Source organism: Lepus europaeus, chromosome 5 (genome assembly GCF_033115175.1).
Source record: "Lepus europaeus isolate LE1 chromosome 5, mLepTim1.pri, whole genome shotgun sequence".
Lineage (NCBI taxonomy): Eukaryota > Metazoa > Chordata > Mammalia > Lagomorpha > Leporidae > Lepus > Lepus europaeus.
The window spans coordinates 14,359,088-14,602,880 of record NC_084831.1 but is presented as its reverse complement, the minus strand read 5'-3'; the positions used below and the strand labels follow the sequence as shown (position 1 = coordinate 14,602,880).

Below are 243,793 nucleotides of genomic sequence, written 5' to 3'. Positions count from 1 at the left end.
CACTTCTTTCTCACGGCAAAGTCTGGAGCTGAATCAAGTCCCCCTGGACAAACCGGAGCACAGAACTTTCTGGAAGTCTCCTTATCTTCTCACCTAGTGGAATTCACTAGAGACTGACTTTTTTTGATGTTTTTAAAAACAATTCTCACTCAGCAAAAGGGATAGCAGGGCTTCTATTTGCAGTGCACAAGTGTCGCCACGCCGTGTGCTGGAGCGACCGCAGGCCCCTGGGACTGGGTTCCTGCAAACAGCAGCAACACTCCAAGGGACGGGGCCTTGGCCAGCACCCGGGAGCTCACTGGACACGCAAACCACAGACCCCAACCCACTGAAACAGAACCTGAAGGAGCCCAACACACTGCTTTTGCTTTTTTTTTTTTTTTAAAGTGTATTTGCGAGACATGGAACGAGACAGCCAGCCGGAGATGGAGAGAGCGCTCAGCGGCTGTGTTCCTCCCCAAGTGCTGCACATCCAGGGCGGGGCCGAGCAGGCAGAATCGGGAGCCAAGAGCCAGGAACTCCGTCTGGGCCCCCCATGGGGGTGGCAGGGACCCAGTCCCTCCAGGCAGCACCAGCTCCTGCCTCCCGGGGCACTCATTAGCACGAAGCTAGAGCTGGGAGCAGAGCCAGGGCACAGCACAGGGCGGTGCGGGTCCCAGGTTGAGTTTTAGCCACGAGGCCACAGGCCTGTGCCCAAGAACCTGCTTAACCAGCACCTCAGAGGCTTCTTAGGCCACTAAGGTGTAAGAACCACTGTCTGGGTAGATGAAGCTCTGGCAGGAAGCTAGCTGAACACAAGGAGTGCTTTAGGCTTTAGATTTCTGCTACGTAACAGAAACAGCCCTTCCCATGGCACAGTGTCCACGACACACTAGTCACGTGTTCAGACACTTTGTAAACGAATTTGCTAAGCGGTGCAAGGCAGCTTCTAACTTGGTCTCCACGCCAGCTTGTGACATAGAAGGTGGCACCAAGCAGGGCCCGAGTGCCACGGAAGTCACCTGCCTAGTAACGGTCAGAGCTGAGACTTGAGCTTGGAGGCCATGCTTTCCGAAAACGACTGTTTCCCCAAACGACAGTCGCCATTCCACACTTTGAGGGGGGGAAGCAGACAGGCCCTGGAGCTGCACAGATCATAGCCGTGCGCGTAGCCTTGCCTGGGTTATGTAAAGCAGTTTCCGCGCTGTAATCACGACACCATCCACCCCATGGGGCTGCCAGGAGACTGACCAAAGGAGGCCAAGTAGAGCACCCGGCATCTCCGCTGTGGCCCCTTGTTGTTTCTCCGCCCTGCTTTATGCACAATCCTTCCCTCCCTGCGGGGAGGGGACTGTCTCTCTGTCAAAGGCCATGTGAGAACGGTACCATCACTCAGCGGCCTTGCAAAATTATCAACTGAAAAATTAGCCTGCTCCAAATGTATTGACTTTCAAGTTCTGCCGGCAGTCGCCTTGGCAGGGCCAGACCGGATGATCTCACAGGCTGGAGGGCTGGACGCTGCGCACCCAAGAGGCCATGGTTTGACCACATTTCTTTAATGTTCTCTGTATTGTTCAAGTGTGTTTGCGTTTTTATTTTCCTGGTATACTCTGAAGGCTCGGTCTTCTGTTTTGTTTTTTGGTTTGTGTTTCTGTTTTTCTAATTTGACAGCTCCCATCTTCTGGTTCACTCCCCAGATGCTCACAGCCACGGGGAGCTCAGTCCAGGTGCCCCACGCGGGTGGCAGGGACTCCACCGCTGAGCCAGCGTCCACGTTAGTAGGAAGCTGGAGTCAGCAGCAGGACGTGGGACCAAGCCCAGCGCTCCTCGTGCAGGACGCCGGTGTTTAATCTGCGTCCGAACCGCTAACCTAGTGCCTGCTCCCACAGCCTCTGCTGACAGAGCTGGGGCCAGGGCTGTTCCCAGGGCTCAGTGAGGCATCCCAAAATCCCCTGCACCCTTCTTCCCCGGGGACTACTGCTGCTTCTCAAGCTGTGCAGTGCCCTGTCTAGGAAGAACATGACAAGTTTTCGCTACAAAACTCTCATTTACTCCTGAAAGTACCAGATATTTAGAGATGCCCACTGTGTCATGTGCAGCCCTGGCCTTGTTCCCGCTATTGACAATGCCACCACTTTGGGCAGTGACACAGCTATGTCAAGGGAGATTGCTTGCTGGTTTATAGACAAGCAGGATGTAAAACAGTCATGGAAAATGTGTTAAATTTGACAAAGCATCTTTGTTGGGAAGAGGAGGGGCATCTCTGATAAAGATGTCAATTTAAGGGGCTGACACTGTGGCGTAGCGGGTGAAGCCACTGCCTGTGGTGCCAGCATCCCATATGGGCACTAGTTCTAGTCCCAGCTGATCCTCTTCCAATCCAGCTCTCAGCTATGGCCTGGGAAAGCAGTAGAAGATGGCCCAAGTCCTTGGGCCCCTGCACCCGCATAGGAGACCTGGAAGAAGCTCCTGGCTCCTGGCTTCGGATGAGCTCAGCTCCAGCCGTTGCAGCCATCTGTGGAGTAAACCAGAGGATAGAAGACCTCTCTCGCTCTCGCTCTCTCTCTGTAACTCTTCCAAATAAATTTAAAAAGATCTTTAAATAATAAAAAAAGATGTCAAATTAAAAGCTGATCTTGGCCCCCGATACGTGTGACTCTCAGGAATTCTGCTCCTGGGTGGTTGAAGCTCTTGTAGCCTTGCTGCAAGTGTTGTTAGAATGTGCAGTGATGGCCGGCACCACAGCTCACTAGGCTAATCCTCCACCTGCGGCGCCGGCACACTGGGTTCTAGCCCCGGTTGGGGCGCCGGATTCTATCCTGGTTGCCCCTCTTCCAGGCCAGCTCTCTGCTATGGCCCGGGAGGGCAGTGGAGGATGGCCCAAGTGCTTGGGCCCTGCACCCACATGGGAGACCAGGAGGAAGCACCTGGCTCCTGGCTTCGGATCAGCACAGTGTGCCGGCCGCAGCGGCCATTGGGGGGTGAACCAACGGAAAAGGAAGACCTTTCTGTCTCTCTCTCTCACTGTCCACTCTGCCTGTAAAAAAAAAAAAAAAAGAGTGCGCAGTGATCCTTACCTGCCAGGGGAGACACCCTCACCGCGGGGGTGCTTTCCCCAGGGCAAGGCTCATCCATTGCACTCTGGATGTGCTGACCCTGGGATCTCCCCAAACGTGGGAAACTTGGCCGCATAATTTGTGGTAGTGGGGGGCTGCGTTCACACTTTCCCCTAAAAAAGAATACACAGTGAGGGCTGGCGTCATGACAGAGAACAAGCTGCTGCCTGCAGTCCACCATCCCACATGGGCGCCAGTTCCTGTCCTGGCTGCTACACTTCCCATCCAGCTCCCTGCTAATGATCTGGGAAAACCAGCAAAAGATGGCCCAAGTGGTTGGGCCCCTCCCACCCATGAGGGAGACCAGAAGCTCCTGGGTCCTGGCTTTGGCCTGGCCCAGCCCTGACTGTTACTGCCATTTGGGGAGTAAACCAGCAGATGTAAGATCTTTTTCTCTGTTTCTCCCTCTCTCTCTGTAACTCGGCATTTCAAATAAATAAATAAATTTTTTTTTAAAAAGAGGGGCCGGTGCTGAGGCACAGCAAGTTAAAGCCCCAGCCTGCAGTGCCTGCATCCCATATGGGTGTCAGTTCAAGTCCCAGCTGCTCCTCTTCTGATCCAGCTCTCTGCTATGGCCTGGGAAAGCAGTAGAGAATGGCCCCAATCCTTGGGCCCCTGCACCCAAGTGGGAGACCCTGAAGAAGCTCCTGGCTCCTGGCTTCAGATCAGCTCAGCTCTGGCCATTGTGGTCATTTGGGGAGTGAACCAGCAGATAGAAGACCTCTTTCTGTAACTCTGTCTTTCAAATAAAAAAAATAAATCTTTAAAAAAAAAAAAAAAAAGAGAGCCCACAGTGGTTAAGACTTGGGCTGCTGGCGCCCCATATTGGAGCGCCTGGGTCTGAGTCCTGGCTCTATTCCAAACCTAGCTTCCTGCTACTGTACACCCTGGGGAAGCAGCAAGAGATATAGCTCAAGCACCTGGGTCCCCGTCAGCCATGTCGGAGTCCTGGACTGAATTCCGGGCTCCTGGCTATGGCCTAGGCAATCCAGCCCCGGCTGTTGCATTTGGGGAGTGAACTAGCAGATGGAAGATCTCTGTCCGTCTCCAGTTTTCAAATAAAATGAAAATGAATAAATAAGACTCCAAACCAACTTCTTCACTGCTATGCAATTTTACTTTGTTTTATAAAAGAATAAGAACTTTTTGGATCTCTAAATAAATAAATAAAATTTTATAATCCTTTCTTGCTTTGTTTCCGATCACTGCTTCAGACTCAAGTTTTCCTTTAACTGCTAGATTTTGTTGGGAAAAATCCTTCCCTTTACACTTCTCAAACTTCCCCATATCTACAAAGAAAAGATGTTGGGGACCAACTCAGTTTGCTGGGACTTTTCCAGGTTTAACAGCTGACATTTTTTTTTTTTTTTTTGACAGGCAGAGTGGACAGTGAGAGAGAGAGACAGAGAGAAAGGTCTTCCTTTTTGCCGTTGGTTCACCCTCCAATGGCCGCCGCGATTGGTGCGCTGCGGCCGGCGCACTGCGCTGATCTGATGGCAGGAGCCAGGGGTTTCTAGGGCCCAAGGACTTGGGCCATCCTCCACTGCACTCCCTGGCCACAGCAGAGAGCTGGCCTGGAAGAGGGCCAACCGGGACAGGATTGGTGCCCTGACCGGGACTAGAACCTGGTGTGCCGGCGCCGCAAGGCGGAGGATTAGCCTAGTGAGCCGCGGCGCCGGCCAACAGCTGACATTTCTGCCTCCCACTCACCCCCAAGCTCCCCACAGTGGCTAAGTCAGGACCTTAGTCCCTCTGGGGCTCACTGCGCTGACCCTTCCGGTCACCTCTGGCCATCACCCCAGGCCTGATCACAGAGACTGCCCGTGAAGCCCCAGGTGGGAGCCGGACGAGAGCAAAGCAGCTGTTGGCACACTGACTTCAGATTACACGGTCAGAACACAAGGAGGCAAGTTCCGCGTTTTACTACATCTGGCCAAAAAGGATCTTTTTGATCTGGCTAAATGCTCTGGCACTGACAAGAGAGGAAAGACATCAGTCCCAGAACCAGACTTGAAAAACGGGCTTGAAAGAGAGTCTTGTGGCTTTCCCTGGAGGGGCAGGGCTAAGCACCTTAGTTATCTTGTTTCTCGATTCTGTTCCCCACTGAAAGACACTGTGGTAACATTTCCAAATGTGTTTGTCCCCTGCAGAGCAGAATTGTCTCTCTGCCCGATAGATCAAATGCCACAAACTAAAGTTCCATTGCGATGCTGAGTTAAGCCACCACTTGGGAACCTGCGTCCCATATCCAAGTGCCAGTCCAAATCCCAGCTCCTCGGCTTCAGGTTCAGCTCCCTGCTAATGCGCCCGGGAGGCAGCAGATGATGGCCCACATGCTTGGTTTCATGCTACCCACGTGGGTGGACTTCCTGGCTCCTGGCTTCAGCTGGCTGAGCCCCGGCTGTTGTGGTCATTCAGGGAGTGAAGCAGTGTATGGTAGATCGATCTCTCTCTCTCCCTCTCTCTCCCTCTCTCTCTCTCTCCCCTCCGTTTCAAGCAGATGAAAACAAACATTTTACAACCCTTTTCCTGAAAATGATAGTAAATGCTTGGCCCATCTTTCAGACCCCCTCAGGTTAAGAGTTGAAGGGAGAGATGTTGACCCACCGCAGGGCAGCGGACACCCACGACAGAGGTTCTCAGACTGTAAATGGCAAAGCTAACTTTGTGGATTGGACCAGCTTGAGGAGAAAACAGCTACGAGTACATCCCAGGGTGAAGGTGACTTGGTAAAGCTTGCCTGCTGCTTAGGTACTAACTCCTGATCCTTTATCCACAATGGCGCTTCGGGATTCCGACTTTTTCTGAGTTTAAGAAACAGTTTATTTTATTATTTTATTTTATTTTATTTTTTATTTTTGACAGGCAGAGTAGACAGTGAGAGAGAGAGACAGAGAGAAAGGTCTTCCTTTACCGTTGGTTCACCCTCCAATGGCCGCTGTGGCTGGCGTGTTGCGCCGATCCGAAGCCAGGAGCCAGGTGCTTCCTCCTGGTCTCCCATGCGGGTGCAGGGCCCAAGCACTTGGGCCATCCTCCACTACCTTCCTGGGCTACAGCAGAGAGCTGGACAGGAAGAGGGGCAACCGGGATAGAATTCGGCGCCCAGACCTGGACTAGAACCCTGGGGTGCCGGCGCCGCAGGCGGAGGATTAGCTAAGTGAGCCGGGGCACCGGCCAAGAAACAGTTTCAAAGTTAGCTGGCTGCTGCTGCCAGTGGAGAGAGGGAGACGCACCACTGGCAGGGAGGATCTGGGGACACTGCCACCCTGCAAACAACAGGAGAAAACCCCGGCGGGTGGGGGAGTCACAGTAAACCTTGTTCTGGGCTCCATTTGTGGCTCAGGTATGAACTGTCAGGGAGGCACGTGCCTCACGCAGGAACTCTCTTGCCAACCCTTCTCAAGCTCCCATAGATTAAGAGCGGTCTGCAGGGGCTGGTGCTGTGGCATAGGGGGTAAAGCCACCACCTGTGGTGCCGGCATCCCATATGGTGCCAGTTCGAGTCCCAGCTGCTCCACTTCTGATCCAGCTCTCTGCTGTGGCCTGGGAAAGCAGTAGAAGATGGCCCAAGTCCTTGGGCCCCTGCACCCATGTGGGAGACCCAGAAGAAGCTCCTGGCTCCTTACTTTGGATCGGCGTAGCTCCAGCTGTTGCGGCCACCTGGGGAGTGAAACGTGGGATGGAAGACCTCTCTCTCTCTCTCTCTCTCTCTCTCTCTCTGCCTCTTCTCTCTCTGTGTAACTGTGACTTTCAAGTAAAATAAATAAATCTTTTTAAAAAAAACAATAAGGAGCGGTCTGCAGCCCCTAACCCTGCCGAGACCGTACATTCTGAAGGCAACACAAACCCAGCTCTGGTCTTGGTTACTTCTGCATGAAATCCCAATCCCACAGCTGTGATCCCTGGGAACGGGAACAAAAACTGTTTCTCCCATCAGCTCCTCAGTTACCCTTCAGGGGACAGCGCCGTGAGCCGCCACTGGGGACGCCCACATCCAGTATCGGGGAACCAATTCGAGTCCCACAGCTTTCTACTGGTACGTCCTGGGAGGCAGCAGAAGTTGCCTCCAGTGCCTGGGCCCCTGCCACCCACGGAGGAGACCCAGATGGAGTTCTGAGCTCCTGGCTCCGGGCTGGCCCAGCCCTGGCTGTTGCTGAACAAAGGGATAGAAGATCTCTCCCCCCTCCACCCCAACTCGTTCTAGTAGGTGAAAACAAACATCCTTAAAAAAAAATTGTTCTTCGGCCGGCGCCGCGGCTCAATAGGCTAATCCTCTGCCTTGCGGCGCCGGCACACCGGGTTCTAGTCCCGGTCGGGGCACCGATCCTGTCCCGGTTGCCCCTCTTCCAGGCCAGCTCTCTGCTGTGGCCAGGGAGTGCAGTGGAGGATGGCCCAAGTGCTTGGGTCCTGCACCCCATGGGAGACCAGGAGAAGCACCTGGCTCCTGCCATCGGATCAGCGCGGTGCGCGCCTACCGCGGCGGCCATTGGAGGGTGAACCAACGGCAAAAGGAAGACCTTTCTCTCTGTCTCTCTCTCTCACTGTCCACTCTGCCTGTCAAAAAAAAAAAAAAATTGTTCTTCAAACCTCTCTTGTTGACACAAGGTGGACTATGAGTAAAAGAGGTACGAGGGGACTTCAAAGCGTTTGTGCAGGATAAACTAAAAGCTACATTTATGTAGGCGCCAACAGTGTGAAATCCATGCACAGTGTTTTCACCATATGCATTTTCCAGGAACTGTTTGAAGATTCCCCCATGTGTTTCAGTGCTCAGCCGTTGCCTCCAAGCCAAGAGCTCCGGTCTGGAACATTCCTAAGAATCTGCAACTTTCTCCATCCTTATGCTCAACACACTGAAGTCACCTAGGTTGCGTCTCTAGGCAAAACAAGACCTTTTAGCCCAACAGAATGACACACCTGTACAATAGAAGGATAGCAAAATGAGAAAAACACCAAAACCAAGACAAAAACCAAAAAGCCACACGACCTGATTCACTGATTCCCATGATCACCGGCCAGGGAATCTTCAAAGCTTGCTGAGTGCAGAAGTTTAAGCAGGGAGTTGGCTTCTAAGAAAGCGGGTGTTGGCCAGCACCGTGGCTCACTAGGCTAATCCTCCGCCTGTGGCGCCGGCACACTGGGTTCTAGTCCCGGTTGCCCCTCTTCCAGTCCAGCTCTCTGCTGTGGCCTGGGAGTGCAGTTGGGCCCTGCACCCACATGGGAGACCAAGAGCAAGCACCTGGCCAGCTTCAGATCGGCGCAGCGCTGGCCGTGGCGGCCATTTGGGGGGTGAACCAACGGAAGGAAGACCTTTCTCTCTGTCTCTCTCTCACTGTCTATAACTTCCTCTCACTGTCTAACTCTGCCTGGCAAAAAATTAAAAAAAAAAAAAAAAAAGCGGGTGTTTTTGTTGAAAATTCAGCAGTTACATTGTGAGGACTTACTAACATTTGTTTTTCTAGTTTAAAAACCTGTGTGCTTCCTCATGTTTCTGGAGCTCCCTAGATAGGTTCTGAATGGGTGGCCCTGGGAGGGATTGTGACGTCATCACAGACAGCCCCACTTTTACGTCTCTCTCCCTGAAGCGCCTCTCCTGGTCAGACACCAAGGACTCCTGCTGCTCCAATCCCTGTTAAATGCCAAGAGGTTAAAACCATGACTTCTTGATGATCATTCTAAAAGTGCTATGGGAGGGGCCAGTGCTGTGGTGTAGTGGGTAAAGCCACTGCCTGCAGTGCTGGCATCCCATATGGGCGCCTGTTCGAGTCCCAGCTGCCATACTTCCAATCCAGCTCTCTGCCATAGCTTGGGAAGGCAGTGGAAGATGGCCCAAGTCCTTGGGCCCCTGTACCCATGTGAGAGACCTGGAGGAAGCTCCTGGCTCCTGGCTTCGGATCAGTGCAGTTCTGGCCATTGCAGCCAATTGGCGAATGAACCAGCAGATGGAAGACCCCTCCCCACCGCCTCTCTTTTTCTCTGTGTAAATCTTTCAAATAAATAAGTAAATCTTAAAAAAAAAAAAAAAGTGCTATGGAATAGAATAAAGTCACACAATGGGAATGGTGGAATTTCAATAGGAGTGAGGGGTGTCTGTGAGCCCGAGGGTCTTCTCATGCCTAGACAGCACCTTTGGGGGCAGACTCGGCCCCAGAGCCGACAGGAGTGTCCCGTCAGTGCAGAGGATGAAGCGGGCTGTCTCCCTTTCCGTGAAGGCACAACATCATCAGGTATCTGTTACAAAACACAGGTGAGTGGCACTTTCACTAAGGATAGCTCAAAGAACGCCGGGTAAGATAAACTGATCAGCCAAACCACCACGGTATACAGCTAGGTATAAACATCAGAACTGCACATACTACTGCAGCAGAGCTCAACTGCTTCGATCAACAGACACACACAATAAGTTTCAAATCACTTTAAAAGTAGGAAGGTTACAGCTTTTTTTTTTTTTTAGAGATTTATTTTATTTGAAAGGCAAGTTACACACAGAGAGACAGAGAGAGAGATATCTTCTCTCTTCTGGTTCACTCCCCAAATGGCTGCAACATCCAAGGTTGGGCCAGCTTGAAGCCAGGAGCCAGGAGTTTCTTCCAGGTCTCCCACATGGATGCAGGGGCCCAAGCACTTGGGCCATCTTCTACCTCTTTCCCAGGCCACAGCAGAGAGCTGGATAGGAAGTGGAGCAGCCGGGACTGCAGCAGCTGCTCGTCTGGATGCAGGTGTCCCAGGTGGCAGATGAGCACCCTGGGCCACGACGCTGGGTTCCACAGCTTCTGTCTTCCAGTGCCGTGGTAGCCTTGGTGCAGGGTTTTATGGGGTGTGCATGCATCAGTATTTTGCTTCAGGGTTTTTCCTTCTTGAGTATACATGTTGTGAACAACAGAATACAACTTTTTAAAGCTTTTAAAAAATTTTTTAATGTAAGAACAGATTCATGTCTAAAAGCTTGCTGTTTTAAAAATTATTTTATTTTAAAAGCAGAAACATAGGTAGAGAGAGATCTTCCATCTGCTCGGTTTACTCCCCCAATGCCAACATCTAGAGCTCAAGGCCAAAGCCAGGAGCCCAGAATTCAATCTGGGTCTCCATGTGGGTGGCAGAAGCGCTTGGGCCATCTTCTGCTGCCTTCCCGAGTACATTAGCAATGAGCTGGATCAGAAGTGGACACCTGGGATTGTAACTGGCGCCCAAGTGGGGTGTGCCCACATTCCAGGCAGCCACTTAACCTGCTAGACCACAATGCAAAAACCTGTGAAGGCAGCAGAAATCTCCCAGTTTGCTCTTATGCGGGCCAGCATCTTGTATGCAGCGGGTTAACACCCCGGCTTGAAGCACCAGCATCCCATATGGGTGCTAGTTCTATTCCCGGCTGCTCCTCTTCCAATCCAGCTCTCTGCTGTGGCCTGGGAAAGCAGTAGAAGATGGCCCAAGTCCTTGGGCCCCTGCACCCATGTGGGAGACCTGGAAGAAGGTGTTGTGGCCATCTGGGGAGTGAACCATCAATGGAAGACCTCTCTCTCTCTCTCTGTGTAACTCTTTCAAATAAATAAATAAATCTTTAAAAAAAAAAAAGATGGCAGCATTAAAAAAAAAAAAGAAAGAAAGAAAGGATGTTTTAAACTTGTGGATACATAAACCCGGGATAGCCTTTAAGGCTGGGAACGTTAAGAACAAAGGAAGCAACGGGAGTGGCGTGGGGCGGAGGTTAAGCCACTGCTTAGGGCAGCTGCATCCATCCTGAGCGCTGGCCGAGTCCCGGCTCCCCGGCTGCTCCATGACAATGACCCTGGGCGGCGGCAGGTGTCGGCTCCGGCAATTAGGTCCTGGCCACCGGTGTAGCTCTGGGCTCCTGGCCTGGCTGTTGCCGGGATGAGCGGGCACACGGGAGATCTCGGTCTCTCTGCCTTTCAAATAAATAACTGGAAAAAAGAAAAACCCTAGATGTCTGAAATCTAGTACCTTAAAGAACGGAACACGGTGCTCACGCCCTGTCAACCCGACGGCAGCGCGCCAGCCGTCACGTTCCTAGGGACACCCGGGGAGGCGCCTTCGGCGGGGGTGCCGAACCCGAGCCCGGAGACCGCCGAGGGGCCCGGCGCCTGCACGTCGGCGAGCCTCGCTGCTCCCCTGGGGCTCGACCCCCGCCCCCCGGCCCTCCCGCGACCACGCAGCCCCGGGTTCCCGCCGCGCGCAGGGCACAGCCGCGGGGCCACCCCAGGCCTGCGGGGCGCCGCTGCGGGCCGTGCAGCCCCTCCACGCGCGGCGTGCGGCCACCGTGCGCTCGCGCGGGGCCCGGGCCGCGAGCAGGGGACGGCGCCGGGAGCGAGCGCCCCCGCGCGCCCCCGCGCGCCCGGCCGGGGAGCCAGGTCCCGCGCGCTCCAGCCGCGCGCGCGGGGGGCGGGGCCGGGCGGGCGCGCGCGCGGGGCCGCGGGCAGGGGGGCGGGGCGGCAGAGCTCGGCGGCCGGGCCTGGAGGACGGCGGCGCGGAGGCGGCGAGCGGCGGCAGGAGCGGCGCCGGGAGGCCGTGCGGGACGCGGGCGCCAGCCGGGGGGCAGCGCAGAGGTAACGCAGGACGGGGCGGGCGGGCGGGGAGCGGGCGCGGGCTCGCGGGGCCCCGAAGGCGAGTGGCGGAGGCCGCTCGCCCGGGGCGCCGCCGCCGCCACTCCCCGGGAGGAGGGGGCGGGGCGCCCGCGCCCCGGGAGGTGGCGCCTTTTGTCCGCCTGCCCGGGCCGCTCCGCCCCGCTCCCCCGCTGCGACCGAGCCCCCTGCCCCTCGCGTGGACGCCTCCTCCGGGGCCCTCCGGCGCGCGCTCCCGCCCTTGTTTTGTTTGGAGTTGGGGGAGGCGGGGGAGGTCTTCCCTGGCCGTGCGCCCCCCCTGCGTCCCAGCGCGCCTGCGTCGGCGTCCTGCGCCGCGCCCGGATTGGCTGCGCGCGCGCGCATGCGCCGGGGCCGCCGCGGCCCGTCGTCGCCCCGCGCCCTCCCCTCACCCCACGCCCTCCGCGGTCCTCGGAGCCGGTTCGAAAGATGCCGGCGGCGGTGAGTGGCTGCCGCGGGCCCGCCCCCCCGGGTTCTCCGCCCCCGCCGCCGCCATTACGGAGCTCCCAGTGGTGAGTGTGCGGAGCGCCGGGGCGGGCCCCGCGCTGTCGCCTCGCCCGGGCCTGGTCGCGCCCGCCGCCGCCGCCCGCCTCGCGGCCTGCTCGCCGCTGCCGGCCCCGCGCCTCTTTGTTCTGCCGCGTCGGGCCGGCCGCTCGGGGCTTGGCCGCCCCGTGGTCGCCGCGGGGCCGGGGCCGGGGCCTGCGCGCGGGGCGGGTGTGCGGCCCCGGCGGCGACAAGGCCGGGCGCTGGCGGCGGCCCCTGCCCGGCTTGCTGGCGCCAGTGCGGTGCGCGGTGTGTCGCTCGTGGGGTGGGCGCCTGGAGGCCGCGCGGGCGGCGGCTGGCTGGCCGCTGGGTGCCTCGAGGAAGGTCCGGACTCGAGCCGGTCCCGCTGGTCCTGGCGGGGAGGGGCCGCCTAGGGCGCCCGGCTTCACCCCCGGGCCCCGCGGAGGGTCCGTGCACGAGGGGTCAGTGGGACGCGTTCCGCGTGTGCCGTGCTGAGCTAGCAAGCAGGGCTTCCCCCGAGTGCTGGGTAGGGCGCCCGTAACCTGGAGTGCATTGTTACGCTGCTGCTTTTTATAGCGCGTTTCTTACCGTGCAGGAATAAAACTGACGGTTTGGACGTTCGGCTTCCACGGTCCTTTCTTTATTTAAACTGTTTAAGCATTTCCCTTGCCAAAAGCAGATCTTTGCATTGTTAATTTAACATGAAGTTAAAAAAAAAAAAAAACACGAAACCCACCGACGATGACTACGGGGGGACCGCACAGACCACGAGGAAGCGCGGAGTATTTGCTCTTGGCACATTGCGGGACCTGGCTGTTGCCTGCTCCTCTGTGTGGGGAGATGTGTGCCCGGTGCCTGTTCCGGGCCTGAGTCTTCCTCGCTCAGCAGGGAAGGAGCCAGTGCCGCAGGTCTGGGCTGGTGAGTGCTGTTAGCTCTGTCCTGGGTGCTCAGTAGCCCACTAACCTGTGAGGGAAGCTTCTGGCTGAGGCCAGCATGTCTCCTGCCAAAACCAGGTTTTAGTGTTTACCCATTGATGAGGATGCTTAAAATGTTTTTTTTTTTTTTTTAAGATTTATTTTACTTATTTGAAAGGCAGAGTTCGAGCTTCCATCTGTTGGTTCACTCCCCAAATGGCCACAACACCTGGAGCTGGGCCAGACTGAAGTCAGGGGCCTCATCAGAGGCGTCAACTTGGGTGCAGGGGCCCAAGCAGGAGAGCCACCTTCCACTGCTTTTCCAGGTACATTAGCAAGGAGCTGGATCAGAAGTGGAGCAGTGCCTGTATGGAATGCAGGCATCGCAGGTGGCGGCTTTACCCATTATGCCACAGTGCCGGCCTTGAGGATGCTTAAAATTTGTGGAAAAATAGAACTAAAAGTGGTTTATTTTGGTGCAAAAACAATTTAATTCTATGTGTAGCTTTTTCATAATACATATTTTCCATGAATTACAAGAACTTTTTGCACCAAAGTAAAGTTATGCTTTTAATCCCATTTTCTATGAACTTTTTGAAGGATCCTCAGGCTGCATCAGTAGGACATACTACGAGATGTTAGTGTTCATTCAGCTTTGTTTTCCATAAATACTTGTCTTGCACCCACTGTGTGTTCCACACTGTTCTGAGTGGAACTGTGGATTAAAGTCCCGTTCCTTAGAGTGTTTACGTTTCACTGGGAGAGACACAGTAAACAAACACGTGTATATTGAAGTTCAGGTGGTGGTAAGTGCTAAGCACAGGTGGGCAACTTTTTTTTTGGCCAAGGGCCTTGTTGGATATTTATCAGAGCATTTGCAGCCATGCAGACTTATCAGCTTGACAGCCAGCCTGCTGTGGATGGTTGCCTTGGTGGAGGCAGACCACATGGTTTTGCGACCTCTCAGGGCCTGCAGGGTGGCATTCCCCACCTAAGAAACCTACAGATGGATAGTCTTCCCCAGGGGGAAGCCAGTGAGGGCTCCAGGGAAAAAAGGGTTCTGGCTTAAGAGAACAGTGAGTGCAGGCCCCTGGAGACAAGGATGAGAGCACTTTGGAAGGGTCAAGGAGTGTGTGTGTGGAGCCAAGAGAAGCGATGGATGGAGAAGTGGACAGTGAGGTTAGTGGGGTAAGGACTGATTCAGAGGGAGCAGAAACAGGTGTTGTGAGTGGTTTTTGTTTTTGGTGGATGCAGCCAGGAAAATTGGCAAACCAAGTTACTCCACCCTGAGCACACTTTTTATGAGGTCTAATTTAAACTATATTGTTCTTAAGTAAGTCTGGTATCTTTATGGACCATGAACCTATTGATCTGCTGTGTTTTGTTTGTTTTTTAAGATTCTTTTTACTTACTTGAAAGAGTTACAGAGAGGCCTAGGCAGAGAGAGAGGTCATCCATCCGCTGGTTCACTCCCAGTTGGCTGCAACTGCCCGAGCTGCACTGATCCGAAGCCAGGAGCCAGGAGCTTGGAGCTTGGAGCTTCTTCCAGGTCTCCCACGTGGGTGCAAGGGGCCCAAGGACTTGGGCCAACTTCTGCTGCTTTCCCAGGCCACAGCAGAGAGCTGGATTGGAAGTAGAGCAGCCAGGACTTGAACTGGCGCCCACTTTACCCGGTACCCCACAGTATCGGCTACTTTTTTTTAATATTTAAGATTTATATATTTGAAAGAGTGACTGAGAAGGAGGAACAGATCCTCCATCTGCGAGTTCACTCCCCAGATAGCTTCAGCAGCTGGGCTGGGCCAGGTCTAAGCCTGGAGCCAGTAGCTGCATCCCAGCTCCCACATGGGTGTCAGGGACTCAAGTCCTTGAGCCTCATTTTGCTGCTTTCCAGAAGCATTAGCAAGGACCTAGGCTGAAAACGAAGTAGCAGGACTTGAACCGTCCTGAGTTACAGTTCAGCCTGTTGTGCCACAACATCCATTTCTGTGAAAGTGTTTTTTTTTTTTTTTTTTTTTTAAGATATTTTGATTGAGATTTTGTGGGTGGTACTGGTAGCATTTTCAACCTAGATAGTGTTACCATGAATTAGTAAACATGAATTTATCTAATGAATTCATTAGTGGTGTCACTTAACTTTATTGTGGTATTTTACTTCTGTATAGTGTTTGCATGTAAAAAAATCAGATTTGCTAGGATTTTTTTAACTATCAAGAAGAACGTTACTCTATAAGTCCTTGTTGAATGAATAAGCAGGTTTATGTATTCAGATTATCCCAAGATGGACTTTTAGTTTTCACAAACCTAAATAATACTGTTAGATCAACTTGGCTTCCCAGATCATAAACCAGCTGTTTTCGTTTCTTTCTTTTTTTTTTTTTTTTTTTTTAAGATTTATTTATTTTTATTTGAGTTACAGAGTGAGAGGGAAAGACAAAGAGAGATCTTCCATTTGCTGAGAGAGAGAAAACATCTTCCATCTGCTGGTTCATTTCTCAGGTGACTGCAATGGCCAGGGCTGGACCAGCCTGAAGCCAGGAGCCTGGAGTTTCTTCTGGGTCTCTCTGGAGGGGTAGCAGGGTTCCCAAGCACTTAGGCCATCTTCTGCTGCTTTTCCCAGGCCATTAGCAGGAAACTGGATCACAAGTGCAGGAGCCAGAACACAAACTGGCGCCCATATGGGATGCCGACATCACAGGCAGCGGATTTACCCACTGCACTACAATGCCAGCCCCTCATTTCTATATTATGCAATTGTTTTAAAGATTTATATTTTTTTAAAGGCAGAATTAGAGAGGGAGAGACGAGATATCTTCCATCTGCTATTTCACTCCCCAAATGGCTGCAACAGCTGGGGCTGGGCCAGGACGAAATCAGAAGCCTGGGACTCCGTGAAGGTCTTCCACATGCGTGGCAGGGGCCCAAGTACCTGGCACATCTGCTGCTCTCAGGTGCATTAGCAGGGAGCTGGTTCAGAAGTGGAGCAGCAGGGATGTAGGCCCTTGTGTGGTGTCAGTGTCACGGGCTGAGCCTTACCTGCTGGTCCACAACGCTGGCCTCTGTGTCTTACAGTTTCTTGAAGTCATGTGCTACATGACCCTTTCACATTTTTTAAATAGTTCATTTTAAATGTTCATGACTTCCTAATTCCCTGTTGATAATAAATTTCGGTGGGCTATACAATCTTAACTCTTAAGTCTGGAATTGTACTTGGTGTCCATAAAAAGATTTTTGGTGGAAATATGATAGCATTCTCTATGAATTTTTTTGATACTGTCCTAGTTGTTGTCATTTGGAACTATTAACCTGAGAAGTTGAGAGCTCTTAAACTCTTAGGGTTTGAGCTTAAAGGAATTGAATGACTAGTATGTCATTTTCCAACTTTGTTATTTAGCATAGATATCTAAACACATAAATGATCATTTTATTATATTGAGGCATTTTTACTATAAAGTAGTATTGCTTTCCAGATAAATTTTTTGTGTGTGAGGAGGAAGTATTTAATGATCAGAGTAATTTGAGTGACTTACAAGGATTTTATCTTCAAATATTTATGTTCTTATGTACTATTTTTGCTTATATTAAGAATCTGACATAAGTTCTTTGAAGCTTAATTCTATTTTAGTAGGTGGTAGTCTAAGTTTACTTCTCTAGGTCTGCAGGCTCTTAGAATTTCATGTTCTTCAGCAGTATATTTTTGTCTATGTTTTTCCTTAATAGAGAAGAAAAAATTCTCAGAGTTAAGATAACAATTTTCCTGACCCCTTTGAGAACAGTAATAACAGAAGCCTTCTCTCTTTAGTAAATTGATCTCTGACTAATCATTGGACTAACTCATTCTTTAACATTATTCTGTCTTTCTACGTTCCTGGTGGTAGGAGGAGGTGGTGGGGTCAGGTTCGTTCCGAGCGCTCGTGTCCTTGTTGCCTTTGTTCATGTGGAAGCTGCAACCGCTGCTGTGGCTTACGCGTTTGTCTTAGTTGCTGCTTTACATAGTCCCTATTTTGATAGTGGTTTTATCTTTTGGAATAATAACTAAGTCATCTGTCACTTAACTATAAGTTTTATAGTTATCCCCCCCTTTGGATGTATATTGAATGTAGACGTTTTAGTGTAGTTTTGTTCCTGTTAATCTTCACACCAGGTCTTTTCTGTGCTTTAGGTTGACTCTTCACCACACTGAAACCATTAGGAAAAATCCTTGTGGTTAACAGCAGAGGCTTCAGAGTGTAACCTGTACTCGGGCCTAGAAATTATTTTAAATGGCGACTGATACGTCTCAAGGTGAACTCGTCCATCCTAAGGCACTCCCACTTATAGTAGGAGCTCAGCTGATCCACGCGGACAAGTTAGGTGAGGTAGGGGCTGGCGCATTCTTGAAGCTCACTCTCGGATCAATCCCTGCCTTCAGACCTGCTGGGTCTTTCTTGGTACATGTTCCTTTCCCTGCTTTGGGGCATCTAGGTTGTGAATCTGAAATACTGAAATGGACACAAAGTTCTTTTCATCTTCCCTTTCCCCTCAATTCCTGAGAAAACCTCCAACCTTCTAAATTTATTCCAAATCAAGTATAATTATTTGTTTCCACTTGGAATTTTTTCTAAAAATATTTTAAAGAGTTACTTCCTAAAATCCTATTTCACTTAAAAAACTTGTTAAAAGTAATGAGCATCAGATCTTGGAGTCGACTTGAAGAATTCTTCTTCATCTTTGACACCCAGTTAGGCCCCTTGAGAAAGAGAAAAATTTTTTAATTACATGTTTGATTATTGTCATATCTTTTCTTATTTAGAAGGTGGAAGATAGCACCATGCCAATTCGTCGAGCTGTGAATTCTACACGGGAAACTCCTCCCAAAAGCAAGCTTGCTGAAGGGGAGGAAGAAAAGCCAGGTAAAGTAAAGCTGTGTCGGGCCAGCGCTGTGGAGTAACGGGTAAAGCCGCCGCCTGCAGTGCCAGCATCCCATACGTGCACCGGTTCGAGACCAAACTGCTCTACTTCTGATCTAGCTGTCTGCTGTGGCTTAGGAAAGCAGTAGAGTATGGCTCAAGTGCTTGGGCCCCTGCACCCACGTGGGAGACCTGGAAGAAGCTCCTGGCTCCTGGCTTCAGATGGGGCCCAGCTCTGGCCATTGCTGCCATTTGGGGAGTGAACCAGTGGATGAAAGATCTCCCTTTCTCTCTCTCTCTGCCTCTCTAATTCTGCCTTTGAAATAAATGAATAAATTTTTAAAAGTAAAGCCAGGTCACAACTTAAAAAGGCAGAAGTTTTTATTCCAATTTGAAGTGTCCTATAAACTCCTTTGAACATTTTGTTTTTTTAGTAGACACCAATTATGTGTATTTATTTATTGGAAAGGGGGGGAAAAAAAAAAACGGAAAGGCTCCAGTCTACTGGTTCACTCCCCAAATGCCCCCAACAGCTATGGCTGAGCCAGACCAAATGTGGGAGCTGGGAACTCAGTCCAGGTCTCATGGACCTGACTGTTTGAGCCATCATTGCTGCTTCCCAAGCTGAGTGTTGAGAGTGGAGCTGCGTCCCAAATGCGGTCACTCTGATAGGGGATGTGGGCGTTACAAGTGGTGTCTTAGCTCCTAGGCCAAACTGGCACACCACCCCCACCTTAATCGTTCTCTTTTCATGGCTACATGCTTTAGGGGGAATATTTAAAGAGAGAAGTAGTACATTACCGGTATGTCATTGTCAAACCATGTGGGCAAAGTAAGATTTCATCTTCTGTCTGAAGATTTTTGGTTCTTTGAATTAAAAACAGAAAGACGAGGAGGATAGGAATGGTCAAAGCATGTGTTGTCATGGGATGAAGGCTCTGGGGGAACAAAGAATAGGGCCTTTAAGATGGACCATGGGGTCCGGCGCCATGGTGCACTAGGTTAATCCTTCGCCTGTGACGCCAGCATCCCATATGGGTGCTGGTTCTAGTCCCTGTTGTTCCTCTTCCAGTCCAGCTCTCTGCTGTGGCCTGGAAAAGCAGTGGAAGATGGCCCAGGTGCTTGGGCCCCTGCACCCGTGTGGGAGATCAGGAAGAAGCACCTAACTCCTGGCTTCGGATCAGTGCAGCTCTGGCCGTCGCGGCCACTTGGGGAGTGAACCAACAGAGGGAAGACCTTTCTCTCTGTCTCCTCTCTGTTACTGTCTAACTCTGCCTGTCAAATAAATAAATAAAATCTTTAAAAAAAAAAAGATGGACCATGGAAGATTTGCCCAGAAATCATCAGGAGGCATTTAGGGGAACAAATGATCAGCATGCTGATCTGTAACTGAATCTGGTGGGGAAAAGCTTGGCTAGTCAGAGGTGGGAGTGTGAGGAATGCACAGAAACAGAGACCCATCGATCTGAGTGCTAATGCTCCTTTGTGGCCTCTCTGACCGTCTCCTCTTCTTTTCCTTATCTTCAAGACTGTTTCGTTTCTCCCTTGCGTTTTCTCTCAGGTTTGCACCAGGGATTCACATACTGTACTCTCCCTATCTTGGCTGTTAGAACCAAATGTTTGCTGGCAGCAGATTAGGAACAGAAGATGCATGTGCCTTGTTGCCTTTATCTCTTGATACTATAGGACAGACACCATTAAATCAGTCAATATACTTTCTCTAGCTAAGCCTAGATTTTGTTTGAAAATTCTTAGATGAATGTTATTACTGTGTTAAGTATCCTGGCTAAGGCAGTTAGAGAACAAGGAGATCCAAATATTAAAAAAGTAATGGATGCTGGTGAATTGAAGATTGCTTATTGATCTAGCGTTAGGCTAACTGGTGGTTCGTCTGCATCCGTGTTTGTTAAGCTGAAGCCACTAAGTCCTGGAGCATCAGTTTGCAGAATACATGCTGGAGGATTCAGATGTGTAAGATACTAGAAAAGTCAGCCAGAAATTATAAAGGAACAGTGTCACTTAAGAAGTTGTATATTTGCCGGCGCTGCGGCTCAACAGGCTAATCCTCCGCCTTGCGGCGCCAGCACACCGGGTTCTAGTCCCGGTCAGGGCACCGATCCTGTCCCGGTTGCCCCTCTTCCAGGCCAGCTCTCTGCTGTGGCCAGGGAGTGCAGTGGAGGATGGCCCAAGTGCTTGGGCCCTGCACCCCATGGGAGACCAGGAAAAAGCACCTGGCTCCTGCCATCGGATCAGCGCGGTGCGCCGGCAGCAGCGTGCCTACCGCGGCGGCCATTGGAGGGTGAACCAACGGCAAAAGGAAGACCTTTCTCTCTGTCTCTCTTTCACTGTCCACTCTGCCTGTAAAAAAAAAAAAAAAAAAAAAGTTGTATATTTGCTAAGACTTCTATCTTATTTTAGTATTTCATATATGGAAGTAATTAGACTTCACTCATGTGTTTTAAATTTTGTAAATCCTATATTTCACACAGAGGGCAGATGCAATAACCGAATGAGTTGGAAACAGTGTCTTACACATACTTCATACCTGTTGAATGACCTTTTATTGGGTCATAACTCTTGAGCAATTACTCTTTAAAAAAAAAAAAAAACACAGAAAAAAACATTGAAACATTGCTTTTCTGGGGCATGTTGGTGTAATTGGTTAAGCTACCAGCTGCAATGCTGGCATCCCATATGGGTGATGGTTTGAGTCCTGGCTGCTCCACTTCCAAACGAACTCCCTGCTAATGTGCCTGGGAAAGCGGCAGAATATGGTGAACCAGTGGATGGAAGATCTCTCTCTGTATCTCTCCTCATCTCCATGACTCTGCCTTTCAGATAAATACACTCCTAAAAAAAAATTCATTTGAGAGGTAGAGAGAGAGAGAGCACGCTCATCCACTGGTTCACTCCCTAAATGCTCACGACACCTGTGGCTGAGGCTGGAGCCAGGGACTCAGTCCAGGTCTCCTACATGGATGTCAGGGACTCAACCTGTGGTCTCCCAGCGTATGTATCAGGAAGGTAGGTTTGGGACCAGAGACAAGACTAACCGAGGCACTCCAATATGAGGTGCATGCGAGTAGTGTCTTAACCAGTGGGCCAAGTGCCCCCCTCCCTTTTAAAAAAGATGTATTGATTTATTTGAAAGGCAGTATTACAGAGAAAAAGGAAAGATAGAGACATCTTTTTGCTGGTTCACTCTCCAAATGGCCAGGGCTGGGCTGGGCTGAATCAAGGAGCCCAGAACGCTGTCTGGGTCTCATACGTGGGTGACAAAGGTCCAAGTACTGGAGCCACCTTTTGCTTCCTTCCCATGCACATTAACAGGGAGCTAGTTTGGAACCGGAGCATCTGGGTCTCGAACTGGTACCCATATGAGATGCTAGCATTATAGGCGGTGGCTTAAAGCTACTGTGCCACAATACTGTCCCTAGCAATTATTTCTGAGAGGAGAAAATGTGAAGTTAAAGTTTACAGCTGTGTTATAGTAAAACCTAGAAAATAGTTTTGGCTTTTCATTCCTTGATTATTAAAAAATTACTTTATTTGAAGGTAGAAATACAGAGAGAGCTCCCATCCTCTAGTTCACTTTCAAATGCCCCCAACAGCAAAGGGAGGCCAAAACCAGAAATGCTCCAGGTCTCATGGCAAGAACCCACTCACATGAGACATCACTACTGCCTGCTCGGGTCCATATAACCAGAGAGCTGGAGCCAGGAGTCAGACCCAGGCACTCCAGTGTGAGACGTGGGCATCCTATCCAGTGTCTTAACCACTAGGCAAAATGTCCAATGCACATCCTTTTTAGTATAAAGCAATGTATTAAAAAAAATGATGAATAGTAAACTCTTACCCTTGCAGCAGTTGGATCAAGTTGTTAAGGTGAGGAACAGTAAAGGATACATCATGATGAAAATACATCTTACATGTGGAAAACCTAAGTGCATTTATTATCCATATCCCCTGACATTGTTAGGAAGTTCTAGCCCTAATACTTTATGATCTGAACTGTGTGGGAAACAGTTCTAGAAGCAGCAGAATAAACCAGAGGAGGACAGTATAACGTTTGTAACTCAGTGAAGTAAGGATACTGAGACTTGGAGATGGAAGAAAACTAAGATCATCAGTCTAAAAAATTAAATTGGGGCGGGAGTTGTGTTACAGCAGGGTAAGCCTCCACTTGGGACATGTACAGCCCACATTGGAGCGCCTGTTCAAGTCCCAGCTGCTCCATACTTCCAGTACAGTTAGCTGCTGATGCTCCTTTGAGGCAGTAGATGATGGCTCAAGAAGTTGGATCCTACTACCTGTGAGAGGGACCCAGATGGAGCTTCTGACTTCGACTGTGCTGATCATTTGTTGTTTTAAAATATAAAAATAAAAAGTTAAGTTGACTCTAAAACCTTGATTTTGCCTGAATTAGTTATGAGAGGAGTTTGGACCAGGTTAGTCTGTTCAGGTCTCATTGAAGAACATAATCCAGGACAGAATTTGAAAATTATAGTTGACAAATTATAGTTTAGAATTTTAATTTGCTGAGAAACTATAAATTCCGTTAGCATCATATTTATGTCGTTTGGTTATAAGAAAGAAGTGGCTTTATTTTTACTCTTTTTACTTATGTGAAGGCCACAAAGAAGTCCTCATTATTCCAGTAATTCGTTCACACAATGTCAGTGGTCAGACTTTTCAAGCATATGCTTCTGTTTTTTGACCTGTTTTTGCAGCTGTAGTCCTTTCCTTTGATATCACTGCATGTTGCATAGTAGCTGTTCACAGACATGTGAAGAAAAGGGACAGAGAACTTCAGACCTCATCATTCTTCATATTTTTACTCTTGGCCCAATCTTTCTGCCTGAAAAATGCATGCTGATTATTAATCTTTAAAAATTTGTTTGCTGAATTATAAAATGGCTAGTTTCTAAATTATGAGTATCCTGACTGTTGCAGAATGGAGTAATCAGAAGGTTTAGGGTAAGCGTTTCCTGGTTGATCTGCTTTTCTCCCATAATGGTATGGATAAATAATCACTTGATTAGGCAAGATCTCATAGCCATTTGTTCTTCACTACTGACTCGGGCTCTAACATAGCTGCCGACGCACTTCTGCTCACCTGATCTTTTAGAACCAGATATAAGTTCAGAAGAATCCGTCTCTACTGTAGAAGAACAAGAGAATGAAACTCCACCTGCCACATCCAGTGAGGCAGAGCAGCCAAAGGGAGAGCCCGAGAAGGAGGAGAAGGAGGAGAACAAGTCTGCTGAGGAAACCAAAAAGGAGTAAGGAGTTACACCTCTTCCTCTTGGTAACAGACTGTGCAACAGGACTGCAGAGCGGGTTGTTGAACTGTTGTCATGGTCATTTGTGCTAGGTATTTGCTGTTTGGGTTTAGTGCTTTAAACTGTCATTTGAAGAAGGTTTATTAGATAGTTGTATAGTATATTAGAATTTGTAAAAGAACAATAGTTTGAATACTTCATTGTTCTCTTGGCTTTGGAATATGTTCTTATATTTAGAATTCATTGTGGGAATGTCTGATGTTTTAAGCATTGACAAAATTTCAATAAGGAATGAAACTTTTTTTTTTCCTGCTTCTGTGCTAAGGTTTTTATGTGCCGTTATTAGAAAGCATTAGTCTGTATCTAGCCATTGATAGAGTGCTCAAGCTCTGAACGTATTTGAGAAGTACTAATTTGAGGTGATTTTGAGAATCTGAAAGCAGAATTTGCTGTTGATCTGTGTCTGTACAAGGTGCTAACAGTTCTTTTTATTCTCAAAAATTTTTTTAGAATAGCTGATGGTATTCATTCCACTGCTCCATTATTTTTGTTGGTACAGTTAGATATTAACTTTTTAAATAAAAGACTAAGTAATAACTATTTCTTTTAGATAAAATCTGCAGGGAATCCTTTATTGCAATTTCATAGATATAAGTAAGATTTGTGGGATTTTTAATGGCTATAACCATTCTCTCTCTCTTCTCTCTTTTCTCTTTTTGAGAGGCAGAGAGAGAAAGTCAAATATAGTGAGAGATAGAGTACTGGCCTACTCCCCAAATGCTCACAGCAGCTGGGGCTGGGCTGATGTGAAAGCTGAGAGCCAGGGAATTCAATCCAGGTCTTCCAAATGGCTGGCAAGAACCCAAACACTGAAGCTATCGCTGCGCCTGGAAGAGTCTGTATGACCAGGATGATGATGGAGTCAGGAGCCTAAGCGGGGAATCAAACCCAGGCACTCCAGTGGAAGACATGGACATCCTAACTTGGGTCTTAACTGCGAGGCTAAGCACTCACCCTTGTCTTGTCTTCTTAGATGTTTTAATGCATCTGTTCGACGCTTGGAGTGTCGTTACTACTATTTACAATGAAATATATATAATGCTCTGTGACTCACAAAATGATTTTGTTGAGCAAAATCCCAGTCTTTGCCACATCTTTGGAAGTAATTGGTATACGTTATGACTGTTTTACACTTGAAGACTAAAGCGGACATCAGTTGTTAAGTGATATCTTACGTAGCTGTATAGCTAGCTACTAAGTGTTGAAACTCAAACCTAGTTTTCTGGCTCCAGAGTTTGTTTTTTCCATCACACCAGATCACATCTATGGTAGTTGTTCCTGGGTGTGCATTGTAAGTTCTCAGTTTGTGCATCCTGGGAGGCAGCAGATGATGACTCAAGTGCTCGGGAACCTGCCGCCACGTGGGAGACCCAGATAGAGTTCCTGGGTCCTGGCTTCAGCCTGGCCCAGCCCTGGATTTTGCAGGCATCAGGAGAGTGGAGCAGCAGACGGAAAATCTCTTCTCTCTCTTGCTCTCAGTGTGCCTTACATTTAGATGAAAACAAACATTAAAAAAAATAGAGAGCCATAGGTTGATGTGGCACAGTGGGTTAAGCTGCAGCCTGGACTGCCTGCATCCCCTATCGGAGTGGCAGTTTGAGTCCCAGCTACTTCACTTCCTGTGCAGCTCCCTGCTGATGAGCCTGGGAGGCAGTAGATGATGGCTCAAGCACTGGGATCTCTGCCATCCTTCTGGGAGACCTGGATGGAGTTCCTGGTTCCTGGCCTGAGCCCAGCCCAGTCCCAGCTGTTGTAGCCATTTGGGGAGTTAACCAGTGGATGGAAGATCTTTTCGTCTGTTTCTCACTCCATCTTTCAAATAAATAAATCTTAAAAAAAAAACACCTCATTTCTTTTGTATACTAGACCCTCATGCCAGTGCTAATTTATGACTTCTCTCCTTGTACCTGAGAGAAAACATCCTTTTAGTTTATTTATAGTACACAGTTTTTAAAATATATTTTGTAAATTTTTGGTTATCGTACATGTTACCTTGGTGTTTAAGTAAGACAGTTTTTATCCTTCTCTGGTCTTTTCGTCTTTCTGACTATATATAGTTATCCCTCAGTATCCTCGGGTGATTGGTCCCAAGATAACCCCCCCAGCATATATCAAAATCCAAGGATGCTAAAATCCCTTATATAAAATGACATGACATTTACATGTAACCTGTGTCCATCCTCCCATATACTTTAACGTGTCTCTAGGTTACTTTTGGTACCTAACATAGTGTAGACTTTATGTAAGTAACTGTTTTTGCTGTATTGTTTAGAGAATAATGGCAAGGAAGGAAGTATACATGTTCAGTTCAGGTACAGTTTTTTTTTTCTGGAATATTTTTGCTCCTCACTGTGGAACCCCTGGATACAGAGGGCCAACTGTACCTCTTTCTGGAGAATTTATCTTGCATAATAACAATTTTTTGTTTTAAAGTGAGAAAGATCAGTCTAAAGAAAAGGAGAAGAAAGTGAAAAAAACAATACCTTCCTGGGCTACCCTTTCTGCCAGCCAGCTAGCCAGGGCCCAGAAACAAACACCGATGGCTTCCTCCCCACGTCCCAAGATGGATGCAATCCTTACTGAGGCCATTAAGGCAAGTTTTTTATTTCAAGCAGTTCATCTTAGATTTATTCTGTTTATCTGTTGTTATTTGAGAGTGGAGTACTTCTGTCTAGACATCAGAAATTTTGCTCTGCTTCCTGAAGGAGATTCAGATGGAAACCTATTGCGGGGTTCATGTTTTTCTGATGATGTGAGTGCTGTTGATTTTATTTTTAAATTCATCTTTACTGTAACAGGCATTTATAATTTATTTTTGTCATTTATTACTCAGTTTATTGATTACAGATTTTAAGACCGATAAGGTTAACTCATCCAACATTATGTTTAAGGACTGCCTCCTCTCAAGTAACTGTTAATTAACTGAGTAACACTTAGAATTTATGTTTTAAAAAATATCTTTAGATCAGTTTGTAAAGCTGACTAGTAACTGCTAGTGGTTCTCTTTCACACCTGAACTAGAAACACTTTTACAAACCTGCTACTTGGCTCATCATCTCACCATTTCAGACTTGTAGAAAGTGTCTACGTCTGTGGCCACACCACTCTGAATGCTCCCTGTCTCGTCTAATCTCAGAAGCTAAGCAGTGTTGGGCCTGGTTAGCGTTTGGATAGGAAAAAGTGTCATACTACATCATCATTTTAATTTTTAAGGGTATCTCCTAATCTAACATTGCCGTTTTGTATAGATCTTTCTATTTAATTTTGCAATATTTATTTCACTTAGTAAGAAGAGTTAAAACAACTTATTTTAGGGACTGAGTCTTGATTAGGGGCAGAGATCATTTTAACCGAGGCAGTGCCGTGGAAGGGGATATATGTAAGTATGGCTGTCACTCTGAATTCAAGAAAATAGCACTGACATATAAACTGAAAAACAGGTTTTGCCGTCAAACTTGTCCCTTTACTCCTTAGACTTCTCTCACCTCTTTAAGAAAAATGTCTTGGTCCAGTACCTGGTCTATAGTTAGATCTCTATTCCTTGTGTAGCCTGTCTGGAAAAATGTGTCAAGTTCTGTATCTAGTAAAAAACAGCAAGTTTAAGGTAATGTATACGATTTGACAAATCTTTTTTCTAGGCATGCTTCCAGAAGAGTGGTGCATCAGTGGTTGCTATTCGAAAATATATAATCCACAAGTATCCTTCTTTGGAGCTGGAAAGGAGGGGCTATCTTCTTAAACAGGCGTTGAAAAGAGAATTAAATAGAGGAGTCATCAAACAGGTATTACAATTACTGGTAATATAATTTCATCATATATTAGAGTTAAGTGTGTTTAGTAACATTTTGACTTTCTTAATTATTAAAAATAATTTACAGAATAATGAAATACTTTTTAATACAGTTTTATTACCTGAAGCAAGGTTTGAAAAAAACACTGGTGCCACTTGCTTTCTAGAAAGGAGCAATAAGATAATGTTTTTTTCTAGCTTATCGTACTCTTAAATGGATTTCCTTTGGGGGTCATTGGTGTTTGAAATCATTCAGCACTGAAGATGGTAAGGAACCCTGCTATTGCAATAGCAGAAAGGATAATTGCTCTTGTGTTAGGTTTGTTAGCTTTAAAGCAGTTCCTATGACTAGACTTGTTACCCTTATAAATCAGTTTTATAAATAGGTTCACCTTATATGGTTAGTATCTATAAACACTTATTGCCTGTTAGGAGCTTTAGAGACGCCCGAGTGAACTGAGACTAGTCCTAGAACCAGTGTTGATATCAGGCTCAAATCCGTGTCCTCTTGCATGGTTTAGTAAAGCATTGCTTTCAAATCCTAGAATTCTAAGGATAGAATGGATTTTCTTGTCTTATATTCAGCAGTCCAGAATGATGAAATAACTACCAAGATTCCATGGTACAGACAAAAGTTGGTTCTAAGAATCTTGCTGACCACATTCCCAGAGTTGTCTTGTTATTTTTTTAGACCTTTTTTGCACAATTTGATAAGCATAGAATCTGTGTCACTCAGGCATTTAAAATTTAAACACTGCTTAGAACTTTGAACAAGTAATTCCACAATTTAATACTAATTCCCTGTGTCTGCCAGGTGCTTAGGGGTCCATCAGTGAATAAAACAGATTATCGTCATATGGAACTTAAAGTTTAGCTTTCTCAAAATATTATAAAACTGATATATAAACAGACCTTGAAAATGATATTTTATTAAAAGGTCTTACCTAGCCAAAGCTAAAGACCTGTCCTGTAACATTGTGTGTCAGCACAACTTAGGAGGTAGCGTCATATTTTCCTTTATGAAAATGTAGTTTGCAACCTTTTGTTGCCTCTACAGAGTGATCCTCAGGATTTGGTGTGTAAACAGTACACTGGGGGCCTGCTCTGTGGTGCAGCAGGTTAAACTGTCCCCACCTGCAGTGCTGAATCTTGTGAGTGCTGCTGCCAGTCTCGGTTACCCCACTTCCAGTTCAGCTCCCTGCTAACGCACCTGGGAAACAGCAAAAGATGGCCCAAGTGCTTGGGCCCCTGCCACCCATGTGAGAGGTCCTGATGGATTTCCAGGCTCCTGGGTTTGGCCTGGCACAGCCCTGGCTGTTGCGGCCATTTGGAGAATGAACCAGCAGATAGAAGATCGCTCTTGGGCTTGCCCCCCACCCCTGTCTGTCTGTCTCTTCTTTCTCTCACTCTTAACTCTTTCAAGTAAATCTTTTAAAAAAATGAAAGCAAAACAGTAGGCTAAAAGCATTTCAGCTTGGTATAGATAAAACTAAGATGGGGAGGACTTTGATTATTTGTGAATCAATTTAAGTTATGGTGGGGCTGACGCTGTGGCGCAGTAGGTTAAATCCCTGGCCTGAAGTGCTGACATCCCATATGGGCGCCGATTCCAGCTGCTCTTCTTCAGATCCAGCTCTCTGCTATGTCCTGGGATAGCAGTAGAAGATGGCCCAAGTCCTTGGGCCGCTGCACCCACATAGGAGACCTGGAAGACTCTCCTTGCTCCTGGCTTTGGATTGGCGCAGCTCCGGCCTTCACGGCCATCTGAGGAGTGAAGCAGAGGATGGAAGACCTCTCTCTGTCTCTACCTCTCTCTGTAACTCTGTCTTTCAAATAAATAAAATAAATCTTAAAAAAATTAAAGTTATGGTAAGACTTGTATATACCATTGTGTGCAATGTCTACAAAATTAATCAGATAACCGTTCACATAAAGCTTAATAATTTGTCATTGATACAGTGTGGGAAAAGTTGGGGTCTGAGACCTTGTGGCTCTAAACTTTCTCTAAGGTACTATCTGCCTTCCAACATGGGGTTTTCCTGTTTTATTTTATTTTTACTTTTTATTTGTTTTCACTGTTTTATTTGAAAGGTAGAGAGGGATCCAACATCTGCTGGTTCACAACCCAGATACCCACAGGCCAAAAACCAAGAGCCCAAAACTCAGTGCAGGTCTCATGGGTGATAGGGACCAAGTGCTTGAGCCATCATCTGCTACCTCCAGGGTGTGCATTAGCAGAAGCTGGCTAGGAAACAGGAGCCAGGATCAAATCAGGCTCTCTGCTATGGAATTAGGACACCCGAGTGCTATCAGAACTGCACCACGTGCTTGGTCCTTCTTCATTGTCCATTCCTTTCATAGGACATTTTCGCTGTTTTGCATTGTAGTTTTTTTTTTTATAATTTTTGAAAGCTTGTAGTAGACTGTTTAACTTGGTATCATAGTAATGTTCTCCAGTTTAGTAGAATAGAGTTCACTGAGTTATCCAGTATTGAATAGTTAGATGGTTTCCATCTCAAGTCTTCTGACTCCTCATCCATTATTCTTTAAATATTCTTTAAATAGCATTTTACATTAAGTCTTATATCAACATGCCCTATAATTCCTTTAGTCTTGTATAAAGTTACAAATACTGGGGGTTGGCCGGCGCCGTGGCTCACTTGGCTAATCCTCCGCCTGCGGCACCAGCATCCCATATGAGCACCAGGTTCTAGTCCCGGTTGCTCCTCTTCCAGTCCAGCTCTCTGCTGTGGCCCGGGAGGGCAGTGGAGGATGGCCCAAGTGTTTGGGCCCTACACCTGCAAGGGAGACCGAGAGGAAGCACCTGGCTTCTGGCTTCGGATCAGCGCAGCGCTGGCCGTAGCAGCCATTTAGGGAGTGAACCAACGGAAGGAAGACCTTTCTCTCTGTCTCTCACTGTCTATAACTCCACCTATCAAATTTAAAAAAATAAATAAAAATTAAAAATAATTAAATACTGGGGCCTGATAGTGTGGTGTAGCAGATAAAGTTGCTGCCTATGATACCAGCATCCCATATGGATGCCAGTTTGTGTCCTAGTTGCTCCATTTCCAATTCAGCTCCCAGCTAATGGCCTGGGAAAGGCAGCAGTGGGTGGTTCAAGAGTTTGGGCCCCCCCTGCCTACCTGGGAGACCTAGAGGAAGCTCTTGGCTCCTGGCTTCAGCCTGGCCCAGCTCTGGCCTGTGTGGCCATCTGGGGTGTGGTCAGCAGATGGAAGCGTGTGCTCACATGCTCTCTCTCCTTCTCTCTCTAACTCTTTCAAATAAATAAGTCTTTTTAAAAAATTAAAGTTATAAATACAGTAATAATGTAAATAAAAATTAATTTACTGTAGGTAAAAGGAAAAGGTGCATCTGGAAGTTTTGTTGTGGTCCAAAAATCAAGAAAAACACCTCAGAAATCCAGAAACAGAAAGGTAAGAAGTCTGTGCCATGTTTCGAGGACTGTAACACTATTAGGATCACTAAATAGCAATGTTTACTGAGTGTTTACTGTGTGTCTGGCGCTAAGCAAAGTGCAGCTTTTGTACTAACCTGCAGGTGTTATATGTAATCTGTCCAGTGAGTGTAGTAGCCAGGATGCAAATCCTGATATTTCAACCCGGTTAAGCCCATCGACTGAAGTGCTGTATATGTGGATGGATATGTGAATTGTACTGCTTTTTGTGAAATATTTTAAGTTGGAGGTATACAGGACATTTTTACTCAATACTTAACCTAAAATCTATACCCAGAGCCAATTTTTCTTCTCATTTTCTATAAATACTAACACCTTTCATCCTAAGACATACTAACGTCATTTATAATAAAGTGAAATATCTAGTATTTCATTTGTGTTGGCAATTGAAATCATAAATATTCCTTTACACCTTTGTTTTTACAATTCTGAAGATTTTTAAAGTCTACTCCTCTTTTTTCCTTTTCTATATATTCTTTTAACTCTCAACTCGAAATTTTTTTCTCAAAGAAATTGCCGTGCAAGTGACATTACACTGTTGTGGTGTGATGCATTATATGTGGAAAAAAGTGATAGTCTCCTGTCGCCAGTTGGCTGAGTACTCAAACAAGGACGAGAACGCTCTGTATTCTATAATGATCGTAATTTCAATGCTGTTTTTCAGAAGAGGAGCTCTGCAGTAGATCCAGAACCACAAGTAAAGTTGGAAGATGTCCTCCCGCTGGCCTTTACTCGCCTTTGTGAACCGAAAGAAGCTTCTTACAGTCTTATCAGGAAATATGTATCCCAGTATTACCCCAAACTCAGGGTGGACATCAGGTAGGAGCCATGGGCAACTTCTTTTTAACGCATAATGTGTTAATCTTTCAGTCTCTTCTGCACAAGAAAAGAGATTAACTATTCAAGAAGGCTTACTTCTAGCCGAGCTAGGAATAAAACCTTTTGTATGTGATTTGTTTGGGTTTTTGTTTTTGCCACATTATGTTTGCCTTTTCTTATCTTCATATGTAATTTTTTAAACCTAAAGCACATGTTCTTTTTTTTTATTTTTAAAAATGTTTTGTTTACTTATTTAGAGAGAGAGAGCTGTTACCTACACATTCAGTCCCCAGATGTCCACAACAGTCTCAGGCCAAGGGCAGGAGCTGGGAACTCAGTCTGAGTCTTCCACATTTGTGGCAGGAGATCGGTCACTTGAGCCAGTACTTTTTGTCTCCCAGGATCTGCATTAGGGAAGCCAGAGTCAGAAGCTGGAACCATGGCTCCTGGCTTCGGATCAGCGAGATGCGCCGGCCGCGGCAGCCATTAGAGGGTGAACCAATGGCAAAAAGGAAGACATTTCTCTCTGTCTCTCTCTCTCTCACTATCCACTCTGCCTGTCAAAAAAAAAAAAAGAAGCTGGAACCAGTTTAGGATGTGTCTTAACTACTGGACCAAACACCTGGCCCTTCCAAATATTTTTAATATGTGTTTAGTTAAATCCACTGATGTGGAACCCATGGTTGTGGAAGACCTGCTTTTTCCTGCTAGCTGTATGTCTTCTTAGATACTCATCTGTTGTTTACAATTATAACCAAGAACAAAAATACCTCTGGCTTCAATAACTTCTAAATAGAAATAACAATATCTTCAGCATTTAAACATGTAAGACAGAATTCTGACAAAATTTTGGTAGTAATTCATTTGGGTTTTTTTTATTTATTTATTTATTTATTTTTTATTTTTTTAAATTTTTGACAGGCAGAGTGGACAGTGAGAGAGAGAGACAGAGAGAAAGGTCTTCCTTTGCCGTTGGTTCACCCTCTAATGGCCGCCGCGGTAGCGCGCTGCGGCCGGCGCACCGCGCTGTTCCGATGGCAGGAGCCAGGTGCTTCTCCTGGTCTCCCATGGGGTGCAGGGCCCAAAGACTTGGGCCATCCTCCACTGCACTCCCTGGCCACAGCAGAGAGCTGGCCTGGAAGAGGGGCAACCCGGACAGGATCGGTGCCCCGACCGGGACTAGAACCCGGTGTGCCGGCACCGCAAGGCGGAGGATTAGCCTTCATTTGGGTTTTTTGTTTTTTGTTTTTTTTGACAGGCAGTTAGAGAGAAAGGTCTTCCTTCTGTTGATTCACCCCACAAATGGCCGCTACAGCGATCCGAAGCCAGGAGCCAGGTGCTTCCTCCTGGTCTCTCATGCGGGTGCAGGGCCCAAGCACTTGGGCCATCCTCCGCTGCCTTCCCAGGCCACAGCAGAGAGCTGGACTGGAAGAGGAGCAACTGGAACAGAATCCAGCGCCCCAACCGGGACTAGAACCCAGGATGCTGGCGCCGCAGGCGGAGGATTAGCCAATTGAACCGCGGCACCAGCCAATTCATTTGTTTAAAAAAAAGTTACAGGGACAGCGCTGTGGCGTAGCAGGTAAAGCTGTTGCCTGTGGTGCTGGCATCCCATATGGGCGCCGATTTGAGTCCCAGCTGTTCCACTTTTGATTCAGCTCTCTGCTAATGGTCTGGGAAAGCAGTAGAAGATGGCCCAAGTCCTTGGTCCCCTGCATCTGCATGGAGATCCAGAGGAAGCTCCTGGCTCTGGGCTTCGGATCGCTGTAGCCCTGGCCGTTGGGGCCAATTGGGGAGTGAAGCAGAGGATGGAAGACCACCCCCTCTCTCTGCCTCTCCTCTCTCTGTGTAACTCTGACTTTCAAATAAATAAATAAATCTTAAAAAAAAGTTAACCACTCAGCATTTGGACTTAATATTGTCTTATTCTCTCTGGGATTTATGTAGACATATTTGTTTAAATTTGTAGATCAGAGTATAAGGGTTTTTCTTTTTTTTTTTCTTCATTTTATTTGAAAGGCATAGAGACAGAAATCTTCCATCTGCTTATTTCATTCCCAAATACCTATAGTATTTGGCTATGCCAATCTGAAGCCAGGAGCCAGGAGCTTCCTCCGGGTCTCCCATGCAGATGCAGGGGACCAAGGACTTGGGCCATCTTCTACTGCTTTCCCAGACCATTAGCAGAGAGCTGAATGGAAAGTGGAGCAGCCGGGACTCAAAGATTGAGGCAGGCCAAGGCCAGGAGTTCAGAGCTGAGTCTAGGTCTCTTATGTGGGTAGCAGGCACTGAAGTCCTGAGCCATCACTGCTGCCTCCCAGGGTGAGCATTAGCAGGAAGCTGGAATCAGAAGTGGAGCCAGCACTCTTGATAGGGGATTCAGATATCCCGAGCAGTGCCTTAATCCCTGTGCCAAATGCCTACCTGAGTTTGAGGTTATTTTTTCAGTTTTACTTCATTTTGTAACTTATTTGAAATATGGGGAGAGATAGACGTAGGTATTCTGTCTGCTGCTGATTGACTTCCCAAATGCCTGAAACAGCCAGGGTGAGGCCAGGCCAATACTAGGAGCCGAGAACTCAATCTGGGTCTCCTGCATAGGCTGCAAGAGCCAGCTGCTTCGGCCATCACCTGCAGCCACTCGGTGTACACTTGAGCAGAAAGGTCGAATCGGAAGCAGAGCTCTGCTGAAACTTGGGCACTCTGCTATGGGAGGAGGCTGTTTCAGGAGATGTCTTCTGAGCTTTAAATGTGTACATGTGACATATTTGTTGTGGAGACTTTTGGAAAATTGTGTTTAATCCAGCGTTCTTTCTGCAGAAGAGTATTATATTAAATATCAAATATACATTGCCCTGATAGAGTTTAGTTTTTTTAAATGTGTACATGTGACATCTTTGCTGAGGCCTACAACCCAAATCCATGCTTTCAGAAAATCACGTCTGCAGAATGCCCAGTTGAAGAGTGAGCCAAATAGCACAAAAGAGAAGGGAGTCACATAAGCAGAGAATTTGAAATTAATATCCTGGTATATGTATGCTTCTTCTACCCTGAATGTCATGGTGGTAGGCAGACACAACCATGCATTAGAAATGCACTGTATGGGGGCTGGTGCTATGGCATAATAGACTTAAGCATCTACCTCTGGCACCGGTATCCCATATGGGTATCGGTTCATGTCCCAGCTGTGCCTCATTTGCTTTTTTTTTTTTTTTTTTTAAGATTTATTTTATTTATTTGAAAGAGTTATAGACAGAGAGAGAGGTCTTCCATCTGCTGGTTCACTCCCCAGATGACCGCAATAGCTGGAGCTGCACCGATCTGAAGCCAGGAGCTTCTTCCAGGTCTCCCATATGGGTACAGGGGCCCAAAGCCCATTCTCTACTGCTATCCCATGCCATAGCAGAGAGCTGGATCGGAAGAGGAGCAGCCGGGACTAGAACCAGCATCCATATGGGATGCTGATGCTTCAGGACAGGGCTTTAACTCACTGTGCCACAGCACTGGCCCCATTTTCCAATCCAGCTCCCTGATAGCAGCTTGGGAAAGCAGTAGAAAATAGCCCAACTGCTTGGGCCCCTGCCCTCATGTGGAAGATGCTCCTGGCTCCTGGCTTCGGATCTCTCCAGCTCTGGCTGTTGCGGCTATTTGGGTGGAGAGTGAACCAGTGGATGGAAGACCTTTCTCTCTGTCTGCAATTCTACCTCTCACATAAGTAAATAAAATCAAAGACTCTTGTGTCCCATATCAGAGTAGACTTCCTGCATTCAAATCACATCTCTGGATCCTGATTACAGTTTTCTGCTGCTGTAGACCCTGGGATGCAGTGGTGTTGCCCAAGTAATTAGGTTTCTGCTGCCCATGTGTGCGACCTGGATTGAACTGCAGTTCCTGGCTTTGGGCCTAGCTTAGCTCTGTTTGTCGCAGGCATTTCAGGAATGATACGAATTTTCTCTCTACCTGTCTCAAAAATACAAGTAAAAGTTTTAAAAAAAACCAAACCAAAAATCAAAGATTATAAGCAAACTGAACTTATGTAAGGAGAGTGAATCAGAAGGAAAGAACAGAACTGGAGGGAGGGCATGGACTCTGGTCATCAAAAAGTAGAGAATTAAGGGAGCTAAAAATAAAATATGTTTCCATCTTTAAATGCATTATACAGTGCATCTCTTTTTAAAAAAAAAATATTTTATTTATCTATTTGAGAGGCAGAGTTAACCTGCATATTAACTGCTAGGCTAGGCTAAACATCTGCCCCCATATCTAATCTTCTGAAACACTTTGAGTCGTCATCATATGCTGAAACAGAGTTTACCTGGTAATAGATATATGCTAGTGAACCTAAAGACACCTTTCTCGTAACCTTTCAAATAGTTATTTTTTTCCTTTGAAACGCTTTCCCTTTATTTTGTTAAACTGTATGGATTTCCTTAGTTCTGATTAAAGTGGAGTCCTGTCATACACACATTTAGTATGAAAGTTCAGGCCGGCGCTGCAGCTCAATAGGCTAATCCTCCGCCTTGGGGTGCCGGCACACCGGGTTCTAGTCCCAGTCAGGGCGCCGGATTCTGTCCCGGTTGCCCCCTCTTCCATTCCAGCTCTCTGCTGTAGCCAAGGAGTGCAGTGGAAGATGGCCCAAGTGCTTGGGCCCTGCACCCCATGGGAGACCAGGAGAAGCACCTGGCTCCTGCCTTCGGATCAGCGCGGTGCGCCGGCCACAGCATGCTGGCTGCGGTGGCCATTGGAGGGTGAACCAACGGAAAGGAAGACCTTTCTCTCTGTCTCTCTCTCTCACTGTCCACTCTGCCTGTCAAAAAAAAGAAAGAAAGTTCAACCATACTTGCTTCACCAACAGAAGAGTGGGAAAAATGCAGGATTTTTTTTTTTTTTTTTGATACATTTTTAAAGTCTGAGTAGTGTAGCCTTGCTGTCTATAATTTCCTTGGGAGACGGTGATGATGGCTCAAGTGATTAGGTTCTGCATAGTGGAAAGAGCCCTTACTGCCCCCCCCCCCTTTTTCTGGAACACAGTGTAACAAATGGGGATAGATACAGAAGTCCATCTTCCATCTGCTAGTTCACTCCAAATGCCCACAACAGCCAGCGCTAGGCCAGGCCAAAGCCACAAGCTAGGAATTCCATCCATTTCCCATGTTGATGGTGGGGACCCACGTACTTGGCCATTGTTTGCTGCCTTACCAGATGCATCATCAGAAAGCTAGATTAGAAATGGAGTAGCTGAGACTCAGACCACCTCTCCAATATGTGAGATACTGGTGTCCCAAGCCATGGTTTAACCCCCTGTACCACAACACCTGCCCCTTTCCTAATTTTTTAAAATTTTATTTTGAAAAATTTCAAACATAAAAAAGTAGAAATTGCCATTGCAGCCATTTGGGGAGTGAACCAGTAGATTGAAGACCTCTTTCTCTCCATCTCTTCCTCTCTCTGTGTAATTGTGACTTTCAAATAAATAAATCTTTAAAAATAAAAAAAAAACTATAAATAGTTTTAAAAAATTCACAAAGGAAGAGACAGGTTTTAGTTGGTTTACACCAACTAAATGCAATGTGTTAGCCCCGTTAGGATACTGGCTAAAGGAAAAAACTCTTAACTATAAAGTTATTTTGGGTACAGCTGTATGAGCCACAGTGCCGGCCCCTGTTTTAATTTTTTTAAAGATTTTACTTATTTATTTGAGAGAGAGATTTCAGAGAGAAGGAGGGAGAGAAAGATCTTTGATCTACTGGTTCACTCCCCAAATGGCCACAGTGGTTGGAGCTGCACTGATCCCAAGTCAGGAGCCAGGAGCTTCTTCTGGGTCTGCCACAGGTGTGCAGGGGCCCAAGCACTTGGGCTGTCTTCCACTGCTTTCCCAGGCTGTAAGCAGAGAGCTGGATTGGAAGAGGAGCAGCCAGGACTTGAACTCGTGCCTATATGGGATGCTGGCACTGCAGGCAGAGGCTTAGCCTACTATACCACAGCTCTGGCCCTTTATTTTTTTGTTTTATAAAGCATTTGTTTATTTGAAAGAGGGAGAGGGGAGAGAGATCTTCCATCCACTGGTTCACTCCCCATATGGCTCCGATGGCTAGAGCTGGGTCAGACCAAGCCAAGAGCCTCTTCCAGGTCTCCCACGTGAGTTCAGTGGCCCAAGGACCTGGTCCATCCTCTTCTACCTTTCCAGGTGCACCAGCAGGGAGCTGAATCGAAGCGGAGCAGCCAAGACTCAAACCAGGGCCCATATGGGATGGGCTGGCTAAACTGCAGATGGCAGTTTAACCTGCTGCACCACAGCACTAGCCCCCATACTACATGTTTTACTGAATTTTTTTAGTTGTTTTTCTATCCCATTAGAAGATCAAATTCCTGGGGCCGCCGCCTGCAGTGTCGGCATCCCATATGGGTGCCAGTTCTATTCCCGGCTGCTCCGCTTCCAATCCAGCTCTCTGCTATGGCCTGGGAAAGCAAAGGAGGATGGCCCAAGTCCTTGGGGCCCCTGCACCCACATGAGAGACCCAGAGGATGCTCCTGGCTCCTGACTTCGGATTGACACAGCTCCGGCTGTTGCAGCCATCTGGGGAGTGGACCAGCAGATGGAAGACCTCTCTCTCTCTCTGCCTCTGCCTCTCTGTGACTCTGCCTTTCAAATAAATGAATAAATTTTTTTGAAAAAATCAGATTCCTGAAGGCCAGTATTTATTTTATTTATATCATTCACTGCTCTTTCCTCAGAGCCTCACACGTAGTAGATACTTGATAAATACAAGTTGGGGCGTGTGTTGTGGTATAGCTGATAAAAGCTACTACCACTACTAGCATCCTACATAGGTGCCAGTTCGAGACCCGGCTGCTTCACTTATGATCCAGCTGCCTGCTAATGTGTGCCTGGGAAAGCAACGAAAGATGGCCCAAGTGTTTGGGGCCCTACACACCATCTTGGAGACCCAGAAGAAGCTCCTGACTCCTGGCTTCAGCCTGGCCCAGCCGTGGCCATTATAGCCATTTGCAGAGTGAGCCAGTGGATCGAAGACCTCTCTGTCTCCTCCTTTCTCTAACTCTGCCTTTCAAGTAAATAATAAATATATGAGTTGAATGAATGAAAGACATGTAAGTAGATGTCTGGATCACTCCACTTGAGGAACACGTGTCCCATGTGAGATAAGAATTGAGTTTGTGAAGCTGACATTGTGGCATAGTGGTTACCCACTGCCTGCCAAGCCAGTGTCCCATATGGGGGTCGATTTGTGTTCTGGCTGCTCCACTTCCCATCTAGTTCCCTGATAATGGCCTGTTGCCTCCCATTTGGGAGACATAGAAGAGGCTCCTGGCTTTGGCGTGGCCCAGTGCTGGCTGTTGCAACCATCTGGGGAGGGAAAGAGCGGATGGAAGATTTCTTTCTGTCTTTCCCTCTCTCTCTAACTCTGACTTTCAAATAAATAAATAAATCTTTACCAAAAAAAAAAAAAAAAAAGAATTGAGTTTGTGCTCTCATTTGCTGGTAGCAGGTGAGCATTGCCATTAAGAGTATAGGCTGTGGAGCTGAACCCCTTAAGTTTAGATCCTGGTTCTGTCATTCTGTACCTCTTTGTGTCTCAATTGCCTTTTTGTGTGTAACTCATAGAACTGGAACCTCTTAGCATGTGTTAAGCACTTTAGAACAATGTCAGAACCTACTCAGTGCTCAGCTAATGTCAGTGTTTATTACTGAGTTCCAGCACGCTTGTCATGGTATGAGCGTCACACTCAGGTGAGATCGCCTCCTTAATTTGATAACTGATATTCTACAACGCTAAAGGGAAAACTGAGTGTGTGGGTTTGCCTTTGTGTTGTCCTCTAAGGTGTTTCAAAAATTTTGGGGGTAATTTTGTCTACTGTTAGCAAAAAGTAAACACCCAAGATTCAGTTTTAAACCTTGTGATTTTCTCTAAACATAATTTCTTTGGAAACCTCTTAAATTCTTAATATTTTCAACTCTGATCTCGAGATTTTATTATTAATTCCATCAGTGGATTTCTAACAGATTGATGTTTAGATTTACCTTAAAGAATTGCAGAGTTGGATGAGATTTGCGAGATATTCATCCTTTGCTTGATTACTCAACTTGTTCACTATTGTGGTAGTAGTAGTAAATAGTTTGGGGAGCACCCGGACAGTTGGGAAATGGGTTCTGTATGGTACATGGTTCTGTATGCACAGGAAATGACAGCTTCTCAGCTTGGGAAAACAAAAACCAAAAACGTCGCCCTTGCTCAAGGATGTCCACAGTTCGTCATTACTGTATTGTTCATTTTAACAAAACATTCCGTGTGGTAAGAATTAGAACTGTAGATCTGGGATTAGCCCTGGATGTATTTATGTTTTACTTTCATTGATGTGTTTATCACTGTTTGTTTTTCTCTGCAGGCCTCAGCTGTTGAAGAATGCTCTGCAGAGAGCAGTAGAGCGAGGCCAGTTAGAACAAATAACTGGCAAAGGTGCTTCGGGGACATTCCAGGTCAGAGACGAGGGCTTGGTTACAGGGAAGGGTTCTTAAAGTTTTGGGTTTAGGTCCTCCTTATACTCTATAAGGAATTTGTTGGGGAACTTAAAGATCTTTGTTTATATGAAACCATTTTAACATAACAGTTGTAAGCACATTATATACTAACATAAGTAGGACATTTTTTATTAAAAAAAAAAAAAACAAAACTATATTCCCCATATACTTTTTTGATGAGAAAAGGGGCACTATTTACATTTTTATAAATGTCTTTAATGTCTAGCTATAATAGAAGACAGCTAGTATCTTTTCCAAATGTACTGAGTTATATCCATGAAGAAAGCCCAGCCTCACACAGAAACACAATTAGAAAAGGATGGAATATTTTAATGTAGCTTTGAAATAATTGTGACTATTATTCTTTGACACTACATCAAAACTCAACAAATGGTAGATTTGTTTTTAACAGCTTTGAGGTATGATTGTTACATACCATAAAATAACACACATTTTAAATCAAAATGCATAATTTAATGATTTTTACTAAAATAACAGTTGCGCAGCTATTTCCATAATTCACTTTCAGGATATTTCCATCCCTTAGGTAAGATCTCTTGTGCCCATTTGCAGTCACTCCCTGTTCTCACTCCTGGCCTCAGATCCCTGCTGGTCTACTTTCTGTCTAGATTTGCCTTTGCTGTACATTTCATAGAGAAGGAATAATACACTGTGTGGTGCTTTGTGTCTGGCTTTCACTTAAAGTAGTCTTTTACTGTTACCTATGTTGCAGCCTATATCAGTACTTTCTACTTTATTACTAAGTAGTAGTAGTATGACACATTTTATTTTTTCATTTTGAGTTGATAAACATTTAGATTATTTCCACATTTTGGTTGTTATGAATACTGCTTATGAACATTTATCCAGGTGGCTGTATGGTTAAATTTAAATTTTTAATTTATTTTTATTCTACTTGAAAGGGGGAGAGAGCATGATACCTTCAGTTTGTCAGTTCATTCAGCCAGGTGTCCACAACAGCCAGGGCTGGGCTAGGCCAAAGCTAGGACCCCAGAACTCAATTTGGGTCTCCCACATGGGTGGCAGGGACCCAAATTGACTTGAGCAGTCACCTGTTGCCTTCCAGAGTGTGCATGAGCAAGAAGCTGAATTGGAAACAGAGTAGCCAGGGCTTGAACCAGGAACTTCAACATGGGATACAAGCATACCAAGAGGTGACCCAGCCACTGTGCCAAACCTCTGCCACCAGTTGTATCTTTTAATTTCACATGACTATGAGCCGGCGCCGCGGCTCAATAGGCTAATCCTCTACCTGTGGTGCCAGCACACCAGGTTCTAGTCCCGGTCAGGGTGCCGGATTCTGTCCCGGTTGCCTGTCTGCTGTGGCCAGGGAGTGCAGTGGAGGATGGCCCAAGTGCTTGGGCCCTGCACCCCATGGGAGACCAGGATGAGCACCTGGCTCCTGCCTTTGGATCAGCGTGGTGCGCCGGCCGCGGCACGGCGGCCATTGGAGGGTGAACCAACAGCAAACGAAGACCTTTCTCTCTGTCTCTCTCTCTCTCACTCTCTTACTCTCTCACTCTCTCACTCTCCACTCTACCTGTCAAAAAAAAAAAAAATTTCACGTGACTGTATAACTAGGAGTGGACTTGCTGCCTGTATGGTAAACATGTGTTTTAAGAAACTGGCAGTATGGCTGTTGGATTTTACATCCCCTCTAGCAGTGTAGCAGTGTATATAAGGACTTGAGTTTGTCCATATCCTCGCCAACAATTGTTGGCGCTAGTGGAAATGAGGTGGTATCTTACGGTTTTGATTGGCATTTCCCTACTGACTACTGATGAACATCTTTCATGTTCTTAACCACCATTTGTTTATTTTCTTCAATAAGATTATTCAAATCTACCCATTTTTAAAATTAGTTAATTGGGGCTGGCACTGTTGCCTAGCAGGTAAAGCCTCCACCTGCAGTGCTGGCATCCCACATGGGTGGCAGTTCAAGTCCTGATTGCTCTACTGTCAATCCAGCTCCCTTTCTCTTACTCTGCCTTGTAAATAAATAAATCTTTTTTAAAAAATTGGTTAGGGGCCAGTGCTGTGGCGTCATGGGCTAGGCCTCCTCCTGCGATGCTGGAATCCCATATGGGCTTCAGTTCATGTCCTGGCTGCTCCTCTTCGATCCAGCTCTCTACTGTTGCCTGGGAAAGCACTGGAAGATGGCCCAATCATTTGGGCCCCTGCACCCATGTGGGAGACCTGGAAGAGGCTCTTGGCTCCTGACTTCGGATTGGCACAACTCCGGCTGTTGGGGCCATCCAGGGACTGAACCAGCAGATGGAAGACTTTCTCTCTGCCTCTCTCTCTGCCTCTACTTCTCAAATAAATAAATAAAATCTTTTAAAAACATTATTAGTTAATGAATGAATTAGATAATAAGAGAGAGACAAAGAGCTGCCATTCACTGGTTTCATTCCTGAAATGCCCACAGTGACCAGGGTTCCAAAACAAGGACCTGGAGCTCAATCCAGGTCTTCTGTGGAAGTGGCAGGAACCCAATTACTTGAACCATCACCGGTGCCTCCCAGGGTTGCATTGATAGGAAGATGGAGCCAGCCAGTAGCCTGAGCTAGGATTTGAACCTAGGTAATCTGTGTGGGGCACCAGCATGTTAATCATTAAGCTACATGCCCACACCTCATTGTGGTTTTTTAAATTAGTTTATTTAAAAGGCAGAAAGACATATTCTGTCCTGTAGTTGATTCCCAAAATGTCTACAACAGCTGAGACTGGGTCAGGCTGAACCTAGCAGCCCAGAACTCCATCCTAGTCTCACATGTTGGTGGTAGGATCCAAGTACTTGAGCCGTCACCTGCTGCTTCCCAGAGAGCACATTAGCAGGAAGCTGGAATTGGGAGGGCAACCGGGACTCAAGTCCAGGCCCCCCAGTATGGAATGTTGGCATCCCAGCCAACACCCATTGTTAAAATTGGATTTGTTGTGAGTAATTTTTTCTAGGTAAAAGTCCGTCATTGGATATAACTTACAGATACCTTCTACTATTCTGTGACTTAACGTTTTTGGGTTTTTCAAAATTTATTTTATTTGAGAGGCAGAGTTAAGAGAGAGATCTTCCGGTTTGCTGGTTCACTCTCCAGATGGCCAAACCCTGGTGCTTTTTCTGGATCTCCCATGTGGGTGCAGCAGCCCAAGCACTTGGGCCATCTTCCACTGCTTCCCCAGGTGCCTTGGCAGGCAGTTGGATCAGAAGTTGCGCAGCTGGGGTGCCGGCGCCGGCACCGTGGCTCACTTGGCTAATCCTCTGCCTTCGGCACCGGAATCCCATATGGGCGCCGTGTTCTAGTCCTGGTTGCTTCTCTTCCAGTCCAGCTCTCTGCTGTAGCCCAGGAAGGCAGTGGAGAATGGCCCAGGTGCTTGGGCACCTGCACCCGTGTGGAAGACCAGGAGGAAGCGCCTGGCTCCTGGCTTCGGATCAGCATAGCTCCAGCCATAGCGGCCATTTGCGGGGTGAACCAATGGAAGGAAGACCTTTCTCTCTGTCTCTCCCTCTCACTGTCTGTAACTCTACCTGTCAAATAAATAAATTAAAATGTTTTTAAAAAAAAGTTGCGCAGCTGGGACTTGAACCGGTACCCATAAGGGATGCTAGCATTACAGGTGGTGGCCCCTATTCTGTGCCCCCCTCCCCTTTTAAGATTTATTACTTATTTGAGAGGTAGAGTTACAGAGAGGCAGAGAGAGAGAGAGAGGTCTTCCATCCCATGGTTCACTCCCCAAATGGCTACAGTGGCTGGAGCCTGGCTTATCAGGAGCCAGGAGCTGCTTCTGGGTCTTCCAGGTGGGTGCAAGGGCCCAAGAAATTGGGCTTTTACTGCTTTCTCAGGCCATAGCAGAGAGCTGGATTGGAAGAGAAGTAGCCGGGACTCGAACTGGAACCCATACGGGATGCCGGCACTTCAGGCAGCAGCTTTACCCACTATGCCACAAGTGCCAGCACCTCTGTGACTTTCTTAATAGTGTCTTTTTTTTATTATTATTTTAATTTTTGACAGGCAGAGTGGACAGTGAGAGAGACAGAGAGAAAGGTTTTCCGCCGGCGCCGTGGCTCAACAGGCTAATCCTCCGCCTTGCGGCGCCGGCACACCGGGTTCTAGTCCCGGTCGGGGCACCGATCCTGTCCCGGTTGCCCCTCTTCCAGGCCAGCTCTCTGCTGTGGCCAGGGAGTGCAGGGGAGGATGGCCCAAGTGCTTGGGCCCTGCACCCCATGGGAGACCTGGCTCCTGCCATCGGAACAGCGCGGTGCGCCGGCCGCAGCGCACTACCGCGGCGGCCACTGGAGGGTGAACCAGTGGCAAAAGGAAGACCTTCCTCTCTGTCTCTCTCTCACTGTCCACTCTGCCTGTCAAAAAAAAAAAAAAAAAAAAAAAGGTTTTCCTTTTCCGTTGGTTCGCCCTCCAATGGCCGCTGTGGCCAGTGCACCACGCTGATCCGAAGCCAGGAGCCAGGTGCTTATCCTGGTCTTCCACACGGGTGCAGGGCCCAAGCACTTGGGCCATCCTCCACTGCACTCCGGGCCACAGCAGAGAGCTGTCCTGGAAGAGAAGCAACCGGGACTAGAACCCGGCACCCATATGGGATGCAGGCGCCACAGGCGGAGGATTAACCAAGTGAGCCACAGTGCCGGCCCCTCATGCTATTTATTTTCAAGATAATGTATACTCCATCTCCACTTCTGAATAGCCATAGTTTTTCTATCAGTTGTTCTTCCACTAGAAAGGGTGTTACACATAAACACAGCTGGTTCAATGGAATTCAGCCAGGCAGGGGCTTTCCTTAAGACTACCATCAGACCTCCGCATGTAGCAGGTGCGCTTTGTTCGTTCTTGCTGTTTCATCCCATAAAGTATTGAAAAGGCATACGCATAACAGTTGATTAAAAAAAACAATTTTTACCACTTCATCAGAGATATTTCTAAGTGAAGTTGTTACTTTTATTTATTAATTTTTTTAAACCTTCAGTGTGTAGCAGGGTAGCAGACAGTGTATCTGCTGGTACATTTGTTTGTACCTTTACTTTGGTTTGTAGGAGCAATTTTAGCCACCATTGCTTTTGAACCATCAAAAAAATGTCAGCACAGCGAAAAAGGTATAGCACGTCGTAGTTTATTATGAAAATAGTTTTGATTTTTCAGATCCATTGAAAGGGTCTGAAGAACTTCCACAGGCTTGTGACCTACCCTTTCAGAACCACCACTGTAGAATGTTCCTGATTTCTCCTTTTCCCTTTTTAGTTATTGGTACTAATCTGTTCCCAGCGTTTTGTCCTTGCAGTATGCTGTGCGATTTTTATTGTATGATGCCTTATAAGCATTGATCAGACTTTCCCTTTGCTGTTTTGTGATAGGATTTATAAAAGGCTATGACTTTATGACTGCATCATTCTTTGGATTCAAAGAAAAAAATATTCTCAAAGAGTCGTAATTTATTGGGGTATAACAGGTTGAGCTACTTGTTGGAAGGAGACTGTCTGTCTTTAGGTTAGGGTAGCTGTTGCTGTTTTAGGGTGGATGATGGGGGTAGATTGAAGGAGAAGTTACCCATACGAGGGTTGGGACTCCCCATTAGATTGAATACCTGGTGAATGAGAAGAGAAAGTCCCTAACCTGACAACTTATTGTAAAACGTATCTGTGCTAATGCAGGAACTCCGACCCACCTGGTGCAGAGGAGTCTTGTCTTGACCTGCTTTGGGAGAGTGTTGTCTTGATGCTTTTCTCTTCCTCCTTGGAAAACAGCTGAAGAAATCAGGGGAGAAACCCCTGCTTGGTGGAAGCCTGATGGAATATGCAATCTTGTCTGCCATTGCTGCCATGAATGAGCCGAAGACCTGCTCCACCACTGCTTTGAAGAAGTATGTCCTGGAGAACCACCCAGGGACCAATTCTAACTACCAAAGTAAGAATCAGAGCTGTGTGCATTTTACTAGGATTGAGGTAGTTCTCTTTTGAAAAAACTGTAGAGATCATGTTACTAATGCTAAAGCCTTAGCTACTGACTGAAAATCCACAAGGGCTAGCTTTAAAACTTTGGAATTTATAGAAATTATCAAGACATACCCATAATTTGATGGTATCTGCTTATTGGGATTTGGTTTTACTTTGCTGTAAAAATTTTTCTTCTCTTTTTTTAATTTTGAAGCAGCCTCCTCAGGGCCGCAGGCAGTGCCTCAGTCTCATAAGTTGAAGACGTAGCTAATACAAAGGAGTAATAAGGAGAGCGCACCTGAACAGAGCAGCTGGGTGGGATCTAGTCAAGAACGGAGTCTGCATTCAGGCTGGAGTTGTTAGGGGTTTGGGTGTGGACCCTCTGCCCCTCCCTGTCTGGGAAATCTTGCTGGGTAGGGGCTTTCAGGGAGTGACATTGCCAAGTTCCCTCCCAGAGCTTCATAACAGCCCCCAGGGAGAGGGCTGGGAGCCACCCAGCTGGGCTGTTGACTTGTGATATATGAATGTAAAGCTTCTTCTGATACGTTTTCTGTTGTAGTTTAGCCTATTGCTAGGTTCAGAACACTTCTCAATTAGTGTATTTTTGCTTACTTCAGAATGTTTACCAAAGCTTCTAAATTCACCTTGAAGTCAAGTCAGGGTTTTAGAATATCTGCTACTTTGACTGAAGCCCTGCAGCAGAAATGGTTCCTTTCAGTCAAGGGTTTTCACACAGGAAGTGGTAATTTGAGATTGAACACTTAGCAGCATCACCTGCCAATTGATGAGGCTGGAGAACTACTCCATGAGCCCTCAGTGTAGGCACAATAAGGCAGGGGGGGAGTTTGCAAACCAGAATGTGTTACTTTAGGTAACTGTCAAAAAAGGTAATTCTGAAGTCTTAATATTAACTTTCACATTTGCAGTATATATTTGTTAATGTTGTGAAGGATTTCTGATTGTTTTCTTATCTGCCTTACAAACTGTTTTCCCTTTTGTACATAGATACATACAGATATATGGTGTTTAATTGTACATGTTGATTCCTATAGACTAGTTGATGATTTCTCTGTTGACCGGATATTTTAAGAAAAGATGAATGTGGTTATTATCCTTTTTAGTTTCATAAAATATGCTTTTGATGGTGTTCATTTTAAAAGATAAGAACTGGTGAGACCTTCTGGAGCCACAGTATTTTTTGGTTGATGTAGAAGGAGTTAGTTCTCTTCATCGTTGTAAATATTCTATGATTATCAGTCCCTTTAGGCATGCAGTAGATGGTTAAATGAATGGAAATAACATAGGAATTCAGCTTTGGGTCTCCTGTTAAACGTGGATGTGCTACCTTAGAGAAGTCAAGGAAGCACTCTGGGCTCCTGTTCGCTTATCTGTGAAATGAGAATTCTGACTCTGCAACTTTCATTATAATGTAACTTGCCCAATTTATGGTCACTAAATAAGATGTCTGGTGAATTAACTTTGACCACAAAGATTCATTTGGCACGTGTCAGTTACTGTGACAAGACATTGAATTGGTGGAGAGAATTATCAAATCTGACTGGCCAGACAGCTTGCTTCATTCCTGAATTCTTTTGTTCAGTGCATTTGCTGAAGAAAACCCTACAGAAATGCGAAAAGAATGGGTGGATGGAGCAGATCTCTGGTAAAGGATTCAGTGGCACCTTCCAGCTCTGTTTTCCCTATTATCCGAGGTAAGCACTTAGTTGTGGTTTTGTTTTGTTTGTTTGTTTGTTTGTTTGTTTGTTTTTTTAAGATTATTTATTTGAGGCCGGCGCTGTGGCTCAACAGGCTAATCCTCCACCTTGCGGCGCCGGCACACCGGGTTCTAATCCCGGTCGGGGCGCCGGATTCTATCCCAGTTGTCCCTCTTCCAGGCCAGCTCTCTGCTATGGCCCGGGAAGGCAGTGGAGGATGGCCCAAGTTCTTGGGCCCTGCACCCGCATGGGAGACCAGGAGAAGCACCTGGCTCCTGGCTTCGGATCAGCGCGATGCGCCGGCCGTGGCGGCCATTGGAGGGTGAACCAACGGCAAAAAGGAAGACCTTTCTCTCTGTCTTTCTCTCTCTCTCACTATCCACTCTGCCTATCAAAAAAAAGAAAGAAAAAAAAAAAGATTATTTATTTGAGAGCTAGGGTTATAGACAGAGAAAGACAGAAAAATCTTCCATCTGCTGGTTCATTCCCCAAATGACCACAACAGCTGGAGCTGAGCCAGTCTGGAGCCAGGAGCTTTTCCAGGTTTCCCACGTGGGTGCAGTGGCCCAAGCACTTGGGCCATCTTCCGCTGCTTTCCCAGGCCATCAGCAGGGAGCTAGATTGGAAGAGGAGCAGCCAGGACTCGAACAGGCACCCATATGGGATGCCAGTGCTGCAGGCGGAGGCTTAGCCTACTACAGCACAATGCCAGCCCCGGTTTTAAGTCTTAATGCCCACTCCTGATGTTTGTGCCCTTGTGGAGCCCCCTTGACTGCCCCAGCACTTAGCTCTTCATAGGAAATATTGGTCAAGGTGAATTTAAAATTTGATTTTAGGTTACAGGCGTGGTTTAACTTATTTTACCCTTATTACTGTTATACTCAACTAGAAATATTTGAAAATAAGACTACTTATGGCAGTATTGTTTGGAAGCAAACAGATTTTCCTAGAACAGGGGAGGGGCAGGTACCGTGTGGTGCAGCAGGTTTGGTGCTGCTTAGGACGCCTCCATGGCGTGCCTGAGTGTCTGCTTCCAGTGGCTGCTCTGCCTCTGCTTCCACTTTCTGCCGATGCAGTCTTGGGAGGCAGCAGGTGATGGTGGCTCAGAAAAGAGAGCCCCTCAGTCATTTGGATACTCATGCCGCCTTTACCAGTGATAATGACAAGATCGTTAGAAAATTATGTATATGTTTCTGTTGTCCAGTACCAACTGAGGAGAACATAAACTGCTCCCAGGAATTCTAACTCTGCCATCCTCAATACCGTAGAGACCAGGGATGTTTGAAAATCTCTCTCTTGTACATACCTTATTTATTCAGGAAAAAAGCGCGTATTGATCACCTCCTATAAACCAAACGTCACTTTGTGTGTTGATGCTGTGTCCTTCTTGGACTTTGATTTCTGGTGTTGTCCAGTAAAGTGCCATGGCAATAATCAGTACGACCCATAGACAGAAGTGTTTTTTGGTTAAAAGCATATTACTTGAAATTTTCAAGCATTACATTTAATTCTTAAAATCTAAGGGCACATTAATCATGAAAGGGCAAGGTTGCTGTCACTGTAGCCAGAATGGTGGCGCAGCAGGCTGAGCTGCTCTCTGCCTGTTCAAGTCTTCGTTGCTGTGCTTCCAGTACAGCCCCTGTTGATGCACCTGGGAGAGCAGCAAAAGACCAAGTACTTGGTCCCCTGCCCCCCAGCTGGATGGGGTTTCCACCTCCTGCCCTTGGCCTGGCTCAGCCCCAACCCTTTCAGCCATTTGGGGAAGTGAACCAGTGGATGGAAGATCTCTCTGTCTCTGTCTTTCCCTCTCTGTGTCACTCTGCCTTTCATATAAGTAAAACAAATCTTTAAAAAAAAAAAAAAAAAGTTCATGCCAAATTACTTAAGTATTCTTGGTTTTTGAGGGGTTCTTCAAAAAGTTCACACCAAACTAATTTCAGTAGAAAGAAAAATGAAAAAACAGTTTGTGAATTTCAAAATCTTAAAAAAAAGGACAATGAGGTCTTTCCTCAGTATTGTGAGGGCAGAAACTGTACTGCTGTGTAGATTGTTCACTGGCTTCTAGATCATCCACAGTTACATAGTCAGTGGCTGACATTGCTAGACACTTATCAGGAGTTTGATAATTGGTTAAAATAAAGAAATGATTATCTATTCTATGAAATGGTAGAAGGAAGAGAATGAGGTATGGACTGGGACTTTTCAAGATTTGTGGTAAGTTTGTGTGTTCAAACAGGTTAAATTGGGGGTCCAGCGTGTGGTGCACAGGTGAAGCCACTGCTTAGGCTGCCAGCATCTCATGTTGGCTAGAGTGCTGGAAGAGTTTTTTACTTGTTTGAGAGGTAGAGTTACAGACAGTGAGAGGGAGAGACAGAGAGAAAGGTCTTCCTTCCGTTGATTCACTCCCCAAATGGCCGCAGCGGCCGGAGCTGCGCCGATCCGAAACCAGGAGCCAGGTACTTCCTCCTGGTCTCCCCATGTGGGTGCAGGGCCCCAAGCACTTGGGCCATCCTCCACTGCCTTCCTGGGCCACAGCAGAGAGCTGGACTGGAAGAGGAGCAGCCAAGACTAGAACTGGTGTCCATATGGGATGCTGGCGCTGCAGGTGGAGGATTAACCTAGTGAGCCACGGCGCCGGCCCCCTGCCCTGCTTTGAATCCAGCTGCTGATGCTCCTGAGAAGGCAGCAGTTGATCGCCCAGGCATTTGGGACCATCCCTCCCATGTCGGAGACCAGGATGGAGCTCTGGCTCTGCTTGGCTGGCCTGGCCCAGTCCTGGCTGTTGCTGCTTTCTAGAGAGTGATCTGGTGGGTGGAAGAGATCGCTGTCTCTCCCTCCCTGTCGCTCTGCCTGTCAAATAAATAAATAGATACATCTGAAAAAAAGAAAAAAAAACAGTTGTAACATGGCACTTGGGATCTAACTGGACATTTTTTGGGGGAGGCTGGGAAGAAGTAAGGAATGACCAGGGGAGTAGTTAAAGTTCACAGACTTCCTGTGTGCTGTGTGGGATTTCTGTTTTAAATAGTCTTTTTTTTCTTAGCCCAGGAATTCTGTTCCCAAAGAAAGAGCCAGATGATTCTAAAGATGAGGATGAAGATGAAGATGAAGATGAAGATGAGTCATCGGAAGAAGACTCTGAGGATGAAGAGCCACCGCCTAAGAGGAGGTGTGCAAATGTGGAAAACCGATCCTGTGCGAGGAGGGCGGGGGACTCTGAGCTGCAGATGCAGTAGTACCAAGGTGCTTCAAAAAGTTCAAGGGAAATGGAGTTAAAAGATAAGTTTATTTTGGTGCAAAAAATATGAAATCCATGCATGGGTTTTTCATGGTACAAAGGAACTTTTTGAAGTACCTTGTAGGAGAGACCAACGATGGAAAAATGTTTTAACAATTCAGGATCATTCTCGAGAGAGAGGTCTTCCATCCGCTGGTTCACTCCCCAGATGGCTGCAACGGCTGGAGCTGGGCCCTGATCTGGAGCTGGGAGCCAGGAGCTGCTTCTGGGTCTCCCACGTGGGTGCAGGGGCTCAAGGACTTGGGCCATCTTCTGCTGCTTTCCCAGGTGCATTAGCAGGGAGCTGGATTGGAAGTGGAGCAGCCAGGTCTCGAACTGGTGTCCATATGGGATGCTGGCACTGCAGGCCGGGGCTTTAACCTGCTGCGCCACAGTGCTGGTGCTATAATGCACTCTTTGGTTAAGCTTCTCTCTGCATAGGTCTCCATAATTTAGTTACTGAAAGAAAAAAATTATTTTCCTAGGAAAAAGGGAATTTTGCATAAACTTCCATGAAGTAGTTGAGTTTTTATACAATTTCACTAAAGGCTGTGGTAAGAAATTAAGTCACATTCTTATTATAGATGATGGCCGCTTACGCTGTTTTTCTTCAGATAGAACATCTGGCTGTCCTGGCAAAGTGAACCTCTCCTTTATTAAGTAATTACCTTTGCTCTTTTGTTCTCTCAGGTTGCAGAAGAAAACCCCAGCCAAGTCCCCAGGGAAGGCTGCAGCCATGAAACAGAGAGGGTCCAAGCCTGTACCTAAAGTTCCAGCTTCCCAGCGAGGGAAAGTGAGGCCTCTGCCCAAGAAAGCCCCTCCTAAGGCCAAAACCCCTGCCAAGAAGGCCAGACCCTCACCCTCAGTCATTAAGAAGCCTGCTGGCGGCTCTTCAAAGAAGCCGGTAGTCAATGCAAGAAAGGAAGTGAAGTTGCCTGCCAAAGGCAAATCCACCATGAAGAAGTCTTTCAAAGCAAAAAAGTAAATTTTATAGGAAATAAGGGTATCATGATGAAATTCAAAATCTTATTTTCTAAGATCGGTGTGCATTTGTTTTAGTTTTGATGCTTTTAAAACATTTTCCCCCTCTATGACCATTATGGGGAGGGGATATACATGAACCAGTGTAGGCATTTGTTAGCGTTGGGTGCTGTTCTCAGTGCCTGCCCTCCTCAGTCATTTTACTTTCTGCAATAATCCTGGACTTTCTTAGACCATATAACCTGTATTTGTCCTTTTTGCTCCCTTCCCCCAACTCCTTTCCTTTTTTATGGTCAGCTTTGGCTCCCTCTGCCCCCCCCCCCCTTCTAGTTTTATGTACACAGTTGCAAAAGTTTTTATATTTGTAGGAAGCATCAAGAAGAGGATGCTAGCCAGGTGCTAGAAGTGAAAAGCAGTATAGCACTGAACTGTTAAGCCTCCTGCCTGGAGGCTTCGGTTATAGCTGTAATAATCTTATTTATATAAACCACTCCACTAATCCTTTCTCTCCAACTGTAAACACAGAGACTTCTTTGCTTTGGAGATAAGCCAAAACCAGTATGATCTCATTTAATTGTGAAGATGGATGGCTCCTGGGGGCCACTTCACGTTGATGAATTTCTAGGTGTTTTCACAGGCCCAGAGCATTGCATTCCCTGAGCAGCAAGCACAAGTCCTGACTGAAGGGGAAGTCTGAGAATATATTGAATCTGTAATTTCTGGTGTCACTTGGTTACCAAAAGTCAAAACATAGAAAATCTTGATCAAATGTTTAAATATATATATTTTAATATTTGGAGCATGAGTTGTCATTTCCTGTTTGCCTTTTTTATAAGGAAATGTTGGAGAGCTACATCATTGCTAATGTAGAAATGTTAAGTGAAAAAATATACGATTTGCTAAAATAAACTAGATTCCAGATTCATCTCTGGGTTTTTTTCCCCCTCTTTTCTTTTCACAGCACTTTTGATATCAAGCAAGCGGCTTCTTTTTTGAGATATTAAAAATAAAAATAAATGAAGCCCTACTACCTAGCCCTTTCTTATTTGTATTTGTTTTAGTATTGTGAAGTTGTGTTAAGTAGTACTAGCTTTCTACTTGAGAAATACCAGTTCCTGGTTATCATTTATCTTCCCTGTGGCACTTGACATTTTAATTGTCTTAAACTTTTTGGTGTACATCTGGCCCCTTGAGTGCTACCAGAGACAGAAGGTGTTTGTTTCATATTCATTCCACTTTGATTGTCTCCTGGGATCCCTCCTGCAGCCCGGAGTGTGGCTGGGAAATGGACTTGCGAAGGTTGGCTTGGTTCCATCCTGGTCACGTGTGATCCCCTCATGAGTTACTGAACTGTGTTGCATGTAAGGCAATCTTTCCTGTTGTAAATCTTCCTTTTTTAAAATGTACATATATTTTGAAAAATATGAATAAACATGACATTTTAAAAGCTGCTGAACGGTAGCTGATATTTTAAAAAAGTTTCTAGTTTGTCCTCAGAAGTAGCTAAATGTTACCCTCACTTTTGAGTTTCACACTCCTCGCAGTGGGCACTATAGTTTTGCTTTTTAATATGGAAGCTCTGGTGTATTTGATTTTATTTGTTTTAAAAGATTTTATTTATTTATTTATTTATTTGAGAGCTAGAGTTAGAGGGAGAGACAGAGAAAGTCTTCGTCTGCTGGTTCACTCCCCAAATGGCCGCAGTGGTTGGAGCTGGGCTGATCCGAAGCCAGGAGCATCTGGGCCATCTTCCACTGCCTTCCCAGGCCATAAGCAGAGATGTGGAGCAGCCAGGACACAAACTGGCACCCATATGGGAGGCTGGCACCACAGGCAGAGGCTTAGCCTACCGTGCCACAGTGTTGGCTCCTGATTTTTTAAATATTCTTTTTTTTTCAGAGTTCCTTCTATTTCCTTTCTTCAACAAGATCATTTACTTATTTATTGGAAAGGCTGAGCGAGAGAGGGCAGGAGGTCTGTTATCTGCTGGTCCACTCCCTAAATGACCACAAAGGCCAGGCTGAAGCCAGGAGTCCAGAACTCCATCAGGGTCTCCCACATAGGTGCAGGGGCCCAAGCACTTGGGCCATTTGCTGCGACCCTCCCAGGGAGCAGGGAGCTGGATCAGCAACAGAGTAGCTGGAACTTGAACTGGCATACTCCTGCAGGATGGGGTCATTGAAGGTGGCACCACAGCACTGCCCCTGCTTTGGAATTCTGATTTATTTATTTTTTACTTATTTGAAAGGCAGGAGTTAGAGAGGGAGAGATAGAAATCTTCCATCTGCTGCCACTCCACAAATGGCCACAAGGCCGTGCCAGGCTGAAGCCAGGAGACAAGCTTCTTTCAGGTCTCCCATGTGGGTAATAGAGGCCCAAGCACGTGGGGGATCTGCTGCTTTTTCAGGCCAGATTAGCAGGGAGCTGGATCAGCAGTGGAGCAGCCAGGTCTCTGGGATGCTGGCATTGCAGGTGGAGGCTTAACCCCCGCACCACATGCCAACCCCAAATTCTTAGAAAAGATTTTGTTTCAGATGTAGAGTTACAGAGAGGGAGAGACAGAACGGTCTTCTGCCTGCTGATTGACTCCCCCAAATGGTAGCAACAGCTGGAGCTGAGCTAATCCAGAGCCAGGAGCTTCTTCTGGGTCTCCCACACAGGTACAGGGGCCCAAGCACTTGGGCCATCTTCCACCGCTTTCCCAGGCCACAGCAGAGAGCTGGACTGGAAGTGGAGCAGCCGGGACATGGACTGGCGCCCACGTGGGATGCTGGTGTCTCAGGGACAGTCAGCCTACTACACCACAGCCTGGCCCCCCATATTCTTATCTTAATGGCAAGTTATGTTTACGTTGAATGTTGTTTAAAGAACTGAAGGTTTTCAGCTGGCGCCGTGGCTCAATAGGCTAGTCCTCCGCCTAGCGGCGCCGGCACACCGGGTTCTAGTCCCGGTCGGGGTGCCGGTTCTGTCCCGGTTGCCCCTCTTCCAGGCCAGCTCTCTGCTGTGGCCAGGGAGTGCAGTGGAAGATGGCCCAAGTGCTTGGGCCCTGCACCCCATGGGAGACCAGGAGAAGCACCTGGCTCCTGCCATCGGATCAGCGCGGTGCCTGTCAAAAAGAACTGAAGGTTTTCAAAAATAGTTTAGTGGGTTTTTTGAAACTTTTTTTGAAGATTGATTTATTTTATTTGAAAGGCAAAGTTGCAGGGAGAGACTGAGGTCTTCCATTTGCTGGTTCACTCCTCAGATGGCTGCAACGGCTGGAGCTAGGAGCCAGGAGCTGCCTCCAGGTCTCCCACATGGTTGCAGGGGCCCAAGCACTTTGGCCAGCTTCCGCTGCTTCCCCAGCCCATTAGCAGGGAGCCAGATAGAAGTGGAGCAATAGGGACTGGAACCAGCACCCATATGGGTTGCTGGCACCACAGGTAGAGGCTTAACCTGCTGTCCACAGTGCCGGCCCCTCTGGTTTGTTTCTTGTAAAGATTTGCTTATTTGGAAAGCCAAGTGATGGGGAGACAGAGACAGATCTCCCCTACACTGAGTTCACTCCAAATGGCTGCAACAGTCAGGCTGGGCCAGCCAAAACCAGAAACCCAGAACTCCTTCCTGGTCTCTCACATGGGTGGCAGGCACCCAAATACCTGGGCCAAGCATTCGAGCCATCAGCAGCAGGAAGCTGGATCGGAAGTGGAGGTGGAACTTGATCCCAGCACTCCAGTCTGAGATGCGGGTGTCCCAGGCGGCAACCACAACACCTGGCCCAGCTCTGTGCTCACTGCAGATCCGGGAAGAGGCAGGTGGTGGCTCCAGCGTCACCCAGACCTAGCCCCAGAGCTGCAGGCACTGGAAGAGCGAATTCGCATAGGAAAGCTCGCTCTCCTGCGCTGCCTCTGAATAAATACATGTTTTTTAAATTGGAGGATTTTCTGTGGTGTCTTTGTTCTATGATGCCATGTTTTGTTTGTTTTTTATTTAAAAGAGGAAGAGACACAGAGATCTTCCATTTGCTGGTTCATTCCCCAAGTAGCTACAACAACCAGGGCTGAGCCAGGCCAAAACCAGGAACCAGCGGCTTCTTCCAGGTCTCCCCCATGGGTGGCAGGGGCCCAGGCACCTGAGCCATGGTCTGCTACTTTTCCCAAGCCATTAGTAGGGAAGTGGGTCAGAAGTGGAGCAGCTGGGACCTGAATTGGTGCCCATATGGGATACCAGTATTGGAGGCGGCAGCTTTACCCCCCATGCCACAACACGGGCCCCTATGGTACTATTTTTAAAAAGATTGAAGGAAAGCGTTTGTTTAGATCATTTAAGGTCCCTTCCAACTCTGACATTCCGTTATCTTCACAAACTAAAGATGAGGGGCCGGCGGTTCTAGCCCCGGCTGTTCCTCTTCCTATCCAGCTCTCTGCTATGGCCTGGGAGGGCACAGAGGATGGTCCAAGTCCTTGGGCCCCTGCACTCATGTGGGAGACAGGGAGAAAGCTGGTGGCTCCTGGCTTCAGATTGGTGCAGCTCCAGCCAGTGTGGCCATCTAGGGAGTGAACCAGCAGAAGGAAGACCTCTCTCTGTGTGTGTCTCTACCTCTCTCTCTGTAACTTTGTCTTTCAAATAAATAAAATTTGAAAAATACAAAGTAAAGATGAAAGACTTTGCTTTCACATGCAGATGAAAAGGCTAAGCGAGCAACTGCATTCTTCAGTGAGCATCCCCGTAGATGCCTGTACCTTACTTAGGCTGACACAAGAGAACGACGTTTTCCCTCCCAGGCAGAGCAGAACACATAATGTGTATGTTACAGAAAACCCAGTAGTAATCCCAGCAGTTTCTAGCATGAATGGCTAGAGCTGGTGCCTTTGTGAATTTATTTGCAGCTTTTCAAATACTCTGAAGCTGCCTTCAAGCTACCTTTGATGAATGAATCTCCGTGCCGAAGACAAGACTTGGGTTTTTGTTTTGGTTTGGTTTTTTTAGGTTTATTTTATTTATTTGAAAGGCAGAGTTACAGAGGGAGAGACATAGAGTTCTTCCATGTGCTGGTTCATTCCCCAGATGGCCATAAAGGCTGGGGCTGGGCCAGACTGAAGCTGGGAGCCAGGAGCTTCCTCCAGGTCTCCCACGCCGGTGCAGGGGCCCAAGCACTTGGGCCATCTTCCACTGCTTTCCCAGGCCATTAGGGAGCGGGATCAGCAGTGGAGCAGCCGGGACTCAAACCGGCACCCATATGGGATGTGGGTGTGCAGGCGGAAGCTTAACTCGCTGTGCCACAGCGCCAGCCCTGACTTGGTTTTTTAACCTACAAAATGGGAAAGATACTATTCCTGAGAATCATGGAAACCTTTCCTTCATAATGTGACCAAAAAGCAGGGTGGATGGAGCCGCCACATAGACTAATTAAAGGAAGCCTAGCCCTGTATAAATCTTGGGTTTGTTTTAATCATGCCGGTGATGTAATTAACAGGAAAATTACGTGAGAACCAGGGCCTTTGATGTTGCTGCCTTTGAAGTTCTTCCTGCCCGGGCGGGACTGCTGCTCCCTGGCCGTTCTGATAAGTCAGGAGAAGAAGCTGCACTTAGCCTGGAAAGAGAAACTAAAAATCAGGGTTACAGTCAAGATTTTGTCTGATTCCTGATAACATCACACTAATTATTTTCTATTTGGTTTAAGCAAAACTTCTCATTTTATCCACAAAAGAAAATTTCTGCTCTTAATTGGCAAGAGACCGTCATTAAACCCCAAAGGTTCTGACGCACTCTGTGCCATGGAGAGCTGCCTTTGCGTCCTGGCGGAGCAGTCAGTGGCTCGCGCAGAGTTGATGCTGGGGGTTACGGCTGCCAAAGCTCATGGTTGGGAGCTCTCGCCAAAGGAACCCCGAGAGGCCAGTCCCGATGGCTGCACAGTATCCCTCCCCCAGCGGCCGCACTGTCTGTACCATTGCTATCACCACTCTCCGCTCTCTTGTATCATTTTCCACGAGATTCTTAATGTCGATGGTTTTCTTTTTTTCTACTGGAAAAAAAATCTGCTTTTGATGTAAACTTACGAGCTTAGTAGTTGCTGTTCTGAATTTTGCTGTCAACTACTGATGTCAGAGGAGGCCCCAGAAGCCACCTTCCTAAACCATTTTGCTTAAACACTCGCTCGCTTTCTCCTGCTGTGTTCAAATGTGTGGTTGACACAATTTTCTATGAAATCTTTGCTTAGCAAAGAGCCCCTTCTGGGTGTCCCTTGAGTGTGTTCGATAAAGTATAGTTTATTAACATTTGGCTCATTAAGTAATAATAGTGACAATAGCTAGCAACAATGGAGTTTCTTCCATGCGTGAAATTTTTGCCATCTATTATCACCTTGAATCCTAGCGACTGTATGACACAGAGTTTAGTATTTCCCCCTTACGGAAGGGGAAACCGAGGCAGAGTGAGATTTCGTAGCTTGCCCGGGTCGTGCTAGGTCTCATGGCCAGGCGTGCTGAGTTCAGAGCCGGCTTGACTGCCTCCCTTGGCTGTTTCCAAGTTGCTGGCTCACGCCCTTGCCCGGCAGCCCCGTGACCGTGTATCCCACACGGGAAGAGGAAGGGCTTTGAGTGCGGAGCGGGCAGGCGTTCTGCACCGTGAATAAGGCGCCACGGAGGGTGCCTCACCCGTGGTGCCGTCCCTGGGCTCTAGTTCCAGCTCCGCGCGATTCCAGCTTGCTGATGCACTCCCTGGGAGGCTCCAAGTGATGCCCGAGTACCAGGCTCCTGGCTTTGGCCCATCCCGGGCCGCTCTGGTCATCTGGGGAGTGAACCAGAGCCTTTTGGTGAGTCTGTCTGTCTTTCAAATGAAAAGCGAAGGTAAATACTTTAGAAGAGAACAAAGGACTTGGAAATGAAATGACTTAGCCACGTTTACTAGTAAGCATGGCTTTTGAATTTTATTTATTTGAAGACAGGTGGGACTTTTAAATTTACTGACTGTTGAAATAGGCCTTAAAGTTCTGGGGAACATCCGGGCGCCGTGAGGGTTCTGAAGGCCCCGTGCAAGTCCCTGGCGTCCTCAAGTCCTGGCCACGGCCTCTGGTTTCCTCGCAGTGGGCTTCCTGCGGAGCTCAGCCTGTGGTTCTGCCGGGTCACAGGATCTGATGTGTGTGAGCCCCGCCCCGCCCAGGAGCCACAGCGTCCATCAGAACTTCCCTGTCGCTAAGGGAACAAGGAGCTTTCTTACTCTTTGTCCACTGTGCACGTGCGTCCCAGGAAGCCCAGAAGGAGGGTTTTCTTTGACAGCGGGGCTTTTCTGGACATGCTGCCACCGGGTGATGCTGCGCTGGAAAGCCGGAAGCCCCTGCTCGCAGACTTCCTCCGCAGGGAGCCCAGGCAGCCGGGCAGCAGCAGCGGCCCTTCTCACCGGAAGCCCAGGCGGCTTTGCCTCATCCTCACGCGTCCGTGTCACTGTTGGAGAACTTTGGCTCCGATGGGGTCATTCTCTTGTCAGCCCAAATCCCTTAGGATACCTGTTTGTGTGACCCAAACTTGCTGATAACAGGATGTAGAGTGAAAGCTGCATTTGAAATTGTATTTATTTAGCTAGGAGGCAGAGTGCCCTCCCGTCCCACTGTCTTACTCCCCCAAATGCCTGCAAGAGCTGGGGGTGGGCTGGGCTGAAGCTGAGAGCAGGGGGCACAGTGCAGCTCACCCTCGTGGTGGCAGGAACCTCATCGTCTGAGTCCCTGGGTCTAATGGGCAGGAAGCTGGAGCCAGGAGCCAGAGCTGAGAATTGAAGGGGCACGTGGACGCCTCACCTGCTAGACCCGGCGCCCACCCCTGGAATAAAGTGTCCATCAGTTCCACGTTGAGACTGGAGGACACCGCTCAGCCCAGCATCCTAGCATCTCTAGCCGTGGTCCTGCACAGACCACGTCACTGATCATCTGGGTGACCTTGGCTCCCCGCCTGCTCACCCTGAGCCTCGATCGCCTCATCTGAAAACGACTGGCTCTGAATCCACAATGCTGCTTTTTCAGAATAGTCACTAGAGGCAGTGTGGCCATCGCGAGGAAGACTGGACTATCTTAGTGACTGTGGTTACTAACGCGTTTTAGGATCGGAGGAGAGACTTGAGTTATTTGCTTCTCAAAGCTTCTGTGTTGATCTGAAAGAGTGCCATCCGCTGGTCACTCCCCAAGTATCCACAATAGCGGGGCCTGTGTCCTGTTGAAGCCAGGAGCTCAGAACTCTGTCCTGGTCTCCCAAATGAGCGACAGAAGCCCAAGTATTTGAGCCACCCCTGCCGCCTCTCGGAGTGCACATTAGCGGGCAGCCGGATCACCGCGGAGTGGGGACTCGAACCCGGGCGGGCAGCTCCGGGATGTGGGTGTGCCGAGCAGGGCAGTGCCCACACCACTGTAGTCTCACTGCTACGTGCTTTAGAGCGCTTTGCGGGACGTTCTTGAAGCTACGTGAAATTACCTCCAATTTTCAGGAACAACTGAATTTAGCTAATGGTTCCAAAGTTAAAGATAGTGATAGAGAAACCCGGCTTGGCTAACTGAATTACCACTCGTGACCCTCACGCCTCGTAGTGGTTTTGTACACTCAATCCAGCAGCGAAACCTGGCACCGACAAGGCGAAAGGGAGCTCACATTTCTCCTCAGCAGATTGTAAAATTGATGGTTAGCAGCCGGCGCTGTGGCACAGCAGGTAAAGCCACCGCCTGCAGTGCCAGCATCCCATATGGGCACCGGTTCGAGTCCTGGCTCTCTGCTCTCTTTTAATCCAGCTCTCTGCTATGGCCTGGGAGAGCAGTAGAAGATGGCCCAGGTGCTTGGGATCCTACACCCACGTGGGAGACCCGGAAGAAGCTCCTGGCTCCTGGCTTCGGATCTGCACAGCTCCAGCTGCTGCAGCTGACTGGGGAGTGAACCAGTGGATGGACGACCTCTCTCTCTGCCTCTGCCTCTCTGTAACTCTGCCTTTCAAAAAAAAAAAAATCTTTAAAAAAAAAAAAAAAAGGCGCTGGTTAGGATCATCGCATCCCACAGCAGAGTGCCTGGGTTCAGTTCCCAGCTCTGGCTCCTGACCCCAACTTCCTGCCAGGGGGCATCCTGGAAGGCAGCAGCCATGGCTCGAGCACTTGGGTCCGGCCCGTTGGGCTGAGACTCCAGCTCCCAGCTGCGGTCCCAGCACAGCCCCAGCCATCGTGAGCGCTGGGGGCGCGGGGCAGTGGGCGGGCCCTTTGTCTCTTCCTGTGTTGAGCACAGTGGGTCACATCACAAGGTTAGGATTTTCATATTTGAGTCTGGTGGGGTGGTGGCACTTTTAGCCTCGAGCACTTAGGATTTCTAACAATCTCTGCTCTAGGTCACTTGTTCTGGGGGGACAATGTTGGGGGTGGGCTGCTGGGACAGCCAGCAGGACACATCTAAGAGACCGGGAGGGAGGGCGCTGGGGCGGGGGAGGGGAAAGCAGCGGGGGTTAGCGAGCGCCGGCGAGAGCGGGTGTGGGTGAGAGGCTGTGCGGAGCCTCCGGTTTTCAGGCCCTTTGTGGGCGAGGAGCTTCTCCCTGCCCACCCGCAGCGGCGCCGGCTTCCGGGCCTGGGGAGACGAGGGAGGCTGGTGACGGCAGGCGCACACCTGTGCAGCACAGTCGTCGGCACTGACTCACGGCACAGGCGTGACGCGTGTGCACCGCGTGGTCGGCCGTCCTCACTTCCCCGCCCCGGCTCGCCTCTGCCTCCATCCCTTCCCCCGCCTTTGGGCTTCCTACTCCCGTGAGCCATTGGTCCAGCGCCCGGTCCTGCCCTGCCGGGTCCCGAGGCGGTGCTGTCAGGCAGCTGAGATGAGCCACGTGTGGCAGATGGTGCGGCCGGGACCGACAGATGCCCCGGTGCGCAGTGCCGCCGGGCTGACCTGCCCAGGGGCTGGCGGACCCCAGGCAGGTCTGGTACCTTTGAACTCGTTCCTCCAATGAACCCTTAAGGCTACCTTCCTGGTGGAAGCTCGGAGTTGCTGGCTTTGAGTGGAATTAGCGCCACTGAATTTGGGGGAATAGCCCAGGTGAGTAGTGAAGCCTTATTTCATTAAAAAAAAAAAAAAAATCATGTATTTGAAAGTGAGAGAGAGAAATCCACCTTCCATCTGCTGGTTCACTCCCCAAAAGGCCACGACAGCTGGAGATGAGCCAATCTGTAGCCAGAGCTTCTTCCAGGTCTCCCACGCAGGTGCAGGGGCCCAAGCACTTGGGCCATCTTCCACCGCTTTCCCAGGCCACAGCAGAGAGCTGGATCGGAAGCTGAGCAGCCAGGTCTCCAACAGGCGCTCTGATGCGAGATGCTGGCATTGCACATAGTGGCTTAACCCACTGTGCCGTGACACGGGCCCCAGTATGGAACTTTTAACCCAAAAGCTTGGGCATTCATCCACTGCCCCCCCGCCGGCGCAGTAGGGGAGCTGGTGGGGCGCGGGCAGGTGTTCGAGGAAAGCTAGGCATCGCCCTCTGCTCTGTGAGCCCTGAGGATCATCCCTTGGGAGTCTGAGAGCAGGACCTGCTCGTAAATCACCTCCTTCCCTCTGTCCCCGAGGCTCCAGGCGGCCCCATGAAGGTTTTCCCGGAGCACCTGACGCGGGCAACTCGGTCCACACTCGCGCATCAGAGCCAGGGCAGCGCCTGGGGCTCCCGGATAGAGAGGCGCTCGGGCACTGAAGTCGCGGGGCTCGCGCGCCGTCCCTTGGTGGGAAGGCTCAGGGCCCAGGGAATGTCTGGGCGGCTGCCCGGAACCCCTCGGCCCCCTCGCACCCGGCTCGGCCTTTGCGCCACCTGCCACCTCCCGCGGCGGGCCCTGCGGTGCGGTGCACCGGCCATGTCCCGTGTCGGCGGGGTGCGGGCGTCATACGCACCACAGGCACCTCCAGGGCGCCCGTCCCCCCGCGTCCCTGCGGATTTCCGGGCAACCCGGGGGCAGGGTCACTCCGCGTGCACCGGAGACCGGCCCGGGGGGGGGGGTAGAGAATGAGGCAGAGGATGCGCGCCCCGCGCCCCCCGCCAGAGGGGCCACAGCGGCCACCACTGGACGCCTCCTAGGAGCCGGACTGTGCCCCGCGCCCCGGGGACGGAGGCTCTGCTGTGCGGCGCCGCTCGCGCTCTATCGAGAGAAGGGTCAGGAAGCAAGGGAGCGAGTCGCGAGGGCTGCGTAGGGAGTGGGAGAGGGCTGACTGGTGGTCCGGTAAGGCTTCTCGGAGGAGGCGCCACGGAAGCCGGCGCTCGGAGGGCGAGAAGAAACCAGCCAGGGGGGGAGGCGCAGCGGGACAGGCTCAGGGGACCCCAGGCCCGCGGCCCCGCAAGAGGAGCCCGGGGGGGGGGCTCTGGCACCCCCTTAGGCCCTTTAAGGGGGAGCACGGGTCGGTGTGGGCGGTGTCAAGGCCCCCTCGCGACCGCTGATTGGGCGGCGCGGCCGAGCGGCGCGGCTCCACGGGCTCTGATAGGCGAGCGCGGCCGGGCGCCGCCGCCAGGTGATGCCGAGGGTCTGCGCTCGCGGCCACGTGGGGGGCGCGCGGGGCGGGCGCCGGGGCGCGGCAGCGCGGGGGACGCGCAGGGGTCGGGAGCCGCAGCTGCGGGACGGGACGCGCCACGACACGGCTGCCGCGGTGAGTGGGTTCGGTCTGCGGCGCGGAGATCGGGGAGGGTCTCGGGGAGCGAGAGGTCCCCGGGCCCCCGGCGTCTCCCGTCGCCTCCTCGGGCGTCTTGCTCCTCGGCGGGGACTCAGGGTGGCCGGGGTCGCGCTCGCCAGCTTCGAGGCGGCGGCGCGGACAGCCCACGCCGGGGGTGCGCGGGTGGCGCAGCAGCACGGGCCGCCGCTCCCCCGCATGGCCTCGGCGCTCGCAGCTCAGCCCGGGTCCGGGGCGAGCGTCGCACCCCCGCAGCTCCGGCGCACGCACCTCTCGCGGCTCTCCCGTCGCTGACTCCCGCCCCCGCCCCCAGCTTGCGTGTCCTCGGAGGCGGGGACTTGGGCCACCCCCAGTGAGGAACGGGAGGCGGCGAGTGTGGCTTGTCCGGGGTCCCATCAGCCGATCGTGATGGACCCCGCAGCCCACGTCCCTGACCCCTGGCTGCGTGGACCTCAGCCTCCGGGGCGCATGGGGGTGGCACGAGTGGGTGATGGGGCGGCCGCAGGCCGTCCGGCCAGAGGGGGGAAGCTGGCGTTGGCCGGGGAGGTCCGTGCCCGGGGCCACCGGGCTCCCCGGGCTCCCCGACACCTGTCCCTGCCCCCTCGCCTCACCCCCTCCTGGACAGGCTGGGCCGCATTGGACTCCCGCCGCGGACCCCTGCCCCCTGGGAGGGCCGGAGGGCTGACCTTGCCGCCAGCTCCGGGATTACCCCGTGGGACTATGACCAGGTAGCAGCCTTCCCCGCCCTGCGTCAGCGCAGATACAGCTCCGTGCAGCAGAGGGGCCTCGGAGCCTGCCCCGCGGGGGAGTCGTCTGTCCCTGAGCAGGGCCACCGGGCAGACCTCAGCTGCAAGGGAGCCCGGGACTGCCGGCACATGTGGCCCCTGCGCCACCGGGCGCCTCTGTAAAACCTCAAACCTAAGCCAGCGTTCGGGGCTGCAGGGGCTAAGCAGGGTTAGGCTGAGCCCGGTGCCCCCTGGTTCCCCTGGGCACCCCCAGCTCTGGGTCTCGGACTGAAAGGCTTGGTGTCCTACAGCCTTGGGGGAGAGGTGGAGGAGGGGGCAGCAGCCAGTGTCCAAGGGGGCTGAGGCCAGGGGCTGGGGGTGGGGGGAAGGTTGAGCGAGGAGCCTGTGGCCTGGCGTCCCCTCCCTACCCCCAGGCTGGGACACTGGAGCTGCAGCTGCTGTGTCTGCCTGTGTCCCCCTCCCCCCGTTTGCGCCTTGCTTCTTCGGTGGTCTCGGCCTCCTGGCTGCCATCCCAGCCCCTGGATGCGCCCGTGCAGTCAGAGCGCGCCTTGGCTGGAAGTCCCTGTCTGCCCACCTGGGCCGGGCATCACGTGGCCTGTGTGCTGGTGGCATGGCTGACGTGGCTTTGTTTGAACATCAGCTGTGCAGTAGGTGGAAGACATGATGTGAAAAATGGTCAGGGTCAGGGGAGACGGCCGGAGGGGGACCCCGGAGGGCTGCATGGGACCGCGCACCTGACTGCTGCTGCGTGCCTGGCTGGCTGCTCGGTGGAAGCCACGCATCACGGTGGTGCCTCCTCCCAGGCCGAGCCTGGCAGGGAAGGTCATGGGCAGGCAGAGGCGGGGCACACTCAGGACTCAGGTCCGCTCCTGGCTGAATTATGGCCCCCACTGCCGTGCCCTCCGGGACCAGGCGGTCACCTGTGGGCGTGGCCTTGGCAAGGGGGGACTGACGCGGTTGGAACTGCTCCCCCCCCCGAGCCCCTCCTGGACAGCAGGCTCTGGGCCTGTGGGGGTGTCTGGGGCGGCCCCAGGGGAGGCTGAGGGAGCAAGTGGCCAAGGGCAAGGCTGGGACTGGGGGCCACGTTCCTCAGCCCCCCAGGCGCCGTCCACCTTCTTACCCCGATGCCGCGTCACTGCACTCTCGGTTGGTTCTGGTTTTATGGTCTGCAGTGGATTTCTGGAGAGAGCTGGGGCCAGGCTGGGCAGATAAGCCGGGGCCTGTGAAACAGGCTCTCAGCCAAAGCTGTGGTCACCTAGCTCGTGGTCACCCCCAGGGGCTGCTCCTGCTCTGGAACCTGTTATGGCTCCCCACTACCCATCAGGCAGAGCTGGAATTCCCCAGTCCGGCCCCTAAGACTGATCCCAAATCGAATCTGGTCGGCTCGGCCCCAGCTGCCCGCCTGCCTTGGCGCCTCTGCAGCCTGTGTCCGTGGCTGGCACCCCTCCCCCTTGGCGCCTCCCCAGGCTGCCGTCCCTTCCCTCTGGCACGTTGCACCCGTTGGTTCCAGTCTGCACCCTGACTTCTACCACCCGGCAGCAGGACCCCTGTCCGATTCAGCTCTGACCTTACTGGGGTTGGCGTTTGATGAGCGAATGAGCGAGCAGCCCCATCTTCAGGTCTTCGCCCAAAGCCCGCCCCCTCCCAGGGTACCGGCACGTTCCACCTGTCACAGTGCCCAGCGTTTAGTTCCGTGTCTTTGTCCCCATGACAAAGGCAGGCAGAGCAGTCGCTGTGTCTTCAAGGCTACGTCCCCAGAGCCTGGTGCTCTGTAGGGATCATCAGATGGAGTGAAAGGAGCGAAGGAGCTCGCCAGCCTCAGACAGGAAGCGCTGCGGCTCGCCTGTCCGGAAACCACCCTTGCCCCTTGCTTCCTGCAGCCTTGCTTCCTGTGGACCTTGAAGCTGGGCACCCTCGGGGCCATGCAGAGGGCAGGGGCAGGTGGCCGGAGGGCCTCTGACTGCGGGCCTGCCCCGTACCGGCCCAGGTGCATCACCAAGTTTGCCCAGGTGGGTGGGGCGGCCCCAGCCCGGGTGCTCTCGTGGGTGGCCCCTGGATGGGAGGAGCTACTTCCCGTCTCCCTTCTTTGCCCCTGGCTCCGAAGTGGGTGTGGGTGTGGGTGTGTATGTGAGGGAGGGGACCCGCAGGGAGATGGGCAGAGCGCTGGGCTCCTGGTGCAGGCTCTGCCACCGTCCGCAGCTTGCCTGGCTGAGCACAGCACGTGTCTGGGGTGGGGGGAGGCTTTGGATTTGGAGAAGGGTGGTCAGGGGCTGTGGGCCTGACTCCCCCGCCTCCCACCCCACCGCCGAGCAGTACGTGGGCTCCTTCCCCGTGGACGACCTGGACACCCAGGAGAGCGTGTGGCTGGTGCAGCAGCGGCTGTGGACCCTGAAGGTGAAGGCGCTGGCGCTGGGGAGGGTGCGTCCCTGTGGGGGGCCGTGGTCTTGGATTGCCAGGCGGGGAATGAGCCCTGGGGTCAGCTGCTCCTAGGGAGCCCCATGAGGACCCCTCCCCAGCTCCTGGAGCCCTGTCCCTTCTGCCCACAACCCCCTTCCTCGGGGCTGCGTTCAACAACCGGCAGCAGAGATGGGGAGATGGTCACAACGTGGCCAGCTGTGGTCCTGATGGGTGTTGTCTGCCAGGAGCCACCCACCTTTCCATGGCTCCCAGGGGGACCCCTGGCCAGGGGTGGTGGGCCTTGGTCCACCAGGCCCTGGTGAGCGGCACCGAGGCTGGCCTGGGAGGTAATGCCTGCCCCGCCGGCTCTCTCTGCCCAGGACTGCCCCCGCCGCCGGGCCGTCATCCTGAAATTCAGCCTCCAGGGACTGAAGATCTACAGCGGGGAGGGTGAGGTAGGAGCACTTGGGGGCCAGGTGAGGGCTACACAGGCCCAGATGCCTCATCCCCCCGGGGCTCCCCTCCCCCTGGCCTGGCCCCCCGCCCAGCCCCAGCACTTCCCTGCAGCCCAGCCTCTGGGGCCCACGCCAGGGCGGACTCAGGGAAGTTCTGCCCCAGCCCTCAAAGGCAGCAGGACCAGCCCGCCCAGGAGCTTGGGGGTGGGGGGCGGGGGGTGGGGGAAAGGGCCTGGTTTGGGCTGGAGGTGCCCATGCTGCTCACCCTCCTCCGGGTATAGGATGGACCCTAACTGTGCCCCTCTTGGCCGCAGGCATCCGCTCTCCTAAGGCCCGGGCGTGTGGTGTCCCAGAGCCAGGCATCAGCTCCTGTGCCACTTGCACAGGTGTCACCCTCCTCCTGGTACAGGATGGACCCTAACTGTGCCCCCCATGGCCGCAGGCATCCGCTCTCCTAAGGCCTGGGTGTGTGGTGTCCCAGAGCCAGGCATCAGCTCCTGTGCCGCTTGCACAGGTGTCACTGTCTGTGAGATGGACTAGCATTGTCCCCGCCCTGCGCCGTGTCACTCGTACTCCTGCAAGGCATGTGGAGGGAGCATGGCAGAGCTGGGACCTGAACTAGAGGCCAGGCGTGCAGTCCCAGGGCCTGCCGCCGCCGCCTGTGTCTGTGACCCACAGGCCGGCATCTGGGAGCAAGGGGATCCCAAGTCCATGGCCATGTGAGGGCTGGGGGTCCAGGACCAGGTGGGCCTGGCAGGAGAGAGGATTGCAGCCCAGGCTGGGCCCGAGGTGGCTGGGACCAGCCTGATGGAGGCTCGTGGCCCCGCCTCCAGGTGCTCCTGATGGCCCACGCCCTGAGGCGCATCCTCTACTCCACCTGGTGCCCGGCTGACTGCCAGTTCGCCTTTGTCGCACGGAACCCACGGAGCCCGGCCAGCAAGCTCTTCTGTCACCTCTTCGTGGGCAGCCAGCCCGGAGAGGTGCCTGGGCCCCAAGGCAGGGGTCCCGCTGAGGATGGAGTGGGGGATGTGCCGGACATCCAGGGACAGAGGCCTCTGGGGCTTGGCCGGGCTGGCCTGCACCCCCTCCGGGCACGCGCTCCTCACCCCACTGGCTCTGCCCACAGAGGACCCCAGAGAGAAGCCAGTGGCCTCGGCGGTCCCCGGGGCCTGCAGGTGGAGACCTGGCCTCTCGCCTCGAGATTGCTCCTGCTCTTTGCTCGGCGTGGTCTCCCCCTGCCTTCTCATCTGGGCAAATCGCCATCTGCCCGGCCTGCGGCTGCCCCTCCCTCAGCAGCCCCGGACCTGAACCACGCTCTGTCACTCTGTCTGTCTCATGACAGACGCTTGAGTTCTTGGAGAGCAGAGGCCAGTCCGGGTCTCGAACTGTTCCAGGCTTGGTGTTGCACAGGGGCAGGTGCAGGCAGGGAGACTGAAGAAGTCGGAGCCCCAGCAGCAGGGCCCTGGGAGACGGGAGGTCAGCAGGCTGCCCCAGCACTGACGCCGCGTGTCCAGCCCCGTGCTGGCTCCCGTGCTGTGCTGGCGTGGCTGGGACGTGGTGCCTGGTCGTGCGGTGTGCTGGCACCGTGTGGAGTGTCTTGCACGGTGCCGTACAATATGCAAGCCCCGGGCCTGTGCTGGGAGCTTTCTGTGGCCCTGAGATGGGGCTGAGGAAACCGGGGCACGGAGAAGGCCACAGGCTGCCGGGGTCACCCAGCCGCTCCTGAGTGACAGAGCCAGGACTGGCAGCAGGGCCAGGCTCTGAGCGCCCTCTGAAGGGCTCTGCACCGGGTGAGGGTGGGACACGCGGTGTGTGGGGGCGGCGCAGTGCCTTAGCCCAGGGTTACCGCCTCTGCGGCCGTCCTGATGCCTGGCCCAAGGTTGGTGCTCAGTGCTTGCCGAGCGAATACAGGAAGCTGGCAGGGGAGACTAGCAGTGGGGTTTTGAAGGCTGACTAGGAGATTTCCCAGGAAGAATGAGGCCGGGCATTCCTGGCCCGAGGGGCGGCGTGCACCACGGCGAGCGGGCCGGTGCTTGAGCTCCCCAGGACACCCGTGCCACTAATCCACCTGTCCCCTCCCAGGTCCACATCCTGTACCTGCTGCTCTGCCGCTCCTTCCAGCTCGCTTACCTCCTGCAGCACCCCGAGGAGAGGGCCCAGCCTGAGCCCTGCCCAGCACCCACTGCGGATGTGCCCCCGAAGCCCCTGGGGGGCCCACCTGCCCTGGCACGGGAGCCCTTCGGCCGGGATCAGCTGTCACAGAACGTCCACGCCTTGGTCTCCTTCCGGCGGCTGCCAGCAGAGGGGCCAGTGGGCAGTGGGGTAGGCAGCGCCCCGGCTAGGGAGCCGGGGGAGGGCTGGGGGCTCACAGAGGGGCCTGGCTGTCAGTGGGAGAGGCCTTGCCTCGCCTCACGTGGCTGGGCCTGAGTCTGCCCGCCTGCGGGCCCCCCTTGGTGCCCTAGAAGGAGCTGCTGGAGTCGGAGGGCCGAGGGGGCGCCCGCCATGCCCGCCTGGGGAACCCCTACTGCTCACCCACGCTGGTCCGCAAGAAAGCCATTCGCAGCAAGGTGATCCGCTCGGGGGCCTACCGGGGCTGCACCTACGAGGCTCAGCTGCAGCTCTCGGCGCGGGAGGCCTGTGAGTCGCCCGGGTGCACCTGCTGTCCATCACCGTGGGTGGGCGCCAGGCTGATGCACAGGGTCGTGGCTGCCCCCCAAGCGGATGCCTGTGTGTGGAAGCCCCTGTGTCCAGGTGTGTGTGTGCATTCCACTCTGTGTCTGGGGCTTGCACAGGTGCCACGTGGCTGTGTATGGGCTCTAAGCATGGCCGGGTATGCCTGTGGGGTGGGGAGGGGCCGCTCGGCCAGGGTACCCCCTGACACGAGGGGGCCCGCGTGGAGGACGGGGTGGCCTGGGAGGGCTTGGCCACTTTCCCTCTGACCCTGGGTGGTCTCCGCAGTTCCCGCCGCATGGGAGGCGTGGCCCCGGGGTCCTGGGGGCCCCGCGTGCCTGGTGGAGAGCGAGGGCAGCCTGACGGAGAACATCTGGGCCTTTGCTGGCATCTCCAGGTGGGAGGGGCTCGGGTCCTTGGTGGGGGCAGAGTAAGGGGCTGTGCTCTGACCCCGCCCTGACGGTGCCGGTCCCTGTGCATGGGCAGAGCTCCCCCACCCTCGGGGGCCTCTGGCCACCCGGGTCTCAGTATTCTGAAGTGAGAAACGGGGGTAAAGAGAGGACCTTGGTGGCGGGGCTGCGGGGGGACCGAGTGAGGTGACTCCGGGAAGGCGCTCAGCCCCTGGCCTGCCACAGGGCTCCGGTCCCTTCAGCTCTGTCCCCTCTCTCCTGCTGGGGTCCTGAGGCTCTCAGCCAGGAGGGGCGTTCACCGCAGGGCGCCAGGCTGAGGGCCGTCACTGCCCGGGGGCGCTCCCCTGAGGCCGCTCCAGAGGTGGATGCTGCCCTCAGCCTGCGCCCTGTGTCCCCCAGGACCTGTGCCCTGGCCCTGCTGCGGAGAGACGTGCTCGGGGCCTTCCTGCTGTGGCCGGAGCCGGGCGCCAGCGGCCAGTGGTGCCTGTCCGTGCGCACGCAGTGCGGCGTGGTGCCCCACCAGGTCTTCCGCAACCCCCTGGGCCGCTACTGCCTGGAGGTGAGAGCCGGGCCTTCCCTCACCTTCACCGGGTACCCATTGGCTGGCCCCGCCCCTCCCCCTTCCTCCTCAGCCCTGGTCACTGAGGGTCCCTGCCCCAGAGGGAGCTCCCGGAGGGTCCCTCTGATAGGGCTGGGCCTGAGTGACACCTCACGTTGCTATGGGAATCCTGGCTTTTCAAAGTCTTGGCTTCCCACACCCTAGCCAGTGGGTAGCAGAAGAAGATTTGGATTCAGAGGGGGCAGGGGCTCCCCTAAGCTCGCCTAGGCCTGCCCGGCCCCTGAGGCTCCCGGCGGGGTGGGAGGCTTTGGACGCCTGTGCCCTTACTTCCGGGCAGGCAGGGGAGAGCGGGGAAGTGGCGTGCGGCTCTGTGGCAGGCAGGTGCCCCCAGAAGGAGGTGGCTGGTGCCTGGCGCACCATGGGGAGGGGCGCAGGAACTGAAGCCCCCTCCTCCCTCAGCGGCTGCCAGCAGACTTCCCCAGCCTGGAGGCCCTGGTGGAGAACCGCGCCGGCGCCAAGCGCAGCCTCTTCTGCCCCCTGGGCATGGGCCGCCTGAACCCCACCTACGAGGAGCAGGACTCCGGGCCGCCTCGGACTCTCCGGCCCCTGGGCCACGCCAAGTCCGAGGCGGAACTGCAGGGCCTGGGCTAGGAGAACGCGCGCGGGCACGGCGCCGCCTCTCGCCTTGGCTCCTGCCTGCCCCACCCCGCGCCGTGCCCTTGGGCCAGTCTTCTGTCCTGCGAGATCCCCGGAGATGTGGCAGAGCTCCGGGCTTCAGGCTTTCCCTGGTGACTTTGCCAACTTGTCACATCCGGGCTCCCACTTGCCTCCTGGCAGAGGAGCCCACCAAGGGGGCCGGGGGCCCCGACGGGGGGGTTTCCAGAGAGCTCTGGCCAGGTGAGGGAGAGTGAGGTCTCCCACCCCAGCTCCCCCCACTGTCTGGGAGGTGCCGGCCAGGATCTGCAGGCCACAGTTTCTCTGTGGCTGGTGTGTCCTCCGACACGGCACCGCCCGTGGCCCGCGGGGTCAGAGCAGAGGCGTCCATGCAGAGGTGGCCTGCCAGAGGCGCCGAGGCCTCAGCGGGCATGGGGAGACCCAGGTGGGGCTGCAGGCAATGGCCCTGATGGCAGATCTAGGGCGCCCCCACCTCTTCTGAGTAAGCTCGACGGGCAGTCGTGAGTGTGCAGGCGCAGTTACTGCTCCGGATATCTGTCCCCGAGGTGGGGCCCCGCCGCGCTGGGACATAACAGGTGTGCGAGTCCTGGAAGGCAGAGGTGCCCGCGCGCAGCCGCACCAGGACAGGACCTCGGCTGTGGCTTTCTTGCAAGACAGGTGCCCTGGCCTGTCTCGAAGGAGAGGAGGCGGTCCCCCGGGGCTCTTTAAGTCGGAGACACTGTCCTGATTTGTGCCGAATGGGAGTGGGACATTGGGACTGGTGTTCCAGGCATCGCCACTGAACCGGTCCCCTCCCTGGGTGGGAGCCCCCAGCCCCATGTGCCCCGAAGCCCTGGTAACGGGGGGCTGGGTTCACTGTCAGTGTTCCACGCCAGCAAGGGCTCGGGGAGCGCTGAACACACGGAAGGGAGCTGCCTTCCCCAAAGCTCGGACAGACTTCGGCCAGCTCCTGCTGGTCACAGGTTACACTTGGGCAAGGCTTTTGGCCCATGGATGCCAGCTTGTTAGTGTCTTAACAATGGAGCACGGCTGTGTGTGTGTGTGTTTGTGTCCCAACCACCACCACTTGGGTCGCCCCAGTGTGGACGCAATAAAACCCATTCCTTCCAACTGTGTAGTGCAGCCTTTCTCTTCAAGAAGGGGGGGCCTTTGTCCTGTTTGGCTTCGGTTGGGCTCAGATCTCCTGAAGGGACTGGGTAGGGAGGTGGGATCCAGCCATGTGCAGCCACTTGAGACCTTGAGTGGCTAGTTACTGTAGGAACAAGACTCAGGGCCTTATGCCCTGGCACCATGGGCTTGCTTTCTGCTCCTACCACATGCCACAGGGCCTTTGCACAGCCTGGACAGGTCCCCTTGTCCACCTCGTCCCCTCTGCCTGATTCATCCTTAACCACGGTATTTGGGGCCCACTCTTAGGCTGCCTGCCCCTTGCCCTAGAATGTGAGCTTCCCTTTGCAGGGAGTCCCAAAGCGTCTCCACCTCGTAATGATGCTTGCGTTTCTGGGGGGTCTTTGTCCCCCCAGGGCGAGTCTCTCCGCTCAGCTGGGGGCTGCAGGAGGGCTGGCTCTGCATGGCGCGGATTTCAGTGTTTCCCTGCCGGGGGAGCCCAGAGGAGGTGGCGTGGAGCGGCCCTCTGGCTGGGGGTGCTTGGGCGGAGCTTGAGGGACAGGCCAGGCCGCCTCTCCGGCCCAAAGGTTCCGGCAGCAGAGGAAGCCGGGCTCCGTCCAGGGGCTGGGGCTGGGGGCAGAGGTCGCCCGGCTCGGGAGGTCTCCAGCCCCTCGAACTCGGGGTGGAGCCTGGGGTCCCTGTCTTGGCGGGGGCAGCCTCGGGAGAGCTGCTGGTCCTCTGCGGAGACCCGAGCCCACAGACGGCCGTGGAGACCCCGGCCCGGGGCGGGGGGAACCGCTGGCGCCGAGAACGCTGCGCCCCCTGTGACGCCACGGGGGTTGCCCGGCAACCGCGAACGCCGCGGTGGCGTGCACGCGCGAGCGGGCGGGCGGCTCCGGGGCTCGGGTCCTGCGGCGGCGCCTGCAGCGCGGATCCCCCACTTCCCCGCCGGGGCCCAGCCTCAGGCACGGGCGAGCCCGGGCGCTGGAGGCAGCGGCGGCGCGGGCTCGGGTCCCGCGACTGTCCCGGGGGCGCCCCCAGAGGGGCCCGCCGAGGCCCCGCCCCTCCCGCCGAGGCCCCGCCCGCGCCGCGCGGCCCCGCCCCCCGCCGGCTCTGGCCCCGCCCCCGGGCACGGGCCGCGGCGCCATGGCCTCGGAGGCGGTGAAGGTGGTGGTGCGCTGCCGCCCGATGAATCAGCGCGAGCGGGAGCTCAGCTGCCAGCCCGTGGTGACGATGGACTGCGCGCGCGGCCAGTGCTTCATCCAGAACCCGGGCGCCGCCGCCGAGCCCCCCAAGCAGTTCACCTTCGACGGCGCCTACCACACGGACCACGTCACCGAGCAGATCTACAACGAGATCGCCTACCCGCTGGTGGAGGTGAGGGTCCCTGGCGGCGCCCCGGTGCAGGCGGACAGCGGCAGGCCGGCCCGGAGACTCTGTCCAGCGCGCCGGGCCCGTCGCGTCTAGGGCCACGCTGGCCCTCACTCACGTCCCTCCCGGGACACTGTGGCCGGTGCCGGGGTCTCAGGGGGCCCTGCCGCTGCGCAGACGGCACCGCCCCGCCTCGTTCCGGGAGGGACGGAGACCCTCAGCCGTGGTCCAGCCCCCTTCCCCCTCGGTGTGTGCGCAGCGACAGCTCCTCACTTCGGGTCTTCACAGGGAAGGCACTAGCATCTCAGCCCGGGAGACCGGGAAGCGGGGCGGGGAACCCGGCCGAGGTCCCTCCGGGTTTCTGGCAGAGGTGGGGCCCGAACTACACCTCCTGCCTCCTGGCCAAGGGCTCTGTCGTCTTCCAAAAGATCATCAGAGAGGGGTTAGGGGGAGATGGTTCACTCCCCAAATGGCCGCGACATTTGGGCCAGGGCCCAGGCGACTGAAACTCCATCCAGGTCTCCCACGCAGGTGGCAGGGGCTCAAGCACGTGGGCCATCTTCTGCTGCTTTCCCAGGCGCATCGGCAGGATGCTGATGGAAAGCGGAGCAGCCAGGACTCGAACCAGCGCTCTGATATGGGATGCTGGCTCCTCCATACTGGGCCCCTGACTCCGTCCCTTGACACCTCCCTCGGGCTGGCGAGTCGCTGCTGGGGTGAGATGTCATGGGTGGTTCGGCAAAGAGAAGGAGCCCTTCAGAGGTGCCGCACTCTTGCCCCCCTCATTTGAAGCCGCTCGGGGCAGGCTAGGGTGTGCAAGGTTCTGTGAAGTCCTGTAGAGAAGAAACCAGTGTGACTTCGCCCAGCGTTTCCAAAGCACGTCTGACCGTGGGACAGGCCAGTGACCGCCCAAGAGCAGCTGCCTTGCTGACCCAAGCCTTCAGCCGAGAGTCAGTCCGGCCCCTAAGTGGGTTGACAGAGCTCCCCAGTGGCCAGGAGCTAGCCTGGGGTCACTGCCCAGGGGATGAGGGGCAGCTGCCCCCAGAGGCTGAGAATGGCCAGGTTGTCTTCTGCCAGACTCCACTCCCAGACTGGACCTGACCCTGCCCTTGTCTCCCACCGGGTCCTTGAAGTCCGCCAGAGTGGAGGCCGAGCTGTCCCTGGTGCGGCTACACCGGCAGTCCAGTCTGCCCAAAGCAGCCCCTTCCACCGCGGTTCCTTGGCTTGGCCATCCTGCTGAGTCCAAGCCGGCCTCCCTGAAGCGGTCAGCCACCCGGCCTGGCTCCTCCCCGGCTCCCTCCTTCCGGGGCTGACCCCGGGCAGAACTGAAGATACTGGTTTTCCTCGGCTTTGCCTCCTCCGGGGCTTCAGCCTTGCTGACGGGCTGGGGGCCTGGACCCCTCCTCATCCAGGAAGAGTGCCCTGGGCCAGCTCGTTGGTCAGGGCCCGCGGGAGCCCCAGCTCAGAAAGGGAGATGGGGACACGGTGACAGCCCCGCCAGGTCCCCTCCAGCTCTTCCTTCTCTTCTGAGTCCGGCAGGTACTTGGGAGCCTGTTGGACACCTGCCATGGGTGACCAGAGCCTCACGTGCCACCTGACGCTCATCATTCATTCAACTAGTGACACGACTAAATAGCATCTCCACTCCAGGGCCCATCCTAGGGGTGCATGCTGGGTGCCTTGGTAAAGGGCTCAGGGTCTCTGTCCTTAGCAAGCTCGTGGTCCAGGGAGGAGCAGCTAAGCTAATAGCTGAGATCCTGGGTGATGAGTCGGTGGGGGAAACCTGGCGGCCTTCAGCATCATAGGGTGCTCCCAAACCTGGGCTTCAGTGTCCGGGAATAGGGGCAGGGGAGAAGAGCAGGGAGGACTTCCTGGAAGAGGGGAGATACAAGCTGGGACCTGAAGGATGAGAGGCGGAAGAAAGGGTAGAGACCAGGTAGAGCGAGCAGCCTCTGAGCTTCCGAGGGGCTGGAGCCGTCTCTCCTGAGGAGGAAACCGAGGGCTGGAGAGCCGTGGACGGTCACGACTCCCAGAGCTCCATCTGGCCGCATGCAGACCACAGCTCAGGCTGGCTCTGAGCCAGGAACAGCAGCATCAAAGGGGCGGGGCCATGCGGGGCTCCTGCCAGGGGCTGGGGACCCTAGAACCCTCCCTTCAGGTCGCGCTGTCTGAAGCCCCAAGTGCTCCGTCCCCTTCTCCTCGCTCACTTTCTTCTTCCCTCCTTTAAATCCTTCCTGACCTCCTCGTCCTGGGGCCGCCCTGCCCTGAGCTCCTCCCCTCCACGCCCCACCCCTGCCTGTCCTGCTAGTCCAATCTCACTTAGAACAAACTACTGCACTTCCAGCCTTCACACAGCCTGGAGACGTGCTGAGGCTGCTCACGGAATCTGTTCCGTCCCTAGCGGCGCAGGGAGCTACGGCAGGGGTGGGTGGGGGGACACGGGGCCAGTGGCAGACCTGCTCCGTGTGTGTGCTTGTCCCCCGGGGGTCTGGAGGGGTCAGCTGATGGCAGAGACTTTCTGAAATCCCCCTTCACCTGAGAAGTGCGAGTAAAGTTGTTTGCACTGAGCTCGGGAGCTGCGCTGTGCTACAGGACCTTCTGTGACCATGGACACATTCAGTGGCTGCACTGTCCCATGGGGCAGCCGCGAGCCACGTGGGACAAGTGAGATGAGGCTGGTGCCACTGAGGACCTGGATTTTAATGTTTTGAAAGATTTATTTATTTATTTAAAAAGCACAGCAACAGAGAAAGAGAGAGGTCTTCTGTTCTCTGGTTCACTCCACAAATGGCCACAACTGCCAGTCCAGGACTGGGCCAGGCCGATGCCAGGAGTCTGAAGCTCCACCTGGGTCTCCCCCATAGGTGGCAGGGGCCCAAGGACTTGGCCATCTTCTGCTGCCTTCCCAGGCCGCGTTAGCAGGGAGTTGGATTGGAAGTGGAGCAGCTGGGACTTGAACCGGTGCTGGAATATGGGATACCAATGCTGCAGGCAGAGGCTTGACCTGCTGCGCAACAATGCCTGACCTCTGAATTTTCATTTCACTTGAATTTTTAACTTTCACTGGGCCAAACTTAGCTAACAGCACGTGACTAGTGGCTACCACAATGCATGGCACAGCTCTCGAGCCGAGCCTTCTGGTACGGGTGCCACGCGAGCCTCATCCGTAGCTTATCTGTTTTACAAGTAGCTGCATTTTGCAAAGTAAAAGGAAATAGATATGTTTTATTTGAGCTAATATTATCAGCATGTTATTTCCGTAAGATATAACAGGTATTATAATTATGTAATAACTATTAATGAAGTCTTTTACATTCTATCTTGATACGGTGTCTCCAATATCCAGTGTGCATTTTATGCTTATTTGCATCAGTTTGGATGCTAAAATTTCAACAATTGAAACAGAGGGGGTGTCTGGCATAGTAGTTCAGAAGCCGTTTGACAGGCGCGTCCCATGTCAGAGGGCCTGGGTTCGAGTGCTGGCTCCACTCCAGTTCCAGCTCCCTGCTAATGTGCGTCCTGGGGGGCAGCAGCTGATGGCTCAAGTGGTTGGGTCCCTGCCACCTGCGTTAAGCTCCTGGAGCCTGGCTGTTGTGGATGTTTGCGGATTGAGCCAGTGGATGGGAACTCATCGGTCTGTCTGTCTGTCTCCCTTTCCCTTTGTGCCTTCCAGCTAAGTCAAATAAATAAGCATTAAAAAAATTAGACAGAAAAATATAAAGTTGTGATTAATACAAGACCATGTTATACTGTCTAGGTTTTAATTGAAAGAAAATAAATTCAGTTCGTCAGTCGCACAGGGCACCCCTGAGAGCCGGTGGCCACCTGGGTGGACAGTGCACCTGGCTTTCTTTGTCCATGGGGTCCCTTCCCCGTGTTTGGGTGACCCATGGTCCCCGAGCTGAGTGTCTGCCACACGTTGCTCCCGGGCTTCCAGTGCCCCTGTTCTCGCTGCGCGGGTCAGAGACTCACAGCCCGCTCCCCCGGGTGGGTGGTCTCCCTGCCGCTGCCAGGGGACACAGTGCCACTGCCCTCTGGTGACCCGCAGACAGGGCTGCGTGCTCATCCTTTTCTGTGTGGTGGCCCCCACCTTCCCGCACGGGCACTTCCGGGGCGGCCACGCCCTGCCATGTCCACAGCGGGGGCCTGTGCAGCAGGACCAGCCGAGGTGTCCTGCGGGTCCTGGCAGCACGTCTCCAGGTCCATGTTCTGACGCAAGGTGCTCCCCTCTCGTAGGAAGTTCTAGAATTTGTGACCTCATGAGCCCTGAGGGCAGGGACCGTGTCTGCCTTGGTCACAGGGATGTCCCCAGCCAGAGCACGGTGCCTGCCAGAGGAGAATGCTCCGAGCCCGTGGGGGAATGAGTGCACGGATGAGTGACGGGTGGCTGCAGAAGTGGTCCCCGGTTTGCCCCCATCTTCCCGGCCAGCCTTGCCTCCTGCCCCTCCCCCCAGCTCCACCTGCTCTTCCCTTCTCACCCCTCTGTCTTTGCTCAACTGTCCCCTCGGCCTGGGACGCCGCCTGCTTCCTGCCGCCCTTCCAGCTCCCCCTGTTCTCCCTGATCATTGTCCCCCAGGGGCTCTGCCAAGTTCTCGCCCCGCCATCCTGGTCCCCCCATCACAGCCCCTCCCATGCCCTGTCGCCAAGTTGCTGGGGGACACTGAAGGAGCGCCTATGTACGCCCTCACTCGGGTGCTGATGCAGAGTAACTCCCACGTGGTCTCCAGCAGCCTTAGCAGGAGGAGCTGTTTCTGCCCTTGACTAAAGATGTGCAGACTGAGGCTCGGTGAGCCCAAGGAAGACACAGCGAAGGGCGGAGAGGGGATGCAAACCCCAGGGGCTGCGCCTCCCCATGCAGGCTCTTAGCTCTCCTTCCCCAGTGAACCCCTGGAGGGCAGAACCCAAATGCTTGCCTGCTTTTTTGTTTTTCACATTTGTTTTGTTTATTTGAAAGGCAGAGTGACAGACACAGAGATCTAACATCTGCTGATTCACTCCTCAGATGGTCAAAACGGCTGGGGCTGGGCCAGGCACATTAGCAGGGAGCGGGATCAGAAGTGGAGCAGCTGGGACTTGAACCCACTGAGCTACGCGGCAGCCCCTCAGATGCTCTTTTTTTTTAAAAATATTTATTTATGAGGCCGGTGCTGTGGCATGGTGGGTAAAGCTGCTGCCTGCAGTGCCAGCATCCCATATGGGCACCGGTTCCAGTCACGGCTGCTCCACTTCCCATCTAGCTCTCTGCTATGGCCTGGGAAAGCAGTGGAGGATGGCCCAAGTCCTTGGGCCCCTGCACCCACGTGGGAGACCCAGAAGAAGCTCCTGGCTCCTTCTTCAGATCGGCGCAGCTCTGGCTGTTGTGGCCAACTGGGGAGTGAACCAGCAGATGGAAGGGAAGACCTCTCTCCCTCTCTCTCTCTCTCCCTCTCTCTCTCTCTGCTTCTCCTTCTATGTCTGTATATCTCTGTCTTTCAAATAAATCTTAAATAAATTTTAAATAATCTTTTATTTAAAGAGTTATTTACTCGGAAGGCAGAGAGACAGAGGGCGAGAGAGACAGAGAGGTCTTCCATCTGCTGGTTCACTCTCCAGATGGCCTCAACAGCCAGAGCTGGGCTGGGCTGAAGCCAGGAGCCGGAGCTTCCTCCAAGTCTCCCACAGGGGTGCAGGGACCCAGGGACTTGGCCATGTTCCACTGCTTTCCCAGGCTCGTTAGCAAGGAGCTGGACTGGAAGTCGAGCAGCCGGGACTCGAACGGGCACCGCAGGCAGCGGCTTTTCTGGCTGCTCCACAGCGCTGGCCCCTCAGATGTCTCCTGAATCTCCACTCGTTGCCCGTGCCCGGTGCTGTCATGTGGGAGAGCAGGGATGGCCCCGAGTCTGGGTTAGGAAGCAGTGCCGCTCGCCTCGGCCTCCCCTGAGCCCCGGGTTTGATTCCCCCCACGCAGGGCGTCACGGAGGGCTACAACGGCACCATCTTCGCCTACGGCCAGACGGGCAGCGGGAAGTCGTTCACCATGCAGGGCCTGCCGGAGCCGCCCTCCCAGAGAGGCATCATCCCCAGGGCGTTTGAACACGTGTTTGAGAGTGTGCAGGTACAGCCGGGGGTGGGGGAGGGGGCGGGGGGCAGTGCCGGGGGCCCTCCCGGCGCTTCTGCCCTGTGGCAGGGGTCGTGGGACGCAGAGCTCAGCCTGGACTTGGTGCGGGCCTTTGGGGGCCGGCGCTGGTTTCTGAAACGGTGGGCGAAGAGGAACTCCGCCCTGAGAGCATTCTGAGGCCCATTCCATGATTTTCCCGGCCGCTTTGGCTCTTTTTTTTTTTTTTTTTTTAATTTATTTATTTTGACAGGCAGAGTGGACGGCGAGAGAGAGAGAGAGACAGAGAGAAAGGTCTTCCTTTGCCGTTGGTTCACCCTCCAATGGCTGCTGTGGCCGGCGCACCGCGCTGATCCGAAGGCAGGAGCCAGGTGCTTCTCCTGGTCTCCCATGGGGTGCAGGGCCCAAGGACTTGGGCCATCCTCCACTGCACTCCCAGGCCACAGCAGAGAGCTGGCCTGGAAGAGGGGCAACCGGGACAGAATCCAGCGCCCCAACCGGGACTAGAACCCGGTGTGCTGGCGCCGCTAGGCGGAGGATTAGCCTGTTGAGCCACGGTGCCGGCCTTTTTTTTTTTTTTTTTTAAAGATTTATTTATTTGAAAGGCAGAGTTACAGAGAGAAAGAGGTTTTCCATCTACTGATTTCCTCCCAAAATGGTCACAACACTGGGACAAGCTGAAGCCAGGAGCCAGGAGCTTCTTCCAGGTCTCACACACGTGCAGGGGCCCAAACCCTTGGGCCATCTTCCACTGCTTTCCCAGGCGCATGAGCAGGGAGCTGGATGGGAAGTGGAGGAGCCAGGATTTGAACCTGGGAAGCTGGCGCTGCAGGTGGAGGGTTAACCTGCTAAGCCACAGTGCCGGCCCTGCTTTGGTTCTTAACAAGCAGGTGGTGTTTCACGTGATACGGCCACCTGAGCACTGGGTTGTGACTCTCCGAGCTTCTCCTGTGATTGTGCAATTGCTATGACCAAGCCTGTGGGAAACTCTAATTACGTCGCTGAACCCTGAGACAGACGCAGGGGTAACCGACGGCCCCATGTCCACCACAGGGAGGGCCGGGCTCAGACTCTGAATTCGTCCCAGGTGAGCGTTGCCCGTGGCAGCATGCAGAGAGGCCCACAGAGCAGGGCCTGCGAGCGAGCGGCCCAGAGCCAGGGCTTGTTCCAGGCCTCACCTGTGGCCTGGGGTTCTCGCTCCAAGCCACAGGGAGGACCTTTCTCGTTCCCATGAGCACGTGGACATACCATCAGCCGCACAAATAGCAGGATGGAGATTATGCAGTTTGGAGAGGGCTGGGGTCCCACTGAGCCGTGGGCAGGGCGATCAGGGTGATGCAGAGGTGGGGACTCCTCTCCCCGTGGTGTCTCCCACGCCCCCCGGCTGCAGAGGGCCCAGGCCAGGTCAGGCCTGGCAGCAGGTGGGCTTGGGGCTCAGAGGCCTCTCCTCCCCACCCTGACAGTGTGCGGAGAACACCAAGTTCCTGGTCCGGGCCTCCTACCTGGAAATCTACAATGAGGACGTCCGTGATCTGCTGGGGGCCAACACCAAGCAGAAGCTGGAGGTGGGCGCAGGGCCCGGGCAGGCAGGGAGGGGCTGTGGGAAGGTTGCTGTTCAGATGAGGTGGGGACTTTGAACTTGAACTTTGGAGTATGCTCAGGGTGGGCCTCCCCCACCGTACCTCTATATCTGCTGAAATTGATGGAGTTGGTGGTAGACTTCATTTGAAGAAAAGCTTCCACTGATAAAAAAAAAAAAAAAAATTACTTGGACGAGTTCTAAAGGCCCTTCCCGCTAAGAAGGCAATAGTGGCGATCGTTTATTAAGTGCTTCCTGTTTACTGGCTGGCTGAGGCCCATCGTGCGTCTGGCACTCAGCATCTCCTCATTGGGTAGCTACGATCTCCAGGCTGTCAGTGTGCAAAGGGAACTTCAGTGTCCACGTCACATGGCGCTAAGTGGCTGAGCCTGGACTTGAACCCAGCTGTGTCTTGACTTGAAGGTCCCAGATGTGACACACCCCAGTTTACTGCCTCTGAAGGGCTCCCATCCCCTTTGAAAGGCCCACCCTCCCCACCCCCCACCCCCGGGAGTGACCCTCAGGCTGCTCCACAGGGAACCGGCTCACACCCCTGGTGTTCCGGAGGACAGAGAATGCCTGGGGAGACAGTCAGTTGCTCACAGCAGAAAAGCTCCTGGCTGGCTCCCCTGGGGGCTGCTGCACAGGGCTTGCTCCCTGCTGGTCCTTTGTGCCCGGTCTCCTCCTTAAAGGGCGAGCCACAGAGTAGCTTTCCCAGCAGGGGGCAGCAGTGAGGTGTTTAGGGTTCCACCAAGATAGGCCGAACCAGGCTGGCCCTCTGGGGAGCCCGGTGAGGTCAGGAGACCCGGCAGGACTGGGCAGCCAGTGAGTGGCCAGGCTGGGCTCTGCTTGAGACCCTTTGGCCTTCACCTCGGTAAGACGTCTTGTCATGTCTCGTCTCTTATGTGAGGTTCTCTAAATGCTGGATGGGGCGGCGGGGTGGAGGAGAGAGGTACCGACCCACGTCCAAGGCCAGAATGCTGGTTGGCTGCCCCCTGCACCCAACTCTGGTGCTGCTTATCTGACCAGGCAACCAGAGGCCCCAGGAGGCCCCACGAGTGGCATGGGGTCAGCCCAGCTCCACGGGGACGTCTCAGTCCTTACGGAGCATCAACCAGGGAGGTTGCTATGGAGACCCTTGCTTTACCCAAGAAGACAGGCTTGCAAAGAGGAGCTGGCTTGCTGAGGCCGTGGGGCTGGGAGCCAGAGTCGGGGCTGGACCCCGGGGCACGCCCTTCAGCTGCCACGGGAATGGGGAGCCTGAGTAGCGGCCCTGATGACGCCTGTCTTCCCGCTCTGCAGTGCCCTCCAGGGCTGTTCAAGACCCCGCCGTGGCCACGTGACACAGCCCTGCTCCCCAGTTGCTCCCAGATGCCCTGCCCTGGGTCACTGGAGATGTCCCTCTGATTGGCGGCTGCTCTGTGGCCATCTGAGCAGGCCAGGCCTCAGGGAGGAGCTGGAAAAATCCTGAACAGCCACATGGGCCCTTAGAGACACCCCCCCCCCGCCCCGGAGCCAGCCCCTTCCTGGCTTGGATGAGGACACGCTGCGTGACGCCCATCTCCGTCCAGAAGAAGACCCCCAGCCCCGGCCCCTCCAGCTTGGCGCAGGCGCACAGTGCTCTGCCCGTCCACGCAGGAGCCCCGGCCGCCCACCTGGAGCTGTTCCCATTTTCTCGCTCCTGGTGCAGCTAAGTCAGCCCCCAGGCAGGGCGGCAGGGAGAGGAGGCAGGCGTAGGGTTGCTGCCACAGATCAGCCCTAGATGGCCAACCGGCGGAGTCAGGACCCCTGCCCACTTGGGAAACTTCTGCCAGCCTCCAGCGGGGCGGCGGGAGACCCTCCTCTTCCTCACGACCCTGGACTTAAAAGGACGACACTGGACTTAAAAGGGCCGCAGCTACCCAGACCACCCATGCGCTTGCTGCCCTGGGCCATGGACCCGAGGCTGGGTGGGCCAGTCTGTCTGGGGGCTGCCGATGACCACGGTGATCAGGTGATCCACCCCGCCCTGCCCGCCCCCTGCGCCGGCGGCACTGGAGCTCCGGCCTGCTCCTTGTGGAGGATGTGCAGGGGAGGATACGGGGGGTGCAGGTGCTTTCTTACCCTGTAACAGATGAGGAAGTGGAGGCCCCACTGCCTGTGTAAGACCCGCCCACCGCACAGTCAGGAGAGCAGGGCTGGGCTCTGCATTCGGGGCCACGCCCCTCAGCACAGGCTCTTAACCTGCTCGGCACAGGGCCTGCTAATTTGTACAGCTGGAGCCGACTAGAGCAGCCAAGGCCCGCAGGAGATTTGGGGAAGCAGAGGTACACACCCGGCCCCAGCCACTACAGACCTCCGTCCTGGACCCCAGCCAGGTCCTGTGTGGGCCTGGGGGCCTCTCTGCCTGGTTCCCCTGCTCACACACACACACACACACACACACCCCACCGACCCACAGACACGGACACATCCTTGTCCATCCATGCTGCAGCCCAGCTGGTTGCCATGGCAACCCAGCTGTGGCCTCTGTGCAGCCAAGATGAGCAGTTACCCAGGGAGTGCGCATAGCGGGCGGCTGTCACTCAGTGCAGCCCTGCCTTGTTGGGGGTGGGGTCAGGAGTTACAGGGGAGGGGATCCCTTGGGGAATGACAAGGTGTGGGGGTGGGAAACAAACCCTCCTGGGCCTAAAGGTGGAGCATTGGGAGCCCCATTCCGCAAGGCGCATCTCCTGAGGTCGCCGAGGCCCCCAGACGCATCCCTGGCCTCTGTGCCCTGCTCCAGAGCTGTGGTTGGATCCATTGTTGGACAGAAATGGGATTTATCATCCCCACTTCACAGGTGAGGAGACTGAGGCCTAGAGGGAGGCAAACTGACCTCCCCACCTAGCAAGTGACAGAACCAGGGTCTGGTTCTGAGTCTAGAGCAGGAAAGTTCATGAGGCTGGGAGCCCCTCGCTCACCCGGCCTGTGTGCCAGGCGGGGTCCTAGCACCTGGGGGTGGCAGGCACCCCACCAGGCACCTCTCAGGTGCGTGAGTAGTGTGGCTGAGCTGGAGGGGTGCCGCAGCCCCCCAGGGCTGGCTCCACCTGCGCTTGGGGACTCCTGCTTCTGCCACTGTGACCCTCCTCCCAGCTGCCTCCGGGGTGCAGGTCGGCTCTTTGTCATTTCAGGCTTCAGTTCCCCATGATGCTTCAGCCTCTCCCCTCTGCCCCTGGAGCCTTCATGACCTGTGACCCCTTGATGGCTGTGACCTTCAAGTCACTTAGCCTTTAGGGTGCCTCCCTGGCTGCCCTGGTGCGCCACCTCAACTCCCTGGGCTGGGCCTGGCTGGGTCTCCGCCTCCTGCTGGAGCAGATGGGTCCCGACCCCACCAGGAGGCCCTGAAGCCGTGGGGCCTTCTGCACTCCGGCCTGCAGGTCCACTGGCAAGCAAACCCCTCTCGTTCCAGTCCACTCTGCTCTTGCCAGAGTGGTTTTATTTCTTCTCGCAAGTGAGAAATACTGCGTGTCGCAGCTGCGTGTCTGCAGCTAAGCAACCAGGTGGCCTGGGCAGTGAGCAGGGCGCCATCGCTCGAGCTCTCTGACCTGCAGCCCTCGCACAGGGCTGCGGCCACCTGAGCTGTGCACCTGCTGGGGCTCTGTGCAGCCAATGGCCAGGGGCTGAAAACATTCGTGCTGCCCCGGAGGGAGGGGAGAGAGGGGATCAGCTCAAGCTCCCAGACTAAAAACCACCTTCACAGCGGTGGCCCTGGTGGATGCCCCGTGGAGGCACCTGGCATTTATGGGACACTTAGTCACCTGCCAGAGGCACCATGCTGAGCCTTGGGTGCCCCTTTATCTTTAAGATTTATTTCTTATTTATTTGAAAGGCAGAGTTATAGAGAGGAGAGAGAGAGAGAGAGAGAGAGAGAGAGAGAGAGAGAGAGAGAGAATCGTCCATTCACTGGTTCACTCCCCAAGTGGTCGCAGTGGCCAGGGCTGGGCCAGGCTGAAGCCAGGAACCTGGAGCTTCTTCCGGGTTTCCCACATGGGTGCAGTGGTCCAACCACTTGGGCCATCTTCTGCTTTCTTAGGCACACTAGCAGGGAGCTGGATCGCAAGTGGAGCAGCCAGGTCTTGAACCGTTGTCCATATGGGATGCTGGTATCTCAGGGGGAGGCTTAACCTGCTATATCACAATGCTGGTCCCTCCCCGTTATTTCACTGGATTCTTACCATAGCCCGATGAGATTGATGATATCTCATACCCATTGTATAGATGTGGAAACTGAGGCCCAGACTGAGTCACTGACACAAGGTCCCACAACAAGTAGGAGGCAGGAGGAGGTTTGCCGCTGGCCCTGCCTAGAACGGGTGCCTTCCTTGTTATGGGGCGTTAGCTGAGCCAACCCGCGCTGCAGGAGGGCAGGCGCGGTCTGGGTGGAGCTCAGGCCTCGGGTGCCCTGGGGACCCCTGGCCCCATCTCCACCCCCGCTCCTGAGCTGTGCCTCCTGCCCGCAGCTGAAGGAGCACCCGGAGAAGGGCGTGTACGTGAAGGGGCTGTCCATGCACACGGTGCACAGCGTGGCCCAGTGCGAGCGCGTCATGGAGACAGGCTGGAAGAACCGCTCGGTGGGCTACACCCTCATGAACAAGGACTCCTCACGCTCGCACTCCATCTTCACCATCAGCATTGAGATCTACGCCGTGGGTATGCGGCCTGGGACCAGGGGCGGATACCTGAGTGGGTCCAGCGCCTGTGGGCCCTGGAGCCCCAGGGGAAGTGGGAGGGGGGACCGCCAGAGGGCGCTCCCCTGGGGCAGGGCAGGCGCTGCGGTGACCTGCCTGCCCCGCAGGCTCAGGCGGGAGCCTTGGAGCTGCACCCATTTTACAGTTGAGGAGCTGAGGCTGCACGGCGGGGGTGTCGGAGCTGGGCTCCTGTCCCGAGGTCATCCTCTCTCTTTGCAGTCTCCTCTGCCCTTCGGCTGGCTCACCGAGCCTCTTTCTGGCAGAGTTTGGGAGAGCCGGAGCAGGCAGGGACAGAGCGTGGTTGCTCGGGGCCAGCTGCGGGCCTGGCGTGGTGCTAAGCACCCGGCTGCTTCGTTCTGTGGCAGCTGCAACCGTCCCGGGCTGGGCCGGCTGCATTGTTCTCATTTCCCCGTGGAGAAAACAGCTCGGAGCTGCTGTGGGTGTGCTTGCCCAAGCTCCCGCCCGCCCAGCTCGACCCCAGGTCCTCCTGATACCCGGTTTTCTTCTGCTGGCCCTGCCTCTTGCAAGTCTGTGGCCCAGCAGGAGTAGGGCTCCGGAGAGCCGTGGAGCAGCAGGAGCGGCAGCCCGGCGGGAACACAGGTCTGCAGACGGTTGACCAGGGTCAGCGCCCAGGCTGGTGGGACCTTCCCCACCCCGCTCAGTCCAGGCCCCAGGCCACGCCCCTGCCGCTTGCCGAGTGTCTGAGGGGTGTGTGTCTGGGGAGGGTGGGACCCGCGTGCTCCCAGGGGCAGGGACAGGAGGGGCAGGTGATTTGGTCCCTCTTGGACTCTGCAGGAGTGTGTGAAGGAGGCGACAGGCTGCCTGCAAACAGGCTGTTAACAGATTTAAAAGATGATTCTTGCTTTCATTATAAAATAATGCAAGCTCAATAAAGATACTTAGAATTTAGAGAGAGATGGGGGAGAGTGCCCGTGGTTCCGGGAACCAGCACAACCAGTCGTTCCCATCAGAGCATACTCTGCTTCGCGTTTTCCTTTTCAGAAGGATTTATTTATTTATTTGAAAGGCAGAGTTAGAGAGAGGGAGACACACAGAGAGAAATCTTCCATCCGCTGGTTCATTCCCTAAATGGCCAGACAGGGCTGGGCCAGACCAAAGCCAGGGGCCTGAAACTCCAACCAGGAGTTCCCACGTGGGTGCAGGGACCCCAGCACTTGGGCTGTCTCCTACTACTTTCCCAGGTGCATTAGCAGGGAGCTGGATCAGAAGTGGAGCAGCCGGGACTCGAACCGGTGCCCACATGGGATGCTGGCATCACAGGTGCAGCTTAACCTGCTGTGCCACAGTGCAGTGCCTTGACTTTTTTTATTTTTTAAAATTTTTTGCCAGGCAGAGTTAGACAGAGAGAGAGAGAGAGAGTTATAGACAGTGAGAGAGAGAGACAGAGACAGAGACAGAGAGAGAGAGAGAAAGGTCTTCCTTTCCTTTGGTTCACTCCCCTAATGGCCGCTATGGCCGGCGCTGTGCCGATCTAAAGCCAGGAGCCAGGTGCTTCCTCCTGGTCTCCCATGCAGGTGCTGCGACCCAAGCACTTGGGCCATCCTCCTCTGCCCTTCCGGGCCACAGCAGAGAGCTGGACTGGAAGAGGAGCAACCGGGACTAGTACCTGGCACCCCAACTGGGACTAGAACCCGGGATGCCGGCGCCGCAGGTGGAGGATTAGCCAAGTGAGCCGCGGCGCCGGCCAGTGCCTTGTCTTTTGACGCTGCTTTTCCGTGAACATTTTAAACACGATTGGAGTCTCACGCTCCAGGTGGTTTCCCCTTGGCTCTGTTTGCCAAGCATCTCCCTCATCACCACCGGGTGCCCGGGGCCGGAGGGCAGTGCAGGCATTTCTCACGCCCACTTATGGCCAGCCTTTGCAGGGTGTTCCAGTTGTCTCCAGATCTGTGGTGTGGGTGGAAGTGGCTGACACAGGTTCCCTGCAGCGGAGCCCTGGGCTCCTGCGACCTGAGCACAGAGCTTCCCCAAGGCTGGTCCCCTGTTCCGTCCTGCTCTTTTATTAAAAAGTAATTAAAAATCAGTTGCATAGCAGAGAGAGAGAGAGAGAGAGAGAGAGAGAGAGCGCGAGCAGGAGCTCCACTGGTTCACTCTCCAAATGCCTACAGTAGCCAGGGCTGGGCCAGGCTGAAGCCTGGAGCCAGGGACTTGGTGTGGGTGTCCCGTGTGGGTGGCAGGGACCCAACCACTTGAGCCATCACCTGCTGCCTCCTAGGGTAACATCAGCAGGAAGTCAGAATCAGGACAGAGTCAGGACTTGAACCCAGGACTCAGATATGGGATTTGGTCCTAACCACTGCACCAAATGCCCACCCTTCTCTTTAAAGACCCTGAGGACCCACGCCCCTCATACGTCCACCTGCTGCATCCCAGCCAGGCTTTCGCCCTTTCAGACTGGGGGCCCGCGTGTAACATGGGCAGTTGTGGTTTCAGCCCTCCCCTGCCTCCCTGCCCCGATCTGGGGCTTTGGGCCACGTCAGAATCGAAGGATGTCGCCCTCCAGCTCCTGGGGTGGTTTCCGGGGTGGCCAGTGCCGGTGAGCGCTCGCCTTGGGCAGGCCCAGGCTGAGCTCGGCGAGTTTGTGCTGTCACTGCCGTCCTCACGGTGACCTTCAAGCTGGCCTTTTGTCCGCACTGAGAGAGGGGCTGCTGAGGCTTTGAGTCCAGAGAAGTGACCTCCCCGCATGTCACAGCTGCTGAGGGAGAGGATCGGGGTGGGCCCTTCTGAAGCCCAGTGGTGCCAGCCGCAGGCGGCTGTCCCATCACCCTCCATGCCCAGGGCCCATCCAGCCGGCACAGTAGCAGTGACCTTGGCACCATGTGCCGGGCTGCTGTGGCCCCCATAAGAAAACGCTGCAGGTTTCCTCTGCTCCTCCCAACAACTGACCCTAGTGGGAGCTGGTGCTGCTGTCACTTTGTTGATGTGTGAAACTGAGACCCAGAGAGGCGCATGGCTCCCCTGGTGTCACACAGCAAGGCAGACGCAGGACTGGGCTGGGAGCCAGGTCCAAGAGTCTCCAAAGCTGATGCATGGACAAATCAACTCCTTGGGGATCTAGCCATGCCCCCCAGCCCCTGCCTTTGGCCTAGAGGAGGAGTGGAGGAGCTGCTGGGTAGCCATAACACCTGGCCCCTGCTCCCCGGACTCCCCAGATGGCCCAGCGTTCTGATTTGGGCTCCGCCCCTTAGCAGGTGTCACCTTGGAGATGTCGCATGCCCTGTCTGGGCCTCACTTTGCTCCTCTGTCAGATGGCCCTAATAGCAGCAGCTCCCTGGCCCTCAGCTGAGGCCCTCAGCGGGTGGGGAGCCCTCGCCCCGCGGCTCAGTGGGCTCCTGACCCCGGGGCGCCCTCTAGTGCCCTGCCTGCTCTGTCTGTCTGTGCAGACGAGCGGGGCAAGGACCACCTCCGGGCGGGCAAGCTGAACCTGGTGGACCTGGCAGGCAGCGAGCGGCAGTCCAAGACAGGCGCCACGGGGGAGCGGCTCAAGGAGGCCACCAAGATCAACCTGTCGCTGTCGGCGCTGGGCAACGTCATCTCGGCGCTGGTGGACGGCCGCTGCAGGCACATTCCCTACCGCGATTCGAAGCTCACCCGGCTGCTGCAGGACTCTCTGGGCGGCAACACCAAGACACTGATGGTGGCCTGCCTGTCGCCCGCCGACAACAATTACGATGAGTCCCTGAGCACACTGCGCTACGCCAACCGGGCCAAGAACATCAAGAACAAGCCGCGCATCAATGAGGACCCCAAGGACGCGCTCCTCCGCGAGTACCAGGAGGAGATCAAGAGACTGAAGGCCATCCTGGCCCAGCAGATGGGCCCCGCGGGCCAGCCAGGTAGGGCGGCCCCGGAGGGTGCGGCAGGAAGGGGCAGACCCGAAGAGAAGCGAGCCTGCACCTGGTGTCTTGCCCCCACCTCCTCTGACACCACAGGGCATGGCTGTCTTGGTTGATTGGTTTGTTTTCATTTTATTTGAAAGGTAGACACGGAACTTGCATCCACTGGTTCACTCCCCAAATGCCAGCGACAGCCAGGGCTGGGCCAGGCTGCAGCCAGGACCCAGGAGCGCAGTCTGGGCCCCCCACCTGGGTGGCAAGGACACTAGTACTTGAGCCGTCACTGCTGCCCCCAAGGGTGGACATTAGCAGGGAGCTGGGATTGGAAGTAGCAGGATTTGAACTCAGGCACTGCAGTAAGGGATGCAGGCTCCCCAGGCAGCGTCTTAACCACCGCTCCAGGGGCCCGCTGCTGGGCTCAGCTTCTGAAGAGTCAGGCGCAGCCCTGGCTGGTGACGGCCCAGATGCTATTTGCCTGGCAGTGCCTGAGGAAGAGGCCTGGTCTTGGCTCGTCCCACCAGCCACGGGCCCTCGTCGCCCACTGCCTGCCTCCGCCACGCCCCCAGCAGCCCCTGCTGTTCTCGTGGCAGCATCATGGCTGCCGGCTGACTTGCTCCCCCACGTCCCGCCCAGCTCCTCAGTGGGAAGCCGTTGGTGCCATGAGCATGTCCGGGCATGAGGCTCTCCTGTCTGGCAGGTGGAGAGCGCCACCCAGAGCTGGGCCTGCAGGGTCCTGGGAACTGAGGGTCTCTTAAATTCTTTTTCTCCCATGGCCGGCGCCGTAGCTCAATAGGCTAATCTTCCGCCTAGCGGCGCCGGCACACCGGGTTCTAGTCCCGGTCGGGGCGCCAGATTCTGTCCCGGTTGCCACTCTTCCAGGCCAGCTCTCTGCTGTGGCCAGGGAGTGCAGTGGAGGATGGCCCAAGTGCTTGGGCCCTGCACCCCATGGGAGATCAGGATAAGCACCTGGCTCCTGCCTTCAGAACAGCGCGGTGCGCCCGCTGCAGCGCACCAGCTGCGGCAGCCACTGGAGGGTGAACCAATGGCAAAAGGAAGACCTTTCTCTGTGTCTCTCTCACTGTCCACTCTGCCTGTCAAAAAGTAAAAAAAAAAAAAACTTCTTTTTCTCCCTTCTTGTGGAAGGGAGCACAGGGCAGGCTGGGTCCACGGGTGCGTTTGTCTGCCCCCACCCGCCGTCTCATCCGCTCTGCGCACACGTTCATCTGCCCTCCATCCGCCTGCCCGCCTTCTCCACGCCGTCATTTACCCATCTGCTCACTCACCCATCCACACCCCCCGCTGTCCTTCCTTCCACACACCCACCCGTCCAGTTACCCAGTCGGACTACTCTCCCCACCCATCCATCCAGCCGGCGCATCTCCAGCCACACGTTCACGCCAGCCTGTCCTGTCTTTCCTGTGTCCCACCCCCCACCCCCATTCCTCTGTCCACAGCTCCCTGACTTAGCCTCCCAGGAAAAGGTGTGGGGCCAGGTCTGTGTAGGGTAGGACATGGTCAGGCCTGGATGGCTTCAGGGAGGAGACAGTGAGTGAGCTGCCTCCTCCCCGTTAGGCTGAGAAAGGCCAGCGTGCGTGCATTTAGGACGCTAGGGTGCATTTGGGGAACCACAAATGATGCTACCGGCTGCAGGGTGAGGGGTGGGGCGCAGTCAGGTGGAGAGTGGCCAGGGGTGGCGTGGAGAGGGCCTGGAGGGATTCCACTTGGGCCACCTGCCTCTCTCCTCTTTCCCCTCTCCCCACACCTGCCTGGCTCACTCCCAGGTTGGTAAGCGGGAGACAGAGCTGGGAATGGCAGGAGGTCTCAGGATGACTGGGGAGGCTGTGACACTGGGCCCCCAGTCCCAGCAGCTAACATAAGTGCAGCCTCCGTGCGACCTTACGGGGCAGTGTGGGTCCTGGGTTGGAGCGTGCGGTGCTCTGCTGGCTGCAGCGACTTGGGCGGCACTGGGCAGAGCAGCGGGTGGAGCAGTCGGTAGCCAGCTCACCTTTTGGCTCTTCAGGCCAGCGGCTTGGCCCCTGGGCCCTTGGTCCCCTTGTCTGTAAAACAGAGAGGTCAATGCCTCGTTTTTGTGGTAAGGGGAGAATGATCCGAGCCAGCAGGCGTGGCGTAGGGGCCCGGCTTGCAGCCTGCGAATCTTGCTGCTGTCCCCAGCCTGCTGGTAACAACTCAGACCTTCCTGGTGTTGAAGCTTAAGCCTTGGGGTCGTGCCTGGCTTCTTTCTTTCTCTCAAATCACATGCAGTCTGCCACAGACCGCACTGTCTGTGCCTTCAGCACACGTCTGGATCGTCCACTGCCTTTGCACCTGAGCCGTTGCCGGCTGTCCCACCGCAGAGGCCCTGGGGTCTCCTGGCACCTGCTCGTGCCACACCCCCCCAGTGCCTCCTCCACTGTTCAAATGCAAGTCCCAGTCCCTACTGCACCCACTCCAGCGGCGCTGCCGAGCCCAGAGCAAAGCTGGGGTCCCCCGTCCAGCCCATTCCCTCTGCAGCGTCTTGTTGGCCTCCTCTGCCCATCACTCTTGCTGGCCACTGGCTGGTGCTGGAGCGGTGCAGGCCCAGGATGCCCCAGGGCCTTGGCACGCACTGCTCCCGTCCGTCTGGAAAGCGATTCCCCCATATCCCTGCCCGCCTCCCTCCCTCGATCCCTGCTTCTTGTCTTCAAGGCCTTTCCTGACCATGCCTGCCTCCTCCTCTGAGCCCCACCCCACCCGGCTTCCTTTTCTTCTTGGTGCATAGCCCCTGGGAGCGTGTTGTACGTTTTGCTGATTGATTTGTTTGCTTCCTCCTGCGATGGAGAGCCTAGCATGGGAGTGGAGTTATTTTTTTTTAAAGATTTATTTATTTGAGGGGAAGAGCTACAGAGAAGGGGTAGACAGAAAGGTCTCCCATCCACTGGTTTACTCTCCAAGTGGCCACAACAGCCAGAGCTGAGCTGATCCAAAGCCAGGATCCAGGAGCTTCTTCTAGGTCTCCCATGTGGGTACAGGGCCCAAGCACCTGGGCCATCTTCTACTGCTTTCCCAAGCCATAGCAGAGAGCTGGATCGGAAGTGGAGCAGCCGGGACTCAAACTGGTGCCCATATGGGATGCCGGCACTGCAGGCGGAGGCTTAGCCCACAACGCCACAGCACCGGTTCCAGGGTGTGGAGTTCTGTCTGGTTTACTCGGTGCTGTGGCCCGGCGTCGTGGCGCTGCACACATGCTGGCGTCTCAGCACGTCAAGGAGCCCTGTGTGGGAAGCCAGCACTCGTGGGCCATCTCTGATTGACCACGTGGTGCTATTCACACGGATTTCTCCTTCGTTTCTGCAAATGTCATGTGCTTTGCTCTCAACTGCTCTCTCCTGTTCTCCTCCCAGCCCTGCTGTCCAGCCAGGAGCCCCTAAACCCTGTGCAGGGCGGGGAGAAGCTGCTGCCCCCACCTGTGACCCAGCGTGACGTGGAGGCCGAGAAGCAGCTGATCCGGGAGGTGAGGCCCGAGTGGGCTGGAGAACAGGTGGCCGGATCAGGGCTGGGGGCTGCCACCTTGGCCACGGGGGCGCGTTCCACCTTCAGCGTCACCGTGGCATTGGATTTGCAGTCCCTCTTTGTAGCTGAGAAACCATAGGGACACCACGACTCACCCAAGGTCACACAGCTAAGGAGAGCATGAGCCAGGATTCGAACTTGGCTTCCTGGGTCCAGACTGAGGGTCACTGCCCTGGGGAGAAGAGAGAAGGGGACGGGGCTTCTCCAGGAGTGCGGGGTCTCCTCGGGACTGAAGGGGGGGTGGCTGTGGACTGGTGGAGGCGGAGAAGCCTCGCTGGCCCTGGGAGAGGCCTGTGCAAAGGCCAGGTGGTCAGAGTGGAGAGGAGTGAGCCCCCTCAGCAGCTGTGCCCGGGCCCAGGGGCTGACAGCAGGGCTGCCTCTGACTGGTGGGTGAGCGCGGCGTTGGCCTCGCTGATGCCCGGGGGCCCAGCTCCCTCCCAGCCTCCCTGAGAAGCAGCAGGGCGGGCGTCGCCCCGACTTTGCAGACCCAAGCGCCCCTCAGGCAGGGACTCCCACAGCCCACCGTGCCCTGCTTCCTGGACGCCACTGTGTCTTCATGGCTGCGCTTGGAGCCCAGCGTGTTGGGAGCTGTGCGCTGACCGTCTCGGGCACGCTGGCTTTGCTCATGGGACCCTAAGGCCAGGCTGTGCCCCTGCCACTCAACCATGACCTCAGTTGGGGTCAGCCCTCAGGCCCCGGAAGTCCTTCAGGCTGGGGGGGCCTGGGGTCCAGCCTCTTGAGGGGGCAGGCAGACCGGGTAAAGCCTGGGGTGGCAGTCCTGGAGGCTGGAGGTTCTGGGAGCCCAGCTGCTCACTGGGCCTCCTCACCTGCTGGTCTGGGCTGGCTCCTGGGCAGGGGTCCCAAGGAGCGGAAGTCCCCAGACAGGAGAGATGGAGCGGGCATGGAGTCACCCAGCCACCGCTGGACCTCGGTCTTGAATCCAGGAGGGCAAGGGAGCTGCTCTGCAGCTGGGGCAGAGGCTTCCTCCTCCAGGCAGACGGCCCATCAGCAGGGCACCGCCGCCCCCTGGTGGCCACTTAGGGAGCCGAGCTGCTGTTCCCAGCAGGCTGCCTGGAGGGGCCGGAGCTGGGAGGGCCTCCTGCCCTGGGCCTCCTGCCATCCTGGAGCCACAGACCAGTGGACACAGGGTCCCTGTGATTGCTGCTGCCTCTGCCCCGGAGCCTCTCCTGAGGGCCCCACTTGGAGGAAGGGGGAGGGGGCTTATTCTTTCTCCTCCGAGCACCTGGGACTGTGCTTCCTGTCCATTCTGGCCCAGGCAGAAGGCGCAGGCCCCGGGAGGAGGCTCCCCTGTGGTGAGAGGGTGTGGCCGGGAGTGGGCCAGCTGTGGGCACGAGTCTACAGGGGCAGGATGGGGACATAATTTGCTCCCAGGGCCCGTCCTGCTGTCACATTCTACAGATCCAGCTCAGGCAAGCTCTGGTACCCCAGTTCACGTGCACGGAGCCTCGGGGTCCTCACCTGCAGGACAGGTGTCCAGCAGCTCTCTCGCAGCTTCATGGGGGCTGGGCAGGGCGACACGCACGATGTCTCTCTGCCTTGGGCTGCGCACCGAGTACAAGCAGGGACCAGGGATATAGATTTGTGCTGCAGCCCACATTTGTCCTCAACAAGTGTGTTCCAGGCCCCTGCTCGGGGCTGGGCCCCAGGGCTGGAGGGGCGTGTGGAGCTGGGGTTCTGCATTGTCAGTGCTGGAAGTGAGAAGCGGACTTTGCAGATGGGCGGGAGTGGTCTCGCACAGAGTGACGGTGTGGGAGGGGCATTGGGGGCTTGCGAGCATCATGTCCCCGAGGTGGGCTTGGCGTCAGATGGCTCAGCCATGCCACGAGATGAGAGGAGCCTGCAGGCAGGGGGAGTGGAGGGCGGGGAGACAAAGGACGAGTAAGGGCTGGGGTGTGCTCTGGCACTGGGAGACCCGCCTATGGTTCGGGGCCTCTGGTTAGAAGTGAGGATGGAGGGTGGGGCTGCCGTGTGTGCATGAGCCCATGTGTGTTCACATGGGTGTGCAAGCAGTGCTCATGTTGCATGCACTGTGTGTATGTTCATGTCGTGCATGAATGTGCTAGCATTGCATGAGTATGTGTGCTAGTTATCTGCATGTGTGCACATACACCAGTGCATGTGTCTGTGCCGACATGTGTATTTGCTAGTACACGTGTGTATTATGTATGCCAACTTGCACATGCATGTACCATGTGAACGTGTGTGTGTGCTCTTGCATGTATATGTGTTTCCAGCCAGGTCTTGCTAGCGTGCAGATCGGGCTGGGCTGAGGCCTGGTTTTCACAGGGCCTGGGCTGTGCTGGCAGGAGACAGTGGTGGCTGTGCCTGGCTGAGGGTTGACGCTGCTGGGATCTGGCTAGGGGAGGAAGGAAGGGATGGAGGGCCGGGGCTGGGGCACTCGTGGGTCTCTGAGAGCTGCCTGGGCCTCAGGGACATAGCAGGTGTGGCCAGGAGGCTCTTATGTGTCCACAAACGTGTGAAGAGCGCCCAGCCCCATTGAATGTCTCTCTCCCCTCTCTCCCTCCCGAGCGCCTGGGCCGCTGCCACAAGGGCTGGGGTTGTACTTGCTGAAGCCGGAGCCTGCGGGGCGCCTCCCGGGGAGACGCTGGTGGGAAGCCGGAGTCTGTGGCCCACCTTGTGCCTCCTATACTGTTTCCCCGGCCCCCACCCTGTGCTGGGCGTGGAGGCTTCGAGACAGGACTGTGGCAGAGAGCCCGGCAGTCAACCTCTGATCCGGCTTCGGACGTGGGCCAAGAGTAGTGACAAAGTGGCAGTGTGGGGGGAGGGGTCATCAAGCGGAGGCCTGGGCAGGAGTTTGCCAGGCAGCAGGGGGCAAAGTGGGCGCGTCTGGGAGTGGCAAGAAGCTGGTGACCCCAAATGCGGCACAATGAGGACCGGCTCTGAGGTCAGGCTGTCCATTCTGTCCCTGAACATGGGGCGAGGGATGGTCCGGCGGCCCAGGGTGGCCGTGCAGGGACAGGTGTGGGGCAGGAGCCGGGGTGGAGGTGGGGGCCACGTGGGGGGACTTTGGGCCGATGAGGAATGGCGCTCGTGGGGCGCTGCTGGGTGGGAAACAGCGAGCACTGCGTGTGGTGTTTGGCCAGCGTCCAGGAGGGTCTCCGTGCGGGTCGGGAGCTTCCGTGCCCTGCTTGGGGCTGACTTGGGTGTTCTGTGTGGCCTGAACCACCCCCGGGAGTCCTGAGAGTCGTGTCCCGGGCTGGTCCCATGCCGCCGGCCCCCAGGAGTATGAGCAGCGCCTGGCCCAGCTGAAGGCCGACTATGAGGCGGAGCAGGAGTCCCGGGCCCGGCTGGAGGAGGACATCACGGCCATGCGCAACTCGTACGACATGAAGCTGTCCACGCTGGAGGAGAACCTGTGGAAGGAGACAGGTGGGCACCCATGCAGCCGGGGCCGGGGCCCTGGCTCCCTTGGGGAGCCACCTTTGTCCCACCCCAGCCCTAGTCCTGTCTCTCCTCCCAGCGGCATAGCGAGGTAGGCACCTTATAGATGAGGCACAGAGCGGGCGAGTCGCTCACGCATGGTCGCACAGCTGGGGACGTGGCGTCCTAGCGGTCCATCCCCAGCACTGGCCCCTGGTGGCGGGGCCCTGCTCAAGGCAGACCTGGAGTTACAAAGCATCGTCTCCTTCCAGAGCCCAGCCCCTGCCTCCAGCGTTCTGCATCTTCTTTAGAGAGGGAGAGAGACAGTTGCAGACAATGTCTGCAATGGCTGGGAACAGGCCCGGGCTGGTGCCAGGTGCTAAGCACTCAATCCAGGTCTCCTGTGTGGGAGGCAGGGACCCTGTTGCTTGAGCCATCACCTGCTGCCCCCCAGTGTCTGCACTGGCAGGAAGTTGGATTCCGGAGCCAGCCCTGGGACTCAAATCCAGGCACTCCAGTGTGGGACACGAGCGTCTTAGCCCCAAGTCAAACGCCCACCCCTCCTCTCACTTTTGAGTCTGTTACGGAAGCAACCACATCCCATCACAAGGGTCTCAGCACTGGAGAGAACTTGCACCTGTCCCGATCTTTGGGTCTTTCTGTGTACCTGGTTCACACACCCACACTGCTGGGGAGCTGACTCCTGCCTGTCGCCCAGGCGCTGTGACCCGTCGGTGGTGGTGACCGGGCTGCTCACGCTGTGGTGCCCTCTGGGCACTGCTGAGTGCCTGGAGCTGTGTGGGCGCTTCCCCTGCACCCCCTGCCTGAGTTGCCCCGATCCAGTGAGGTCAGACTCACCTGGGGGTCTTGGGTGTGCAGTCTGCTGACCAGACTCCCAGCCTGAGAAGGCGCTAAGACCCACGGGAGCCTGCTAAGGTGGAAGAGCCGTCCCAAGGCAGGGCGGGAAGGGACCAGCGCTTGGTGGCCGGGGAAGTCCAGGACAGGGGAGAAGGGCGGGCTTCCTGGCAGAGGTAGAAGGCGGCAGGTTTGAACTCTGACAAGGGAATGGGCAGTGGGGCAGAGACGGGCAGGTGCACTTGCTGTGCCGGTCTCTGGGGGCTGGGGGCCCTGGTCTTGGGCTGGCCTCTGGGCGGCAGTGGGCTTGGGCCACCTTTCAGGAAACAGCCCCTCGCCCTGGGCCCCGCACGACCTGAAGGCGGCTCTCCATTGTGCAGAGGCCGTGTTCAAAGCAGACGTCCTCTACAAGGCGGAAGTCATGTGCAGGGCGGAGTTCGCCAGCCAGGCCGAGTTGGCGCCCCCTTTCCAGTACGAGCTGGCGGGGAGGCCCGAGGTGTTCTCGGTGCCCTACTCGCTGCCCGCCGCCACCGGCCCCGAGGCGGACAGCACCACCCAGTTCGAGGAGCTGCCCAAGGTGGAGGCTTCCAAGTCTGAGACGTCCTTCTGGTCCAGCGAGTCATCTGCCTTCGACAAGGCCTCCCTGTACGAGGTCTTCCCCGGGCCCCCCGAGCCCCCTGAGCCCCCCGAGCCCCCCGAGCCCGCCCACTTGGCGCTGTCTGCGCCTGGGATGGAGTCCGCGGGCAAGTTCTTCCCTCCCGAGTACCTGGGGCCGGACACTGGGCCCTGGCCCGAGGACGGCGACCTCCGGGAAGAGGAGGTCCTGCACATGCTGCCCGGCCTGCACGACCCGTTCGCTGAGGTGGAAGCCAAGCTGGCCCGGCTCTCCTCGTCCAGGGCCAGGACAGACTGGCCCCAGCCCGCCCCGCCGGAGGTCCCGTCGCAGGTAGCGCGGGCTGAGCGGGCAGTGGGCCAGGGCTGCCCCTGCCGCGGCCTTGGCCTTGGTGGCTGGCTCGGGGGCGCTGTTTCTTCTGATGCTGTGTCAGCCCGTGGGAGAGTTGGGGCGGAGACAGGGGCTGTGCCCAGTGGGCGCCAGCTCTGCTGGTGGTGCTGGGGGTTTGCTGAGTTGCCGAGCCCGTCCTGAACCTCCAGCCCGGGAGAGCAGGAGGGAAGCTGGGGGAGGGGTCCTGCAGGGACCCCCGGGGCCCCCGGAACTGCTGCTTCTCCAGCCTGCCCCCTGTCGGAGGCCTCTCCCTCTTCAACCCTCATTTCCTTGTTTTCTTATGTTCTCTGCTGCCCTTTCCTGGGTCCTGGCATGCGCATGTGTGTTCATGTGTGTGTGCGTGTGTGTGTGTGTGTGAGTAGGAGCAGAGGGCTATGAATCACCGTGGTGAGGGTTCGGTCCCAGCTCTAGCGCTCACAGCGCTGTGTGACCTTGGACATGGCCTTCTGGGTTTCCTTGTCTACATGGTGGGGGAACACTGGTGTGCCTGTCGCATGAGGGAGCACAGCCGGTGCTCCCAGCATGCCCGCCTCCCCTCGTGCCCTCTGGGCAGTGCCAGGCGGGAGGAGGCTGAGCAGCCCTGTGGAGCTGAGGAGGGGGCGGGCTGGGGAATAGAGAGGATTCTAACCCAGACCACCCCCTCCCCCAAGCTCCCGTCTCCCACAGACCTGTCAGAGCCCAGTGACACCAGCTCAGGCATCGAGGTGGCTGATGACCTTGCTCCCAGGGCCGTGAGTACCGCCCTGGGCCGGGCCCTCTGAGTGGTGGGCCAGGGAGGCTCCGGCTTGTCTGTGCCCTCCCTGTTTCCTTGCCCGTGAGACTGGAGCATCCACCCCGGCCCCGGCCCCCATGACCAAGCAGTGCACCAGGGTGGGGTGGGGGCGCTGTCTAGCCTCTGAGGCTTGACCAACAGGCCCACTGTCCTAGGGGGACAGCGACTTCCAAGCCCCTTAGCCTGGGAGCTCCTGTCCCTAGACACAGAGGCTGCGGGTTGGGACTGATGGTGTTGAGACGGTTTATGGGACGCCCTGTGGGATGTGGGACCCAGTCTGAACGACACTGCTGTCAGGCCCCTCCCTCCCACCCCTGCCTGGGGAGGGTGAGGAGAGCTTCAAGTCTTCCCACTACTCTGGAGAAAGAAGTCTGGAGCTCTGGACCAGAGCACGGGGTGGCACACGGCAGCATGGCCCTGTCCAGGAAGTAACCTGGACAAGGAGGGAGGGGCAGCAGGCAAGGGGACAGCAAGTGCCAAGGTCCTGTGGCCAGCAAGATCTTGACTTTCTCAGTGACACACTGAGGCTAGAGTGGCAACGTACATAGGGCTGGGTGACAGGGGGAGGCCAGAGGAGGCGGGGAACTGGTATGGAGGGTGAGGCAGCCAGGGAGGAAACGGGATTTTCCTACAGGTGCAATGGGAAGCCATGGGGCTTCTGTTCAGGAAGGGAGTGTGATTGGTTTGTCTTTTAAGAAAAGAGCCCCGGCTGCGAGATGAAGCTGGGAGACTTTTGGGAGGCTCGGAGGTGCTGGCAGGCAGCAAGAGCCCCACTGGGTGTCCCAGGCTGCGGCGGGCGGGGGACCGCCTCCTGGGCTTGGCGCCCGCCCCCATCTCAGGTTCTCTTGGTGCTCAGGGGGCTGACCTGGCCCTGGACATGGCCGCCAAGGTGATGTCAGCAGCAGAGCCTGGAGCGTGGGTGGAGGCTGAGCCCCAGGTGGCTGTGGCGGCCCCAGCGAGCGTGAGGAGGGCGAGTGCGGGTGTGGAGGTGGCCGTGCTGACCGACGACCTGCCACCCATCGTGGACCAGCAACAGGTGCTCGCCCGGTAAGCACCAGCTCCAGGGCTGGCGGGACCCACGGCTGGATGGGAGGAGCCGGGCCCAGGCTCGTGTTTGGGTGCCGTGCACCCAGCTCTCGTGTCTCACCTGGCTGGGGCGGCCTGGATCCTCTCTTTGGGGCAGTTGGGGCGGGGAGGGTGTGGGATCAGCCCAGGAAGCTCTGCAGACTGCCACCAGGCTCCAGTCAGGCACCTGCAGGGGGGGAGTGAAGGGGCCCGGTGCCTACCTGGCTGCCACCCACCTGGCCTCCAGGTTCTATGGCCGCTGTCCACTTCCACATCAATCTCACCCTGAAGTTATTTCAAATTTGTCTCTTGAAAGGCAAAACTCTGAGCATTTTTTTTTTTTTTTAGTTAGACAGTGAGAGGGAGAGACAGAGAGAAAGGTCTTCCTTCCGTTGGTTCACCCCCCAAGTGGCTGCTACGGCTGGCGCGCTGCACCAATCAGAAGCCAGGAGCCAGGTGCTTCTCCTGGTCTCCCATGCGGGTGCAGGGCCCAAGCACTTGGGCCATCCTCCATTGCACTCCCGGGCCACAACAGAGAGCTGGACTGGAAGAGGAGCAACTGAGACAGAACCGGTGCCCTGACCGGGACTAGAACCCAGGGTGCTGGCGCCGCAGGCGGAGGACTAACCTATGAGCCACGACACCGGCCAAAACTGAGCATTTCAGAGCAGTTGGGATGTAAATCTTTTTAGGATGTATCGTCCGTGTCCCCGTCTGATTCCACGTGGTGCGTTTTGCGCACTGGGGCCTCTAAGTGTGATCATGGCGGCGGCACACGGCACACAGCCACGAGCCCCGATGAGGGCCTGTTGGGGATGAGTTATCCCCAAGGCCCAGGGACAGAGACTGTGACCCTCACGGTGGGACACACTGTGATCAGGTGCACAGGCACGGAGTCAGGTGGATCTGGTGGGAATCCTGGGTGGGGCCCCGAGCGAGCACATCTCTGGGCTCAGTTTGCTTCTCTGTGAAATGGGGCTGTGGGGGGATGTGGTGAGGTCGCCTGCTGGGTAGCAGGTGCTCACTGGGCACCGCCCTACTCTCTCCCCTGGGTGGCCAGGCTGCAGCTGCTGGAGCAGCAGGTGGTGGGCGGGGAGCAGGCCAAGAACAAGGCCCTGAAGGAGAAGCACAGGGGGCGGAAGCGCTACGCGGACGAGCGCCGGCAGCAGCTGGTGGCGGCGCTGCAGAGCTCGGAGGAGGACGGCGGGGAGTGGGTGCTGCTGCACGTCTACGACTCCATCCAGGAGGAAGTGAGGGCCAAGAGCAAGCTGCTGGAGAAGATGCAGAGAAAGGTGAGGCCCGCCCTCGGCAGGTGGTCAGGTTCCTGCTGAGTGCACCCCTTCCCCCCGCCCCCCGCACAGGCACGGTCAGCCTGGCTGCAGCAGTCACAGTGACACGAGCCTGCATTCTACTGCGTGTGTGTGCTTGTGTGTGTGTGCATGTGTGCATGGGTGTGTGTGAGGGCAGAAGGGAGGCAGTGAGGAGCGCTGTGCAGGGGGCTCCAGGGCTGCCCCACCCAGCTGGTCATCTCGGTTGTCAAGGGCACACGTGCCAGTAGCACCTGCTCCATCCATCTTCACAAAGCGAATGCACCCGTGACACCGGTGCCCAGACTGGAAGCTGAGGGCTGAGGGACCCCGGGGTGTCTGCACGGAGGGGAGGCTCCAGGGCGGGGGGAGGCCCTGGAAAAGAGGGAGGCGCTGGGCCAAGCCTGAGACGGGAGCGAGGTGGGAGGGAGGTGGGCAGGGAGGAGGTGGAGGCTGCAGCCTGGCGGTGAGGATGGATGGGGGTGGGGGGGGAGTGAGGATGGATGGGGGAGCGGGGGGCGGTGAGGATGGATGGGGAGTGGGGGGGCATTGAGGACGGATGGGGATGGGGGGCAGTGAGGATGGATGGGGGTGGGGGGCAGTGAGGACGGATGGGGGAGCAGGGGGATGGTGAGGACAGGCGGGGGGCGGTGAGGATGGATGGGGAGTGGGGGGGCGGTGAGGAAGGATGGGGGTGGGGGGCAGTGAGGACGGATGTGGGTGGGGGGCAGTGAGGACGGATGGGGGGAGCAGGGGGGTGGTGAGGACAGGTGGGGGGCAGTGAGGATGGATGGGGACAAGGGAGCAGTGAGGATGGATGGGGGTGGGGGGCGGTGAGGATGGATGAGGGGTGGGGGGAAGTGGGGTGGGGGGGCAGTGAGGATGGATGTGGGAGCAGGAGGGTGGTGAGGACAGGCGGGGGGCGGTGAGGACGGATGGGGGTGGGGGGCAGTGAGGACGGATGTGGGTGGGGGGCAGTGAGGACGGATGGGGGAGCAGGGGGGTGGTGAGGACAGGTGGGGGGCGGTGAGGATGGATGGGGAGTGGGGGGGCAGTGAGGAAGGATGGGGGTGGGGGGCAGTGAGGACGGATGGGGGTGGGGGGCAGTGAGGACGGATTGGGGGAGCAGGGGGGTGGTGAGGACAGGTGGGGGCAGTGAGGATGGATGGGGACAAGGGAGCAGTGAGGATGGACGGGGGTGGGGGGCGGTGAGGATGGATGAGGGGTGGGGGGAAGTGGGGTGGGGGGGCAGTGAGGACGGATGTGGGAGCAGGAGGGTGGTGAGGACAGGTGGGGGGCGGTGAGGATGGATGGGGGTGGGGGGCAGTGAGGACGGATGTGGGTGGGGGGCAGTGAGGATGAATGGGGGTGGGGGGCAGTGAGGACGGATGGGGGAGCAGGGGGGTGGTGAGGACAGGCGGGGGGCAGTGAGGATGGATGGGGACAGGGGAGCAGTGAGGATGGACGGGGGTGGGGGGCGGTGAGGACGGATGAGGGGTGGAGCAGAGCGGGGGCGGTGAGGACCAATGTGGGGTGGCCATCCGCAGTGTCACTTCTGCTTCCTCTGTACCTCCTCTGTGAGGTCGGGCCTCCGCGGGGCCCCGTGGCCAGATGTGCCCCCCCCCCCGCCTCCTGTTTCCAACACTGGCAACTGGAGAACCTTGCCAAAGATAAAAGTGGTTGCTATTTGAAAGGCAGAGTGATGGAGGGGGAAAGACAGAGAGGAAGAGAGAGAGATCTTCTATCCACTGGTTTGCCCCCCAGATAGACACAATAGCTGGGGCTGGCCCAGGCCGAAGCTTGGAACTCCATCCAGCTCTCCCACGTGGGTGCAGGGGCCCAAAACTTGGACCATCTTCCACTGCTTCCCCAGGCGCATTAGCAGGGAGCTGGATAGGAGACGGAACAGCAGGGACTCAAACCAGGTCTCTGATATGGGATACTGGTGTTCCAAGTGGCAGTTTAACCTGTTGCGCCCAACGCTGGCCCCTGTTACATTTTTTTCTTTTCTTTCCTTTTTTTTTTTTTTTTTTTGACAGGCAGAGTGGACAGTGAGTGAGAGAGACAGAGAGAAAGGTCTTCCTTTTTCCATTGGTTCACCCCCCTAATGGTCGCTGCGGCTGGCGCACCGCGCTGATCCAAAGGCAGGAGCCAGGTGCTTCTCCTGGTCTCCCATGGGGTGCAGGGCCCAAGCACTTGAGCCATCCTCCACTGCACTCCCGGGCCACAGCAGAGAGCTGGACTGGAAGAGGAGCAACCAGGACAGAATCCGGCGCCCCGACCGGGACTAGAACCTGGGGTGCCAGTGCCGCAGGCGGAGGATTAGCCAAGTGAGCCGCGGTGCCGGCCTTCAAATAGATTTTTAAAAAATACAAGAGAGAATCTCCCTGTGCCTTGACATCACCATGTTCTTCCTGGCCGTCCTGGGGAAGCGCAGGTCCTGTCTGTGCCCACTCAGGCGCTGACGGAGCATAGTCAGTGGCTGTCGTTGGATAAAGGACTGAGGTCTCCATGTCCATGCTGCCGCTCGTGGGTGGGTTTGATGCTCGGTGACCGCCCCGAGCAGGGGCCCCAGGGCCAGCGCCCCCAGGCCTGCACACTGCGCCCTCTGTGTCAGATTCCAGATCTGTCTGCAGGATTTTCCCACTCCTGTGGGACCTACTCTTTGGGGGACGTACCTGCTGCCCCCAGTCCCCTGTCCCTCCAGACTGCCCCGGGTCCCTGGCACTTGGCTTCCCTGTCGTGTGACAGGAGGGGTCTGCGGGCTCTACTGAGGCCAAAGTCCAGAGCTTGAGCCTTCTCTGCCTCCGGGTTGTGCTGAGGCCGGCCAAGAGTGGTTTAATGTCTCTCTGTGTGTGTGTGTGCGTGCGCGTGCGTTTCTGGAGGGTTTCACCTGAGAGATCCAGATTCGGGTGCTGTCTCCATCCTCGGGGACCTGGAACTCTCTGTGTGGCTTCTGGTCCAGCCATGTGGCTCAGTGGTGGGGACAGGCACCGAGAAATGTGCCATCAGGCAAGGAGTGCGGCCAGCGCTTTCGTCATTGTGCAGACATCGTGGGGTAGAGGAACAAACTTGGAAGGTTCATGGCAATGGACTTGAGAGCCGGGGGGCGGGGGCAGGCATTCGGCACCGGTTACTAGGCCTCTTGGGGCACCCGGTTGCTGTACCAGAGTGCCTGGGTTCAAGTTCCAGCTCCACTGCCAACACAGCTTCCTGCTAGTGGGCACCTGGGAGGCAGCAGGTGGTGGCCCGAGCGGTTGCGTCTCTGCCACCCACGTAGAGGACAGGTTGAGCTCCCCTCCCGGCTTCAGCCCAGCCTAGGCCTGCTGTTGCGGGCATTTAGGGAGTGACCAGTGGATGGAAGATCTCTGTCTGTCTCTGACCCTCTGTCTTTCAAATAAAAACACAAATAAATTGGAATTTCCTATTTGAAAAAAACCAGATAATATGGGGGCCGGCGTTTGGTGTAGCAGTTAGCGTGCTGTTTGGGATGCCCACTGCCCATGGAGGGCCTGGGTTCGCGTCCCGGCTCCACCGCCAATCCCGCGTTCTGCTAACGCCAGGAACTCGGTCCACGTCCCCGGTGTGATGGTGAGGACCCAGCTAGTTAAGCTGTCCCACCCAGGAACACGCCCCACCTGTTAGTTCAAACCAGTGTTCGCGGCCGGGGTGTTCTTCACTTAGAATCTGAAAACATCTTGTTCTTTCCACACCCCGGGATTTTGTCTGTTTTGCTTCTCCCATTATATCTTCTAACAGGACAGGATTTTTATTTCGTGAAATGAAGGTTTTTAGCTTCAAAAGGTATTTTGAGAATCATTGTGGATGTGGCAAAGAACACTTCTTAAGTCACCCAGTGGGACCAGTATCCCTTGATACCAAAATCAGAATAAGACACGAGAAAGCTACAGACTGACAGTTTTTATGACTATACATTCAAAATGCCGTACAAAACACCAGCAAGCCAAAGCCGACAACATGTAACGGGGATTATGCAAAACCCTGCTGCCAACAGTTTTATTCAACCCTGGACTGGAACTTCTAGCCAGGGCAGCTAGGAAAGAAAACAAAATAAAAAACCTCTAACTTGGGGGCCAGCATTGAGGTCCAGCAGGTTAACCTTGGCCTGAGGTGTCGGCAGCCCTCATGAGCACTGGTTCGAGTCCCGGCTGCCCTGCTTCTGATCCGGCTCCCTGCCGACGCACCTGGAAAGAACACAGGAGGTGGTCCAAGTACTTGGCCCCCGGCCACCCACATGGGAGACCTGGATGGAGTTCTTGACTCCTGGCTTCAGCTTAGCCTGCCCTGGCCATTGTGACTGTTTAGGGAGTGTACCAGTGGATGGAAGATCTCTTTCTCTCTCTGTTTCTCAATATATAACTGCCTTTTAAATAAATAAATAAATCTTAAAAATCCAAGTTGGAAAATAATCTCTATTTGTAGATGACATAATGTTATTTATAGAAAGACCTAAGGAATCCACTTAATATTAGAATTAATAAGAAAATTTAGAGGCTCGGGGTTGGTGCTGTGGCTTAGCAGGTAAAGCTGCCTCCTGCAGTGCTGGCATCCCATATGGGTACCAATTTGAGTCCCAGCTGCTCCACTTCTGATCCAGCTCTCTGCTATGGCCTGGGAAAGCAGTGGAAAATGGCCCAAGTCCTTAGGCTCCTACACCCACGTGGGAGACCCGGAAGAAGCTCCTGGCTCCTGGCTTCGGATCAGCGTAGCTCTGGCCATTGCAGCCATCTGGGGAGTGAACTAGCGGATGGAAGACCTCTCTCTCTCGCTGCCTCTCCTTTTCTGTGTAACTCTGACTTTCAAATAAATAAATAAATCTTTTTTTTTTTTTGACAGGCAGAGTGGACAGTGAGAGAGAGAGACAGATAAATAAATCTTTAAAAAAAAGTTTAGAGGCTGGTATTGTGGCACAGCAGGTTAAGCTGCTACCTGTACTGTCGACATCACATATGGGCACTGGTTGGGGTCCTGGCTGCTCCACTTCCTGCCTGGGAAAGCAGTGGAAGGTGGTTTAAGTACTTGGGTCCCTGCCAACTGTGTGGGAGACTCCAGGCTCCTGACTTCAGCCTGGCGCAGTCCTGGCCACTCCCTGGGAGTGAACCAGCAGATATAAGATCTTTCTCTCTTTTTGTCTCTCCTCTCTCTCTCTCTAACTCTACAATTCATATATATATATATGTAAATATATATATTTAAATTGCCTTTTAAAAAAAGATTTATTTATTTGAAAGGCAGAGAGAGAGAGAGATCTTCCATCTGCTGGTTCACTCTCTCAATGGCCTTAATGGCCAGAGCTAGGCCAATCCAAAACCAGGATACTGGAGCTGCTTCTGGGTCTACCACATGGGTGCAGAGGGGCCCATGTATTTGGGCCATCTTCTACTGCGTTCCCAGGCATATTAGTAAGCAGCTGGATCAGAAATGGAGTTGCCAGGACTCAAACCGGTGTCCATATGGAATGCTGACATTGCAGGCGGCAGCTTTACCCACTACACCACAGCACCAGCCCCCATAAATAAACTTTTTTTTTTTTAAATTAAGTTTAGCAAAAAAGCAGAACACAAAATCAAAAATCCAAAATCAATTATATTTCTATACACTTACAGTGAAAAATCTGCAAATAAAGTTATGATCTCTCTGTCTCTCTCTCACTATCCACTCTGCCTGTCGAAAAAAATATATAAAATTATGAGAGCAATTCCATTTATAGTACATCAGGATAAATACTGAGGAATGCATTTAACAAAAAAAGGCAAAACTTATGCCCTGAGAATTTTGAAACATTATTAAAAGAAATGAAGAAACCCACATCAACAGAAAGGCATCCCATGTTCCTGGATTAGAAGATTAATATTGGTAAGATGACAATACTCAAACTGATGTACAGATTCCAGTCTCCACCAGACTTCTTTGTAGAAATTGACAGCTAGTTCTGAAGTCCATATGGAAACTCAAGGGATCCAGAATGGGCAAAACAATCTTGAAATGAAGAACAGAGTTGGAGAATTTACACTTCAAAACTTAGTACAGGAGTGGGCACTGTGGTGTAGCAGGTAAAGCCGCCACCTGCAGTGCTGGCATCCCATATGGACGCTGGTTCGAGTCCCTGCTGTTTCACTTCCAATCCAGCTCTCTGCTACAGCCTGGGAAAAGCAGTGGAAGATGCCCCAAGTCCTTGGGCCCCTGCACCCATGTGGGGGCCCCAGAAGAAGCTCCTGGCTCCTGGCTTCGGATCAGTGCAGCTCCAGCCATTGAGGCCATTTGGGGAGTGAACCAGCAGATAAAGACTTCTCTCTCTCTCTCTCTCTCTCTCTGCCTTTCAAATAAAATGTTTTAAAAAAAACTTACTACAAAGCTATAGTAACGAAGATTGCGTGGTGTTGGCACGAAAATAGACATCTAGATGAGTGTAACAGAATTGTGCAGCCAGAAGTAAACCCTCACACTTACAGCCAATTGATTTTTGACAACACTAACAAGATGAGTCCGTGGATAAAGGATATTTTTTCAATAATTGGTGCTGGGACAACTGGAAAGCTCATGCTAAAGAGTGGTGCTGGACCCCTACCTCACACCGAGTATAGAAACCAACTCAGAATGGACCAACGCCTCGGGGTAAGAGCTGAAAGTATAAAACCCTTGGAAGAGAACGTGTGGATCTGTGTCGCCTTGGATTGAGCACTGGTTTCTCTCTTTCTTTCTTTCTTTTCTTTTTTTTTTTTTTTGACAGGCAGAGTGGATAGTGAGAGAGACAGAGAGAAAGGTCTTCCTTTTTGCTGTTGGTTCACCCTCCAATGGCCGCTGCGGCCGGCGCATCTCGCTGATCCGAAGCCAGGAGCCAGGTGCTTCTCCTGGTCTCCCTTGCGGATGCAGGGCCCAAGGACTTGGGCCATCCTCCACTGCCTTCCCGGGCCATAGCAGAGAGCTGGCCTGGAAGAGGGGCAACCGGGATAGAATCCGGCGCCCCAACCGGGACTAGAACCCGGTGTGCCGGCGCCGCAAGGTGGAGGATTAGCCTGTTAAGCCACGGCGCCGGCCTGAGCACTGGTTTCTTAGGTATGACACCAAAAGCACAGGTAACAGACACAAGGTAGACTGGACTTAATCAAAATTCCGACTTCTGTGCTTCAAATAACATTGTCAAGAAAGAGAAAGGACCGCCCACAGAATGAGGGAAAATCTGTGTAAATCGTGTGTCTGACAGGGCACTTGTACGCAGAGATATAAAGAAGACTTACAACACAGTTGTCAAAGGACAGCCTTATTTAAAGATGGATAAAAGATCTGAATAGATGTTTCTCCAAGGGAGATAAACAAATGGCCGATAGGCACATGAAAAGATGCTCACCGTATGTGCTGTGAGGGAGATGCGAACCAGAACCACGTGAGATACCACTTGGCCCCCACTGGAATGACTGACATCAAAGTGATGGCTAAGAAATGTAGATGAGGGGCTGGTGCTGCGGCGTAGCTCCTAAAGCCACTGTCTGCCACGCCAGCATCCCATATGAGCTCTGCTTTGTGTCCAGCTGCTCCGCTTCCAAGCCAGCTCCTTGCTTCTGGCCTGGGAAAGCAGCAAAAGATGGCCCAAGTGGTTGGGCCCCTGCACCCACATGGGAGACCCAGATGAAGCTCCTGGCTCCTGGCTTCAGCCTGGCTCAGCCCTGACCGTGTGGCCATGTATACCAGCCTCTCCCTGCAGGCTGCTTGTACACCCGCCTCCTGCTAAGGTGGCCTCTGTCCTCAGCTGGGGATGGGCAGTGCCATGGATTTCAGTCATCCATCCTTTTTTTAAAAAAATTATTTATTTGAAAGAGTTAGAGAGAGAGGTAGAGAGAGAGAGGTCTTCCATCCGCTGGTTCACTCCCCAGATGGCCGCAATGGCTGGAGCTGCACTGATCTGAAGCCAGGAGTCAGGAGCTTCTTCCAGGTCTCCAACATGGGTGCAGGGCCCCAAGGACTTGGGCCATCTTCTACTGCTTTCCCAGGCCAAAGCAGAGAGCTGGATTGGAAGTGGAGCAGCCCAGACTTGAACTGGTGCCCATATGGGATGCTGGCACTGCAGGCAGCAGCTTTACCTGCTACACCACAGCGCGGGCCCCAGTCATCTGTCTTAGCCAACCAAGCTGCACCTGCTCTTTGAGGAGCAGCCTGTGCGCTCAGGTCTTGGGGCTAAGGGCGAGCAGGGGTGCAGTTGGCATTGGCAGTCGTTGTGCTTAGGAGGGAAGGGAGGGGGAGCCTGCCTGGCAGACTTGGCAGCGGACCAAGAATCTGGAGTCCATGGTCAAATTAAGGGGGGCAGGGTCAGGTGCAGGGTCTGTCACTCCAGAACAGAGGACGGGGGCAGGGCGGGGGGAGGCCTGCTGAATCTGCACATTGCTGCCCGTGGAAGTCATTTGTGCAGCTCTCTGAGCTCTTCCCGGGCTGTGGGGACTGCGGGTGGGCACCTCTGGAAGGCCCCTGTGGAAGTCGTGGGGGAGTGTGGGCTGGGGGCTAAGGGGTTGGTGAGTGATTTTTTTCCTCCTTACGTTTTGCAGGGCTGTGGACAGATTAGGTGCTTATTTAAATGCTGGGTGGAGCCGAGGAGTGTGAGGGAGGGATGGACAGAAGGATGGGGGGCTGGCCGGCTGGGGGAGGTGCATGTGGATGGAGGAGAGCAGGCAGCTGGCGATGGGGGGTGCTGGCAGGACAGTGGCGGGGTGGACAGGGTGACCGGGGGCGGGGTGTCTCTGTTCCCTGCTCACTGCCTGTCTCGCTTTGCTGTCAGCTTCGGGCGGCGGAGGTGGAGATCAAAGACCTGCAGTCGGAGTTCGAGCTGGAGAAGATCGACTACTTGGCCACCATCCGGCGGCAGGAGCGCGACTCCATGTTCTTCCGGCAGCTGCTGGAGCAGGTGCAGCCCCTCATCCGCCGGGATTGCAACTACAGCAACCTGGAGCGGATCCGGCGCGAGTCCTCCTGGGACGAGGACAACGGCTTCTGGAAGATCCCGGAGCCCGTCATCCTGAGAACCAGCCTCCCAGTAGGTCAGAGCACGGCGGATGGGGAGCCTGGGCCACCCCCTGCAGGCTGGGGAGGTCCCTGAGGAAGTGGGGTGTCCTGCAGGCAGACAGATGTAGTTGGAGTTCCCACGGCACCATTCCGTGTGACCGAAGGGACTCAGTGTCCTCATCTGTGAAATGGGTATGAACGTGGTCTTTATCACTGTTCCATCCTTACATAGACCCTGTGAGGCGTGTGGATGATCATGCCTGTTCCACACAGGAGGAAACCAAGTCTCAGAGGGCGTGGGTGGCTTCTCCAAGGTCACGGCCACAGCAGGGGATTGCATGACCTTGGCTAGGCCGGCAGGTGTCTTGCCCTGTTTGCAAGCCTGAGTGCAGGCCCCGCCTCCCCCGGCCTTGCACTGGGCCTCAGTGACTTTAGCTTTGTTTTCCCAGCAGTCCCCACTGGGCCCCAGAACAAAGCAGCCCGCAAAACATCCGCAGCAGACAGCGGCGAAGCAGACACGGTAAGACCCCAGAGAGGGTGCGGGAGCGAGCCCTGGGGGCTTCACCCTCGGGAGCTGCTCTTCACCTTTCACCCCACGAAGGGTCCCTCCTTCTTCCCCCCTCCCTCCCTTCTTTGTCTTTTTAGTATTTATTTATTTGAAAGGCAGAGTGACAGAGAGATGCAGAGATGGAGAGGAATCTTCTATTCGCAGGTTCACTCCCTAAATGGCCACAATGGCCAGGACGGGGCCAGGCTGAAGCCAGGAGCCGGGAGCTCCATCTGGGTCTCCCCTGTGGGTGGCAGGGGCCCAAACACTTGGGCCATCTTCAGCCGCCTTTCCCAGGCATTTACAGGAAGCTGGTCGGAAGTGGAGCAGCTGGGACAGGAACTGGCATTCACATGGGATGCCGGCCTTGTAATCTGGGGCCTAACCCACTGCACCACAGTGCTGGCCCTGGGAGTTCTTGATTTTATGTATCTGAGAGACAGCTCTCCCATCCACTGCTTTGCTTCCTAAATGCCCACAAGACCCAGGGCTGTGCCAGGCTGAAGCTGGGACCCAGGAACTGAAGCCAGCTCTGCCATGTGGGTGACAGGGACCCAGATACTTGCGCTATCATAGCTGCCTCCCAGGTGGCAGAGTAGCAGGAAACTGGAGTCGGGAGCTGGAACTGGGACTCAAATCCAGGCCCTCCTATATGGGATATGGGCGTCCCAAGGGATAGCTTAACCCCTAGGCCGAATGGCCCCCGGTACCTATGGATTAAGGCCTTGGGCCGAGGCTGGATCCTTCTCTGTGTCACTCCATGGGCACCTGGACCCTTGACCCCATCTGGCACCGACAGTCCAGAAGACAGGGAGGGGGACAGCCCACCCTGCAGGTGCAGAACAGGGGCTCCCACCTCAAACCCAGAGGCCTGGGGCACGCTCTGGTCCCCTGGGCCTCCGCTGGTTCCTCACTTTCTTATGTCTCCCACATTGACTGGTACAACAGGAACACACGTCTTTAAGTCAGCAGCTAGTGAACTTCTGTAAAGGACTTGACAGTAAATATATTTTTAAATTTTTTTGGAAAAGATTTATTTCTTTGCAAGGTAGAGTGCCAGAGTGGGTGAGCTCTTCCATCAGCTGGTTCACGCCCCAAAAGGCTACAACAGCCAGGCCTGGGTAGGCCAAAGCCAGGAGCCAGGAACTCCATCCTGGTCTCCCGTGTGGGTGGTAGGGGTCCAAGTACATGGGCCAACTTCTGCTGCCTTCCCAGGCACATTAGCAGGGAGCTGGATCGGAAGTGGACTCAAACTGGTGCCCATATGTGGCATTGCACGTGGTGGCTTAGCTCACTGCCCCACAACGCCAACCCTGTAGTGGATATCGTGGGCTTTGTGGGCCAGATGGTCCCTGGTATAACCTCTCAGCTCTGCCATTGTAGCACAAAAACAGAGACAACACATACACGAGCGGCACATTTCGATAAAACTTTATTAAGAATAAACAGTGTGCTGGCAGTAAGATGCCCATGTCCCGTATCAGAGGCCTGGGCTCAAGTCCCAGCTCTGCTCCTGACTCCAGCTTCCTGCTTATGCACACCTTGGGACACCACAGGTGAGGGCTGAAGTAGCTGGGTCCCTGTCACCTGCATGGGAGACCTGGATTGAGCTCCTGGCTTTGGCCTGGCCCAGCTCTGATGGTTGCAGGCATTTGGAGAGTGAACCAGTGGATGGGAGCTCTGTGTCTCAAATACATTAATGGAAATAAAGATAAAAAATAAAGCACCAACAGTCTGCAGGCCAGATTTGGCTGTCATTTGCTGATCCCTGCCTTAAACCACTGCAGGTGTCTCAGAGACCCACGCAGGCGGTACCTGCGCATTCCTGCCCAGGCCGCTGTGGGCTAGTGAGCTCCAGCCAAGCCCCTCTGCCCAGGGCCCAGCCTCTGCAGGAGTCTCGCGGCTTTGTGGACGCTTGATCGGCTGCTGTGCCAGCGTAGCTTCATAAAAAGGGACGGTTGCTGCTGATTAGACGTTCTGAGCCGGGGCCGCAGAGGGGTTCTGTCAGAGCACTTGTGGTGCCAGTTCAAAAGCACTGGTCAGCACAATGGAGAACTCGCTGGCTCATGTGAGTGGCCCGCTCAGGCGTGGCTGGACCCAGGGCCTCGAGCGGTCAGCGCTCTGTGTCTGTCTCTCTCGTTTCTGCTTTTTCCAGCTGGCGGGAGACACACCTGCTGGCAGCTGTGATCCAAGGGGAGGGAGACTCCTCTCTTGAAGCATCCTTACCCAAAAGGTGGCAGGAAAAAAATTTTTTTTTAAATATTTAGATGAAAGGCAGGGTAAGAGAGAGATGCTTCACTGGTTCAGTCTCCAAAATGCTCGCAACAGCCAGGGCTGAACCAGGCTGAAGCCAGGAACCAGGGATTCCCTCTGGGTGCCCTGTGTGGGTGGCAGGCTCAGGTGCCTGAGCCACCAGGTGCTGTGTCCCAGGCGCATCAGCGGGAACCTGGATCAGGAGTGGAACAGCCAGGACTCGAACCAGGTGCTTCAACACGGGATGTGGGGGCTTCAGCAGACGCCACTACTGCACCTGCCCCGGCCTGTGGCAAGATTCTGATGGGTTCTGCTCTGGGGGCATGGGCCCACTCTCGGACCAGTTTCCCTGTTCCTGGAGATGCAACTCTGTATGGGTGCTGTCCGGTCACATGTCTGAGCTGTGAGGTGCAGGGGTGCGCTCTAGGGAAGAGGTTCGCACTGAGGAAACCACAGGTTGATAGCGGTGACGTCACCACCATCGGTGGTTGTAGCATCAGGCTCCAGGCTGATGACCTACACGGGTAGCCGTGAGCCCAGGACTCCACTAGCTGTTCTGTGTTGAATTGGGTTTGGGGGTGTGTTTGGAGCCTTGCAGGAGGGTGCACGGCCCTGGCCATCCTGGGGGTGGGGATGGGCAGAACGTAGGCCTGGCTGGAGACTGTGACCCCCAGGCTGGAGCTCTGCCTGTCGCCTGTCCTGGGAGTCCCCCAAAGCGGGCAGTGACTGCCCGGCTCAGAGATGCAGCGGGGTGGCTTCCAGAGGCCGCTGAGCTCTCGGCAAGGGGCCCAGGTCAGGGCTGCACAAACGCGGGCACCACTCGAGCACGTGGAATAATCCCAGCAGGAAGAAGACCGCTACAGGGAGATGCTCAGTCGGAGTGACAGTGAAAATATCGCCAGCAACTACTTCCGGTCCAAGCGGGCCAGCCAGATCCTCAGCACGGATCCCAGGAAGAGCCTCAGTGAGCGCCCCTCACCCCAGGCTGGGAGAGGTGTGGCCGGGTGGTTTGGAGTCAGAGGGACCTGAGTCCCAGAGCCCCCTCCCCTCTCCGAGCCTCAGTTTCCCCAGCTGTGACAGGAGGGGGAGGACATTCATTCTCAGGGTTAAGTGGGGAAATGGCCCAGCCCAGGGCCTGCACACAGCAGGTGCTCTGTGTGTCGTCTCCTGTGGGGTTACTGTCTCCCTGGGGAGAGCGCTGGGTCTGGCTCCTGTCTTCCCACGCAGTAGGTCCATGGCACACAGCTTGGGTGCAGGAGGCTGACTGTCACTAGCCAGCTGCCAGCCTCCCCCCACTGCCGGGCCCTCCTCGTGAGGACTGAGCCCAGGAGGTACAGAGGGGCCGCAAAGGCAAAACGTAGCCTCAGAAATCGAAAATCACTTCGTTCTGCTTTTAAAATGAAAACCAAAGCCCACCCCAAGTTTCCAAGAAAATACTGACAGAGAGCAAACCCTACTGCTGTACCGAGGTTATTTAAGATACGGAGCAGGTGGAATCGACCACTAAGGGGGGGAAAATAGGACAGGGAAGAAAACAGCCTCCGCCGAGCACCTGTGTGGTGCCCACGCGGCAGGCGGGGCGGCTGAGGCTCGGGGAGGTGGTGTGGTGAGCCCAGGGTCACGCCACTGGAAGCGGTGAGCTGGGCTCTGAGCCCAGGCTGCTCTGCTGCTGTCTTGAGGCTTTAAAAGTGCAGCCCCCAGCCCGGCCCCCTGGGATGCAGGTGTAGCGCTGGGCCTGAGGCCTTAAGTGGAGCGGCCCCTCCAAGCTCAGTCCCAGCTGCAGCACTGGGCCTCCGGCTGGGTGGGGCGTGGGCCAGCCCCTCCACCCTGCACAGCGCTGACCAGCGCCCTGGCCCTCCTCTCCACAGCGCACCACAACTCGCCACCGGGCCTCAGCTCCCCCCTGGGCAACAGCTCTGCCCTCCCGCCTGCCCAGGTGCCTGAGATGCCCCAGCCCCGGCCCTTCCGCCTCGAGTCCTTGGACATCCCCTTCGCCAAGGCCAAGCGGAAGAAGAGCAAAAGCAGCTTTGGCACCGAGCCCCTGTGACCACGCTGCCTGCTGCGGCCCGGCCCTCCCAGGGCAGCCCCCACAGAGCCCTGGGGACACGTGCCCTTCCCCGTTCCCCAGAGTCCCTCCCCTGCAGGGCCAGGAGCCCAGCAGCGGGGCTGCCCTCCGGGAGAGGCCTGCCCCAGCCGTCCCTACCACACCAGTGTTTCCACCTGCGCGGAGCCTGCCACGTGTGCCTGCCAGTGTTGGCTTTTGCCCCCAGTGGGCTCCGAAGGCTCAGAACTGCCCCTGGGCCTCCCCAGCAGCCCTGGCCGAGTGGGCAGCAGCTGCCGTGTGCGTGGGACCCGACACCTCAGCAGCCGAGAACTGTGCCTCTGGGTCTTGGATGTCCCGCCTAAGGGGAGCCCTGGCTTGTGGGTGGCACAGGGACCCCGCGGAGCCATGCTGCTCAGCTGCCCTGTGGCCCCGGGATGAGCTACCCAATAAACTGCCTTTTCAGACACGCTCTGCTCCCCGGCCTCTGGCGGCGTCACTGGGGGCCTCCCGGCCACTGCGGACTGGGTCCTGGCACAGCCCTTTCTGGACCAGGGGTTCTTTTTTTGTTTTGTTTTGTTCTGTATTTGAGAAGCAGAGAGAGAGAGGGAGGTCCCATCTGTTGGTTTATTTCCCCGGGAGCTCGGATCTCAATCTGGTCCTGCCACTCGGGTGGCAGGCGCCCAACGACTTGAGCCATCACTTGCTGCTCTCCATGGTGTGCATGAGCAGGGAGCTGGAATGGGGACCCAGGCACTCTGATAGGGGATGGGGCCAGCCCGGGGAAGGGGTTCTGAACCAGGGGGAGCCTTTTACAACAGCTCTCTGCAGTCACATGAGCAAGGGCGGCTTTCTGGGGCGAGCACCTGAACCTTCCTGTGACCTTGTGGAAATCAGGGCCAGGTGTCTCCGGGAGCCGTGCCAGGTGCCGGGCAGAAATGAACCCTGGGAGAACTCACCCGGGAGCGCCCCCTGCCCGCCCCGCGGTACTCACCGGGAGCGCCCCCTGCCCGCCCCGCGGTACTCACCCGGGAGCGCCCCCTGCCCGCCCTGCGGTACTCACCGGGAGCGCCCCCTGCCCGCCCTGCGGTACTCACCGGGGGCCGCCCCCTGCCCATCCTGCGGTACTCACCCGGGAGCGCCCCCTGCCCGCCCTGCGGTACTCACCGGGGGCCGCCCCCTGCCCACCCGGCGGTACTCACCGGGAGCGCCCCCTGCCCGCCCCGCGGTACTCACCCGAGAGCCGCCCCCTGCCCGCCCTGCGGTACTCACCGGGGGCCGCCCCCTGCCCATCCTGCGGTACTCACCGGGGGCCGCCCCCTGCCCATCCTGCGGTACTCACCGGGAGCGCCCCCTGCCCGCCCTGCGGTACTCACCGGGAGCCGCCCCCTGCCCGCCCTGCGGTACTCACCGGGGGCCGCCCCCTGCCCACCCGGCGGTACTCACCGGGAGCGCCCCCTGCCCGCCCCGCGGTACTCACCCGGGAGCGCCCCCTGCCCGCCCTGCCGTACTCACCCGAGAGCCGCCCCCTGCCCGCCCCGCGGTACTCACCCGGGAGCGCCCCCTGCCCGCCCTGCGGTATTCACCGGGAGCGCCCCCTGCCCGCCCCGCGGTACTCACCGGGGGCCGCCCCCTGCCCGCCCCGCGGTACTCACCGGGAGCGCCCCCTGCCCGCCCCGCGGTACTCACCCGAGAGCCGCCCCCTGCCCGCCCTGCGGTACTCACCGGGGGCCGCCCCCTGCCCGCCCTGCGGTACTCACCGGGAGCGCCCCCTGCCCGCCCCGCGGTACTCACCCGAGAGCCGCCCCCTGCCCGCCCTGCGGTACTCACCGGGGGCCGCCCCCTGCCCGCCCCGCGGTACTCACCGGGAGCGCCCCCTGCCCGCCCTGCGGTACTCACCGGGAGCGCCCCCTGCCCGCCCTGCAGTACTCACCGGGGGCCGCCCCCTGCCCACCCTGCGGTACTCACCGGGAGCGCCCCCTGCCCGCCCTGCGGTACTCACCCGGGAGCGCCCCCTGCCCACCCGGCGGTACTCACCGGGGGCCGCCCCCTGCCCATCCTGCGGTACTCACCGGGAGCGCCCCCTGCCCGCCCTGCGGTACTCACCCGGGAGCGCCCCCTGCCCACCCGGCGGTACTCACCGGGGGCCGCCCCCTGCCCGCCCCGCGGTACTCACCGGGGGCCGCCCCCTGCCCACCCTGCGGTACTCACCGGGAGCGCCCCCTGCCCGCCCTGCGGTACTCACCCGGGAGCGCCCCCTGCCCGCCCCGCGGTACTCACCGGGGGCCGCCCCCTGCCCGCCCTGCGGTACTCACCGGGGGCCGCCCCCTGCCCCCCCGGCGGTACTCACCCGGGAGCGCCCCCTGCCCGCCCTGCGGTACTCACCGGGAGCCGCCCCCTGCCCACCCGGCGGTACTCACCGGGGGCCGCCCCCTGCCCACCCTGCGGTACTCACCGGGAGCGCCCCCTGCCCGCCCTGCGGTACTCACCCGGGAGCGCCCCCTGCCCACCCGGCGGTACTCACCGGGGGCCGCCCCCTGCCCATCCTGCGGTACTCACCGGGGGCCGCCCCCTGCTCACGGAGTCCCAGGCCCGCCCCTCAGGGAGTATAATCTGAGGGAAGAGGCGTGGCTCCTTTCCCACGGATCACACAGACGACAGGGGGCTGTCCTCTGCCTCCCACGGGCTGCGGGGCCCTTGGCGCGCCTCCTCCTGCCCTATGGCCTATCAACATGGCGGCAGGCCCCAAAGCCGCGCCTGGGCCTGGGAGCCCTTGGAGGAGGCCGTCCGCAGGGCATACCGGGTCCGGGGGGCGACATCGGGGCTGTGTGGGGAACAAAGCGCCTTAGTGCGGAGGGAAGCCCAGGACGGGGCCCTCAGGGACTGCGACGGGGCAGGGCGTGAGGCCTGAGACCCCACCGGACAGTGCACCGGCACAGCGGGTTTGGGTTAGGCTCGCTCGGCCAGCCCACTACTCCTCCAGCCTGGGACACCACGCCGGGCAGGGGCAGGCATCGGCGGCGGCTCCGAGTGCCCCAGCTGCCGATTTATTTTCCGACTCCTGGGGTCCCAGCGATGGTGGTGGCGCCTGGGTTCTAGTCCCGACGCTGCCCTAGAGTCGTGAGGACCACGGAGGTGGTCAGGGTGGCCCCGAAGTCGTTCCGGCACGGTAAGGCCGGGGGCAAAAGCAGTCGAATAAGCAAGGCGCAGGGACCACGGGGTCCTGCAGCAGGCGGGCTCGGGACCGGGGCAGGAACCGACCCGGACGGAGCCGAGGGCCACTCGGCCTTGCTGATTGGCTGCGGCTGCAGAGCTGTCTCTCTCGGATTGAGCCTTTTCCGCTAAGGGGCGGGGCCTCGCGCCCCTTCCACCAATAGGCTCCCGAGACTCCATCTCCAGCAGGGGCGCTTCCGGCGGGCTCCCGGCTCCTTACCGCCAAAGCCGCCGCTCGGGCCGCCCCCGACCCCGCGTAGCCTGATCACTTCCGGGTGGCACTCCTCGGCCGCCCAATCGCCGCTCGCGGCCGTGGAGGGGGCACTTCCGGTGTCCAGGTGCTGGGCTCTTGGGCTGGAGGAGGAACATGGATCCCCGCACCGCGGCCCGAGCTCGGTCGCTCTTGTGGCTGCTGCTGCCCTTGCTTGGCTCGGCCTTCGCCAGCGGCCCCCGCACCTTAGTGCTGCTGGACAACCTCAACCTGCGGGAGACGCACTCGCTGTTCTTCCGAAGCCTGAAAGGTGAGCGCGGGCTCCCAGGGGACGCGGCTGAGCGCCGGGGGTCGCAAGGGCCGCCGGGCGGGCCGGGGTCGCGCCGTCGGCAGCAGGGCGTTCCCTCTGCGTGCCGTGTGCCCCAGTTCCCCGCTGGCTTCTCTTCTAGACCGCGGCTTTGAGCTCACTTTCAAGAGCGCCGATGACCCCAGCCTGTCCCTCATTAAGTACGGGGAGTTCCTCTACGACAACCTCATCATCTTCTCCCCCTCGGTGGAAGGTAAGGGAGCCGGGGGCCGAGGCCCATCGCCAGGCCAGCGCCTTCTTCCGGGCCTTGGTCGTGGCTGGGTCCCGGCATGGGCCGCCGCTCGGGAGGGAGAAGGAAGCGTCCGGTTCGGGCCCGGGCGCCCACGCCTGGAAGACGCAGCTGAGGACCGAGAGTCCGGTGCGGCCACGCGCGGCGGAAGCCGGGGCCCTGGCGTCCCGCGTGGAGGGGCCAGGGCGCGGCAGATCACAGCCTGGGGCCGAGCGGCTCGGCAAGTCCCTGGTCTCCGCTTGGACAGAGCGAGGGTCTGATCCTCCCCTGGACTCCTGTCGCGCCCAGCCACGTGTGCCTTTGGAAAAGGTTGGAGGCCAGAGTGCTTGGGTGGCTGTGACCACAGAGCATCAGTTGGGAATGCTGGAAGTGATCGAGTCTCGTTGGTGATCGTGTTAGAAGGCCCGGTGTGCTGAGTTTCCGTTGTGGGTGTTCTGCCGGTGGCAGCGCCATCCCCAGGTTCAGGAGCGGTTTCAGAGGGGCTCGTCTCGCACAACTAAGTGGGAGTGATGGGGCCTTGGAAGCCGCAGGGGACCCGACATGGCGCGCGTGCGAAGGGTGCGGGTGATGAGTCTGAGTGACAGTGTAGCACTTCCACGGGAACCCACTCGGCCCTCCACATACACAGGCCCACACCCAGGGTCGAAAGTATTCGGAAACCGATGGCATCTGCACTGCCTGTGTTCCGACTTGGACGCTTGTCACTGTACCTGCACAAAGCGGCTTTGCGTCCCGTCAGCTGTCAGGCTCAGTGATCTAGAGAGGAGCAGGAGCGCGGGAGGATGTGGGCGGGCTTGCCCCTGCTGCGCCAGGGACTGAAGCATCCCGGGAGTTTGGTAGCCACAGGGTCCTGACTCCTCCCCTTGGGTACTGAGGGGTGGCTGCATTTCACCAGCTACACAACACTGGCCCCAGGGACGACTGCATTTTTTCTTTTTTTATTTGAGAGATAGTTACAGACAGGGAGAGACAGACAGAGGTCTTCCACCTGTTGGTTCACTCCCCAAATGGTCGCAATGGCTGGAAGTTGGGCCTATGTGAAGCCAGGAGCTCCTTCCAGGTCACCCACGTGGGTGCAGGGGCCCAAGGACTTGGGTCATCTTCCGCTGCTCTCCCAGGCCACAGCAGAGAGCTGGATTGGAAAAGAGGAGCAGCCCCAGGACTGGAACCGGTGTCCACATGGGATGCCGGTGCCACAGGCAGAGGCTTAGCCCACTATGCCACAGTGCTGGCCCCCAACGATTTTATATGTGACTTGAAGTATGTACAGCTAAATTGACAAATGGAATTACATGTCTGGCTAGGAAGTTTGACCAGAATTTGAATCTGCTGTGGATCCATGGATGCTTGCCCTTTATGGAGTAGTCTGAGAAAACCACTATTTGGGCGGCAGAGGGCGCTACCCTGGGATTGGTTGTGGGAGATCTGGAGTCCCTCAGATTTTAGCCAGCAGAGGGGAAGCCTCCTGGGTCACTGTGTCCGATGCCTTCTTTCAGATTTCGGAGGCAACATCAATGTGGAGACCATCAGTGCCTTCATTGACGGCGGGGGCAGCGTCCTGGTGGCCGCCAGCTCAGATATTGGTAAGGCTGACCTGGGACATTCCAGTGCTGTCCATCTCTCCAAGGAGTTGGGGAACACCTGGCCAAGGAGTCAGCGACAGAACTGCAGAGCGTTAGATAGCCAGGCCCTGCTCTGCCGTCCTGTGACCAGTGACAGTGGGGTGTGGATCTGTAAGGCCTGGCACCCTCCCAGCGACAGTGGGGTGCAGATCTGTAAAGGCTGGGACCCTCCCAGTGACAGTGGGGTGTGGATCTGTAAGGCCTGGCACCCTTCCAGTGACAGCGGGGTACGGATCTGTAAAGGCTGGGACCCTCCCAGTGACAGTGGGGTGTGGATCTGTAAGGCCTGGCACCCTTCCAGTGACAGCGGGGTACGGATCTGTAAAGGCTGGGACCCTCCCAGTGACAGTGGGGTGTGGATCTGTAAGGCCTGGCACCCTTCCAGTGACAGCGGGGTACGGATCTGTAAAGGCTGGGACCCTCCCAGTGACAGTGGGGTGTGGATCTGTAAGGCCTGGCACCCTCCCAGTGACAGTGAGGTACAGTCTGTAAGGCCTGGCACCCTCCCAGCGACAGCGGGGTACGGATCTGTAAAGGCTGGGGACCCTTCCTGCTGGGCTCTTCCCTCTGGAAAGAGTGGCCAGTCAGGTGAGGCTAATTGGACAGCGCCCAAAGCATTGGAGATTTCTGTTTCCTCTGATTTCTAAGCACCCACAAGTAGAGAGAGCGGTGTCAGGAGCCCCACATACCGGCCACTCTGCTGCGGCAGTGAATAACCTGGCCAGGCTGTCCATTTGCTAAAAACCAGCCAATTTCTAAAAATATCTACTCCTGGTGGGTGCCTGGGTGGGTGTCTCGGTGGAGTGACAGCATGGAGCAGAGAAGGCAGGGGCCCAGCTCCCGGGTGAGGTCTCTGCTTTCCTAGGGAGGGGCTCTTTGTGTGGAGCCAACTCTGCGTGTTGGAGGAGGGCAAGGGTGTGGTGGTGGTTGGGTCAGCTCAGATGTTGTCCCGGGGCCCCCCAGGGCCAAGCCCTGCCTGATGCAGCTCAGGCGCCAGGGCCGACCAGCAGAGGGTGCCCTGAGGAAGCAGGACAGGTGACCTTGCGTGGGGCAGGTCCACCTGCGGGGGTTCAGCCAGGCACCTGTTGGGTCTGTGCAGGTGACCCGCTTCGAGAGCTGGGCAGTGAGTGTGGGATTGAGTTTGATGAGGAGAAAACGGCCGTCATCGACCATCACAACTACGACGTCTCGGACCTGGGCCAGGTAAGTTTCATGCACGCACAGCAAAGCTTGGCTTAGCCCAGAAACCAAGAGGGAGCCAGGAGGCCTCCCTGGGGCGGGATAACGTTTTCCTGACCCCCGTCTGACCTCTGCAGCACACACTCATCGTGGCCGACACCGAGAACCTGCTGAAGGCCCCGACCATTGTGGGGAAGGCATCTCTGAGTCCCATCCTCTTCCGAGGAGTCGGGTGAGTGAGCGGAGGCAGCTGGAGCTTTCACTTTTGGGAGCCAGGCCACAGTTGGGGTTCTTTGGGGGCACCCTGGCCCTGGAGGATACAGAGGAGGTTGGTGTCTGATCCCGAGTCAGGCCCTGTTGCTGCAGCAGAGTTGGGGTTCTTTGGGGGCACCCCTGGCCCTGAGGATACAGAGGAGGTTGGTGTCTGATCCCGAGTCAGGCCCCGTTGCTGCGGCAGCGTCACCTGTGGAGAAGGGTGGCCTGGGGGGGGCCCCCGGGGCCGGGTCCTGGGGCTCCGTAAGGCTGTTGTCCTTCCCCCACAGGATGGTGGCCGACCCCGACAACCCTCTGGTGTTGGACATCCTGACGGGCTCCTCTACCTCCTACTCCTTCTTCCCGGATAAACCCATCACCCAGGTGAGGGCCTTGGCAGCCCTGCGGCCTCTAGGCCCAATGGTGGGCTTTCTGTCTGAAAACAGGAGCGAGGTGGCAGTGTGGGTGCGGGCACAGCGGCTGGACCTCAGGGTCCTCCCCGGGTGCCGTCTGCTGTCCTGCCCTAGGGCCTGACGGCTTTGCCCTCTCCCTGGCGCTGCGTGGCTGACGGCCCCGTTCTGTTGCCAGTACCCGCATGCCGTGGGGAAGAACACCCTCCTCATCGCTGGGCTCCAGGCCAGGAACAACGCCCGCGTCATCTTCAGCGGCTCCCTCGACTTCTTCAGCGACGCCTTCTTCAACTCAGCCGTGCAGAAGGCCACGCCCGGGGCCCAGAGGTGGGGGCTGGGCTGGGGCGTGGCCTGCAGGGTCTTGGGGGGTACTGAGTGTCTTCAGGGGCTTGCAGATGGCTTGATGATGTCGCTGCTGGTATCGGTGCTGCAGACTGTTGTGGTAGTGACCCATCCACGGCCCTTGCCACGTTCCCTTTAGAAAGCTTACTGCAGGTAACAGCCGGAGCAGCGCCGCCCACACGTCACGCTGCTCTCCGTCCCCTCTGACTGGTGGCACAGGAGACGCCGGCCGTGGTGCCCGAGCCTCTCCTTTCCCTCGGCAGGTATCCACAGACGGGCAACTACGAGCTGGCCGTGGCCCTGTCCCGCTGGGTGTTCAAGGAGGAGGGTGTCCTCCGCGTGGGGCCCGTGTCCCATCATCGAGTGGGCGAGACCTCTCCCCCCAACGCCTACACCGTGACTGACCTGGTGGTAAGAGCCCCAAGGCCTGGCTGGGGTGCTTCAGCTCAGCTCGGACGCGTTCCTTGAACCCCTCTGAGCAGGGCCCAAGGGGCCTAAGGATGGTGACCTCTGCCCCTGGGGTCAGTCGAGGTGCGGAGCCTGGCCCTGGGAGCTGAGTGGCTTGGGTCAACTTCAGTGGCCCAAGGACTAAGGGACCAGGGCCTGTGGCCAGCACGGATGTGGGGTGGGTGGCGGGCAGGGCCTCAGGCTCAGCCCTGTGTACAGTCGCTGCGGCTGACACACACCGCGCCCCCAGGAGTACAGCATTGTCATCGAGCAGCTCTCGAATGGCAGGTGGGTCCCCTTTGACGGCGATGACATCCAGCTGGAGTTCGTCCGCATCGATCCTTTCGTGAGGACCTTCCTGAAGAGGAAAGGTGGGTGCGGGGGAGGCGGTGTGGTGCGGCCCAGCCCCGCTCGCTCTCACGCAGCCCGCGACACGCGCTCTGGACATGCCTTCGGTTATTTGTGCCGGCTCTTTCCCCAGGTGGCAAATACAGCGTCCAGTTCAAGCTGCCTGACGTCTACGGCGTGTTCCAGTTTAAAGTGGACTACAACCGGCTGGGCTACACGCACCTGTACTCGTCCACGCAGGTAGGCCGTGGGCCCGTGTTGGGCCTGCGCGGGCTGCGCTCGGGCCTCCCGGTGGCCGGGGCCTGGCACGCTGTCCCATTGCAGGTGTCGGTGCGGCCGCTGCAGCACACGCAGTACGAGCGCTTCATCCCCTCGGCCTATCCCTACTACGCCAGCGCCTTCTCCATGATGGTGGGGCTCTTCATCTTCAGCGTTGTCTTCTTGCACATGAAGGAGAAGGAGAAGTCAGACTGACGGGCCTCGGCCTGGGACTCCTGGCAGCGTGCACGTGGGGTTTGTTGGGGTGGGGTTTTTATTTTTTTAAGCCGTGGGAAGCGCACGGCCTTACCTCAGCGGGAGATGGGGGGGTGGGGGCAGGGAATCGTTTCAGTGTGGTTCTCTAGCCTGCATTACCGGGTGACACCCTGCAGGCGTGGGCGCTTATCGCACAATAAAAGGAGAGCTGCCCCCCGAGCCAGCGGCCCCGTGCTGTCCCTGTCGCCAGCGGCTGCATTCTGGAGTCTGGTTTCTCACTGCTGCCCAAGACGGAGCTCTGTTCCTCAACCACGACATGGCCGCGTCCTGGCTTTGCAAGGACGGATACACGGCCGGGGTGCTCATCACTGAGATACCAAATCGAGCGGCAGCTTGCCTGGCTGACCTTGACGTCCACCTTCTTTAGGCAATAGCTGTGTTCCCAAACCCACATAAATCGCAGTCCTCCCCAGTGACCTTGCCCTGCAAAATCTTCTCACATTTAGGGTGTCAGAATGGAAGCAACACTCCGTTCCAGCCGCGTTCGTGTCTGCAGGAGTAACTGCATTTAATATTGCACAGTGGGGAATCGCACGTCTAAATACCAGAGCTATTCCACGGCATTTCTCACTGCCGCTGGGCAGGATTCGTTCAGTAGCGGGAGGAGCAATGCGCTCTCCAACACACCGGGCTGTTGAGACATGGACTGCATGCGTGGTCCACCCGACCCCCAGTCCCTGCAGGCCTCCCACCGAATACACTGCCTCATGCAAGTGTTCGCCTCTGCCCAGGTGGCCTATGTGGGTGAGGCCAGTGTCACAGCCGCTCTGGCCAGGACAGCCGCTGCCTTCGGTGTGGACCCCCTGCAGCCTGGCTGCGCCCTGCTGTTCACCTGTGTGTTCGTGGCTAGCCGCGGTCTGGCCCTCTGTGGAAAGCTGACCACACCCTCGTTTAGAGCAATGTTGTCTTGTTAGCCAGAACCGAGGTGCACACGGCTCATAGCGCCCGTTCCGAGTCACACAGCTGGGGTGAGGCCACTCTCTGAACGTGGCCTCCCCAGTGGCTGCCCAGCCCCCTGCCATCCATCTCCAGCCCCACCTGCTCACACAGGAGCCCACCCTCAGCATGCACACACCTGCACAACACAGACGCTGCCAGGCTCTCTGGTCGCCAGCTACGTGCAGAGCTGCCCCGGGGCCGCCCTCCACGCGCGGAGCAGCAGGGCCGCCTGGCAGAGCGGCTCACACTCCAGGCTGGCCAGAAAGAGCACCTTCATCTTTGTCTCCACACAGCTCCTCCCGGCCAGCATGGCGGCGGCTGACTGCTGGAGGAGCCAGCCCACCACCCGGTCCAGCTGCAGATTCTTCAGCGCCAGGATCTGCTCCCCCCACAGGCTTAGGTGCAGCACGTTGGCGGCAACTCGGGCGGACGGCCTCTGCGACAGGAAGGGAAACTGAGGCTCAGGAGCCCGCAGCTGCCCAGACCTACCCTCTCCCCGCTCCCCACTGACAGATCCTGGCTGCTGTCCCTCCATGTGTGTAGCGCGGGGGGGGGGGGGGGGAGCACACATGTATGTGCACCGGGGTGGGTGTGGCCTCACCACTCCAGGTGGGGCTGTTAACTATTAAACCTTCACTGACACCTCCCGTGGGCCGTGAGCGGTCGGTGGCAGGTGTCCCTCAGCTGTGTACCAGGTTGGCCCCCAGCTGGGACTTGACTGTATTCCGTTAATGTTGATTTCACAACGTCCAGACCTGCTCTGTGGTGTCCCCATCTGTCTGATTGGGTCTGGCTGTTTCCATCAGCCACGAGGCCCATCGTCAAGCATTTCTGAAAACTGTGTCCTTTTCCCACTTAGTGATTTTTTAAAAAAGACCTGTCTGGGGGCTGGCGAAGTGGCACAGCAGGGTAAGCTGCTGCCTGCCAATGCCAGCATCTCATAGGAGCGCTGGTTTGAGTCCCAGCTGCTCCACTGCTGACCCAGCTCCCTGCCAGAGTGCGTGGGAAGCAGCAGTAGATGGCCTAAGAGCTTGCTACCCACATGGGAGACCCACGGAGTTCCAGGCTCCTGCTCTGGCCTGGCCCAGCCCCTGCCATTGTGGCCACTTGGAGTGAACCAGCGGAAGGAAGATCTGTCTTGGCTCTCAGTGCATCTCTGTTGTGTTTATTTACTTGAAAGCAGAGAGACAGGAGAGAGCACACCCACACGCACAAGTGACTGATCCGTCTGCTGGTTCACTCCCCAAATGCTCACAGTAGCCAGGCACAGGCCAGGCCAAAGCCGGGAGCCTAGGCCCACGTCTGGGTCTCCCATGTGGTGGCAAAGACCCGAGAGGTCAGGCCATCACCTGCTGCCCCTGGGAGCATTTACAGGGAGCTGTCAGGTGCAGAGAAGCCTGGACTGACACCAAGCACTGGACGCGGGAGGGGGACACTGCAAGCGGCAGCCCAGCCCGCTGTGTCACAACACCCACCCCAGTGACCTTAAGGCAATTAAAGCCAAGAAAAGAATTGTTAGGATTCCAGAACTCTGGGGGCCGCACTGCAGTGTAGCAGGTAAAGCCCCGGCCTGTGACACTGGCACCAAATGGGCACAGGTTTGAGTCCTGGCTGCTCCAGTTCCAACGCTGCTAATGGCCTGGGAAAGCAGTGGAAGATAGCGCGAGGGCTTGGGCCACTGCAGCCACATGGGAGACCTGGAAGCAGCTCCTGGCTCTGGCTGTGGCCTGGCCCAGTGCTGGCTGTTGGCAATCATCTGGAGGGTGAATCAGCAGGTGGAAGGTCTCCCTTTCTCTAACTTTCAAATAGATAAATCTTTTTAAATTTAATTTTATTTTATTTTGACAGGCAGAGTGGATAGTGAGAGAGAGAGACAGAAAGGTCTTCCTTTTTGCCGTTGGTTCACTCTCCAATGGCCGCCGCGGCCGGCGCATTGCGCTGATCTGAAGGCAGGAGCCAGGTGCTTCTCCTGGTCTCCCATGGGGTGCAGGGCCCAAGCACTTGGGCCATCCTCCACTGCACTCCCGGGCCACAGCAGAGAGCTGGCCTGGAAGAGGGACAACTGGGACAGGATCCGGCGCCCCAACTGGGACTAGAACCCGGTGTGCCGGCGCCGCAAGGCGGAGGATTAGCCTGTTAAGGCCACGGCGCCGGCCCAAATAGATAAATCTTAAAAAGGATTTGAGAACTCTACTGATTCGGTGGCTTGCCCCCCCCCCCCCCCCCAATGAAATCTTCCAGCTCTCTGTAAGGGGCCTTTGTCTGTATGAGAGGGGATCTGTGTGTCCCTGCGGTGCTGGGCCAAACCCGTCCTTTGACCCGGGGTGTGAATGCGGCTCCCGTCCACACAGTCCCCAAGGAGCCTGGGCGCAGCCTCACCTTGGCCGGCTCTCGCTGGAGCAGGGACTTCACCAGCTGCCTGGCGTCCAGTGGCACCGACGGAGGGAGGGCAGGCAGCTGGGCCTCCTGGTAACTGCGGCTCTCAAGGCGGACCCTGCCCTGGCCGTAAAAGGGGTTGGCGAGCCCGAAGATCTCGTAGGCAATTGCGCCCACTGCCCAGGCGTCGGCCTTGCTGTAGTCAATCACTGTCCTGGGGCCAGGACAGGCCGTGGACACCTGATCAGAAAGCAGGAGCCGAGTCATGCTGCGGGCAGGTCCCCCGACTCACGGGAAGGATCTGAGTGAGCTGCCCGGAGGAACTGGCTTGGGGACAGGTTAAAGCAAAGGGAAGGCACCTGTGCCAGCTCACGGCTCAGAGGTGGAGGTGTGGGGTTAAGCCCCAGGGCTCGGGTCTCGCCCGGTCACTCGGTGGGAACCGGTGGACGAGCTGCTGCCGACGCCGAGGACGTACGGCGGGACTCACCTCCGGAGCCATCAGGCAGCCGTTGCCGCCCCGATCCACGTACCAGCTGGTGAACGGCAGCTGCAGGCCGACGTGCTCGTCAGCCAGACAGCAGCCGAAGTCGGTGATCACCAGCCAGGGACAGCCGTCTGGGAAGACGAAGCGGGCAGAGGTCAGTGACTGGCGTGCCCCGCCCTGTGTTGGCTCGGCAAGGCCTGGATGGGTGTCTGCTCCCCAGAGGGCTGAACAGGGGGCCCCCGGGGTTCCCCGTGCCTGCAGATCCCCCGCTGCGCCCACCTGCGTCCAGCTCCACGAGGATGTTGTCAGACTTCAGGTCTCTGTGTGCGATGCCCTGCTGTACCAGGTGAGCCACGCCCTCCAGCAACTGCAGGGTCATCACCGTGGCCAGGCGGGGGCTCGGGGTGTTCACGCGAAGGTACTGGCGCAGGGTGCAGGGGTAGCTGGTGGCGAGGGCACATCACCGTTAGGCTCCGCCTCCCCTCTTCCCCTTCCCGGAGCTGTCTTTCTGTCCCGCCCCCACATGGAACTTAGGATGTTGGGCTCCACACGGTCACTGAGACGCCCGTTACAGCATCGCTGGGCGGGACAGAGGGTGAAGAGGGCAAGGCCAGCCACAGAGCAGGGACAGTCACCCAGGAGCTTTCTTCCATGATGGCCACCCCAAAGGGACCAGCTCTCCAGGCAGCCCTGTCCCTCTGCACGGCCGTCCTCCCGCAGGGGCGCCCGTCACTCACTTCTTCATGACAAGGAACAGCGTCCGTCCATGGCCCAGGCCTTCAGGGTGGAGGCGTGGGGGCAGCACGTCAGGGTAGTCGACCAGGGCCCCCGGCAGCAGTGGCACAGAGGAGGTGAAGGCGCGGAAAACCCGGATGATGTTGGGGTGAGGGGCCAGCCACTTGGGACGTCCCTTGGATTTTCTGTTCGGCCGAGTGGCCAGGACCAGACACGACAGTAAGAAAGGAAACAGCCTGAGGCCACAGCAAGCTCTGGCACTCCTCCATCCACTACTCAAATATTTTTGTAGATTTAGTATCTGCCGAGATGGTGGGGAACACACACCCTGTGGCCCTCTCCCCACTGCCCGGCTCTGCTTCCCAGGGACAGAACACAGTGGGCAAGAGGCCCCGGAATCAGACTGCCTGGCGTGGGTTCCAGGTCTGCCCCTCCTCCCCCCCGGGCCAGCCCTTGGCCAGCCGGTACACTGAGGCTGCTGAGTGGGTCAAGTGCCTAGGGTCACGTCTGTTAGCTGTCACGCAGCACAGACAAGGTGCTAGCAGGCCGGGGAGTCCCAGCCCAGGCGACCGTGATGCACCAGGGTTGGGCCCACTGACTTCACTGTGCAATGGTTAAGGCAGGGACCTGGCCTGAGCTGACCCGATTCCAGGCTCCAGCGCCGCCTTTGTGGGGGGACTGACGGGCACAGATGCACTCGGCAGCAGGGAGTTCAGCTGCCTGCCTGCCACACCTGCTCCAGGAAGCCCAGCTGACATCCTGGCTGAGACCCAGGGGCTGCCTGCCGGGCACCAGCCCCCAGGACGGGTGCCTGCTCCAAGGGCAATGGGTCTACAGTAACATGGGAGTCGGTGGGGGGTGCGGCCACGCACGTGCTAAGCTGCAGCGTCAGGAGCCGTCCGTCCTGGGGCAGCATGGCGGAGTGGAGCGGGTAAGTGCAGACAGATGACGGAGAAGCAGGAGGTGCACACCACGGGGGGCTCCTAGGAGGGTGCAGGCTGGGGACACACGCCCGGGGGCTGTGGGCAGAGCTGCTCCCGCCACAGCCGTCCTGCACTCCATGGATATTTACCGCGCAGAGCACCTATGGCACAGCCGGACGGCAGCGAATCTACAAAGACGTCTGATTTATGACTAAATGGTAGGGGGCTGGCTGTGGTGTAGCGCATAAAGCTGCAGCCTGCTGGCATCCATATGGGCGCCAGTTCGAGACCCAGCTGCTCCACTTCTGATCCAACTCTGCTACGGCCTGGGAAGGCAGTGGAGGACAGCCCAAATCCTTGGGTCCCTGCACGCATGTGGGAGACCTGGAAGAAGCTCCTGACTTCGGATTGACACAGCTCTGGCCGTTGTAGCCATCTGGGGAGTGAACCATCAGACAGAAGATCTCTCTCTCTCTCTCTGCCTTTCTGTAACTCTGCCTTTCAAATAAATAAATAAATAAATATTAAAAAAAAAAAAGACTACATGGTGGGTTGGCATTGTAGCATAGTGGGCAAAGCCACCACCTGTAATGCTGGCATCCCATGTGTGTGCCAGTTCAAGTCCTGGCTGCTCCATTTCCGATCCAGCTCTCTGCTAATGTGCCAGGGAAAGTAGTAGAAGATGGCCCAGGCCGGCGCCGCGGCTCACTAGGCTAATCCTCCGCCTTGCGGCGCCAGCACACCGGGTTCTAGTCCCGGTCGGGGCACCGATCCTGTCCCGGTTGCCCCTCTTCCAGGCCAGCTCTCTGCTGTGGCCAGGGAGTGCAGTGGAGGATGGCCCAAGTGCTTGGGCCCTGCACCCCATGGGAGACCAGGAGAAGCACCTGGCTCCTGCCATCGGATCAGCGCGGTGCGCCGGCCGCAGCGCGCTACCGTGGCAGCCATTGGAGGGTGAACCAACGGCAAAAGGAAGACCTTTCTCTCTGTCTCTCTCTCTCACTGTCCACTCTGCCTGTCAAAAAAAAAAAAAAAAAAAAAAAAAAAAAAAAGAAGATGGCCCAAGTGCTTGGGTCCCTACTCTTGTGGGAGACCCAGAGGAGGCTCCTGGCTTCGCTCCGGCCCAGTGCTGGCCGTGGCAGCCGTCTGGGGAGTGAACCAGCAGATGGAAGACTCTCTGACTCCCCCCTTCTCTGCAACTGACTGTGAAGATCAATCAGTCTTGGGGGAGGGGGGAGTCTGGATGATGATTCATGGTGTGAAATGACAGATGGGCGTCGGGCAGGTGACCTCACAGCACTGAGGATTCACGTCCCCCCTGGGCAGCTGTTTCCTGCACAGAGGGCTGGGGAGGGGAGGGCGGCAGCACCACGCCCACCTGAGCCGCGGCTCCTGGGGCCCAGCAGGGACTCAGTCGCCCGGGACCCTTCCAGGCCACAGAGGGCTTCTCCATGCCTATCCCCTCACGTCGCTGTCTTCCTGTCTTCAGGTCTGAGATGGGGAAGCCAGCCCTCCACTCGGTCACCAGCACCGCAGCTGTCCCGCAGCTCCCTGGGGGGCGCCGCTGACCCAATGGGCATTTGCAGAGCCGGCCCGGCCTGCAGGCTGCCGTGCACCGTCCAATCGGCTCTTCCCTCGGCTGAGAACACCTCGGAACGCTGCGCTCCCTCTGTGTGGCCTGGCCCCCGCAGGGAGGGGCAAACGCTGCCCTGGCACCGCCAACACTGGCTCTGCTCTGCGCTGGCTCTGCCCACACCCAGGACACAGCACTCTGGGTTTTTCCATCCCCTGGTGCCGGCAGCACAGGGCAGCTGCTGGTGCAACGGCCCCTCCTGTGGAGGGTGCGCGGGCGTAGCCACTAGGTGGCGCTGCACACCGCTTAGGAGGAGTCCGGGGCCTCATCCATTTCCCCAGCATTTGGAACTGGGCATTTTTGAGTGGCCTTTCTCCCCTGCTCTGATGTGAATTCGCCATCTGTATCAACTGGGGCCACGTGATCTGAAATCTTTGCCAAGCTAAATTCTCCCCCGACTGAAAACCCGCCCTGATCAAATTGTTCGGGAAACATTTGCTTGCTGTGCGTCACATCTGGCATCGCGCTGAGTGCTGGGACCCAGGTGATGACTTGGCTCTCGAAGAACTCAGCTGGCCTGGCGGGGAGGGGCGCTCACCTGTGCGTGACTGCTCCGTACTCCCCGGCCAGGGCCACTCGGCTGGCTGGGACGAGCTCCTGGCTCATGGTCCTGAAGATGGCCTCGCTGGAGGAGCCCGCCTGCAGCGGCAGCAGGAGAGACCAGGGTTACACAGACGCGGCCGCGTGCCTGGGGCCAGCTCTGACCTTCAGGCGGAGGCAGCGCTGTGAGGTGGGAAGCCAAGCCTCATCGCTCCCAGCCCCGAGGCCCGCATCCCAACCAGAAACTGTGCGCGCCGGTGCCGCTCTCCGCCTCCGCCGTGGGTGCGTGTTCTGAGCAGGGGCGCACCAGCTATGGGTTAATCCTCTAAACCCAACAGCGACGGGTGGGGAAAGATTCCTCTAAACAGACAGACCCACACCCTTGTGGGGTTAGGTATTCTACTTGCCAGGGCCTTAGTCCTTCTGAGAGCTGAGAGCAGGGCTGACAGGCAAGGCCTCCATCTGGGGGGGGGGGGGGGGGGGCGGAGCGGGGCGCTCCTGGCCAGCAAGGTGGTCCCAGGCAATGGCCGGCCTGGCGTGAGCCCACCGATGGTCTGGAAGCCACTGGTGCGGGCACTCGCTCCTGCGTGACCCACAGACCCACTGCACTGGCATCTCCCAGGAGCTGGCTCCAGGGGCAGGACCCGAGGCCCCACCCTGAGCTGCTCAGTCCAGGGAGCTCTGGACCCCATGAGAGATGGCGAGGGAGTGGGGCCACACGTTCCCTAGCTCCCGCCCGGAGGACCCTCCCCAGGGCCCACCAAGACCCCGCACTGTGGGCCACGCCGACTCGGCAGAGGAAAGGCCGCCCTTACCGAGATGTTCCACATCATCTTGATGGCCAAGGGAAAGGCAGGGGCGGCGGGAGCGTGCGTCTCCCGGGCTCCTGCTGCCACGGGATCCAGGCCGCTCCCCGGGCGCCAGGCACCCTGTGCCACCTCCAGGCGCACAGGCAAGGCGGGCATGGTGGCTTCGTAGACGGCGGCGCTGCAGCCCTTCCCGATGGGCTGCCCAATCAGGTACTCCTCCAGCTGGAAGCCCTGCCGGCGCCTGGTGCCCAGCGGGTCGGCCTCCAGCCTGCTTTTCTGGGTGAAGATGGCCTGCAAGGAAGAGAGCACTCCGTGAGCCAGGGAACCAGGGAGCCGGGCAGGGAAGGAAGAGAGCAGGTGGGGAGAGGTGTAACGAGGCAGGGGCCGCACACCCACAGTCCCAGAGTCAATAAAAACCCAACCGCAACGCATTGGGCCTGACTGCTCCCCGGGGCTCCCCCCAAGTCCTGCGGCCGCCTGACAGTGCAGCCGGCTCCTCATAGGGCCCCGGCTCTGTGGCAGGCAAGCGGGTGAGATCAGGTGCGCCCCGGAGCGGTCACTCAGCCCTGCCTGGCTGTTGCAGTCTCTCGGGCCTCTGAGGGGCCACTGGGTCCAGTACCGGTTCTGACAGGGGCAGGTGGCTGCTGGGCCCTGCGTGGTGCTGGGGAGACAGCCTATCCGCCGAGACCCCGGGCTCGCCTCCACGTCAGACGCAGTGCCATCACCTCACTCGCCCAGGCGCTGCTTCCTCTCGGAGGGTCTCCTCTGCCGATCCCTCCCGACTCTCGTCAGTCACCCGTGGACACGAGGGCGCACCCACCTTTGTAGCACCCATCTCCAGGCCTCCCATGCTTACGCCTTCAGTTTCTGAACCAGACTGATCTGTGCTGCTCTCCCGTGTCACTGTGCCATCCAGACCTGCCGTGAGGTTCTCCGACACCTACCCTGGTGTCGTGCCAGGCTGCCTTGCGTGGTGGCGGCACTGGTCCTGCGTGGCCCCTCTCTGCACCAGCGCTCATGCCGTCCTCAGAGCCCACTTCTATGGCCTCCCTCTGTCTGGCTCACCCGAGTCATGAATTCACTCTATAAGCTAACATACTTAGCACTGTAACTTTGAACATTTTAATAAAATTCAAGTCTATCTTCCCTTTCCTAGTTGTTTACAAAAGAATAGGAAGCAGTATTTTTAAAAAAGATTTATTTATTTATTTGAAAGGCAGAGTTACAGAGAGGCAGAGGCAGAGAGAGAGAGAGAGAGAGAGAGAGAGAGAGAGAGATGTGTCTTCTATCCGCTGGTTCACTCCCCAGGTGGCCGCAATGGCCAGAGCTGCACTGATCTGAAGCCAGGAGCTTCTTCTGGGTCTCCCACATGGGTGCAGGGGCCCACAGACTTGGGCCATCTTCCACTGCTTTCCCAGGCCACAGCAGAGACCTGGATCGGAAGTGGAGCAATCAGGACTTGAACCGGTGCCCATATGGGATGCCAGCACTGCCGGCCCTGAAGCAGTATTTTGTGGAGCAATTCTGTACCAACTATGGCTTTGAAAAGGAGGTATATTTTTAAGTTTTTTTTTTAAAACACTATTCGGGGCCGGTGCTATGGTGTAGTAGATTAAGCCTCCGCCTGCAGCAGCGGCATCCCATATGGGTGCCAGTTTATGTCCCAGCTGCTCCACTTCCTATCCAGCTCTCTGCTGTGGCCTGGGAAAGCAGTGGAAGATGACCCGAGTGCTTGGGCCCCTGCACCCACGTGGGAGACCCGGAAGAAGCTCCTGGCTCCTGGCTTTGGATCAGCCCAGCTGTGGATGTTGCCGCCATCCAGGGAATGAACCAGTGGATGGAAGACCTTTCTCTCTGTCTGTAACTCTACCTCTGAAAGAAATAAAATCTTTAAAAAAAAAAGAGTATTATTCACTTTTTTTTTTTTTTTTACATTTTTTACTTACTTGAGAAACAGAATGAGAGTAAGTGAAAATGCTCTCATCCTCTGGTTCACTCCCAAATGTCCTGCCGGGGCTGGGCCAGGGCTGAAGCCGGGTGCTCAATCCAGGCCTCTTGCGCGGGTGGCAGGAGACCAATCACTGGGCCATCACCTGCCACCCCCCCCCCAGGTCTGCGCCAGCAGGAAGCCGGAGTCAGGGTCACAGCTGGCACCCACTGCACACTCTGAGACATGGCTGTCTCACCTGCGGGGCCAAATGCCCACCCCTCTTTTTCTTTAAACTTTTTTCTTTGAAATAATTAATAGACTCTAAGGAAGTGACAAAAACAACCACAACCCAGTCCAAAGTGTTTCTGTACCCTTTACCCAGCTTCCGATGGTGACAGCTCACGTAGCAGAAGCACAGCATCGAAACCAGCAAGAGTTTACTCAGTTATCACCTTCTTAAGATTGATTCATTTACTGAGGAGGTGGAGGTGGAGGGGGAGGGGGAGGGGGAGGGGGAGGGGGAGAGGGAGAGGGAGAGGGAGAGGGAGAGGGATCTTCCATCTGCTGGTTCATACCCCAAATGACTCCAACGGCCAGGGCTGGGCCAGGCCAAACCACAAGTCTGGAACTCCACCTGGGTCTCCCGAGTGGGTGCAGGCGCACGAGCAAGGAGCTGGATCAGAAGTGGAGCTGGGCCAGCGCTTGGCACAGCAGGTTAATCTCTTCCGCCTGCGGAGTTGGCATCCCACATGGGCACTGGTTTGAGTCCCAGCTGTTCCACTTCTGCTCCAGCTCTCTACTATGGCCTGGGAAAGCAGTGGAAGATGGCCCGAGTGCTTGGGCCGCTGCATCCATGTGGGAGACCCGGAAGAAGCTCTTGGCTCCTGGCTTTGGATTGGCCCAGCTCCAGCCTTTATGGTCATTTGGGGAGTGAACCAGCAGATGGAAGACCTTTCTCTCTCTCCTTCTCACTGTCTGTAACTCTACCTCTCACATAAATAATAAATAGAATCTTAAAAAAAAAGTGAAGCAGCCAAGATTCAAACTGGCACCCATATGGCATGCCGGCACTGCACATGGCTGCTTAACTGGCTATGCCACAGTGCCAGCCCGTCACTTTTTTTAGCCTGTACTGTGTGTGTGTGTGTGTGTGTGTCCCTAAGCAACTGTACCCCATGTACAGATTCCTGCCACCACCACCCGTCAGGATGTAGAACTGCTCCATGGATGGGGGAGGACCCCTTCACACTGCTCTCAGCCTGTCCTGGACCCCTGAGCTGTCCTCCCTCTCCACAGTTCCGGCCTGGAGGGAACGTATGGGCATGGACCCTCTGGTGTGTAAGCCCTTGGGACTTCTCTCACTGAGAATAACGCCCTCGAGGCTCAGTGAGGCTGTCACCTGGATCCACAGTTGCTTCCTTGTCTTCACGGCTCAGAGTATTTCATTATGGATGCACCGCTTGTGTGGCATCCCCGCGTCAGAGCCATCTGGGTTGTTTCGGTATTTCGGCTTTATGAATCAAGCTTTCAGAGCATTTCACGTGAGCCATCTTGAAGGGTCCAGCTGACAGCGCTAAGCACGTTCACACTGTCGTGCACCTCCATCCATCTCCTGAACTTAATTCGCCTTGCAAGATGGAGACACTGCACCGTGAACAGAAACTCCCCAGTCCCCCTCTGCAGCGCCCGGGAACCAGCCTTGCCCTTTCTGTCTCTGTACCTGATGCTCTGGGGACCTCCAGGAGTGGAATCACTGCTTACTCCCCACAGCTCATCTCCCCAAGTTCATCCTTATAGGGCAAGGTCTGCGTTCCCTCCCTTTTCCAAGATTTATTTGAATGGCAGAGTTACATGGAGGGAGGGACAGAGAGAGAGGTCTTCCATCTGCTGGTTCACTCCCCAGATGGCCGCAGCAGCCAGAGCTGGGATGACCCGAAGCCAGGAGCCAGGCACCTCTTCTGGGTCTCCCACGTGGGTGCAGGGGCCCAAGGACTGGGGCTGTTTTCCACTGTTTTCCCAGGCGCATTAGCAGGAAGCCGGGTCAGAAGTGGAGCAGCCGGGACGTGAACTGGCGCCCATGTGGGACGCCGGCACAGCACCGCCACAGCACTTCCTCCCTTGTCAGGTGGAATAACACCCCACACAGGGCACGCGCTGTGTGTCCACTCATCCCGTGACGGGCACTCGGGCTGCTTCTGCCTTTGGACCACATTAACAGCGGTGCTGCCGTGAGCGAGGGTTCCTGTCCTGGCTTCCATGTCTTCCGGCACACCCTCAGAAGCCAAGTGAGGAGCCAGGCTTGATTCTCCTTTAATCTTCTGAGGAACCACCGGAGTTTTCCAGCGCAGCTGACTGTGTACAGTCTTTGCAGGAACATGTTTTTGTTCCCCGGGGTAAATGACCAAGACTGCAGCAACGGTTGTAAGGTAAATCCATGTTCACTCTGATAATAAAATAAACTGCCAAGTTCTTCTCCATTGTCGATGCCCATCAGCAATGGCTGAGCAATCTGGTGTCTCTGTATCTCCCCTAGCAGTTGGTATATTCGCTTTTTTAATTTGGGCTCTTCTGTTACCTGTGCATTTCTTCAATGGCCACTGGTGCCGCCCACCTTCACACACACCAACTCGCCATCTGACTCGCCCCCTGGACAAACGCGCCCGTGCCTTTTGCCTATCTTACATCTGAGTTTTGACTTTTTTTTTTTTAAGATTTATTTATTGGAAAGTCAGAGTTACACAGAGGGAGGAGAGGCAGAGAGAGAGAGAGAGAGAGAAAGGTCTTCCATCCAATGGTTCACTCCCCAATTGGCCGCAATGGCTGGAGCTGTGCGGATTTGAAGCCAGGAGCCGGGAGCTTCTTCTAGGTCTCCCACGTGGGTGCAGGGGCCCAAGCACTCGGGCCATCCTCCACTGCTCTCCCAGGCCATAGCAGAGAGCTGGATCAGAAGTGGAGCAGCCGGGTCTTGAACTGGTGCCTATATGGGATGCCGTCGCTTCAGGCCAGGGTGTTAACCTGCTGTGCCACAGCGCCGGCCCCTGACTTTTTTATTTTCAAGATTCATTTTATTTACTTGAAAGAGTTACAGAGAGAAAGAGAGGGAGAAACAGAGATCTTCTATCCATTGGTTCACTCCCCAAATGGCTGTAATGGTCAGGGCTGGGTCAGACCGAAACCAGGTCTTCTTCCTGGGCCAGGAAGCAGGGAGCTGGATCAGAGGAGCAGCAGCCTGGACTTGAAACAGAACCCATATGGGATGCTGGCGCTCAGGCGAGGCTCAACCTTGTACGTCACAGCGCCGGGCCCTCTTTTTCCTTTTTTTAACACAGCTCCATCTGAAGGCTGCAGCCACTATTCTATCCCCGAGCGAGCCAGGTGGAATTTCAGCACTAGAATGGCAACATCTGCTGATCTTGTTCAAAAGAAATCCAAGCCCTGGATTCTGTGGTAGGAACAAGTGGTAACTAAGTAGAGACTTTAAAACACAGGAGGCGGAAGTGTGAGCTCGGGAGAAGGCACTGCAGCTTGGGAGGCCGGGTCTGCTCAGAGCACCACCAAGTCCCTTCAGTTTCAGGCAAGATTCCAAGGTTCCCGTCAGCGCTTCTGCCTGTGGCAGCAGACAAGGACAGGGGCTGGGGACGAGGCTGATGTCACCTGTCACCCAGACTGCCCGGGGCGCAGAGGCCGGCCGCTATGGCCATGAGGAATCAGGACTGGAAACCAGGAGACAGCGAGACCCTGACTGGTCCTTGGCCCGCGCGCTGTCACCGTCTGCCTCCACCTCCACGACACAGGGGCTGCACCAACACAAGGAGTGGTTCCGGAGCCCATGAGAAACACGCACCTCCCTGGAAAAGGGAATTCTGCCAGCAGAGGGCCTGGGGGCCATGCGGCAAGACTGACACGTGCACCTGCCGTGAGCCAAGGCCTTAAAATAAACCGCTCTAAACACGCGGCTCACTGGCTGGGCTGCAGGAGAACCCCGACCAGCACAGCGTCTGGCTGCGCAGAAACAGAGGGAGCTCCTCCCCCACTACAGGTGCACGGCTGGCTCCGCACAGGTCACCTAGGACGTCAGAGCTGAGCAGCCTGGGTCTCGGCGAAGGGGACAGGCTTCGGGCACGGCCCTGCAGCGGCTGTGTGACCTTGGGGAAGTCACTTTACCTGAGCGCTTTCTCCTCCATAGACTGGGGACCACACCTAGCTCCAGGGATAGGAATGCTATGATTTAGCGGTCATCGAATTTTAGAAAACCTACACGGGGCAACTGGAACCACAACTGGGAGAGGCAGGGAAACAGTAAAAGTGGGAGGCGCGGGCCCCATATTAGGCGAAATAGACTAGAACCATCAGCCCCGGCCCCGCCCTGCTCCGCAGCTCAGGGCCCGCCCGGCCCCGCCCCACCGCCCCGCCCACATCCCCATCCCCCCTGCACCCCCACCGGGCTCAGGCTCCGCCCCCAGGAGCCTCTGCCTGGCTCCAGGCCTACGCCCAGATCCGTCCCCAGCCCCAGCCCCGCCCATCGCCACGCCCACACCCCCACCGGCCCAGGGCCCGCCCTCCCCGCACCCCCCACCGGGCTCAGGCTCCGCCCCCAGGACCGCCCCCGCTCTAGTCCCACCGCTGCCTGGCTCCGGGCCTGCGCCCAGATCCGTCCCCAGCCCCGCCCACCGCCACGCCCACACCCCCTCCGGCTCAGGGCCCGCCCCTCCCCGGCCCCGCCCACACCCCATCCCCGCACCCCCACGGGCTCAGGCCCCGCCCCCAGGACCGCCCCCACTCCCGTCCCACCGCCGCTGGCCCCAGGCCCGCGCCCGGATCCGGCCCCGCTCCAGTCGTGCGGGGCCCGGCTCCAGCGCGCTCACCTGGATCTCCCGGCAGGCCGCGGCGGCCCGTCGGCTCTCCGCCTGCTTCTCCTCGATGAGGCCCAGGCCCAGCCCGAAGGCCAGAAAGACCGCCCGGCCGCGAGGGCCCGCGCCGCCCCGAGCCCGCACCGCGAACTGCCGCTGGAGCCGCGCCGCCAGCCCGGCCACCGACTGGCGGAAGAAGCGGTAGCGGTCGGGGAGCCCCAAGCCGCCCCCGCGCCGCTGCACGCCGGGCACCGCGTCCCGGCCCGGGCGCTCTACGCGGCCCCAGCCCGCCGCCGGGCCGGGGCGCCCCCAGCTGCAGGCCGGACCAGGCTTGGCTGTGAAGCGCAGGAGCAGCGCCCGACCCAGCTGCAGGCCCCGGCCCAGCGCCTGTCGCAGCGCCATGGCGGCGCCGCGGCCCGGCCCCACCAAACGGGCGTCCCGGACCCGGGTCCCGGCAAACAAACTTGGGGGCGGTGTCCCTGCGCAAGCGCAGCCGCCGGGGGCGAGGCGGGGCGGGGCTGGGCGGTACGGGAGGCGGTGCCGGGGGCGGGGCGGGGCTGGACGGCACAGGGGGCGGTACCGGGGCGGGGCTGGACGGCACAGGGGGCGGGGCGGGGCGGCGCCGGGGCCGTTCGCGACGTGCGCGCACCTGCGCAGCGCGGAGTTTGCTGACCTTTCTCTCCTAGGTGGCGGTTGGAGGGGTTGTGTGTTCAGCCGGGTTCTACATGTAAACGACTGTGGGCAATACGTGGGAGTTACAGAGTATCTCCTGTCATCCACGTGCCAGACCCTTCGCACCTTTAAGTTCACGTTTCCCCGCAGTGGGCTAGGAGTCCGTATAGACAGGAAAACCGAGGCCAAAGGGCAGCGTTGGGGGTCACAGGCAGTGTCAGCGTCCTAGCGGAGGTGAAGTTCAGTCGCCTTGACCCTTGAGACCTTACCCTCCGCAAAGCCCTGGGCTCCTCCCACAGTCGCTGGGAGACATCACCGTCAGGTGGCGGTTGACGGACTCCTGTTAGCAAACCTTGCCGTTAGCCCGGGCTGACTCACGGTGGATTGTTCCCCCTTCCCTTTTAAAAAATGGGACCTGTGGGACTCGCAAGCACACAGCAGGGTGAACTTCGCGTGTGGTCATCCGGCCTCGGCAAGTATCAGCAAGTACCAAGTGTTTCCACCCGGGCCGCTCCAGTGCTGTAAAACAAGTCCCAAAGACAATTATTTCATTCCTAAGTATTTGGGTGTCTGAGAACTTTTAAGATCTATTTTTATTTGAAAGAGTTTCAGAGAAAGGAGAGACAGGTCTTTCATCGGCTGGATCACCCCCCAGATGGCCACAATGGCCTCCCACGTAGGTCCTTGGGGCCAAGCACTTTTGCCATAATTTGCTGCTTTCCCAGGCGCATTAGCACGGAGTTGGGTTGGAAGTGGAGCATCTGGGACTTCAACCGGGGCTCATATGGGATGCAGTGTCGCAGGCAGCAGCTTACCCACTGCACTACAATGCTGGCCCCTACCTCTTTATTCCTTACCCAGGGGATGGCCACACATAGTAGGTCCTGGAAGACTTGTCAACCATTTCTGTGTGACTGGGTGAGCTTCAGCGAATCCTTGAGTAAGGACAGGAAGCTTGCATATAAAAATAAAGCAACTGCTCGTGAATTTTTTTTCAAGATTTATTTATTTGAAAGTCAAAATTAGAGAGAGGAGAGACAGAGAGAGAGAGAGAGAGAGAGAGAGAGGGGTCTTCCATCTGCTGGTTCACTCCCCCATTGGCCACAATGGCTAGAGCTGTGCCAATCCAAAGCCAGGAGCCAGGAGCTTCTTCTGGGTGCAGGGTGCAGGGGCCCAAGGACTTGGGCCATCTTCTACTGCTTCCCCAGGCCATAGCAGAGAGCTGGATTGGAAGTGGAGCAGCTGGGACTAGAACCGGCGCCCATATGGGATGCTGGTGCTTCAGGCCAGAGCGTTAACCTGCTGCGCCACCGCACCAGCCTCTGGTGAATTTAAACATACTGAAACATATGCCAAGCTCTGGGCCCGGGTTCGCCTGACTATGGGATGGACCCCAGGCCAGGAACAAGGGGGACCTTCTTCAGCACCCACTCGGTCTCTCTCCGCCCCCAGCTTCCTTGGAGGAGGAGGTACTGCAGGGCCCTTCTCCTGTCCAACCATATTTGCTTGGGAGACTCAGAAATAGATGAGTTTCCGATTTGTTTGGAGAGGCACCTAGGAATCAGATATTGTCTTGACTGTAACTGCAATTTAAAATTACAGTTCCAAATGCCCTGCAGAAGCATTCCTTTGAAGAACGACATGGAAGACAAGACTGGCAGCCCCGCCTCCTTCCGTGAACAGCAACCCACCTGTGAAACAGGCCAAGGGCAAAGTTCAATCTACTCACCTGCTGTGTCTCAGGAGCACTGCAGCTCTCAGTGTTGACCGTGGACCGACAAGAGGCTCTCTGAGCTATTTACTGTTTTAACTACAAGGATTTTTTTTTTTTTAAAAAAAGATTTTATTGGCAGGCGCTGTGGCTTAACAGGCTAATCATCCGCCTTGCGGTGCCGGCACACCGGGTTCTAGTCCCGGTCCGGGCGCCGGATTCTGTCCCGGTTGCTCCTCTTCCAGGCCAGCTCTCTGCTGTGGCCCGGGAGTGCAGTGGAGGATGGTCCAAGTCCTTGGGCCCTGCACCCCATGGGAGACCGGGAGAAGCGCCTTTCTCCTGGCTTCGGATCAGCACGATGTACCGGCCACAGCGTCCATTGGAGGGTGAACCAACGGCAAAAAGGAAGACCTTTCTCTCTGTCTCTCTCTCACTATCCACTCTGCCTGTCAAAAAAAAAAAAAAAGATTTTATTTATTTGAAAGAGTGACGAGAGAGAGAGAGAGACAGAGATCTTCCATCTGTTGGTTCACTACCCAGATGGCTAAAATGGCCAGTCGAAGCCAGGAATCCAGAACTCCATCTGGTCTCCCATGTGGGTAGCAGGGGCTCAAGTACTTGGGCTGTCATCTGCTGCTTGGCCAGGTACATTACCAGGGAGCTGGATCAGACGCAGCGCAGCCAGGACTCTAACCAGGACCAACATGGGATGCCAGAGTGGCAGGCGGTGACTCAGCCTTCTGTGCCACAGTGCCGGCCCCCAAGGATCTTATTTCATCTCTCAGGAATATGACCTTTGCCACGAGGCTTGTGACAAACACACAGCCCGTGAGACACATTTATTAAAGGACATGGCACTGATTGTCCAGAGCACAGAGGGCGTTTGCTCATAAGCCTTCGGATTTGTTCTCCTGAACTGCAAAGAAACCCGTTTCACCTGCTGGAGACGAACTCCCAAGACCGACGTGAACTAGCCCTTCACTCAGGCTGCATGCGCTCACTCTGCACCCGTGGAGGAGCCCAAGGTGCTTACGAGAGGCCTGAGCCAAGGCCAGTGTGCAGCGTGGTTCCTCAGCAGGTGTCTGTGTGGACAGACAAGCCGAGGGGTCTCTGCAGAGACTTCCAGCCGGTGTGGTGGGGGTCCCACCATCGCATTTCTCAGGCCGAAGACACAGCCTTACTGTGCTGGGACCCAAGGTGTCTTTGTAGGGGACAGTGGTCCCCATTCCATTTGGAAGGAAAAAATTCTTCCACAGTGGCGCTAAGGGTCTCAGGTCACAGGCGATCGTCTAGGGCTCTTTTCCCCCCCACCCTTTTTTTTTACAGGCAGAGTGGACAGTGAGAGAGAGAGAGAGATAGAGAGAAAGGTCTTCCTTTTCCATTGGTTCACCCTCCAGTGGCCTCTGCGGCCAGCGCATCTCACTGATCCGAAGCCAGGAGCCAGGTGCTTCTCCTGGTCTCCCATGCTGGTGCAGGGCCCAAGGACTTGGGCCATCCTCCACTGCCTTCCCGGGCCACAGCAGGAAGCTGGCCTGGAAGAGGGGCAACTGGGACAGAATCCGGTGCCCCGACCGGGACTAGAATCCTGTGTGCCGGCGCCGCAAGGCGGAGGATTAGCCTAGTGAGCGTGGCACCGGCCGAGGGTTCTTCTCCCTTTACAGCTTCCTTAAATGATTGATTGATTGGAGAGAGGGAGAGAGAAAGGAAGTGGCTGCAATGGCCAGGCATGGGCGCCGGGGAACTCAGCCCACATCTGCCCTGTGGTTCTTCACCTACTGCCTCCCAGGGTGGCATTGGCAGTCAACGAGTCCAGCGCTGGCACCTGGCATCGAACCCAGGCACTGTGGGACACAGGGTTTTGAACTGCTAAGCTGACTGCTTGTCCCCTCCTGTCTCTGTAGTGGTATCCCAAGAAGGTGAATTTGGAGATAATGTATGTGTTTTTCAGCTCTCTGTCTATATTGCAGACTTAATATTCTGTACCCAAGTCTCACTCATTTCCAGAACACTTCTGAGACTGACGACTAGGTAGGTCCCAATGTCTGCTCAGCCACAAAACCGAGTGGTGGTGGCGGCGTGGTCGCAGGGCTCTTTGCTGGCCTGTGCTCTGCTAGTGGGCAGCCTCGTGATGTTCCTCTACGCAGGCAAGGACTGTGGCGTTTCGGTAAAGGGCATGACACCCCCAAGCAGCAGCATTTAACCTTCCCCAAACGGCGTGGGCGGGGGGTGGAGGGGAAAAGCTGCTGATGATGTAAAACATGGAGAAAGGCCAGCCTTACAAACCCGGGGAGGGCTGCGTGACCTTGGCGTTCTGCACGGCGTCCTTTGGCACCGGGTCAGCGCTGCCGCCTCCTGGCGAGAGACAGACACCTCCTCCCGGAGCGGTGGCCTCTTTATCCACAACCGCTTCAGAAATGCTGGCTTCAGATGGCCAGCAGAGGTGCAAGGAGCCTTTGCTGAAACTGTGGACCCGGCAGAGCCACAGCCAGATCCACACCCTGCGACTTGAAACCCCTAAGACAGAGAGAGAGAGACACAGAGAGAGAGACACACACACACAAGGAGAGAGAGAGAGAGAGAGAGAGAGAGAGAGAGAGAGAGAGAGAGAGAAGCTCCTGTTAACTGGTTCACTCCCCAAATCCCCACAACATCCAGAGGACTGAAGCCAGGAGCTGGGAACTCAACAGGTCTCCCACATCTGCCACGTTCACGAACTCAGTCTCTTGCCTGCCAGGGTCTACATTAACAGGAAGCTGGACTCAGGAGGCAGAGCTGGGACTTGAACTTGACGTGGGAAGCAGGTGTCTTAACCACTAGACCGAACACCTTGGCTGGGGCTGTGTTTTGGAGGCTAGAAGCAGACTGAGATTTCTCGGGGCGGTCATCTCTATTTTGCCCAGGGCAAGCTGCCCCAAATCATGGTGGCAGTGGAGCAGAGGGTGCTGTGTTGCTACGAAACTCAGGAGATCTGTGGCTCATACAGTCCGATGTGCTTGCTGCCCTGCAGGGATTGTTCCAAAGAACGCATATGGCCACATCACCAGCCGCACAATTCTTCCAGGGCTCTTTGGCCGCAGCATCAAGCCCAGACTTCCTCAGCCTGGTACAGAAAGCTCTTCAGTGTTTCCCAATGTCTTTCTTGCCGACCCCACCTTGTCTCTTGTGGCCCAGCAACACTGGGTCGCTGGTAGCTGTCCCAACCATCATACTGACCCCTCGGGCTTGAGTCACCTGAGTCCCATGGACTTGAGGTCACCTCCTCCAGGATCCTTCTTTGACCTTTTTTGTCTCCCCTGTAAAATACAAGTTCCGTAAGGACCAGCCTTGTGATGTTGGAACTGTATACTCCCCAGCATCCAGCACAGGGCCTGCTGGGTCCCCAGCCCCTGTTTAAGAATATTCTGGTGCTCTGGTTGTGGGCCAGGTTGGGCCTAAATTTCTATTCCAGATTCTTGCTTTTTCCTTAGAGAAGAATTCTAAGTACAGGCACAAACAACGTGCCACGTGACGGTGTTTATTTACAAAGTGAGGGAAATACACACACACTTGCGGGCTTTCTTTAGGGAGCCTGGGCCAGGAAAGGCAAAGAGGGACTTCGTTCCCTGCTCACTCTGGGCCCACGAGGAGAGAGAACTTCTGCTTTACTGGCTTATGAACATAGAAAACAGGAGTGTTTACATGGTACCACCCCCAGGTCCCTGGTAAGGGGAGGTACTTCCGGGGGAAGGGGCCTCTGACTGACAGGTGGGTGGCTATGATTCCACAGTGGGGGACGTGTGGCTTCCAGCTCATGAACCTAATTTATCTTCCTGACTTTTTCCAAATCACAAGCTCTCAGCAGGCAGGATCACGGAAGGGAGGTCAGGAGAAGGCTCTAGGCCATGCCTTCACACCCCGGAGTGCAGAGAGAGGCCTCAAAGAAGCAGCATTAAGAACTCGCACCCCGGGCCAGCAGTGTGGCGTAGAGGATAAGCCATCGCCTGCAGTGTCGGCATCCCATATGGGCGCCGGTTTGAGTCCCGGCTGCTCCATTTCCAATCCAGCTCTCTGCTGTGGCCTGGGAAAGCAGTAGAGGATGACCCAAATCCTTGGGCCCCTACACCCTCATAGGAGACCCGGAAGAAGCTCCTGGCTTTAGATTGGCACAGCTCCACCTGATGCAGCCATCTGGGGAGTGAACCAGAAATTGAAGACTTGCCTCTCTGTAGCTCTATCTTTCAAATAAATAAATAAATCTTAAACAAACAAACAAACAAAAAACCTCGCACCCTCATCCCCAGCAGAGCTGACGACAGCACTTACTGTCTGGAATTTGTACCACATCATTGCTAAGTAAACTTCTGTTCTATAGCATCTTTTAAAAAAGATTTAAAAGAATGATTTCTTTAGTTTTTTGCAAGGGAGAGAGAGCGAGCGAGCTATCTCCCATCTGATAGTTCACTCCCCAAATGCTGAGCCCAAAGCCAGGATCTGGGACCTCATTCCAAGTCTCCCATGTGGGTGGCAGGGACCCAGCTACTACTTTTGAACCATCACCTGCTGCCCCCTCAGGGGTACATTAGCAGGAAGCTGAAATCCGAACCCAGGCACTCCAATACGACACCGTATGTAACAGACAGACTCCTCACGAAAGGCAATGATCGCCGTCCCGATTCTCCCCCAGCCCATGGCAACCATGACAAGGACATTTTACTGGGTTATCTCTTTTCTTTTTTTTTTTTTTTTCCTGAGTGGTTACTTATTATTTCTCAGCCGACTGAGCTGTAGAAAGCCCAGAGTCAACCACACCTGAAACTGATGGTGCCCTTTCCACGAAGGTCAAACTCCTCAGCAGGGCTTGTGCACCTGCTGCTTCGGACCCCCTGCCTCTGTCACCTGCGCTGCTGTTTCCTGTTCCTGTCCCCGCCCAGGCGCATTTTCCACTTTTACATCTTTCTCTTTTCAATGTTTATGTCTCTAATGCCCACCTCCTGGTGGAGCGCCCTCGCCAGCCTCTCGGGATGTGGACTGGGCTGCCGGGACTTGCTTCTAAGGGTCGGCTCTTGTCAACAGCCACGGAAAGCCCTGTTCACGGTTACTTGACAGAAAGGTGCCGATCTCTGCCTTGCTCGTCCTCTTGTGTTCTTCCTGGCTCGTCCCCCGCGAAGCCAGCTGCCACATTGCCCACCGCCCCATGGAGAGGCCCCCATGGCGAGGAGCTAACCCAGGACGGCACATTCCCTGGGGACTAGAATCCTGCCAGCTTTTAGGGGAGCCGCCCCCAGTCAAGTTTTCAGATGACACAGCAGCCCCAGGCAGGAGGGGGATCTGCCGCGGGGCAGGGCTGCGAGCCGGGGGTGTCTCAGTGAATCACGTGGTCTGGAGAGCCCAAAGCCCAGCGTCCCTGGCCGCCCTGGGATCAGACTGGGGATCTTCGTTGCAGCCTTTTGGGAGACCTTGAGCCAAACAACCCAGCTAAGCCCAGAACCTGAGCCGCAGAAACCAAGATAAATATTTGCTGGCCTAAAGCTGCTAAGTGTTGGGGTAACTTGTTACCCAGCAATAAATTACTGCTGTGATCCTTTTGCCCTGTGTTTTTGTTTTGTTTTGTTCGGGTCAGTCATTGAGTTTTGAACCTTTTCCCCCTTTACCCTTCCCAGACCCTTCCAATACTGCATTAAGGGGCTGGCATTTGAGACCCAGCTGCTCCACTTCCGATCCAGCTCCCTGCTAACGTGCCTGGGAAGGTAGTGGAAGATGGTCCAAGTGCTTGGGCCCCTGCATCCATGTGGCAGACCTGGATGAAGCTCTGGGCTCCTGGCTTCAGCTGGGCCCAGCCCTGGCCACTGCAGACATTTGTGGGAGTGAACCAGCAGGTGGAAGACCTCTCTCGGTGTCTCTCCCTCTCTGTGTCTCTGCCACTCAAATAAATTTTAAAAACCTGCATTAACAGACTGGGTTTCCTTGCACCCCTGTGTCTGCTCATATAATCAGATGCAGGATATGTGAGGCTCCCTAGGCCACTGCATTCCTTATTGTTTTTCCAAACTGAATTTTATTTATTTGAAAGACAGACGAGGGGCAGGGGGAAGTGCTTGCTGAGTCTCTCCCTAGATGCCTGCTGCTGGACCGGGCTAAAGCCGGGAGCTGGGAACTGAATCCCCACGTGGCCCCTCACGTGGGCGGAAGGGACTCCAATGCTTGAACCATCACTTGCTGCCTCCCAGGGGGCGCGCCAGCAGGAAGCTGGAGTGGAGCTGGAACAGGAACCCCGGCACTGAAACATGGGATGCAGGTGTCCCACGTGGGGTCCTAACCACCAGGCCTGCCCCCGGTTTTTATCACTGAGTGGTATTTTCCGCATCCGTTTCTAGTGCCGCTACTGTCTGTCGATTGCAATTGTTCCCGTCTCCTGCAAAACCCCGGAGTCTGCAGTTTCACCAAGCAGTCAGCTGTGGCTGCAGTGGGAACGTTCGCGCCTTTGGTTCGTTCCACGGGAACCTGGAACTGTGCCGTAGGAGCCTAAGAAACACAGACAGAGCTGGGCCTTGGAGCACCTGCTGCTCCAAAAACCCCAGGCCTCAGCGCTGCGTTCTGCACATCCGGCTGCAAATGGAGGAGGCTTTGCTGGAGGGGGTGTGGAGCCCAGCCTCCGCGCATTCCAAAGGGACATTGCTCAGATAATTTCTGGAATCCTTTGCCAAGTGCCTTCCCCAGTCTGATCCCAGGGCGGCCAGGGATGCTGGGCTTTGGGCTCTCCAGACCACGTGATTCACTGAGACACCCCCAGCTCGCAGCCCCGCCCCACGGCAGATCCCCCTCCTGCCTGGGTGATGCCTGCCCTGTGATCAGTTAGGTCTCATTGTCCACCGAGGACCCAGAGGACCCAGCGCTCCTGAGGGGGGACTCTGTGCTATTCATGGCTGTGTTCCCAGGACCTGGTCACAGGACGACCTAGCGCACAGCGAGCACCGACAAGTACCTGAATGAATGAATCTGCTGAAGAAGACTGCTGTTTGCAAATTTGAATTTGCCTTAAAGGGCCGCCGTTTGTCATGCTTGGTAAAGGTTAAGAGCGCGCATTTCCTGGGAGCTCCCTGGGGTTTAACGTTGCATGATTTCACCCAACCCTCCCAACGAGCCTGGTGGGGACTGTCACTCCCACTTTACAGATGGGGAAGACGGAGTCTCACTTGGCAAAGCCACACGGTTCGCAGACTGTTCAAGTGCCAAGGGCAGACCTTTACCCGTCATGCGGTACCATTTTTCCTTTGTAATACTGCTGTGGATGTTAAGTTTGTGAAAACTGTTTTGGAAACAAAACATACAGATATGTACAAAGAAGAAGAAAAACCAATCATTCCTACACAGAATTTGACCTGACATTAGCACCCTGGCACACTGTCTTCCAGCGCCCTCTTTTAAAAAATGCCTCCAGGAGGCCGAGCTGAAGGCCCCAAAGCCGTCTGGAAGGAGAGGCGGAGTGGAGCTCTGTCCACACAGCAACGCGGGGTACTGCACCGTATTCCAAGATGGTGGGTCGGTCTGGGTGTGCCCTGGGGAAGCAGAGCTCAGTTCCCACAAGGCGCAGAAGGGGTGACCCCTCCCTGCAGTGCCCATCCCGCCCTTGGCACGACCAGGAGCAGCAAGCAGACCCCCGTGCTGTAGAGCTGGGTGCCCCCAGGCCCTGCCAGACGCTCACTTCTTCAAGGCGGAGGCTGTTTCCCTAACCTTCCTCTGCAGTAGTTAGCATATTTCACACCTAAAAACCACTCAGTAAACAAAGACATCGACTGTGGGAGGATGGAAAAAAAATCGCTTGGAATCAGACAGACCTAGTTCCAGCTCCAGCTCTGCCGCCTATCATCTGTGTGACTTTGGCTGAGTGACTTAACCCCTCTGGGCTTTAGTTTGCTTGTTGCTACAGCGAGGGCAACAGCGCTAACCTTCGAGGACTCCTGGGCTCCTGTGTTGCTGAAGCCCTCGGCAGAGTGTCTGGTGAAGAGCAGGTGACGCTGGGGACCGAGGTGGGAGGGAAGGGACCCGGCTTCTGTTCTGGGCTCTGCCGGAGTGCCAGAGCTAGTCCCCCAACTCCTCTGTAGCCTGGCGCCCTCTAAGCGGGGAGACGCCCACTGCACAGAACTGTTGGCACTTCATTTATTTGTTAAGATTTATTTGAAAGGCAGAGTGACAGAGGGAGAGAGAGAGAGATCTTCCATCCACTGGTTCACTCCCCAGATGGCTGCAGCTCCAGGCCGAAGCCAGGGTCCAGGAGCTTCATCCCAGTCTCCCATGTGGGTGCAGGGCCTCAAGCACTTGGGCCATCCTCTGTTGCTTTCCCAGGCACATTAACAGGAAGCTGGATGGGAAGTGGAGCAGCCAGGACTTGAACCCGAGTTCCGATATGGGAGTAGGCATCACGAGTGGGGCTTAAGCTGCTGGAATTCCGTCCCCATCTGGAATTTGTAAAGTGTCCACAGGGAGGGTGGGATAGAGGGAATGAAGGTGCCCCGAGTCCCAGCGGGGACAAGGTGGGTGCGAGGGAGGCGCTGGCCCAGGCTGGGGAGGGCCTCTCGGTCACTCCGGCAGAAGACCCCCAGGCCAGAAGTCACCCTGCCCAGCCCCGCAGGGCTGGGACCCGGCTGGCAGTGTCCTCAAGCCAGCGAGGCCGTCTTTACGGAGTCCTGCAGGCGCTGTCCCCTTAAGCTCTCGGCGACCCAGGCGGTCCCAGGCGCTGGCAGTTCTCGGGCCTTCACTGGATCTTCTGCAGGTCTTCGGGCCCAAAGGAGGCAGGCAGCAGCTCCTGGACCGTCCTGACCACATACGTGCCATCCGGCTTGGTCATGTACACGGCCCAGTTGGTGCCAAACTGGAAAAGAGACGAAGCCAGTGTGAAGGAGGGGGTGTGGCGGGAAGACTGGAACAGACTGGGGTTGCAGTCTGGCTCGGCTCTCCTGCTTACTGTCTGATGGCCCATCCATGCCTTTTTTTTTTTTTTTTAAGATTTTTATTTATTTATTTGAAAGGCAGAGTTACAGAGAGGCAGAGGAAGAGAGAGAGGTCTTCCATCCTCTGGTTCACTCCCCAGATGGCCGCAATGGCTGGAGCTGTGCCAATCCAAAGCCAGGAGCCAGGAGCTTCCTTCGGGTCCCCCATGCGGGTGCAGGGGCCCAAGGACTTGGGCCATCCTCCACTGCTATCCCAGGCCATAGCAGAGAGCTGGATGAGAAGAGGAGCAGCCTGGACTAGAACCAGTGCCAGGGTGTTAACCAACTGCGCCACAGCGCCAGCCCCGCCATCCATGCCTTAGTTTTCTCACCTGTAAGATGGGGATGATGCTAGCCGTACCTGGGACATAGAGCTTGAGGGAGGAGCGCAGTAGCGGATGCTGTTAAACATTAGCCCAGCGCTTGGCGCGTTAAAGAAATGCCCCCACTGCGAATCAGCCCAGGGCACAAGAGCAGTTACCTGACCCCTGAAGTCAGACTTCATGGAAAAGTCACACAGCAGATACTGCACGCACGTTATTTCAGCATCCACCCTCAGAGGTAGGTGTTATTATTGTGCCCATTTTACTGATGAAGAAACTGAGACCTAGCAGAGGAGAGTCAGCAGACAGATTCGTCTCCCAGTCTTTGTCCTACACTGTGAGGAGCACCAGTTGCGTGCTGTGTGACCTTGGAGGAATGGGTGCCCTTTGGGTGGATCTGGCACTGTGAACGGGTCTTAGAGGGGCCGGTGCTGTGGCTCAGTGGATTAAAGCCCAGGCCTGAGGCTCCAGAATCCCATATGGGTGCAGGCTCGAGTTCTGGGTGCTCCACTTCTGATCCAGCTCCCTGCTATGGCCTGGGAAAGCAGTGGAAGAAGGCCCATGCCGGGTACTAGTCCCGTTTGCTCCTCTTCCAGTCCAGCTCTCTGCTGTGGCCCGGGAGCGCAGTGGAGGATGGCCCAGGTGCTTGGGCCCCTGCACCTGCATGGGAGACCAGGAGGAAGCACCCGGCTCCTGGCTTCGGATTGGCACAGCGCCGGCTGTGGCGGCCATTGAGGGGTGAAGCAATGGAAGGAAGACCTTTCTCTCTGTCTCTACCTCACTGTAACTCTCTCTCTATCTCTCTCTCTCTCGTTGTCTAACTCTTCCTGTCAAAAAAAAAAAAAAAAAAAAAAAAGGAAGATGGCCCAAGTCCTTGGGCACCTGCTCCCATGTGGGAGACCCAGAAGAATCTCCTGGCTCCTGGCTTTGGATTGGTTCAGCTCCAGCTGTTGTGGTCATTTGGGGAGTGAACCACGGATGGAAGGTCTCTCTCTGTCTCTACCTCTCTCTGTTAACTCTTTCAAATAAATAAAATAAATCTTAAAAAAAAAAAAAACGGGTCTTAGAGATCCTGGGCGAGAGGGTGGGAGGAGGGGAGTTCAACCAACTGTGGCCTCGTGGGGACAGCCCGGGGGTCAGGGTCAGCAGAGCTGGGGGACCTCTGGGCGAAGCGGGCAGCGGGCGCTCGTCCATCATTCTGATGGGTGACGCTGTTGCCGGGCTGCTCCTCCCCACTTCGGTCTGAGTCACTGGTTCTTTCCCAGACACAATCAATCTTCTGGCTTTTTCAGAATTAATGTTTTAAGGAAGGGCAGTTTTCGGCTTGGCAGACTCTGCCTGGCGGGGTGGACGGAGGCTGGGCACAGGGAGTGTGCAGGGCCGGTCCCCAGCCCCCAGCCCCCAGTTCTGCCCGCCCCTCCTGCGGCTTTCCTCCTGCGCCCGCCCGCTCTCACTTGCCAACTTCTAGTCTGGCAAAAACAGCAGCGAGCAATGGAATCAAGCCGGGGACTTGGCGCCCTGTCCCGGCTGGCTCCCTTAGGTGACCTTAGCCAAGGCCGCCCTGCGGGGCAGCTCTCTCCACCCCCACCCTGTGAAGTCAGCGCTGGCCCAGCGGAGTGAGCTCTGCGCACCGGGCAGGCATGAAGCCGGAGGAGGCTGCCCCCTCCGCTTGCCTCCCAGCGCCAGGCACGGAGCCCCAGCCCCAGCATTCCCCTCGGCCTCCAGCGGCCGACCCCGGGCGCCAGCGGCTTCCAGACAGCACCGATCCATTCATTCCCCCAACGACGGGCACAGAAGCAGGGGGAGGGGCTGGCTGGGGCTGCAGCCGTGGAAGCCTGGGACTTCTCTCAGGCCTGGGGCACTCAGAGAAGGAACGCGGTGAGGATTGAGCAAACGCTGTGCTACGGGGGCTGAAGCCGGCTCCCGGAGCTCTGGGGCCATGGGACCCTGAGCTGGCAGCTTTCATACTTCCGGACCCTGGAGGTGGCACCTCTTGGGGGATGCCCGAGAGCTACCCCCTCCCCACCTGTACACACCAAGCCCAGAGTCTTCCAGGGGTCCAGATCTACACCACCCCTTTGCTTTTAGAACCCATGCCCTTCACCTTTTTCTTTTTCTTTCTCTCTCTCTCTTTCTTTTTTTGGAAAACACACAGATCCCTTAAGTCTCTTCTTGCAAAACCTAGTGGCTTCCTTGTATTCATTTTTCCCCCACTTATTTCTTATGGGGTCAAACATGTATAATGTTAACATTTGCCACTGCAGCCATTTCTAAGTAACGATTTAGTCCCCCTTATGGGTGAGATAAAGCCTCCCTCTGTGGGATAAACCCACACACACCCTGTGGCTTCCCTGCCGTGTCCCAGCCCTTTTGGCCTTCTTTTATTTATTTATTTTTTTAAAGATTTATTTATTTGTTTGTGAGGTAGAGTCACAGACACAGAGGAAGGGACAGAGAGAGAGGGCTTCCGTCCGCTGGTCCCCTCCCCCAGTGGCAGCAGCAGCAGGAGCGCCCTTCTTTGCGTGAATATTTTAGAACATTGTGCACAGATTGTTGCTGCCCATACTAATCACAGGGCACTTATTTGCTTGTATATTAGCTCTATTGTATTTTCAGTTCCAAGCACCAGGGCCACCTCCACTGCTCTCCCAGGCCATAGAGGAGAGCTGGATCGGAAGAGGAGCAGCCGGGACTAGAACCGGTGCCCACATGGGATGCGGGCGCCACAAGCAGAGGCTTAGCCCCCTGCGCCACAGCACAGCACCCCGCCCCGCCCCCACCAGCCCCGGACTTCTCACTCCTCTCAGACTCACCAAGTATCTGGGCAGGAATCTCCCTCTCTCCTCTGCCATGAGATCTCCAGACCCCTGTCTGTCTCATCTTTTCTCGATATTTACTTTTCTACTCAAAGACAGCCCCTTCCTGGCCATCAGAAGCAGGGGTCGGGGCTGCCACCACCTGTGACACCAACATCCCGATACTGGAGCACAGGTTGAAGGCCAGGCTGCTCCACTTCCAGTCCAGCTCCCTGTTAGTGCACCTGAGAGTGGCTCCCACCCACATGGGCGACCTGAATGGAGCTCCAGGCTCCTGGCTTCAACCTGGCCCAGCCCCAGCCACTGCTGCCATTTGGGAGTGAACTGGTGGATGGAAGACCTCTCTCTCTCTCTCTCTCTCTCCCTCTGCAGCTCTGCCTTTCAAATAAATAAATCAATCTTTTTTTTTTTTTTTTTTTTTAAAGAGGAACTGGCAAACTTTATTCCATCAAGGGCCAGGCAATGGCAATCCTGGTGCCGCCGGCCATGCGGCCTCTGTGGTCGCTGCTCCACTCCGCTGCTGCAAGGCCCGCGCAGCCATAGATGGGAGCGAACGGGCCTGGCTGGGTGCCAATAAAGCTTTATTTACACAAACAAGCGGAGACTGGGTTGGGTCCCCAGGCCCCTGACCTGGGGTGTTGGGTGCTGGACGCCTGTTCCTGCCTGTCTGGGTGAGCTCTGTGGGGGCAGCTCTGTCTGCAGAGAGCAGGTGTGGGACATCGAAGGCACTCTTCCAGGGACCCAGGCGACCTTGGGCAGACCTGCGCAGGCAGCCTGGCGGAGCCTGAGCGGCGTCAGTTTACATCCAGGAAGAAACCGGAGCTGCTTACCTCTCTCATGACTTGGCGGCAGGCCCCACATGGCGAGATGAAGTCATCTTCCAAGTCACTGGGGAGGCAGAGAATCAAACCGAGGTCAGTCTCTGGGCCCGCTCCAGCGGAGGTCAGACCCCATCAGGCAGCTCCGTGTCCCCGCGGACCGCATAGCCACGGGCGAAGGGTTAATGAGCACTCAGAGGGCCCACAACCCTGCAGATGCTAAGGCTGGGGAGGGTTTCTCTGGGGCTTTTTTTTTTTTTTTTAATATTTGTTTGCTTGACAAGCAGAGTCACAGACAGAGAGAGGAGAGGCAGAGAGAGAGAGAGAGAGGTCTTCCATCCACTGGCTCACTCCCCAAATGGCAGCAAAGGCTGGGGCTGGGCCAGGCTGAAGCCAGGAGCCAGGAGCTTCTTCCAGGTCTCCCACATGGGTGCAGGGGCCCAAGCACTTGGACCATCTTCTGCTGCTTTCCCAGGCACATTAACAGGGAGCTGGATCAGAAGAGCAGCTGGGACTTGAACCAGTGCTCATTATGGGATGCCGGCACTGCAGGCGAAGGCTTAACCTTCTATGCCACAGCGCTGGCCCCTGTCTATGTCCCTTGAGAGATGGCTCACCCCAGAGGTGAGAGAGAAAATGTGAGTTCTCACCTCCAAGACAAGGCAGTAAGGACGCAGTGGCAAGGAGGTGAGCTCTGCCTACAGAGAGAGCACGCTCCCTGGAGGAACTGGGTCCAGGCTTAGGGAAGTGTAGAATCTTAAGCATCATTTCGTAAGCAGCTCCTACACAGACACCAGGTTCTGTAGCAGGAGGCATTTGACACACATTTCCCTTCACCTGGGGGTCCTCAGAACGGCCATTTCATGTTTTGGTGATGTAAAGCAACACAGATGGTCTTCTGCAGCACCAGGCTTCTCTGTGTTGTAGGCAATGGACATAAGTAGTATGTGCAAAGGCCCTGAGGCTCGAAGGAATTAGACACTTGCAAATCAAAGAGAAACATGGGCTCGTTGCATCTGGAAAAGCTCGCAGAAGAGAGGCTGACAGTCAGGGCTTGCCTCTGAAGGTGATCCTTATAGGGGACCTCCACGCCTGCCGGGTGCCAGGGGGTAAACCAGTAGCCGCCATCACCTTTGCCCTTGCGACCCACTGCCTTGTACCCTCTCTGGGAGAATGCAGGATTCGAATGTTGGTTCCTAGTTGGCTTCTCCTTTGGTGAATTATGTGAGATTTGGGCACCCTTTGCATGAATATCTTAGAATGCTGTGCACAGGTTGTTGCCAGTGGTACCAATTCCTGGGCACCTGCTTGCTTGCCTAGCTAAGCTCTATTGTATTTTCAGCCTTTATCCCGTATCATCTTATTGTATATGCTGTACTCTACCTACTACTTTATACTTCATCTTATATATCAACAGTAATGGTCTCCTCTTCTCATGTGTGCCTAGACTGTGCCCGGCACCCTGCAAAGCCTTGTCTATGCGTTGTCTCATTTTGATCAACAAATATTTACTGAGCACGTACGATATGCCAGGCACTGACCCTGGTGCTGGAGGTGTAGTAGTAGCAAAACAGACACGAGTCCTTGTGCTCTGGAGCTTATAAACCGGTGAGTGGAGCCAGCAAGCCAGCACCCAGAAACCCAGCAACCAGAGTTCAAGTGCAGAGACAGGAAGAGCATGAACCAGCCATGGGGGCAGGTGCTCCCTGGAAACTGCCTTTCACCTGCGGGGCTCCCATCAAAAAATGATTCTGCTGCATGGAAAACTGGGGTCCCCTCTGAGCTTCTAGCTTCAGAAGAGAAGTCTGGGAACACGAAAGGGTGGGGATCCCGGCCCAGGATGCCCACTGGGCCAAGTTAACCCTCGCAATACCCAGGTGACTGCTGTGGCCTCTCTCAAGCTCTTTGGGGGCTGGACCGATGTGTTCCGTCCTATTTCATTCCAGCCACATGGACTGAGAGCCAGCTGTCGGTGAGGCAGGCCTGGGAAACCGGCCAGAGAGTCCCTGGCTTCAGGGCCCTCTGCCGGCTGCAGGGGGAGATGGGGTTTCTATGTAGAGGCGGCCACACAGGCAGGGCCCTGGGACAGGTGTCAGAGTGGAATTCAGCCTCCCTTCCGTGGCCTGAGGCCCTGGCTGATGCGGCCCCTCCCTGCTGATCAGAGCCCCAGTGAACAGCTCCTTGGACAAGGTGACCTGCACTGGGGCTTTCAAGGCGGGTAAACGTGCAGCGCACGGGGAAGTCAGACTTGGCCCAGGCGTTGGCCATCCCCAGTCACAAGACGGTGCCTCCGGCAGCCTGGCTCTGGAAACCGGCACACGGACCCACGTCGGCAGGATTTCTATCACGCGTGGGTTAGGCACGGTGCCAAGGCCCTCAGGTGTGTGAGCTCACTTGATCCCGCAACAGCCCTGGAGGGTAGGGACACGCAGGTACTCTTATTAGCAACATGTCACGGGCCCATGGCCGCAGGGCGAGTAAGTGGTCGGGCCAGCAGTTGCGCCCGGGATCGGCGCACTCCACCTCTGCAGCTTGCGGAAGCAGCAATCACACCTTTAGAGCAGTGGTTTTGATTCCCTACATCCTTTGCGCCAGGAACTTTACAGAGACCATCCCACGAGTCCTCCCAACAGCCCAGTGCGGGAAAAAAATGAAAAGCTAGGCCCAGAGGATCTGTGGGACTTGGCTGCAGCCGACAGTGGAGCCGGACCAGAAACCAGTCCCACCGACCCTGCAGGCTGAGCTTGTAACACAGTCTGCCCAGAACGGAACGGGCCGGAACGGGCCAGCTGCATCAGGAAGCTTCTTCCATGCTCCACCCCCAGCCCCCTTCTCCCTCTCCGCTCCCCCCACCGCACCCTGGCCCCCTTCTCCCTCTCCGATCTCCTCCCCTTGTCCTGCCTTTCGCTGAGTATCCATGGTGTTCTCCGGTTTGTGCTGACCTTGGTCACACGCTGAGATCATGCTTATCAGACTTGATGGGCTGGAAACCTATCAGCTTTGATGCCTCCAGCGGGGCCCCAGGAGGCCCGCGCAGAGTCCCATCCAGGGCCCCGCAGACGCGCGCACCTGTGGTGGGCGCAGTCTCCCGCCTTACAGATCTCAGAGGGGCTCTCAGACTGCTCAGCCCCGTCCAGCGTTTTAACAAGGCGCTTGGCAGCTTCCATTCTCCTCGCTCCCAATTTAACAAATCATTAGTGCAGTAATGACTGGTGCAGGGGGAGTACCTGCGGAGAGCTGCTGGGTGCACAAGAATGGGAGGTTCTGTGTAAATAAGGACGTTTGCTAACGATTGCTGGCACCACCCAGGGAGGTTTCCCAGCAGGCAATGACCAGGAGGGAAAAAGCCTCTCATTTGGAGGATTCTCGACTGGGGAGGCGGCTGTGCCCGTGCCCTCTCGTCGACTTTGGCCTCTTTGTTCCCAGAAGAGCATTATTTTCTTGGATCAGCTTTGAAATTAAGTTATTTCCCCTCCCCCTATTTTTTTTTCCTACAGCGAGATTTGAACACTGATCTCCGCTCATCTGCACAAAATGTCCCCAGCACAGCCTCATTCGCTCCTCCCCCAGCCAGAGGGAAGTCAGGACAGACCTCCGTCGCTGCGATGGCTCTGGGCAGCCTGGCCTTTCTCAAGTGCACCCTCGGCTCCACTCATTCGGACACACTCTGAATTAGCGGGAGTGCCTGGGCGGCCAGACCGCCACCAGGCTTCCGGATTCTAGAAAAGACTCGTCTTGACTGCACTGTCTCACGTGGCCTCCGTGCAGCTCTTTCTGGGTGGGTTACTCACTTCTGTGTCGTTTTCCCCGGAGCGTCCATCTACTGAGAAAATGCTCCCGAGAGCAGTGCGCCGTTCATCGTGAAACGAATGGGGTCCGAGTTAGGAAATGGGGCTGGGCTTGACCCGCCCAGCCCGCTGGGTCTGGGTCCAGGCCCAGCCAGAACTCAACCTGCTGCCCCTTGGGTCTTAGTTTCCTTGGCTGTAAAATGGGGGTGATGGCAGGGGAGCCTGTTACCGGGTGATGTTTAGGTCCCTCCCGCTTTGGGCTTCTCTGCTGTCTGTTGTACCTTGTGGGGCTGGAACAGGAACACCTGCCCTGCAGGGGAGCGACCTTGGTTCTTGGTTGTTTACCGACACTGTGGGTTCATGGGGGCTGGGGCCATTTCTTCTGTATCTCTTTATCCTTGGCCTTCAGCCCAGGGTCCTGCTCAGTGCCCGGTGCACAGAAAGCACACACGTGGATGGGTGGACAGTAGGTACCTGCAGGACGTGGGCTGCAGAGGCGAATGGGTACTGTGGCAGCGGGGCTCTCCCACTCACCTGGCAATGGCAATGGCCCTGAACTCCTGGTACCCTTCGGAGATGGCCTTCTGGATGGCGGTCCTCTCAGCACAGACGCCCAGTGGGTAGCAGGCATTTTCTATGTTGCACCCTAAAAAGAGAGGGGCGCCCAGGGGTGGATCCAGCAGGGCCACTTCCTGCTGCCCGTGGTAGGTAAGTGGCTTGCCTCACTCCAGGGCAGGGCGGAAATGGTTACCCACACATGGTGGGGAGAAGGGGAGGGCAACGTGACCCGAAGCAATGCTGGGCTCCGGGGCCCCTTGTGCAGCGGCCCTGCCCAAGGCTTCTGCCCTCACTGCCCCAGGGCCTCCATCCTGATGCCCGGCCTGGGAGCAGGGGCAGTGTAACAGGGCAGACTAAGCAACCGACCCCCCTTGCAGAGGTCAAGGGGAAGCGAAGGGCTCAGGTTCAAGAAAATCAGCAGGGCCCCCAGGCCTGGATCTCAGTGCTGGGAGCCATGGGTTGGGGTCTGCTGTGGTCTGAATGTTTTTATACCCTGCCTCCCCTGTTTGTATGTTGAAATCCTAAGCCCCAAGATGATAATGTTAGGAGGTGGGGAGATTAGTGCCCAGGGAGCTGCCTGTGGGGACACAGTGGCAGGAAGGTGCCAACACTGAGAAAGTAGAGTCTCCGCCAGGTGCTGAACCTGTTGCTTCCTTGAACTTGGGCTTCCCAGGCCCCAGAACTGTAAGAAAAAAAAAATTCTGTTGTCTAGAAGCTACCTGAGTATTTGGCTGTGGGGTGCTGGTTACCCGTCGGGGCTCAGCCAGCGTTCTCCGTGAGTCCTGTTGCTGAACAAACTGTCCAAGCCAACAAATCAGTGAACGAGCGAACCTGAGACGGCCAAGCTCTGTGGCAGGTGCCTGTGACGTCACAAGCATGGGGCAGTCCTGGGGCTTCCCGGGGGGCGGTGGGCTGCCACAGGGGCCCACCTCCTGGGAAGGGAGTCCTCCCTCGGGGCTAGTGTTTCTCTCAGGGGTGTTTCTGGGAGGACAGTGAGCCACGGCCGCTCCCAGGAGACGAAACCATGGCCTGGCCAGAGGGGCAAAGAAACACCCCATTTTCTGAGATGGGATCAAGCTTTCCCCGGGCTGTGGCAATGATCCGTGCCACACTGTAGCCTGCCTCTCTCCCTAGCAGCGCTATTGATGGTCCCTGGTATTCAATGCCTAGTTCTTCCTTTATGGAACCCAAGCGACCTCTTCCAAAACGGCTGACTGCATGGCCGCTCAGCCAGAGACTGTATGGCTCAGACTTCCTTGAGGCCAAGTGTGGCCATGTGACTAAGGTTTGGCCAATGGAATGTGACCCAAAGTGATACGGAAGATTTACAGATCACATTTTTACATTTGTTCTTAAAATTCATTTTCATTCATTTGAAAGGCAGTCTCCCTCTCTCCCTCTCTCTCTTTCTCTCTCCCTCTCACACACACACACACACACACACACACGCCTTCCATCCACTTGGTTCACTCCCCAAACACCTGCAACACCCATGGCTGGGTCAAGCCAAAGTCAAGAGTCAGGAGCTCCATCTAGGTCTCCCATGTGAGTGCTGGGGAGTGAACTTGTGCCCTCACCCGCTGCCTGCCAGGGCGCACGTTAGCAGGAAGCTGGTGGGAAGCAGAGATGGGACTTGAAGTCCGGCACTGGGATACAGATGCAGGCGAGCAAAGCAGTGGCTTACCTGCTGTGTCACAGCACCTACTCCCAGCTCATATATATATATATATATTTTTTTGTCAGGCAGAGTGGACAGTGAGAGAGAAAGAGACAGAGAGAAAGGTCTTCCTTTGCCGTTGGTTCACCCTCCAATGGCTGCCGCCGGCGGCGTGCTGCGGCCGGCGCACCACGCTGATCCGCTGATCCGATGGCAGAAGCCAGGTGCTTCTCCTGGTCTCCCATGGGGTGCAGGGCCCAAGGACTTGGGCCATCCTTCACTGCACTCCCAGGCCATAGCAGAGAGCTGGCCTGGAAGAGGGGCAACCGGGACAGAATCCGGCGCCCCGACCGGGACTAGAACCCGGTGTGCCGGCTCCGCAAGGCGGAGGATTAGCCTAGTGAGCCGCGGCGCCGGCCCCCAGCTCATATTTTTTGGTAAGGAGTTTGCTTGCCTATTAATTCCTCTTTTCCCCTTTCCCAAGCAGGAAGGTGGAGGTGATGGGGTGAGACAGCTTCGTGTGGTTTATATCATTGGGATGAAGAAGCAAAGAGAGATGACACTGGGGACCCTGTGTCAACTCATGGCGCACAGGTGCCACTCTGTCCTGGGCCAGCTGCCCGCTCTGAGTTGCGCTGTGAGAGTAAAAGGAATTCTATCATGTTTGCCTCACTGTGGTTTGGGATCTTCCTGTTACAACAGCGTAACCTACATTAACTAAGAGGGAAATGTGCGCTCCAAGTGAGATGCAACTTAGCCAAAAAATCTGAAATGCAGGGCTTAGTGATTGGTCACTGGGAGTGAGACCACGCAGGGCTGGTCAGGCAGAAAGCAGATGAGCCTCGTCAGCCTGTAGCAGATTACGCTGTGGTCACCCAGAAGGCTGGCCGCTCATCCGGCGACGGGAAGCGGCCTCGTGGAGAGATCTACTGAAGATATCATTTTCCCACGCAGCCTGTTGTTGCAGGAACCTCCATAGCCACCACTGAAGTCAGGAGCAAAGGGACAGGCATTTGGCCATTGGCGAAGACATTGCTGGTGTTGTGCACAGTAGGTCAAGCCACCGACTGCAAGGCTGGCGTCCAATGCCGGAGCACTGGTTCAGCCCCCAGCTGCTCTGCTTCAGATCCAGCTCCCTGCTAATGCACCTGGGAAAGCAGCAGAAGATGCTCCAAGTACTTGGTCCCCTGCCCCCAGGTGGAAGACCTGGATGGAGCTCCTGGCTCCTGGTTTTGGCCTGGCTCAGCCCTGGCCATTGCAGCCATTTGGGAAGTGAGTCAGCGGATGGAAGATCTCTTCTTTCTCTGTCTCTCCCTCTCTCTTTGTCTACTCTGCCTTTCAAATAAAAAAAAATCTTTTTTTTTTTTTTAATTAAAAGATATTGTTTGTGACATCTCCACCCCATACTGAATTGCTGGATTCGAGGCCTGTCTCTGTTCCCACATCCAGCTTCCTGCTGAAGCTCTCACTGGGAGGCAGCAGGCGATGGCACAAGTACTTGGGTCCCTGCCACCCACGTGGGAGACCCAGAGTGAGCTCCCAGCTCCTCGGCCTGGCCCAGCCCCTGCAGGCGTTTGTGGAGTGAACCAATGGATGAGAGAGTTCTCTTTCTCTCTCTCAAATAAAATTAAAAAAAAAAAAAAAACAAAACAACAACAATTAAAAAGGAAGGAAGAAAGATGAGAAGTAGGGATGGGGCAGGCCTGGAGGCTAGTCCACAAAAACCAGAACTTGTCAGGCTCGGAGCGTGCCCGGCGGGGCTCTCTGGGCGCGGCACTCCTGGATGGAGGTGGCTGGAAGCAGGAGCTTTCAAAAATTCCTGTAGAACCGCTCAGCCCAGGAAGCCACAGGACAGGGCAGGCCTGCGAAAGCCTGGGTTTAATCCCTGCGGAAACTCCGGAGCCCCCGCGCCCCCCCGGAAGTGGCTGGGAGAGCTGTGTTCTCCCCAGCACGGCACCGACCCCCAGATGTGTGGCCAAGGGTGATCACGGTGAGGGGCAGAGCCAGGGCCCCAGGGGCCGACAGGCAAGGTTACCCCAGAGCAGAAAGGGCAGGGGGCGTGGGCCAGGGCAGGGAGCTGCGGATGGGCGGCTGCTGCGTGTTCCCTGGTTGCCTCTCTTCACTGCTGCCATTTCACAATGTGAACCACACGAGCGGGAGTGAACCCGAGGGCAGAGCACGAGGACTGTGCCGGGGTGGGACTTCCGGTCGCCTCTCCTGGGGTGGTGAGTGGGTGCGGTGTCTGGGAGGAAAGAGGTGTGCGAATACTTCCAGGTCAGAAGGGCCCTGGGGGCAGAAGCTACCATTTGTCCCCCGTGTCCCCTCTCCCAGGGGACGCCCCTGGGGTTAGCTGGGCGCAGGGCCACCCAGCTGAGACTGCATTCCCCTGCCTCCCTGATGCTTCCTGCAGTGCGGCAGCTTTAGCCAGTGGGGTGTGGGCGGCAGCGGGGGTGCAGTGAGCAAGCGCTGGTGGCATTCTAAGAACACTGCCACGCCCTGTTGCACACTCAGAGCTGGGGCGTGCATGGGGCAACGAGGGCCAGTGTGGAACTGCGGATGAGAAGGAACCTGACCTCCAGAGCTGCCCTGGGCCACGACGAGAAAGAAGCAGCCTTCTTGTTCCAGCCACTGAGCTTTGTTTGTCCTTGGGCCCCTGCCCCGACATGGGGGACCCCACCTGGGAGACCCAGATGAAACTCCTGGCTCCTGGCTTCAGCCTGGCCCAGCTCTGGCTTTTGCAGCCATTCGGGGAGTGCACCAGTGATGGGACATCTCTCTCTGTCTCTCTCTGCCTCTCCCCTCTAAGCCCCACTCCTGGAGCTCCCAATTCAATACACAGATCTGGGTAGGAGTCCAGAAGTCAAACTCCTAACATGGAACCGCTGGGTCTTGGGGTCTGGGGTCCCATCTGAGAGTCCCCCGACCAGTGGAAGGCCATGTGTGTGTTTGAAGACATCCTGGCTTCGGCACGTTCCTCGCCCCCTGCCCTCTTGCAAAACATCAGCTCTTGGGCGAATGATATTTTAACACAACTCAAGCTCAGCTTTGTAAGAAGCCACTTTCTGGTGAGAGTGGAGAGGACTGAATGGCGCTCCCTGTGGGCGGGGCAGGGGAGAGGACAGGGGGTCTCCCGCTGCAGGGAAGCCCTTCCAAGCAGAGAGAGAGGAACCCAGGGAGGGGGAGTCGGAGAGCAGGGGCTGGGTTTGGGAGCGGACAGTTGGAAGGGGTGAGCCCAGGCCGGCTGCAGTCAGCCAGGAAGGAGGACAACCTTAAATGTTTCTTCCATGTGACCCGAGCTGGCCTGGTACAGGGGCTTTTTCCTTAAACAGCAGGTGGAAAGGGCAGGAAAGGGAGTGAGACCACTGCCCCGAGGCCATGGCTGAACAAGGGACTCCCCCGCCCCTTGGGTGGTGCCTGCAGAGTTGTCGTCAGTCATCATCACTGTCCCCAGACAGTGCCACCTGTGCAGCACCTCCCAGGCTAGCCATGGTCCCTTAGGACTCCCCTGCACCTGTCTCCCAAGGGACATTCCACAGGCAGCCTCTGCCCTGTGTGTGTGGCCCGGGCTGCGTCTGTGCCCCCCATCCTCTCTCTCTCTGCTTTCCCAGCCCCCCTTGTCCCATCCCACCGCAGCTCCATCTTCTCCTGGGGCTCCGCCCCTCTCTGCCTCTCCCCGGGAGCAATCAATCTGTCGAAGGTGTTAATTTATCATCCTGGGTGGCCCAATGTGAGCGGCACAAGGCCCTGGCCAAGGTGGGCAGGAGCAGAGGGGATAATGATGGTGATTACCAGGTCGTGACAGGTGACAGCCGAGCTGTCTTGCTGCCAGGCTGGTTTTTGAATGGGACGGCCCAGCTGCCTCTGCGGGTGGGAACTCCAGGGAGCCTGGGCTTGCGTTCAGCTGTGGGAAGCCACAGCCTGGGCAGAGCTGTCCCACCTGCAGCTTTCAACTCAGTGTAGAGATTCGGCTGTGCCCGCTCTGTCCCCAGGTCTCCTGCCCTCTAGTTGCTTGAGGTCCCCTCCTCTCCAAGACCCATCTTACTGCTACCCCCCCCCCCCCCCCCCCGCATCTGGCCTCAGTTCCAGTCTCAGTAAGAAGACCCAGAAAGCCTAAATTCCCGGTTTGTCCCCATCTCCTGAGCACAGTTCTCTGTCCCCTCCCACCTGCCCACCCTGGCCAGGGGCAGCAGGAAGAGCAGTGTTAGAGCCCAGGTTGGGCCTCATTTAGCCTGTTCATGAATTGTAGACGCTCCGCCTCCTGGTCTAGTCTGCTAAGGAGGGTTATGTGACTCAGCAGGCGCAATCACGCTACCACATCAGGACCACTGTGATTGGCTGAGGAATATGCCTGTAACTGAAGATGGACCAATCAGGGCCCTGTCCTGGAATCTTTTTTCCATCTGGAGTTGGTGGGAAAGAATTCTTTGCATTCTGGTTTCAAGGCTGTGTAGCTGAAAACCAGGGGCTGTGCAGTCGTGTTCCCCGACACCCAGGCAAGACCTGCCCGCAGGGTAAGAGTAAGAAACCGGCACCCAGAAGGTTAAAGAAGGGATGGGGACATCCGAGTTCCGGATCCAGCCGCCCTGAGCCAACACCCACCCTTGCCCGTTCTGGTTCTGGTTGTGTGTGACTCTAGCTGGCTGTACGTGACCCTCGGCATCTCCCTCGCACGGCGGCTGTGAGATTATGAGCGATCCTCCACACGCAGGGCTTCCTGCCTGTGGCGCCACTGTAGCCATGAACGCTGCACCTGGACCCCAGCACAACGCAGCTCTGCCTCAGCTTCTCACCTCGAGCTGGCCCTTATCACGTCCCGGGACATGTGGCTGCAGATCCCTAGGTCTGTCCCCTTCATCTCTCATGCTGCCCATCCCAGGCCGGGTCCATCCGTCCCAGGCACCGTCTCTCACATCTTTCCTTCCTCTTCCTTCCACCCGCCACCGTTGTGGTCCAAGCCATCCATTCATGCCTTCATGAACCTTAACCAAGGGGCAGGTTATGGGCCAGGCAATGTGCCGACACCATGGACAGGTAGTGACCAAGGCAGGCATTGTCTCCTTGGCACTGTTCCCTCTGCTCCTGTCCCCCCTGTGTACCTGTCGGACCAACTGTTCGCAAATGCCACTTTGATGTTACTCGTGACATTCCTTGGTTCCCTACTTTCTACTTCTTCAAATCCAATGCCTCTGCTTGGCCTCCCAAAGTCCTCCACTATCCATCGTCCGCAGACAGTAGTGAAGATCCCATTAACAGTAGCAGCAGGGGAGCAGCCACCATTTGTGCCATTCTTACTGTGAGCCAGAGGTTGTGCTAAGCACCTTATGAGCCTCCAACCATTTAAGCCTGGATTGAACAGGACTTGGCTCCCTAAGCTGGAACCCCAGGGTCTTACCCTGACCGCGAATGGTGTCAGCGGTCGGCGGGAGAGGTGGGGACTTGCTCCACAGGGTGGCTAGGAGGAGGGCCCGGTGGGAGGAGTTCAGGCCCCTGAGGCCTTGCCCTCCAGGGAGGGCGTTGGCTACCTAAGCTGAGTTGGGTCTGGCTTCCCTCTCTGCTTTGTGGCTCACCGAGCAACCCTTCCTCTGCCCCTGCTCCATTATTGCTCCACCAGATGCCAGACGGATGGAGCCGCCCCATCCTGGGCTGTGAACCTCCAGAATAAACCGTCTCCTTCCCAAGAGACTCCTCTCAGCCCCGCTAGTCACGATAACAAAACGCAGGTTCACACAGTCTCACACCAAGGGGAGAGTTCTACCTATGCAATGGCAGTCGGCAGCTTCATCTCCTTCTGTTTTTTCTTGAAAATTTACTAATTTAAAGACAGAGTTAGAGAGAGACAGAGAGAACCTCCATCTGCTGGTTCACTCCCCAGATGGCTGCAATGGCCAGGGCTGGGCCAGGCCAAAGCTAGAAGCTTCATCTTGGTTTCCTACACGGGTGGCAGGGGCCCAGGTCCTTGGGCCATCTTCTGCTGCTTTTCCCAGGCCATTAACAGGGAGATGGGTTGAAGTGGAGCAGCCAGGACTCGAACCGGTGCCCATATGGGATGCTGAAAGGCTTAACCTGGTATTCCACAACACAGGCCCCCGCCCCAGGCTTCTTTTGAAGGGGCTTCCAGGGGCTGCAGGGTTGTGAGAGTTAGCCTTTTTCTCAATAGGCTTTTCAAGAAAGAAAAGACCAGAGCTTATCGGCATGTGGCTTTGGAGCGATGGCTCTGGTGGCTGTCTGACCACCTGTCCGTCCCAGCAGGACACCAGTCTCAGTGATGGAAAAGCAGTCTCACTGCTGCCCCTCCCTGGACCTGCTGGGCCCCAGTGCCTCTCGCCTCTGCCGCTCCAAACTCACCCACCTACAAGGCTCAAGTCATATATTCAGGCACCCAGTCCTCAAGGGCTCAGTGCCCGCCCTGCACCTGGACAGGTGCTTTGCAGCTGAAGGAGGTCCAAGGTACAAAGATCCCAGCCGAGGCCCATGGGGAGGCAGGTGTGGAAGTGCACAGCACCCCTGAGCTCGGCGCTCCAGCAGGCATCAGCCGGGCGCTGGGTGAGGCCCAGGGGACCTTCTCTTCCCTTGGGGAGAATCAGGGGCTGACGCCACACTCAGGGCTCTGGGAGCTGCAGGCCGCAGTGATGTTTGCGCGGTGGTTACTGTTTAACACTCACGTCCGCCCGCAGGCCAGGCCTGTGTCTCCCCACAGAGCAGCAGGCTCTGGACAGGGCAGCTCGGGGTTCCCATCCCAGCCCCGGGACCTTGGACACGCTCAGTCCCTGGCCTCCTTCTCTGTCCTGTGGGGTTTGAGGGCTCACGGGACAGCAGCACCCACCCCCTCCTCTCACAGGGGACCCTCAGGCAAGGGCACTTCTTCCCCTCAAAGGTGTTTGAGACCCAGGCCATCCAGCAGAACCTCGACACACTGGACACTTGTGGCTGCGTCCTGCCATGCCCACGCCATGTCCCCCCAACGTCCTGAATGGCAGCCCCTAAGCGAAACAAGTTTGAATGTGGGTTTTCTGCAAAAGCAGCAAACCAAAGCAAAGCAGCTCAGGGGTCCCTTCCCTCCCCTTCCCTCCCTCCTCCCCAGGCTGTCACTCACGGCTGGGCCCCAAGACCCTGGGCCAGGCCCACACCCCACTGACAGGGGCCCACCTGGGTCCCCTCTTCCCCCCTCCGGCACCCCCCAGCACCACTGAGGCAGGGAAGAAAGCGCTCTGGGGACTCCCGTCCCGGCTGACCATGGGCAAGTCATATCCCCTCTAGGGGCCTCAGTTTGTTCATCTAAAAATGGGCACAACACCTAGGTGAGGGGTTGGAGGCCAGGACATTTACTGCTGCGCTGTGTGGGGGCCTTGGCAAAGTGCCTATCACAGAGCAGGCTACGAAGCCATTAATCCTCTGCTTCCCGGCCCACCAGGCCCGCCATCGCTCCAGACCCATGGCCGCTCCCTCCTGCCTCCCTGCAAACTTCCCTGGCCCGGGGCAGCAGCTGAGTTCCCGAGGGTCCGCGTGCCCGGCCCCCTCCGACTGCCCGCCCCCGCGCCAGAGGCCGCCCTTACCCGAGAAGATCCTGCCGTCGCCCGTGAGCAGGGCGGCGCCCACGGGGAAGCGGCTGTAGGGGCAGTAGGCCGACTTCTTGGCCTCCCGGGAGCAGAGCAGCAGCCGCTGGACGTGCTCGGGCTCCAGCGCGCGGGACAGAGGCTGCTGGGCCATGTCGGTCCCCGGGCGGGCAGGTGCCGAGCGCGCGGCCGGCCGGCGCTGCGCCCGGAGCAGGCGGCTCCTCCCCCGGGTGTGTCCCCGCGGCGATGGCCGGAGGCCCCCGGGGGCGTGCGGGACGCGGGCCGGCGCCGGTGGGGGAGCGGAGCCGCCCACATCAGGGCCCAGGGCGTGGCGGGGCTGCGGCGGCCGCGCGCTTCTGCCGTCCCGCCCGCGCCCTGGTGGATGGGGCCGGGGGTGTGGTGTGGCCCGGGTCAGGACCCGCGGGGTGCCCGCGGGAGCCGTAGAGGCGGGGTGAGCCGGGGAGCGCCCTGTCTCGGCGGGTCTGCGCAGAGCCGCGCACCTGCTGCGTTTCGGGCGGGAGTTTCCGTGGACACGAGCGTGGGTCCCCCGTGCCTCCTCTCCCCCTCTGTCCTCTGGGAAATCGAGCGTGCGGATTTTTCCCGGAAAACCCTCCCAGCACCGCAGCCGCTTGGTGTCACCGCCCATCAGCCGGCCCCAGGGCGAGGGCTGAACCCCAGCTAACAGGGTCCTGGGTCAGGAGTCCAGATGTGGGTGTGCTCGCCAGTCTGCCTCTGGGATTGGTCCCCCTTCCATTGCACAAAGCTTGAAAGACCCCAGTTCTTGGCGCCTCCTGCACACACAGGCTAGGGTCTGTCTTGCTGTCTAAACTCTGTGCCCACGCACTCCTCAGGGAATCCGTGTGGGAGTGCAGAGGGCCAGAGCCCACGGGCCCACAGCTCCCTTCTCGGTCTGTGAGTGACTTCTCTCCTTCCCTGAGGGAAGGGACGAGGCTGGGCGGGCAGGGCTGGAGCAGCCACATTGATTTGCAGAGTCAGGGGTGAGAAGAGCAGCAAGGAGACTGCAAGCTGCTTTGCTTTATTTTCGTCCATTTGCCCTCTGACCTCTGCCCACCCAACCCCAGAATTAAAAGTATCTCAGGGGCCGGCGCTGTGGCGCAGTCGGTAAAGCCACTGCCTGCAGCGCCAGCATTTCATAGGGCACCGCTTCCAGTCTGGCTGCTTAACTTCCGATCCAGCTCCCTGCTAATGTGCCTGGGAAAGCAGCGGAAGGTGGCCCAAGTGCTTGGGTCTCTGCCACCCACATGGGAGACCCGGAAGAAGCTCCTGGCTCCTGGCTTTGTCCTGGCCCAGCCCTGGCCGTTTGGTCATCTAGGAAGTGAACCAGTGGATGGAAGATCTCCTTTAACTCTGCCTTTCAAATAAATAAAATCTCTATTTAAAAAAAGTATCTCAGCAGAGGACACTCTTGAGAGAGAGAGGGAGAGAGAGAGAGAGGGAGAGAGCGAGCGCTAGCTCCCGCCTGCTCATTCACTCCCCCAAATGCCCACAATGCTGGGACTAGATCGGCTGAACGCAGTCCAGCGCTCCCACATGGGTGCAGGGAACCAGTTACTTGGGCTGTCGCCGCTGTCTCCCTCTGGGGTGCTCACTAGTAGGCAGCTAGAGCCAGGAGGCAGAGCCGGAGCCGTGGAACACGGCCGTCTCAGCTGCCAGACTAAATGCCCACTGCTCCTCTCCTCTGTTTGTGGCCAAAACGGACATTGGGTTGGCGGTGCTGTCACGGAAACCTGGGGTGGGAAGACTCCCTGCATTCAAACAGGCACCGGAGAAGGTGGAGGAGCCGAGAGCAGCCGATTAACCAGCGGGCTCAGCTGGAACCGAGCGCTGGTCCCAGGTTTCCTACGGTGTTTGTAGGTTCATCAGCATCACACCTTGGCTGTCCCAGTATTGCTGGGTTTCCATTGCAGCCTACGTGACTCAGAACCACACTCCCCATGGCCGGTGCGTCCGCTATGTGTGTAGGAGAGATACCAGGGGCAGCTTTATGAGGGCAGATTCATTAGGAGTTGAGGGAAGCAGAACTTACGACATCTTCCCTCCCTAGACAAGATCACAGGGGGAGCTGCCGCACTGGTTCGCTGGGAGCAGCCGCTTCTCCCGTTTGTGCTGGGGCCGGGGGTGATGTCGGCTTTTCTCTCTGTCTCTGGCTGCAGCCCTATTTCCTCTGCAGTGACAGAAACGGGTTTATGTCCGGTTCGACCGCTTGCCACGTGTACGACCTTCGTCAGGTCACTTGACCGCCCCAGCCGCCTTGCCTCATCCCCACAGTAGGGACAGTGGTCATTGCTGTTGGTTCCAAGGGAGCAAGCGCTCTGGTGTTGTGTAGACCCAGTTCCCCGTTCCTTAGCCCTGTGACCTTGGGTAGGTCACATGGCTCCGAGCCTCTGTTTCCTCATCTGTAAAATGGGCACACTCACCGTGCCTCGTAGTGATGCTGTGAGGATTGAACGAGGTCATCTGTGGACAGTGAGCCTGCTTGGGGGACCTGGTGATGTCACAGCGTGAGCACCCTCTGTCCCGCCCCACAAACTGGGTTATTATCATGCAACGGGCTCAGCCAAGATCAGCTGGATGGGAAAAAGGCAGGGAAAGGTGGAGGAGAGGAGGGGAGCCTGAGTGAGCGTCTCACGTCCTGCGTGCCCGGCAGCCCGGCTCTGTATCCGGACCTGGGGCAGTCAGTGCGCAGATGCCCAGGCAAGCTCGCAGCCCTGCCGCTGCAGAGCCCAGCAAAGATTGCCTCACTTCCTCCTGCCCTGCCCCAGCCCTGCCCCCACATCCAGCTCCTCCCCTACCCCGCCCAGTTGCAGTCTTCTCCCAGGTCGTCACCTTTGGCCTCTGGAGCAGTCCCGAGGCTCTGACCAGGTGAAGGGCGTCTGGGGACAGTGCACGCCCATCTGTGTGCCAATCACTGTGCAGCCCGGGAAGAGGGCGGAGGGGCCCGTAGGCCAGCTGGCTCCTGTCCCCGGCCCTCCCCCACCCCAAGCCCTGCCTTCTGCACTCCTGAACGTGTATCACGGCCCGTGACACCGCCAGGGCTCTGTACCCGCTCATGGACTCGGAAGGGGACAGCCCCACTGCCGGCTGTGGGGAGCCTGGGGCCAGTGGTGGCTCCAGAGTTCCTTCTAGAAAGGGCCAGGTCATGTGGATGGAGAGGCCATGAATGGGTTGGAAATGTGCTTGGAGCTAAGCTATCCATCATAATTTTTAAAAAATTGATTGATTGATTTACTTAATTGAAAAGCAGAATGACAGGGAGGAAGGAACACACACACACACAGAGAGAGAGAGAGAGAGAGAGAGGAGAGAGAGCGATCTTACCTCTACTGGTTCACTCCCTCAGTGGTCACAATGGCCAGGGCTGGGCCAGGCCAAAGCCAGGAGCCAGGAATCCCATTGCGCACTCCCGCGTGGGTGGCAGGGTCCTGAGCCCTCGGTCCTGAGCCCATGTTCCACCACCTTCCAAGACACACGGGCAGGGAGCTGGATCAGAAGCAGAGCAGCCGGGACTCCAACTGGTGCTCCAAGTGTGGGATGCCGGTGTTGCAAACGGTGACTGAACGCCAGCCACGACACCGACGTCGGCCCCCAGATCGACAGTATGACCAGCATCGTGTAAAAGTACATCTATTTCCACTTTACACCTAACGAAGGAGCCTGAACTGCCCAGCTCAAAGAAGGGAGAGGATTCCCCTGGTGATGGTCACCAAGGGCTCAAAGCCCTCCCCCTGTGGGAGGGGAGCCACGGGCGGGTCCAGCTACCATCACTCAACGACCTGTCACTCATCATGCCAGCCGCCATCTTCCTCCCGCCCCTTATTCACTGCTGGGTGCTGAGCCAGCCTTTGACTCTTCTGTTTTATTTGGGTTCTTTTAGGGGAGCTGCCAGTCACTGCTTCTATCCTGCTCCCCGCCCCCGAGAGCAGTGTGACACGGTGTGGGCCAATCAGATGCTTCACTTATCTGCTGAAGCAGTGGGAATGTTGGGTTTTCCCGTTGTTCTTGCTAATGTAAAATGTGCCTGTTGCGGACAGCAGCTTCCCTCTGGGTAGGAGAGCTTGCTGGCAACATGAAACCAGGTGGAGAGAAGCCGGCAGAGCTAAGAGATGGAGAGGAAGAACCTGATGCTGTGCGTGGCTGGATCCAGCCATGCCTGAAGGCATACGTGGACATTTTCCCTCAGTGGAGCCACTGCTCTCACTTCCAGCTTGAACTTGTTTGAGTGTTACCTCTGTCGACGCTATGACATCTAGAGGAGCATACTTCTTCCTGGGGCTGCTGTGAAACTCGGCTGAGACCACACACACAGAACTCATCACCCCGGGACGGCACAGGCACAGTGAGTGTCCGACAAGCGTTAGCTCCTGTCCTACTGAGGACTCTGCCAGCCCTGGGCTGGGTGCTAGGGGATGAGTGAGACTTGGTTCCTGCCTTCGGGGCTCTCGCACTCCAGCCAGGAAGACAGCCCAGCAACAGACAGGTAGGAACACACGAACACAGCATCAGGCCCTGGGTCCCATGGCAGCTCTGAAGAACGAATTACCTGGAGGGAGTGGTGGGGTGGGGCAGGCGTCCTGGGTGACGGGAGGCTGAGTCTTAAGGGAGCCTGAGTGTTCACCCTGGACAGAGCAGGTGTTGCCAGTACAGGCGGCGCCCCTCCCACACCCCGTCAGCCACCCCAGAAATCACCTCCCACTGAGAAGGGATTTCCTAGACACACCTAGAGCTCCTTTAAGCCTTTCCTGGGCACAAGAGTGCGCTCGGCCGGGCACGGCGTGGGCCAGCCTACGAGCGAGTGACGACTCCCTGAGACAACAGCACTCCTTGGGAAGGTGCGCAGTGTATCAAGGATTCCTAAAACCAGCAAGAAAAAGACAGGCATCCCGTTAGGAACGCGGGCCCGAGACTTTGGCAGACGTTTCACGGAGGAGACGGCGTTGGAAGGAACCTCTCTACAAACTTGCAAGTCTTCAAAGCTGCTCACATAAGCATTACGAAGCTTTGTTCATGGGCAGGCGTTTGGCACAGCAGTGCAGCCGCCATTTGGGACACCTGCAGCATTTGGCACAGCAGTGCAGCCGCCATTTGGGACACCTGCAGCCCGTGTCAGAGTGCCTGGTTCGAGTCCCGGTTACTCCAGTTCCGATTAGGCTTCCTGCCGATGTGCACCCTGGGAGGCAGCTGGTGATGGCTCCAGGAGCTGGGGCACTGTCACCCCACGGGAGATCTGGGTGGAGTTCAGGCTCCTGGCTGCCACCTGGCCCAGCCCTAGCTGTGTAGGTACTTGGGTGGGGAACCATTGGATGGAAAATCTCTCTGTCTTTCTTGCCTTCAAATAAAATGAAAATAAATAAATAAAATGTAAAAAAAGAAATTTTATTAAATTAAGGACTTTTTAGACAAATCTAGCAATAAGTTGAAAAATTGGAAAAATATCTTTTTTAAAAAATGTATTTATTTATTTGAAAGACAGAGTTACAGAAAGGCAGAGAGAGAGAGAGAGAAAGAGAGAGAGAGAGAGGTCTTTCGTCCACTGGTTCACTCCCCAGTTGGCCACAATGGCTGGAGCTGTGCTGATCAGAAGCCAGGAGCTTCTTCCATGCCTCCCATACGGGTGCAGGGTCCAAGGACTTGGGCCATCCTCCACTGCTTTCCCAGGCCACAGCAGAGAGCTGGATCGGAAGAGGAGCAGCCGGGACTTGAACTGGCACCCATGTGGGATGCCGGCATGGCAGGCAGCAGCTTTACCCGCTATGCCACAGTGCCAGCCCCGGAAAAAGATCTTTTTTTAATAGCTAAAACTATGGCACATGACTTAAATAGTGACTGTGTGAGGAACTCACGGGAGACCAGTGAGAGAAGGGCAAGAAACTGGGTGAGCAGGTGGACAAAGCCCGGGAACAGGAAGCTCCCATGGGCCAGCGGAAGTCACTGGGAGGTTTCCGCTCGGCTTCTCTAATTTACAGAAATGCAGTTAAGACAATGAGGTGACGCTTCACACCCGTCAGAATGTTTTTAAAACGTGGATAATGCCAAGCGCTGGGAAGAAGGAGAGGGCGCTGGGATCCCCGTGCAGCCGTGGAGAGCAGTCCAGGAGGACTTGGTGCAATTCGCTGGGTTCGCCCCCGGCTTCGGGATTCCGGACACGGAGACGCGCTCACACGCTCAGAGGGATGTGTATGAAGACGTCTTTCGGAAAAGTTTTAAAATTTTGCTTTCCATTTTCAAGTCTTTGCTTCATCAGGAAATCATCTTTATTCCTTCTGGTGGGAGGCAGGTAGCAGTGTAATATTTTCCCATGGACACCACATCCCGTTGCAGCTCGAACGGAACACGCCTCTTCCTCAGAGGTCCGCCATGCCAGCGCGTTCACTTTGCAAACGTCTATACACGAGTGACAATGGCTTTGGACTGTATTATGTTCCACTGGTGAATTTGTTCGTCCCTACACACATATCACACCTGTCTTTTTTTTTTTTTTTGGCTAGTCAGAGGTAGACAGTGAGAGAGAGAGAGAGACAGAGAGAAAGTTATAGACAGTGAGAGAGAGACAGAGAGAAAGGTCTTCCTTCCGTTGGTTCATTCCCCTAATGGCCGTGTGGCGCTGTGCCGATCCGAAGCTAGGAGCCTGGTGCTTCCTCCCGGTCTCCCATGGGGTGCAGGGCCCAAGCACGTGGGCCATCCTCCACTGCCCTCCTGGGCCACAGCAGAGAGCTGGACTGGAAGAGGGGCAACCGGGACTAGTACCCGATGCCCCAACCGGGACTAGAACCCAGTGTGCCGGCACCGCAGGAGGAAGATTAGCCAAGTGAGCCATGGTGCTGGCGAACACCTGTCTATTATTATAGTCTTATATGAGTGTTCATTTCTAGAGGTTATTTTTTCCTCTCGGGCTTTTCTTTTACTTTCTTTTTTTAAAATATTTATTTATTTGAAAGGCAGAAATCTATAGAGAGAAGGAGAAAGAGAGAGAGAGAGAGAGAGAGAGAGAGAGAGCACGATCCTCCAGCTGCTGGTTCACTCCTCAGATGGCTGCCAGGAAGCCAGGAGCCAGGAGTGCCATCTGAGTCTTCCAGGTGGGTGCAGGGGCTCAGGGACTTGGGCCATCACCCACTGCTTTCTCAGGTGCATTAGCAGGGAGCTGGATCAGAAGTGGAGCAGCCGGGACTTGAACCAGTGCTCATTTGGGATACCAGCAGGCAGAGGCTTAGCCTTCTACACCACAGCCCCAGCCCCAGGGTTTTTATTTTTTATGTAAATTTTAAAATTAGTTTCTCACTTTCCACAAGAACTCTAATTCTGTCAGGATAGTCTACATCTTGATGGTTTGGTAGAATTTTTCAGCAAAATCATCCTGATCCTGGTATTTTAAGAAAAAATTTAAATGACCAATTTAATATCTTTAAAGACTGTAGGGCTATTGAAGCTTCCTATTTTTTTTTCCTAAAGTCAGTTTTAGTAAATCCATTGTGGTTTTTGAAGAATGCTACCTTTTCAATTAAAATTTCAAAATTGTTAGTATGAAGTTCTAGATGGTGTTTTATTACTGTCATTGGAGTCTTGACACATGTTTACACATGGCTGCTCTTGTGACTGTTTCATAGGGGCAGGGAGATTTGTGTCCTTTAGGTTTGTTGGGCATAAAGTTCTGTACGATGCTTGGAACTTACTAATCATTAAAAAAACTACATCTTGGGGCCGGCGCCGTGGCTCACTAGGCTAATCCTCCACCTGCGGTGCCGGCACACCAGGTTCTAGTCCTGGTCGGGGCGCCGGATTCTCTCCCGGTTGCCCCTCTTCCAGGCCAGCTCTCTGCTGTGGCCCTGGAAGGTAGTGGAGGATGGCCCAAGTGCTTGGGCCCTGCACCCGCATGAGAGACCAGGAGAAGCACCTGGCTCCTGGCTTCGGATCAGCACGGTGCGCCATTGGAGGGTGAACCAATGGTAAAAGGAAGACCTCTCTCTCTCTCTCTCTCTCTCTCTCTCCACTCTGCCTGTCCAAAAAAAAAAAAAAAAAAAAAAAAATGGCGCCCAGCCGTGAGAGGCCCAGCCTGCCCTCTGGTGGCCGGCGGCTGACATTGGACTCTTCTCCATGGGCAGGTTGCCTCCATTGGCCCTGGGGCAGCCGTTTATTCTAGCTGAGTGTTTCCATCATCTGCCTGCCAGGCTTCCTTAGTTGATTTTTTTAAATGTTTTTTATTTTTTTTATTTTTATTATTTTTTTTTATTTGACAAGTAGAGTTATAGACAGTGAGAGACAGAGAGAGACAGAGAGAAAGGTCTTCCTTCCGTTGGCTCATTCCCCAAATGGCCGCTGCGGCCGGTGCTGCGCTGATCCGAAGCCAGGAGCCAGGTGCTTCCTCCTGGTCTCCCATGGGGTGCAGGGCCCAAGCACTTGGGCCATCCTCCACTGCCTTCCCGGGCCATAGCAGAGAGCTGGCCTGGAAGAGGAGCATCTGGGACTAGAACCAGCGCCCACATGGGATGCCGACGCAGCAGGTGGAGGATTAACCAAGTGAGCCACGGCGCCAGCCTCCTCGTTAGTCCATTTTATGAACATGGCAGTCCAACAGCGTTGCTTCTCACCACGAACCTCAGTTTTAGAAGTGGAAGAAGTACAAGAATTGGCAGGTGAGTGTGACAGGCACTGGTCTTGTGACATACTCGTGGCATCTGGCATATGGGGTGGTGACGTGGCCAACTGGGACCCTGTCGGTGTCACATTAGAAGACAACCTTACGCGAATCTGGAGTGTGGTCCTGAGGGTTTGGGACGCGCTGACAGTGGCAGCTAATACACTGTGATGCTTCTGTCTTTCCTCGATCCATGATCGAGAGATCTCAGACTGGACGATTTTTTTTTTTTAAGATTTTTAAAATTTATTTGGGAGGCAAGAGTTACAGAGAGAGAGAGAGAGAGAGAGAGAGAGATAGAGAGAGATCTTCCATCCACTGGTTCACTTCCCAAATGGCCACAGTGGCTGGAACTGTGCCAATCCGAAGCCAGGAGCCCAGAGTTTCCCATGTGGGTGCAGGGACTCAAGCACTAGGGCCATCTTCTGCTGCTTTCCCAGGCTGTAGGCAGAGAGCTGGATCGGAAGTGCAGCAGCCAGGACTCCAACCGGCACCCATATGGGATGAGGGCACTGCAGGCAGAGGCTTTGCCCGCTATACCACAGCGCTGGCCCCCGGGCTGGAGAACTCATAAAACACGTTTTCCCTTTTCCCACGACCACGGACTCTGCGACTGTGGAGCCCCGGGTCTATAAGGAGACGTTTCCATCAAGGACTATCGCAGGGAGTCGGCGGAACTGGGAAGTGAGCCCCAAATCTGGCCGTTTCCTCCCACCCTGGGTGAACAGAACAAAGTGAAACAATCTAAGAGAAGGTCGGATCTACGATGGCTGCCGTGATCCGCGCTGGAGGCCAACCGGGAAAGGTCGGAGCTGATGGAAGATGCTGCCATCCAGTCTGAGCAGGACAGACGTGGGCGTGGCTTCCTCCAGGGTGAAGTGTGGGTGGTCCCACGAGGTGGACCCTGCTGACCAAGTGAGGTGCTTGCTAGAGGCAAAGGAAGATGGATCAGGCAGTAGAGAAAGGATGTTACCAGATGCCTCTGGCCCCGGGGGGCGGAACAAGAGTCCTGGTGTCGACCCGGGCCTGCGCTGCCTCTCTGACTACGTCCATCACGCGTTGTTTATGGGTGGGGCTAACTGCCTCTCCTTCTTCCTTTGCTGGTTTGCACCGGGCGGTTTGTTGCTCATAGACTTTACAAATTTAGTGCACAGAGCACAGAAGAGCAAGGTGAGATTGTGACCAAACCAGAGAAGACGTGAATATCATCAGATTCCCTGGGGTGGGAGCCAGGTGCAGTGGCTGCGGGGGCTCCAGACAGCCTTTCCTGGGGAAAGAATAAGAGAGAGAGAGAGAGAGCGCGCGAGCGCGACCTTCCATCTGCTGATTCAGTTCCCAAATGCCCACAGGTCAGGCTGAAGCTGGGAGCCAGGGGCTCAATCCAACTCTCCCACATGGGTGGCGGGGAGCCAGCCCCACCCCGATGCCTCCTGGGGACTACATTCTCGGGAAGCTGGACTCAGGGGCCAGAGCCAGGACTCCAACCCAGATGCACTAACACAGGATGTGGGTGTCTTAATCAACTTAGCTGCTGGGTCAGTGCCTGCCCCAAGACTGTTCTTGTTGGGTTGAGACACAATTGCCGTAGCCTGCTGTGGTTGCTTCTGGCAAGTTTAGGAAAGGAAATTAGGGTGGGTGTTTGGCCTGGCGGTCAAATGCTGGTCAGGGCACCTGGGTCCCCCACTGCAGTGCTGGGTTTGCCCCGGCTCCGGCTCCTGACTGCAGCTTCCTGCTAATGCAGACCCTAGGGGGCAGCAGTGAGGGCTCAGCTGGTGGACCGCCTGACACCCACGTGGGACTCCTGACACCCACGTGGGGCTCCTGACACCCACGTGGGGCTCCTGACACGCAGGTGGGACTCCTGACACCCAGGGGGGACTCCTGACACCCACGTGGGACTCCTGACACCCACGTGGGACTCCTGACACGCAGGTGGGACTCCTATATACCCAGGTGGGACTCCTGACACACAGGTGGGACTCCTGACACCCACATGGGACTCCTGACACCCAGGTGGGGCTCCTGACACCCAGGTGGGACTCCTGACACCCAGGTGGGGCTCCTGACACCCACGTGGGACTCCTGACACCCACGTGGGACTCCTGACACCCACGTGGGACTCCTGACACCCAGGGGGGACTCCTGACACCCACGTGGGACTCCGGACACCCAGGGGGGACTCCTGACACCCACGTGGGACTCCTGACACCCACGTGGGGCTCCTGACACCCACGTGGGACTCCTGACACCCAGGGGGGACTCCTGACACCCAGGTGGGGCTCCTGACACCCACGTGGGACTCCTGACACCCACGTGGGACTCCTGACACCCAGGGGGGACTCCTGACACCCAGGTGGGGCTCCTGACACCCAGGGGGGACTCCTGACACCCAGGTGGGACTCCTGACACCCACGTGGGACTCCGGACACCCGGGTGGGGCTCCTGACACCCACGTGGGACTCCTGACACCCAGGGGGGACTCCTGACACCCACGTGGGACTCCTGACACCCAGGTGGGACTCCTGACACCCAGGGGGGACTCCTGACACCCACGTCGGACTCCTGACACCCAGGGGGGATTCCTGACACCCACATGGGACTCCGGACACCCAGGGGGGACTCCTGACACCCACGTGGGACTCCTGACACCCAGGTGGGGCTCCTGACACCCAGGGGGGACTCCTGACACCCACGTGGGTTCCTGACACCCACGTGGGACTCCGGACACCCAGGGGGGACTCCTGACACCCAGGGGCGACTCCTGACACCCACGTGGGACTCCTGACACCCAGGTGGGGCTCCTGACACCCAGGTGGGACTCCTGACACCCAGGGGGGACTCCTGACACCCACGTGGGACTCCGGACACCCAGGGAGGACTCCTGACACCCAGGTGGGGCTCCTGACACCCAGGTGGGACTCCTGACACCCACGTGGGACTCCTGACACCCAGGGGGGACTCCTGACACCCAGGTGGGGCTCCTGACACCCACGTGGGACTCCTGACACCCACGTGGGACTCCTGACACCCACGTGGGGCTCCTGACACCCACGTGGGACTCCTGACACCCACGTGGGAGATCCGAACGGGAGCTTCCTCTTCCCCCCCAGCCCCGACCATCGTGGGCATTCAGGGGAAAACCAGCAGTTGAGAACTCTGTCTCTCTCTCTGCCTCTCAAATAAGTAATTTTGAAAAAAGAATAGACATTACAGTGGCTATGGAGGTCAGGCAACCAAGGAGTGGTCGGTGACAAACCCTGGAGCCGGGCCCTGCCCACGCCCTCTGCTTCCTTCCCTTCCGAGAAGGCCAGAGGGGACCTTTCCAGACTTCCGTGCTGCCGGGACTGCCACCTGTCGACTTCCGTGCTGCCGGGACTGCCACCTGTCACCGGCAGAGAGGCCAGACACGGGAGGCAGCGCGGAGCCCCTGTGCCGCGGCGGCCTCGCGGTGGGCGCTCCGCGGTGGGACCCTAGGTCCCGGCTTCTCCGTGGGGCATGGGGGGCCAGCAGTTCGGCGCCCTGGCAGCTCCCCAGCCGTGGTGGGGGCCCCTGAGGCAGCAGCCCCCCTGCCAGGCCCGTGTGGCAGTGGCATTCGGGGTTTTTCCTTGGAAGCTCAGGACCTGGGGAGTCTGAGGCCGACACCGTCACCTTAGCGGCCCTTCCCGTGGAACCAGTGGAGTCAAGTCTGCTGTCTGCCAGGGAACCAGTCCCCTTTATTTTCGCTTCTTTTCCTGCTTTTTGTTACATGGATACTTTTTTCTTCTGCCTGTGAGAAAATGACTCATTTCCTTTTTCCTTCTCTATGGTTGAGCACCACTATGACAATTCCGCCTTGTGCCACGTTCCTCCACGTCTAAAGCTCCCCAACCGAACAGCTCAGCCAAACCTCCCAGTGCCCCCTTGCCGCGCTCCACTGCTGAGCTGGTTTTCTGGGGGACTCCCGGGGCCAGGTTTGAGGCAGCCGGCCTTGTCTGTGGGTGATGTTGCTGCGAACGGGAGGTGTGTTATTCCTAACACGAATTTTCACTCTGTGGAAGAACAGAATGTGTCTCCTAAGGGTGTGATGACGCCGCATGTCGGGGGCTGGTCCTCACCTAACAGAGGCGCAGTCACTTGTTTCCTTGTGGACCCTGGAATCAGATGTTCAAGTGTATTTTCTTTTTTAAATTTGTATTTATTTGAGAAGCAGAGTTACAGAGAGAGAGGGAAAGAGAGAGGAGGGAGAGATCTTCCATCCAATGGGTCACTCCTCAGATGGTGGAAACAGCTGGGCCAGGGCCTGGGCCAGGCCAAAGCCAGGAGCCTAGAACTCCATCCAGGTCTCCTACACGGATGGCAGGAGCCCCGGCACTTGGGTTGTTCTCCGCTGCAATCCCAGGCGCGTGAGCAGGGAGCTGGGAGCTGGGGGGCAAGTGGAACAGGTGGGACTCAGCGCAGCACTCCGACGTGGGAGGCCGGCACTGCCGATCCTTCTTCACCCGTCGCACCACAACGCCAGCCTCTGGAATCAGATGTCTACAGAGCAGTCCCCTCTCATCCACAGCTCTACTTTCTGTAGTTTGTTACCTCTGGCCAGTCCGGTCTGAGAATAGTACATGGACAATGATGTTACGGGTAGGGTGACACAATCTTGCAGTGGCCGCCTGGGAAGGGGTCATCGCTCTGTCCTTCCCACCCCCACCCATTGGTCACTAAGCAGCCGTCCGGAAGACCAGATCGGCTGCCACGGCGCCACGGAGCTCCTGCTCAAGAAACCCTGACTGTGCTTAGTAATGGCCACAGGGACGAACTTGTATTACAGGCTACTGCTACAAGTGTTCTGGTTCATTCATTCCCTAGTACTGAATTTCCATTGGATTTCTAATTAGATTGGTGATTACTGTTTACGCATTGATGCTACTTTTTACCAGATTATTATTGATCTCTTACCGTGCCTGATTTCTGAGTTAAACTTCATCAAGGTATGCAAACATGGGAACAGTGTGGTCCACACAGGGCTCGGTGCTGTCTGGGGTTTCAGACGCGCACTGCAGGGGTCTCGTCTAGCGCGCACACATCCTGTGGATAAGCGGGCTCCACTCTGCACTCAGTAACCCAGCATGTCCTTGTGGAGTAGCTGTTACAAGCCAGGCACTGTCGCATGCATTTAGAATGCATCAGTGAACAGAGCAGGCGGAACTTCCTGGCCTCGTGGAGCCTGCCTTCCGGAAGGAGAGACGGTAACCACAGTGATCGTCTTGAGTGGGTGTTAGTAGATAGTGGGTGAGGAGCCGGGAGGTCCTGGGGAAACAGACCAAGCGCACAGAATCAGGCGATTGTACTGCCCAGGGGGTGGGGAGCCGTGGGGTTCATCTGAGTGGTCCGAGTGGACCTCATTGAGACGCAAAGTGCAGCAAGTGAGCTGAGCAGACATGGAGGGAAGGGTGTTCCCAGCGGTGGGAACAGCCACAGTGAGGACTCTAAACCCTGGACTACGCCTGGTGCATTGTAGCTCATTTTAAATATGTCACCGTGGGGGTCAGCACTGTGGTGTAGCAGGTAAAGCTGCTGCGTGCAGTGCCGGCATCCCACATGGGCGCTGGTTGGAGTCCCAGCTGCTCCTCTTCCGATCCAGCTCGCTGCTGTGGCCTGGGAAAGCAGTAGAAGATGGCCTGAGTCCTTGGATCCCTGCACTTGTGTGGGAGACCCAGAAGAAGCTCCTGGCTCCTGGCTTCGGACCAGCTCAGCTATGACCATTGAGGCCATTTGGGGAGTGAACGAGTGGATGGAAGATGTTTCTCTCTCATAGTACAGCATACGCTGCCTACCACGCTGAATTCACTACTGTGCAGTTCACTCCCCAGTTGGCTGCAATGGCCAGAGCTGCGCCGATCCAAAGCCAGGAGCCAGGAGCTTCTTCCAGGTCTCCCACACAGTGCAGGGGCCCAAGCACTTGGGCCATCTTCCACTGCTTTTCCATGTCCACTACATCTTAAAGTGTGTGCCTAGCACCAGAGGGCTACCCAGTGTCCATTGGCGCTTGATATCCATTCTGGTCCCCTGATGTGGTCTGATCTCTACTGCCGAGGTTAAATGACTAAAACTGACCTTGTCCAGACTTCCTTGTAGCTAGGGTTTGGATGAGATGTAGCCCTGCCAATCAGACCCACTCCCATGAGACATGGAAGACTTATGGGATACCAAGCCTGTCTCCCTGCGGCAGCGTGGTGGGGCTGCGGGACCATGGTCCGAGGACTCATTGCCAGCTTCATGGGTTTTCAACAGCTGGGCAGCAGCAGTGACCTTGGCACCTGCTGTGGCAAGGAGACCCCTCACCTCCACTACTCCTTTCCCCACCCCAGCTCCCACCCCATCCCCGGCTCCCACCCACCCCCATCTCCTACCCCCACCCCAGCTCTCACCCCATGCCCAGCTCCCACTCCACCCCAGTTCCCACCCCATCCCCTGCGCCCACCCCCACCCCAGCTATCACCCCACCCACAGCTCCCACCCCACCCGCGGCTCCCACCCCACTCCTGGCTCGCATCCTACTCCCATCTCCCACCCACCCCCGGCTCCCACCCCACCTCCGGCTCCCACTCCACCCCAGCTCCCACCCCACCCCCATCTCCCTCCCCACCTCCTGCTCCCACCCCACCCCCATCTCCCACCCCACCCCAGATTCCACCCCACCCGCGGCTCCCACCCCACCTGCGGCTCCCACCACTCCGTGGCTCCACTTTCCAAGTAGGTTTTGAGTCCAGCTGCCTCTCACTAGCTTTGCTGCTACAGCAAGTCCAAGATGTCCCATTTCTCTCCTGGACCCCCCAGGGGCCAGCTCCCTGGTTCTCCTGCTTCCTCTCTGCTGCCCCCTCCTCTGTGGCCCCCACGCCCCGCCATCCCGCCCGTCCTGTATGGCCCTGCAGTCTGTCCCGCCTGCCCCCTCCGGCCCCGGGTGCTTCCCCCTGTGCTGAGGCTGCTTCCGCTGTGAGGCCTTCGCACAGGCTGTGCTCCCCCTTCTCTGGGATCTGCGAGTGGCACCTCCGGTGAGAAGCATTCCCCGACTGCACAGTCACCTGTTCCCGTAACTCCATTTGTTGTCTGCCTGTCTTCCCTCCTTCCTTCCTTCCTCCCTCCATTCCTTCCTTTCTTTCTCTTTTATTTCCTTGTTTCTTTGTTTCTTTTAAAGATTTGTTTATTTATTTATAAGGAAAAGTTACAAACAGAAAGAGAGAGAAAGAGAGAGAAAGAGAGAGAGAGAGAGAGAGATCTTCCTTCTGCTGGTTCACTACCCAAATGGCCACAATGGCTGGGGCTGGACCAGGCCAAAGGCAAGAACATGGAACTCCATCTGGATCTCCCATGGGAGTGGCAGGGGACCACGTACGTGGGCCATCTTCTGCTGCCTTCCCAGGAGCATTAACAGGGAGCTGGACCAGAAATGGAGCTATCAGGACTTGAACCAGCACCTATATGGGATGCTGGCATCTCAGGTGGCGGCTTAACTAACTGCACCACAATACAGACCTTGATTTTTTTCTTTTAAAGTTTTGTTTTTCTTAAATTGGAAGTCAGAGAAAGAGAGAGAGAGAGAGAGAGAGAGAGAGAGAGAGCTTTCGTCTACTGATTTGCTCCCAGTTGCCCACAACAGCTGGAGTTTGCTAGCTGAAGCCAGCAGCGGAGGATTCAGTCTGGGTCTCCCACATGAGTGGCAGGGACCGATGTACTTGTGCCATCACCTGCTGCCTCCCAGGGTGTGCATCGGCAGGAAGCTGGAACGGAGCGCGGAGGCAGGACTTGAACCCGGGCGCTCCAGTACGCGATGGTGTTCCAGGGGGCATCTGAACTGCTGCACCGGAAGCCCGCACCTGCTGGGGTTTCTTCCCAGCGTCTGATCTCAGGAGCTCAGCTGGGGGCTTCCTGTCCATCTGGCCACAGTGACAGATGAGTGTCCATGTTGTATCTGCTGTGACCTGGGCTCCTAGGCCAGTGCCTGGCACACAGCAGAGGCTCAAAAAAAAAATGTGTGTGGAAAGAAACTAGGACAGGGGGGCAGCACTATAGCATAGTGGGTAAAGCTGCCTCCTGTAGGGCCAGCATCCCATATATGCACCTGTGTGGGTGACGTGGAAGAAGCTCCTGGCTCCTGGCTTTGGATCGGCCCAGATCCAGCTGTTGCAGTCAATTGGGGAGTGAAGCAGTGGATGGAAGACCTCTCTCTCTCTCTCTCTCTCTTTCCCTGCCTCTCCTTCTCTCTCTGTGTAACTCTGATTTCAAATAAATAAATAAAACTTAAAAAAAAAAAAAAGAAGCAAGGGCAGGAAACTTCTGTGTCGAGTTCGGGGCAACTCTGGATCCTCAGAAAACACTGGAGGGTTCACAGCAGAGCTGCCAGCCCTGGTCCTGAATCCTGAACAACTCCCTGTTGCAGTCACCCAGTCTGTCTGAAATCCCCTTCTTCCCCTTCTCAAGAGCAGCTGGCCGAGGTCCACCCAAGCCTCCCGTACCTCCTACAGCCACTGCAGACCTAGGGTGGCCTCGCAGAATTCTCCAGTGCCGAGTCATCTTATTTCACTTGGGTAACGAAAGAAGCCAACAAAGAAACTCAACTCCAAATGTAAGGTGATAATAACCACATTTTATTGTGCTACTGTTTTATGCCAACCAAGATTTTAAATGCTCTCGGTGCCTTTTCTTATTCAATCCCAAGAAATACCCTTTGAGATCTTGGTATTGGTTATCTAATGCCACATTAACAAACCACCTTAAAAATGAGTGACTTGAACCAACAAACGTTTTATTTGCTCTCAGTTCAGTAGGCCAGCAATCTGGACTGGTTCAGCCGGGTGGTTCATCTGCTGCCAGTCTCTCCTGGGCTTGCTGGCGTGCTGTCATCTGGGAGTGCAGGAGGGGCTAAGACGGCCTCATGTGTCTGGGAAATGGGACCATCAGTGGGGTCCCGTGTCTCCCACAGCTCAGCCTGGCCGTCTTCCATGATGGCAGGATCCGCAGGGAGCGAGCCACAGTGGACAGCGTTTTCCAAGCCTTAGCTTGAGTCGTGCTTGCTGGTGTTCTAGTGCCGAGGCTGTCACCCAGCCAGCCCAGGGCCAGCGGCAGAGGGGGCCACACAGGGGAGGACATAGGGAGAACGCGTTCCCGGGAGGCCCCTGCCCAGCCCTCTGCCCCAGAGGTCGGTGCTGTATCATCCATGGTTTACAGTGGGGAGATGGGGATCAGGAAGGGCAAGAACCACTCCCAGGCCACAGAGCAGCTGGGAGCAGCATGGAGTGCGAACGCTCGCCTCACAGGCCTCAGAGTCTCCACTGCCTCCCAAAGGCTCCGAAGTCCCCACCTGGCAGGATGAGAGGTGTCAGGGCCGTGTGCACCAGGCTCCCAGCCGCACTTCTTCTATTCCAATGTAGTCACAGCTGCATTAGCTGAAACCACACAACCTCTTTGCTCTTCAGATTTCCCAGCTGTAAAATGGGGCTGGGATGCTCACTCTCCACACCCTGTTGTGACCTGGGCTCCTAGACCAGTGCCACTGCCTGGCACACAGTAGAGGCTCAAAATAAATAAATAAATAAATAGCCGGCGCCACGGCTCAATAGGCTAATCCTCCGCCTGCGGCGCCGACACACCGGGTTCTAGTCCCGGTCAGGGCACTGGATTCTGTCCCGGTTGCCCCTCTTCCAGGCCAGCTCTCTGCTATGGCCCGGGAGTGCAGTGGAGGATGGCCCAAGTGCTTGGTGTGGGGAAATTAGTTACATGATGGTGCCCAGGGGAAGTAAGATGGGTGGAATCCAAAGTTGTTTACCACTAAAACTAATTGGCTGTGCAACATCAGGGGAGGTAACAAAACTAGTAACAAGTGTATAGACATATGGCTAGTCCTATAGAAATCCCCCCGTAAAATGACCGTTTAAGTGATTGGTTGGTCCTTCGCCCTGCCCCAATGACTCTGCAGTTTTGTGCTATAAAAGGTTCTGTTTCGCACGAAGTAAATGAGTTCTTGCTAGACTTGGCTCCCTTCTGCGTCTGATTGTCTCCGGGATCGGGAGGCTGGGGAACGGGCGAGCGGCGCACTTACCTTTCCTCGGACCCAGTCCATCCTTGTACGGGTGGACTAAGACCCAGCACTTGGGCCCTGCACCCGCATGGGAGACCAGGAGAAGCACCTGGCTCCTGGCTTCGGATCAGCGAGATGCGCTGGCCGCAGCGGCCATTGGAGGATGAACCAATGGCAAAGGAAGACCTTTCTCTCTGTCTCTCTCTCTCACTGTCCACTCTGCCTGTCAAAAAAAAAAAAAAAAGAATAAATAAATAAATAAATGTGGAGAGATGGGAGGGTGGGAAGCCTCCATTTAGAGTTCAGGGACAACTCCAGACCCCAGAAAAGGCCGGCGGGTCCCCAGCAGCGCCGCCGATCTTGGCTCCCTAATCTTAAGGGGCCCCCTTTGCAGCCACCTGTTGCAGTCTCTGCCGGAAATCCCTCTTTCACCGCCCCTCAGGTTGTTCACTGCTGATTCTTGCCCTACTACAGTGTGGACTCCTTGAGGGCTGGAATGTTTTCTGTCTGCTTTGCTCCCCTCCATATTCCCAGCGTCTGGAATTCAGTAGGTGCTCAATAGATGATTGTTGATTGACTGAATGACGGGTTTGGGGGCGGGACATTTTGGAGAGGGGAGAAATGAACAGAGCTGTGGCTTTGAGAAATCTTTACAACCCTTACAGAGGTCCCTAAAAGCACTTGGCTTTGCTTTTCTGCCTAAAACGATGGCAAACCACCCCAACCCCAGGTCTGCAGGCCTCCTAGTGAGCCACCTGCTCTGTGTCAGATCTAATTAGTTGGAGGCAAGGGGGCTGCCTCTCTGTGCTGTCCTCAGGGACCCAGGCTTCTTCCATCTGTGGCCCTGCCCTCCTCTAGGTCCTCAGCAACCTTTGCATTCTGCTGGCCAATGGGGAAAGAGGAAGCAAGGTTTGCTGGGAGTGTTTCTGGGCCAGTTATAGCAGAGGCTCACACCCTATTGGCTGGAACTTGGTCACATGGCCACACACACCTGCAAGGGAGGCTGGGAAGTGCATTGATATGGTACTGGAAGAAGTGATGGGTGTAGGACATCCAGCCAGGCTTTGCCATGACTGCTATTTCCAGCCCAGAATATTTGTCAGCTTTCTGTTAGTACAACAGGATACCAGAGGTGACTGATGCTGTAAAGAGAAGAGGGTTATTTAGCCTACAAGTCCAAGATAGGGCAGCCCTGTTGGTTTGGTGTCTGGCGAGGGTGGCAGGTGGCAGTGGTGAGCATGTGCAGAGGGAGGACCTTGTGCTGAGCCAGGGAGCAGAGAGAGGGATTAGGCCTCACTCGGGCTCCGTGATCAGCTGTGTCGGGAGAATGACTTTCCCCGGCACCCCCGGCCCGCCTTCTAAACACCACGACTGGATTAAGTTTCACCCTCTTGGTGCCACCATCTTGTGACTTTGAGGCTTAAACATCTGCATGAGTTCAGGAGCCAAACTGTGTGTGAGCTGTGGCACCCAGAGACGTGATAACCTTGGACTTCTGACTCGAGGGTCCGGGGTCGGGGGAGAGGGCCACCCACTCTTCTGAGACTGCTTTACCTTGTTTGTCCCCATGTGCTGTGTCACCTTCTCATGTCATTTGCATGTTTACAGAGCCTCTTGCTTCCTGTGGGTCTCTCCCTGCCAGGATGTGGCCTCTGGGAAGGCCAAGGTCTCCGTGTGTGGCTCCCAGCTGTGTTCTCAGCACCCGGGACAGCGGCCAGCGCCGGGAAACACTCAGCAGGCATTCATTAAAGGAGAGCTGGCTGCGTGGGGACAGTGGGTGCCTGGGCTGCAGAGCCCATGAGGCCCCGGGTGGACAGCCAGCCTCTCCTCCACCTGCTGGGAAACGGTGGGAAGCACAGAATTCCAACTGCTCAGTGTAAGGTCGCCACAAAACACACCACACACAGAGTTAAGGGAAAGGCTTATTGTTGGGTGGGGGAAGCCCCCCGGGCTTGGGGGAGAGGGCGAGAGGAAGAGAGAGAGAGAGGAAGAGAACGTAAGAGTGAGAGCATGTGTTCGGGAACAGGTCCTGCTAAACCTTTGCCAGGGGGTGGGCAGGTAAGTAGGAGCAGCGAATCCCATTAGGGTGGGGGTGGAGCTGACACCTGTGGTTGGGCCATCTGGTCACCTGGCTTCTAGCAATGACAGCGGGGGCTGGAGCCCAAGATGGCACCCGGGGCATAGATGGCTCCCAGATAAGACTGCGCCATTTTACTAACACAGGGCGTGCACAGCCCAGCATAGCAGAGAAAGATTTCATGGGAGAGCCCACCCGGCCAGGGCGGGGCCAGCTGCGCTCTTCCCAGGGACTGCCCTCACCTCCACCTGGGCGCCCACTCCCTGGCCAGGCCCGCCGCGTCACTTCTGCCCGGTGCCGATCTCAAGCACAGGGCGGCCCATCTTTCCTGTCCCTCTCTCCACTCAGAGCTGGATTTTTTTTTTTTTTTTAACATAAAGTACAGAAGGGAGCCTGGTTCTCCTTTGCCAATTTTCAGGGACAAATATGATGACAAGATAGTGGCTTTGGAGGGTCCCAACCCCTATAGCTTTCCTGTCCCTTGCTTCCAAATGGAGACAGAGCCCAGAGAGGGAGAGGGACTTGGCCAAAGCTGCTCCGTGAACTGGTGGCCAAGAACTCCTGGCTAGTGCCCTCCCCCACTTCCAAAGGAGAAAGTCTCGAGGTCTCTACTCACCCCCCCCCCCCTTGGTGAAGGCACCAGGGTGCCTGTGGGCTGGAGAAGGGGCAGTTGGAACACAAAGAGAGGAGGAATGAGGCGTGATGAGGGGATGCCACTCAGGGCTCCAGGGAGAAGCGCCAGTGCAGGTCAGGGACACCTGGAGCAGCAGGTGGGGGCGGCAGGTAGAGGTGGTGGCCTGCAGGTGGCTGGGACAGGATGCAGAGAGGGTGGGGCCCCGGCTTTGAGGACCAAGAGAGACCATCATCCTGACGTGTCACCGCTGCAGGAGCCCGGCCCCTTTCCCAGCCTCCGCGGAGACCAGCAGCTGGGGCTCCGCCAGGAGCTGGGGCAGCCAGGGCCTGCAGCTCCACCTCTGGGGCAGCAACGTTGCCTCTTGGGGTGGAGGAGGTGGTTGGGAGGCTCAGGCCCTATCGGTCCAAATCTTTATTAAGCACCTACTGTGTGTCGGGCACTGTCCTCAACAGGCAAGGTGTTTGCCTCATGGAGCTTCTATTCTAATGGGGAAAACTGCTAATGCACAAGTCAACAAATACAAGATCCTGGTTAAGACGCCGCTTGTGACGCTGGTGTCCAATGTCAAAGCAACAGTGTGAGTCCCGGCTGCTCCACTTCCCATCCAGTTCCCTTTGCTTGGGAAAGCAGCAGAAGATGGCCCCTGCCATCCCTGTGGGAGACCTGGAAGAAGCTCCTGGTTTCAGCCTGGACCAGGCTAGGCTGTTGGAACCGTTTGGGGAGTGAAGCAGTGGTTGGAAGACCTCTCTCTCTCTCTCTCTCTCTCTCTCTCTCACTGTCACTCAAGCTTTCAAACAAATCAATAAATCTTTAAAAAATTGCAAGTAGATTTACTTTTTTAAAAATTCAAAACCATGATTGAGATCACGACAAAGCTGTGGCAGCAATAAGCAGGTGATGGGGCAGGCGGCGGCTGGACGGCTCAGTGGTACTTTGAGTTGGGGAGAGGGTGGACACAGGAGCGCCTCCAGAGAAGTGCCATTTGAGCTGTGATCTGTGTGTGAGAAGGAGGCAGCCCTGTAAAATCCTGAGGGAGGTGTGGTTCTGGCAGAGGAAGTGAGATGTGCAAAGACTCTGAGGCAGAAATGAATGGGGAAGTCGGGGGAGTGGTGAGGGCAGGAGAAAGAACCAACAGAGACACCATCCCTTTGCCGTGGACTCTCTGTAGGATTTCTGTACAATCCATCTCCTAATTAGACCCCTTGATTTTGGATATCTGTAGGTTTAAATAAGCATTTCTTAGACCTGTTTCCAATTTTCTTTTCTTTTTTTAAAAAAAGATTTATTTATTTGAAAGACAGAGTTACAGAGAGGCAGAGAGAGAGAGAGGTCTTCCATTTACTGGTTCATTCACCAGACAGCCTCAATGGTTGGAGCTGGACTGATCTGAAGCCAGGAACCAGGTGCTTCTTCTGGGTCTTCCTCATGGGTGCAGGGGCCCAAGGACTTGGGCCATCTTCTACTGCTTTCCCAGGCCATAGCAGAGAGCTGAATCGGAAGTGGAGCAGCTGGGACTTGAACTTGCATCCATATGGGATGCTGGCACTGCAGATGGCAATTTACCCACTATGCCACAGCACTGGCTCCTCCACTTTTCTTTTCTTTTTTTCCAGAGTAAGGGAAAGGGTTTATTGGGGGAAACCCGACAGACCAGAGGGAAGGGCGAAGAAAGAAAAAGAGAAGGAGAGTCTAAGAGAGAGATCCAGAGAGAGAGAGAGAGAGAGAGAGAGAGAGAGAGAGAGAGATCAGGAGACGGAGACGAAGAGAGCCACGTGTTCAGGAACAGGTCCTTTTAAAACTTTACCAAGGGGCGGGCAGGGAAGTAGGAGCAGCGAATCACATTAGGATGAGGAAGGGGCTGACACTGGTGGTTGGGCCTTGTGGCTACCTGGCTTCCAGCAATGGCAACAGGGGCTAGAGTCTAGGATGGTGTCAGTACTGCGCCATTTATTAACATTCCCCCCTTTTGTCTTTTATGAAGCAGGAGTTGGATGGGATTACATTAGCCCCAAAAGTCCAGGAGGGGTAGAGGGATGATGATCTGTCTTTAGAGCTACTTCCTGCTGACATGGGGTGATGAGGTACTCTATGCCGGCATGGGGCGATGTCTCAAGCCACTGTCTCCTGGGTGGGGAGCCGAGAATATCCCTGTAGCAGCATTTGGTTGACTGCCTGGTTGCTGAAGGCCTTGGTTCATTCCATTATCAACTCCTGTAAACACTTAAGCAGACACGGTAGAATAAAAGACAGGATGAGAATAGCAACCAATGACCCTAAGAGTGGCATTAACCAAGTAATGAGAGGATTTCATAGAGGAGAGGAAATGGGGAGGGTCTCTGGACCCTTGTGAGGACTGTTTGATGGACGCGGTTTAAAGCTGATCCCAACCAAGACCGGGAGAAAGGCCACTCATCTTTTGCAGTAGAGGGGTTTGTCTGTGGAGAAATCCTGAACAATCATACAACATTAAGTGGGGCAGAGGACCATCAATACACACAGGTTGGGAGCAGAGCCATTGATGTTAGAGTAGAGGCTATGATTACAAAGGAATGAGGCCCTAAGTGGGCTAGACAGGGTCTAGCACAAAGGACAGAGTCATTACTAGAGGACCTAAGAGAGCTGCTGTCTAAACCACGTCTAAGCTCTCTTATTGAGAGACAAATAGAACCTGACAGAAGGGACTTGATAATAATCTGGCAGCCCTTTCACTTTTCTTTGAAGAGTTTTTGTACAAGGGATAGGACATTGTTCTGCAGGTCAGGGGACCTAAGTCCTGGCTCCAGCTCTTTGGGTAGCAAGTGGTGTGTTCTTGGCCAGGTCCCTGCCGTCCTCTGTGAGCCAGGGGAGAGGCCCCTTTCTGGCTGAGAATTCCTGGCGCCAGCAATCTCCCTACAGCTCCTCCGGATCCTGTGCTGCTGCTGTTCTGCACGTGTTAGCAGAAGCCTGTTCTGATGCTCTGTGCACATCAGGCAATTGTTCTCTGCTTCTAAAAACGAGAGACAGCCTGAGCATACAGTAACAGGGAATGGTCACTATAGCGTGCAACTATTTAAAAACGAGCAAGTTAGGGGCCGCTGCTGTGTGCAGCGGGTCAAGCTGCTGCGTAGGGCACCTGTATCTTCCATCGCAGTGCTGGGTCGAGTCCTCTGCTCTGCTTCCCATTCAGCTCCCTGCTAATGCACCTGGGAAGGCAGCAGACGACGGCCCAAGTACTCGGGTCCCTGCCACCTACATGAGACACCCAGATGGAGTTCCTGGCTTCTGGCTTCAGCCTGTCCCAGGCCCAGCTGTTGCAGGCATTTGGGGAGTGAACCAGAGGACAAAAGATCAATTTCTCTCCCTCTCCTTCCCTCTCTCTGTGGCTCTGCCTTCTAGTGAAATAAATACATAAATACATTCTTAAAAAAAAAAAAAAGAATACGACTGAGCGAGACTTCAGTCTTGGTGCTGGGGGCGTGCGTGATGTCAGTGAGCATAAAGCCAGCTGCAGGCTAACGTGTTAGAGATGACTTCCTTTTTGTGAAGACAAACAACCGGCCCTCTGTGTGTGCTCGTGCTCGCTCGTGTTCCCGTTCACGAGGGTGGAGAGGGATGGGGGAGGGTAAGTCCCAGCTGTACCACTTGCTCCCTGTGAGTGTGTGTGCTAAGGGCATGGCCATGGGATGCAGGGGGAGGGGGGAAGGAGGCTCCCTTATTTGCTTATATATTTGCTGTTTCACATAACCATGTGTTGCTTTTATAATTTTGGAAACAATGTAACACGTGTCTTCTGGCTCCACAAGCTGGGGGGGAGGGGTCGCCCTTGCCACACAGCGAACTCCAGCTCCCCCCGCGGGTGACCCTTGCCCTGCGGTGGTGCCTCCCTGTGTGCCCCTCCCCGAGGCAGAGCGGGGCCTTGCTGGCACCCCTCCCACCGCCTGGGCTTGTGTGTCAGGCGTCGATTGCCTCTTGCAGGAGCGTTGATGGGAAGCAAGATCCTGCATCCCCTGCCCTGAGGGCGGAGGAGAGGAAGGGGAGAGGGCAGCGGGCTCTGGGCCCTATCCTGCACCCCTGCCCCTTTGCCAAGGCGGCTGACTGATCCCAGCCCCACCCCTGCGGGATCTGAGAGTGATCGTGGCCCAGGAAGCAGTGCCCCTGCCTGCTCTTCCCCTTTCCTGCTTCAGAGCAGCAGGTGCTGTGTTGGGGGGTGGGGGTGGGGGGTGGGGGGGTGTGTGTGAGAGTGGGAGGGGTCTTCCCGTGCTAGGCACTTCCCCTGACTGCCGGCGGGGATGCACACACACACCCTCAAACCCATCCCAGGGTGGGTGTGGGAGCTTATTGTTGGGGCCCCCCCACTGCTTCCTGGGCAGTCGCTCGCCAGGCCAGGACATCCCCGCAGATGTCTGCTGTCACCGCCCTGCTCCAGTCTGGGCTCCGTCCGTCTGCCAGCGAGGAGCCCTCCAGCCTGGGGTGGGATGGCACTGACTCCCCCAGCTTCCTTGTCTTAGGGCCAGTGTGGAATCAGCCTGCCCGACCCCTGGTGCAGCTTGATGCTTTCTGCAGCCTTCTCGAACTCCATCCCATTTAAATGGCCCCACAGAGTCAGCGCTAAGCAACCCACGTCCCAGAATGAGTCAACGGCGAGTCCAGAGATTGGCCTGTTCAGCTCACCCTCCACCAAACGGAGTGACCCTCCATGCCCAGGGTCCTTAACAGATTTGGTTATTTAAAAAAATATTATTTGTTTTTGTTTATTTGAAAGACAGAGACAGACAGAGGGAGCACTTCCATCCCCCCAAATGCCTGTAATAGCTGGGGCTGAACCAGGAACGTGATCCAGGTCTCCCACATCGGTAGCACAGACCCAAGCACTTGAACCATCAGTTGCTGCCTCCCAGGGTGTGCGTTAGCAGAGAGCTGGATCAGAAGCAGCCGTGGGGCTCAAGCCCAGGCGCTCCAGTATGAGATGTGGGGTCCCCAGGGGCATGCTGACTCCATAAGTTAACACCTGGGGAGCTCACTCCTCATTTGCAACCAAACGGATCAGGGTGGACTTGTGATCCACATGGGCTCCAGGCTATGAGCGCCGCGTGACCACTCGTTTGTCAGCCTCATGCTCTCACCGAGACTTCAGGTTAGAGGAACTGAAGAGGGGTGTGGGATCAGCTCAGGAGCCACATGCTGATCAAAGGGACCGAGTGACGGGCGCTATGGACAGGGAAAATAGTCAGTCCATAGGCAGGAGACCAGGAAGGTGTGCAAGGGGCGGCCGGGGTAGAAGACCGAGTGGCCCCGAGAGAGAAGGCCTAAGGCTTTGAGATCCATGAGCTGGTGGGGGGCTGGGGGAATGTCCTCCACCCAGGCCCCTCTCAATGATCTTCCTCTTCTAGACCTGGAGACCTCATGAGAAGAGGGTGGGTGGGCCTGAGCCCTCCCGGGTGCAGAGGACAGAGAGCCCAACGTGCATTGGCGTGAGCAGAAACTACAGCTCATTGGCTCCAGGAACGGAGAGCCCCAGCGGCAGACCTGGGCAAGCGTGGAAGGCTCCACGGCTCAAGCACTGCCACGGCGCTGGGTCTCACTCCGTCTCCTGCTCTGCTTTCCACGATGCTGGCTTCCTTCCCAGGCTCTCTCTCTCCTCATGGTGTCAAGATGGCTGCCAGCAGCAGCAGACATACTGCCCACCCTTTCAACAGGAAGGGAGCATCTCTCTTCCCAAAAAAGAACCAAGTTCCATGGCTTGGATGGTGCCACATGCCCTTCCCTGAACCAATCTCTGTGGCAAAAAGAGATGGGAGGTTCTGGTGGGTCAGGCCTGGACCACACAAGGTGGCTCAGCTCCCTAGCACCCCAGAGACTGAGCGTGGGGAAGGGGTGGTTCCATCAGAAACCCCAGAGGCAGGGGGCTACCAGGACAGTGCGATAGCCATGGTGAGCTGCTACCCGCTGCGCTAAACAACCCTGAGCGGTCAATGGCAGTGCAACACCGTTTTATTTCTGCTCCTGGTGGTGACAGGGACAGGGCCTGCTCATGTGGTCATTCACCTGTCCGGGCTGCTGGGCACGCTGCCATCCTCAGCGCTCAGCTTCTGAGGACACCCTAGGCAGTGACATTCAGCGGGCAGGAAGGGGGCAATGGGAGGGCCATGTTTTCTCACGACCTAGGCCTGAGCATAGCACACACCATCAACTCTACTGCCCAAAGTCAGCCACGTGACCACGGATGAAGACAGGGGAGACCGGAGGAAGCTCTGGTTATGTGCCTAGGAGGAAGGGCACGTGGTCTTCACGGCACAGGAGGGACAGATGGGGGTGCTGGGCAGGCACACACAGGAGGCCTCCCGAGCTTTCTAGCACGCCCCGCTCCTCTGGCCCTTTTGGGCTAAGGGTTCCCCGCAGGCAGCAGTGCTGCTCCCGTCTTCCCAGCTGGGGTCTGCTTTGCGATGGCCTGGATGCCAACTTCTCGTCCCATGCTTGCCTGCCCAACTCCCCAACGACCCGCACCTGATGATGCCACTCGGGGACTTGGATCAGCCAACAAACCCCTGGGTGCTGTGAGGACAGGCAGGAGTGCAGCAAAGGGTAAGAGAGGACAGCTCTGCCCAGAGGCAAAGCAGCATCCCGTATGCAACCACCGGTTCAAGTCCCGGCTGCTCCACTTCCAATCCAGCTCCCTGCTAGCGCACCTGGGAAAGCAGCAGATGATGGCCCAAGTATTTGGGTCTTTGCTGCCCATATTGGAGAGCCAGAAGGAGTTTCTGGCTCCTGGGTTTGGCCTGGCCCAATCCCAGCCATTGTAGTCGTTTGGAGAATGAACCAGCAGATGGAAGATCCGTCTCTTTCTCTCTGCCTTTCAAATAAATAAATAAATCTTGAAGGCCGGCGCCGTGGCTCAACAGGCTAATCCTCCACCTTGCGGCGCCGGCACACCAGGTTCTAGTCCCGGTTGGGGCGCCGGATTCTGTCCCGGTTGCCCCTCTTCCAGGCCAGCTCTCTGCTGTGGCCCGGGGGTGCACTGGAGGATGGCCCAAGTGCTTGGGCCCTGCACCCGCATGGGAGACCAGGAGAAGCACCTGGCTCCTGGCTTCGGATCAGCGAGATGCGCCGGCAGCAGCGCACTGGCCGCAGTGGCCATTGGAGGGTGAACCAATGGCAAAGGAAGACCTTTCTCTCTGTCTCTCTCACTGTCTACTCTGCCTGTCAAAAAAAAAAAAAAAAAAAAGAAAGAAAGAAAGAAAGAAAGAAAGAAAGAAGGAAGGAAGGAAGGAAGGGAGAGGGATGACATTGAGCTTCTGAAGACCACAGCTGGGAAGGCTGTATGGCGATATCTCTATAGCAGCAGATTATCATTCATTCATCCGTTCAGTCATTCATTCACTGTTTACTGTTTGTCTGGTATTGTGCAGGCTGCTAAGGCAATGATGACACTTGAGAAATACAAGATCTTGTGTCTAACTAGTATATTTTTTAAAAAGATTTATTTATTTAAGACAAGAGTTACAGAGTGGGGGGTATCTCCCACCCTCTGGTTTACTCCCCTAATGACAGCAATGGTTACAGCTGGGCCAGGCTGAAGCCAGAAGCCAAGAGCTTCTTCCAGGTCTCCCATGTGGGTGCAGGGGTCCAGGCACGTGGGTCATCCTCCGCTGCTTTCCCAGGTGCAATAACAGAGAGCTGGATCGGAAGTAGAGCAGCCAAGACTGGAACTGGTGACCATATAGGACGCCAGCTATGGCACCAGCTCCAAGCACAACCAGTATTAAGATTATCAGGTATATGTAGCTCAACTACTAGAAGCAGGCTGTCGGTATGGCAAGATTTGGTTGAACCTTCTACCAGTGTAGTGTCTCCAAGACTGGGCACCTGATTGCTTCTCAGATCTGTCCAGGAGGAAGAGGTGATAATAATCAGAAAGCAGCCATGATGACTATTTCCTGCGTGCACAGGGCACTGTGCCCGAGCCAATGGCAACCCACAGGTGACGCCTCGCATCTTCTCCCCCAGCCATGCAAGATGTGGACTTCCTGTCCCTACTGATGTGGACGGAACACTGAGGCTTCAGGAGCCTGCCCGAAACTGCACGGCCATCGCGGGGCAGCACTGGGACGGGCGTCCAGGTCTGTCTGACGCCACAGCCTGGCTCTGCCTACCTGTGCGTTAAGTCAGAGACTGCTCTTGTCTGCCTGGCTCTCCTGCCACTCATTGCACGTCTGCAGACCTCAGCCCGCGTGTCGGGAGCCTGGCTGGCCACCGCCAGGAGTGGCTCTGTGCTTCGCCTGTCCGCTCTGTGCTGGGGGCTGGACTGGGCCAGTGGAACCAGAGCAGACCCCAGGAATAGATCTCGTCCCCAAGCAGGACCATCTGTGAAAGCCGGGCGCCTGAGGACGCTTCTCCCTCCGCGCCTCCAGGCGGAAGCTTGGCACGGGGAAGGCTGCTCCACCCACTCGGTTTCCTGGCCCGTGATGGCGCTCCCATCTGGCTCATTCATCCTTGTATTCATTCAACAAATCATTACTGAGCACCAGCTCCCCACCTTACAGTGGACAAGGGAGCTGGAGATGGCCTGGATGAGAGAAGAAGCGCTTACAAGAGATACTTACAAAGTGGACCGCGATGAGGACCATGGGAAAGCACAGAGAGAGCCCTCCGTGAGTGTGAGAGGGACGATCCCCTCCGACTTGGCAGGAGTGGGGGAGGGCAGTGCAGGAAGGAAAGTGACCAGGAAGTGGAACTGGATCTGGGCAGGATCTGAAGACGTGCAGCCGCAGGGAAGGGCAACGTGGGTGGTGGGAACTGTGTGAGCCAAGGCCCCGGGGTGGGGATGCCCGGAGCTGTCTGGGGAACTGGCGGTGTGGGGTCGGCTTGGTCAGTGGGTGGGCCGGCTGGCGCCATGCTGTGAGCCACGTGCTGGGGCCCAGTGCCACAGCAGCCTCAGCCCAGCCCCTCTGCAGTGGCTTCGGGCTGGTGGGGATGGGTCCCAGAGGTCCCAGACCCCTCAGTTGCTGGGTGCACTGGGAGCACTCTTCCTGCCTTGGCCTTGGCAGCCTGTCGTGCTCTTCTTTATTTATTTATTTGTTTATTTATTTTTTAAGATTTATTTATTTGGAAGGTGGGGTTAGAGAAGAGAGAGAGATCTTCCATCTGTTTGTTCACTTCCCAAATGGCTGCAATGGTTGGAGCTGGACAGGGCCAAAATGGAGTAGCCGGGACTCGAACGGGTGCCCATTTGGGTTGCTGGCAGTGGCTTAACCCACTGTGCCTGTCATCCTCGCAAGGCCCCCACTGCTGTTCTGAGAATCCCTTACCTGATACCTCCTGGCCGAGTCAGCCCAGCGCACCTGGTGCGTCAGGATGGGAGGCAGGTTTGGCTTGGAGAGCATCTCATCCAGCGACTAAAAGTAACAACTTGTAGGCTCCATTACTCAGCTGGGATCCCAGAACTTCCCACAGAAAACCCACACAGTGCTGGTGACAGCAGGGTGGGGACTCCCACCCTGTCCCCGCGTCGCTCCTGGGACGCCCCTGGGAATCAAGGACTCAAGGAACACCATGGCACTGTGGTGCAGCGGGTTAAAGCCCTGGCCTGAGGTGCTGGCATCCCATATGGGCGCCAATTCTGGTCCCAGCTGCTCCTCTTCCGATCCAGTTCTCTGCTATGGCCTGGGAAAGCAGTGGAGGATGACCCAAGTCATCCAGGGCCCCTGCATCCACATGGGAGACCAGGAAGAAGCTCCTGGCTCCTGGCTTCGGATCAGTGCAGCTCCAGCCATTGCAGCCATCTGGGGAGTGAACCAGCGGATGGAAGACCTCTCTCTGTCTCTACCTCTCTCTGTAACTCTTTCAAATAAATAAAATAAATCTTTAAAAAAAAAAAGAAAAAGAAAACCACTGATCCCCCCCGTGTTCATCTTCCTACGTTTTTCTTCCCGGCGAGGAATCGGAAACCAGAAGAGACACAGGGCGCAGACGGCCTGACCACTGGCCCAGGGAGCGTTGTGCCTGATATGGTGGTGAGGTGTGGCAGTGGGCGGGAGGGACTCTGCCTTGGTGCCTGGAGAAGGTGGGTGGCTCCCCAGGACTCGCGGCAATGCCCGGGGCGGCCGTGGCTGCAGCAGGTCCAGACACCTGACTCTGGGCCTGCTGGCAGCTGTGCTGGCTTCTCTGTGGCTCCTCTCGCTCTCCACCCACTGGAGGCGGGATGCTGGGCCTGGCCCTCCTGGGCCACACACATTGGAAATGGAGGCGTGGTCAGATAAACCACTCGCGGGCCTTCCAGTTCCAGGTGGAGAGAGCTCAGCTTGTGTGTGTGTATGTGTGCGTGCATGTGCGTGCACATGCATGTTACTGTGCATGTGTGTGCATGTGTATATGTGTTCATGTATGTGCCTGCACGTGTGTATGTGTGTGCATGTATGTGTGCATGCATTGCGTGTGTGTTCGTGTGTGCATGCATGTGTGCGCGCGTGTGTGTTCATATGTGTGCATGTGCGTGTTTGTGTGCATGTGCATGTGTGCGTGTGTATGTGTGTTTGTGTGCGTGCGTGCATGTGTGCATGCGTGTGTATGTGCGTGTGTGTTCACACGTGTGCATGCATGGCTGTGTATGTGTGCATGCATGTGCGTGCTTGTGCGCGTGCGTATGTGTTAGAGTGTGCATGCACGTATATGTGTATGTGCGTGTATATGTGTGTTCGTGTGTGTGCATGCATGCATGTGTGTGTGTGTGAAGTGTGTGTTGTGAGGCTCCCGGAGAACGTGGAGGAGCAGGGCAAGGCTGGGGGCAGAACTGTGAACTATTACCCGGTAACTGCTCTCTAGTTTTCTGCCCCTCCCTTGAGGCTGTGAGAGCCCGGACTCCTGGGTCTCAGGGCCTAGCACAGTGCCTGCTGCACGGCAGGTGCGTGGGAAATATCCGCTGTGGGATTCTGGTGACAGCAGGTGTGCCCGTGACCTTGCTTCTGGGTGAGTCGTCTCAGCCAACACCCAGGCTGCCCTGGGTCTGACATCCTTCCACTTCCTCGTCTCCTGCAAATAAGGAGCAACAGCTCAGAAGCCCTGGGCGTGTTCAGAGGAAGCCATGAACACATGGGGCAACCTTGCCCACTTTGTCCTTGTCAGCCCTGGGGCATCAACCACAGCTTCCCTCTTCAAAGCCCCCTGACCCTGGGTGGGTCCCCCCAGGAGAGGGGACAGTGGTACCTCTGCTGGCAGCTCTGGGAAACAATCATTCTGACGGCTGGCCATGGCAGAGGCCGCTCTCCGGGGCTCCGGAACTCTGGGCTCTGCGCCCAGCCTAGCACAGGGATAAAGAGCTCCCAGCTCAAGGCTCACCTTGTCTGTCACGAGGGTCTGGACAGATGTCCCCAGCTCCTTACACACATAGGCAGGGAGGGGACAAGCTGGGACAAGCACATGAACCTTCTCAAAGACTCGTGGCTTATGAGAAACCTCCCCAGCCCAGAGCCCGCGTTCTGCCCAGCAACCCAGAGACACTTGCTCCTGAGTGCCAGGTGCACAGACAGCCCCCTGCTGCGCACCCAGGACTTCTCACAGGTGATCTTGGCACGAGGCGGGTGCTGCTGCCTCCTCCCCGCGAAACGGGGCCAGCTGCCTGGAGCGTCTGCCTCGCCCCACCCCAATCCTGGCAGCTGGCTCCAGCTGCTTACAGGGGCTCCCCGCTGGGGTCTTCAGGGCTCTGATGGAGGGTCTCTTCACCCCCAGCTGACCGGGCATCAAAGACAACACAGGAGTGGTGACAGGGCTGGAAAAGCAGGTTCACTTTATTTACAATGATCATGGTGACACACGGGTCTTTGGGTTTTGTGTGGCCTCTGGAGACACCTGGGCAGGGCCCACTCCCTCGGTCGGGTTAACACCCCTCCCTCCTGCTAGGAAACTCTGGGATCTACCTGCCCTGACCAGCCTCAGCTTGAGGACACCTGCCAAAGGTTCTCCTTGCCTCCTTCGGAAGCGCCACCTTGGTCCTGGTTGTGGGGTACCTGTTGGGCACCCTCCCTCCCCCACACATCTGTCTGCAGATGGAGGGGGTGGGTGCTAAGGGGAGGGGCAGCTGCCCGCTTGCAGACCTGTGGCCTGGCCTCATCTGTTGAACTTGGTAAAGCCCTCCCCTTGCTCTCAGAGTCCCAGGAATCCTCCAAGGGGCAGGGAGGCCTGAGGCTTCTTCCCTATGGGTGTGGCCACAGAGCCAGTGCCCCTCCTGGGCCTGGCCTTAGCCGCCCCCAGCCATCTTGCCCTCCCCATGCCCAGTGCTCTCCAGGGTCCTTTTCACCACAGGGAGGACCGCTAGCCAGACCAAGGGCAAAGCCACCGCCTCCACCTGGCCAGAGTACAAACCCATCCTCCTGGATTTCTGGAAACTTCTTTCCCCCTTCTCTCGAAAAAGGTCTCTGGGGAGGGAGCAGGGTGGTCGTGGGCAGCTGCGGTGCAAAGCTCGGGAGGCAGTTCCACTGTGGAGGGCCCCGGGCAGCTCCGGGTGTGGGCAGAGGTGAGCACGCCCCTCCCCCCACGGTCAAGGGCAGGGCAGGTGGCACCCTGAGCCAGGAGGAGGCAGAGGGGCGGAGGAGGGCCACAGCCCAGACCAGGAGGGAGGCAGGGCCAGGGACCGGTGGGGAGCCGAAGCGGGCAGGGCCGGGGTTGGAGGCGGTGAGTCCGGCGGGCCCGGGTCTGAGGCCGGGAGTCCTGGCCCCAGGGCTCTCAGCGCGCCTGGCCCGCGCGCTCCCTGGCGCCGGCCTTCCAGCGGCGGGGCTGCGCGGGCGGCGGCGGCGGCGGCGGCGGCGGCGGCGGTGGCGGCGCCGGGGCGCCCCGCAGGCTGCACGTCCTCAGCTCCCGGGCCAGGCTGAGCACCTCAGGCCGCTCGCGCTGGGGGGCTTCTCCCTGGCGCTCCTCCACGTCCTCCGCCGCCTCCTCGTCCTCCTCCTGGATGCTGCTGAGGCGCGGCGCCCCGCGGCCGCGCTCGGTCGGCGGCGGCCGGTAGGCGCACTTGGCGTTGAGCAGGCGGCGCAGCGGGGCGCGGGGCACCGAGGCAGCGGCGCCCCCCGCGCGCAGGTGCTGCTGGCGCACGTGGCGCGCGTCGCTCTGGCGCTGCAGGCGCTTGAAGTCGCTGAAGGCCGCCAGCGCGGTCTGGCGGAGCAGGCGGGCCAGGGCGCGCGCCTTGTGCGCCCGCGCCAGCAGCACGGCGTGGCAGCGCAGCACCACGGCCTTGTGGCGAGCCTGGTGGCGGTAGACCCAGGCGAAGACGCGCGGGTGGCGGCCGTCCGCCGTGCAGTAGGTGATGCGCGGCAGCAGGTAGGCGTGTGCCGGCCTGCGGCCCCCGGAGCCGCCGGCGCCACCGCGCTCGCACGGCTGCATGCGGATCCCGTGCGGCCCCAGCGTCAGCTTCATCTTGGTGCCCCCGCCCGGCCCGCAGCGCGCCCAGATCTTGTTCACGGCGTCGTCGGTGCAGCCGTCGCCCTTGGCGTGCAGGGTGACGGCGTTGCCCAGGTACCACACGGTGTAGGTGGGGTCCTCCTTGTTGAGCTCCACTTTCTGGCGCCGGCTGCGGAACACGCGGCCCAGGCGCTCGAGCGGCCAGTCGGGCAGCAGGTCCGGGCAGGAGCGCAGGAAGCTGGAGAGCAGCGACGTGTAGGCGAGCCCGGGACTCAGGCTCTTCGCCTTGCACTTGGCCTCGTCCTCCACCAGCACGAATTTGTTACGTCTCCAGGGCAGCATCGCGGCGGCCGAAGGAAGGGGCCGGGGGCGCGGCGAGCGCGGGGCGGCCGGGGGAGGGGCAGGCGCGCAGAGGCCCACCCGGTGGCCCCGGGGTGGCGAGGAGCCGGGCGGAGCTGGAGACAGGCGGTGCCCGGAGACGCCCAGTGCCAGGCGGGGCTGACTTCGCAGATGCCGGGGGGCCGGCCGGTCTGCCCGCCGAGATGCCCGGCGGCGGCCGAGCGGCCGAGAGCAGCTTTCGCCGGGAGCGGCTCCAGCCGTCTGGGTAGCAAGGAGGGGCAGGGACGCCCCCCGGGCCCGAGCAGGTGAGTTGGGGGGAGGGTGGTTCCCGCGGTCCCCGCCGCCCAGACTGCGGCGGCAGGGAGGGCGCCGGAGCCGGGGCTGGCGGCAGCTTGGTGGGGTAGACCGAGAGCGCGGCTGCGGTGGGGACTCCTCCAGGCGTCGCGGCTCCACCTCCCCGGGCTGCCTACATCACCGGGCGGGACCGCTCGCTCTCTTGTCCCCTCCCCTCGCCCTGCTCTCCCCCTCCCCCTGCGCAGGCTCGCGCTGCCCGGACCCGGCACAGGCGCCGTGCCACCGGCTTAATCATTATTATCGGAGGGGTGGGAGCCGGGAGGGTGGGTAAGGAGCCGGAGTCGCTGGGAATGCACCGGAGGGCTTGGCTAATGCCCTTGCCTCCGGCTTCTCCAGTGGCCTCCCAGCTCCGCGGGGTGCATCTGTGGACGCCCCCCCCCCCCACTGCTGGGCTGCCCCTCACCCACAGCATGTCTCCTGGATTGGTATTGGGGGTGAGTTCCTGGGGGCGCCGGCCTGGTGCACTTTGCCTCCTGTCTGCACAGCCCAGAGGCGGCTGCGGTGGCCAGTGGCCGAGCAGTGCGGTGGAAAAGTACTGTGGCTCAGTGACGCTTTCTCCCAGGTCCCTGCACAAGGTCGTGGGCCAAGGCCGGTGCCTGAGCTGGGAGACCCATCCCTGCTTCAGTGCGGGGTCCCCTGGACTGGGGCAGGGAGGGTGGGCTTAGAGGGTCGGGGAGCCTTCCAGGGTGGACTGGTTTGGGGGAATTGCAGAGGAGTCCGGGGGAGATTACATAGATCAACTCCTGTTTGTGAATGCTTTAGCTGTCCCCAGATATCCAGCATCCATTATCTCATTCAATCCTCCCTCCCAGCCCAGGCTCAACTGAATGACCCAAGGTCACAACGCTGCTGGGAGGTAGAACCAGGGCTCCCCCGGGCCCCCAGCCTTCCACCTGCTCTACATAGCTGGGGTGTCTCCATCTCGTCCTGGACCTCCCTAATGGGAAGTGAGGATTCTGATGGACCGAGAGACAGCTGTCCCAGGGTCTGGGACACATCTCTGCACCTTTGCAGAGTCCATTCAAGCCACAAGCGCCCTAGACTCCCGGGACAACTCTGAGATGGGCCCCAGGCATTTCATCCTTGGTTTCTGAATGGGCCGTCGGGGGGGGGGGGCGTCTTCTAGGTCAGGAGTGAGCCCAGGTCTGGTGGGAATGGGGGAGCTGCATTCAGAGTCAAGCCCAACCATGTGACCCAGGAGCACCAGGGGCAGTGGGAAGGAAGGGTGCTCTGGCTACCAGCAGCATTCCGGGCCAGCGGGCAGCAGCAGTGAGTGGCCGGGTTCAGGATCCCAGGGGGAGTCAAGGAAAATAGCAAAGCAAAGTGCTGTGTGTGGTTTCGTGGCCTCCTAACATGACACGCAAATAAAGGACTGGGGATTTCTTCGAATTGCACGGCTCGGCTTTGGAGGGCGCCTCACAGATTTTCTGGTCCGCTGCAGCTCTGCGCATTTTTCCGTCTGGAAGTGTCTTTATTGCCTTTTGCTGATTATCAAAGTAATGCGTGCCGGCGGTACAGATGAGCACACGGGGGACATGAAAGTCTCCTGCTGTCCCCGCCTGGCAGATGTGGCCTGGCTTCCCAGGCACAGAACAGGCTGTGTGATGCCGGTGATCATGGCCGGGTTCTTCCCGGCTCCATGTGTACCTCCTGGGCCGCTGGTGACGTTAAGGCAACCAACTCCCTTTATAGAAAGGAAGGCGTGTGGCTTTTGACCTGGAAGTCGGCACATGGAAACCTTTTGATGCGTCCTGCCTGGAGTCTCCTGGGCCACCTTCCTTGCCTTGCTGCTAGGGTCTCCCCACCTGGAGGCAGGAGTTGGTGGCAATGGCCAGGGCATAGGCTCAGCCTGTAGTACTGAAAACTCCAAGCTTTTGTTTGAAGGGAGGTATAGCCTCCTTAGGGTTGCGGGGGTTAAGACGCGGACATCTAGTTGCTTCTGGGTTTCGGATCAACAATATTCCTAGCCTGAGTATGGCCTGTGTGTTATCAGGTGGCCCTGAGTCTCCTTGTAGCTGGCAACGCCACACAGGTTGGTGCGTGCAGCCCCCGAGTCTCCACTCCCTCCCTAGCCCCACTCGCTGTCCTTACTCCTGGGGGTGTGGCTTCTATTCCCTTTACTTTTTGGAAAAAATTCTGGGGGAGAAGGGGGGGTCACCCATAATTGTGTGAGATCACAAGTGTAATTGTCTTTTTGTTTAAAGATTTATTTACTTATTTGAAGGGCATAGTTACAGAGAGAGATGGAGAGAGAGAGAGAGAGAGAGAGAAAGAGAGAGAGAATCTTTGATCCGCTGGTTTACTCCCCAATGGCCGCAATGGTCAGAGCTGGGCCGATCCGAAGCTAGGAGCTAGGAGTTTCTTCTGGGTCTTCCACGTTGGTGCAGGGGCCCAGGTACTCTGGCCATCTTCTATGGCTTTCCCAAGTGCATTAGCAGGGAGCTGGATCGGAAGTGGAGCAGCTGGAATTCCAACCGGCACCCATATGGGATTCTGGTGCTGCAGGCTTTGCCTGCTACTCTGTGGCGTTGTCTGGTTTTTGTTAAGTCCTGTTGACCTCAAAGCTGCCCTCAGGTTTCAGCTGCCTTCAATCAACCCATGTCTGATGGAAGATTCTAGAAATAAGCAAGTCATACGTTTTTTAAAGATTTATTTATTTGAAAGGCAGAGTTATAGAGAGGCAGAGAGAGAAAGAGAGAGAGAGAGAGAGGTCTTCTATCCACTGGTTCACTCCCCAAATGGCTGCAGTGGCTAGAGCTGAGCCAATCTGAAGCCAGGAGCCAAGAAACTTCTTCCAGGTCTCCTATGGGGGTGCAGGGGCCAAGCACTTGGGCCACCCTCTGCTGCTTTCCCAGGTGCATTAACAGTGAACTGGATCAGAAGTGGAGCAGCTGGAACTCAAACTGGTGCCCATATGGGATGCCGGCACTGCAGGTAGTGGCTTTACCCGCTACACCATAGCAGCAGCCCCACAAGTCATAAGTTTGAAATTGCTCCTTGTTCTGGGCAGCATGAGGAAGACTTGGGCTGTGCTGCTCCATCCGGCCCTGGACGGAGTTGTCCCTCTGCCCGGCTGACTGCGTGGACTGTCCCGGTATAGCAGTGCCGGTACTCACGGCACCCACATTTCAGTTAATAAAGGCTCCAGACCCAGAGAGCAGTGATGCTGGCGATTTGGACATGGCGACAAGAAGCCGAAAACCTAAGTGAAAGTGCAGTAAGGGACAGCCCCCGTTCCCTACGGCTTACGTCACAGTAGATGGTTCTAAGTGTGTTATAGTTTATTTTCAATTATTGTCGTTAATCTCTGACTGTGCCTAATCTATAAATTGGTGTCCAGGGAAAAGTGTGGTGTAGACAGTGTGAGGTCCTATCCAAGGTTTCAGGCATTCACCGAGAGGCTTGGAACACAGCCCTGGTGGGCGGGGGGACGCCATGTTGCTTGCTCACAGCCCACCTGGTCTCCATTCTCCTCACCCCCGCCTTGGTTCCCCCCCCAGGCTCCTGCTCATCTTCTGCTCTTCTTCTTCCAAACTTGGTCCTCAGGCAGCTGGCCTCGGAGCTCCCACTGCCGCTGTGTCAGACAGCGAGGAAAGCTGGCCTGGTCTCGGGCACAGAGGCAGAGCCCAAGGCTGTCCCCGCTCTTGATGACCCCTTCACGCCGGTCCGTGGTGAGGGCGCGACTGCGCACTGAATCCTCACTAACTCACAGACGGGCATGCGGTCGGACTTTTTCAACTGCATTTCCTTTTTGAAGATTTATGTAATTTACTTGAACGGCAGAGTTACCGAGAGAGAGAGAGAGAGAGAGAGAGAGAGACAGAGACAGAGAGAGAGAGAGAAAGAGAGAGAGAAGAGATCTTCCATCCACTGACTGGTTCACTCCCCAAATGGCCACACCAGCTGGAGCCGGGCTGGGCTGAAGCCAGGAGCCTGGAACTCCGTCTGCGTCTCTCATGTGGGTGGCAGGGCCCAAGCTCTTGGGCCATCTTCTGCTGCTTTCCTAAGCAGGGAGCTGGGTTGGAAGTGGAGCAGCCGGGACTCAAACCAGTGCTCATGTGTGATGCCCGCCATTACAGGTGATGACTTAACCTGCTGCACTACCATGCCTGCCCCCGGGTTAATTTTTGCTTCTAATATATTTATATGTAATTAGTTTAAAACATCAAGCAGTTTGTTTATGTTAATAAAAAAAATCCCTGGCACTCCCCCTTCCCTGGTCTCAATTCTCCCTTGCACAGTCAACCACGGTGGTACACATTTTAGATGGCATTTTGTCATTGCCTATGTATTCCTAGAGTGCTTCTTTTTTTTTTTTTTAAGATTTATTTATTTATTTGAAAGGCAGAGTTACACAGAGAGAGAAGGAGAGGCAGAGAGAGATAGAGAGGTCTTCCATCCACTGGTTCACTCCCCAATTGGCCCCAATGGCTAGAGCTGTGCCGCTCCGAAGCCAGAAGCTTCTTCTGGGTCTCCCATGTGGGTGCAGGGGCCCAAGGACTTGGACCATCTTCCACAGCTTTCCCAGGCCATAGCAGAGAGCTGGATCAGAAGTGGAGCAGCCGGGTTTCGAACTGGTGCCCATGTGGGATGCTGGCACTGCAGGCGGAGGCTTTACCCACTACGCGACAGCGGCGGGCCCCCCAGAGTGCTTCTAATGCAGCTTTTCCCGTGTTTGAAGCACTCTCTTTAGTGGACGTTGGAGATCCTTGCCCTTTTGTCTACCCCACCCACGCATTATTCCTCCTCCCTCCCTCCTCCCCTCTCCGTTCAGTCGGAACACTTTGCAGGTGCACAATATTCAGTGTTTAATTCTTACGAGGTGTGAATGGGGTCAAAGCCCAGCTTTGCGAGCTGTGCTGGGCTCCATTTCCTCACGGGACAGCTTGTCTGCTTTATCAGAACTTAGTGATTTAGTGATTCTCTCCTTTTTTGTAAAAAAAAAAAAAAAAAAAGAAGCTCACTGTTGTCCCCATCACTACGCCTCCCCCAGCCCTCGACAGACAGCGCAGCCCCTCCCTGCCTGGTTGGCCCCTCCCTGCCTGGTTGCACACAGCCCCTCCTGCCTGGTTGCACACAGCCCCTCCTGCCTGGTTGTGCACAGCCCACGCGTGTTCAGGTTTTTGTGCTTCTCAGTCGCGCCTCCTGGGGCTCCCTCTGGGCTGGCTACTCCGCACACTGGGGCGCTCTGGCCTGGACCTTTGCTCTACACATTAGCTATCCTGGCGCCTGCCTTTGCTTCTTTCCTGTCTCTGATCCTGTTCTCTGGATCTCTTGCTTCCCTCTATGTCAACCTCGGTTTGTTTCCTTGCTTTGGCAAAGTGTGGGCCCCAGTAGCCTTGATTGGGTTTGGCCTGGCGTCGAATTCCACACGGAAATGCATTTCCCTTGGGATTTTGAAGATCGCTCCACTGTTGAAAAGTCAAATGACATTCTTTTTTTAAAAAGAATTTATTTCTTTTTATTTGAAAGTTACGTGTGCACGCATGCACACACACACACACAGAGCTAGAGAGAGATGTGCCTTCACTCACTCATTCCCCAAATGTCTGCCAAAGTCTGTCTGGGCAAAGCCAGGAGCCTGGAACTCCACCCAGGTCTCCCAGGTGGGTGGCAGGGACTCAGGTCCTTGAGCTGTCATGGCTGCCTCCCCGGGTGCGCATGGGCAGGAGCTGCATCGGAAGCGGAGGAACCAGACTTGAAGCAGGCACTGTGGTCTGGAAGGCAGGGTGAACCCCGCGTGCCACAGCTCTGTCCCTCAGACGACTTTCTGACGTCTGATCCCCTGGGTGTGGTTTTCCTCTCTGGGAGACTTTGGGGTCCTCAGAGGGGTGAAGTCTCTGATGATGTGCATTGGCGGTGGGCCCCTTGTTTTGGACATCGGTCTCTTTTAATCTGGGGATCGATTTTGGGGGCTTGTCTGTGTTCATTTCCTCCGGTTCATTTTCTCTGTTTTTGTTGTTTCCAGATCTATTTTGGTTGGTTCTCTGGGGTTGAGTTTCTGTGTTTTCCAAATGTTCTTTCCAGTTTTCTGTTCTAGAAAATATTTGTCCTCTTTTCTGGGATACCACCTCGACGTCCTCTTCCAACTTTTTTATTTAACTTTTTAAAATACCTCTTCATAATGTTTCACTTCTTAAAACAATTTAAAAGATCTATTTATTATTTGAAATGCAGAGTCACAGAGAGCGGACACACACACACACACATACACACACACATACAGATTTTTTCATCTGCTGCTTCATTCCCCAAATGGCTGCAATGGCCAGGGCTGGGCCAGGGTGAAGACAGGAGCCAGGAGCTCCATCCTGGTCTCCCACGTGGGTAGCAGGGGCCCAGAATCTTGGCACATTAGCAGGAAGCTGGATTGGAAGTGAAACAGCTGGACTCAAACCACCCCTGCGATGTGGGATGCTGGTGTCATAACCACTGCACCACAGTACTGGCGCCTCCCATTGTGGTTTGGATTTGCATTTCCCTAATGATTAGCAATTGGAACATCTTTTCACAGGCCTCTCGGCCCTTTGCGTGTTTTCTTTGGGGGGAATCTCTATTGAGGTCCTTTGCTCAACTTTAGGTTGTTCTGGAGTTGCATAGTCTTTGTATATTCTGGAATTAACCCTCTCTCACACAGATGATTTAACAATATTTTCTCCCATTCCAAACGTTGCCTTTTCACCTTGTCAAGTGTGTGTCTTTTGACGCACAGAGTTATTTTTTAAAGGTTTGTTTTATGTATTTGAAAGGCAGAGTGACAGAGAGAGGGAGACGGAGAGAGAAAGAGATCTTCCTCAAATGGCTGCAAGAGCCGGGGCTGGGACAAGCTGAAACCAGGAGCCTGGAACTCCCTCTGGGCCTCCCAGGTAGGTGGCAGGGGCCCAAGTACCTGGGCCATCTTCTGCTTTCTCAGGCATATTGGCAGGGAACCGGATCAGAAGTGGAGCATCTGGGATGGCGCTGTGGCATAGCAGGTGAAACCGCTGCCTGCAATGCCGGCATCCCATATGGGCACCGATTCTAGTCCTGGCTGCTCCACTTCCCAACCAGCTCTCTGCTATGGCCTGGAAAAGCAGTAGAAGATGGCCCAAGTCCTTGGGCCTCTGCACCCACGTGGGAGACCCGGATGAGGCTCCTGGCTTTGGATCGGCGCAGCTCTGGCCATTGCGGTCATCTGGGGAGTGAACCAGAGGATGGAAGACTCTCTCTCTCCCTCTCTGTGTAAATCTGCCTTTCAAATAAATAAATAAATCTTAAAAAAAAAAGTGGAGTATCTGGGACTAGAACTGGTTCTTGGATAGGGAATGTTGGCATTGTAGGCTATGGCTTAACCCACTGCGCCACAATGCCAGACCAGCATAGAAGTTTAACATTTTGGTATGCACTCCGGTTTATATGTTGTTTTCTTTGGTTGCCTGTGCTTTTGATGTCATATTCAAGAAATCAGTGCCAAGTCCATTATTGTGGATCTTGTTCCTGTGCGTCTGTTAAGTTGCACGGTTTCAGGTGTTACGTTTAGGACTTTGACCCACTTGAGCTGATTGTGGCATATGGTGTATCTGCTAATGGTCCTGCTTTGATAAGTGGAGATCCAGAGGGTTTTTTTAAAATTTATTTTTATTTTTATTTGAAAGACTTACAGAGAGAGGTAGAGACACACACAGAGGTCTTCCATCCACTGGTTCACTCCCCAAATAGCCACAAGGGCCGGAGCTGAGCCGATCTGAAGCCAGGAGCCAGGAACTTCTTCTGAGTCTTCCACACAGGTGCAGGGGCCCAAGGACTTGGGCCATCTTCTACTGCTTTCCCAGGCCATAGCAGAGAGTTGGATTGGAAGAGGTGCAACTGGGACTTGAACGGGCGCCCATATGGGATGCTGGCACTTCAGGCCGGAGCTTTAACCCACTGCGCCACAGTGCCAGCCCTGACCCAGTTTTTCCAATAGCACTTATTGAAACAATTATCACATCCCCACTAAATGTCCTTGGTATCTTTATTAGAAAATCATTTGAACATATATGCAAACATTTATTTTTGGATATTTATTTATATAATGTTTAATGAAGATTTGTTTACTTATCTGTTTTATGTGGGTCTACATGTCTGTTTTTATGTCAGTACCCCACTGTTTTGATTGCTGTAGCTTTGTAATAAGTTTACTCCTTTGTATGGTATTGTAAGTGGAGTTGTTTTCTTAATTTTTATTTCAGATTGTTCACTGTTAGTGTATAAAAACACGACTGTTATTTGCATGTTGATTTTATAACCTGCAACTTTACTGAATTTTAGTTGTGAAGTTATGATGATGGCATCTTTAGGGTATTCTAGCTATAGTTGTTTTTACTTTAAAAAGTATTTATTTATTTGAGAGGCAGAGAAGAAGGGAGCACTCTTATCCACTAGTTCATCCCCAGATGCCTGCACCAGCGTGGGCTGTTCCAGGCCAGAGTCAGGAGCCAGGACTTCAATCCAGGTCTCCCACGTGAGCCATCGCTGCTGTCTCCCAAGGTGCACCATTATCAGGGGGCTGGAATTGGGAGCAGAGCTGGGACTCAAACCTGGGCTCTCTTAGGTTAAGCATCTCAACTTGTGTCTTATCTGCTTGGCCAAATGCCCACCCCTATAATATTTTTTTTAAGATTTCTTCAGTTTCCTGTATTAACCTGCTCCCTGCATTCATTATCTTTTTTTTTTTTTTAATAATTTAACAAATGTGACTCTGGCTGTCAGGTTTGTGGCTCTCTGCTTGTGATCATTGTGGCCCCGTCCTCTCTGAGAGGCGTGGAAGTGCTTTGGGCACGGGGGCGGGGCAGGGAAGGGTGGACAGGGCTGGCCAGATGTTGACCTCATCACTCAAGGCAGCGCTTGGGGAGGTCAGGAGTCTTTGCTTGTGAGCTGGTCAGTGTCCCTAGAGGGCGTTGGCACAGTGTCCTGTCCTGGGGGAGGGGGTGTGTGAACCTAGCTGTCCCCATTCTGGGGGGGGGGGGGGGGTGTGGGTAGGTGTGAACCTAGCTGCCCCGACTCCGGGAGAGGCGTGGAGATGGGGTTGGGACAGCTCCCTGGTCAGACAACTCCCTGTGTCCGGAGTTGGGGCTCCCTTGCCTGGCCTGTGCCTGCAGGGGCCCTCTGGTTGGGGTGCCCAGGGGGCAAAGAGGGAGTGGTGCCTCTGTGGTGCTCAGGACAGAGAGGGACCCTGGGGTCCCCACTGCAGGCGTCCCATGGATCCTGCGCCTCCATCACCAGCCATGGCTGCAGCTGGCGACCCTGGGTTTCCAGGGTCCGTGGTCGCGTGGCTGATGCTGTAGGTATCAGCCTTCCCCACCCTCTTGTTCTCATCCTCCATCCACCAAAATGCAGTGAACTCTCTCAGCCGCCACCTCTCTCTGTCCTTGTCCGTTTCCGCCACGTTGATTCCTTTGTCATGAGGCTTGGGGCGGGAGCGGGGACTGTATCTCAATTTGCCTCGTTAACGAGACTGTTCATGGTTCATGACTGCTTGAGATTCATGTGTCTTAGAGCCTCGGTCTCATTGTCATTTGTTCCTGGGAGCACGAAAGGCCTTCACTGCATAGCAACTGATTACTTCATATTTATTTATGCATTCATTCAGCAATTTTCTTCCTTCAAATGAGAAAGTGAAGTCATTGGCCCATTCCTTTCTGGTTTAGACACTCTATCAGCTGAGGAATCACTTTATTGAGTGCCGTGTTCAAAGCCAGACATGGAGGCTGGCGTTCTGGGGCTGCGAACTACACTGTCATCTGTGCTGCTGGCATCCCTTATGGAAGCACAGGTTCAAGTCCCGGCTGCTCCACTTCCGATCCAGCTCCTGCTAATGCACCTGGGAAGGCAGCAGAGGATGGCCCAAGTAGTTGGGCCCTTGCTACTCACATGGGAGACCCAGATGGGGCTCTGAGCTCCTGGCTTCAACCTGGCCCAGCCCTGGCTGTTGCGGCTGTTTGGGAAGTGAGCCAATGGATGGAAGGCCTTTCTCTCTCTCTTTCTCGTTCACTCACTATCTCTCTCTCTTCCTGATGCTCTGTCTTTCAAATAAACAAATAAATAAATCTTTAAAAAAAAAAAAACACAAAACGGAGCCAACAAAGGGGACTTGGGGGCATGCACAGAGATTTGCAGACCACCTGCTGAGCTGGCCTCTTGGATCACTGGCCATTACAGAAACCAGCTGCCAGGTCGGGAGGTCACCACAGGGCTAGGACCTGAGCCTCCCGCCGACACCAGCACCGTCCACCTGCCACAGGAGTGTGCCGCCTTGGGAGCAGACTCTCCAGGCCCAGCCACGCCTTCGGCTGTGGCCCTAGCTCCTGTCTCCAGTGTCACCTTGTGAATGACCCTGACCATGGCCAGACTACACCCCTAAGTGCGCCCAGAGTCCTGACCTCAAGGTGCCTTCCATGCTTCTGTTAGAATAGCAACCACTGTATTGTTCGTGTAATCGTTTACATGCCTGCGGGTGGAGACCATATCTGTCTGAGGCCCTGCTGGCTGCAAGTGCCCTGGACAGCGCCTAGAACAGAGGAGGCTGGCTTGCGGGAGGGCTGGGTGAGGCAGGCTCCTGCTGGCGCAGGCATCCCCACCACTTCCTCTGTGAGGAAAACAGCTCGGAGCAATCCCCCAATGGATGTCAGGTGCGCACCTTGTTCTCGAAGGACAGCACAGCCACTTTGATTTAAAGACAGAAATTCTCACTTCTGCCATTGACTCATCTCGTGACCTTGGGCAGCTTGCCTTTCCTGTCTGGAAAAGCGGGGGAGCGATGGGTACAAGGCTGCCCCGGAAGGCTGGGAGCGAGAGATGTTGGCAGGGCTTTCAGTGTTCCCAGCGTACAATGTTCTTACTATCCAGGTGGTTGTAAGTGATTACATAAGTAGTGAATGGAAATGAGCTATGGCTCACCGTGTGGATGGAGCTCCGTTGGCGGGGTGTGTGTGTGTGTGTGCGCGCGCACCTTTTGGTGTTAGATTGCTATACATTTGTGTATGCAGATTTTTTTTTCCTTTTTAAGTGTAGAACTTGATTAACATGTGATCCTTGTATATATATATGTATATATATACATACACATTTATATATATTTTTAAGAGACATAGAGGGAGACCCCTTCTGTTGGCTCATTCTCCAAATGCCTGCTATGAGGGTAGGGGTCCAAAGCTGGGAGGCAGGAACTCAATCCAGGTCTCCCTCGTGGGTGGCAGGAACCTAATTATTTGAGCTGTCACCTGCTGCCTCCCAGGGTGTATGTTATCAGAAAGCTTGAATCAGAATCGAACCCAGGTGCTCTGATACGGGATGTGGGCTTGCTAACTGGCGTCTGAGCCGCGCGACCAAACATGCCTCGCTCGGTGCAGCGCTTCCGCACGTGGACACAGCTCAAGCCAGTCAGGCCGCGTGGCTGGGCTTTCACTCTCAGCCTTTCCCGTGGTTGGGGCCTGCCAGCTCCTCTCCTCCACTTCCTTACACACTAGGTGACGCGTTGCTGTGACGACAGTCACCCCTCCCCACCACGTAGAGGAACAGTAGAACTGACATTTTTACCTGACTGTGTCTGGGTACCTGTTATCCAACCCCACTACTACCCCCACTTCCGGCCTCTGCCAATCGCTACTCTATATTCTGATCAACTATTCTTTCTTTAAAACAAATGTTTGGGGCTGGGGCTGTGGCCTTAAGTGCCAGCATCCCATATGGGCGCCGGTTTGAGACCTGGCTGCTCCATTTCTGATCCAGCTCTCTGCTGTGGCCTGGGAAAGCAGTAGAAGATGGCCCAAGTCCTTGGGCCCCTGCACCCGCATGGGAGACCTGGAAGAAGCTCCTGGCTCCTGCCTTCAGATCAGCCCCGCTCCGGCCATTGCAGCCATTTGAGGAGTGAACCATCAGATGGAAGACCTCTCTATCTCTCTCTCTGTCTCTCTCTGCCTCTCCTCTCTCTCTGTAACTCTGACTTTCAAATAAATAAATAAATCTTTAAAAAAAAACAAAAAAAGTTTATTTATTTAATTGATTTTCGAGGCAGAGAGAGAGAGAGAGAGAGCGCGCGAGCCTATTTGCTGGGATGGCTGGGGCTGGGCCAGGAGCCAGGAGCTCAATCCAGGTCTCCCATGTGGGTGACAGGGACTCAACACATGAGCCAGCACCTGCTATATCCCAGGGTGCACATTCGTAGGACGCTGGAATTGGGCGTGGAAAGAGAACTCAAACCCAGGCACCTGATATGGGCCGTGGCATCTTAATCCCTCAGCCGAATGCCCACCCTGGATCAACTGTTCTTTACCATCCACACACAAGGGAGAACGTTCAATATTTGTCTTCCCGCATCTGGCTTACTTCATTTAGCATGGTGATCTGCAGCTCCATCTGTTTAGCCCCTGCAGATTATTTTGAAGAGTCTACGTTTGCTCTAGAATGCTCATGAACATCCTAAATTCTGCTGCGGATATATTTAAGATGCAATGATTTGACTTTGTTTGATGCTGTATTCATTTCTAAATTTTTTTTATTTGACAGATAGAGTTAGACAGTGAGAGAGAGAGACAGGTCTTCCTCCCGTTGGTTCACCCCCCAAATGGCTGCTATGGCCGGCACTTCACCGATCCGAAGCTAGGAGCCAGGTGCTTCCTCCTGGTCTCCCATGCAGGTGCAGGTGCCCAAGCACTTGGGCCATCCTCCATGCCCTCCTGGGCCACAGCAGAGAGCTGGACTGGAAGAGGAGCAACTGGGACTAGAACTCGGTGCCCATATGGGATTCTGGCGCTGCAGGTGGAAGATTAACCTAGTGAGCCATGGCGCCAGCCCCTGTATTCATTTCTAGAAACAAATCGATATTGACTTACATCTTACTTGGTGCCAGGTGCTATGCAAACTCTCTCTTTTTTTTTTTTTTAACCAAAGCTGGTGCTCACAACTGTTTTTTCAAGGTTGGAACTAATAGAATGCCCATCACAGATGACACAGATGACAGAACTGAGCCTGAGAACAGTCAAATAACTTGCCTGTGGTCCCACAGCTAGTACGTGTTAGAGCGGTACCTGAAACCTGTGTGCTCCTTAAGTTTTGGCAAAATTGTGCATGTGTATTTGTGACTAAGAGAATAAGGAACAAGGTGGGTAGGTGTTATGGTGCGGCAGGTTAAGCTCCTGCTTGGGACACCCGCATCTTGTATCAGAGTGCTGCTTCAAGTTCTGGTTACTGTTACTTTTTTTTTTTTTTTTAATTTATTTTACTTATTTGAAAGAGTTACAGAAAGAGCTAGAGACAGAGAGAGAGGTCTTCCATCTGCTGGCTCACTCCCCAGATGGCTGCAATGGCCAGAGATGAGCTGATCCAAAGCCAGGAGCCAGGAGCTTCCTCTGGGTCTCCCATGTGGGTACAGGTGCCCAAGGACCTGGGTCATCTTCCGCTGTTTCCCCAGGCACGTTAGCAGGGAATTGGACTGGAAGTGGAGTGGCTGGGATTTGAATAGGAGCCCATACAAGAGGCCAGCATTGCAGGCAATGGTTTTAACCTGCCACGCCACAATGCTGGCCCCAGAATATTTTTTTAAGAACTATATTGATTTGCTTACTTGAAATGTAGGAGGACAGAAGGAAGGAGAGACAGAGACAGACAGACAGACACACACACACATACATACACACAGAGCTCTTCTGCCTGCCTGCTGGTTCACTCCCCAGGACTGGGCCAGGTGCCGGTGCTGTGTTGCTGCGCTTCTGACCCAGTTTCCCGCTAATGTGCGCCCTGGAAGGCCACAGATGATGGGTCGAGTGCTTGGGTCCCTGTGACCCACGTGGAAGGCCTGGATGGAACTCTGAGCTCCCACTGCAGCCTGGCCCAGCCCTAGCTATCGCAGGTATTTGGGAGTAGATCAGTGGATGGGGAGATCTCTCTCTCTCTCTCCCCCTCCCATTCAAGAAGATGAAAATAGAGAAATAAATGTTTTAAAAAAATAAGGACAAACAAATTGACAAAAATTACTTCTCATTCCGAAGGATTTCCAATGAGACGGAGCCATCAGAATAGCGCTGGTTTAGGATCAGTACGGAGCAGTCTGAATGTAGGAGGTGAGCAAAGCTGACGGATGGCAAGGCACCTGCAGAGCACTTGTGCTTGGGAGATAAGCTCTCCGGCATCTATCAAATTACAGTCCGGTTCACAGCAAAGTCATGTTTGCACCCCAAACAGCAGTGCAGTCTAAACAAAGGCCAGGATTTGGACACAGCTGGGTGTCAGGAATGCAGACCAGCGGAGACACCTGCAGCCAGCAGGCCCCGAGCCAGAGCAGATGGGAGGGGGTCTTGGAGGCGGGCTGTGCTGGAGCTGATGTTCCTGGGGATTCCTCCACCTGAGCCCCTCATCTTGCCACTGGCGGCCTCATTCATTCATTCATTCAGCAACTGCTGTGCCAGGCGTTGTGTGAGGAAGGCACCAATGTCCCTACCCCCACGGTGCTCAGTCTTGTTTGGGAGAGACCCACTTGCGCGGGTGTGTGTGTGTGTGTGTGTGACATGCATTATGCACCCTGTTAGGCAGGGAGCGATGGGATCCTGCAGTGAGGAGAGCGGAGCACTGGAGAGAGGCTCCTAAATCATCCAAGGGGTCAAAGGTAACCTGTCCTGGCTTTTGAACGTTGAAGTCCTGGTCAGGAGGGAGACCACAAACAAGGAGGTGGCGTGTTACTTCCCTGTGTGTGACAAGTCACCTCCAGACTTCCTGGCTTGGAACAACAGTCATTTCATTACCTCTTATGGCTTCTCTGTATTAGGGCTCAGCAGCCCAGTGGGGCAGCTCTGGCTTGGGCTCTCCGTGAGGTTGCATTGGGCTGTCAGCTGGGGAGGAAGGGGGCGGGCCTTTGGCTAGTGGTTCATTCTCTGGTGGGACACTGCACCCCCTGTTGGAGGACCTGGATTTGGGTCCCAGCTCCACTCTCCGTTCTGGCTTCCTGTGAACGTGGACCCTGGGAGGCGGCAGATGATGGCTCAAGTAGTTGAGTTCCTCTTACTTAGCTGGGTGACCCAGGTTGAGTTGTTGGTCCCTGGCTTTGGCCTGGCCCAGGCCCAGCTGTTGTGGGCACTTGGGGAGTGAACCAGCAGATGGAAGGTCTCTGTGTCTCTCTGCCTTTAAAGAAAAAAAAAGGGGGGGTGGGGGTGGACATCAGCTGGGGCTTCAGTCATTTGACATCACGGCTGGCACGGCTCACCAGCGGCTGGCAGGCTGGTGCTGGCTTCTTTTGTTCTTGGCGTTTCCACCTCCCAGGGCCCTGCCTCCACCTTTGGAGCAGAGATGCTCACTTCAATGCCTCCCTCTCCCACTTACAAGGAGCCCTGTGATTCTACTGGGACCCCCTGGGAAATACGGAATTACCCCCCCACCCCTGCCCGATCAGCTGATTAGCCCTTTAATTCTGTCTGCAGACTGAGGCCTGGCCCCCTCAGGGCTGCCGGGGATTGGGCCTCTTTGGGACGCCCCGACTCTGCTGCCTCCCACAGCCCCTCAGGTGCCGCGGCCCTCTCCGCTGTTGCACTAGCGGAACAAAATCGCGTTTCCTTGAACCCAGCTGTACACCCACTCCAAGTCTGCACCCAGGCAGCTCAGCGGCGTGGACACAGAAACCCCAGCCAGCGGCGGCGAGTGCAGGGCCCGCGCACCTTGGTGCAGCGGGCGGACGGCCAGGCAGGCCCGCTCTGCTCGCCAGTCGGTTGGCGCCGCCGCCGGCTCCAGCTGGCTGACTCACGCCTCCTCCTCTGCTGCCCCCACACTTCCTTCCCTGTCCCGCGTGGCAGCGGATGCCCTTGCTTCCTACTTCCCTGAGAAAACTGGAGCAGTCGGAAGAGAGCTTCCCGCCTGCCTCTGTGCACGGGCCCAGCCGAGCCTTGTCGCCTGTGCCCGAGCTGCCCAGGGCCTGCTGGGAGCCAGCCCCCCTGCCCCCGGCACCTGGAGCCCATCCCCACTCCCTGCTCCAGGAAGCCGCTGCTGAGAGCTCTGGGCCCTCTTCCGGGTCCTCCATCCCTCCTCCCCTCTTTTGGATCGTTTTCCCATCAGCATATATCCTGGCTTCCATCATCCAAAACAAAGCCAGAACAAAAGAAACCCCCCCCTCGTTCTCCCGCTCCCCCTCTCGTTCTCCCGCTCCCCCCCTCGTTCTCCCGCTCCCCCCCTCGTTCTCCCGCTCCCCCTCTCGTTCTCCCGCTCCCCCCCTCGTTCTCCCGCTCCCCCCCCCCTCGTTCTCCCGCTCCCCCTCTCTCGTTCTCCCGCTCCTCCTCTCCAGGCCATGCCCTATTTCTTTGCTTTTCTTTACAGCAGAACTTGAAAAAAAAAAAAAGCTCCCTGCTGGTAGGGTCCAGTTCTTTCTTTCCCAGTCTCCTGGCTCTGCTCACAGGCAGCCCTGGCTTCCACTTGAATGCGTCTCAAGGTCACCGACAGCAGAGGTCGGTGCTCAGCCCCTGAGCTCTCAGCTGCGCCTTCTTCTAGAGGGCTCGTGCCTAACCTCCTTTCTTGGTTTCCCGCTCAGCTGATGTCTTATCTCCTTGACCTGGAGCTGTTGGTCTCCCATTCGCTTGGCTTTTCCTTGAAATGCCATCGGATAACGCCCTCCAAATTACACCTGTCGCCTGGACCACTTCCCCCACCACCTCCTCCCCAACTCCAGACTCTTTCCCTCCCTCCACTTGGAGAGCAGAGAAAGTCCCCGTGGCTCAGGCTGCATGGGTCCCGGACCAATCCACACCCTCTCCCCTGCAAGTGCACCCAGGACCTGCGCTCTTCTCACCTCATCTACCGCCCCTGCCCCGGCCCGAGCCCCATCCCCATCGCTGTGCCTCTCATAGCCGCTAATGCAGGAGCCCCCTGGCTCTCCTGGGTGCCCCCAAGGCTTCTACAACAAAGGGTCCCCATAGAGGGAAAGCCCAGCCCCACTGCTTCTCCCCTCAGAACCCTTCGGGGACTCCCCACGGCCCCGCTGGCCTCGCTCCGCCCTGGCTTCCTTGCACACTCTCATCTGGTCTCTTTGCCCAAAAGCCGTCTCCTGTGGGCAGCAGGCTGACCGCTTCCTTTCAGAGTCCGCCCCGCCCCCACTGCCCCGCACCACACTGCGTTCTCATTGTCTGCTGGGTTTTTCTCCCTGGTCCCCATCTGTGTTAGTTTCCTGATGTCTCTAACAAATACCACCAACAGTGTCTTAAAACAGCACCATCTCTTATCTGACAGTCTGGAGAGAGCAGCAGGAGGCTTGTGGGGTGGGAGTGGGGGATCCTGTCCCCGCCTGCCCAGCTGCCTGTGTTCTTGAACTTGGGTCCCTCCCTCTATCTGAATAGCCAGCAGGGGAGCATCTTCTGTCTCTGACCTCTGACCTCTGTCTTATTCGGATCTCTGGAGAACCCAGGATAATATTCTTGTCTTTAGATCCTAACTTGGGGGCCCGGCCTGTGTTGCGGCACAGCAGGTTAAGCCTCTGCTTATACCACCCCCATCCCATGGCAGAGCAGCTTCTGTTTCCAAGCCAGCTCCCTGCCATTGCTCCTGGGAGGCAGCAGTTGACGGCTCAAGACTCGGGTCCCTGCCCCTGCATGGAGTTCTTGGCTCCTGGCTTCATCCTGGCCCAGTTCCAGCTATTGCAGTCATTTGGGAGTGAACTAGCAAGCAGGTAGATCTCTCTCTCTCTCTCTGTCTCTCCCTTTTTTTTTTTTTTTTTAACTTATTTATTTGAAAGGCAGAGTTACAGAGAGGCAGAGAAAAAGAGAAGTCTTCCATCCACTGGTTCACTCCCCAAATTGCCACAATGGCTGGAGCTGTGCCGATCCGAAGCCTGGAGCCAGCAACTTCTTCACTTCTGGGTCTCCCACGTGGGTGCAGGGGCCCAAGGACTTGGGCCATCCTCTACTGCTTTCTCAGACCATAGCAGAGAGCTGGATCAGAAGTGGAACAGCCAGGACTCGAACTGGCACCCATATGGGATGCCGGCACTGCAGGCAGCGGCTTTACTCACTGTGCCACATCGCTGGCCCCCTCTCCCTCTTTCTGTCACTCTGCCTTTCCAGTGAGCAAGATAAATACATATTTTAAAAAAAACAGAAACAGATTCTGGGGCCAGCATTGTAGTGCGGCAGGTTAAGCCACTGCCTGAGGTGCCAGTATCCTTTTGGGCTCCGATTCAACCCCCAGCCACTCTACTTCCAATCCAGTTCTCTGCTAAGGTACCTGAGAAAGCAATGGGAGATGATGGCTTGAGTGCTTGGGCCCCCGCACCCATGTGGGAGAACCAGAGGAAGCTCCCGGCTCCTGGCTTCAGCCCGGCCCCATCACGGCTATTGCAGCCATCTGGGGAGTGAATCAGCAGAAGGAAGATCTCTCTCTGTGTCTCTTCCTTTCTCTCTCTGCATCTCTGCCTTTCAAATAAATAAAGAAATCTGTAAGAAAAGATCCTAAGTTCACCACACCTGCGTAAAATGGTCATCCTTATATTTCACAGGGGTTGGTACTTGGACACCCCAGGGGTGGGGGGAGCAGGCATGCCCTAATCCAGCCCCCCTCAGATATTCCCTCTGTTTGCTGCCTACCCTCCGGGCAGGGCACAGATTCCTTAGGGAGCACCCTGGGCCTGGGACCTGGGCATGGCTAATAGTAAATGCTCGGTGAGTATTCTGGGGGAACGAAGCGCTGGGTTTTGGCCATGTCTGTGTCTGCCTGCTCTTGACATCTGCTCCACCACCAAGAGCAGCTGGTCTGGGAAGCATCGGCCAGCTGGGTGCTGGGCAGCGGTGACAGTAGCAGGGTGGGGGTGAGAGGGTGATGAGTGCCTGCGTGGGGCCGTCCCTCAGCCCTTGCCCCAGCTGCTTTTCCCTAGGTGGCTTCAGCTCAACAGCTCGGGCCCGCCCCCCACTCCAAGCGATGTCTAGAAAGAGCCTCGTCGCCCTCAGATGTGAGCCCGGGAGTCGTCTTCCGAGTGGAAAACAGTATTTTGTTACCATGGCAACCGAACTTCTGAAAAAACGGATGTCAAATAACATTCAGATCGCGGTGCTCATGGCAACCGCCATTCTGCACATTTTGGGGAAAGGCTGTGTCTTGCCTCCTTCCTGCCTGCGAGTTGGTGGGGGATGAGGCTCACGGCTCCTGGTTTCCTTCTAGAATGGAGGAGACCCTAAGACCTGGAACGTTTTTGGCAATGCCCCTCCCCCACTGTGCCACCAGGTCACAGAGCGTGGCAGGAGGGTTTTCTCTGCCCCTCTTCTCTCTGATGCTGCCCAGCTCCGTGGAGACACGCGGGCACAGAGCCACACACGTGTACCCCAGGGCGCTGGGTGTCCGAGGAGCAGCCATGGCCGTGCACCCATTCTGCCGTGCACCCATTCTGCCGTGCGTTTGTTTGCTCATCCGAGCGTTCAGTTGTGCGCTCCCTCCATGAACGTCCACTGTGGGGCTCCGCTGTGGCCAGCGCTGTGCTGGGGCCTGAGAAGCCAGCAGGACAGGATTCAGCCAAGACCCTCCCTCTGCACCCCGAGACTGCAGAGAACATAAACAAACACCTACATCACAGGGCAGCTTGGAAGAAAGGGGCGGGCGGAAGGAGGGAAGGAAGGGAGTGAGGGGCTGGCAGCGGTGTGGCGATGGGCGGGGGTGGGGTGGGAACCAAAGAATCCAGCCTTACTTTAAGTTCCTCTAGAGGAAACCTTGGCCAAACTACATCCATTCCAGGAAGCTTTGGGAAAAGGTCTCTAACGTGTTTCTTGGAGTCTGGGAGGAGGACTATGTCCTGTGATCAGTGTGTTTGTTTCACACAGCATTTCTCCCCCTAGTCCCACTTACATCGATTTAAGGATGTCTTAGACTCAAGGATATGTGGGCTTTCCCCTTTTAAAATCCGGAATGTTTGTTAATGCTGTGATGGTGAGCGTGGCCTTGGCTCCTGCTCCTGTTTCCTCCCTGAAGAAGCGTGGCCTTGCTGTGACAGGCAGGGTCTGGTTCCAGGTCGGAGGATGTCCCACGCCCCCCTGCATTCGGTGCTACATTAGAGGATAAGAGCACCAATTCTGGGGCCAGCACTGTGGTGCAGCGGGTTAAGCTGCCCTCTGCGACACTGGCATCCCACGGAAGCGCCGGTTTGAGTCCCTGCTGCTCTGCTTCCCATCCAGCTCCCTGCCGATGCACCTGGGAAACCCAAGTGCTTGAACCCCTGCCACCCACTTGGGAGACCCACCCAGGTTGAAGCCAGGAGCCAGGAACTCCATGGGGCCTCCCACAGGGTGGCAAGGGCCCAAACTCGAGCCGTCACCCGCCACCTCTCAGGGTGTGCACGAGCAGGAAGATGGAACTGGAGCAGAACTGGAGCTGGCTGTCCCAAGAAACAGCGTAACGGCTGCGACAATCCCTACCCCCCAGCCCCCTCTCCAGGGGAGCGCGGGGGATTTGGTGACTTTTCAGAGCAGTTTCCCTCTCATCTGCTTCCAGAACAGAATCCACACCCGCAGTTCCTGGCACTTGGCAGGCCCCAGGTGCACGTGTTCAAATGATGAATGACTGTGCCTGTGTGATCTGGCTCCAGGGTGCCGTCCCAGCCTCTCCCCTGGCCGCCCTTGGGGAAAGACTCTTCTCCTGTAACTGTCCTTGCTTTTTTTTTTTTTTTTTTTTTTTTTAAGAAATCTCAGGTTTTCCACCTGTGCCATTTTAAAAGTGTCTGTTGCACACACAACTTTGGCTGCAGTTCTCTGTGTTTTTAAATTCAAGAACGAAGGGGGTGTTTGCCTGGAATAATGAAGCAAAACACGACTCTCCAGTAGTAACCTTACCAGGTTTGGACAGAATCTTCTGCTGGCTTGGACTTGGACTTGAAGGGTCACACTGGCGTGTTGTCAAGGTTAATATTCTGATGCGTGCAGCCAGGACTGGAGGTGCACTTGGAGGAGAAATGGACAGCAGAGGTGCCTGGGATGGCGGTGTTGGCCAGACACAGGGCACCAGAAAGAGCTCCTTGTACCGTCACCCCCCGCGGTGTGACCCAAGACTCAAGCTGCCGTAAAGGCGTCTGGGTTGCCATGGCTTCAAGTCTTCCTGTCACTCCTGCTGCTGCCTCTGAAGAAGAGAAAGCAAACCAAGATTCGCCCCAAAGAAATGCATCACTTTGAACATGACGGCGGCCAGTGCCCTCTGACCGCCCAAGCCCTGACTAAAGCAAAGCTCATTTTTCTCAGCAGCAAAATTAAGCTGTCAGACCGTATTCGTATTTAAACAAAAATGCTTCTATGGAACACACATGGCTGGAATGTTTCCGAGTTAAAATGGTAAGAACCTTCTCAGGCCCGCAGACTCACCTGCTTCCAAGTCTCGGCTTTCAGCCCCCAGACCACAGTGGTCCCCACCTGTCCCAGACTGGGCCACCGCTTCGTCCCACCTCCTGGCACAGCGATTGGTCCAGGCTAGTGTGCGACACTTAAGACAGCCAATGGGAGGCCTTTCTCTCAGGACTGCCCCGGCCCAGTTCTGCGTAACCTGGTGTACTTTGCAGCTCTGGTCATGCACGGACAGGGACACTAATGGGCTGGCCGGGACGGAAGCCAACAGGCAGAGGAGAGAGGGAAGAGGGCGAGAAGAGCACAAATGGCTCCTGACGCCTTGGCCCCTGGCCCCCGGGGAGCTGGAGGCTGCTTCCTTGCCGCCCCGAGCCTGCAGTCTTTGCCTTTTTGATTTAGGCTGGGTTGGGGGAAGGGCAGGGCGAGGGCTGGGATTAGAGAGATCAAGAGCCATCGTTTGAGTGACTTGGCCTCTGACTCAACCCCAAAGGCTCTGTTAATGGAACTAGGAGGGAGGAGCCGAAGCCTGAACCTGGTCATGGTGGCAAGGGTAGGGGGAGTGACAAGACTGGGTTAGGTCGTTGGGCTGCAGCCCCCATGACTGCCTCCTGGTAGCTTTATAAGGACAGAGGCCAGCATGTGTGTCCCCCGCCTCTTGCCATGTGGTGTCCCATGTCACTGTGGGACTCAAACCAGCACTCCTGGATGGGATGCAGATGACCCAAGCAGTGGCTTAACCCACTGGGCCACGGCAGTTCCCGGCTAATACAAGTGCTGCGTGTATTGTTTACATTGCAAGCTAAAAGCATTCCGTTCAGGGAGCCGGCATTGTGGAGTAGCAGCATCCCACTGTGGCGCCAGCATTCCACGTGGGCACAGATTCCAGTCCCGGCTGCTCCACTTCCGATCCAGCTCCCTGCCGATGCACCCGGGAAAGCAGTGGAAGATGGCCCAAGTGTTTGACTCCTACCACACATGTGGGAGATCCAGAAGAAGCTCTTGGCTCCTGGCCTGGCCCAGCTTTGGCTGTTATGGCCATCTGGAGAATGAATCAACAGATGGAAGATTGTGTGTGTGTGTCTCCCTCTCTCTATGTAACTCTAACTTTCAAATAAATAAGCAGATCTTAAAAAAAAAATCCTGTCCATCGATCCACTTGGCTGAATACACGTAAACATGAGTGAGCATTTATTTCCTGGGGCTCACAGTCCGTGGGCTTCTAGATTCATCAGGGAGCATGGCTCGTTGAGGTTCAGGCCGGTGTCACTTGGAACCTTCTCAGCGCTCTTGCACGCTGACTTGTCTTTCGGTGGCAGAATGGACGCTGGGGATTCATGCCTCCCTGTCAGGTCGCAGCACCGAGAACAGGGATTGTCCACAGAAGACAATAAATACGTGGTGAGTTGAACCGCAGGACACCCGACTGCCCTCACCCCCTATCCTTCTGATGGTGGGGCTCAGGCATTCTTGGCTGGCCAGTGGTTTTCCCCTCCTGGCTTCGGCGCTTAGCTGGGGATGGAGGTGCGACCCCAAACTGCCCATGACCCTCACAAACGGGACTTCTGTTGGAACTTTGGGGAAGAGAAGACCTGTTCCATTGGGGTTGCAAAGCCATGAAGACATAGGTCTGGGATCCTGGCAGTGACTGGGAGTGACTGCCTAGGAATGGAACTAACGGAGCAGGAAGATGGGGGCTGATGTCAGTATTTGGATCCCTGGTTGGACAGGTCTTTTCGGTTTTCAGTGAACACATTCTGTTTTCTTTCTCCCCTTGGTGAGTCAGAACTGGGCTTCAGAGCTTGTGACGAAAGAGCTCGTGGGAGTTTTTGATCCGCCTGTCTGTTGGGGTGTTCTTGGTGATGGTCCCCGCCATGGCACCTCACAGGGATTGCACAGGCCGATTTGTTACTCCACAGGAAGTCGGCCACAGAGCAGCTGCAGGCACGGCTGGATCACAGCTCCCGCTCCACTTCTCTGTGATTCTCTTAGCTTTGCCCTCCCCAGCATAATGGTTGGTCTTGGTGGCCACGGGCGCCGGGCGCCACGCATTCAGCTCCGTCAGCCAGAGGCAGGAGGCAGGCGCTGGCTCTCGGAGCCTGTCAATGAAGAAGTTTCCCCAAAGCCTCTCCGCGGGCTTTTACCATCTCATTGGACAGAAATGAGTCACGTGTCCACCCCTAAGCCAATCCTCGTGGGGCAGGACCCCCGTGATTGGCTGGGGCTGAGGCCAAGGCCCACCTCCTGTAGCCTGCTTCCGGTCCTCTCCAGGATCTTCAGTCGGTTTTCTCCGTAGCGTCCATCCCTCGCCGCCATCTTGATTCGAAGTTTCCATTTAATCTTGGGCTCTCACCAGCTGCCGCCACATCTCTGCTCCCCGCCGTCAGGGTTAGATGGACTCACGGTTGACGGAGGTCGGAGGATCTCACTCAGGGTACAGGAGGACTCCATGCTCACTTCTTTCCCCAGCACAAAGGCTCGGTCAGAGCCAAGGCCAAGGAGATCCAAGATGGCCGACAACAGGTCCTTGAGAGGGAGGTGTGCAAGCAAAGGCTGGGCGCCCCTCTCTGAATCAGGGTAGAAGGACCGCACCTAGCGGGAGGGAGTCAGCACTGACTGGGTTTGCTCATTCATTCATTTATCCAACAAGTACTGATATATTACATCCACTTAGAGTTATTTTATTTTACCTAGATTTATTTTGAAGGTAAAGAGAGACAGAAATCTCCCATGTGCTGGTTCACTCCTGAGATGCTCACACAACAGCTGGGACTGGGCCAGGCAGAAGGCAGGAGCCCTGAACCCACTGCAGATCCCTTCTCGGGTGGCAAGGACCCTTGTGCCCGAGACATTACGTCTGCCTCTTAGGGTGTGCATTGGCAGGAGGCTGGGATTGGAAGTGGAGCCAGGACTCGAACCCAGGCACTCCATTATGGGATGCAGGCATCCCACGCAGAGTCTTACTGCTGTGCAATAAATGCCTGGCCTGCCACAACTGTTTATTGCGCACATACTATATGCCAGATGCCAGCTAAACACTGAGACGACGGCAGTGAAAAACACAGGTACAGCTTCTGGGCTTATTCAGCTTAGAGTTTAGCAGGGGAGATGGGTCTTAAATGAATAAAAATGTACACATATTTATTGTATACACGAATATTACTGTATTAGAATAGTAGCATAACCCTCAAAGTTCCTTCTAATCAAAGATTTATGATTCTGTATATAAAACACAGCCATATCTGGCACATAGTAAGAGTTGGATAAATGCTACAGCTGCTGCTCTCCCCTCATCATAGAAACCTTTGGTGATGTTCTCCATCTGTGAACTTTTTCTGTTTATCTGTTTGAAAAGCAGAGTTACAGAGAGAAAATGAGAGAGAGAGAGAGAGAGAGAGAGAGAGAGAGAGAGAGAGAGAGAGGGAGGGAGGTCTTCCACCCACTGGTTCGCTCCCCAGATGGCTGCAGTAGTTGGGGCTGGTCCAGGCTGAAACCAGGAGGCTGGAACTGCATCCTAGTCTCCCACATGGATGTCAGGGGCCCAAGCACTGGAGCCATCTTCTGCTGCTTCTCCAGGTGCATTAGCAGGGAGCTGGATGGGAAGAGGAGCAGCCGGGACTCAAATTGGTGCTCCTACGGGATGCCGCCATCACCGACGGTGACTCAGCCTGCCGCGCCACAACACCAGCACCTCCTGTGAGCTTCTGTATTCTGGTCCCTCTGTGACTCACATGGCCTTATTTTATTGTTAAACTTTTAATTATAATTTTAAAATAAATTCTACAACTTTAACCTATCAGACCTGTCAGTAGCGGTCCCATCCATCAACCCACCTGGGCCTGAGCATCCCCCGTGGAATGCAGGGGCGTTACCCTCCTGTGGCTGAGAAAGCTGAGGCTTGTGCTGTTCAGAAGGTTTGCCCAGCCCGAAGAGGAGAATGGGTTTCTTTTAAAAATGTGCTTGAGAGAGAGAGAGAGTGTGATAGAGCTCTTCCATCTGCTAGTTCACTCCCCAAATGGCTGCGTCAGCTAAGGCTGTGCCAGGCTAAAGCTGGGAGCCTGGAACTCCACCCAGCTCTCCCACATGGGTTGCAGGGACCCAAGTACTTGAGCCACCGCCTGCTGCCACCCAGGATGCGCATTCGCAGGCAGCTGGATGGGAAGTAGAGACAGACTGGGATCAGGTTTTCTGATAGGAGGTGTGTCCCAAGGATGTGTTTCTACTTCCATCACGGAGCCTCAGGCTGGCCATGGACTTGCAAGAGACCGCATGGCTGGCAAACGGCAGAGCCTCCCAGCCTGGCCCTACTCACCTTGCCTAACACATGGCACAGGTGTGGTTCTCATTCACCAGCTGGCTTGTTACTAACCACGGGGTCCGTACTGCAAGTGAAGCTGAAGGCACAGGTGAGGTGCCACCGACCCCTGGATAAAGCCCCTCGCGGTCAGCCCCCTGGATAAAGCCCTCGTGGTCAGCCCCCGTGCCCCCTCCAGGCTGCAGACCTCTGCCCTTCCTCTCTGCCTCCTTCCCTAGGCCCTGGCTCTTCCGTTCACTCTGCCTACTGCAGCCTGTGCTCCTGGCGCCTCCCAGTGGCTAGCAGAATTAGTGCATCAAAGACTAATCAGATTCCTGGGAAAATCCCTGGGATGAGACAATACAGAGATTGAAGAACCCTTCGACTCTGATTATTTTATAAATAATTTCCATTGTTTTCCTCAGAGGTGAACTGACCTGAGCCCAGAGAAGGACCTAAGAATCCTGGTATCCAGGCCGGTTTCCTAGATGGGCCATCTTTGAGTAGTGACATGTGTGACCAAGTGACTGAATAGGAGTGACATGTGTGATTCAGGGAAGGAAATGACCCAAAGCATCCTGAGGTTTTAGGGCCAACAGCGTGAGCTAAGTCGATTTCAGCGTGGTCTTGTGCTTGCGCATATAGCTCTGGGGAAAGGAAGATTGGGGGGGCTGGTGCTGTGGCGTCGTGGGTAAAGTCACTGCTAAGAGTACCTGCATTCCATATGGACACCGGTTCTAGTCCTGGCTGCTGCACTTCTGATCCAGCTCTCTGCTATGGCCTGGGAAAGCAGTAGAAGATGGCCCAAGTCCTTAGGCCCCTGCACTTGTGTAGGAGACCCGGAAGAAGCTCCTGGCTCCTGGTTTGAGATCAGCAACGTTCTGGCTGTTGTGGCCATCTGGAGAGTGAACCAGTGGATGGAAGACCTCTCTCTCTATTTCTCTGCTGCTGCCTCTCTGTAACTCTGCCTTTCAAACAAATAAATAAATATTGAAAAAGAAAGAAAGAAGGAGTGGGTTGCACCTGGCAACTTCCCTGCACCCCAATTTCCTCCTCTGTAAAATGGGGAGAAAAAGGCATCCAGGTCCTTTGCAGGAGTGATATGAGGACGGCACGAGATGATGCACGAGGCACAGTGCCTGGATCGCATGTGGGAATTAACTCGGGAGACCTTTGTGACGTTAGCTTGGGTGAAGATCTCTCAGAGGCAGCAGCGACAGCGCCGTCTGTCCAAGAAAATGATGGGCAAATTGGACTTCTTAAAAAGGAAGAACTGTTCTTCGGAAGACAAGCTGCGAGAAGGAGAAGTCAAGTCACAGACCGGAAGAAAGCATCTGCAGATCAGGTATTTGATGAGAGACCTGTGTGTCCCTCGGTCCTTCCGGACCTGTAGCTTCAGCGTCTGTGGGTTCAGGCATCCGAAGTCAAAGGCAGTCTGCAAATGTTCACAGTGGTCTCAGAGAGAGAGAGGGAGGGAGAGAGGGAGAGGGAGAGGGAGAGGGAGAGGGAGAGGGAGGGGGAGGTGGAGGGGGGGAGGGGGAGGCCGCATTCACAGAACTCTTACTACAGAAAATTGCTGTCATTGTTCTGTTTTACTCCTTGCTAATGCTGTTCATTTCTTACTGTGCCTGGTTTATAAACTAGGCCTCAGCACAGATAGGCCTGTGGGAGGAGAGGCATTGCATGTGAGCACAGGGGCCAGTTCCCTCCCCTGGGGGCTTGGAATGGATTCCATCCTCCTGCCCCGATACGGGAGAGGGAGCTACTCTAAAGAACTTTCTATAATCAGAAACCAAAACTCCCTGATTAAAAAGTGGGAAAAATATTTGTGCAACTGCTTCACCCACAGAGACCTGTGGGTGGCAGACAGCAGGGGGTAGGGTGCTCAGGGGCAGCGGGTTGAGCCACCTGTTGGGACACCCACCTCCCACATCGGAGCTCCCATCTGAGTTTCCATCCAGCTCCCTGCTAGCACACCTGGGAAGCGGCACATGAGGCTCGAGTACTTCAGGCCCTGCCAACTACAGTGGCGGCATGGATGGAGTTCTAGGCTCTTGGTTTTAACCTGGCCCAAACCTGGCTGTGGTGGGCATTTGGGGAGAGAACCAGTAGATGGAAGACCTCTCTCTCTCTCTGTCACTCTGCCTTTCAAATACCTAAATAAATTTTTTTTTCATTTTTTTGACAGGCAGAGTGGACAGTGAGAGAGAGAGAGAGAGGGAAAGGTCTTCCTTCCGGTGGTTCATCCCCCAATGGCCACTGAGGCCAGCCCGCTGTGGCTGGTGCACCACGCTGATCTGAAGCCAGGAGCCAGGTGCTTCTCCTGGTCTCCTATGCGGGTGTAGGGCCCAAGCACTTGGGCCATCCTCCACTGCACTCCTGGGCCATAGCAGAGAGCTGGACTGGAAGCGGAGCAACTGGGACAGAATCCTGCTCTGCGATCTGGACTAGAACCCGGGGTGCTGGCGCCGCAGGCAGAGGATTAGCTTATGGAGCCGCGGTGCTGGCCCCCTAAATAAATCTTAAAAGGAAAATGCTCTGCATCGTTCATCATTAGATAAATAAAATGGAAACCGTGATAAGATGTCATTCGTATCAAACACGGGTGGGACATTTGGAGCATCTGGAATTCCTGCACAGCGCTGGTGGGAAGGTGAAGTGGTGCCCCATTATGGGGGACTGTCCAGCAGCGTCTCAGGACGTTAAGCGTCCACCTTCCATATGACAGTTATTCCAGTGCTCAACATTTACCCAAGAGAAAGGAAAGAATGGCCAGCGCCGCGGCTCACTAGGCTAATCCTCCACCTTGTGGCACCGGCACACCGGGTTCTAGTCCCGGTCGGGGCACCGGATTCTGTCCCGGTTGCCCCTCTTCCAGGCCAGCTCTCTGCTATGGCCCAGGAGTGCAGTGGAGGATGGCCCAAGTGCCTGGGCCCTGCACCCCACGGGAGACCAGGAGAAGCACCTGGCTCCTGCCATCGGATCAGCGCGGTGCGCCGGCCGCGGCGGCCATTGGAGGGTGAACCAACGGCAAAGGAAGACCTTTCTCTCTGTCTCTCTCTCTCACTGTCCACTCTGCCTGTCAAAAAGTTAAAAAAAAAAAAAAAAAGGAAAGAATATGCCCACACACAGACTTGTATAAGGGGCAGGCCTGGTGCCACACTGGGTTAGGCTGCTGTTGGGATGCCCACATCCCATAGCGGAATGCCTGGGGTTGAGTCCTGCCTCTGCTTCTGATCCTGTTTCCTGCTGATGTGCAAGCAAGTGATGGCCCAAGCATCTGGACCCCTGCCACCCATGTGGGAGACCTGAGTAGAGTTCCTGGGATCTGGCTTCAGCCTGGCCCAGCCTGGGCTATTTGGGGAGTGAACCGGCAGGTAAATGGAAGATCTTGCTGTCTGTCATTTTGCCTTTCAAATAACTAAAAATGAATAAAGTTCAAAAATGAGATGTTTGACTTAAAAGACTTGTGTTTGAATGTCCATAGCAGATTTATTCGTACTATTTAAAAGCATGTCCATCCTCAGATCAGTAGGGAAGTATGCTGTGCTATGTCTACACAATGAATGGGATGCTATTCAGCAATAAGAAGGGTGAGCTCTCCTAGACAGGAGGGAGGAATCGTTTTCTTTTTTTAAATATTTATTCATTTATAAAAAAAGATTTATTCATTTATTTATTTGAAAGTCAGAGTTACACAGAGAGAGAGAAGAGGGAGGGAGGGAGAGAGAGAGAGAGAGAGAGAAAGAGAGAGAGAGAGAAAGTCTCCCATCCACTGGTTCACTCCCCAGTTGGCTGCAATGGCTGGAGCTGTGCTGATCTGAGGCCAGGAGCCAGGAGCTTCTTCCAGGTCTCTCATGCGGGTTCAGGGGCCCAAGGACTTGGGCCATCTTCTACTGCTTTCCCAGGCCACAGCAGAGAGCTGGATCTGAAATGGAGCAGCCGGGACTTGAACCAGCGCCCATATGGGATGCCAGCACTGCAGGCGGCAGCTTTACCCACTGTGCCACAGCGCCGGCCCCAAGAGGGAGGACTCTTAAAATAACTCTTTTGAGGGACAGAAGCCCGAGAGGATGCACACTATAGGATTCCTTTTGCACAAACGTTTAGAAAACACAAACCAGTTCTTGGAACAGAAAGCAGAGCAGTGGCTGCCTGGGAGTGGCTGGGGATGGAGGGTGTGGGGAGGGATTGCGAGGGGTCACTAGGAAATCGGGGAGTGATGGATAGCTTCACCGTCTTGATTGTGGCGATGGCTTTGCAGGCGTGTACACAGGTGTCAGGGCTCCCCAACTGTCCACTTTAACCACGTGCAGCGTGTTGTATGCCAATAAAGTTGTTTCAGAAATAAAACATGGTGCCTGGCCCACAGCCCACTCTCTTGAGGAACTTCCAGGTAAAGCTGTGACGGGGCCATTGCTCCCAGCCTGGCCCTTCTGTCGTGGTGTGTGGTGCTGGTAAGACCAAGGTCATTACTCCATTCTCATGGACTGTTCATTCCGTATGTCTCCCATCTCTGCTGCTGGATCCTTTGACCCAGTCCATGGTAAGCAGGTCCCTTTGGTCCAGTGGAGGCTGAGGAAGTGAGCCCGTTGGGATGCCTCTTTTGGGGAATTCTCCTATTAAAAAAGCTTACAGTTTAGTATTTATTTACTTGAGCAATGGAGAGGTGATATACAGACTGAGAGCCACAGAGATGGAGAGTCACAGGGCTGGGCCAAGCTGCAGCTGGGAGCCAGGAACTCAATCCAGGTCTCCCTTGTGGGTGGAGGGGACCAAAGCACTTGGGCCTCCCAGGGTGCACATGCTGGAATTTGGAGCAGAACGGGGACTCAACGCCGGCACTAAGATATGGGGTGTGGGCACCTTCATTTCCAGGCCGAACACCTGCCCCACGCCCTTCCCCGGGCTGCTGATGGTGGCACACTCGCAGGCCGTGGGCCAGCAGCCTGCTGACCTCGCTGGATGAGCTGCTTCAGTCCTCCTCACCACACGCTGCACACACTGCCTTGGCGCTCGCCCTCTGGTGAGTGTGTGTCCACCTTTACCAGACTGTACCCCAACACACTTCCTTTTTGCACTGGCTGTTGGGAAGTTTACAGTCAAGGTTGGTGTCCATTAGTTCATCCCAGGCGCCTATCACAAAGTAGTTTCCTGCCCTCCTTTGAGGTTTTGTTCTGTTTCATAACTGAGCCTTTCCTATCTTTGTTTTATGGTATGTTCCGTTTTATGAAGTCATCTCAGATTTCTCCCCACCCACAAATATGTAGAGTTTAAATCATTATGATAATAATTTAAAAAGCCCCTTCGTGCCTTCCATGAGGTCAGAGAGTACGTCCTGCATGCCATCCCTGTGTGTCCGGGAAGGGACGCTGCAGGGAACAAATGCTCATTAAAAAGACGTTGAATGGGGTGGGTGTTGTGGTGCAGCGGTTAAGCCACCGCTTGAGACACCCACATCCCCTACTGGGGTGTCTGCGTCCCACCTCCACTTCTGATTTCATTTCCTGCTGATTCCCCAGGATGCAGCCGATGATGGCTCAAGTACTTGGGGCCCTGCCACCCATGAGGGAGAACAGGATGGAGTTCCTGGTTCCCGGCTCTGGCCTGGCCCAGCTCTGGCTCTTGCAGACATTAGGGGAGTGAACCAGCAGGTGGATGATCTCTCTCTTTCTCTCTCTTTCTGTTACTCTGACTTTCAAATAAATAAATAAACTTTAAAAAACCTTCAAGCCAAATAAGCTTACATATATGTGTGTCTAAATATATGTATAGATAAGCATATGTCATATCAATAAAATATATATTACATAAATTGTTAATTATATTAGGGGCTCACCCAAGACAAAGTTCTCTGTTTTTTAAATTTTAAAAATTAATTTTTATTTGTTTTTTAAAATATTTATTTATTTATTTGAAAGTCTGAGCTACAGAGAAAGGAGAGGCAGAGAGAGCGAGAAAGAGAGAGAGAGGTTCTCCATCCACTGGCTCACTCCCCAGTTAGCCGCAATGGGCAGAGCTGTGCCAATCCCAAAGCCAGGAGCCAGGAGCTTCTTCCGGGTCTCCCACACGGGTGCAGGGGCCCAAGGACTTGGGCCATCTTCCACTGCCTTCCTAGGCCATAGCAGAGAGCTGGATCGGGAGTGGAGCAGCTGTGAATCAAACCGGCGCCCATTGGGATGCCAGCACTGCAGGCAGTGGCTTTACCCGCTATGCCACAGCGTCGGCACCCAATTTTTGTTTCTTTGGAAGGCAGAGAGACAGAGATAGACAAGAACAGACCAGCAGGCAAAGAACTTCCATCCACATTCACTCCGCAAATGCCCACAACAGGCAGTATTGGACCAGACCAGAGCCAGGAGCATGGAACTCGCTCTGGGTCTCCCGTGCAGGTGGCAGGGACCCAACTCCTGAGCCATCACTGCTGCTGCCCCGGGTGTGCATTCGCAGGAAGCTGGAATCGGAAGCAGAGCCAGGACTCCTACCAGGCACTTCAGTATGGGGTGCAGGTGTCTCAGGTGGGTGGCATCTGTGCTGCTGTGTCGAATGCCTGCTCCTCCCAAAGAGAAAGCTCTCAGAGGAAGCCAAGTGGCAGGCAGCCTGATGCTTTATTAGGGTCTGTTCTATTTCCTGTTTCCCACGGCACCTGCCTGGTAGTGTTGGTGTGGGTGCTCAGATGCCTGCCCTCCAATCTACCCCGTCCCTGATCCTCGCAGGTGGACGCCTAAGAGCATTTGCACAGTGACCTGCAGGGAGTTGCTGCTCCTCAGGGGGAAGTGTGGATTTAGGTCTGAGATGTTAAGCCCAGGGGGCCACGTCCTTAGTAGCCCTGGCTGCCCTCGGTCAGCTCTCCCGCCTCCTCGAGGTGTTATCTGCTCACTTTCTCCAAGTCACAAGTTCGTCTTGAACTTGTGACTCAGTGTGGACAGCCAGCCCCAGCTGGGGGCGGTTCCCTAGGGACGTCTGGCTGCGGCTGGGCTCACCCATCTGTCATCCTCCTGACACAGCCCACGTGACGTTCGTGTCAAACGCCCTCAAAAGGACCGTGTTCAGCATGGTTAATGAAGGGTTTCAGTCTTTGGCCGAAAAATGTCAAGCTTATTTAAAAGCAAACTGTCACATTTAAGAGTGATGGTCTTTTAATGAGCTCCCAAGGAACCCATAAAAGGATCCAGAGAATAAAACAGGAAGGCCCAAAATAGTCAGAACCCATAAACAAGGGGCTCTCACCTATTCGCAGCGGGGGACAGTGCACCAGCTTCCAATTTCCTGGTCTCTGTTTTGATCTTTTCCCTGCTGTGATCCAAGGATACAAGAATTTTGATTGAAATCCGAGCTCACGCTCTTGCTCGGCCTCAGGAGGCTGTCCTGGCTCCCATCCCCCCAGACGCTGGAGTTTAAGGTTTTTGTTTGGCATTGAGGGCCTGCGGGATCTCTTTCTTCTCCAGGCACCTTTGCCTGTTCTCTGTTCTGACTCCAGCTATCCTGGCCAGCTCTCCGCAGCTTCGCACATCTGCTCATCTTTTCCCTCTGTGTGAAGTCTTCCCTGCTCCCATCCGGGGCTGCCACTCCACGCTCCGTTCTAATTACAGAATTCTAATTCCTTCCCTGGGAAGAATACACACTGCTCTCTCCTGCACCGCTGCTGGCGGCATGGCACGCTGGTGTCCCTAACGCCACTGAGCTTGGGACAGTGTGTCGCTCTGCTCATGTTCCCCTCCCACCAGAGCCCAAGGGGCAGAGGGAAGACCCTGGCTGAATAAGGTTCTATTTCTTAGTGCCCAGCATGGAGCCTTGGATGTAGGAGACCCTCTGGAATCATGGGTTGTGGAGTGACTGGTGTTTTCTTCTTTTGAATTTTTTATTTATTCAAAATATGCCGTACATTCACACTCAAAAGGTACAAAACAGTCACCCTCTCTGTTCTCTATTTAGTCTCCTTCTGTGTACATATCCACTGTTAATCAGCTTTTTGAGAACTCTTCCAGAGACATACAAACATCTATATTCATCTTTCTCTTTTCAGAAGGAGAGGTATAGGTGTTGTGGCAAAGCAGGTTAAGCTGCCACTTCGGATCTGCAAAATGGCTGCTCTGCTTCTCATCCCAGCTTCCTGCTAATGTGCCTGGGAGGCAGAAGAGGGAAAGCCAAGATGATGATGAATCAAGTCCTTGGGGCCCCGCCACCCATGTGGGAGACCTGGATGGAGTTCCTGGCTCCTGGCTTTGGCCTGTCCCAGCCCTGGCTGTTGCGGGCATTTGGGAGTGAACCAGCAGATAGAAGATCTCTCTCAATCTCTCTCTGCCTTTCAAATAAATAATGTTAAAAAAATGGAATCATACTGTTTTGTAGTTTGCTTTTTCACTTTATTATGCACACATGCATTTGGGAAATTTAATTGACTATTTTTTTTTTTTTTGACAGGCAGAGTGGACAGTGAGAGAGAGAGACAGAGAGAAAGGTCTTCCTTTTGCCGTTGGTTCACCCTCCAATGGCCGCTGCGGTTGGCGCGCTGCGGCCGGCGCACCGCGCTGATCCGATGGCAGGAGCCAGGTGCTTCTCCTGGTCTCCCATGGGGTACAGGACCCAAGCACTTGGGCCATCCTCCACTGCACTCCCGGGCCACAGCAGAGAGCTGGCCTGGAAGAGGGGCAACCGGGACAGAATCCGGTGCCCCGACCGGGACTAGAACCCAGTGTCCCGGCGCCGCAAGGCGGAGGATTAGCCTAGTGAGCTGTGGCGCCGGCCCTTAATTGACTATTAACCACACCCAGGTTTTCATTCTGTTATTAAAAACACTGCTGCAATGAATACAGTTGTATGATGGCCATTGTCCATGTGTGCATTTACAAAGGAGTTTCTACAAGTGGAATTGTTAGGTCACCAGGCACGTCTAATCCTGATCAACATCATCCACTTTTACCCACCAACAATATACACATGTAGGAATCACTTTTCCTACACTCTGTTCCCAATGCGTTTCAGACTTCTTGACATGTTCCACTAAAAATTTAAAGTTAGATTTTAACTTTAACAAATTTATGACTATCCCTTGGGTTGAAAATCCATCAAAGATATCCCAGGGTGTTGACAATCTAAGGTGTCTAGCCTCATGTTCATAGAAAATACATTTCTAGAAGATTCTTGCACTTTTAAAAAATATTTTTTGAAAGTAAGAGAGGGGGAGAGATGAAGTGAGAGATATGGATAGAAGCAGAGATCTTCCACCTGCTGGTTCACTCCCCATTGCTGTAATGGCCAGCGCTGGGCCTGGGCGAAGCCAGGAGCCTGGAACTTCATCCAGGTGTTGGGGCCCCAAGCAGTTGGGCCATTCTGCACTGACTTCCCAGGTGCATAAGCAGGAAGCTGAGACTTGAACTGGTGCTCTGGAATGGGGCCAGGGTTGCAGGTGGCAGGTTAGCTCATTACACCGCAACACGGGCCCAAGAGAAAGATTTTTATTTGATTCTAAGCATCTTAAAGGAATAGACTAGAAAAAAATCATGGATAACCAGCTGCTTTTATTTATTTTTAAAGATTTATTTGAGGGGCAGGCGCTGTGGCGCAGTGGGTTAGCGCCCTGGCCTGAAGCACCGGCATCCCATATGGGCGCTGGTTCAAGACCCGGCTGCTCCACTTCCCATCCAGCTCTCTGCTGTGGCCTGAGAAAGCAGTAGAAGATGGCCCAAGTCCTTGGGCCCCTGCACCCACGTGGGAGACTCGGAGGAAGCTCCTGACTCCTGGCTTTGATCAGCGCAGCTCTGGCTGTTGCAGCCAATTGGCGAGTGAACCATCGGATGGAAGACCTCTCTCTGCTTCTCCTCTCTCTGAGTAACTCTTTCAAATAAATAAAGAAATCTTTTTTTTTTTTAAAAAAGATTTATTTGAAAGGCAGAGTTAGAAAGAGACAAAGAGACAGATCTTCCATTCACTGGTTCATTTCCCAAATGGCCCAATGCATTGTCAGAGTTGGGACAGGCCTATCCCAGGAGCCAGGAACTTAATCTGGGTCTCCTATGTGGGTGCAGGGGCCCACTCCCTTGGGCCATCTGCTGCTGCTTTCCCAGATGCATTAGCAGGGAGCTGGATCCCCAGTAGAGCAGCCCGGCCGGGAAGCAGCCACCATATGGGATACCAGAGTTGCAGGCTGAGGCTGAACCCACTGAGCCACAAAGCTGGCCCCCGGCTGCTTTTTAAAAAGTTATTTTACTTTTGTGGAGCGATCTCGTTTCTAGCCACGTTTTTACACTGAGAGGTTTATTCCCGCATTTCCAAGAACTGAAAGCATGCTTTGCGATGACCCAGTGAACAGAGTTGCAGGGTTCTGCAGATCTGCTTGTTAGGGAGCAGGTGCACTGCAGGGACCCACAGCGTCCCCGAGAAGGACCACCTGGGTGCGAAGCCCGTGCCCTGGGCCGGCCCCTGCATCTGCAGGCTGCACTATGGCAGGGTTGCGAGGAGTCAGTGGAGGCCTAGGGCACTTCCCGTTCCAGCACCCGACACAGAACAGGCACGCAGTAGATGCAATGCCAGCTATTTAATAACCAGTAGTTTTCATTCGGTGATGGCCGAGAAGGGGCTACTTCAGCGGCATCATGAGGGCTCCGGAGTCGGGTCGCCCCTAACCCCAGCAGGAGGACTCGGAGCACAGCCCCCAACCTCTCTGGCCTTAGCTTTCCCATCTGTAAAGCGGACAAGATAAAGTCCAGGAAACCAGAGGGCTAAGGCGAGTCATGGCCAGGACGCCGCGAGTGGACGGGACAACGATCGCTCAGCCGCGAAAAACTGGCTCTCCACACCCGCGGGCCTCAAGAGCCCGGCGGTTGCCCTAGCAACGCCACTTCCGGGCCTCTTTGCCCCACTTCCGGTTCCGGCGTTTACGTCATCGCCGGGCGACGGGGCGGGGAGTTCCGGGAAGGGCCGTCCCGGGGGGGTGGTGGTGTCCCAGGTGGAGGGCGGGGGTCAGTCGGTCACTCCTGGGCGTCGCTCTGCCCCCGGGGCTTGGCGCCGCCATGGAGAGCGGGGGGAAGCCCTCGCTGGGCCAGTTCATCCTCCTGGGCACCAGCTCGGTCGTCACCGCCGTGCTGTACTCGGTGTACCGGCAGAAGGCCCAGGTCTCCCGAGAGCTCAAGGTCAGTGCGGGAGCCGGCCGGGCCCCAGCCAGGTGGTCTCTGCCCCAGGTCGCGGCGAGGGCCGAGTTGGCGCGGGCCGCCCCGCCGCCGCAGGCTGGGGAGGAGCGAGGGCCGACGCCGGGGCGGAGAGAAGCGCCGGCCGGCTGCGTTCCTCCCGAGTGCCTTCACTTCTAGGAGCTCGGCGTCGTGGCCTGGGTTGTAACACGGCCGCGGGGCTCGTGCCGCGCCGGGCGACGGTAAACACGCACGCCACGTGGTGAACCGGGCGTGGAGGGCCGGAGGAAGCGACGTCCGAGCAGCGTCCGGGCGGGGGTGGAGGGGCGGCTCAGACAAGGGGCCTGCACGTGCTGCTGCAGACCCTGCGTTTTGTAGTAGAGCTTTTTGAAAGGCAGAGGTACAGAGAGGAAGTGAGAGAAGGAGATCTTCCCTCCGCGGGTTCACTCCTCAGTGGCCGCAGTGGCCAGGGTTTGGGCCAGACGGGAGCCAGGAGCTCCCTGGGAGGGGCCCGGACACCTGGGTCATCTCCCGCTGCTTTCCCAGGCGCACTGGCAGGGAGCTGGATCCGAAGTGGAGCAGCCGGGACTCCAGCCGGCGCCCCTATAGGGAGCAGCTTAACCCGCTGGGCCACAACGCTGGCCTCCCACAATAATTTGTTAAGGTAGATAAAATGATAATTGCCCTCAAATTGCAAAGCAGGGAGTTGAGGTTCAGAGGAAAGGTTTTGCGGTTAGACAGCTTGGAACTTTAAACCTCGGTTGTTTGATTCCAAAAGTGAGATTTTTATTTTTTCCGATTGGCCGTATTGCTTTATTGGGAATGTGTGATTCTTCTAGAGACGGGTCTCTTAGGTCGGAGACAGGGTTTTCTCTCTTTTAGGGGTTCAAGCTCGGGGCTTGGATGCGCAGGAAGTGTCTTGGGCCTGTATTGGCTGGAACTCCTCAGTACCGCAGCTGGGGCTTGGTTGACACTTCATTGTCATTGCTGTTTCCGTAAGGGCTTGGAAACAAACGTGTGACATCCCTGCTGAGAGGGGAGTTTGGGATCTGGAATGAATCAATTTACCAGGCGCTCAATTTGCTGTGCAAATGGCCCCCTGGTGAGATTCCAGCTGCCCTGTTCACCTAATTAAATGATCTAGTCACTCCTGAAGTGCTTGGCTCTTTCCACCTCCAAAACCAGTGTCTCCTAGCAGTGGCTGGCTGTAGGTGCTTCGAAGGGAGAACCCTGCAGTCCCATCTTCGGGTGACCCTAAAAGCTTTGCCCATTAGTTCCTGGATGAGCCGAGGTAGCTCCTTCCTGGAGAAAGAGTTTGGCCCCTGACACTTGGGGCTCTGTTTTCTTGGTCATATTGGAAAGCTGCTGAAGTAGAGTTAGTGTCTCAGCTGTGTGCCAGCCCCTAGGATCCAAGTTCACATAACCTGCACACAAATCCCACGAGCTCGTGTTGCCCCCTCTTTTTCCGTTTTCAAAACAGACTGGAGACAAGTTGCCCTAGAGTCCCCCTGGAAGCCTGGAAGCCCGATTCCAGCCCCAGGGCTTTCTGACTATGCTCTCCTCTCCCCTTTTACAATTCTCCTCAGCCGCTCTGTGATGGATGCTCTGTGATGGATGCGAGCTGTGTGCCTCTGGCTTCTGTTCCCTTCCCAGTAATTAGGGATGACAATGGCTACCCTGTCAGCGTGCGTGTGTCTGCAGTGCCTGGGCTGTGGTGTAGCCAGGTGCTTCTTTAAGCACTAATTTATAGTCAATACGGATCAGGTGCCTGCTGTGTGTCTGGCCCTGTTGTTGGCACTAATGCGACAGCAGTGAACAAGACAAAGAGGTTAACAGTCCAGTGGAGGGAGGTAAGTAATGAATTGTTGCTGCTGTGTAGGTGGTAATGAAGTTTTTGTTGACTTTTCTCCTGCCATTCGCTGCGTAGCCATAGCTTAAATTCAGAGTGGTGTTTTTTTTTTTTTTTTTTTTTTTTTTTACAGGCAGAGTGGACAGTGAGAGAGAGACAGAGAGAAAGGTCTTCCTTTGCCATTGGTTCACCCTCCAATGGCCGCCGCGGTTGGCGCGCTGCGGCTGGCGCACCGCGCTGATCCGATGGCAGGAGCCAGGGGCTTCTCCTGGTCTCCCATGGGGTGCAGGGCCCAAGCACTTGGGCCATCCTCCATTGCACTCCCTGGCCACAGCAGAGAGCTGGCCTGGAAGAGGGGCAACCGGGACAGGATCGGTGCCCCGACCGGGACTAGAACCCGGTGTGCCGGTGCCGCAAGGTGGAGGATTAGCCTAATGAGCCGCGGCGCCGGCCCAGAGCGATTTTTAATATGTGTCCAGTAACTAACCTCTATAGAGGGCACTTGCCCGCGTTCTCAAGACTGATTGAGGACAGGAATGTAGCATAGCAATTGATGCCACTT

The 243,793-nt window shown here is 55.7% G+C and overlaps 10 protein-coding genes and 1 non-coding gene across 14 annotated transcripts in view; 7 read left to right on the top strand and 4 right to left on the bottom strand.

Moving 5' to 3' along the window:
• Positions 1-3,048: 3,048 nt before the first annotated feature.
• Positions 3,049-3,211, top strand: LOC133761380 (U1 spliceosomal RNA). Its single transcript, XR_009866177.1, has one exon. It is a non-coding gene; the product is annotated as a U1 spliceosomal RNA (small nuclear RNA).
• Positions 3,212-11,112: 7,901 nt separating this feature from the next.
• LOC133759022 (collagen alpha-1(I) chain-like) lies at positions 11,113-17,044 on the bottom strand. Its single transcript, XM_062190037.1, has 2 exons — positions 16,972-17,044; positions 11,113-12,776 (listed from the first exon to the last, which is right to left on the bottom strand). The coding sequence occupies exons 1-2, from the start codon at positions 17,042-17,044 to the stop codon at positions 11,113-11,115; spliced, it is 1,737 nt and encodes a 578-aa protein (XP_062046021.1).
• HP1BP3 (heterochromatin protein 1 binding protein 3) lies at positions 11,568-52,926 on the top strand. 3 transcript variants are annotated; one of them, XM_062190564.1, is made up of 13 exons: positions 13,264-13,433; positions 17,270-17,465; positions 17,900-17,999; positions 23,125-23,278; positions 25,772-25,931; positions 26,977-27,120; positions 30,485-30,565; positions 31,271-31,425; positions 39,832-39,922; positions 45,738-45,897; positions 47,527-47,638; positions 50,685-50,810; positions 51,609-52,926. In XM_062190564.1, exons 2-13 carry the CDS (start codon positions 17,370-17,372, stop codon positions 51,901-51,903), a joined length of 1,674 nt encoding a protein of 557 aa, XP_062046548.1. In that variant the 5' UTR covers positions 13,264-13,433; positions 17,270-17,369; the 3' UTR covers positions 51,904-52,926. The 3 variants fall into 3 exon arrangements, with proteins under 3 accessions (XP_062046550.1, XP_062046548.1, XP_062046549.1); XM_062190566.1 differs by lacking the exons at positions 13,264-13,433; positions 17,270-17,465 and adding an exon at positions 11,568-11,656; XM_062190565.1 differs by lacking the exon at positions 13,264-13,433 and having other exon boundaries at positions 17,371-17,460.
• A 13,274-nt stretch (positions 52,927-66,200) lies between these two features.
• SH2D5 (SH2 domain containing 5) lies at positions 66,201-71,420 on the top strand. The gene is made up of 9 exons (XM_062193141.1): positions 66,201-66,287; positions 66,592-66,672; positions 67,056-67,130; positions 67,964-68,110; positions 69,213-69,452; positions 69,593-69,767; positions 70,089-70,197; positions 70,610-70,769; positions 71,229-71,420. The coding sequence occupies exons 1-9, from the start codon at positions 66,201-66,203 to the stop codon at positions 71,418-71,420; spliced, it is 1,266 nt and encodes a 421-aa protein (XP_062049125.1).
• Positions 71,421-73,697: 2,277 nt separating this feature from the next.
• Positions 73,698-116,427, top strand: KIF17 (kinesin family member 17). Of its 2 annotated transcripts, none has more exons than XM_062190563.1 (15): positions 73,698-73,928; positions 79,870-80,016; positions 81,480-81,581; positions 86,077-86,266; positions 89,709-90,161; positions 93,542-93,651; positions 96,974-97,121; positions 98,348-98,913; positions 99,621-99,701; positions 100,599-100,789; positions 101,868-102,099; positions 110,903-111,161; positions 111,579-111,646; positions 114,773-114,890; positions 115,795-116,427. In XM_062190563.1, exons 1-15 carry the CDS (start codon positions 73,698-73,700, stop codon positions 115,971-115,973), a joined length of 3,075 nt encoding a protein of 1,024 aa, XP_062046547.1. In that variant the 3' UTR covers positions 115,974-116,427. The 2 variants fall into 2 exon arrangements, with proteins under 2 accessions (XP_062046547.1, XP_062046544.1); XM_062190560.1 differs by having other exon boundaries at positions 111,576-111,646.
• A 478-nt stretch (positions 116,428-116,905) lies between these two features.
• Positions 116,906-119,440, top strand: LOC133759021 (basic proline-rich protein-like). Its single transcript, XM_062190036.1, has 2 exons — positions 116,906-118,414; positions 119,345-119,440. The coding sequence occupies exons 1-2, from the start codon at positions 116,906-116,908 to the stop codon at positions 119,438-119,440; spliced, it is 1,605 nt and encodes a 534-aa protein (XP_062046020.1).
• Positions 119,441-119,502: 62 nt separating this feature from the next.
• DDOST (dolichyl-diphosphooligosaccharide--protein glycosyltransferase non-catalytic subunit) lies at positions 119,503-125,289 on the top strand. The gene is made up of 11 exons (XM_062190559.1): positions 119,503-119,701; positions 119,841-119,951; positions 121,484-121,570; positions 122,709-122,812; positions 122,926-123,020; positions 123,331-123,424; positions 123,629-123,777; positions 124,056-124,203; positions 124,490-124,610; positions 124,721-124,827; positions 124,912-125,289. The coding sequence occupies exons 1-11, from the start codon at positions 119,548-119,550 to the stop codon at positions 125,059-125,061; spliced, it is 1,320 nt and encodes a 439-aa protein (XP_062046543.1). The 5' UTR covers positions 119,503-119,547; the 3' UTR covers positions 125,062-125,289.
• A 315-nt stretch (positions 125,290-125,604) lies between these two features.
• PINK1 (PTEN induced kinase 1) lies at positions 125,605-140,792 on the bottom strand. Its single transcript, XM_062190558.1, has 8 exons — positions 140,353-140,792; positions 133,564-133,848; positions 132,747-132,847; positions 129,658-129,840; positions 129,200-129,363; positions 128,924-129,051; positions 128,440-128,676; positions 125,605-126,496 (listed from the first exon to the last, which is right to left on the bottom strand). Exons 1-8 carry the CDS (start codon positions 140,737-140,739, stop codon positions 126,236-126,238), a joined length of 1,746 nt encoding a protein of 581 aa, XP_062046542.1. The 5' UTR covers positions 140,740-140,792; the 3' UTR covers positions 125,605-126,235.
• Positions 140,793-150,841: 10,049 nt separating this feature from the next.
• Positions 150,842-169,499, bottom strand: CDA (cytidine deaminase). Its single transcript, XM_062190557.1, has 4 exons — positions 169,200-169,499; positions 159,966-160,077; positions 155,656-155,713; positions 150,842-151,568 (listed from the first exon to the last, which is right to left on the bottom strand). The coding sequence occupies exons 1-4, from the start codon at positions 169,351-169,353 to the stop codon at positions 151,452-151,454; spliced, it is 441 nt and encodes a 146-aa protein (XP_062046541.1). The 5' UTR covers positions 169,354-169,499; the 3' UTR covers positions 150,842-151,451.
• A 33,802-nt stretch (positions 169,500-203,301) lies between these two features.
• FAM43B (family with sequence similarity 43 member B) lies at positions 203,302-204,315 on the bottom strand. The gene has a single exon (XM_062193140.1). The coding sequence runs from the start codon at positions 204,313-204,315 to the stop codon at positions 203,302-203,304; it is 1,014 nt and encodes a 337-aa protein (XP_062049124.1).
• Positions 204,316-241,183: 36,868 nt separating this feature from the next.
• Positions 241,184-243,793, top strand: part of MUL1 (mitochondrial E3 ubiquitin protein ligase 1) — a 7,809-nt gene continuing 5,199 nt past the window's right edge. The window contains exon 1 of the mRNA XM_062190556.1: positions 241,184-241,388. Within this exon, the coding sequence (XP_062046540.1) occupies positions 241,269-241,388 (120 nt within the window). The 5' untranslated portion in view covers positions 241,184-241,268. The remainder of the gene's footprint in view (positions 241,389-243,793) is intronic.

Coding starts and splice junctions, on each gene's coding strand:
- LOC133759022 (XM_062190037.1), bottom strand. CDS start 17,044: ATGAACAAAGGCAACAAGGACACGAGCGCTCGGAACGAACCTGACCCC. Junction 12,777..16,971: donor CTCCTCCTACCACCAGGAAC/GTAGAAAGACAG, acceptor CTGCACGGTAAG/AAACGCGCTATAAAAAGCAG.
- HP1BP3 (XM_062190564.1), top strand. CDS start 17,370: ATGGCGACTGATACGTCTCAAGGTGAACTCGTCCATCCTAAGGCACTC. Junction 30,566..31,270: donor AGAAATCCAGAAACAGAAAG/GTAAGAAGTCTG, acceptor GCTGTTTTTCAG/AAGAGGAGCTCTGCAGTAGA. Junction 45,898..47,526: donor GACCAATTCTAACTACCAAA/GTAAGAATCAGA, acceptor TCTTTTGTTCAG/TGCATTTGCTGAAGAAAACC.
- SH2D5 (XM_062193141.1), top strand. CDS start 66,201: ATGCAGAGGGCAGGGGCAGGTGGCCGGAGGGCCTCTGACTGCGGGCCT. Junction 66,673..67,055: donor AGCGGCTGTGGACCCTGAAG/GTGAAGGCGCTG, acceptor CTCTCTGCCCAG/GACTGCCCCCGCCGCCGGGC. Junction 69,453..69,592: donor AGGGGCCAGTGGGCAGTGGG/GTAGGCAGCGCC, acceptor TTGGTGCCCTAG/AAGGAGCTGCTGGAGTCGGA.
- KIF17 (XM_062190560.1), top strand. CDS start 73,698: ATGGCCTCGGAGGCGGTGAAGGTGGTGGTGCGCTGCCGCCCGATGAAT. Junction 90,162..93,541: donor GGGCCCCGCGGGCCAGCCAG/GTAGGGCGGCCC, acceptor TTCTCCTCCCAG/CCCTGCTGTCCAGCCAGGAG. Junction 93,652..96,973: donor AGAAGCAGCTGATCCGGGAG/GTGAGGCCCGAG, acceptor GCCGGCCCCCAG/GAGTATGAGCAGCGCCTGGC.
- LOC133759021 (XM_062190036.1), top strand. CDS start 116,906: ATGAACCCTGGGAGAACTCACCCGGGAGCGCCCCCTGCCCGCCCCGCG. Junction 118,415..119,344: donor CGCCCCCTGCCCACCCTGCG/GTACTCACCGGG, acceptor TTCCACCAATAG/GCTCCCGAGACTCCATCTCC.
- DDOST (XM_062190559.1), top strand. CDS start 119,548: ATGGATCCCCGCACCGCGGCCCGAGCTCGGTCGCTCTTGTGGCTGCTG. Junction 121,571..122,708: donor GGCCGCCAGCTCAGATATTG/GTAAGGCTGACC, acceptor GGGTCTGTGCAG/GTGACCCGCTTCGAGAGCTG. Junction 122,813..122,925: donor ACGTCTCGGACCTGGGCCAG/GTAAGTTTCATG, acceptor TGACCTCTGCAG/CACACACTCATCGTGGCCGA.
- PINK1 (XM_062190558.1), bottom strand. CDS start 140,739: ATGGCGCTGCGACAGGCGCTGGGCCGGGGCCTGCAGCTGGGTCGGGCG. Junction 129,052..129,199: donor CCTCGTGGAGCTGGACGCAG/GTGGGCGCAGCG, acceptor TCGTCTTCCCAG/ACGGCTGTCCCTGGCTGGTG. Junction 126,497..128,439: donor TCCAGCGAGAGCCGGCCAAG/GTGAGGCTGCGC, acceptor TTCCTGTCGCAG/AGGCCGTCCGCCCGAGTTGC.
- CDA (XM_062190557.1), bottom strand. CDS start 169,353: ATGGCCCAGCAGCCTCTGTCCCGCGCGCTGGAGCCCGAGCACGTCCAG. Junction 160,078..169,199: donor CGACGGCAGGATCTTCTCGG/GTAAGGGCGGCC, acceptor CTCTCTTTTTAG/GGTGCAACATAGAAAATGCC. Junction 151,569..155,655: donor GCCGCCAAGTCATGAGAGAG/GTAAGCAGCTCC, acceptor TCTCTTTTCCAG/TTTGGCACCAACTGGGCCGT.
- FAM43B (XM_062193140.1), bottom strand. CDS start 204,315: ATGCTGCCCTGGAGACGTAACAAATTCGTGCTGGTGGAGGACGAGGCC.